General features: G+C 39.8%; 4 protein-coding genes across 5 annotated transcripts in view; all 4 read left to right on the top strand.

Moving 5' to 3' along the window:
• The window catches only part of LOC308385137 (uncharacterized protein), a 3,768-nt gene extending 3,640 nt beyond the window's left edge, over positions 1 to 128 (top strand). The window contains exon 2 of the mRNA XM_080863918.1: positions 1 to 128. This exon is cut by the window's left edge and continues 2,002 nt beyond it. The gene's annotated coding sequence lies outside the window, so the exon portion shown is untranslated.
• A 71,982-nt stretch (positions 129 to 72,110) lies between these two features.
• angpt1 (angiopoietin 1) lies at positions 72,111 to 131,837 on the top strand. Its single transcript, XM_080862671.1, has 9 exons — positions 72,111 to 72,933; positions 94,391 to 94,546; positions 95,208 to 95,329; positions 96,548 to 96,780; positions 103,666 to 103,793; positions 105,553 to 105,654; positions 110,006 to 110,172; positions 125,717 to 125,847; positions 130,087 to 131,837. Exons 1-9 carry the CDS (start codon positions 72,538 to 72,540, stop codon positions 130,248 to 130,250), a joined length of 1,599 nt encoding a protein of 532 aa, XP_080718797.1. The 5' UTR covers positions 72,111 to 72,537; the 3' UTR covers positions 130,251 to 131,837.
• A 13,342-nt stretch (positions 131,838 to 145,179) lies between these two features.
• Positions 145,180 to 148,143, top strand: abrab (actin binding Rho activating protein b). The gene is made up of 2 exons (XM_080863523.1): positions 145,180 to 146,027; positions 146,485 to 148,143. The coding sequence occupies exons 1-2, from the start codon at positions 145,273 to 145,275 to the stop codon at positions 146,966 to 146,968; spliced, it is 1,239 nt and encodes a 412-aa protein (XP_080719649.1). The 5' UTR covers positions 145,180 to 145,272; the 3' UTR covers positions 146,969 to 148,143.
• A 7,092-nt stretch (positions 148,144 to 155,235) lies between these two features.
• On the top strand, positions 155,236 to 283,103 carry samd12 (sterile alpha motif domain containing 12). 2 transcript variants are annotated; one of them, XM_080862253.1, is made up of 5 exons: positions 155,236 to 155,375; positions 181,863 to 182,071; positions 192,914 to 193,043; positions 209,537 to 209,677; positions 278,403 to 283,101. In XM_080862253.1, exons 1-5 carry the CDS (start codon positions 155,363 to 155,365, stop codon positions 278,432 to 278,434), a joined length of 525 nt encoding a protein of 174 aa, XP_080718379.1. In that variant the 5' UTR covers positions 155,236 to 155,362; the 3' UTR covers positions 278,435 to 283,101. The 2 variants fall into 2 exon arrangements, with proteins under 2 accessions (XP_080718379.1, XP_080718378.1); XM_080862252.1 differs by lacking the exon at positions 155,236 to 155,375 and adding an exon at positions 155,732 to 156,149 and having other exon boundaries at positions 278,403 to 283,103.
• The last annotated feature ends 5,255 nt before the right edge of the window (positions 283,104 to 288,358 follow it).

Raw genomic sequence — 288,358 nt, 5'->3', positions numbered from 1 at the left:
AGTGAATTCAAGTTTTTTTGTATTACATAATCACAGTATGTATCAACCTTTTAATCACAACTTAAAATATTAACACAACAACAAGGTCATATATTTCTTACAGCAACTAAACGATGTAAATAAAACCACTGTATTTATTGAAGATAACACTTTTGTCTCTTTTGCGTTTATACCTGCAACTTCACCTTCACACACATTAAAAAGGGTTTCTGCACAAATGTTCTTCAGAAATACACCACAATAATTTTAACAAGTTAGATATAATCTTTATAGTGAAGTTGCCAGGTTACCAGCAATTATTTTAACATCTTTTTTTTTCCAGTGGAATGAGCGTAGAAGTAATACGCTGTAGAGATGTTGGTAGTTATGTTTTCTTACTTTGAGGTTTCCACTCTTTGCCCTAAGCCAAGTGGCCGTTGGTCTTACATTTAATAGAGTGCTAAATTTGTGAGTTTAAAAGGTTTAGCACCTTAAACCGAACGTTATACAATGAAATAAAATTAAGTTTTGCATTGGTTTTTAAATTAAACGCATCATAAAATAAGCTCTGATGGATCTATGCAATGAGGCACTTACTGTTTCCTCACTCCATTACTCCCACACCCTACACGGGTCTTTACCTCATCTCTGTCACCACCTCCGCTGTCTTGTGCCAGCGGTTTTGCACCGGGGGGGCCTTGGGACTCCGAGGGCTGATCTGGGCCTTATAAACACTAGCATTATTAATCTTTATAGAAATGAGCCGGCTCGTCTCTAGAGGTGTCTCTGCTTCAGTGGCAGCAGATCTGAGGCAATGCTCTCCACTGGCACACTCAGTAATTCCACCGCTGCCTCTTCCTTGAACTTCATACATTTCTTCTTGCTGCCTGTTGTCTGTTCTTCACGGTGGATCTTGTAGGCTGTAATAATTAGAGAGACTGTTTATATCAGGTTACAGAAGAACAGGGCCGCATTCAAGATGTGTGCTGTTTATGCCAGATGGTGCGTTGGTTGGTTTTTAAAGTTGCCCTTTTAGTGATTTAGTCATTCAAGCTGAGTGCATGCAATTACTAATATGGTAATTTTTTTCTTTTTGGTCATGGTTTTATTTGTTACAGGCCAACATGATCAGTGGCTTTTTGTGTTGTCGGCTCACGAAGCGCTACTGTTACTTTCTAACTTTCTGCCTGGAGGTAAAATTCAAATATGACACATAATTCAAAACAGTAAAATGTTGTAACTCTGTACACAGAATATTGTTTTACTATAGTACTGTACAACAGACTTTAGCCATCCATAATTTCGTTAGATTTTCCAAGGAAAATAGATCAAGCTTTCTTGTAATTTAAAAAAAAAAAATTTTGAATTATTAAATTTTGTTCAGGAGTCATTCTCCAGGCATCTTGAAGGACATTCAAAGCTTTTCTTTAAATGTCTGCGTTTTGTTCTGTTCTCTGTCGAGATGATCCCACACTGCTTCAATACTGTTGAGGTCTGAGCTCTGAGGAGGCCCATGAATACCAAATACTGTTCTATTGTGTGTTTTTCTGTCCAGGTATGCTCTTAGTCCATTGGCACTGTATTTGGGATCATTGTCATACTAAAAAAAGAAGCTGTTCTCAATCAGATGATTTCCAGGTGAATCAAAATCTCACGCTGCTTTTCTGCGTTCATAATTCCATCAATTTTAACAAGCTCTCCAACACCACTGCCTAAAATTCAGCCACAAACCATGACAGAGCTTCCACTGTGTTTTACAGATGGCTGCAGACACACTGCTGGAGCTTTCCCCCTAATCTTGTCACTACACTGACAACAGTTTTGAACTGTTTGAAATCTGGATTGATAGCTTTATAAGGCCTGTTCTTCTTCTTCTTCTTCCACTTCTCCAGTTTCTCCAAATTATTTTAAAGACGTATAGCATGTCATAACAAGGAGTGTGTAAGGTTTTTGGCTAATGGCTTTTTGGGAATTACCTTGTTGGTATAAAAATTTTTATTTGGTGCCTTCAAACTGAGTTACCTTTGACATTTTTCATCTTTTAAATAAAGAAACTGGAACAAATTGTGTTTTTGACGCAGAGTCCAAGTTAAAAGGACGTAAACATCCGATTTTCACTCGTGTGAGCAAAAGGCAGCTAATGCCCAAGAATATCTAGCTCTTTGTAAGCAAAATATAAAGAAATAAGGGTTGGGCCTGACCCCTTGTTTCTTATTATATTTTGAAATGAAAAGAGAGATGATTAATCTGATGAAAGAAACATGAATAAAACGAATGTATAATGGGATCCAAATGCCCACTTAATTACCTTTAATAGCCACTTTAGGTCACCTCTTTCTCTCTAATATATAACCTATACACCTTTCATATATATCACTTTACCTGTTTTCAGCTTCGTGTGACATCTACAATGCCCTATAATTAAATGACTCCGTTGCTGCCTAGAAACATCATTTATCCCTCTTCAGTGTTTTTGGTGTGTAGCGCCATGAATCTGCCATCTGGCTAGATCATAACACAATAGTCCTGCGACAAGGCTTTAACCACTGTAGATAAACACGCGTTTAAACACACACTGATGTAGTTATATCACTATGCAAACAAGAGGAAATTGTTGAATTTCAGCTCAGCTTAACTGGCACGGTCCACTAGTGAAGAAACACAAGCTCTCAGCAGCAGTTGGAGAAGGTGGCCTGGAAACAACAAGGAAAAGCATTCTGCTTTTCTTGGGAATTTGTGATTGGGGAGGGGGCATACCGATTAAGCTGTCTGAATTCCCCCATTAAACCCTCCACAGTACATTAGCCACCAAATCTCTGGACAATATGACAACAGATTAACATGTCTCTCTTAATTTAACTGTGGACATGATGAACTGCACCGCGCAATTTGTTTGCAGTTCTGGGTTGTAAAGCACTGTGCGGGGAAACTTATGAAGTGTGGTCTGATAATTAAAGCCAGACGAGATTGTGTGTAATTTTGTAATCTAATCTGTTTGATAAAGTATGACTGCTTTAACAGCTGGTGCCAATCCAAGTATAACTCTCTCATCAAGGACTGATACTATTATCTTAGCCTGGAACAATGGCTGGCTTTAATAGGGACTGTGTGTGAGACAAAGAGAGCAAGCAAAGAACCAGTGGTGTGCTTACATTGCAAACAAAAGCAAGTTTGTCCAGAAGGAGAAGGTTATAGTTTTGTAGGAGTATCACTAGCTCAAGGAACCAAATTTAAAACCCTGAGGGGAAAGGTACAGTATGGGATTTCATCAAGGAGTCTTTCAGTTGTAACTCCCCGTCTCTGCTGCTGTAGCCTGTTCACTATCTTAGTATCTCTGTAGTCATACATAAAAAGTCAGTATCTCGAAATACAAAATGAAAAGGCACAATGAAAACTGCATGTGGAGTCCTCAGAGTAAAAGGCAGACCTTTTTCTGGAAAGAGATTGCCTATAAGATTTTAAAGTAAACACCGCACTGGAAGCAGGGAGAAACATGTGCCCAGGCTCAGTGTGTTTGTGTAAGTCCACTGCTTTCGGATGCCACATCCATGCATGCAGACAAAATAAGGTTTGCTGGTTTTCTTAACACAGACTCAAGATTATAGAGAAGATACCAGAAGATGGGTGATTACACAAGAAGAACTGGACAGGGATGTAGAAGGGCACTGACCAGGCAGCGGGATCTGTATCTGCTCCTTTGTGCAACGAGGAACACAATGTTACTGACCCACTGCAAAACCAGTTGTGCTAGTTGATGTTTCAGCCTCCATAATGTTTGCCCCACCCTGTTTAGTAGCCAGTAGTGGACTCTAGTGTACGCCAGTGGAGTTGCACAGTGCCTACCTGTGAGCACACGCCCCACTTAAGTAGATCCAGACAATTTATATATACAGACTTTTGAATTATGCACTAATATCAAGCATTTGTGGACACAGTGAAGAACGATGTTTGCTGAGATGGTTCTGAATCGAGGGTGGGTAATTAATTTCCCCAAGGAGCCCAAAGAAAACAGATGTTCAGTTTTGGTTTTCAGCCATGTACCTGTACCATGTACCAGCACATAGATACAGATTCTCTGCAATTTAATGCAGAGAAACATTATTCTTAAATCATTAAACTTTTTGAGATGCCTTCTCCACTTTTCTACCTAAAGACTCTCTAAGATGTTCTTTTTTATGTGCAATCATGTAACTAGAGTGCCTAATTGTTTCATTGGTACTGTGTTTTGAATAAATTTGTGTTTAACTGAATTGCAAGACATTGTGTTTATTGTGCATTTGCATTTCATACAACATCCCAAACTTTTTTGGACAGTTTCGACGTTTGTTTCGGTGGAAATCTTAAACACAGTCAGGCTACATTTCTTCCTCCCTTTTATCCTTGTCACTGAGTCTAAAGTGGCCGAGCAACTGCGTCAGAAGGCTAAACCTTTATTTAGAGATGACCATTGTGTCAGACTGTTAGGGTATGCAACCATTGCTAACGTCCAACCTACTGTAATAACAAGCCAGCAACAGTTTGCGGTTAGAGGCACCCATCATTTTCTCATTCCTCACCCTGGCCAACACCAACCCACTCATCAACCCACTCCCCTCTAACCTCTCCATCTGAAAAACAAAAACAACAGATGGGCTCTGCCAAGGAGACTCCTACCCATTACCACAGTAAGGAGCCAGAGGGGTGGTGGGAGTGCTAACCTGCTTGCTTTGCAGATATGTAAAGGAACCTGGTGGCACGGAGAGACTAGGCTGTTCTCCCTCGCATGCCTTGTTCTTGCTGCTCTCAGCACCTCATAATGCTTTTATAATTACATTTCAACACAGCTGAATTATGATTGGGTGATCCTAGCATTTTTTTTTTCCTGGCTATCACCCACTTCACTTGACGGTAGGTCATGCTGGTCTCTGAAATTAGAGGCCTGCATAAGCTGCAAATTACATATAGAAACACATTTTAAAAACCTAATGATAACCTGCACACTTGTGTAACATCTGAAGATGGAGCTACAAATAATTATCAGCTCAATCTCCAGCTCTAAGCTTTAAAAAGCTTCCTAATGGTTTATAGCTCATTGTTTACCTGCTGTTATGCAACTTTACCATTTAGCTTCACGCTGCATGCTGTTTTTGGTCACAGCAGAAAGCTTTTTTTCAGCAAAAAAGCCAAAGCACCCACAGTACACTACCTGCTCAGCAAAAGCTAGGTACAGCATAAACTACTATTCAAAATCCTTGTTATTGTGGCCATATTTGAAGTGTTTGTGGTAAAACCAGCAACCATCATGAAAATGTGTTACATAGTGACGGAGACAGGTCACTGAGGAAAACACTGGACTCCAGTGCAGCATCTCAGGCAGTTCAGGAAAAAGGTTTTTATTTGAGAGACTGACTGTGGGATGGATTTGGGCTTGAAATCTTTGCAGACCTTTTGAATACACCGTGGGATGGGCACTTTAGGTAAACGGATAAACTATATCACTGAATCAAAAGTGAAATTGTTAGTCTGCAGAAAATGATGCTTACATCTAAGTTCACTAAGGAAGATCTATAGTCTATTCTTTACAGCACTTCTGCTTCCTCATGCTGTCAAATTCAGCTCTGACATCATTACTGTAGTCCAATGATTTCCTTACATCATATCTGTGAGCCAATCAGCCTCTGTTCTGTGTGCTTTGAGTGCTCCTCTGCCATTCTGACTTTCAGATTGGCGTTCATGCCATCCACCTTCTTCCTATCACCGCCTCACCCTGGTCATATCCACCAACACCAGCTGATTGTTGATTTCCCAGAACAGATCTTGTGAAAACTGTATACTTTGCTTATTTTGGTATGAAATTGGGAGACCAGGACAAGCTATGGGCATGTCATTAAGTTATCCCAGTATGTTTTGAAAACCTCTCTGAGCAAAGACTAGAGGAAAGAGAAAGACCTTAGGTTTTGGTGATCCAGTGGTGTAGAGGGAACCACAGAATCACTTTGATGACAGATACTTCTGTTTAGTGAATATTTCTGGATACAGTTGTCAAACTAAATCAGTTAGCCAGTCAGTTAGTCTAACATTCGGATGAAAGACACACTACCCATTTTTACTGGCTTATTCGATAAGAGAGAAGAGTTGCACTACATTCTAGAGATGGGAACTGTGGAGAACCAGCTTCTATTAGCTTATCTGTCCCCCAGTTATTCACTCAGCCAGACTTAAATGACTTGGCACAAGATGTTGATTTGTCAAAGGAAGCAACTGAATTGATTGGGTCTAGGCTCAGTGGGAAAAACCTGCTGGCTCCAGGAACCATGTTTTCTTTTTACAGGCGTAATGTGAAGGACGTTATTCCTTTCTTTCAAACAGATGGTGACTTTGTCTATTGAGCTGATGCTGAAGGTCTTTTGGGTGCAGTGGGTTTTCAGTACGAGGCAGACGAGTGGAGTCTGTTCACTGACAGCTCAAAGCAAGCATATAATATGCCCTGTAATGGTAGTCACTTTGCATCTGTGCCAGTTCTGTCCAGCTAAAAGAAACCTAAGGTAATTGTGTTTGAGAATAATATACAATATAATATACTATAATATACAATGAACACACATCGATCATTTGTGAAAAAAAATGTACATTTCTACTGTAATCTAGAAAACAGTAGAAATGTTATTTTGTTCAATTCTTCCCAGTTCTTCTCTCCATATTAAAATGCTAACATATCATGTTGTAATTGGAAATTTAGTGTTGCAGTTCAGTTACAACCTTTATCTAAGTACCATATACAATTAAATTGTTACATCTTAATGTAGAATTAGAGGAAGATCACGAGCTTAAGCCTTGTAAAATGGCCACTAAAAATGGAAATACAGCACATCCTGGGCCTTCTGACCTCAGGAAATCACACGATAGGGTGGGGCTAGGTTTCACAGCCGACTCATCTGAAACCTTGGCTGATTGTGACTTAAAACCTGTTTTCACACCTTGGCTCATGTGATTAGGTAGAGGATCAATGGGGGTCCATGACCCTCTTGGGGACACTCCCATAGGGCATAAAATCTGGGACTCTTCACCATTTGACCTCAGAACTGAAGAAGCTTCTGGGATGAGAGGTGAAACATCTTCGAGCAACTTAAAGAAGTCCAGACGCTTTTCTTTCCAAACTCCTTAGACTACAGTACACGATTAAACTGTAACTTCCACCACAAGGGATAAGCTTATTATTAGGTAACCCAGAGCTATGAAGTGATCCCTGAATATTTATTTTTATTACACATGATAGTGATTAGGTCGGCTGTAGGTATATTATATATTGTTTTGATTCAAACACTTGAATCAAGCAACATCTGGATTCTTAAAAGTTCTTATTGTCTGTAATTGGTTTGTTGCTATGTACTGGTGTGTGATTTATGTTTACATGGTGTTGTGCCTCATGGCTGGCATTGCACACAGACTTGTTTTATTCCAGCAAACATTGGCTTTAGCTAAAAGCCAGGGGACTCATCTGCGATGAGAAATGGCACAAAATAACCCAAATAGTAATGACACTATTGGGGATGATGCCATTTGCACTGCGTACGAGGTCTATCTATTTCATCTTTGGAAAGGCATTTTGTTTGGATGCAATAGCTAACTGCTCTTATCAGACAAGGTTGTTAAAACTGGTGCAAGAAGAGCACAAACAAAGCCTGTTAAAGTCAGAGTCAGCTGCATATAGAAAAACACAGCCCCTTCCCACCATTAGGAGACATTGCCATTCCTTTTCTCGGAAGGAATATCAGGCACTCCAAGTGTAATGTCAAATTAAGTATTTCAGAGTTGAACAATACAATGTACAATGGAATTCTGATGTTAATATAGAAAATAACCCAGGTGTCATAAGGAGGAATGGTCCAATACTGACTGCAACTTGGACATTGTCACAAAGTCAAGTTCCAAACCCACAATGTTACCGATACTGCAGACCAATTTACTGAGTCTGTTGGTGTCCACTACTCTCAGGTTCCTTCCAAGCACACCACAGCATAGATAGCACTGATAGCACTGACCACAACTGACTGATATAACATCCTGAGCATCGTCCTGTAGATGTTAAAGGACCTCAGTCATCTCAGAAAATAGCAATGGTGATAGTAGAGATGACCCTTCTTGTAGAAGGCTTCTGTGATTTAAATGAAGTCCAGTTCATTGCCATTGTAAACACTGAGGTATTGTAATTGTCTACTGTCCCCACAAAGACACCCATAGATGGAAACAGAGGCTTCCAGTCTTCTATTCCTCCTCATGTCCACAACCAGTTCCTTAGTTTTTGCCACGTTAAGTTGAGGATGGTTTTGCTTGCACCATGTAACAAAGTTGTAGCCCTGTACTCTTCCCTGTCATCCTCTCTGATACATCCCATGACTGCAGACTCATCAGAAAACTTCTCAAGGCGTCAGCTCTCTGTCCAGTAGCTACACTCAGTGGTGTATAGGGTGAAGATGAATGGTGAAAAGATTTACCTCTGTGGGGTCCTCTGTTGTTGACTACGCTGTCCAATGCAGGTGAACATACTGTGGTCCACCACTGGGCACGTAGTCAAGTTGGGTGGGATCACCCAGAGAAGGCCTGACGGTGTTGAAGGCACTGAAAAAGTAAAAATAACATGATTCTCAACGTGCTGGATGGCTTGTCCAGGTGGGTGTAGATATGGTTGAGCAGGTAAAGGATGGTGTTCTCAACTCCAAGTTGGGACTAGTAGGCAAACTGGAGTGGGCAGCCTATTTGCCGGAGCTGGTGCAGGATGAGTGACGACTCCCCATGGTCTTCATGGTCTTCATAATGTGTCATGTAAGTTCCATGGGTTTGTTGTCCTTACGGCCAATGGGATGTCCCGTTTTTAACACAGGGATGAGGTTCTCAGTCATCCGGGTCATTGCAGTTTAAGGAGCTTGGAAGGAAAAGTATCTGGACTTCCTTTAGTTTCTTGAAGATATTTCACCTCTTATCCGAGACGCTTATTCAGTTCTAAGGTCAAATGGTGGGAAGCCCCAGAGTTTTTTTTTAGGTATGAGGCATGTCACTTGCCCCTCCCTTCCTCCCCTCCCCATCTCCAGCTGCCTCCCTCTTCCCGCTCCACCACAACCACCCACACATGCAGGGCCTTGGAGTAGGGGTGTGTCACCAGGGTGCAGAGGAGGCTACCCCCCCCCCCCCCCCCCCTCTGTCCCCTTCTGGCTGCCTCTGCCTCAATTTTATCCCACAACTTAGACATTCACATTACTCACACTCTCATTACACATACATATAGGATCTTGGGGGTGGGCACGATACACGGAATCCAAATTACCATCAGGGTGTACACCTCACCCCTGGCGTCGTTGCCCACCTCTCAAGGAGGAGGAGTTGGCCGACTGCGGTCTGGAGTGTGGGGCCTCCCTGCTGCTGCGGAGTCAGGGCGGTCTGCCTCTCCCCACCGCAGGGAAAAGGGTAACACCACCTGGGTCTGGGTGCAGTTCCCCCCTCCAGGGGCAAGGGTACCTAGACCCGGTTTGTAGAGTACGCTTGGGGAGTGTGATCGTGTGTACAGCGTCTCTTTATGTCTGTCTCCACGTTGGTTGAGTGTGGAGTAAGTGCATATGAGAGCATGAGGGTGGGAATGGATGTTTGTATCTGTGTGTGCCTGTATGTCTGTGTCTATATGTCAGGTTGGGTGTCAGGCGCCACCTCTCTGGGGACATCTTAGGCCCTCCAAGGTTTGGAGGCCTATCTCCCCCTACCACCACTTCCCCTGCCAGTGGCGGACTCCCTCAGACATCGGTGCATTGGTGGTTCTTTGTGTCCGGGGATGGGCGTCCAGGTACACACCGGCTCACTCCTTGGCGGCCGCTTATCGGGGCCTGAAGCCTGGGGCTCGCTCGGGCCACTTCGGAGGTGGGGTGCCCCCGGCCTCTCGGCCTGGGGCTCGGTCACTCAGGCACGGCTGGCTGCCGGCAGAGCTCACGGGCGCGTCACTGCAACCCCCCCTGGCTTCTGCTCCGCGGCTGCTGAGTGAGCCCTCATCTGGGACTCTCCTCAGCTCTTTCTGGGACAGTGGCGCGGCTGCCCCTCTGTTGGTCTTCCTTGGTCTCTTGTGTTCTGGGGGCCTCTGGATGTCTGGAGTTTTGATCTCCTCCATACCTGCTTCATGCCCTGGAGGACGGGGCTGTGGCCCCCCCACACCCTCTAGCAGATCATTACATGAAGGAACCTTTTAAAAAAACAAGCGCGTCCATGCTCACAGGTGTACACACGGGTGATCACACCCACAAACTACACCCTTTTTGGCTCCTACCTCAAAGCACACTGTGTTCTGTTGATCTTATGTGCTGCACAATAATGTTTAATATTTAGTATTTACTGTCATATTCCCATATATCATTGTGATGTTGTTTATTCTATTACTCTTGTTTTCTTCTGCTTGTTTTCTTTTTTCTTTCTCAGCAGGTGATCCAGGTGATCGATATATGCATTTTTTTTTCTCTGCCCGTTCTGTTGGTTTTTGTCTTTTGCCCTTCTCCCCCGTCCCTCTTCTCAACTGTTTCTCTTTCCCTCTTTCTTTCTCCCCTTCTTTCCCCAAGTCAAGTCTGTCCCGTATTCAGTAAGTGAAAATAAAATAAACAATAAAAGGTGAATCAAATGGACCATTACGGCAAGGCTGGGATGGTCAGTTTGGTAAAGTAAATCCGTTGGGCATCTTTCTTTGCCTTTAGACAACAATTCTGATGGCAAAAGAGCCAAACGGGACAGGCAAAGAAGTAAAAAAAAAAGAAAAAAGAAAAAAAAAAGGTATGAGGCATGACCTCTTCCACAGCATGGGCCAGGCCTTGAATATGCTTTTCTATTGCCATCATTTATCTCCACTGTTGTCTTCGTCCCTTGTCTTACTATCTCATGTTTACATTTGAACTTCCTGTTCTCAGTCTTTGTCCACTTTATCTCCATTTTTTATCCTGTGTGTTCACTCAGTATCACCTGAGGATTCACAAAAGAAATCAAAGATATGAAGGGAAGCTGATGACTTCTTTCTTCCACATTTCCCTCCCATGAACAGTCATTTGAATCAAACAGCTCTTTAGTTTCTATCCAGGACATGAAGTGAGAGAAAAGGGCTGGCCCAAGTTTCTCTTGGAATGCGTGCCGCTCTCCTAGAGCGACAGAAACCTCGGTGGTGCCAAGTACGCAGCTCTAACTGCTACCAGATGTACAATTATAACCACTTACAACCACCAGGGCCTGTTTGGTGGGCAAAAAAGGGAGATAAAGTACTTGGCAAAATAATGAACAATCTGCAGAAATATTTATCTGTTTCAGCTTTAAACTATTTCTTTATTATGGGCATTTTATTGCCTCTGAGATGCAGATTGTGTGTTCTGAACCACACAAAACCACTGCAGAAGTTACCATGTTTTATAAGCTAATTATAGACCAAACACACACACTGAACAAGTGAGGGTGTATTGATTTTCCTCCAGCTCATTATTGAGGGAAATGGAATGAGTCAGATTTTTTTACAAAAAGGGGGGGAAAAATCTAAATACATTACTAACTTGTTCTGTTTGTTGCCTTTTGAGGGTATAATGTTCATTCAAGTTGACATATGGTTTGCTGAGCATGACAGGGAGTATAAAACATCATCTTTCTTGATTTTGCCCTGCCTGAACTGTACTTCATGGGAACTGGAAGAGATATGGAAAAAAAAGCATTTGTTTGAGGAGCCTTTTTTTGGAAAGTCAATTTTATTTCTTAATTTGTGAATTTCTAAGCACTAATGTGATGTCCCAGGTATGATAAAATCAGAAAAGTCAGTCAAGATTAATTTTTATTTTTTCTTTGGACAAGTTTTGCAGCAACACACTTGAGCTAAAGGTGCTTGTTCTAGAAACAAAGCCAAGTTGTTGTATTGGCTGCATAAGGAAAACCAAATGTAGTATCACATACTGGCCATTTTATTAGGCACAGTTGTTCAAGTAGTCGTTAACACGAATATCTAATCACATGGCAGTAACTTAGTGCCTGTAAGGATGTAGACATGGTTAAGATGACCTGCTGAAGTTCAAAATGAAGAATGGTGCTTTCAGGTAATTTGAACTTGCAACGGCTGTTGGAGCCAGATGGGCTGGTCTGAGTATTTTAGAAACTTTTAATCTGCTTGGATTTTCCGACACAACCATATCATTATAGACAGTGGTCCAAAAAAGAGAAAACATTCAGTGAGTGTCGATTCTCTGGGTGTAAATGCACAACTGATAACAGAGGTCAGAGGAGAATGGTCATACTGCTTTGAGGTGCAAGATAATTTAAATTCTCACTTCTCACAACCAAGGTATGCAGAAGAGCATCTCAAATAGTATCCACAGTATACTAACACCCAATGGCTGCTTCCAGCAGGCTAGTGCATCATGTCACAAAACTCAGATTATCTCAGTCAATGAATTCACTGTACCCAAATGGCCTTCACTGTCACCAGATCTCAATCCAGTAAATCACCTTTGGGATGAGGTGGAATGGGAGATTTGCATCATATTTCAAGGACATATTGTAATAGAGTGCTACGCCATTACTATATGTCCTTGAGCAAGATCCTGAATCCTCATGCCGCATTGCTCATGATGCATCCATAGGTGTGTAAGTCTGCATTTGATGCGAGCACACCACAACAAGTCTGCATTAGATTAGATGTGCTTATATCTAATCATGCACCTATAGCATAAAGCATGTGTGAATGCATGAATGTGCCTTTTTCACATGTCTTTCCATTTACTACTTATGTTTTCTTCATTTTAATTGGTCTGTCAACTTTTTAGTGTCTCACAGTCTCTTTCCTGTCATCAATAACACACAAAGACACCACTAAGAGCTGTATGTATGCACCTCAGGCTTTTCATTTATTCTACACAGGATGAGTTATACCAGGTTAATAGAACTAAATTAACAAAAGGCTCTAATACACACAGTCAGCTTTGCTGTTTCCGGCTATTATTTTTCTGGCACCAAATATAACAGTGAGTGCCCTCCGTCCGTATACTCTTTCTGGAGGAAATGATGACACATCATTGGGCTAAATGGAGATGATGATGAGTAATATGACAAATAAACTATTTTGGTAGCTCATTTTATCATCACAACCAAATCCAAAATACTATAAGACCAGGTCAGATACATTTTCCTGTTTTACTAGACTTGCAACATTGTCTGAATTACTCACATTCATCTGCTTCACAACAACTGCCTGTTTCACCAACAGGCTTCCCGCTGGTGGTGCGTGCTGTGCAGTTTATAGCAACAAATCACTTCAATACAGCATCTCAGTATAAGTTTAAAATGGTAAATGAACTGATTCTCATATACCAGTTTTCTACTCTAGTCAAGCATTCAAAGTACTTTATACAGCATGTCTTATTCGCACATTCACACACATTCATATAAGCCCTTTTTTTCTATGCCTAAGTGCTTTCTGTCTAACATTCACACACATTCACACTCTGTCGAATGCATCGGAGAGCAACTTGTGGTTCAGTATCTTGCCCGAGGATTCTTTGGCACGCAGACTGGAGCAGTCGGGGGATTAGACAACCAACCTTCCCATTAGTAGCTGACCTCTCTACCTCCAGAGCTACAGTAACCTCAGAAAAAAGAATGAGGATAATGTACTTTTCATGGTATTTTGGTATAATGCCATACCGCCTGAGGTTAGCTTCTAAGGTTATCATTCAGAAATGGCAAAATAAACACCATGCCTGTATCTTTTTTCTTTTTTTTGCATAAATCATTACTGCATCCTCATGTGAACAGCTTCAGTATCTTCAGAAATCCATCACCTGAGAGGTTAGCCATAAGGATTGCTAAGCTGTGATTGGAAAATTGCTATTCAAGGGATGGCTTTAGCAAACTCTCAATTCACAATGATCATCAGACCATCCTGGCCACAATTTGATAACACAGTGTAATAGTATTAGTCTAAGATCTCCCATCTTCACACATGTAATTATACTCTGCCTGTGTGGTCCACTTGCTGATTTTCCTACCTGCAGAAACATTGGTTTGGGTGAGTCATTGTTACTAGTGAAAGGACATTAATCATGCATGTACACAGACTTATGTTTTTTGTAATAATAAAGAATCCCCCACAGCGCTCTATGCGGCAAGATATAATGTTCTTCTTCTCTGGGAGCACAGTCGATACGCTCATCTTGCCAGATCATTTTGAGCCCATTTAGAGTTTAGAAAATTGAGATCAGTATGCCTATATTTCTTATGTTAATTACAGTTTTCCACGATTTAGGCTTTTCCAAATTCTGCTTTAACCATGTAACAATACCCTGTCTGTAGAATGATGGAAAATTCTCCAAGCACCACTACATTCCCGTTCATTCAGTTCAGGGAGTTAGCCCTCAATCAAATACAGTTTTGACAGAATAAATGTGCTGTCTGTCGGCCACAGGGTAAAATACATACAGACGACTACCTCAGCTACAAAAAGCAGGGCTATGCAAGCAAATAAAAAGCTGACTGAGCCAGACTGTGGCTCACAGGTGTGCGACAGTGTATATAAAACGTGGACAGCGTGTTATTACAGGTGTGTAACCACATGTTGACATACCCTCCCTCCTCTGCTGACAGCTTGTTATATGGTTCAGTCTCCTCTGACCCTCAAGGCTTGGTGAACACTTTAACTAGTCACTGTAACCTCATCGTTGCAGAGCATGACACCGTGATATAGTCTCTGTTTTGTGGTTACGAGTGTAATGACTGAAAGAGGCTCACGGGACATGGCAGTTGATCCTAAATCACTAGAGTGAGAGGTGTGATAAATATGAATAAAGGCTCAGTTTTTTAAGGCCTCCACAGAAAAAGAAAAACATTCCATAACATACTGACTTTACAAATTCTTATTTTGTCTTAGAAGAAGCTATGCAAAATGCAACATTCTCTCTTTAAAAGTGGACCGCTTTTTTTGTCGTTGTTTCTTGATGCAGATTTAAAACAGTAATTGAGGTCAGAAACTCCAGCAGTCGGATGGAGTATAAACCTCCAGCAAGTGATGACAAAATTACTTTTTTCCAAATTGCTGACCATGGTTTGAAAGGGTATCAGTGATCCTCTCAGAAGCACAAGTGCTGCTACCTACACTTTATAGCTTATGTGAGCAAAATGAGTAATTATTTGATGCTAAACAGGAAACTGTGTAGAAAAAGATATGAGTGGGGAAACCCCCCTCCCCAGCCCTCAAACTGCAAAGAATAGCAGAAGCATCTTTTCTGGCCATACAACTTGCAGGCTGCCATAGTTTTGAGTTATCTTCTGGCTAATGGATAATGCATTGCTTTAGATGGAGAGGCTCTTGAGGGATGACTGTTATCAGGAAAGGCAGCCCAGAAACTTTACCAGCAGCACAAATCGTTGTGTGCCTCAACTTTCGGTCTTTTACCCAGGCTAATCTGTCATTTTTTGGTTAGGTTTAGGGATTAGAGATATACTAATACTTGTAATTACATGTTGTAACTGTATTTTTTACACTGTTGTCAGTTTTACTTCCTGTTTTTAGAAGTTTTCCCCCTCTTCTGGTTCTTTTTTGTTGTCTACCCTGTCCTTGTTAGTTTATGTTTAATCTGCAAGACTTGTTCCCCACTGTGTACAATATACAAGGTGTTATTTGTGGCAATCCCCCCCCCCCCCCCCCCCCCCCAAATAAATATATAATAAATAAAAAGAAATTCTCTTAAGGAACCAGACTGGCCCTTTATATTCTGAATCATATTAGAGTATTTATTTCTGATGTTCATGTGTGATAACTATGACCTTGAAGTAAACAAGTTTAGAACTTCAGCATAAAACTGCAGCATTTACAAGAATATTTTGACATAAAAACAATATTATGCACTATATTCTCAGTCTTTAATCCAGGCAAATGCAATAAAACAAACAGTCTAACGCTGCAGAATTAAATCTCCCTGCTCAACTTCCACTTCCACTTTGGATGACTATTTTGCCCAGCGGTAACACTGAACTTCAGCATTTACTGTAATATGAAATAACATCAGAATGTAAATGCACAAAATTAAACCAGTTTCAGTTCATAAAATAATAAATAAAAAGTCTGTTACAGTAAATTCAAAAGAAAACAGTTTTTGCTTAGATGCTTTTCCTGCTTTGCTGTGGAGCATCATCTCCAGCGTGTCACCCCTCTGTCAACCACATCTGAAAATCTCCAGACAGGGAATGAGGCACCCTGTTCATTTACTGACATCAACGGTGCCTTTGTGAGTTTGAGAATCCATAAATATGTGATTTGGCTTTTTTGTGCATTTTCAACCTTTCCACACGATGGTCAGATTGGGATTAATTTTTCACAGGAGTGTTCATCACAGAAGCTGCTCGATGCCCAGTGAACCTTTACAGCAAGCTATGTCTTTCCAACAGCTGGAAGTGAGACCTTGTGCATAAGTGACACTCAAAAGTGTTTATGGGGGCTTTCATTGGTCTCCTCGAAATGTGATGATTTGCATTTCTCTTTTATTTAATTAGTGGTAGTTTTCATTCTAAAATTGCACCATGATTACATTCATTCACGTTGTGTCTCTCACGTGACGTCTTTTCACCTGACGAGGTTGTGCTCCTGGTAGTCAAGTAGTGCAGTAATTTCCAGTGGTCCGTTTGATTTGATGTTTCAACTCCTTGTGTATTACTTTTTGACTGTTTTTAGATTTTTCCTGATTTTGTTGAATACCGATATCAGAGGTCCAGCCAGACTGTCTAATACTTTCTAAACCACTCAGGCCTGGCAGGTAAAGTTAACAAAACGCATTGTGTGGCCTAATGTCAGCATACCACAGTGGATGACTGGAAAAAAAAGTTTTATGTTCTGACATTTTTGTAACACAAGGAGTAAATGCAAGAAGGGAGAAACAGAAGAGAGCGATGTGAAATAATTCAAAACGAAACACTAAAAATACTGGTGGGAATATTAAAGCATAAAGGTGTTTTGACTGTTTTGGATTTTGACACCTGCCCTGACTCAATTCCACCCTGACCAATGAGGCCTAGCCCTCTGTTGATCTGAGACATCCAGCAGTGTGGAGACGGGTTAATTCTGCATATTGCTAGTACCACCGATATCCCAGCATCCATTCATCCATTTTCTTAAGCAGTAGTCTGTAAAGGCAGGGTTTACCCTGGACAGGCTGCCAGATATTACACAGAGTCAGCCAATAATTCACACTCACGTGCACATCTTTGGCCATATTAGAATTGACAGAAGACTGTGGGAGGAAACAATATAATAGCAGTGACAGGCAAATTATTTTACCAATTTGTTCAGTCTGTTCAGGCAAGAGTCTGTAATACCCATAGGAAAAAAATAATTTTTTTATCCTAATACTCATTTATGTTGGAAATATGAAATGAAAACCTGACATTAGATTAAAAAAAAGGTCCTTGGAATGAATAATTGAAGGGAAAAAGATAAACAGCTTTAAACAGAGAGAGAAATGCCACCATATTAGTAGATATTGTGTGTAAATTTTGGCATGATTAGGTCATATAAAACTAGCTCCAACTGTAGCTTCCAAAAAATTGTGGCACAGATTAAAAGTTTCTGTGACCCATTTGAAACTGTATTTGCACATTTTGAGTGGACTTCTTCACACAACAGTGTAATCCAGTACTTAAATCTGTTGTCAAATGCTGCATGAGCTGGTTGTACGAATGCTAACTCGAGAGGGCTACCATGAGAACCCAAGTCCATCTGTCTCTGAGTAAATTTGGCCTGTGAAGGTATTTGTGGCATTTGCTGCTATCTGCTTGAGTTGACGCTATCTAAATTTTCCTTTTCTGCTTCCAGCCTGGAGGGAAAATAATGCTACAAACTGACACTTCTGTCTCACCAGGGTGGTCTAAGAACAAGTATTTGACACCAAAAACTAAAAACCTTGAAATGCTGAGTGTTTTCTTCTACCATGCTTCAGTCACAGTGTGAATATGATCTACACTGTGTCAGTAGAAGTGACATTAAATATTGGTATTTTTGAAGCTTGATCCAAGCAGCACTAACATACTAAAATTAATTAATAAGTATTCATAATATAAAATGTCCCTTTGGGAATACCGTTGATGCTTGGTTATAATATCTACTAAAACTCATTAACTCACAAAACACCATCTTTGTGGTATTTGTAACACTTTCAGTGTCAATTAACTCTCCCTTGCAAAAATGTAAGAATAAATCATGGTGATTTTTATTATCATTAATTGCCCATATTTGTCTTGTAATTTATTTCATGACACATTTCCCTGAGACAGAAGATACAGCAGATTATTTTTACATTAGAAGAGAGCTGATTTAAAAGACTCTGCAGCTCTGGCCTGAAAAGTTAAGTCTTAAAAACACATATAAAGTCCTTTCAGAGGGTTCTCTTTAAAAAAAGAGAGAGAAAGAAAAGGAAAAGCATGAATGTTAGCTACTGGGAAAGAAACTTTTGCTTTTTTGTTTTTTGATTATTTTTGGTAATTAATGGCACTGAAGACCTCTGTCACACAGACCTTCAGACTGGTTGGGACCCCCTAGGAACCTCTGGTCATGTATTCAATGACCAGTTGATGAGTGGTTGATGGAGGCCGCTGCCAGGTGAAATTAGTCACGACCAAGGTGCTTTACCAATGACCTCTCTTCGATTGCTTTGGTTCCTAGCAGACTGCCTATAGTTTGCTTGCAAGTCATCGATTTGTCTGTGTTGTTAGTGAAACTTAAAAAAAATGAAACTGGAAATGGAAAAGATTTACTTTCAGACTAAAAGCATGCCTTACAGCAACAACCAACTAATTTCCAAGAGGCCCATTTTTTATCTTTGAAGTTGAACATTCTCCGCTTCTGGTTTGTGTCACAATTTTCACAGATACACAAATGTTAGGCAAGAGGTTTGCAAGCGTTTTCAAACACGTTGGTGTCTTCAATGCAAACTACTGAAAACCAAGGCAACCTACTGGTGACCAAAACAACTGCCATGAGTGCAGCACTGTACATCTCTTTGCAAACAGTTTCACTCTAACAACTGCCGGCAACCACTTGCTAGTCTTTTGAAGAATAAATACTTTTCCCTAGCAACTGGTGGTTGCCATTGTGGTCACTGTGAATGATACTTTCAGTTTCACAGTGACTGCCAGCAACCTCCACCAACCACTTCCCACCTGATTCAGCAACCTCGATGGTCGCTGGCTCGCCTCTATGACTGTGTGACTGGGATCTTAATTACCAAACTAGGGACAGGTGTAAAACTCCCATGGTTCAAAAATTCACAATTAATAGCCTAAAGCAAAAATCAAACTTGTTTGCAGGTGGCAGAGCCATGGTGGTCTGCAAGAAAAATGCTTTTTGGTTCACAGGGGATCTTTCCCTTGTGTTCACTGGAGAAACCAGTGAGAAGACCACACCATGTCAAACTGTATTTAATTTAGTGAGAAATCAAGGTCTCACTATGAAAAATGATGGTCAAGTGGGATATTTGATGCTGTTGACAGCATAGGACTAACATTCACATTTATGTACCTTATACAACATAAATCCTTCCATCAAACACTGCAGTCAGTTCTTACAGTATTGTATGTTTGTAACCTAAGATGATAAATGGAAACAAAAGCTCCTAAACTCCATCATATAATTTGTTACACCTAAATATTGATGTGTTATTTTGACACTCAGCAATATGCCATATGTTATGCTGAAAAGCATATGACAAAAAGGCAGCAACCTGTGAATTGAACTGTCAGCATTTTCATTCATTTGTAGTCGAGTATGAATAGAAAGCTTAGAGCTGAAAAACTGTTTCCACCTTCAGCTTTTTTAATAGAATATATTTACAGGTTACATACATATCTTCTGCCACAAAATCGAAAGAGTTTTGGATGCGGAGAAATGATGAGTAAAAATTTCAGGTTACAACGCTTTAATTCATGTTGTTTCCCCTCCTTCGAAAGAAAGCTCGTCTAGCAGTTTCTGGCAGGAATTGAATTTCCACTGATTGTGCACCTCCTGTGACATGCTGGTGGTAACTAGAATTTTAGGAAAAACCACAACGCAAGGTATGGGGTCAAGAATGATCATATAAGCAACTCCCTCTCGGTATAAATACTGGTGGTTATTTTTGGCAGATTGCTGCAGAAAACAACAGAATATTCAGCCATATTTAGAGATACTGACCAATAACCCACACAAAAATAAAACATATGACATGTAGAATTCATGTCTGCACAGAATGATTTCTACACATTTTACTTTACAAAGTCTATTCAGATGACTTGCATGTAGAATCGTCTGCTTTTCATGGAGGGAAGGATGTTATTTCAGTGAAAACGTTCTCAAAACCTGGGACCTGGCAGTTTGTTCTCCCATTTTAGCCTGCTTCAGCGTGTGTGGTTTTTCATGTTAAGAAAGACCACATTCACTGGTCTACAGGTGCACCATGAAGAGTTTAAACTTTGTCAGTTTATGAGAATGTGTTTTATAGAACTGGAAAGAGGACAATAAAAACCACTGCAGGGCTGGACTGGAAATAAACAGTGCCACATACCAGTGTGATCAACACACTTACTAGACCAAAATCATAGTCCGTTTAGCCTGATCTGCTCTTTCTCGCTGTCAGTTTTTCTCCCTTTTTCTTTCTCTCAGCAGTGTCGACAGTAAGTGGGATGTTTTCATTCCAGCCCTGGGGTTACCTTGGCAACTCAAAGAAAAGAAACGTGCTCAGAGGCTGTGCAAATTGAGGCGTAGGCCGAATTCTTTCCTTTACAAGTCGCAGGGTCCATGTCAAAGCCAGCAACCTAGCCAGCCACATGTCAAGAGACACCATCCAAGGCTTGTCTCCGGTGAGGGATCTCAAAAAGAAGAGCCGTGGCTGCTCAGATCCTCAGGCAGACTGTCAGTGGGTGCAGCTACAGGAAAAGTAAATGTGAAGTATCAAATCTCAGGCGGAACCAGCTGGCAAAACACCATGACAAATCTTTAAGCCTACATCACTCTCCTCTTTGACTTCCATTTACCAGACAGCAATATCAGTCATCACTTTTCCACCACAAACAGCTTTTAAAGAAACTTCTACTACAAAAACACGCAAGCACCCGTAGCAAGAGAGCTATTGTGTGATGACATGACTCCAGAAGTTTAGCTTTTATCACACTTTGCATTTAATACTTTTGAAATGGTCAAAGTGCAGAATGAATGACGAGACTAGATTTATTTTCTTTGGAGTCTCAAGTTTCCCTACCTTGCCTGGAACACACAGTCATAACCCGTTCATACACCCTGAAGACCAGAATCCTTTTTTTTTAGAGTTAGATTTTTAACCAAGAATGTGATCTTAACCAAATGTTTCTAAAACAGAAACTATTGTAAATAGCACATTTTATTGGGGAGTGTACTCAGCTGCAGATGAAAGTGTTTAGTGTTTAGCATAGAGTTTAGAAAAGTGACTCAGTGCAACAACTGCTTTTAGTAAAGCTGTATTAAAGCTGCTGTTAGCGTTTTTCAGAGTGACTGAGCTCTTGACCATGACACACAGGAACACTGGTAATTTTAGCCTGACTGACAATTACGTGATGGTTTGCCTGCAAAAATAAACTGGAACATTCAAATGTATGACAGCAAAAATACTTTACCCTGTCTCCAAGAAACCTTCTTTGCCTGGCCTTAATTGCATTTATCTATGCATTTAGCTGGTTAAATATAAAGACAGTGGGCAGCAACTTTAGGGGACAACATGGTGCATTTCCCATTAAAATAAGCTATTACAATCTGATAATGCTGCTTTTAACTTTTACTAACCACTTTTGCAGATATTTGGAGAGCTCTGTGATTTATAGCTGAGTAACACTGGAGTAAAAATAGAATGGCAACCCCCTTGCAACTTGGAAAAACTGGTAGTTGTTTGGTGATTTCGTTGAATCTTTTAGCATTCGGCAACCTAGTGGTTTAGCATGCAACACCCTCAACTTCTGGGTGACCACTTTTGATTGAAAGGTATTTAAACAGGTTGCTGGATGGGAGGCAATCTGTCTTCAAACAATTGCAGACTCTCTAATAACTGCTGTGCAATTTATAGACACAGACAGATTGCACGTTGCAAAGACTCTGAGTGAGTCTGGATCAACAAGTGCAGCTCATCTGGGAAGGGTCTCTTTGCAGCAAGCGACTCGACACGTCTGGTTGCCAACTGCTTGCTTTCTGTTTTCTATTGTAAGTGAGGTTGCCGAGTGCCTATTCAGTTTGCAGTCAAATTTGCATCATGTAGCAACCGCCTCACTGTTTGTGGAGGAACGTCTGAATTTATGTCTCAAATCTATAAGGTTCTGACTGGACTCTGAATGTAAGTAGTTAATGTAAAGTTGCGAACAACAGATTTGGAACTTTCCCCAATTTATCACTGTTAATCAGAATATTAACACAACTATTGGATCTAATTGGCAACTTGACCTCATTCAGTTGGAAGCAGATGGCAGACTGACTACATGTTATTGCTGTTTTATCACTGTGTCGATGGTGTAAAGACAGCAACCACTGCAAGTGGTCACAGACCTGATTCTTGTCTTTGAAGAATTCATTTCGATAGCAACGAAATTGCAACTTCATTGCACATAGTTGCAATAATTGCCATGGTTTCACAAACTCTGACCACTGCTTTCCCAGGTGTGACTATAGCATAAAACCTCTACATTGATACATACACTACACAACAGCTACTTTATTGAGAAATACATCTGGTTGGAATTGAATAGAACTAATTGAATAAAGATAAGCTTTTAGCTCATTGCTACAAGCATTTAGGGTTTTTTCACTGTTTTTGCTGCTGAAGAATATCTTCTTTGTTCAATATTTCATGCCACTAAGCATCATGTAGCATGACAAATATATAAATATACAAACATGCTGTGTAATAGTATTTAGTGCTTCTGAAATATTCAGCTGAGGTGTTTCACATACAGAATGTCACTTTTTGCCCCACAACATCTGAACTAACCAAAGGCCTGAAAAAGTGGGCAAAAATCTTAAATCATTGATAATCACTCAACATTAAACACAAATTGCCTTTCCGTTTCATAACAGCTCTCCGCCGGCTTTAATTTATAATTCCTTGATCGGTCTCTGTCCCAGAAATCAACTTCCCATCCTGATTGGCTGCCTCTCTTTAGCGCTCCCTAAACGCACATATTCACCGTGACGGAGGCTGATGAGGGTGTTCTCCACCTGTCGCACTATTTAACGATAATTGCCTCTATTTTTCTTTTCTCCTCTTTTAAATAAGCCACTAAGGTATTATTTTAGCCATCATCCTAATTTAATTTCATCCCCCTCAGTCATCTTTCTAAATTGCTCTGAGACTGACTTTTTTTTTTCTACAATTTCACTCACCCCTTTCCACTCTTCACTGCCTTGCCGTTCTATTTCCACTATCCAAATGGAATACCAGCGCCACATGCATTTTTAAAAAGAGCAGAGGGATGTTGGAAGCTCTGCTTTTGTGTGTACTGCATATGCATGTACTTGTGTAAGAGTGCTGCTCGTGGTTTTTGTCTGTAAAGGAAAAACACTGACAAAATAGGCCAAAGGACCGTATGATCTAGGCTTTTTATACTCAGTTTTTGTATATCAGTGTTACTTCTGTCAGTGCACGTGTCAGAATGAGTGTGTAATGTAAGCTGGCACAGAAATGTTGAGTGTGGAATGATGACATTCACACAACCCGACATCCTGTATGTCAGATCATCCTGACCTCACCACTGTGAATAAACATACGGGTTTATTGTGCGTTCTTGCAAAGTCATCTTGCCATATGTCATCATCTTTCAAATCATCATGGAATAAATTGCTTCATACTGAAAACAGGAAGAAAAGGACATGCTTTCAGTGCAAAAAACCTGCCACCGATATGCCTTAAAAAACATCTTTATTTTGCTTTCAGTGTCATCTTCCCCCACAAAAGGCTGTGGGGGGATGAGCTGGGAACAGACATTCAAAGCAGTTGTGGGAAATTTTAAGATGACTGTTGAATACAGGAAATTTAAAGTTTCAATAGCACTTTGTAATATTGCCCTTAAACTAAGGGTGAAATTCCCCCGCATTTAGAATGAAATGCCGATGTGATTTTTGTTAAATTAGGGTCTCATCAAATCCCTTGAAAATTCTTGCCATAGGTTTTTTTTTATTTACAGGAGAGAAAGATGTAAGCTAAATACTGATCAGTTAAATGAGTTAAATACTGATTACTGTATAGTTACAGTATAGTAAAGTATTACAGTAAAATACAGTATAGTTAATTCTGACTTACAGTAGAAGTTCTTTGTTTTTCCTGTAAAAGTGTGAATTGAAGTGTTCTTACATAAGTCACTTTAGAACCTTTAAATCACATCCAAGTTTTACAAAAATGTTACAGTACATCTGAAGAAATGACACACTTAGTCACTGGGTGTATGAAATTGTAAAGTGTTATTACACTTGGGGTGGGACTAAAGTCTAAAGATGAGTTACACTGAATAAAGTTTTTAAATGAATGATAAAGCTGTTTTGTGTTTTACTGTTTTGTCATAAACCCATCAGGTATACATTGTGAGTACTTAACACACACCTGAATGATCCAACCTGTCACAACTTCTGTTTGTTGAGTGGTCAGGGTAGTCACTCATGCTGATGATCAGTTAATCATGTCTATTTCATGAGCAGTCTCTGGCTCCTACTTACTTGTGGAAGCAGTAAGGATGTACTCATATTTTAACAGGAAGACACAACAGCCAGTGAAAATGTTCTTTTTCAAAGGACTTTATTTTGTCCTGTTTCATTTTCTCTGTCTCTCTTTATATGATGTGTACTTGGAATGTTTATATAAATTTGGCTTGACTGAAAGTTTCATAGAAATATTGCATTTATATAACTTCACATACATAGTGATAACAGTGTGTATTGTGTGTTACATTTACTTCCTGTTTTATTTTGTGAATAAATCATGTTTGCTGCTGCTCCTGCTGCTCTGAACTTTTCTCTGCCTTTGTGAGTGCCACTGCTATCTCAATAATTTTCCCCCTGCAACTTGTTTCAATAACAAGTTTGCTGCAGTTGTTAAAATTCTGGAACATTTTTTTCTTATTAAAAAAAAATATTCACAATCTCACAAAAATAACAACCACAAAAATTACTGTCCACTTAATCATTGCGCTTCATTGCTCAAAATGTCACTACTAGATGCAATAAATAAGACAGTTGGATCGAACGATTAGTGTTATATCTCTTCCTCTCTGTGCCCCACATGGTGTTGAGGATATGCATGGATTTGTTCCTGTTTTTCCACTTAATCATTTTAAAGTCCCTCATATTTAGATTTATTATTAGACACCACGCAGTGTAAGGTTTATGCCACAGTTGCCCTAAAGTAACAGCAAAGGTATTTACCAAAATTATGGCTTTTTGTTTCTATAATCAAATCCATCAAGAATGATATTTTAATACTGAAATGTACTATTTTACAAAAATTAAAAGAATAGCAAAGTACATCATTATTATCATTTTTATTAAAATGTTAAATTGCAGTTATTTACTTTGATTATTGGACATAAAAAACAGTTTAGCGGTTGAATTATATGCTTGATCAATTAAGTATTTGTGGTTTCTCTTTGATTCAGTTTTAATATTGTCACATATAATAATAATAACTAACTGAGAGGAGACAATCAAATAGTTTTAATTGTTTAATCACACGTGGCTGGCAACACTCGAATACTTTTACTTTAAGTAGGATTTTTCTGGCAGGACTTCTGCCAGAAATCAAACATAAGTGCTGCTAATTATCTACAAGTGATTTCTCTGTTAAATATCAATAAAAGAGATTTCTCTCGTGGAGGGAAGTAAACCTTAACTTTTATAGCTGGTGGTCAGCTGGGTTCATCGGGTCCCACGTCCATTAGATCGAAGCCATTTATCCTGGTAGACAATTTATTAAATACCAGAAAGCAATCAGAGTGTGTATCTGTAATTAACAGTCATCTCTCAGATTGCCTCTACACCATTAAATACCAGACCAATATCTGAGCCTTGTATCCCTATTATCCTCTTCTTGATTAAAAATGCAAATGAAGCTCCCTCTAATTACACATTAACTGACATGGAACTGGACAAAGCAGTGTGTGCCACGTGCATGTGTGTGCAGAGGCTGTATTATTGGAAGGTGGGTAATCAAACTAATGGTTTGAGTGGCGACTTGTGAGGTTTTATGATTAAATTTCAAGGAAGGACAATTAATGAAACTTTGTTAACGTCACTCAAACTTTAAAGGCTGAAATTAATCTCTGCATGTCTGCAGCTGGCATTCACGTGTCAGGTTCTTACAATTCTTTGAAAGCATTTCATCCACAGTAAGGTCTTGACAGAAATCGCCTTAACTGGATCTAATTAATCAGTCAACATATCCTTAAGAGCACCCTGCAGCTTCAGCTACATTTGATTTTTGCACATGCCATAACCCTTGTGTGATGTTAGTTTGGGTCAACTTATCAGATGCAGGTAGTGCAGTAGAACCTGTTTCTGTATAAAAGAGGCCTACTTTTACTTGTCATTTTAATTGTGTACTCCAAGAATTACCTTAATTAGAACTTTTTGCTTTCAGTAGTCAAGAAGTAAAAATTAAACAGTGTCTCGTAAGCTGTGAAACAGACAGCGTGGCATTTATTTTTTAATTGTGGAGATCATTTTGACAAAATCAAGATAAATATAGGGTAGTGTCAACAGCCGTGCTATGCTGTCAGCTAAATGAGCGGAAAGAACAGAAAGTTTTGCTGCCGCACATTCTCTGGAGACTTCGAAGGTTGCAGACATAGTCGGTTACTCCGCTGAGTGACAATCCGTAACATTTCCATTCTGCATCCTTGTGCTCCCTCTCTGATCACTTTATTCAGTAAAAACTGATTTACATATTCTACTTTTTTTTTTCTTATCTAAAAAAGTGAATTAAATGCATACTAGATGAAGCAGCAGTCATTAGCAGGCTGTTGTACTATACAGCATTGTCCTTTATTAAGATCCTTATTTTACAATTGTGACACCGTATGATAAAATCGACTTAAATGAAGGAAAAGGAAAACAGATCTGTTATATTTTGAGCTGTTTCGATGTTTAAAAGGTGAGATTTCAGGAGACAGTTTTGTCTTAACTGCAAGTCTCAAACGACATGTTACTAAACCCAGATAGATGTCTATATCAGATCAGGTGCAAACAAACGGGGTCCAGACAAGGTTGCCAGGTTAGCCACTGCAGGAAGCGCCAAGACAAAAGCTAAGTAAACTAGTCTTTACAAAAACAGATTTCAAACAAAGGCAGCTTAAATGTCACCAGGTAGATTGGGACGGTCTGGCGAGAAACCATGGCAACACCTACCTTTGATATACTCCCTGCCCGATGACTTCATTACAAACAGTTACAGGAAGTTTGAATCACACCAAGAAGCTCCGCCCCAGGGCGGAAACCACCAACAGAGCCAGCCTGGCATCTCCACCATAGAGGAGGAATGGAAGGAGGTGGAAATAAAAGAAAACTCAAACTAGTCCTGCTAAACTATAACAATATCTTTATGTTTAGTGCTGTGCAAAGGTCTGACTGCCTAGCAATTCTTTTGTTTTGCTAGAAAAATTAGAAGTATATCCAGTGATTGATTGACACATGCAAACATACATGGCAAGACAAAAATTCTAAAGTCAGTATTTGGGATGACCGCCTTTATTCTTCCACATAGCCTGAATGCTTTTAGGCAGGCTTTCTTGTAATTTCTTTAAGTTGTCCTCAAGACTAGCTCTCCAAGACACTTGAAAAAGACTCCACAGTGTTACATAGATGACTGTAGGCACTCACTACTGTATATCTCCTGACCTTCTTTTCTCCCTGTTGTCCTTCCTGGAGAATGGCTTCGGGACAGCCGTCCTTCCACTGAGATAATTCCAGATGAAGCATCAGTGAAAAGTGGACGAATCAACTGAAGTGGCTTAGAAAATGGTTGCATAGTATGACTAGACTGAAAATGAGTGAAAAAGCACCCAATGGCCAAATAAAAAAATCTGAAAGACTCTCATAAGGAATGGAGAACTATTGCTCAAGCTCAGTTTAAAAAAAAAAAAAAAAGACCAGAAAGTCTGGCTCCTTGGAAGCAAAATATGAAAAAACATAAGGAGCGGCTCAAGTCTGATGTCATCCATTGAACTTCCCAAATCAGATAATAAAGCTCTTTGAACATTTCTGGGCTGGGCTGTGTTTAGTGTAGTGGCCCAAACACTTCACCACACCTTTCACACTCATCATGCAGTGGACACTGAGAAGTTCTCCCACACAATCACTTGAGAAGAAGCAGCTGTAAATTTACGAACCACATGAAAAGACTGTTCCAATAGCATTTGGAAAGTGTGAGCCACATATTATATTATTTAAAGTCACTCATGTGTGTTGGGGGGAAGTTAACAAGTGCGCATTTTTTTTGCTTACTCTCTGCTGGCTTTGCTAAGAGGGAGGCAGTGCAGATGCAGGAATATGTGGCTCATCAAGGTACCTCACAGGAAAGCTGGAAAACATTTTTGCTACAGGAAGCTCAATTTTAACAGCAGGGGAAGACTAACAGTGGTTGGAACAAACTTCCTGTGGGCGACTCGCATTTCATCTCAGATACACAGAATGGTGGAACACGCTGTAACAGATTATCTGTAGTGTGGATGTCTCCTACTCAGTGTAATGCACTACAGTGATTTACAGCGATTTTCAAAAAGTGATTGAAATTTGAAAGTCAGCATTTCAGCACAACAATTAGTCCCAGAAATGCTGATTTTGTCCACATGGAGATGATCTATTTAGTGTTATACAGATGTTCAGATTAGATTTGTCTCTGAATCACCGGTGGGTCAGTTTGGTTCAGGGATATAGTTTAGGGAATCAGCAACAATGGCTAAAGATGCATTTATAGTGTTTTAATAATTGAAAATGATTATTATTCTGCTGCCATTACAGTTTATATGAATATTTTCCCCATTTTTGCTATTTCTGATTTAATCAGCTCTTGGTTATTTTGAACAAAGTTGCCTTGTTCGTAGAATTATTGTGCAAAGATCTCAAAGACAGGCCTAATGTCTTTTTTTGTCGAATAGCCATATAAGTGTTTTCCACTTCTAATGAATTTCATATGCACTTTCGATCTGAGTATGTACAAAGTATTTTGCTTGTTACCAATAACACATTAATGGTTGTCCAAAAAAAGCTGATCCCTAGTCTTCATGCGGACTCCAAAGCCAATCAAAGAGTGACATCATTGCCTGCTGCACCCACTCACCAGATATTTTATTAGGCACAACTGTTAATGCAAATGTCTAGCAGGCCAGTTGGATGGAAGTATATTAATCTATTTGCACATGCTCATGATAGCCTGCTGAGGTTCAAACTGAGCATCAACGAGGGAAAGAATGGTAATTTAAGTTGCTTTGAATATGGAATAGTTGTTGGTGCCAGATGGGATGGTTGATCCTACTGGTCCACTGAGATTTTCAAACACAATTATCTCTAGAGAACAGGAGAGCTGAAAACTGAGCAACAATCCACATCGGCTCACTAACACTGGACAGTATAAGATTGGAAAAACAGTGACTGGTCTAGTGAGTTTTGATTTCTGCTGCCATGTTCAGATGGTAGGGTCAGAATTTGTTGCAAATAATGGAAAAACATGAACCCACCTTATAGTACGCTTTGTTGCCGACCGTGTCTATCCATTTATGACAACAGTGTAACAGTCTTGTGATGACTGTTTACACCATGCCACAAAGCTCCGACCATCCTAAACTGGTTTCTTGAAGATTCCGATGAGTTCAGTCTGCTCAAAAACCTCCACAATCACCAGAATTATTCAAAATGCCTTTTGGGATGTAGTGGAACAGGAGATTAGTATCAGGAGCTGTCAAATCTGCAGCAACTTTGTGATGCTACCATGTGGATATAGACCGGAATACCTGAGGAATGTTTCCAGCCCCTTGTTGAAGCTATGCCACAAAGAATTAAGGCAGTTCTGACAGCATAAGAGGGTCCAAAGCCGTACCAGCAAGGTGTATCTAATAAAGTATGTTGAGTGTATATAAAGCAGAAGGTGTATCTGGGTCTGTAAAAGGAAAGAGAAATGTGACTCCCATTGAAATCAGTGGCTTTTAGTTTTTATAATCTTAGCTAGCTGTAATGCTAATGTTAGCCTAACATAGAGCTTTAAGTTTTGTCATAACTCCAAAATTGTATAAAACTGCATATAAAGGCTTAAAAAAATAGAAGATGTGATAGAATTTGACATGCAGCAAAGAAAAGATAAACAAGATGGTGATACACAGAGAGAAGGAAATTAAGGAAATGAAAGCATGCAATTTCTTTACCACTTATTTATCTTTAAATGAGTCAGGAGTAAATCAAGGTTTCTGAGCACTCGTCAGCCCGCTGTAGTAGCTGTAGTGACTCATAGAGCCAAATTGACTTCATTGTGTTCTTTCGCTAAATGTTATTAGATTAAAGGAGGAAACTGTTTGAGGAGATATGCATCAAATATTTATCTGAGAAGAGAAGATTAGAGCAGTGAAACTCTAGGGCAAAGGTTTCTGTAAAAAACATAAGAAAAGGAGCAAATATGGGTTCATATTGAGGTCACATGAACTCATATTGATTCAGAGATGGACAGGTGGGACCTTCATTTCTCTCTGCAGCCAGACTTCACTACCTTTCCCTTAAAATCGGACATGACACGTTAAACAGCCGTAACTGGAAAACTAAGTCACGCAAGAAAAGACAAATGGAGAATTTATCCAAGGTGCAGCTAGCCGTGTGTCTCTGCACTGGAAAGAAAAGAAATGAATAAGTGAGCGATAAAGACAGACACTTTGTTATCTGTCTTTATAATTGAAACAAAAAAAGAAAAAAGGCTTTTCTGTCACCACACATGGTTTGACACATATGTGCTGATCATCTGGCAGGACTCATCTGGATGAACTCCAGCTCGCTCACTGTGGGCTGCAGCGCTCTGCTGTATCTGCGTAGGCCTGGTTTCCTCTTTCTCGTGAAAACAACAGGATTGTAGTCTGCCGAGGGAATTTCCTCGGACTACAAACATCTTCTGTTTAACCTAGTCTGTGAGCAAGATGGATTTGGCTTTCTGAGAAAATCAAACCCTTTCATAGGTATTGAGGGCATTTCATTCTCTCAGCTATGTCTACTTAGCCTCTCCGTCTTATTGTTGTAGAGATTTTGCTGGTGGGAATACGAATCTATTATCATTCTATTCTTCTCTGCCTCCACGCAAGCTTTAAATTCCACTGTCACTCTGTCAAATATGTTTGACTGATTGTCACTTTTTCCCCACTGCTTTCTGGAAACCGGGTGGGAGAAAACATCATTGTATTTCAAATACTTAATCATTTAACTGTGATTTGTCTCTTCTCTTGATATTAAAATTGTTCATGAAAGTTTTAAAGCACAAAGGAGACCTGTCAATTCAGCACATAACACACCATAACATTAAATCTTAGACCGTACGGGAAGAAAAACAACAAGAGGATCCACTTTAGAGGTTTAACAAACTCAGAAATGTGCCTCAACAATTTTCTGACACGAAAATAATTACCACTGGGAGGTAGAATCTGCCTATCTGCCTGAGGCAAAGCTTTCATTGTGGCCTTACATATTGAATAAGTACTCCATATCCCCCCTTCAGGATGTCAAAGGAGTGTTTTTAGTCTGTGCAACTGATTTGAACTCATTGAGTAATTGCTGTTAAGGGAATCACACTGATGGATTTTTAAACTACTAGACGCTGAGCAGTATTGAGGGGAACTCAATTTGAGTCAGCTCAAATTTATGTCAGATGTCTTTCAGAATAACCTCGAAGTCTTCAAAATCCATTCAGCAAAAGGGAAGTGCACTGCAGTACTGCTATTTAGTTTATATCCTGCAAAAAATAAATGTAAAGAAACTGTTCAAAGGTGTCTTCGCGAAATGTGCGAATCTAAGCGATCATCAGAGCTGGTAATTGTAAAAAGGCTTGGAAAGGTCATTAGTTTGGAAAGTAGAATTACAGCCTTGTGGCTGAATACATCTGCCAACCAGCGATGTTGCAGTTTTAAGTTTCCATTTTGCCCAATAATTGCAGGGCTGCTGTGGACGGATGATGTCATTTTCTGTTCAGAATGCAACATTTCGGATTTGCAATGTAGGAATTGGTATAAAATAAACCTAGCTGTGAGAATAAAAACAGTAATGTTTCTTAGATGTGTTCTCATGCTTGGCAAAGAGAGAAAGAGAAAATCCTTATGCAAAGAAATGAAAAAAGGAAATTGTAATCATATATACAAACACCAGTATTTCATGTTGAGGTGAAGGGTGAAATATGATCTGGGGTTAATAAATCTGATTGGCAGGTTTATGCATATTACTTCTGAATTAGTTGATTTTTGATGTGCTGCAGCTTGGCATTACTTCCACTTGATACTTTCTCAATAATAACCAAATAATAACATGATCCACTTACAGCCTCAGCACCCTCTGATGTGTTCATGGTGCAGACATAAAGTTGCAGTCGCTGTACTTAAGCTAAGCTAGCAAGCTGCAGAAGATGAGTAAGCTTAGGCGAGTAATTGTAAGTCTTGGCAGGCTTTTTCTCTCTCTTCTTTTTGGCCACTCTCCCTCTTTCACTCTCTTGGGTGTAGAGTCAATCTTACCTGTGCCTTTTCATACTGCACTGATGCATTTGCAGTGCATTGCCATCTCAAGGCTGAGAATTTAAGGATGGGCTTTTATTCTCTACCAGATTGTTGCTTCCACCATTTCTGTTTTTTAGTTTCCTGCCTGGAGTTAAGTGTTGGTTCTCTGGAGAACTCACCTGTGTTCCTATGACGTATCGGAAGATCATGGCCAGCCATTTTTCTCTTTCGCTCGTCACTTACCTGCTACTCACCTGTCTGCCTGCTCTCCACTGAACTTCTGTCCTCTCTGGACCCCAACCTATGCACTGGTTACCCCTCCTGTGCATCAAGGAGTACTAACAAACCCTTCTTGAGTAATCCTAATGGAAATAGTTCCAGCCCAGTTGCTCACCTGCCGGTCATTAATTCCATTCATTCTGTAAATAAATCTTTAAAACCTTTATTTGGCTGTCTGAGTCTGCTCCTCGGGTCAGGAAATTGCAAAGTCATGACAGTAATATTGTTGAAGTTCCAGGTAATGAAACTTGTTAACAAAGCTTAACAAACTGTCTCTGGAGAGTTTGTCCCAATCGGTGTCTCTATATTAAATGTACAGTGGCTGCATTTCTGCTGGACTTCATAAAACAAATTATTACATGGTATATTTCAAACCAATTCTTTTCCCCATGCTACACAAGATCTCAAGATTTCCCCTTCTGTTAAATCCCACTTTAACCCCTGATCACAATCTCTCCAAGTGTTCCGGTATTATGGCGTTAAAGAACGGCCAGACGAATGCAGGATAAACACACAATATAAAAAAAATTTCCCCAGCCACGTGGAGGCTTAAGAACTAGACCGCTGTATTGGGATGTAATTTACCACATCAGTTCTTGAAAATAGAGACTTTGAAGCAACCTACCTTCTCTAACATCCTCTGAAAATGTGAACTCAAAACTTTGATCTTTACCAGCTAACAACACTGCATCTGAAGTCCTGTGTCTGCATCTGTGTCTGATGGTGGGGAAACCTCAGTCCTCTCTCATGTGGCTGTCTGCCCCTCAGCCCCAGCCTGTCTGTTTTGAAACCCACCAGACGCAAGGTAGAGTGAGGCAACTGAGGCGAGCAGTGCAGCCTGCCTAAAAGCCCATGCTCGGGACGAGGCGTCTCATCAAAGCTCTGGGAACGCCGAGCTCCAAGCTAAGTTTACTTGGCTGCATTTGAGCTCAAATATTTGAGCAGTGCTCTGTGGAACTGTGTGCCACTGGCAGAGCAACACAGGATCCCGTGTCCAAAACAACATTTTTGGGACAGTGTAGAAGGCTTGGAAGGTGGTTGTAGAAGTGCTCTGAATGTTCGGTATGTGCATCACGGATGTTTATGCACAGGCATCTTCAGTAGCCTTCCTTCCCTAATTCAAACTTGATAAAGTTTAATATTAAGGAAGATTTTGGACTGTATGCAGTCCACCAGAGTTACTGCACTTGAGTACATAATTGCAATTCTGTTGGGTTTTCATGTTTTTAAAACACTTCGTTTTACAAAAGCAAAATCTTGTAGCGATACCAGGAGTACATTTCTTGGAGGAGTTGTCCACCATATTCGAAATGATACAACAACCAGTCATGACGGTAAAAGTGTACCGTGGTGCCGAGAGGTTGCTTGGTGAAACTAGTCATAGAGAGGGTGTTAAACCAACAGCCTCATTGTAAGGTTGTTGCTTTGGTTGTTAGCAAATTGCCATTATCATCCATGGTTTGCAAGGCAGAAACAGACTTGTCCATCAAGTTGTAGTGAAACTGTGAAAACTGTAACATAAGCTGGAAATGGAGGTTATTTGGCTTCAAAATAAAAGTTGTGCCAGCTTGTTTCAAAAGGTGCAACTTTTACTTTGAAGCCAAATGGTCTGTGGAAAGCTGGCAAGCGTTTGACAGCTCAGCATGTTGCATTCAAACTACCGGCAACTGCAAGAATCTTTTCCCTGTTGCTGGTGATGGTCGAAGACTGGAGTTTTATCCACATGTCACCATGCTTGTCACGCATCCGAAATGATGAACGATGTCACATGATTAACAGGCATGTGACTGCAAAATAATAAGTAAAGGAAGTTTAGCAGAAAAGCAGAAACCAGTAGCTTCCATATCAGCTTTTAACTTGAAGTAAATGCATATGTCTTCATTTGGTTAAGTTTCCTTCTAATAATTTTTTTAATCTAATAAATGATTACAAGTATATTATCTACATATGCTCATTTTTAGCAACAATTACCTGCACTCCAGTGTTCTCTACTGCACGTTTATGTTATTAAAATAAAAAACAACAGCTACAGTTGTAATCAGATTGTTTTTTTCTGTAGATTTTTAGTAAACATCCTCTAATGTAGAAATAGATAGAGTCAATCAAGTTTAATGTAAATCATTGTTAGTGGAATGCCAGACAGTTGCAAAGACAAATGAGATACATATTATGCCATTCATTTCTTGACCTGAATCAAGGAATTTTCTCCAAAGCTAAGATTTTCAGAACTTTCCATACTAACAAATGCTTATATGATTAAAAAAAAAACATTAAGCAGGTTTAGAGGTAAAGCTTTTCAGTGTATCGGCTTGTGTAGTTTCTGTAACTAAAGGCAATTAAAACAACTTAAATGGTGCCCTGACTCAATAAGAATTCTTTTTTCATCTTTTTTTAATATATATAAAAAAGTAGATATACACACCAGTATATCTGTACAGATTAGGAACTTGTGCTTTTTAATAGTTGCTCTTTTATTTCTCAAAGCTCACACAATAATGCATAAAACATACATTCACCACGGTCACCTAACTGAACAGTCCGTGAGTGCTTTACATCCACTACCGAGCTAATAGGCCCTCAGGATGGTGTTTACGTTCACTTTCACTCAACTATTAAGATATCATGTTTCAGGATTGGCATTTATAACGCAGCAGGCCAGTGCCTCTGTACAGCAGACTTACAGGGACGAAACATTAGACTATTGTGTTCCTTCTCCTCCAAAACAGTAAAACAGCTCGTTTTATTCAGTCAAATTGCTGAAGGGTGGATTTACTCTCTCGCCTGTTGTACCATAGAAAGAGGTAAAAAAAAAAAAAAAAAAACTTCTCCAAGCATCGCAACAGCATTTTCACCCACTCACTTCCCACCCTTAACAACATCAAACACGCAAGAACGCTTTTATATGCAAATACTTTTGCTACGTTCTGCATTTTAATACCATGTATATTTGCTTCCCTAAAAACTGAATGTAAATTCCAATCCATCTGATCGACAGCATATTTTATGAAACAATATAAATAAGCAGCAGACTTTACATATGCCATAAGCATCTTGAGCTTACTGTGCTGTATGTATGTGTGACTATGTATGAGAGTACGTCTTGTTTTGCAACTCAGTGCTGTAGTGCCATCTAGTGGTTGTGAGCTGTAGCTGTTAAAATCGCTTCTGGAGACACAAACGAACACTGGCACACAAAAACCTTTCTGTCCTCTCCGGTTTTTACTAGTCACGCAGTCTGGTTTCTGTCCAGCAATCCACGAAGGGATACTTTGGGATCGTTTGGGCCCGAGCTGCCCTCTTATGGAAGGTTAGACAGGACACAGGCAAATTAAACACCACCACCTCTTGCTCCCTTGGGGTGAAATGAAAAACCGTTTCCTTCAATCCTACTGGGACATGAAATGAAATAGGTACGTGTGTGTGTGTATCTGAGTGTGTGCAAAAGTGGAAGGTTGCACTACTACTGCCCAGAAGATAACTCATTATTGTACTTAACAGTGACAATCTATTCCTCTGCCTCCACTGTGACCCTGACCCAGCAGAATCTCTTTAGATCCACAAACACTGCATTTAATAGTCTGTTAGCGTTGACCTTGGATCATGTGCTACACTTAAAAATGTGAAACCACGTGAGCCATAATGGAAGTGTAGCATTGCTGGGTCAGTTTAATCTCCAGAACGCTTCACTGGCGATGAAGCATTTTGCAGCTTAAAAGCCAAATATTTCATACTGTGGGTGGAAATATCTCACAGTTTATCATAATGCTTCCTCTCGTGATACAACTATTTATACAGTGGTGTCAGGTATCGGTGGTTTGATTAAAATACGCAGGCAAGTTTGCCTTGTGTGTTTGACTTACCAAAGCTGCTTTATGACTCTTTGTGCTGGTGTTCATCAAATAAAATGAGGGAAAAGTGAGCCAAAGTTAACCAGCTTCAGTAAAGAAGAAGAAACTCACAGGGGAAAGTAATGAACAATAAACGAGCAATGAATAATGGAAAAGCTAATCAGAAAACTTTAAACTGAACTGACATGTTAGAACTGATTACACACACACACACACACAAATCACAACAGTATCGATGTAGTAAATCTATATTTTCTGCTTTTACCCTTTTAAAAGATATCCCCGATCTCCTAGTTGAATTAAGAGAAAAAGTCAGACTTTAAATACTCAAAAAATAGTTCTCACTTTAAAACATGAAGCATTTTTTTCCCTTTTTTTTTTAGAGAAGACAGTCCATTTTGGACTGACATTCAAACCAGAAGCATATTTCCAGCTGGATGAGTAAATGTGCATATATATATATATATTTGTACCTGTTTGCAGTTGTTAATTCTATTTTTCTGTATCGTTTAAATTCCTACTGGGTGGACAATAATGAAATTTCCCTTAATGGATGTTTAAACATGACTGCAGTCAACACAGTTTACTGAGTGTGGATGTAATCACCCTGCGATGGAACCCGAGAGCAAGTACAAGTCATTTTGTTCATTTCCAATATAATATGCTGAGGTGCAGAGCCAGAACAAACTGTAGTAATACTTATGGGATACGAGAAAGTAAGTAAGGATGTTTGGGAAGTAGTGGTAAATCCCTCAGTAATGCAGCCACTTCCTCAAACAAATAACATAAGCAGAAATTTCCTGGCCTGCAGACATGCTGATTATTACCATACACACGCAAGAATAGATAGTATTTCATATATGCTATAAGCTTGTTTGTCATGCATTCGTTCACATGAATATAAAGAAATTTTTTTATTCGCCCCTAAGTCCCTGAACAATGCAGCAAAGTTCAAACAGCGGCTAACATATTAAGGCTGAGAATTTTTTATACATATATTCACATTAATTCTGCACACACACACACACACACACACACACACACACACACACACGGACAAAAGGTTAAAACCCCTAATAGCCCCGTATTTACAACACACGCCTAGCAGCAGAGCCCCCGAGGCTGCTGAGTGATGAGCCCTCTTCTAGACAGCATGTCTGGGACTTAACTCCCTAAGCAGTGACATAGTTCACAGCTGTGTGTGTGCGTGTGTGTGAAGTCGTCATGAACCCACTTCATCTCACAAGCATGCAGAGTCCACTTCAGCCATTATGCTGCCATTCAAAATATTTTGTATTTTTGTAATATTTTACTGAACTTGCCCAGATGAAACAATTATTATGTTTTCAGTTTACTTATGTCAGTTTGACAGGGTTTGTGGAGGAGAGTCGAGTGTGTTTACTGAGATAGCAAACGAAACTGCATCGCTGTGCATAGAAAAGTATTTTTAAAGCAACTTGAGCTTTGTTTGGCATTACCTTTTCTGGCCAGCAGGTGGTGGCAATGCTTCACTGTGCTTCTCTGTTTCTTTTCCTCCATGAAACACTTGACCCACATTTGAAGCTTTGTGAATAAACCAGTTAAAGGAAAACTCAAACTAGAGATTTTAATTCTTAATACTATTCAGCATTTCTCTTGGCATTTGACCACATGTTCTTCTATGCTTACAAACTCCCTTTAATGTCACGTAGAACCTAAGCGTATACTGTAAAACAACAACGTTTCAGATACATAAAGGATTCACAACAAATGACAGCTGCGGTGACTGATGCGAAATATTCCCCTGCGCTACTCCATATCCTATCTGTAATCTCTTCCACAGCTCAGATAAATCAATAAATCAGAACCTTGTCTCTGTTGTTGCCTTTTACTGACTCTATTCCCACAGCAAGGATTTACAATACAGCCCTTCAATCCCTTTTCTTTTGTTAGATACAGAATTTCCAAATAGAGATAGAGACAGATGGAGAATAGGAGGCGGGGGAAAGATATGTTCTGCAGATGATTTATTGGTTTAAGTTCTTTTACGGGCTCATGTAGTGTAGGTGGGCCAGCTGCAGAATGACCATCGTAACCCAGTTCAGTTTTCTCTCTCTTTTCTCCATCTCCTTGTTATTAGCGGTACTTTTTGTCTATCTGAGTAGATAACGCAGGCCTAATAAATACTTTCAACTCTCCTCTTTTTTCCCCCACTCCTGGACCAGTGGTTATCAGAGGTCTTTATGACCCATCTGCCCCAAGGACATGTCGGACCGAAGCTGCAAGACACACACTCCTTTGATCTCTGCTGCTGAGCACTCGGAGGCTGTTACCTCCAGATTAGATTCAGTCATTTACAGAACAGGCTGTGACTCAACGGGAAACCAGAAATGTGCCTGCAGAATAACTGCAGAAATCGAGGCATTGTTCAGAACCCTGGTTCCTATGTCTAATAGCTTTTTTGTTTGATAATTTGTTTTGTTTTTACTCTAACTTGGGAGAGTCATGGTAATTTCCCTGACTGATTTCTATTTCATTCCACGATACTTATGTACATAAATTCACATCGTGCTCAAAGCAAGGCCAGATAAGATTGTTAAAGAGACTAATCGCATTATCTTCATCCAAAACATGAAGCTAGGTTTTACGATAGACAAAAGTGAGCAAATTATGGATTTTGGTTTAAATGGCATCAAACAGAACTCCAGAAAGGGAAGATGCACGTTTCTGAAATGTCAGCTCATTTAACCCCATTAAAATCTAGCAAGAAAAAAAATCACTGAGGGAAAACAGGGAAAAGAGATTCTCACCAGCAAAGTAAAGTTAAACCTGGACAACAAGAGCACAGCAAAGTGTTCAAGCTAACGATCAAACATCCTCAATGGGTTTGACTCAAGGATGACAATTAGGCAGTTTATCTCAGGTGGCCCTGTGTCTCTCCAGTAAACCGTGGTTTGCTGCACAGCACTATCAGTTGTCTGGTCATCATCCCAGACAATCTCATCTGACACACACACACACACACACACACACACACACTTTTGAACCCTTAGACATCTTTCATGTTCAAACTTGTAGTTTCGGACTCGTGTTGCCTGACCACTCGAGGCTCCCAAGTCTCATTTAGTTTGGAAATGTTTCCCACTGAGGATGTTCAAAAGGAAATATGCAAACTAATGAAGAGATTTCTACTTAAGCAAGCCTGAGACTGGTTAAAAATTTGGGAAATACATTTTCTTACTTTGCTCTGAGTAAGATTTGAAAGCCAAAATATAAGAAGCTCATAAAATATGTTTGTGTTAAATATAAAATGTGATAAACGGAGAAATGAATTCAGGTAAGAACTGAGGTACATTCAAGGAGAAGACAGTAATCACATTATTAGGACCGTGGTGAACGACAAGTGTAAAATATGACTGTCCTTCTGTCTTTCTTACACAATATTTTAAACTTTATGTATTTATTATAGCTTTTTATTTATAGTGTATTATGGTTTTATTTAATTGACTGTTGCAAATTTTGTTTGTGCATTGTGAATGTAAAAGCCCGACAAAGGTTTTATTAGCAATAGCTACAGGATACACTCTCTGTGTGTAGCGCATTGTGCTCCATATTGGAATGATGTTAACCTGTACTGCTGCACTGTTACTACACCTGCACCTTGACACAAAATGAAAAATTGAAATTTTGTAAAATGAAAAAAAAGGGAAAAACATATGGTAAATTTACAGTAAATATACATTCACTGCACTGCAATGCATTTCTCCCAGTTATATTTAACATTTGCATTCGACCTCCCAAATTTAGGCGGTGGTGATGGTCTTTTTGAATGTTGTGTTTTATAGCTGCTATTTTTGTTTCAGTGATGACAGATGTGGAGTCAGTGATTAAACAAGCATGAAAACTCGGTTTCACCTCTCTCTCTCACTCGTGCACAAAAGCACAAATAAATTGTCAATGTTAATTCAACACAAGTGTTAAAACTCAGCAACGTGCCAGAGTTTCTTAGCTCAGAGCCTTTAGAGTTCATTTAGCATGGCTGCTAGTTCTGAACAGCTGCCTTAAATCCATCGTAGCTCTGCAATCAACAGCTGTTAGTGCAAAGAAGTCTGCTGTGTGCCGACCACCTCACACGTTACTGAAACTATCATTATCAGCTTGTTGCTGTTGAAATTATTCAGCCATATAAACCAAGGTATTTATCCGCAGCTTAACTTTGTCTCTGTGAAGTTTTCATGTTAACTACATTTAAAGTGTAGTAGGCAACATTGTGCTGCTGAGTAGAAGATTTTTGAGATTTGATCATGTAAAGTGGGTGCAGAACTCCTTTGAAGCCCATCATTCATCCCATTATCTGTATCAGCACTTTGGTAACTTTAAAGTGAAGTTTAGCGTTGTCAGTGGTGGGACTTCAATGCAGTGTGTGAGTTCTTCTATTTGTAACGATTTGTAAGTTATTTTATGAAACTCAAGATGTCCTAAAGGCAGATTTTAGTAATGACTGCCTGTATCGCCAGTGGAAAGACAGGAGTAGGTGAATGTGAAGGAAACTAAAACTGTGTGGATTTAAAAAAAAATCATTCTATTATTTCACACAACCGCACATCCAAAGGGTGCCCACGGCCAGGGGACTGATGCCTTAATGAAACTTTTTATAATAATTATAAAACCTTGATTATTAATTCATATGACTTTAAATTATCCAATTATGTATAATATATAAATTAAAAATGTTACAGGTCGACTGGTATAACACAAAAATGTAATTGTTTTAATTTTATTTAAATTCCCTGTGACATTTTCTCCCCTGATACAGCTTCTAGGGCACACTTTTGGCCTTCTGAGCTAACCGTGATAACTATCTTTCTTAGTCGCTTTTATTAATAATGACTACATTTACTCCCTACAAGGTCAAATGGCTCATGGTCATGAATGACAGTATAGGGTAACATATCAAGCAGAGTTTTTGCATTTCATATTTGTCTGGCTTTTTGATTTTGTGAAGCACAAATGAACCTGGAACATCTGATTCCAGTTGAACAGAGTGAAAATGCCATGTTAAAGCATTTGTTCCATTTGGGATCATTGTTACATAGAAGAGAGATTCTGCATTCATGAAGCAAATCATTTTTATACCTAAAATAACTATGGTTGGTTATTGCTAATAGAAAATGAAATTAACAGTAATATTATTAAATAAATAAAATGGACCACTGCAAGACAACAGTTGACACATAAATTTACTGGCCACTTTATTAGGTATGCCTGCTCAACTGTTTGTTAATGTAATTCAGCCTGTCACAAGTAAACAGTGTATTTAGCAAAGGTGACCTCCCCAAGTTCAAACTTTAAGTGACTTTGAATGTAGCATGGTAGCTAGTATTGGGCCAAAAAAAAGGAGAAAATATATCCAGTGAGCTCCAGTTGTCAGCAAAAAAGATGCCCTGTTGATACTAAAGATCAGAGGAGAATGGCCAGACTGCTTGGAGCTGCATGCAGCCATGGTATGCAGGAGAGCATCTCTGAATGTACAACACCTCAAGCCCTAAAGCAGACAGAGTATAGCAGACTGCACCTTGTGTTTTTACACCACTATACATTTAATCATTAGTTATTTTTAATCTCTGGTCTCCACATTCTGTCTTTTGTTCTGTCTCCTTCCCTCCATCCTCAACTGGTGGCGGCTGCCCCTCCCTGAGCCCGTCGGAGGTTTCTTCTTGTTAAAAGGGAGTGTTTCCTTCCCACTGTCACCAAGTGCTTGCTGATTATTGGGGTTTTCTCTATTACCGTAGGGCAGGAGTGTCCAACTCCAGACCTCGAGAGCCACTGTCCTGCAGCTTTTAGATGCATCCTTGTTCCGACACACCTGAATCAAATGAATGGCGCGTTATCAGGCCTTTCCAAACTTGATGGCATGCTGATGAGGTAATCCAACCATTTCATTCAGCTGTGATGGAGTAGGGATGCACCTTACAATCTAAAGTACCTTAATGCAACTGTTGTTTTGCTTTGGTGCTGTATAAATAAAATTCAACTGAACTGAAGAAGCGATTGAAGGAAAAGTAACTAATTAGGTAATAATTCCCATATATGGTTGACAATTTTCCTAGCGGATATGCAGCAACACTCAAGAGTTTTGTGTAAGCAACTCTGCAGATTGAAGCACTTTGAAGGTTTGATTTTATTTATCTTAAGTACCTTGCACTCTAACACTCTAAAATTAGTTCTTAAGCATTTTTCAGTACCAATATGTGCTCATTATTTAGGAGCTTTAATGAAAGTTCTGATGTGCAATTGGAGGTAAAACTGTTTCAAATTGGCTGCCAAAAGATAGGATTATAAAGGTTTATGCCTTGATGAAAGCGCAAATTCCAAATGCAAAATAACCTAAAGTTGAATGCTATGTGTACTCGAGAGGCCCTTAAAGTGACCCGCTCCACCAGCTTTGAATTACGGAAAAATTACTTTTGCCTCTATCATTGCAAGTCATCTGATTTCCAACAAATCCAACCCAAATGAAAATGTAATTTGCAACTCTCCTCAGCACTTACAGTGTGACTCACAATGACAATATTTTAAAACATGATGCCAGAATTTAAAAACAGCCTTCAAAGGGGGAATGACAAATCACCTAGAAGATCTAAGATAGCACGCTTTTTCCTCTTTTACCTCCAAATGTCCCGCAGAAGTCTGGAACTCATTTCTGTCAGTTTTCAGATAAGGTCGTGAGTCGAAGCTTTCATAACACTCTGCAGAGCGCAGGTCTGAGCTGGTCGCACAAAGAGCCCATTCAGCTGCCACGGCAGAAGTATCCTTTCAACGCAGATGCCACCCCTCCAAGTCACATACAGGACACGCGAAAGAGCCCGTGGCTGTAACAAGCGTGGAAACCTTTTGGCAGCTCGCAGACATACACAACTCAGGTATGTGTGGTCGAGAGAAAAAGGGAGCAAAACACAACACTGAGATGAAATGAAGCAACTCTCTGGACTAAACCGCTAAATTGAGATCAGATTTATTAAGGGCCACTCAAGGGAACGTGTCGGTTTGCAGATTAATCACATTTACTCATGGTTACATGTGCAGACACACACCACACATGCTGGCAGAGTCAAGGGACCGGTGTGCAGTTACAGGATAAATCTCCTGAACCTCTCTTCATCGATCGCGCCGACCCCGACGGAGCCCGTGGAGCACGTTCAGCGATTCTTGTCACATTAGAGATATCAAGCAGACAGTTGTGTGCATCCTAATGCCAAATGAAATACATCATTACGTAGGTGGAGTGTGCCACAGTGCAGCGGGCTCATATCAAGGTTTGCGCCGCAAATTGAGCATAATCTCGAGCAGCTGTGAAAGTGATTGCATAATTGCAGATAAACTAAGACATCTCACACTCTGGTTCTCCCAAAGCAGCGCGCTCTGAAGGGCAGTTTGCTAACACAGCACGACTTCCTAGATAGATTAGGACAAATTGGCCATTGAAGTGAATTGTTTGGGAAATAAAATGCAAGCCTCTATAATGAAACGTGATGGCCAGTGTTGTGTTATATATTTACTTTACTTTGACTGTAACCACTGAGAAATGAGTTCTTACATCCCAAAGGTGCAATTCAAACCGATGAGGATGTTGCAGAGGTGGTCCGCTGGTGTCGGTTTTGCACGAGGCATAAAACCAGGACTGCATCAATATTTGAGAATCATTTAATCTGCACCAGTGGGATCAGAGCGCACAGGCGTCAGGCATCCGGTTGGTCTCGAACTGTCGGAATGGATACCATGTGGTGCCTCTACCCAAATCAGCTGCGCGGTACGGCTGTCAGTGGTCGGTAAAAATAGAGGGTGTAAGAGAAGAAAAAGGTGTTTGCGCTGCTGATATCCTGAGACCTTTCAGCAGATATGAAACACAATTAATTGAGCACTTCGTCCCTACACTTAGAAGGAAGTCAAAGTGTGTGCACATTATCTCCAAACACGTCAACAACACCAGGCACTAGGGAGTGGAATAAACCAAAGCCCCTCCAGATACTTTGAATTATTTTATCATATCGAACACGCACACAAGCACCAGCGCCTGACATACATGCACACGACTGAGAACCTGCACATAAATGGCATCTGGTTGTCCAAGTGAAGAGTATCAAGTCATACTCTAAAATATACATGCCTCTAAAAAAGCTGAACTATGTTAAAAGATCTGAAGGGTACATTTTGATGTAAAGTTGATGCAATTCAAATCACAACTAAAGAGGAGAACTGTTTCTCTGAAGTTATCTGATTTACATGTTTCCCCTTTACTTCTGATGTTGCTTAGCGAGATGGCTGTATTCATTAAATAGCCCCCATAGCATATTGGCTAATGCTAAACTCCACCTGTGAGCTTATTAATGTCTTATTTTCTTTTTCTACCTGTGTTAAACAGGGAAGGTGTTGGTGTTAGGACTAAGAAGGCATCAGGACTGAGTGGTTGATGTAAAAGGAGCATTTTGAAAGTGTTATGTAAGATAATGGCTTTAACCTCCTAAGACCCGAACTCTTCCACAGCATGCATTTTTAATTTTTCTTTGATATTTGGGCTGATTGGGGCCCAGTGAATGTAAAAACAAAGAATTACCAGATTTTTTTTTTTTTACCCAATTTTTGTTTCTAAGAAAAATAAGAGCCACAAATGAGGATATTTGTTTAAAATTTCGATAGAGCAGTAGCAGTATAATGTCCTCGTAAGTGGATATCAGGCCCTTGTAGAGCAAAATTTAGTATTTGGGTCTAAATAACCAAAAATGCGATGTCCACATATGTGGACGTCAGGTCCTAGGAGGTTAAAATGGGTGTTCCATGAATACTCAAAGCATGTATTTACATACAAAGTGCACCGTGATATGTGACTATGAAATGCGACATTTTAATTCCACTTTGTAAAATGGTGATTTATATAGTTACAAGGAGCTTTGCTTTAGCTGGCAACACCATTAAAGTGCTGCATACATGTTTATGTGGGACATTTTCGAGTCATGGAATATTTTGTTTTTAACAGCTTAGTGTTGCTTTTGCCAGAGCAAAGGATATGAATCCTTGTAACTAGGATATATCAGAACACATCTGAAACTGTTAGTCACGCTGAAAGGTCCATATCTGAGACATTTATTATGTTTTTGAGATAGCTTTCTGTATAATCACAAAGTTCACCTACAGCGCCACTGAGACTGCCTATTATCAACAGACTAAAGACCAAATAGCTTGGCAGCGAGTGCTAGCATTGGCGTATGGTTCTTAGTTTCCAAGCAGAAGTTGGATTTTATTCATTAAACAGCTTTAAGGTGACAAAAAGGCGGCAGTGATGACACAAGAGGGTGCTAGTAAGCATACACAGCATCAAGGAGCAAGCAAAGGCAGAGAAACACACAGAAACCAATTTAAACCCACTTCTTTTAATAGCAGTCAAAAACTAGTTTCCATTTTTATTATTATTTTCTATGCATTAAAGAATTAGCATTCAGCTGTTTGAATATAAAAATGAAGGAAACACTTGAGCAATCTTAGCCTTACCCAGCTGTCAATGGGTTGTTGATTTTGTTGTTGATTTACAGCTGGTAAATCATTTTCTCCTCAACAAATGACATAATGTAGATCAGTAAAGACCGTGTGATGTGCTCCGTAGTGGTATAATCACACACAATGCTGCAGTCACAAATGCTGTGTCACAATCAACTTGCAATTATTTCACTTTCAAAACAGTTGCTTTGAAGACAGGGACGACGTCTGTGACAACTTGCAGTCAGTTGGTGTCTTCAAAGTGACTTTGGTGTGTCAATAAAATGGCAATAAGATAGAATCAGTCTGCAATCTGCACTCAGTTTGCAATTTAATTGTGTCAACTTGTAATGTATGTGCTACATGTAATCTGTTAGTAATAAACCAGCAACTAACTGTGATTAAAGTAATGAAAATTGCAAATCTGTCTATGTAAACACCGAAATTCAAAATAAACTATGTATTTTCAGACTCAAGCCGGAACCTCATAGATCTGAAACATGAATTCAGATGTCTGTTCAGAAATTGTGATGTAGCTGCTGCCGTATCATGATTTAACTGCTAAACATACAACCTTGCTTTTATATAGAAATATAAACAGAATACAACCAGTTGAGTTATCTCTGCTATTGCAAAGAGATTTGTTGCAGTCGAGTTGCACTCATTAGCATTAGACTGACTACGACTGATTGCAGCATGTTGACAATCTGCCTGAGAGTGGAATCTGAAATCACGTTACGCGCTTTGCTGTGATACTGGGTCAGAGAGTGATTGCAGTTAGTGGGCAGCAGTCGTTTGGAGACAGGTTGCCAGGAGGTTGAGAGCAATTAATAAATTAGAAAAATGGTGCATAGTGGAAGCTTCAAATAGTTATGTCATTCAGACTTAAAATGCCTGCAACTATGTGAAAAAGAACAAAGTTTACAAACAGGCTTTTGTACCTAAAAATAAATGATTTGCATTTTTATAATGACCAGCAGGGGCCAGCAAGTCTGGCTGTTAAAAATAAGTCAGTTTGTGTAGAAGTCTACAGGAAAACAGCCGTTGACACCCTTGATTTATTTCCTCTAAACACTTTCCTGGTTAGTTTATGGTCTCGGTGACTAGTTTTAAAGTCTTTAATGTAAAACAGCATGATGTTTATTTTGTCCTCATTATTATATGGAAGGACAATTAAGCAGAGTAGGGTTTAGGGCGAGCTGAACTCAGAATAAAAGCACTTGCTGTCAGCACTGTCTAGAGTAAAGCTGTAAATGGCTGCAACTCCTCATGCAGATTTTATTAATGTGAATGCTGTGGTTGTTAATGCTTAGTCTTAAAAGCATTATTGTTCTCTCATTGTAGAGCAGATTTCCCTGCACTTCCTACAGTGGGACTCAAATTAAAACCTTTTACAGAGCCCAACATACCAGCTGAATGGCTAGAATTGTCTGACTACCACGGATATTGAAGTAAAACAATATAATTCATACCAAAATAAAAACAAATAATGGAACCTTGCCCATTGTGTTCAGTAAACTATGTTTTATCACAATCTCATGCCATATTATTTTCTGGCCACAGTCAAATTATCTAATTTCCATACATTAATAACTTGCGGGCTACCAATTGCATTTTCCTCACCAATGTCAACAGGCTGCCTCTGTAATTTTCTTAAGCTTGTCTTAAACACAATCTCGGTTGACCACAGAGTTGGCTGCACGAGTCCATTTTTAAATACTAAAACCCAGTGGCCAATCTCTTTGTATATTCTTTAACCCCGTTACCCAGAAAACTTAGCTGTGAACTTAATTCCAATTAATTGCTTGTTGGAGCCAGATGTGCCAGTTTGTGGCTCATTCATCACAAAACAGAAAGTATAAAACTATCAAAACGGAAACTATTTAAGCTCCTTTCACTATCCAACTTTGTGAATGACTCCTTCGGTGAAGACCCAAGATTTAACTGTCCTCGACTTGATGAATAACTGTTACCTTGCAATTATTAATCAGCGGCTTTTAACTATTTTGTCCTGAAATCCAAACCATTGGGTTTAAGTGGAGCGAGGATAAAGATCTACTCCTACTTCTTAATGAGTCAGCATTAGACCTTGTCTTTGGCAGGAACCTTGTCAGTTTAACATCTGGAAGCAGCTTGATGCCAGCTTCTTCGGGGCCATTTGAGGTCTGTTTTAACTACATGCATTACTGAGAATTTGTTACACTTTCCTAGTAGAGGTGTTATTTGGGTTGAAATAATATTATTTGGCTGTTGCATTAGATTGGAATTTAAATTTGCATAGGAACTCTGCACTGGAGTGAACTGAACTTCCCATCTTCTTTTTAACACTTATTTCCTGTATTGAATGTTGTTACATTCGGAAATCTTGCATGATGCACCAGCACAATCTCTCTCTCTTTCTCTTGTCACCAGTTCCCTGCTGCAGTGCCATGTGTGCTTATTTATTTATGTTTGTGTGGTAAGTCGGAGATGGGTGGGTTGATATAAAAATGCAACCCGAACATTAATATAATCCCATTTTCTGCTCTGTCCTGCCAATGTCTTGCCCAGGGACAATTGGTGTCCAAGATTTTTCTCGTTTTAGTCTTTATGTCGCTGCCATTTTTGTGGGCTTAAAAAAGTTCATGGAAAGTCTTGTTTGCAAGGGTTGCTATAAGTGTAACAGATTCCTTGCTAGCGCTTTTTTAGGATGACGCTTGTCACCAGCAGTAGTTATAATAACAGGATGCCCCAAAATTAATCACATCCTCTCACATGTGAGATTCGCTTTCAATACACCTTTATCATAGCTGCAAAAGAAACAATGTTTTTACATGGAACAATTCAAGCACGGTATATGATTAATTAAGCATCAGTCGGAGGTCTAGGAGGAAAACATTGTGGGCTCTCATTCCTTTTTCATAGTGTGTATTCAAGGCACAATTAAAGAAGCCCATTTTGTAATCCCAAGGACTTGAACCGAATGAATAAAATGCTTTATTCAAACATAACAGGGAGTAATGACGATAGCCATGTAAATATAACCGTAAATTATTTTAGATACAAAGACTAAAGATTTTCAGTAGAATCAAATAGGGCTGAAAGTTGGACTCTATGAGAAGTCACAGGGAAAGGTGAGCAGTCAGTATTGGTTATGACTGCTGTTATAAAATATAACAACCTCAGAATAAAGATGAGGAACACTTCATTTGCACACAAACCCTCTGAGGAGAATTTCCTTGGAAGTCAAGTTTTACACAATGTCCTTAGCTTTTCACCCCTTTCTGTGAAATAAATGTTTAGCCTTTAGTCATTGTAGTCGGGGATTTTTTTTAAAGTTGCACAATAATAACTGAAGGAAGCCAATTTCCCACAAAATAACTTGACAGAAAAGCTGCATTCTGTGCTTGAGAAGCCAAAAATGGAGAGAACTAGGATTTGTTAGGATTTTGTCTTTTTGCTTTCCACCAATTTATGGTTTTGCTCCTTTTAAATCACACTGATGACCACATAATTTATCAGAGGTCAAGACCTCTATTGTAACCATATCTTCTCTCTTTTTCTTTGAGCTGTTCAACATCCATCAAAAGGGCACAGTGACAAGACAGTGATTCATTGTTTACAATCCTTTCTTAAAACTGTGTCATTTCATTTTGAAATCTCCAGATGTAAATTTTATTCCTGGAATCAAAAACATATTCCGTATCAAAGGTAGGAACCACGACAGATTTATGATCTTAAGATAAGTTCCTGTGACGCCTTTGCCAAGTGGCTGGTCATCACCTTCTCAAGTTGGCCAGCCCTGCTAAGGCATGCATAGACGACTGTAGTTACGTCACTAGTAACTCTGGGATTTATACCTATCTCCTTCCTCCTCTTCTGTTGGAGATCCAGCATGGAATGGTCTTTGTCGAACCTGAAAAATGGCACTGACAGGCCAAATCTGACTATTTAATAGCCCCTAAAGAGACCAATCTCCAAACATGAAGAGCTTTTTTGGCAAGCAGAACACAGCATATGAAGGTATTTAGTACAAAATGTCTTCCTCACCGTGGCAGGAGAATTAATAGGACTAGCATGTTATGTGTAGCAACCACTTGATGTAGTGTTGAAAGGCTGGCTCGTTTCCAGTGTCCCGTGTGGTGTTGTGTGATAGGCGAGATACGGATGACATAAAATGTTCCACCCCACACATTTGTAGTTGATTATCTGCTTGGTGGGTCCTGATTGATGCATATGTATTCTGTATTGTCAGATATAGAAATCATAAAATCTGGCATCATTAAGAAGACGTATGGCGAATGCTGTGTGCCCAAATGTGATTACAATTTAAGTGTGAAAGGTCAGGAATTGAAAATGCACTCTTGTGTTGAAAAAGTCCAACAATCCAAAAGCTTTTCACAAGCCTTTGTTAGCGGCAGGCAAACTAACTTTTACTTTTGCCTCAAATAAATACAACTCTGCTTCTAAATGTAGACTTCAAATGGGTTAAGACGAAAGCTGGCTAGAAAAGACCTTTAGAGATGTTTTATCTATTTGAGTTTTGGAGGGAAACACACAAAAAAGAAATAAATTACAATGATTGATTGGTGCTCACTTTTTCCAAAAAATGTTACTTTATACTAGACGACTCTTAGTACGTTAGTATGGCAGTGAAAGAAAACACTGTTCCCATCAACACCCAAGACCTGGGTGTGGTTCATTGGTTTTCAATAAAACATCATCAAAACAACATTTTGATGGTTACGTCTTCAATTCCTCGTGAGCTGAACTGTGATCTTTCTACAGACAACAATATGCTTCGCATCAATCTGTCATTGCCGAGCATATGCATTTCACAGAAATGATCAAAAGTAAGAGCTGGGACAGACCACGCCATCACAAATCCATCAAATAAAAATAAGCTAAAATAGCAGTTAAACATTTTTGGTAATACACTTTACCTGTTTACTTACCAAGAGTTTCTTGCACCCAGTCATGGAATAGCTCAACATATAAGCCTCCAAGTGAGGCCAGTCAAGATGTCTGATTGTTAAAGAAAGAATTTACCCCAAAATAACATTTCTGTACTTTGCCTTTGGGCTGTGGGGCTGTTTATCCACCCAGATTAATCTGGTTTGGTGATATCTGGTATTTCATGACTATAATGGAACTAAACGGTTCTTGACTAGTATTGCCCAGAGCACAAAAAACAAACAAACAAACACCTGAGCATTTTAAAGTAGGGAGCATTTTCTCTTTTGGTGAACTTCACCCACCAGCTGGATCACTCTACAGGACAAAGTGTTTGAGTCAAGAGGCTCACAGCAGTGTAACAGAATGTAAACATTTACAATATCTCCCCTCAAGTGAGCCGTAATGTTAGCTTTATTCTTGCTTTACATGATTGATGGATATAGTTAGTAGAAAAAAATGGACCACTCACACCAATTTTTGAACACTGGAACAAACCTAAACTGACTGTTTAACCATCTTCCTTGTGTATTTGTGCTAAGCTTACTGTCTAAGCCAGTGTTTCCCAACCACTGTGCCGTGGCCATAGGTGTGTCGTGAGAAATTATCAGGTGTGCTGTGGAAAATTATCTGGTTCCATCGTAACAGGCAGAACAATTACATTCTCTTCCACTAGAGGGCAGTACAACTACCTGCTCTAATTAAATGAGTTGCCAACTGCCAGTAAAACAGAAGAAGACAAAGAAGAAATTACATAATAGTCATGCTGTGAGATGACTCCAATTCTGCTATATCTAGTATGCTGGGACAAATTATTAATATGCTTTTTGTGATATATTTGTTTGGTGGTGTGCCGTGTGATTTTTCACATTTGAAAGATCAGCGAATACTAACAGCGATCTAAGCTAAGCTGTCTGGCCCCCACTACATTTGGTCAGTGTACATATGTGAGCATGGGGCCCAGTCACACAGGCAAGAGACCAGTTGCCAACTGCCTTGCAACCACCGACCACCAGGGAAATATGAGTAATTGCTGACCTTTGGGGAATGGTTGCTTTAGGCTGCTTGCTGTTGCTGTGAAATCAATTGCTAATCCCCTAGTGTTGCAAGCCTCGAGACTGCTTAGTAATAGTCTGCCAACCACTGGTCACTGCAACAGGTTGGCAAGTGGTTGCAGGAGTTTGGTGGCTGCTGCTACAAGAAATTAGGTGCATATACACAAACTGCAAGAATGTCTGCCTTGAGAGTAAAAGTTGGCCTTTTTAAAAGTGTTGATTTCAGTGGTAACGCAAAACTTTTACTTGAATGTGAATGTACTGAGTTTCAGTACAATTTTCACAGTTTTGCTACCACTTTGTGGTTAGTTAATGAGTGCTTGCAGGAGAGTTGGCGTCCTCCGTGCAAACTACAGCTGACCGCAGCAATCCCCTAGTGACCCAAAGAAATCACATGGAGTCTTTTGGCAAACTCTCTTTGCAGCAGATTTCACCCAGACACCCACCAACTTTCCTGCAGCAGAGGCTATGCACTATGGGATAACTGCATTTACACAGCATTCTGTGTAAACGTATCACTGAATTATACAGTCATAAAGCAGTAAAATAATTAAATCCAATCTTCTTTAAGAATATAAAAAATAGTTCAGTACTAGTGCTAAAATGCAGAGGATCTGGCTCAGTCAGCTGTCTGTACAACTGAACTTGTACTGCACGGCGGTGGGTGGCTCTCACTGGGACATGGTAGGCATGGCAGGCAATGTGCCGGAGCTGCCTAGCCATCTGTGAGAAGTGGAAAGTGCTGTGTACCTCCAAGCCCCAGCTCTGTCAACTGTTAAAACACTAGAAGCAACAAACAGAACCAGAAGGATCGGTAAGCTGGTCAAACCAGTGTGTCGCGGAGGTCAAGTACCATGTGGTAGAGCTTTTGCTTCCCATTTGCTAAATTAGTTTCCATTTATTTTCACTTGGTAATAGCGGCTTTAGTGCGTGACAAGTTCATAGACAAATACTCAAATAACCACTAAGGACCTCTGTCGTGTGTCCTGGAGGCGAGGCAGTCATTGATTGTGTTTAGTGCTGGCCCTTTGACCCATACAACAATGTGACATGATGTAAACCTTTGTTGCACTTCTGGCTTTATTTAATGTGACATATCTCTTGTAAACATATACACAGCAAGAGCAAGTTTATGCCACTCCCCACCTTCCAACTGACTTCGTGACATCAAACTGATAAAGTTAAGTTATCACTTACGTGAGCACGAATCATTCGGGTTTGAGGAAATCAATTCATCAATTCTGACAGTTTAATGAGACATTTGTTTCTGATCAGCAGCCATAAAAATCACCACTGAGAAGCACCTCAAGTGTTTCAGCACGTAAAGTGTGACGAGGGGCGTGAAGATCTGGCTTTTGTAGCACACTCAGTGTTTCTGACAGATCACCAGGTGAATGACTGCCCGTTCTCTGCCAGACATGTTAGACACGCTCTGCTGCTATTTGAGTTTTAATAGGCAACTAATAGGACTGCTTTCTGGGAGGTATTGAGAGTCCATGCTACGCCGTGTCACTCACTCCCCTGACCTCATTGTGTTTCTAGAGGTTGATGCAAGCGTCACCAGACACTGACGCCTCATAGGTTGTTTCCATATGCAGAAAAGCTGTTGAAAACCATATCTATGTCGCAAGGTGGAAATACTGATTTAACTTTGGCATTATATTGCATCTTTTCTTTTCAGTTTTCTCCCTGATTTTGTAGTAAAAAATGTGATGCTTCCACTTATGAGGGGCAAGAGATACTGTCAGCAATAGTTTAATGTGTTATTTGACTCTTTCTAAACTCATTCTAGTGCACATGATTGACTTTGGCAACAGGCATTTGAACTTTGGCTCAACAGCATTTGACTTTATGAGTGTGCATAGTGTTGTGGTCACACAATACTTTTTTTGTTTGTTTTGTTTTTGTTAAGCCCTTTAACACTTACTTGAATTATGAATCATTTAAGCATAAAAACGACGTCTAACTCAAGGAACCAGTGTCCTCACAACAGACAACTTCGGAAAAACTTTAAGAAGATGTATGAACTTTAAGCAAAGGGGGAAAAAATCCTCTGAAGACCCGATACAGAACCCCGAGAGATGAATCTGGCCCTTGATTTGAATGATTTTCTGGTCAAAGGTAAACAGGCTGAAGTGTGATAAATTGCACACAAACTGGATGGAAAATCAGTAGCGTGATTAATCCAAATTTGAAATTCCTGATTCAAATCATTGGCAATATGTTCTGAGAATGTCAGGAGAGAGATACAACAGTGAGAACGCGGCGGACGCTGGTTTGGGGCTGTAGAAAAAGTACCATCAGATTTTGATCCACTAAAGTGGGAGCTTAAGTTTTTTGAAAATGATCCCAAACACAGCATCTTTAGATAGAAGAAAAACACACAATGGAATATCATCAGTCATGGATTAGCCTCCACAGAGCTCGGACCTCAGCATTATTGAAGCAGTGTGGGATCATCCTGACAGCGAACAGAGTAAGTGGCAGCCAGCATCCAAAGATGAGCTTTAGGTAGCTTGAAGAACTACTTGAAAAAATTACAAGAAAGCTTGGTTAAAAAAGTTCAGGCTTTGTTGTGGAATGAAGGTATTTAGAATTTATTTGCTTTTGCCTTATAAACTATATTTACATATATATGTTGCACATCTTTCAATCAATGCCTTCACCTATTTACAATTTTCCTATCAAAACATAAAGATAAGACTTTTGCACAGTACAGGGAGTGCAGAATTATTAGGCAAATGAGTATTTTGTCCACATCATCCTCTTCATGCATGTTGTCTTTCTCCAAGCTGTATAGGCTTGAAAGCCTACTACCAATTAAGCATATTAGGTGATGTGCATCTCTGTAATGAGAAGGGGTGTGGTCTAATGACATCAACACCCTATATCAGGTGTGCATAATTATTAGGCAACGTCCTTTTCTTTGGCAAAATGGGTCAAAAGAAGGACTTGACAGGCTCAGAAAAGTCAAAAATAGTGAGATATCTTGCAGAGGGATGCAGCAGTCTCAAAATTGCAAAGCTTCTGAAGCGTCATCATCGAACAATCAAGTGTTTCATTCAAAATAGTCAACAGGGTCGCAAGAAGCGTGTGGAAAAACCAAGGCGCAAAATAACTGCCCATGAACTGAGAAAAGTCAAGCGTGCAGCTGCCAAGATGCCACTTGCCACCAGTTTGGCCATATTTCAGAGCTGCAACATCACTGGAGTGCCCAAAAGCACAAGGCGTGCAATACTCAGAGACATGGCCAAGGTAAGAAAGGCTGAAAGACGACCACCACTGAACAAGACACACAAGCTGAAACGTCAAGACTGGGCCAAGAAATATCTCAAGACTGGTTTTTCTAAGGTTTTATGGACTGATGAAATGAGAGTGAGTCTTGATGGGCCAGATGGATGGGCCCGTGGCTGGATTGGTAAAGGGCAGAGAGCTCCAGTCCGACTCAGACGCCAGCAAGGTGGAGGTGGAGTACTGGTTTGGGCTGGTATCATCAAAGATGAGCTTGTGGGGCCTTTTCGGGTTGAGGATGGAGTCAAGCTCAACTCCCAGTCCTACTGCCAGTTTCTGGAAGACACCTTCTTCAAGCAGTGGTACAGGAAGAAGTCTGCATCCTTCAAGAAAAACATGATTTTCATGCAGGACAATGCTCCATCACACGCGTCCAAGTACTCCACAGCGTGGCTGGCAAGAAAGGGTATAAAAGAAGAAAAACTAATGACATGGCCTCCTTGTTCACCTGATCTGAACCCCATTGAGAACCTGTGAGATTTACAAGGAGGGAAAACAGTACACCTCTCTGAACAGTGTCTGGGAGGCTGTGGTTGCTGCTGCACGCAATGTTGATGGTGAACAGATCAAAACACTGACAGAATCCATGGATGGCAGGCTTTTGAGTGTCCTTGCAAAGAAAGGTGGCTATATTGGTCGCTGATTTGTTTTTGTTTTGTTTTTGAATGTCAGAAATGTATATTTGTGAATGTGGAGATGTTATATTGGTTTCACTGGTAAAAATAAATAATTGAAATGGGTATATATTTGTTTTTTGTTGAGTTGCCTAATAATTATGCACAGTAATAGTCACCTGCACACACAGATATCCCCCTAAAATAGCTAAAACTAAAAACAAACTAAAAACTACTTCCAAAAACATTCAGCTTTGATATTAATGAGTTTTTTGGGTTCATTGAGAACATGATTGTTGTTCAATAATAAAATTATTCCTCAAAAATACAACTTGCCTAATAATTCTGCACTCCCTGTACTGTTGAGCCCTGTTTTCCAAATGGCTGTTATTAAAATATAATATTAAAAGCATATCCTTTACAAAACATATCCTTTCAGAGTGCTATAAATCAAATCTTGTCACAGTAGCGAGTTTGGCAGCACACAGCAGAAAATCAATGCTGTGTTATTGCCACTTATACTGTATGTGTGATTACCAAGTAATATCTCTGCAAAAATTACACAGTCACCCTACATAGTAAAAACAAATAATGTTCCAGTGTTTCTGCGCTCGTGTTTTGGTTGACTTTAATCAAGAGCTTGTAAAAGCATCATTTTACAGGCACATTAGCAAGTCATTGTGTGACTTGTGCTTTTCAAACTACATTGAATTTGACTGTAGACATAAAAATGTTGCCCTTTTTAATCCCAGTTGCTGTAATGACCTAAGATTTAGTTGAGATATGTCAAAAGATGTGAATCACATATTGGATTTTTTTGTTCAGTTTATCTGCAGTACGGTTGTGTCATCGTCACAACACAGACTGGAAAGAAAAAAGGAAAACTCTGGAAAACTTTATGTTATATGGAGCGGTTATCGATGTGGTGAAAGATAACGAGAAAACAAAAGCAGAACACCCTAATTCCTTTCGATTCCTGCGGGAGCACATGTGATGTGAAAATGAGGAAAAGGGCAAACCAGCTGACAACAGTGTTTTTTTAACCCAGTCCATGTTTGGTCCAGCCGCCTTATATGTGGTGACATTTCTTCATTATGTGAACCAGTGCAAACACAGAAACATGATGAGGCTGCCACATATGAAATATGGAAATGCACTTTTCATACAAAAATATTTTCATATTGCATTGCTGTCATCGAACATACTGGAACACAGGCTAAGCCAATGACTCTGAGGTGGCGACAGCACATTGTGCAGCAGTCACCTGGGCAGGTGATGACAAATATTCTTCATATTAACAAAAACAAACCCTTCATATTCTATATTCTATATATTGTTGGCAACAAAGCTCAAAATGAATTACTGGGTAGACACAAGACCAATAAAGTGACTATGTATTCAATCAAGTTAAATGATGAACCAGTTGGAAGATAAACTAAGCTTGCAACATGGAGCTATATCATCACCATCATAAAGGAGCAAGTGGCTGATTAATGTCAGAGTTACAAAGACAGAAAAATAAAGAGTCATCGTGTGCTGTCAACAGGTGATTAAAAACTGGAATAAGACCATACACGGAGCGAAAAAGAGTTTGGGAGAATCTGAGAAACACAGAAATTCATCAGTTTAAAGGAATGCGTTTTCATATTAAGTTCCATTATATCCAGACAATTCTTTAAACATTCAATCAAATCCTATTCATAATTCTAAACACATTTTTTGAGCATTTGTTGTGCATCTTTCTAACTCACGGTTGAAAAGTACTTTATTTCAAACAAATGAATGAAAAATGAATGAAAACATTTGCAAAAATGATGTCCAACAAGCAGCAGCACAACACAAGTATAAACCATAATGCAATATTACATATGAAAATGCAAAACAGAAAATAGAGCAAAATTAAGATACTGAGCACGCCTGGTCATTCCTTAGCAGTTCCCCTCTAATTGTAAACCTAGCAGTAGAAAAAGTGTAGCATGGACCTTCTGTACTAATAGAATAACCGCGTGTCGGGTCTTTCCCTTATTTAAATCTGACCATTAGCAGTTGTCTATAATCTTGGACTTTCATCGTGCTTGATGATCTGTAGGAGTTTAAATAATGATTTAATTTTTCTGTAAACCTGTTTCAATTGCATTAAAAAAATAAAGAATCAATGCATCATTTTGCAGCTTCCAGTTTGGATTAAGGAGACAGACACTATCTCTACTTTTAAGATTAGGCTTAAAACGTTCCTTTTTGCTAAAGCATATAGTTAGAGCTGGATCAGGTGACCCTGAATCCTCCCTTAGTTATGCTGTAAGAGGTGTATGTTGCTGGGCAATTCATTCCCATGATGCATGGAGTATTTCTTCTTCAGTCACCTTTCTCACTCACTGTGTATTAATAGAGCAGAAAGCTTTGAATCCATCCATTCGCTTCCACTTATCCTTTTTCAGGGTCACGGGGGGCGCTGGAGCCTATCCCAGCTGTCATAGGGCGGGAGGCGGGGTACACCCTGGACAGGTCGCCAGTCTGTCGCAGGGCCAACACATAGGGTCAGACAACCATTTACACTCACATTCACACCTAGTGGCAATTTGGATTATCCAATTAACCTATCCGCACAAACTGCATGTCTTTGGATGGTGGGGGGAAACCAGAGTACCCGGAGGGAACCCACGCAGACACAGGGAGAACATGCAAACTCCACACAGAAAGACCCCGGCCTGATGGTGGAATTGAACTCAGGACCTTCTCGCTGTGCGGCAACAGTGCTAACCACCGTGCTGCCCCCTTTGAATCATATTTGCTATTAATCTGTCTCTCTTCCACAGCATGTCTTTATCCTGCCTTCCTTCTCTCACCCCAACCGGTCACAGCAGATGGCCGCCCCTCCCTGAGCCTGGTTCTGCCAGAGCTTTCTTCCTGTTAAAAGTGCTTGCTCATAGGGGGTCATATGATGGGTTTTTCTCTGTATGTATTATTGTAGGGTCTACCTTACTATATAAAGCGCCTTGAGGTGTTGTGATTTGGCTTTGTATAAATAAAATTGAATTGAATTGAATTGAATTGAATAATAAGGCAGCACGGTGGCACGGTGGTTAGCACTGTTGCCGCACAGCAAGAAGGTCCTGAGTTCAATTCCAACATCAGGCCGCGGTCTTTCCGTGTGGAGTTTGCATGTTCTCCCCGTGTTTGCGTGGGTTCCCTCCGGGTACTCCGGCTTCCTCCCACCGTCCAAAGACATGCAGCTTGTGGGGATAGGTTAATTGGATAATCCAAATTGTCACTAGGTATGAATGTGAGTGTGAATGGTTGTCTGTCCCTGTGTGTTGGCCCTGCGACAGACTGGCGACCTGTCCAGGGTGTACCCCGCCTCTCACCCTATGACAGCTGGGATAGGCTCCAGCGCCCCCCGCGACCCTGAAAAGGATAAGCGGAAGCGAATGGATGGATGGATGAATTGAATAATAATAATCTATTACTAAAAGTGACTGAATGTTACAAATATGTGTTCAAAGCTCTCAGATAAACTCTTCAACTTATTGCTACTCTGTGCAATGTGACCAGGCCACTATCTTCTTTGTTAAGCTAACATGCCATGTCATTCCTCTAAAAATACTAAAGATGCATAAATGATGCTCTGATCTGATGATCTCTTTATAAACTATAAGAACTGTTCATAAAATTCACCTTTGTGTCACTATTCACAGGATTTTTTTTTAAACTTTGTGTTCTTTATCTTATCTTTTACATGTTTTTAAACAGTTGGTGACTGATTTAGCAGCCCACTAGTACCGTTTATTAACACATTTTAAAAGAGCCAGTATTCTCCTTTCCATTTTCACTGTTTCATCACTCGTAGATAACGCACGTTTTTAAAATAGATGTTCTCCCAAGAGTCTCTATAGTATACAGCACCTGACATGGTAAAGTCTTTGTGTACATTCTCGAGCTCTCGGGAGACTAACCTTCTGTCCATTAAAGGATTACCACTATGACAGAGCTGACAAAAACCTGCTCTGTCTCCTGTTAGCTATATCATACTTCATAATTTTCACAAACAGAGCTGTGAGAAGGTGTACGTAGGGTGGACAGAGGAACATAAACTCTTGTTCACAAGACTTATCAGATTCCTTCCTCGCCATTTTTTAAGGTATGCTAGGGGTAAATGTATGATGCTAAAGATTTAGGCTTATTCTCCACCTGTCCACCTGTTAGATTGTCCTACATCAGCCAAAAAATAAAGAGACACGAAGCAGCATGCAATCCAAGATGTGAATGTATGTCAGATTGTGTGTGACATTCAACTTTAAAAGTGCTTTGTTGCCAACCAGCATGCAGCTGAACAGACCCAAAGCATAGTATTAGCTGGACGTATTTATTGCTCTCTCACATATGATCTCATGTTGCACACACCTACACACTGACTCACTGTGTTTTTGATTACACCAGCAGGTTAAGTCCAGAAAATAACCATCTGCTGATGTCATGCTCTTTTCCAAAGTTAGGAGGACCAACTGGCCCCATTACTGAAGAAGAAAATACTACGAGACAAATGGCAGCGAGCTGGAATCACATTAAGATGGAGCGAGCAAACAGCACTTGCCAGCAGTGAAATTAACAACGTAAGTAAGAAGATAGAGCTCGGCTTACTTTGTCTTTTCTGATGTATGTCCGCTGAACAATGCACCCTATCTGAGGCCAACAATAAAAGAACTCTATAGTAATTGATGTCAAACGGTGGTCCAAGTAGTCAAGCTAAATTAGTTATTGCTAATTAAAGTTGCTTTGCTGTCTGATATCAGTTTCCAAAGCCTAATATCGTTATGGAGTGCTGACAAGCATGCTGCGCTTTAACCAGCCTGAGTGGTTTGCTCAGACTGACACAAAGGCATGTTTCTGTTTATGTCCAAAATCTGATTGTGTGAGTTAATGTGAAGAAAACATGGCGATATCAGCATTCATCGGCTTGTATCAGGTGTCAGCTTGCTGTTGCACAGGACTTAATTTTATCTGATATGGCAGGACAGAATGGGAAATGTACGTGAAGAATATTATCTAAAGACTAAGGAATGCGATGAGTGAAGGTCTTAAAGTTTGGAATAGATTTTGAATGCAAGCTGTCGAACCAGCCACTGGATTCAAAAAAATGTACTTGGACGGTGACTGTTTTTTCTTAGCCTTGACAATTAGAAGGCAACATACTGACAACTAGGCAACTGATCAGGACAACTCAAAAACTATGATGGCAGCTGTGTTGCAAGGCAGTGAAATTAGCAACAGCAATTTTTCCTTTCATTTTTTCTTTTTCATTATCATCTGTAAAGCTGTTTTATGGTAATAACGTTTAGCTTGCGTGTCACTACAGTACATTTCACTTTTACTCAAATGGAGTTTGTTTAGTCTTCATGGAGACAGCAGAGCTTTATGGAAAAAATAATGAGGCGCTTCTAAGAGATGCTAAAAGATTAAAATAAGCATTAAATTGTCACTGCATATAGCAATTAACAATTAAACAAGAGTGAATTATTCCATCTATGGCACACTGCCACATAACTATACAACAGCCTCAGTAGTTGTGGTGTGCCTGATGTACCAGACTTTGTTTTATATTTACATGGTGAATGACCAATGACTCTAATACACAGTCCCTATTTTATTTAAGTACACCTTGCTATTACCATAGATTCAACAAGGTGCTAGAAACATTCCTCAAAGATTTTGGTCCATGATTTCAGCTTCGTGACATCCCGTTATCATGTTGGAAGCAGTGATCAGACAATTAGTACATTGTGATAATAAAGGGTTGGAAATGTGATGTCAAGTGTGCCCCCAAACCATTACACTACCACTACTAACCTGTTTTACTGATACTGACCAGGATGGATCCATTCATGTTGTTTATATCAAATGTGACCCTTCCATCTGAATATTGCAGCAGAAATCAAGATTCATCAGATCAGGAAACCTTTTCCCAATTGTCCAATTTTGATCAGATATTTTGATGGAATTCGTAGTTACTTTTTCTTAGCTGACAGAAATGGTACCCAGCGTGATCTTCTGTTACCGCAGCCCATCTGTTCCAAGGTTTGATGTGTTGTTCAGCATAGTGTGGAGATACAGAAATTCTTTTATTGCTGCCATATAATCTGCATCATTATAATTGCATTAATAATATTCTTTACAGCATTATTTCATCTAATAATATTTCTCACAGTTTTGATACTGCATTACAGTTGTTTATTGAAGATGTCCATTTGAGGATCCTTCCATTATGTTAACTTTTATTACAAGTACAGTTAGAAGTATTTTATACACATTGCATATCTGTGCTTATTTTGAGTTGATGTTCGGTTCATTAAGGGTCTTAAGCTTCACTGGCGTGACTGTCCAGGTGATACATGCTGAGGGAAACTAGAACATAGAAGGATAACTGCAATGCATGCTTACAGTACATATAATACATATAATCTAGGAATAGGCCTGAGCAGAGGCCCAAATGTTTCCAGCTTCTTGTTGCAAACCTGTTGCATTTTATTCTACTTGGTAACAGATGAGCAGAGTCAATAATTAGCCTCAGAGACCCTGAGGGCTTGAAGTTTACTACCTTGTATGGAAGGTGTTATAGAAAACAGAAGTTCTATGTCTGCTTATAGCCATTAAAAATGTACGATTACCTGTGACTAATGTCTGGAACCTATTTTAATCTGTCATTGGGGGGGTGTGTACCCCACTGCTTTATAAGTGTCCACAACATGTATTTTGGTCAGAAGACATATGTTGATGTTTTCTCCGGGCTGTTAATAAACTCAACGTTTGATTGCACTTTTCTGGGGCCTCCGTGGTTTGTGACACTGCTCTACATTGATTGATTTCGCGACAATAGCATGCTTGTACAATAACAGAAATGGCACCCAATGTGGTTTTCTGCAGCTTTAGGACTTTGCTTATTACTGCCTCATTATTATTTTATTGATGTGTTGTGTGTTCAGATATGGTCTTCTTGGTTGTAACGTTTGGTCAACAAGTAGATATTTCATTTTTCTCTTACCATGATAGAGATGTTAAATTCTACCTTAAAATTTAAGGTATTTATTTTCCCTAGGTTGTGCTGGAAAACCTCCTCCCCTCATCTGGCTCCAGCAAATATTTAAAGTCACTTACAGTAAATCACCTGTCTTCCCTACTCTTACGCTGGGTTTGCACTTGAACATGCCGTCTTAATCATGTTGACATAATTCAATGTATTGAGTAGCTGCCACAGATATTTGGATTAATGAGCAGTCCAGCAGGTGTACCTGAAGTGGATGGTGAGTGTATATACTCAGTGCCCATCACTTTGGAGCTGACACTTTATATTGCATAATATATGTCAGCCACAAGTACTTGTCATTGCCATTAGTAGCCACTTGTGTCACTTTCCTTAAAGTTGAGAGTAGCTCAGCTCTGTAGCCAACCACGTCACAGGACTTATTTCATTTGAATTCCAATGACTCTACTCAGTAATTGTTGGTATGTTTCGATGTTTGCAGCTTTTTGTGGTTTACAATTGTCCACGACTAGTACAGGCATAGATAGTACAACAAAAGGACAAAGGGTTGTGCACAGTGGAAAAGTAAGAAAGAAAGAAAATAAGAAAAACTTTTGAATTATGAGATTTAGTAAACAATTCCTTTTTTTTAGGTTTTTTAAATATATTGTGTGTCAGTCTATAAATGTAACTTGTATGTTATTTTCAGTTGTGCTTTCTTTGTCTGTATCTGTGTTTGTGTGTTCCAGTCTTCTGCTTTGCAGAGTTACTGCTCTCTAAAATAGACAGAACAGAGGGTAACATATCTAGAGCCACATAGCACATTCCCGGGGTCTAGCCAAACACTCTTCTGACCTTTGCACCAACCAAATATTGCAGCAGCAAAGGTCATATTTTGTTTGTGCATTTGCTTCCATGTGGCGTTGGTTAACCTTATGATTGCAAATTGAACGCATAGTGATATCATGTAAACTTGACTGTGACAAATCTGATCTCTGTGATTTGATGAAAATTTTATAATACACGCGAGAGACACAAAGTAAACTAAAGCATGCAAATTTGTGGCAGTCTGTAGTGAGGCAGGAATGAGGGTGAGGAGTTGGAAAAGGAAACATCAGATGGGACTGGTGACATGAAGTACACAAAAATAAACAGAACGTCTTAAGGAATACACATATCAACTTGAATTTGAAATTGAAATTGACTTTGCTATAACGATAAATTGCTGAAGCATAGAGGAAAAACAAACACGAGGTCCGAACCACAAAAGCTTTTGCAAGTGGGCACAAAGCACCCATATTTCTTTTTCATTTATTTATGTTTTTTTGTCTGTTTCTATTGTTTACTGATGCTTTGTCATTCATTTTAGAGTTTTATCATGGTACCAGACCCAACTGCAGGACCACCAACAGTGCAGTTAACTTGACCGTGGGTGCCCCCTTTTTCCTAACTTTCCTATTTCTGTTTCTGTTGAGATAAGAAAAAAGAAAAAACGAGTTAAAGAAAACAGCTCTTCTTCTGAGGAGCAACATAAGATTTAATACCATACTGACAGACAGAAACCTTTTTACTTTTCCATTCACCTCGGCCTGAACTTTGTCTCATGTATCAAGGATGGGTGGAATTGAGGTTGGATAGGGATATGGCATGCTTTGACAGGAGATGGAGGCCATGCCTGTGGAGTACATATCGACCTGTGGATCCCAAGGGGAAAAGGAAGACTGACAGCCACCTTGTGCTAATGGCTTCCCACTGTCACTTTTCCAGTGGTCTCGCCCTGATGACATCATTGCTCCAGCAGGCACATGTCAGAACTGGTTGTTTACAAAATCCATCAAATCCAATGCTGGTTCAGCAAAAAGTAATACGCTTGGCTATTGTCGATCTTAATCAGGATCTTTCTGACAAAAGAGCAGATATCAAGACTGTTGTTATGTATAGTCACATACTGTTCTAGTCAACACAATGCTACAAACTGAACATTGTGCAAGTATGTTATCATAGCCACTGTCAAAATGCTCGAGTTTAGAACATTTAGAATTAAACTATATTACAAATAGCTCCAAATGCAAGTGCAGCTGAGGCTGACAGGAAATCTGCCAGTCAACCAACCACAATGACAGCACAAGTGACCCTAGGCGAGATTTATGCTAGCGTCCACTTCAGTCCAAGTGTCATTGGCTGTTAAATGTGTAGGTCCATGTGGATGTGCCTGCTCATTTTTGGTTTACTTGTGCACAAACTGTGCATGCGTACTAGGCGGTGAACTTCAAAGAAGTAACAGGAGTGACTCCTCAGCCATTGTTTCTTCACTTGTCTGTGTCCATGTCTGCAACCTAGCCTAGCATAATTACGGCTTGAGAGAGCAAACAATACATGCCCTAATAACACCGATAATAGGTGGACAGCAGGATTACAACAGCAGAGATGTTAACAGAAACTATTCTCCCATGTGAACCTGAAATCTCACATCACTCTTGTATTTTTGCAAGTAGCTCAATTTATTTATACAAATCACAACAGTCGCCTCAAGGTAGTAGTGTGATCTTTATGTATTTATCAAAGTCAGTATTGCATATTGCAAAATTCAAACTTTAAAACAGTAACACAGTCCCATTTATTTCTGCATTGTGACAGATATGTCAAGCCATGAACCACATGCAATTCTGGCAGCATCTCCTGCTCTCGTTTCAAATAAATGTTCTCTCCTAGCGGCTTTGATTACAGCCACATCAGACCCAGAAATTGGCAATAAATTTTTCACAATGTTGGGTAAAGTGCATGTCGCTCACCTAATAAATCGTGTTTGTCTAATTCATTTAAATATTCTCCTTTTGCACTCTGTAATAAGGCCAACAACTAAAATACCTGCGTCCATGCTTTCAGTTGTGAAATTAACATGCCAACTCTTTAGTAAATCCCAGCAGTAGCTTTTTTAGCATCAAAAGAGGAGTCTTGTGCTGGCACAGACCCATTAACGTGATTCCAAGTCAGCCTGAGGAAATACTGAAAGCAATGTTTTATGAATCTATCCAACATGATGGTGGACTAGTAAATGGTCAAAGAAAACAAGCAAAGGAAGAAAATAAAATAAAAAAAAATCACAGGATTTCAACCTTTGAGGATTTACTGTCTGACTGTCATACACATCTGTATCATATTTAATGGCAGTCAAGCTAGTGTGTTGAAAAAGCCGCATTTTATGGCATCTGCAAAGCAGATGTATATTTAACAGGAAAGTCAAAACTTTGAGCTCAACAGTGAGGTTCCTGAAGTAAAAGTATCATTCATATTCTCCGTAGGGATTTTGACTATGTGCCACAATGTTTTAACCATCCAAAGCCGATTCATTATGAGTGACATTGTGAAACAATGGCATGTGCTCCTGTGGAAACCACAAGTCTGTATGATATAAACCTTATTTTAGCAAAAATGTGTTTTATTGGTAATGTTGTGGAAAAGCACTACACTCACCACAATCCCAAATTGAAACAGCAATGTCTCTGATTGGTGGAGTTCACTGCTACCATGGAAAATTTTAAACCCACGAACCTTACGATTGTTTAGAGAGCATGAAATTTGAAAACTGTCAGAATGAACCTCTGTGCCACAACAATAACTAGGCTATACTTTGTTACACACACACACAAAACACAACACAAACTTTAGAATTATTATTAACTAAATAAACACTACAATAATAAATATAATTAAATTCAAGAAAATTGGACGTTTGCTGTGGAATCTGGGATTTGCAATGGATTATGGGACAAGTAGTTCCTGAGCCGTCACACGGTCTATGTTGGATTTTATTTAGTTTTCCTTCATTTTCCCTCTCAAATCATTTTATGGTCATTAGTCACCAAGAATTTGGTTGGTATGTTTCAAGGATTAAAACTCTGTATATGAGGATTTTCTGAAATTTCAATGGAGAAAATGAACGGAAAATTAAATTTTGGAATCAGAGCCCTTTAAGTGCGCAACCATTGTTGCACTCTGTTCTAGCATGCTGCTTGTTGAACCAAGGAATAGTGTTTCAGGTGGGTCTGCTACATTTGCATATGAGGTTGGTCTGCAAGGAATTTAAGAATTACGTTTTAATTCGACTCTCAACAGGAAATTGCAAAGCAAAATGCGTGTTCGTTTTAGGCCTCGATTTATTTCTACTCAGCTGAATGTCTGCTTTTTTTTCTTAATCCTTTATGTTTGTCTCTCTACGGGAAAAAAACCCCCACTGGACGTTAAGCCCCATTATTATTATCCCACAGGATTTAAGTAAGCAGACTTGAAAACACGAGCCTATTACTCTATAGACTTACTGCAAAGTAGATGAAGTGCCTGCAGAGCCACTGGTGTAACTCTTTACTCCCTGCACATGCACTTCAGTACATCCATTCAGTCTTTCACAAAAACCACAACCACTCAAAGCACCCACAAATGCATAACTCTTTAACTATCACCTCTCAGCCATCTAGCATGAAGTGATGTCATCAATGGTCAAATGCTAACGAGGCTATTGTGTGTGAGATTAACGCTCCTTTGAGGCCCCAGCAGACCAGACCGTGGATCTTTCAGAAAGGATCTCAGGATATCACACATCAGAACTGAACTCAGAACAGGAGAATAATATGAAAATGACCCACATTTGCACTTGCAAGCAGATCCTGCCACTGATATGTCAGTAGCATGGAGGCTGGCACTAGTTCACCACTGCCTTGACATTCGTGTTTAAGCGCGTATTTGTGTCCCCTTCAGTCACCGTCACCATGACAAACTGTTAAGCTCAGGACCAAAAGAAATGGTTCCATCAGTGTTAGGCTGGGTTATACAACCATTTCATCAAATTCAAATCGAGCTGAAGCTATTCAAGCATTTCTGAATGAGTTGCTTAGGTTTGTCACTGGAGTCAAACGGAACGCTTGTGCCTTTTATATCCAGTGACAACACCCTTTATGCCCCACATTGGGGGGGGGGGGGGGGGGGGGGGGGGTTCTAGCCAACCATAGAAGATCAAAGACCCTCACATCTTAATAGTGGACCAATATGCCACTGAGTAAAAATATTTTTTACCATGAATTTTGAGTTGATAATGAGTTTCCAATAAATAAACACAAACTTTATTGTTAGTTGTCATTGGTGATCGACTTGGATGCAGAATAACTTTATCTAACAGTTGTTATCTCAAGTGGTTAATATCAAATAAAAGTTAAATAAAAATAAACGTGTCACAAATTCTTTTTGGTATCATACCTCCATCCAATACAGAAAATATAGTTAATAGTTAACATGTTGCTTTTTCTGTTTACCTGGGATTTGTGTCTGTAAAAAGTGGCATTTTACAAGTCATGTGACCACAAAATGATCCCTATGAGTGACCTCGGCATCAATCACACATGATCATATGATGATCAAATGGGAATTAAAAATCTATAAATCCATATGTTGTTGTTTATTTCTAAAGTGGGGCTGCTGATTAGAGCTGTGATTTTTTTTTTCCTGTATGCATTTAAATATCAAAGATTTCTGTCCTGTTGCCTAATAAAGGAAAATTGCTTTAGTTTGTTGGCAGATCAAAGTGAAAATAATTCTTTTGACTGAAGAGGTATTTTTATTCTGTGTTCTAATAGTTACAGTTCCAGCAGTGTAAAAGAGACTTAGCATTAGGCATTAGCATTAGGTTAGAATCAAGTATAGAAACATGTATACATGTCCTGCAGCACTACATTTACAGGGTAACATATAGAGACAGATAACTATTCTGTCATGGTCCTGGGTCATTTGACCCAGCGTTTTGAATTTTCTGTGTTTTTGTCATTTTGTACTACGTTCACTTTAGAAGCACAAATTAATCTGTCCTGACTCAGACAACCCAGGAAGAGCATTCAACCTCCACAAAGAAAAGCCCCTTCCTGGATCTGTTGAACCTAGCTAACCGTCCTGCCAGCTAGCTAGCCTGAGCAAGCTATATGTTACCTTACTTCCATTTATTTATATATATATATATATATATATATATATATATATATATATATATATATATATATATATATATATATACATACACACACACACACACACACACATATACATATACATATATCTATGTATACATGTAGATTTTTGTATTTTACTAAACTGGGTATGTATTGGATGTACATGTGGAGCAGGCAGAATGGGATGCCAAGAGTTAGTGAATCATTTTTCTCTCGTTGCTCTGTAAACTGTTTGTTTTCTCAATAAGTTTACATTCCAGTAAGATTTCAGATCTGAGACTATAGCACTCAGTTACTAACTCATAAATATAAACAGCTTGTGTGTTTTCCTTTGCAAAACAAGCCACTGCTGGATGTGAGATGGCTGAAAATTAAGCGTTTTGTGTTCCAAAAATGTTTTATGGACTTTCTTCAACGAAAAGCACGTGGACACACGCATTAATCTCAATAAGATGCTTCCTCACAGGATAAAAGTGATTACTAAGAGCAACTTTGAACTGATTTGCAGTGACCATATAAGGCTACAGAAAGCTAAATGCCCTCTAACCGTAGCAGCTTCAAACAGAAAAAACACATTTATTTAATGTTCTATTTTAATACCTCTGGTTTTCTGTGTTTGTCTGTTTTATTAAAGGCTAAAAAATAAATAAAAAAATAAATAACATTGTTCTTCCTACATTATGCATGTGAAAATATCTATACTGTAGCTTTAAAGGAATACTAAGTCATAATTCCTAAATTTGTTTAGATATTTTCATGTATAGCTGTGCATCAAAGTCATGTGCTGTTTAGATTTACAAGCCCCAGTTCTTACAATTATCTCCTCCTTAGTTTCCTTTGGACACAGGAAAAGGCGCCTCACTTTTAGGACACCAGCAAAGTACGTCAACCTAAGAAAAGCATTCCAAGAGCAAACATGCTTTGTGTCTTGGCCAGTCTGGGTTATTCAGAGGGTTTGTTATCTTGGGTCTCCTTCATGCATTCATTCACACCACCCCTCTGCTCCCACACACAAGACCCAACTTTTCAGCCTTCTGATATCACTGGATACACAAGATGTCAAACCCACACAGGATTACGCAGAATTCTGTGACATGTACTGTGAGTATGCATAAGCAGAAGGATATACATAAACATACGCTGGATACAGTATTTGCACATACATCACACACACAAACAGAAAAACAGACACACTCAAGCATGTACACAAATTTGAATGTCTTGAACTGACGAGGAATGTTGAAATTCAGCCAGAAATCAGACAGCTGTGTCTCCCGGAATCAGAGATTTTAATAGGCTGGCCGTAACAAGGACTTGACCTTTAACCCAGGGTCTTTCAGCGCTGTATTTCCTCACTCTGCCCCTTGTTCTGGCTTAATGATAAAAAGGCATTCCATCTATCCCCTGCTCATTCTTGGATTTCACTTTTGTTTTCATGAAAACGTGACACTGGAAGGCATGTGATATACTTGTGATTATGTAAACTCTTGTAGTTAAGATACCAAGCAAAACGACACCTAAAAAGCGGTATGATTTTAAGTCTAAAACAAGCCATAATAGTTACAGTTTAATAATTTGTTACTCTACAAATTCAGTGGACAAGACCTTCCATAGATCAGGCTCCATACAACCATTTTTCAACCAGATGTGCCAGGTCTTCTACTGCATAAAGAAGTATTGGAGACAAATTGCGCTCACTGGCGCAGACTGACTCAGACTGCTTGCAGTGCGTTGGCAATCTGTCTGCATTTATAAACTAGACAGTGAGTATTTGCAAACTTTCTCTGAGTGATTGTAGTCTGTCTGAGTCAGACTGCAGTTGTTTGGAGACAGGTTACCCAGGAGGTGACCTGTGCAATCAAAAGTGGTCACCCAGAGGTTGAGGATGTTGCACAGCCAGTCTCTGATCAACCAGTTGGTCACAGCAACTGCTTGCAATTGGTTGTTAAATGCAATGCAATACAATGAAATCACTGGGAAAAACATGGCTTTTATTAGTCATAAGGAGGTTGCTGACTTAGGTTTGCCAATAGAAAACTTAGCCCATGACAGTAGGCTTTGGCCAACCGAGAACGTGTTGACCACAGATGCTTTGTGACTGTTTGCTGAATTTTTACTTTACTCTATAGTACATATTAAATATTTGCATGTACATATATGTATATACTACTTACAGTATATATAGTGTCAAACAGACTTAGCAAACATTACCAAATGATAGAATGGTGGGCATTTTTGGTGTTCGAGTGCTCTCTAATAGTATTTTAAATTTACTGCAACAAATTCTATGGAATGAAAGATACTTAATATCTTGTGGTAAATGTAGCTCAGGCGTATGGTTTGCTGTCCATTAGCCACTACATAGGTTTGCAGTTTGATCCTATGGCTACTTCCATGTAGGTGCTGCAGTTTATAAAACAATGCTTGTCCTGACTATGGATTTGTACTTTCAAGAGATAAGCAGAAGAACATATAAAGCTACCCCGAGCACAGGTGACAAGTTCGTAGCACCTGTTATTAGCTGAGCAGGGAGAAAAGAAGAGATAAATTAAATGCGTGCGTTCAAATTATTATTATTATTATTTTACACAGGCAAGGGAGCAGGTCAACCACATAAACCGGTCTGAAAGCTGATCCCCACAGTCTAAGCATGTCCTCTGTGCTGAGGTCTCTTTCTGCCAGGATCACTGGCGCACACACACACACACACACACACACACACACACACACACACACATACACAAATACGTCCATGCACAGAGTCACATTCCTCTGCAGGCTCTGCGAGGGGCAGGCGCAGAGTGTGCTGGAAGCTTGGAACTGCTCTTCAGAGTGCGCGTCTCCCTCCCTCCCTCTCCCTCTCTCACTCTCTACCCCCAGTCGTTAAGTTTGCGAGCAGAGGAGGAAAGAACGGCAGAGAGACCAGGGGAGGTCTGACGACACTATCCCAGCATACCCAGCACCTACTTTAAATGCACACTCTGATAAACGCAGGCAGGCTCTGATTTACTGGAGGAACACCAAGAAATATAGCCAAGCTGTCACACTCCAAGACATGTGTGCAACTTTCCCTGCCAGGACAAAAGCTTAAGAGGAGGTTTGGAAACATACATGTGTGTCCCGTCCATGGCAAAAAAGTCTGCATGAACTCTGACTGCTGGAGGTCCAACTTAAGGATGGAGGATACATGTTTCAGGCTAACGTTTTCTGATTCAGCACTTAAGAGAACATCTAGTAAAGCATAGAAGGAGAAACAAGAGACACAAGAAATTTAATCACCCTCAACAGCGCTTCCAGGCTGATATGATGCTGTGGTACCACTACAGTCGTCACCTGCTGTCGCTGGCGGCGCTTCTGGTGATTGTGAGCTGCGGAGGAGGTGAGCAGCGGAGAGGGACGGACGGCAGCAGCAGTAGCAGTAATGGAGGGAGTACTACTAGTAGTAGCAGCAGCAGCAGTAGTAATTCCAATAACAGACGTTTTCATAAGATCCAGCATGGCCAGTGCACCTACACCTTCATCCTACCTGAGGGAGAGGGAGCTGGAGGAGGCTCCTGCAAGGAAGCGAAGGCCAGTAGCTCGCAGTACAACGCCAACTCTCTCCAGAGGGACGCTCCACCACCTGAGCCAGACTTTCCCAGCCAGAAGATCCAGCAGCTGGAGAACGTTATGGAGAATTACACCCAGTGGCTACAGAAGGTAAGGAGGAACTTTATGTGGAGCATCAGGTGCTAGATCTCTCTTTTCATTTAAACATGATCTTGGCTTAATGATAAGCTGAAATAAGAACGCAGTGGAATTTTCCTGTTTTAATCAGAACCACGCTGAAAATCTTAGAATTGCATCTGCATGAGTTTTTTCTTTTGAAGTGGCTGCTGTGTGCTATTTGTTGAGATATTTGTGTCTGCTTGGGTGTGTGGTCTCCCCAGAGCGTCTGTTTGTAGCTTCACTAGATACCTTGTTTTGGTTTGTGGACGAGGCTGTCAGACTAAAACCATGCAGTGTTTGCTGTTTTCATGTAGTCGACACGTAGTTTGTCAAAGTGCTTGTCTGTAGGAGAGTTTATGTGCCTTGGAAAAGTGCAGCTTTCTTTTACCCATACCCCCCCCAAAGGGTGATGCTGTGTGGCCACTTTCAAAATAAAATTCCAGAGATTACCACACAAAACACTGACAACATCAAAAATGTTAAAATGCACGGCTGTCAACTGGTTGACTTACACCTCATAACTCCTTCAGTTGTTGAGAAAGCAGCCTGGTCTCATAGTGGCATTAATCTTCTTTGCTTCTGAGTTGACAAACAGACTTTTATTAGTTAACAAAATATGTGTTTTTGATAACACACAAAAGAGGACAGACTGGAGTATTTGGTTACGTAACTGTGTACTGCGTCTCTGTCTAACACATCTCTGTTTTCCTGACGTCTTCCTACTTTTCTCTGTGTTAACCGCAAAATTCCATAGATGCTCATACAGCAAAGGTAGCTATATGTCAGTCACCCTCTGCTCTCCAGTGGGCTGTCTCTTTAATGGCAGGAAGTCAGAGGGAGCCCCAAGAGACTCAAAGAGGAGGAAAAGACATGGAAGGAGAATGCTCTCTTTATTTTTGTTCAAGTGTGAGTTTAGCCTGAAAATCCAGATTCATATAAAAGAAGTTTTATGTGAATATTTTTATTGGAAGAATTTATTGGTTAAATAACTCCTAAATTAAATCCTTTTAATGGGAATTTGAAGATCTGTGAGGTGTTTTGTTCAAATATGTTAATAAGATGCGAATTCTGAAGCCATATCTGATACTGCTTGGCAGGCACTCTGCTTTTTCAGGCTTTGAGACTTTGTGTCTCCGAAAAGCCCAAGACCGTCTCTCTGAAATGAATACACGATTCAAACAAACAAACTTTCAGTTTTGGCATCACAGGATCTCGTGCTCCTGCTCTTTCTACAGTGTTGTTGCTCCCAAATAAGATTAGCATGTCCAGTCTGCCATCAACACCTAAAAGCTGATGGCTTATTTTATTTTCCGCAGTTTGTAAGTCAAACACGCGCACAGCTAACAACTGATGGATTTCATGGATCACAGTGTAACGGGGAATTTATCAAGCTGAATTTCACCGATTAATCTGTTTGTATGCAATGAACATGTCCTTCGAAAGCTCTCAGAGCTACGCTGCGTCTGCTTTTCGTTTTCTCCGAGAAAGTAATTTTCACTCCACGAGTTGGAGGAAATAGTCATTTCTCATCAATTAACCAGGTAGTGGAAGCGGTCTGCTAGAGCGAGATGTTGACTGAGTTCGGAATTAAGGGAGGTAGTGTTGGGGGCTACTCCACCCTCCAGCAAATTCAGAATATCTTACGAAACTACAGAACTTAGAAATGCGTCTCAAACCAACTTGGGTATAGCACAAGAGGATTTTGTCGCTACTACTGACTTTATCTACATTTAGCATTCTGTGTGTCACAGTTGTTTATGTAGAGTCACCATTAAAGGGAGGAAAAATGAGAAAAGACTTTTAGTAGTCAAACGTCTGAAAACTTGTGTATGTGTTTCTGTCTGTGTCTTAAGTGCAGAGAAAGGCCATGGTTTATAATAATACCAGCTCTATCTTTGCTCAGTGAACCTCATCCGTCTATGACAGTACAAGGGACCCTGTGAAAACACAACGGCAGCATTCGTGCACTGAAGGTTTGACTAATGGGACCTCTAGAATAACTTTCTCCTCAGATGTAAGGAAGAGAGCACCACTACTGCCATTGTGCTTCTCTCCTGACACCTAGGAGTTTATCGTGCAGGACCAAAGACAATCTTATCATGAATTTTCTGATGTATCTTCTAAATACTGTAAATTTAAATACAAAAGCAGAAAAAACAAGTATCAGAAATAAAGAGGAATTAGCTCTTGGTCATTTCATAAGGGAAGTTTAAACACACAGTGGTAATTCACGCTAATTGCACTACATGGGGGGGAGAACATCAGGATGCAGTTAACATTTTTCATTGGACAGAAGATTAAGCGTCTCAGTCGGTCTATCTATCTTAATCACGCCGGTCTTTTTACTGCTTGTCTAAAAGAAAGCTCGCCCTGATGTTGCTCCAACCAGCCCTGATGAAAGAGACGGACAGAGAAGATTATTATAGATAGCAACCCTGTGCCTGTGCTTTCAGTCCAGTGTGGGGGGTAGACAGTTAAGAGTGATGTAGCAAACAGCTGTTGGGGAAGTGTTTTAAGCCTGAGATCTTACCTTTGTCAACCCAGGGTAAAGTATATGGACCCGGATAACATTCCTAACCAGTCAAAGGTGGCTCGTGTTTGCTCAAGGATTACTTCTTTTTCCTGTCTGCAAGGTGAAGAGCCATGGATAAGCTTTCTTACCAGAATTTCACAGAATTATAAAAGGAACACACGGGCAGAAAACCCCCACAAAAAACAAGAAATGGAGAGAAAATAAAAGACAACAGGTAGGTGACTGTGTTTGGTATGCAAATGTGTTTTTATTTTTGACACTTATCTATAATACTTTTATTTTCTGTTCTTACCAAATATATTGTCCACAGTGATATTAATTATTCACTGATTTGTACTTTAATGGGGTTTATATTGGGCAATAGCTGAAAATGAAAAAAAAAAAATAGAGAAGAAACACCCTTCAGTGATGTTACAAGTGTTGATGTTGCATAGTCTGTCCACCTGAGGGCGCTCTGCAACTTGTTGGCAACAGGTGTTTGCCAACAAGGAAGAACCAAACAAGTATAGATCAAAATCCTTTATCAGACAGGCTGTAAAACTGGGACAGTACATCAGACATTTCACAGGATTCAATTCCCACAATGCACCTGCTGCAGCAACTCACCTATCTGTTACAAACCAGCCAATCTTAGTACAACACAGAGTGATACAGAATACTGAAGCTAACAAAATGCTAAAATACATACTCAATATGCAGCAGGAAGGTAAAGTACGAGTTTTTTTTCGAATTTTCTCCATATCTCATAAACAGGTGTTTTTGCTATTAGTTAGTTCCTTGCTAGAATGCAATACGGTTACAGCTTAGAAGAGATTTTGTTATCTTATGCTGGCAAGTCAGCTTTATTTATTATTATTTATTTATTTATTTATTTCAAACATATGTCACCATATGTCACGTCAAAGTGCATAAAAAAATCGTCCATTTTCAATCCAAATCCAGTGTATGCCTGTAAAATTCCACAATGAAACTTTGAATATATATAAATCTCAACCACAGTGTCTCACAAACATCAAACATAATCATTTAGCATCAAACAGCAGCAAGCTAACGTTTCCATTTCTGAAGCTTTTATAACATAAACTGTCTGGTCAATGCAGCAAACCTTATTTTTGAAATACCTAAGTATGAGTTGATCTTCTTGGGATTTAAAATATCTCGTGCTTATAACTTTGTGCAATTTAGGGCACAAAAAGGATTCCCAGTGTCATCTCGCCATAAGGTCTCCTACCGTTTATGTACATATACAGGCCATAATGTTCTAAAAACCTCCTATTAAAATGTTTTCTTCAAGCAGGCTGTCCCAAAATCTTAATGCTATCGGAACAACAGGACAATTTCACCTCGACTAAATGTTAGCAGCCGTCATGGAATAAAGAAGCCAGAAGATTGCAAATGTAACCAGGAGCCAGATTTAAATATGCACTCATTGCATAAAATGAGTTTTGTTGGTGGTGGAAACATTTTTAAAAGCTACATTTTATCAGCATCTACTTTTAAATTGTGTTTGGAGTCCCCCCCCCCTTTTTTTTTGGGTTGTTCGATAGAGTGTGGATACAGGCAAGTTTTCATAACTGATATACAAACTGAAATGACCAAAAATATTGACTGAGCTAATAAGATTTTGATGTTCGACAATTTCCAATATTTAGTGTTGCGACATACTTAGATCAATACCAAAACTCAGCTTTATTGACATGTTAAAAGATGAAACTGGTGTTTTTTAGTGCACTTTAACAACAGATGGTGTTCTTTGGTGCACTGAAGTGTAATAAGATCTTCTCATTTCCCCCTCTTGTGGAAACTGCAGAAAGTTTCTGGAGAAGCCTTTGCCAAACTAAGCTGTTGAACATGGAGGGGAAATGACCATCCTGGGTGTCTTATCCCTGTGAAATTCCCATCTTTCTGCCTCTTGACGAACTTGACTGCGTTGCATAAACAGTGCTTTAGAGGATATACCAACATGTGGGCAGCAGCTTGTTTCCCTTCCATATTGGGAGTTCATTTGAGAAAGAGTGAATATGTTTCTCTACTTAATGCTGTCAGAAGGCCACACAGTGTGCCTGGGGATCCAAGGGGAAACCTATCTATTTTAGTAGTGACTTCCTCTATAAGAGTTTATTTTTCACTCGTAATGTTGTCCAAAGCTAACAATCGGATGATACATAAAGACGGGCAAATGCTCCAAGGAATAAAAAGTCTTGTCCTTCTGGACCTCTAAACTTGCAAAAAGGAAACCATAGAAATTACAGAAGGGCGCTCCAATAACAGCTTCCAGAAGGGTTTTCTTGGTTGCACTTGTGCTTTGACTGTAAGTGAAAAGGAAAGAGAACTTTCTGCTTCTGCGTGTCGTGGGAGCAGGGAAAAACATTACAACAATGCCGCAGTATTTCCACACGGACATGAAAATGGGGTTCAACACTGTTAATGTTTCTGATTTTCAGGGAAAGGGGGCATTTAGCGGTTTTGTCATGCTCAATAAGCCGTACCGCTTTGTTTTCAGACTCACCCGTTTTTTCCAGAGGTCGTATTTCAATTAACCGGTGGCTGCGAACATGATGGCAGCTTTGATACTGGCCAGGCAGGTATTGTACACCTATGTCTCTTTAAAGTCACATGAATGAAGCAGTACATTTCTAGGTAATGTGACAGTCCATTTTGAATTTGTCTAGTTTCCTTTAGTGCAGCGATACAAAGTTACCATTTGGTTTCTTTTTCCATCATTCATTTTAGTGAATTACTCTCAGGTGGGTACTTTATTGAGGATTTATTTTGCTTTAATTACAAGGTTATACATTTGGCTAAATGCTTGCAGGATTTATGACATCCCCACTGAAAACACTGTAGCTATAGCTTGTAGCTTGGCACCCATTCGTGCATCTGTAAAATAAATTGAGAGTTTCCTCTTATAGGCTCATGTTTCCGTGCACTCTCACTCTTCTAATGGTGCTAATTTTTCTTCATTTGGTCGTTAGAGGTATTACGAATGTAGGTACTCTTGTGATTTGGCCACTTGGACACAGTGAAAAAAGTCACGCACATATGCTATACCGTATTATTACTTTTAATCATCATTAAAAAAAATTTGGAGGTAGTCTGAAGTCTAGCCCCAGGCCATCTGATTGATGAGAGGTTGTATTCAGATTCCTTTTAGCTCTAATCTGGTCACCACCAACTTCAGAGGGACATATCTGACTTTTCAGCTGCTAAACGCTCCATTATGTTCACCTTTGCTAACTTTGCAAGTCTGCTTTTTAGTTGACATTAAGAACAAAGCGGTTTAACTAGAGCTTTTTTTTTTTTTACTTAAACAGCAGTTTGCCAGGACCAGAAGAGTCATAAGAGAAACAAACCAAACAATGAAGTCAGAAGCAATTCCAGCACTGAGACTTTGAAATAGCCTCCAACTCCAACTTTGTTTAGCTGACTCTCTGGACGCCTTTTAGTCAAGGAGGCCTTTTGTTGAGATTCTTATGGATAGTACCTGTTTTTAGTTAGCTGTTTTCCTTAATTCCTATATTTTATTTTTTGGATTGCTTTGTGAAGATATATCTGTAAAAAGCACTTTAGAAATAAACTTTACTTCCTTACTTATTTATATCTCAATATTTGTAAAAGCTCTGGGAAATTATTTAGAGTTAATAACACCAAGTCATCCATTCATCCACCCGTTCAACTTAGGGTGAAAGGTGCTGGAGCCTATCCCAGCTGTCATGGGGCAAGATATGGGGTAGGTTGACAGACCATCACAGAGCCATTGTTTATACAGCAATACAGATTATATCAGCTTTAAGGTAAGTGTATGTGTATAGGTTTTATTCTAGTGTGGTATTTAAATATTTTCTTATAAAATTGTTGAAATAAGAGGTTTTTTGTTTTTTTGCCTCCCAACAGAACAACCATACATAATATTATTCTGGGCAGACAAGTGAAAGCCATTAGTACTAGAGTGGAAGTTGTTGTCAGAAGAGTTGCCAAAAGCAAAAAGGTTCTTGTCTGCATCTTTGCCACTGCTAAGGTTGAGTGATTATGAGCCAAATATGAGATAATAACAACTTAGATAGAGTGGAACATTAGACATTATGGTCGATGTAAGTGCACGGTTAGTAATGTAATGTGCTGTTATTTTAGCCTGCAGCAAATCACGAGTGTGTTTAAGCTTACTTCAGTCGCAGAGCTGCCTGTTATCTTTTTTTGTATTTTTGTTTTATAATGACTCTTGATAAACAGAGCAGATGATAGATAATATTACTCACCCATATCTGCTATTTGTTTTCCTCCAGACTTCGGTTCATGCAGGTCGTACGCTGTAAATCAAAGTTTGATTAAGGTCAAAGGAACTGATATGGCATTAAAAACAAAGCTCTGTTTGGATATTTGATATTTGAGCTGTTTGCAGAGAATACCCCAAGACGTCTAACTCGGTTTGAATTTGCAGTAATCTGTCAGATGTTCTCTTTTTTTTTCCCAACTGGTTTGTTTCCAGGAAAAGATAACTGATAAAATATCAATTTCTTGTATTGCTGATTCTGGCAATGTGCCGCAGAATGAAAAATAAGGATACGCTGTGAATTTGAATGCTCTCGCTACATGCTTCAGTTTGTGTTCATCCAATTTGGAAGTTCACTCTAAGTTGTGTTGTTTGATCTTCGTTTATGATAATTTTCAATCCCGTAGATATTTCTGTGAAGTGGAGGAAAAATTCCTGAAGCCGCCTTAGATGCTGCCTTTGAGGCCGGCTCTCCCTCCAGTGTCTCTTTGACTCTCCCTGACAGATGTTGCATTCTGAGTGGATGTCTTTGTTTGTCAACGCTGGGGAGCCTTCCAGAGGTTCCAGAGGGCAGCGCCGTTTCACCCTGCTTGGAGTTAGCCTTGCAGATTGTGTGTTTCTCGGATTCTAAAGCAAAGAAACACAAGAATCAAGGTCAGATGCTCCAAAATGAGGAGAAAAGGCCGTAGAGTGAGGCCAAGTTGTAGAAAACTGTTGACAGGAAGCGCATAACGGTGAAAAGAAGACAGAAGAAGATTGGGACAGACTCGGAATAGTAGGAAAGAAAACATAAACAGCTTCATTCCCTCGCACTGTGGCCTACATAGATCTTCAAATGAGTAATGGTTGTCTCCATTGTTTTTGTTGCGTTCTTATGGTGGTAGGATGTGAGCCACTTGTTCTTAAGCCCTTTGTGTCACATCTGAGCATTACTTCACGTATTTATTTAATCGTTTATTGTCTTGTGGTGCGAGTGAGGGAGGCGAGCTGCTCTGTGAGTATTGTGCAACGTATTGAATTACATCTTCAGACCCACACATCTTGATGGAATTCAGTCTGGAGCAATTCAGAAGGGCAGGCTGTTTATAACCTGCCTCTGTTTTCTTTGGGCGCTTTGGGCACATGAAGTGAGTCGGGTCTCGGTTTATCGCTTTAAGTGCTGTGATTGGTGTGACACTTCGTTCAGCCTGCTAGTGGCAATACGCACATGCACGAAAAGATATAGACGCACATGCAGACACATTTGCACCCACAAATCTTAATATTTGCTTTGAAAGCAAAGACACTCGTAACCCTGTACAGAGTTGTGTTTGCGTTAGCGGGGACCTGAGCCAGACTTCTCATATTTCACAGAATACCACAGCTGGAGCTGGCACACTCACTGCAGACATGTAGAGGAAAGTCAGTAAAGTGGGTTACCCTGTGACATTTCTTATGTTCCCTGCTGTTAAACAATAACACCCTCAAAACATCGTACAGTGCAACTCAAGAGTCCTCATAAAATCAATGACTCCGTCGACTGTTTCAGTATGTTTCTTTTCTTTGGTCGTTTTAGCTGTTTGTACTTTCGGTCACGCTGCTATCAGAGCTGTCGATTAGCTGATAAGGAACACCTGCTGCATGACAGAATTTGGTGATGAATTGCACCAAGTATGCAATTCACACGCCTAAAACGCATAATTCGTTTGTTTTTAAAACACAATCTAAGTATTCAATCAAGTACGGTAACAAGAGGCTCTAACGAATAATCTTTTAGGCAAGCAAGCTGTGTATTGGATTTTTTCTTTCTAGTAAAGGCTCTAAAAAGTTCAACATTACATATAAGCAGATACTGATTTAGATTTTCATTAGAACTTGCTTTGTTGCATTACACCAAACTATAGCTAATCACACTCCCACCAAAAAAACCCACCCAAATTGACATGGAAATAGCTCTTTTATATAATTCATAAATTCACTTTAAATGATAAATGTTGTAAAAATCAGTCTATACTTAATTTATCTAGTCCTACATATTTTTTTCTCTGTGCTCACAATGCAAAACCCATACAAGCATGTTGATACATATACTCACTGGCCACTTCTTCAGTTACACCTTTGCGAGTTGGACCCTTTTTTGTCTGCAGATTTGTGGGCTGCTGCTGCAAATCTCATTTTCCACAACAACCCAAAGATCTGGTTGCCGTGGAAGCTATTTGAGAGCTGTGAACTCATTGTTATGTTCCAGAAAGCAGTTTGAGATCATTTCAGCTTTTGTGACATGGAGATTTATACTGGTGGATGGAGCCATCAGAAGATGAGAACGCTGTGGTCATAAAGGGATGGACAAGGTCAGCGACAGTACTCAGATAGGCTGTGGCATTTAAAAGATGCTCAGCTGGTACTAAGAACCTCAAAGTGTATCCCCCACAACATTACACAACCAGCAGCACGCCTGTATCACTGATATAATACAGGATGAATCCATGCTTTCATGTTGTTTACACCAAATTCTGACCTTTATAGAAATCTGGACCTTCATTTAGGACTGTTTATTATTGCTACATTGTTATTCGAGTGCGTGTTACAGGGGAAAACCTTGTAAAAACACTGCTGTATTTGGTGTCAGCCTGAAGCATCAAGCTGTTTTTGGTTTAGGCAAACAGTTGGCTGTAATGATTAGTACAGGTGGATTTTAGCAGTCAGTGTTGTGATTACTGGTAGAGAAAGCACTTTGCACACATTTAGGGATGGAAAAAATGTAGCGTAACATTTTTCTTCATGTACTTCCCCTCTGCAGCAACGGTGCAGTGACAGACTACCTCTAAATTGCGCTGCTGCACGGTGACCTAACAGGAACTAACTTAGAAATCTGTTGTTGATTGAAAAGATGGATGTGCTTGTTGGTCTGAGTTTACAACGAAAATACAAATGGTTACAAATAGTTCCAGAAGTTTATTTAAGTTGACATGTTTGCTGTGATTCTGAGGTGGAAAGGTTAATCCTCCAGAGGCCTGGACATGGACGTTAGTAAATCTGCACGCGTGAGTGTGTCACGTTCGTGTCCGTTTCTGCATGCGGGTTTGTGCACGACACTGTTTTATCTGCACAAGCCTGTTTTTTCGCCTGTGTTTGGATGAGATGACCTTGAGCTTAGCCAATAGTCTGAGAAGGATCATATGAGATGTTACTTCTCTGGGCATGTGCAATCACAAGGTGCAGAAACTGGAACAGAAGCTGACACATGCTGTCAAACAGCACTCACATTATCCATGTAAATGTATACACGTCAGTGATACATGATGTCTATGATGTCTCGTCTAAGGGAAGGATGAAGATATAACTTTTAACAGTTACAGATTGCAAAAAAGAATGGGTGATGTCACTGTTTTCCTAAAATCTACCTTGTATGGAGTAATTATCATTGTTTGCCATGATACAACTAAGATTCGTGGCTTTCTCATGGTTTTCAGTCCTACAACAGCACCAGACGGAGTTCGGTTCCAAGATTAGATGTTCATATTTCAGTTTTTCTGAGCGTTGTGGTACTCATCATGTTGGCTTAACAGTTAAGGTTTAAAGTTCATTCACGTCCTCAGAGATGGCAGCTTTCAAAAAGAAAACAAAGCCTCTTCTCTTTTTTTTTTTCCACAGTGTTATTGCTTTACAGTCCATTTAGTACCTGGAACCTTTAAGCCCTCAAACTAATCACAAAAAATGGATAAGATGTTTTGTTGTTTGAGCATGACCATTTATGTTTGGTTGCACTGGTTGAAATCATTTGATCCATCCTTTGCTTTTGCTTTTGTTTATAGACATGTCTTGAGTGCCGCTGCCTATGAAATTCAAAAACAAACAGAAACTGAACACAGAAACCCAGGAATTAGACAGGTAATGCACACAGTGTGCACTTCTCTAAATGATCCTTTTCTCTACTTCTGTTTTCTTTAGCAACCTTGCACAACAGAAAAAGATGTGATGTAATTCCAATGACATGCTATGTCAAGAACCTTTCAATGTGTGTACAAATGTACTCGTACTGCAGTTTTTCTATGAAAAACATCAAACACGTGAGCAGCTAATGATCAAGATGCACAAACATGCAACATGTCAACCGAAGCCAAAGATCAAACTGCTCATTAGCTGCACATCGTCGATAAGAGCAGCGTCCACGTCCTTTTAAACATATGTGGTAAACTTCGGGTCAAAGCTGTTTCATGTGTGCATGTTAGCTGGTCTACTTCGGCCTCACTTACTTAGAAGTGCCTCGTGCAGCCACTGACAGTGCGTGTTAGCAACAGTGGAAGCGTGCAAAATGACTGAACAGTAACATAATCTGGACCTGGTGCGATAGTGTCTCTGTGTCTTCGGTATTAAAATCAAAGCGAAGCAAAGATTGTAAGAAAGACTCGGAAATGCAAGCACGTGTAGATGTGCAGATATGGGATGGAGGGAGGCAGAAAGAGAAAGTGAAGGAGGCCGTGCTCAGCTCACACTGTGGTGATTAACTATAGGAACAGTTTATAAACTCCGGAGTCTATGCTTAATGGGATGTTAGGATGAAAGATAAACACGAACGTGACATTGAAGGAAACAACCCTTGTCATTAAAGGCTCATTCGTTTTGATTTAAAAAGACGCCCAGCTTGGTAGGTAGTGGGGCTGGCACACAAACTACTGGAACCATTTTTCCCTGAGGTTTTGCCTGACTAGGAGGTTTAACATACAACGCTGTATGTAGTAAGGTTTCTGTCATGGCTGAAATTAAAACAAAACATGCCCCCTTTCATATATTTCTACAACTGTCTGGCAGAGGAATCTCCTGCTGGGATGTTTTGAGGGTATACTGGAATGCTATCTCAAATATTTGGACGTAATAGACTCCTCCATGGGATGGTGGGTTTGCGATCCCTGTGTGCTTAAGTAAAGGGGCAGACTGACATGGCCAGCAGCATAGACACACAAAAAAAGACTTTTAAAAAAGGGTGCATTCCTGTCCAGATGTGTCCCTGAGGAAAGCTTCTCATGTTGGATGACTAAGTGAGCCACAATATCTCAGGACTGTCCCTCTGCTGGTGCTCCCAGTTTAAGACATCTGGATGAATGGTAGCAGGTCCAGCTTTGTTTGCTTATTTGTTTTTCGTTATGCATTCCCATGTCTTGAATGACTGCAAGAACTTCCTCTCCCATAAGGCTAGATAAGCAAAATTAATTGGAGTAATTTTTGGACCATTTTGACATTAGATAGCACCAATGTAACTGGAGTATTTATGAAAATATACTTTCATATGCACACTTTCCTTCACTGTATTTGTTTACATTTGTCATTGAAAGAAACCATGCTTTGTCTCTAATAGCGACTGTTACATCTGCTTGACTTAGGAATCATACATTAAATGCTGTCTTGAACCACCCCTCATTTCTTTAGGTACAGTGATTTATTGAATCATGTCCATCATGCAGTAAATAAAGGCTCTTTGGCATAAAAGAATTCCCATGTTAGAACTGTCTCACGCATGTAATTTCTTTAAGTACTCTGCAGGAGTAGCTCCCCAGTTGTCTATCAAGGTGATCCCATACTGCTTCAATCATGGTGAGGTTTGGGCTCTGAGAAAGTCAGTACATGACTGATGGTGTTCTTTTGTCTTTCTTCTTGTCTTTTTTCTCTACTCTGGGATGCTTTTACTGAATTGGCATCAGATGCTTTCCAGATGGTATTGCATCATGAATCAAAATCTGCTGATACTTGTCTGTGTGCATAATTCCATTCTCTTTGACAATATCCTCACACCACTGGCTGAAATGCAGCTCTAAACCATTTCAGACCCATTCTACAGAAGGCTGTAGATACTCACTGTTGTACCTCTCTCCTGATCTTTGCAAGACTGCTTGCCATTGATTTTCAGTGGGGACTGGTTTTTGTGTAATTTCAGTTTTTACTTAATTTGGCATACCTCAGCATTTTCTTCCTTAAGAATGGCTTCTTGATTGCCACCCTTCCACTGATGCCATTTCTGATTAGGCTTCGAACAATAAATGGATCAACTGATCTGAACTTGTCAAGTGTCCTCAACTTTTTTAAGGACACACTACACACCATGCTCAGATACGCCAAGTTTTTGGCTAATAGCTTTTTGGGAATTGCCTTGTTGGTGCAAAAATACTATTATATTGCTGTCAAGCAGTGCTATCTTGGCATTGTTCATAGATTCAGCTAAAGAAATGAGAATAAAATGTGTTTTTGCGACAGACTGCCAGTAACCTAAAGTAAGGACCTAAAGATACAATTTTAAATTTATAATAATAACAATAATAAAAGCTTGTTCCTACCGTAGATTTTATGAGATGGGCTTGTTCTCTCGGTTTTATAGGAGTTGTAGCCTGTAGATATTATGATATTTTTATGTTTCTTGTCTAACACTTTGCAGTGATTTGAGTTATGTGTAGTTTCACTGGAATTTAGTCCTAAAGAAGCACCGAGCAGAGCAACTCTGAAAATTCATTTCCAGAATAAAATTTTCCTCATGAAAACAAGCAGTGTCTGTATAATCGTATCAAAATCAGTAAATGAAAACCAAACATTGCTCTTGGATGTTCTCACACAAGTGCTACAAAACTCAAGTTCAAGGCTTTAAAATGTCAGTCTCTCTATTTTATGTCAAAAGACCGTGTTTGTCCATCTGTGCTTTTCATAACACAATGCCAACATTGCAACTTTTATATCTCAATCTGTCATTCTGACAAATAAAAGACTTTCTTTGTCGTATATTCTAGTAGTTTATCACTGAATGTGTTATAGACACTGTCAGACTTTGATTTAAAAGGTCCTTCCAAGTTTGACCATTCACGTAAGAGAAAGCATAACATAGATTACACAAAATTTATGTCTCAAAGAAACTAACAAAAAAAAAACAAAACAGACTAAAAGCAACAAGAGCAACACAAGCAGGTTTTCATCTTTCTTGGGTTTTAATGTTTTTGCAAATTTAACATAATCAAAAGAAGTATTAAATCTAAATTTGTCATGAATCGCTGTGCGGCAGGCAGGAGTTGGACCCAAAATGCAGGACTCACAGGCTTGAGGGAATGAACTCAAAACTCAGCTTTATTTGCTGGCAGGGAAAAAAACATACAAACTAATCCAAACTGGGAACTTAGAAAACTCACAGAGAGACACACAGGGAGATCCACACAGCATGAGGGACGACGCGACACTGACTCAGAGAAACACAGGGTTTAAATACACTGGGAAGTAACGAGGGGAATGAGACACAGAAGGAGGGCACAGCTAGGAGAAATCAGGACTGACGAGACAAGCAAAGCAGGACGCATTCACATGAGACACGGACCATCAAAGTAAAACAGGAAGTATCACACAGAGACGCGAACTTGACACAGTGGAGACAGCAACTAAGAAATACAGAGACATAAACCATAAGGCAGAGGACTAAGAACCAAAATACACAGGGAAATACTCAGCTGGGAACACAAGAGACTAGACTAGAGAGAGTAACAAAAAACCAACCATGAGAACATAATGCACAATGCAGAGTGACAGAAAACAAGAAACTCAAACATGCAAAGACACACAATTACACAGAACAGAGGGGACACAGAGAGACATGAAGGGCAAGGGATCAAAACTAGAAGCCATAGAATAAATCACACACAAGTACAATAATACAAAAATCACAAAGAACTAAAAACGCTGGGTCAGGAGACCCAGGACCGTGACAAAATTTGACTCGGGTTTGTGTTTCGAAATCGTGATTAAGAGCATCAGAATTTTACCCAGACCTTGTTGAAAATCAAGCCTCATTTCAATTGAAGCATTTAAATTATCTACACAGAGATCTCATCAGTTGTTTGGGAAAAAAAATCCCCACATCAAAAGGTATTATGTATATTCCCCCTTCTGTGTTTGTGATTTATTTGAATGGTTAACACTGAGTAATGATATGCAAAGTCGTATAGTTTAAGAATATCTGACAAAATGTGGAAAATATGAACTTCAATTTGGCTTAAAACTTTTGCACTCTGGTTAGAAGTTCTGATTTGTTTTTCCTAAGAAATATCACCCAGCCTTGAATATACCAGCCAGAAAATCTCACTTTCTTTTATTGGCTGCCCTGTTGACAAACCATCATGACAGTAAACCTTTGAAGGTTGAAAAATGGTGTGCGTCTGAACCTGCCAAGCAATTTTGGGTACTTCAAACTACGCACTATAATTGACCTAATCATTTATAAAGAGCTTGGTTTACTTAAAGTTGTGTACACATGTTTCATTATGTCCTTGGAAATACAAAACCACAACAAGATTAGCATCAATACTGTCTTGACAGGTTGACAAACGGGAAGAAAACAAGCAAGAAAGATATAAAGGGGGAAGAAAAGGCAGTGTTGGATCAAGCAGGTGCTGGCAGGCACTTGGTTGTTTTTCAGATGGCCAAATTCACACAGATCAAGAGAGCTGAGAGAGGGTTTGGACAACCCAATTCATTGCGCACTCCTATTCCTATTCTAAATTATCCACCATCAGCATGTTTACTTGCTTTCTTGTATTGCTTACAGACCTTCTCCAATGTAGTGGCATGACTTTCACAAATAATACATTCTGTGGGAACTACCTCCTTGCAGGAAGTCTATACTGACCTATAAAATCCTTCTGCACCAAGGGCACTTCCACAGTTTTTGAAATGGGAAGTCCCCCTGCCTCTCTTTTTAAGCTTTCTACTTTATACTCTGTGGAGTAGAAAATATAATGCCTTGATTGATGCTCAATATTTCAGGTGAGGGAATTCCAGAAAGTTGATTCTGTAGTCTGGATGGAGCATTTTCAGTCGAAGAAGCATTTCATCCCTAATCCAAGTGATTTCTTCAGTCTCGACTCAATGCAAGTTTCCCCAGCCTTACTTGTGCTTCGTTTAGGTACTTGAGTGAATGCACTCAAGGTGCCAACCAATGCAGCAATCCTCTAGAGGTTCTGCTGTTAATATCAATGTTCTCAGTCTTCTGCTTTTTGTGTAAGACATATGCCTTGAAAGGTGCTTTATTCATCAACTATAGAGGTTCACACACAGTGCTCAAGAGCTGTCTACCATATTGAACATGATAGAATCACCAGTCTTGAAGGAAAAATGCATATTCCCAGATGGATTATCGAGAGGTTTCTGGTGGTTGCTGGCTGTCATTGAGCGAAATCAGTCACAAAGAGGATGTGGTGCAAAAAAATCTCCTTTTGGTTATTTTGGTTGTTAACAGATTGCTTAGTTGCCAGTAGTTTGCATGTAAGATGATACCTTGTCTGCAAACACTCTAACTGTGCTAACTAACGGTACACTGAGAAAAAGTGAAACATGAAAAATTGCAACACAAACCCGAAGTGGTGAATGCTTGCCTGTAAAGTGAAAGTTGTGCGTCAGCACTGCAATTTGCATGATTCAAATGACGCGGTGTTTACTTTCAAGGCAAATGGTCTCCATTTCTTGCACAGTTTCACAAATGTTCAACTAGTGGTCAGCAAGTATTCGTAGTCAGCATATTTAGTTTGAAATACCGGTGTCTGTAGCAACCTGCTAGTGACTATATCAAGGAGGTTTCATTGGGATATTAACGGGAAGTATTTTCTCTCAAGACCCAAAATTCCTACCGGGGTCACTGACCAATCTATAGGGCTGTGTGACTGTTGCTTCTGGAATGAATATCAGAATGACTGCAACAACCTCCAGCAATCACCAACTGGTCAGAATACCCATTGAATTGACTGGTTGCTGCAATATGATATTGGGCCGTTCTCTCATCCTGTCTGACTGAAGCCTTATTCACTTGATCCAATGTTGCAACACGTTCAAAATGGCAGACAAGTTGACATCACATAGTTAGCGGGTACGTGACTGCAAGACCTAAATAGTCTGTGTGAGCCAGAGCGGAGGGAGTGACACAGTTAACGACTCAGTTAGTGACTAGCTACACCAACGCAAGTACGAACCACACAAGCAACACGTAGAAACTTCCAGCTCTCTGCAAGCAAAAAACTTTGATTCAAAAAGTTAATAAGATTTACCATATACCCCAAGCATTTGTTCAGTAAACATGACAACTCATCTTATGCAATGGATGGGTTTGTGTGGTTGCAGCTAGCTGATATGTCTGTCAGGAAGTAGATGAGTGAGCACTCTGGAAGTTGTTAACTTTCATTATATTGTTAGAGCGCTTATCTACAAGGTGAACTAAATAGGATCAAACTACAGTGTTGTTGAGTTTCCAGTTGTAGTTTTTTGTTGTAGTTGTAGATTCTTCATGCAAGTTTACAGCAGTCCACGGAAAGGATAACTTTGTTAAAATAAAGTTTGCTGCAGCAGAAAATTATGTCACAGAACACTGCATATAAGCCTGGATATTATTAAGTAATTTACAGGTGTGGTGTAGCAAACAGCTCTTTTAAAACTGCCTGATGAAACTGTCTACTTTGACATGCCGGGCCTATGTTTGTTTCTTATTTATTTTATGTCAGTCTTTCTCACATGACATCCTGTTAGAGGACAAAAAATGTGGCAGCAATTGAGTAAATCTCTGGATGCTGGCCACTGGAGCAAAGGTCACAGAGATCTGCTACAAGTTCAGTCTGAGTTGTTACTCATCTAATCTTGACAGACTTTAAGACAGCGGTCCTAAAACCATTTAAAGGTGGCTTTTAAAACAAACAATCGAGTGACCGAGTTAGACAGTTTTTAAGATACGGCAGAAGTTTCTCCTATTTTATACAGCTGCAGAAAGTGGCCTGCAGTAAGTCAGGGTAGCACCTTCTAAAGCCCTACTAGAGTGAATTATAGACCCGGATTTTAAAGAGTGGTGTCAAATTCACCTTCCGCTGTCAGTGAACGATAAGAATGCATAAGTGGAGCCTATTTGCTGGCTTTGGGTCTAAGCCAGCAAATAGGCCTGTGATACATTGGGAAGGGCTGATACGGGGGGTAGATCATGGTAAGTAATAACTCCCATCCTCTCTGTTAAAGTGGCCTGCAATGCATCCAGGCATGAGTGAAAGGGATGTATCCCAGAAGCCAGGCTGCCCCAGTAACACCATTACCATCACCTCCCTGCATGCACAAAGAGCTGGAGATAAGTAGAGATGTGACAAAGCTCCACTGGAAAGTATTTTAAAAAGTCCAGGCCTGCAGTTTCTTACTTTCACAGTGTCTCTTTGCACTGCTACTGCAATTGTTTAGAAGAAGATCAGAAGTTATTTTAAATAGTAATCATAACAGAGAGTATCATTTAAAGGGATTATCCTGTGCCTGGCTCTCAAGCATTGGTATTTCAGTAGATCTGCCATAATTATTTGCAGGATCCGTATGTTGGATGTCTGACATGATGCCATTCCAACCTTTTTGCGTGTTATGCTTGGTATGAAAATGTGCTTGCTCAGAACGTTTCTATCAGCAACAGTTGCTTTTAAAGTCTCTATCCTGTCATTTACATTCTAAAGGGCTCAAAACAGCCTGTTTGGTGATTAACATCCAGTTGTGCCTCATAAACTGTTTACTCTGACCAGTCTGTGCATGCAAAGGGTACAGAGTGCACTTAAGGCACTGAAGGATGAATGTCATGGAGCGGAGCATAATTAGTAAAGTCACAGGCAGGCCACATGAAGTCAGCTTGTGCCAAACACACCACCATAAAACCTTAATACTTCTGTAAAGTAGCACTTAGGGAAACATAAACTTGTGTTTATGAGACTCTCACTTAGCAAACAATGATTATCTGAAAAGAGATGATAGATTTAGCCATTTCTAGAAGAAATTAAGAAGGCTCTAATAGTATTAAACTATTAGAAATTAGAAGTTACTTAAGGTCATAGTTATGAAAGTGGACTAATTAGTTTTGGTGAGAGACAAATATGTTCTACTAACCTTTTTGACCTGAGATGACCTGTACCTTAATGTGGCTAACAAGTTTGTCTATAGTCTGCCTATGTTACTGTTATAAGGGGTACATAGCTCTAAGTAATATTTTTCACTTGAAAGTATATAAAACTTTAAAAGCCCCTGCTAATATAATCACTTTAATGTTAATATGGTTTCTTTAGATCGCTCTGTATATCAGATCTTAGGCCCCACTCATAAAGGCACAGAGACCAGTTGATGACCATCTTGCAACCACTGGTTGTGAGGGTAAAATGAGTATCAGCTAAATGGTTGGTGGCAGTTCCTTTGAAACCAGTTGCTAAGCCTCATTCACACAGGCTGAGAGACCAATCAGTGACCCCTCTGCCAATCACCAGCTACTAGGTAGAAGTGCAGGAAGATGCTGAGTGGTTGATGGAGGAAGTTGATAAAAAGGTATAGGATGCTGCACCAAAAAAACGTCCTGGCTTGCTGGGTTGCTGGCTGGTTTCCATGTTCGCCAGTAGTTTGCTTGGAAGACGCCAACTTGTCTGCAAATACTCACAAAGTACTCGTCAAGCAGTAGTGAGAGAAGTGCAAACAAACTGAAAAAAGTGACCGTTACCTTCAAAGTAAAAGTTGGACCTTTTGGAATGTGTTGGTTACAGTGGTAAGGCACAGCTTTGACTTTGAAGGCAAACGGTCACCAGTTTTACTTACACTTTTTCAAATTTCACTGTCATTTGGAGAGTAAATGCTAAGCACCTTCTTCGTGATTGATTTCATCCAGTGAAGGCCAGCAACTTCGAGCAACTACTTACCAACTCATCAGGGAATACATATTTTTCCCTAGTAAACGGTAGTTGCATGGAATCACTTTCTAGGCCTCTGTGACTACTCATTACTACTGAATGAACATTTAAAACAGCAATAAGCACTGAGTGAAGGCTTAAACCAAATTATTTGTGCTGAATATTCATTTTTTTTAATTCCCTGTTTTTTTTCTATCTTAGCAGAATAAAACCTTTGCATTTTCGTTATACACCCATTTTTCACTATCCCAATCTTGCTGCTGAGTGACACAAATTCAGCTCGGCAGTGGAAAGAACTATTTGCTTTTACTGCCGACAATAGTTTCTGCTGGTAGTCAGTAAAAGAAAAAACACTGCATTTAACTGGAGTCGAGGTTAGAAACCATCTAAATAACCCAACACCCACATAGACCTACTTTACAGCTTCCAAAGTGCTGATTTTACATGAATGGGCGTGTTTGTATAATCTCTTTTCTCCTTGGTACTTTCCACTTATGACCCTCGCAAGGTCCAGCCATGATTCAGCCACACTGAGACAAACCGTGAAGTGATAGCTGTTCTTAGGTTTCTGTCATTTGTCTCTTCAATACCGTTTTGTTTTTCCGAGATGACTTAAGCTGTGCCAAACCTCTCACTGCCCTGAGACTCGGGGTCTATGATTGTATGAAATCATCACACGAACCATAGAGTTCCAGATTTACCGATCACCTTTTCTCAGTCATAGTCTGTGGTTCATTATCAGCCAGAATAATCCATCATTATTAGAACTTTGCAAATTCCAGACTCCTTGTTTTCTTTCTATGTCTTGACGCCAGACCATTGGAGGTTATATGAAAAGTGACACTTATATCAGTCTTGTGTAGTTCACAGCTAGATGAAGCCATATTATGTCTGAAATCCAGCCTGCAAAAATGTTTAATTTTACTTCTATATTGTCGCCAACAGAGGATATTGCATTGTACGCTTAATTCAACTTGGCAGAGCCACACCAATAGCTGAGAACTGGCAATGTCTGCTGAAGAGCAACAGGGATCCGCCTCGGTTCTCTTTTATTATCCATCAGTCTTGGATTGATTAAAATATTGCAGTTCATTTATTTGCTATGAAAGCAAAAAAGTCTATTTTTTTTATCTGCATACAAATCATTTACTGGAAATAGTTGCAGGATAAATGTTTTCTATTGAATTATACAAACAGATAAAAAAGATATTTCTGTCACTTCTGAAAATGTTATGCCCACCAATATAAACTGTATGTGAAGTATATGCATTGTAGCATGTAGCATAATTTCTCCTTGTTTGTATCTGACAGATTTTTAGCCAAGTGCGTAGATTTTAGCCAGTTGTGCGTGGCCGCAGTTGGACACAAGTTTCTTGGTGGATTTCTGGCTACCTGCTATTATTCCCATACCCTGTATCCATACCTTTATATTCTTCACTGTTTAAAAAACCAAAAGAAAAACATGAAATGTCCTAATTATAACAGAATTCAGAGTTTATTCTTAATCCAGGTGATCTATGTAATTAATCTATAGGAGAACCTAAACCTTTACCGCCGTATTGTCATTTGTTTGGCTATGGAGCACAGACTAGTTTGGAGATAAGGAGGAAAAACTTCTATCCAGACAAGCTTCGGCTAATATCTATTCATCTGTTCAGGCATCAGCTAACCACCAGCATGTTTGTGCACCTGTATGAACTAAGGTCATTCTTCAATCGAGTTCCTTTCAAGTAATATGAAATAAAAAGTATGTGTGTATTTTTCTAGATAAACTTAAGAAACCTGAATGGTGAAGATGTTGGGATTATTATTTTTTTTTTCATTTATATATTAATGGGCCAGTATCTTCACATACACAGTGGATGGTATATTCTGGATGTCCGTCAGTAATCACCAGTGTCAGTATGCCACTGTCTTCTTTTTTGGGTGTAAATCTGTTGCTTCTTCCTCCTTGTTTTTTTTCTGTAGATTGAGAACTACATCAAAGAGAGTATGAAAACAGAGATGGCTCAGCTGCAGCAGAGTGCTGTCCACAACCACACTGCAGCCATGTTGGAAATGGGAACCAACCTCCTCTCTCAGACTGCTGAACAAACACGCAAACTCACTGATGTTGAGACTCAGGTAACGCTTAAAAAATGCTTTCGAATGTTTTCAGATGCCTACATATTTGAGTGAATTGTTATAATAACACTGTGTAGGTATATCCTGTGCTTCACTAACTATTTTACACATTTTTTCTTAAAAAGAAAAAGCAAACTGGCCAAAGACAATAACGATGGTGTATGAATGCCTATCGATTACTTTCAGTACTTTGGGTACTGAAAATTGAGTAAAGTTGACCTTTGAGTAAAAGGTGATGAAAAGTAAGTGCACGGGTCATTTTTAGCTCATTTATTCAACGTACTGAATCACCTAATGGGTTTTCACCCAAGCTGTGCTCATTTTTATTGTTTTATGGGCAATAATCTGCAAATTGCAATAGATTGTGTACGTCATTGGTTACAAAAGCACTAAAACGATAACTGCTCACAATTTTTTTTTTAAGTATAAACATAGTAGAGATAAATATGTTCTACATATTCCCATGTTCTAGGTGTAGGCTTGACAAAATGAAAACAAAGCTGGGGATTTATGTGTGGCTTGAATGTACAGTGCTTTGTTTTTTTTCTCAAGTGCTTTTGGTTTATCTTACATTTTGTTACATTGTTGCTGATTTATGATTACTGGGACTAACAAAGTATAATATTGATTTTTTGTATTCCGTATTTTTTTGCCGTGGCAGGTTCTGAATCAAACATCAAGGCTTGAGATCCAGCTGCTGGAAAATTCTCTTTCAACCAACAAGTTGGAGAAGCAATTAATGGTCCAGACCAATGAGATCAGCAAGCTGCATGACAAGAACAGGTAAACACACAATACACAATACAGACTGGCAACCGAAGATAAACCGGAGGTAATAAAGATGATGTATCGATGGGCGAAAGGCCAGCAAATTTACTAAACATTTTTCACTCGCTGCTGCTGTTTGCTGCATGATTGCATAAACAAAATCAAAAGCTTACTACCAGCGCTCTCTGACATTGTTAGCAGATTTTCCAAAATAATATTTAGTTATGTAAACAGCAGCAATGATAAGAAGCTCATACTCTCTTCGTGCTCAGTAGATCCAACTAAACCCCACGAAGCCTCGCTTTCCGTTTTGGACCACTTTGTATTTGTTGCAAAATCAAGCAATTAAAATATTGCTGTGGGATATGTTTTCATAACTCTAAACCATGTTCTTTACAGTGATTAGTCCTGCGGGATTGTGTTACATGATGTAGTTTTTCAGTCCATAGGTCTCACTGCGATATCTGCAGAGACTGAGACAATCACTTAAAAAAAAAAAAAGATCGCCATTTGAAAGCATAGTTTCTGGTGAATCAGACTTCAGTTATGCTTGAAGCTTATGGACATAGATTTCCGAGAGCAATTTTCCTAAGCTTAAGCAATTATGACATTATTCAATCTCATATGTATTTCCTTTACCGATCTTATAACTGCAGGGAGGATATGATTATGAATTTGATGTCAACTTCTATCATCTTTGAGGTATTAGATTGTAAAGCTCAGATTCCGTAATAGCGTATTCACTTACCTCAAATGGGCCTGCAAAGTGAACAATGAAGCACATGTTTATACTGTGTGAGGAAAACATGGCAACTAACCCTTCAGACATCATTGTTTGTATTTTAGTCAGGGAAAGTTCCTGAATTGGAGTTCTCTAATCACCTCATGGGAGATAGTGAGGGGAGTATTGCCACATGTTGATTATAATTACTTTGGGTGTCTGTCATAGGCGGCGCAGTGGGAACCAAAAGTCAAATATGAAGAAATTTAAATAAATATGTTTTAATCACCTGATCCCTGCTCATAATTGCAAATAAATGAAACTGATATGTATTGCATAACTAGTAAATCAGAGGCAGGATTAAAGCATAAACTGCCAAACAACTGTGGATCAGTTTAAATCCTGTGAAAACAAATGCAATTCCAGAGACGTTGGATGACCTGGAAGGAAATAATAATTAACAACTTCACCATGTTCCATAATAAACTCTTTCGTTTTGCTTTTCCCCTCAGCTTCCTAGAGGAGAAGATGTTAGAGATGGAGATGAGACACCGTGAGGAGTTAGAGACACTGAAGCAGGAAAAGGGAAGTCTCCAAAACCTCGTGGGAAGGCAGAGCGGCGTTATCAGAGAGCTGGAAGCCCAGCTGAGCCGGACCACAGGAAACAGCACGGCACTGCAGAGACAGCAGCAGGAGATGATGGACACTGTCCACAACCTGCTCAACCTCTGCTCTAAAGATGGAGGTAAGCAAACTGGAGTCATAAATGTGTAAAAGTTTGGAATGTTTCAAAGCATAAATATTGTTTTACACTGTAGCCATCTTGGAAAAGCATATCCTTTGATGTCTAGTGAAGTCAAGCGGGTTTATTGTCATTTCAAGCATGTGCAATGGTACCGTACACAATGAAGCGAGACAGCGTTCCTCCATAACCATGGTGCTATATATATAAGATACAACAGACAACACAGGAGAGGTCTGTGGTGCCAAAGAAGTAGATGAAGACAAGTCAAGAATTCTGAGAGCAAAAACCTTTGAGAAATACTTTTTATTCATCCCTAAGCAAATTATGTGGTTACAGTTGCTCCAACTTCTTAAACCTAATAGCAATAAAACAGAATTCATTTTAACAGGCACCAAATCAAAACTGACTAAAGTCCCAACAAGAAGTGTTTCATTATCCATTGATAATTCTGTTGTCACACCCTCCCCTCAGGTCAAGAGTCTTGGTGTCATCCTCGATAGCACTTTTTCCTTCACAGCACATATAAATAATATCACTCGGTCTTCCTATTCTCCTTAATATTAACCGCCTTCGACTTCACTCACTCCAAACAGAACTACCATACTTGTCAATGCTGTTGTCACATCTCGTTTAGATTACTGTAATTCTCTTCTTTATGGTCTACCTCATAAATCTCTCCATAAATTGCAGTTAGTTCAAAGTACAGCTGCTCATATTGTATCCAGAATTAGATCCACTGAACATATAACGTTCTTAAACAGCTCCATTGGCTTCCAGTTCACCTCCATGTCAATTTCAAGATCCTGCTTCTTACTTTTAAAGCACTTCATAACCTCGCTCCTCCATATTCATCTGATCTTCTCCATACATACTCACTTCGCTCTTCTTCAGCTCTGACTACCATGACACTCAGAGCCTTTAGTAGTCTCACCACTTTTAAATCACATCTCAAAACCCATCTATTCAGAATTGCATACACCTGATCTGTCTTAGTCCATTTTTACAGTGCTCCGCTTTTATACTTGATTTTATATCTTCATGCTTGTTTTTTTTTTATTTACCTTATGTTTAAATTTTATTTTGCTTTGTTTTATTATATTTTATTGTTGCTTCTGTTCTGTGGTATTGTAAGGTGACCTTGAGGGTCTTAAAGGTGCCTATAAATAAAATGTATTATTATTATTATTATTATTATTATAAGACAATAAGGACAGTAACAAACTGAATTAAATCAAATAATACAATATATTATAAAGTTACAAAATGTAAGAAATAGCTCTAACATATATACAAACAGCTCAACTATAAATATGCAGAATATTACAGAGATTAAATATATATGATTGACATTTTACCCTAAACTGTAAACTTTGTTATTTGTTTTCACAGTAGAGAATGTGCAAAAGGGTGTAAGTATTGCACTGTGTACAGTGACTAGGATGGAGGAGTTGTACAGGGAGATCCTGTGACTGGCAACCCACTGCTGTGTGTAAATACAGCCTCAAATAGACACTTGCTTAACTTTAAATTCTTACTCTTGTTTCACCCTAAAGCAAAAATCAAGACTGTCCAGAATTCACCGGCTTGGACTATAATGGGGAAGAAAAGTTTATATTTATGTTTCTTTAAGACTTGTCAATCATCCATTGGTCGGACATGCACTGCTCTAAATGTTTTCTACCCCCATCACCGATGACCCCAACGCAAGAAGATGCTTACTGACCTTTGCCAAACCACAATGTGAAAAGCAAAGTTTGTGGATTGGCTATGTTAAGTTTGACCCGTGAGGCAGCAAGCTGTTTTGGATTACTTAGTTCCTCTGGTCAGATCTTTCTGTTACAATAGCTTTGATTTGACAATCCATGTGATATTATGATGAAACCAGTTCTACAAACCTTACCCCATGCAGAGTAACACAGGGATGCACTAGCTATAATGCCGAGCACCATTGAAAGCAGCATGAAGAAAGAAACATGCTTCTTATTGTAACCCGATGTGCTCCCATTAGAGCAATTTAGTGGCTCTCGTAAACCAGCGTGGTGCACTTTTCACAACAATCGCTTTTCACGCTTTAATTTTATAAAGTCCGTGTACACGGCTTCAGCGAGATGTTAGACACGACTCTGTCCATGAAGTAATTGGCTTATTTCATTCCTCTGGGTCCCTCACTGTTAATATGAGACTAGGGATTTCCCTTTTGGCCTAATGTTTGACCCGACAGCAATGCAACCTTTCTTGTTCGGTCAAACGCAGTGAACTCATTTACCCCCTTCTCAGGCATTTAAACATTAAAACCTACTTGATCCTAACATTTGCCCAAAATCCCTTTGGTCACAGGAGATTTGACATGCAAGTCCGTGTCAGGGGGGATGGTTGTAACCTCATTTCCATTTGTGGATTTCCTGCAGAGACGCCTCGAGACCCCACAGTGCTTCTCGACGTTTCCCATCAGACAGGAAACAACAAGGGCTTGAAAGGATGAAGGAGTCATGAGCGGATAGCTGCTGCACATGATTAACACATGCTTTGTATTTATCATGCTGCTGACTTTTGTAATTTTAATGTTCCATGCAGAAAAAGGTCACGGACTGCCTCTATGCTTAGTCTGGATTTGTATATATTACATTTAATTACCGGAGGTCTTTTGGGACCCTTTTGGGCTGCCTGGGCCATATGGATCATCTGCACATTCCTTATATTAAGATGCGTGTCTTGATGTGAGACTTGTAGATCTGTTTTGCTGTTGTTGTTGTAATTTAACAACATTGATTAAATTCTCTGGTAATCATTATTTTATAGCATATAACTCAGTGCCATGTGTGGCATTTTTAGAGTTGGTTAGGTGAGCAGGGTATCCCAGCCCATCCCCCAGCCCATGATTGGTGGCTACCCTAATAAGAGGGGATAGAAATGGAACATGGCCACTGCTGCTCTGTGGTTGGTCCTTTCCTCTTCCAAGGGGGTGTTGAAGGTTGGGGCGGGCATGCAGGTCAGAGGTCTGCCCTTTCCTCACCCCAGCCCAGATAAGTCAAACTGTAATAGCTCCTGGGGGAAGCCCTGTCTGAAGAAGGTGAAGGAGTTGGTAGAGCTCACTGGTCATCTGATGCACCGCGCCTGCTTTTCAGCAGCATTTAAAGCACAGAAGAAGCAGAGCTTGTTTTTCTATGTTCAGGGGGGGGCTTTAGTTTGTTTGAGAAACAAATGAGTGTTTTCATTCGAGGGAAGATTTAGCATTTTATGCCATCGGGGGGCGTCTGCTTGCGTTAATAACTTCTTGTTTGGAAATGGAGCCTGAGCACTTCCTTTAAAACGTGGCCTCAAATCATCTTTGAGTGCGGGGAAACTGACAGATGCTTACAAAAAGCCCTAAATTTAAAAAAAGACTCTTTCCCACCAGCTGTCCATCGCTTGCTTTTCCTAAAATTGAAGTTTCCAGTGTGTGTTTCAGCTGTTGCTATGCAAAGTGAGGCCAGGGAGATATTTTCAGAATGACCAGATGCTGCAGTGGATTTCTTATATAGGTTGCAATCATTACTCGAACCTCATTAGAGAGCACTGAGCCACACATTGTTATGAACAATACCTGACCTCAGCTTTGGAACACTGTGCTAAAAAAAAAATCTGGCTGCTAAATGTGATTTTGTTTTACAGTGTTCTATTATCCAACTAAATGAATGACATTCATCATTTTTACAGCTGCTTAGTCAGAATATAATTATTTTAAGGTTCCATGCAATGCCTAAAAAACATGGCCTTTTCTCTGTGTAATGTCCTAAAAAAAAGAGCATGGTAAACCACTTCGTTAGACGCTCCAGACCAAATTTGCTGCACGCGATTGTTTTCATGCTTCACTGGCTGGTTGTAAAGTGTGTGCAGTTATTTCCATCCACCTGAATAACCTATCCAAAAGTAGGGATAACTCTGCTGCATTTTCTAAGGGTGCAACCGAAATATTTAATTTCTTTGTAGCGATCAAACACGCTGTTGTTGTACGTATAAGGGTAAAACTGCATATTTTATTCTGATATTTATTAAGCTAAAGTTTGCAATTTTATACATTTAAGCTACAAATTACAATTAGCGAGCATTCTAAATTGTTCTACATAATAAAACTAAAAAGATTACATAGACGGCACATGTCCCCACTAGAGGCCTTGCATAAAGAATTGTGTCACGAAAAGAAAAGTATTTGGTACGGTAAATATTTCAAAACAAAGCCGCTTTCCAGTCCATGAACTTTGTTTGGCACCAGAGACTTGGGTTTGTGTCGTTTTCCTCCAATGATTTAGGTTGCGGTAACACTTGGTTCAGGTTAGAGAAGGGAGAATGGTTTTAGTTTAGAAGTCAGACTTTTTTTCTCTCGTTAACTAGAACACAATAACCTCTAACCCTTTTACAAGCATCAACCAAATGGCGTTTGAAGCCCAAACATAAAAAACATCAAAGTAAAAGAATGATTTAGCTATTGGTGGCGAAAATTTGGCAAATCATGTAAATGTTGATAGGAATGTTGAGTATAAAGAGTTGAGTATCGCTAAAACATGGTTTGCATGTAGTATACCTTCTATGGAAGGAATATCCAAAAGCAAATCACGTGTACGTGTTATGTGTACTTTTTCAAGAGATATAGTTGATATAAAAGTGAGAGAACCCAAAACATTTTCACGATACCAGTGACCCTCCTTATATATTACCCTCAATTCCCTGTTTGACATTCTGTAGACCGTTTTACCCCGTTACATTGTCAGTTCTTTTTTTTATATTTAATGATTTATTTTAAATGATTTTTCTACACTGTCCTGGGCACACATGCTCTAGTATTTTTATACAGTACCTTGCTTCCAATTTCTCTTTGAAGTCTGTTAAGATTTCTGTTACTTGCATTCGTTCATTAGAGACCCAGCTTGGGTCTAGTTGACCTTGAATATAAATAGCATCGTGTTCATCAACTTGACAAGTATCTGGCAAAGGGAAGGGATAGGATTTTAATACTTTGCTATGCGATTTCTGAGATCCAAAAATAGGACAAAAGTAAATCATGTTGTAATAAATCACAAGGGCAATTATTAATCATCACTGCATTACGGTAAATGCGTTGTGGGAAGGAATTGGCATCGTTTTTTGTGTGTTTCATGCTTGATCTGCAAGTACGCAAAATAAAGAAATTCGCTTGCAATCACTTTAACTCTCAATGGCACTGAGGACTGATTATAGTCGCATGGGAGCAGGGATTTCTGTGGTAGTCCATTTAGCTCCTTTATTCAACCTTCCTAGTTCAAGTATTTGGGCTCATTTGGCAAGGATCCTGATTTATGCAAACACCCAAGCCCTGCTGGTCTTTTCACATGAACCCCCTGGTGAATACGAGTCCCAGCTGAACCACAAAATATTTTTTGGTAAATAAATATTGGGACATAAAAAATATTTGTAAAGCTGGGCAGCAAGCTGTTCAAGGGAGCCGCTATGAAGCTGGAGGGTCCGGTCCCCTCAGCAGACAGTCTTCTTCCACCAGGGTAGATGTCAAAGGCAATTGTGAAATAATTGTCCACGCTGTTACAGATTGAATACCAGAAAGCTCCCCTCTGACAGTGATCTTTCAGGCCTCTAAAATGTGTCCCGCTGTCTGCCAGCTTGGGGTCAATTACCACCCGACAGGGCCGTTCTTTGTTGTATTAGAGTCTGCAGAGCAAGGGTCCACTCCGTCAACCTGTCACAGCGGGGGATTCTTGTTGCCGACACTCAATACCTTGTCAAAATGTTCCAATACTACGCCCAACTAAGCAGCCTGCTTCTGCTGAGAAGTTCTGCATCCAGGAGAGGGGGTGGGGCGGATCAAAGGATCACTGACACATTTCACTTTTGCCTGACATTTTCTTTGACTCAACCGTTTCAACAATAAAAAACAGTGGTGTGAAAACTGAGACCAACCCCCTTCTATGAGAGGCGAAAGGCAGGGACAGCGAGGCGAGAGAATCGGAAGGTATTTCCACCAATATAGTATGGCTTGGAAAGTAAATAAAAACCACTTGTTATAACAGGAACTTGAAATTTATAGCTTGTAGTATTTTGTCCTTACCCCCTTGCTTGGTTTCAAAATAACGCTGCCATAATTATCAGCAGATGGAAATGGATGCAGCTGGTCTGTCACAGTCTAAAGCCTTCTCTCAGAGTGTGAAAATATCCAGCAATGATCACCTCTGTGCTGCAAATGAATTGGTTGCTCTAAAAGTTGATCTGGTGGTTACGCTCGCAGTGAGAATTTTATTATCTTTTTTCTTCCCCCTGTGAAATATGTAGATCTGAAATATTGCAGATTGTATCAGCTATGGGTTTGGTGCCAATTTGTGATTCTTATTAAACTCTACTTTTAAGATACAAGAGGTTGCACATTTTGTGGCGTTCAAGTGATAAAAAAAATGTGCTTTAATTGTTTGAGACTTCAAGAAGGATTAGTTAATATTTTTTTACTGCATGGAGTGAGATTAGAAGATAAGTAAACTCACGTTTGTGCATTTTTATGGAGCTGGAGTGAGCTCAGTGTAAAAATGGGAAGCATGTGGAAACAACTGTCCAAGCTCACTCCACAGCTCATATAAGACTTCCTTAACCTGTCACACAACCAGGCAGGAAGTCGTTCATTTTTCACATCCAGCAGTCCTGTCATTTCCAAATTTCTTTGTTTTCCTCATTAAGCAAGTAAGAGAATTGTCGAGTTTTGGAGGTTTTGAGATTTTATTTTTCAACTTTTGAACACCACATATGTTAAACAAATGGCTTTAATTGTAAACTTCAGTCAAATATGACGTAACCTAGTGTTTTCCAGAGAATTTTCACTCATTGAGGTTATGCAGACAAAAACATGACGAATTTCTTGTGTATCTGCAGTTGTTCCTAACAGTACAAAGGTCATGGAAGAAGAGAAGAGGTTTCGGGACTGTGCCGACCTGTACCAGGCTGGTTTCCATAAGAATGGCGTCTACACCATCCACGTTAATGCACAGGAGACCAAAAAGGTGGGAAGCCGTGATATCATGCAGCCAGCATTTCTCTGTAATGTGAAAATATCTCAGCTTTCGTCACCTCTGAGGAGCATTTTTATAGTGAATTTACAGGGTTTGACTTGGTTTTTTAAAAATATTGGACTCCGCTTTCTCTGCATGAGCTAAAACCAACCCGTGGGATATTAGCCAATGATGAGTGTCAATGATGAGTGCTAGCTGCTGCGGAAATATTGAAAGCTAAAAATACATTTGGCAGCTCTGAGAGTTCAGGAGTTTGCTAGGGAGGTTAGGTGCGAAACAGGACACCACACTGCTGAGCATGGTGACAAAGGTATGTGTGTGTATGTATTTCACATCTACGCTATTGAATTTAACTGAAGTGTATTTATCTGTTATGGCACCAAATATAACTAATCTAAGAGAGAAACCCAGCTTTTCCCTTTGAGCGAGCCCTTGGCCAACTTGGCTACGTTCTCTGATTGATGAGAGCGATGATTTCATGACTTAGGGAGTTTGTGTGCGAATTTCTGTTCATAGCTGTTTGGCTAATCTCCTTTTGAAATTTAAATTCACACAGCATTTTAATGTATAATGTTACTTGAGCTGTTGTTTATTATTCCAGTCTCCACGAAAGATGAGGAAACTATGGAGGATATTTGTTAAACAGTAGGCTATCTAAGCTTCAAGCCTCTGGGTGGATAGCTCCCATAGAAGCGTCTGACGTCTTTTTGGCTGGAAGATGTCCTGTCGACTTCCATGGTGTATTACTGAGAGATCTGCTAATTTTGTTCAAACAAACCAAGTTTGAAAAGTCTGTTTTTTTACATCTATCAATCCATTTCCTTCCGCTTATCCAGTTCAGGGTCGCAGCGGGGCTGGATCTTATCCCAGCTGCCACAGGGCAAGACAGTTGTCTTTTTAGAATGAGCTATATAGGAAAACTAGCTGCTGAGGAAATATAGCTAGCCTACCTGTCTTTAGCCTGGGTTCTTCATGTCAGCACTGAAAATTATTTTGTGTGTGTTACTTGCTATGCATAAAAGATCGAAAAAATTTAAGTTAATTTAAAAAAAACATTATTTTATACTATTCTATACTTTTAGCGATGGTTGTAAAGTGGATGGTCATAGCATGTGTGTGTGTGTTTGGCATGCATGAAGAGCTAGTCTTAAAAAGAAGGGTTCTGTCTGGGCTACCGCTTTAATTATACCCAGGCTTTGTTCATGTGTGTTCAGCTGTGTGGTCTGGCTGAGGTGAGAGACCTTCTCCGCTAAACCCCGGGGTATCCGCCTCAAAACAAAGAGTAACACTGCAGATAGAGTGCCAGTACTGCATTATCAGCTTACACACACTGAGGTTAAGGGTTAAGGGCCACATTACACCCAGGTGTCTGCTGGTATGTGTCCATCCTGGACCTCCACTTTGATTTTGCAGAAACAAGGACCACTGATGAGGAACATCTCGAGGGAGCTGTTGAGGGATAAGGAGACGCTGATTGAGTTTGAAGAGGACCTAGATACATTGCATTCCCAAAGATGATTCATCGAGAAAGCAAGAGAAAGGAGTGTCTAGAACCAAATAATTGTCCAAGTGACCCTGCTCTGTTTGTAAATGCCGCTGAGAGTTGAAATGTTGAATGTTGAATTCATTAGTTTGGTAGTTACGTTACATCTTCAGGCTATGCAAAGACCTATGGGTGTTATCAGTGTTCTATCACCTTCATACACAGTACTTTCCAACCCTCCCTTTCTGTCCTTTTAACATTGCATAGGTCTACTGCAGAATGGAAACAGCCGGTGGCGGATGGACAGTCATCCAGCGCAGAGAAGATGGCAGCGTGGACTTCCAGAGAACATGGAAGGAGTACAAGATGGTGAGACAAGACAAATACGTGCACGCACTTCTCCATCCATGCACTCATTCATATCCATTAAAAACGAGAGGATAATGTTTGTTCTTTAAACACGAGACAGTAAGTGAATACACACCCAGAAACTGAGTGAGCGCGCTCATCTGTATCCATTAAGCATAAATTACGAAACCGTACGATGAGCGAGACCTCCTGTTTCAAAAAAATACGCTTCCACTGTGTGATGATGAAAAATATCGTGCACACTTTGGCCTTTACTGAACATGATGAAAACATGAGAGTCGGGATGCACTGATCCAAGACCATTTGGAACGCTTCGGCCAGATGTCATTCCTCTTCGGCAATATCTCCCCTGTCGTTTTTGTATTAGCAAAATTGTCTAGGGTGTCTGAGACTTGCACTGCTCCTTAGCCGAGGCTTCACTGCTGTTATTCTTCCTCTTCTCCAACAGGAAATTACTACCTAAATCTGAAAACAAAGCATTTGTTTAGTCTCAGTCGAGCTGGGCCAGGTGTTTGTCATCAAGGATAAAGCTGTGCATATTTGCATTGAGGGTGTTAACATTTCCTACCTAGGCTGTGTTTAGATGGTAACTTGGATTTATTTTTTCTGCCTGTTGAATTGCTAGTGTTTGCTATAGTAGCTGCCTGTGTATACCTTGCACTTGCTTTCAGTTAATGTTTCCTCTTTCCCCGTATAATCTGTTTCTACTTGAGTTTTTACCTCATCTCTCAGCTGCTCTTGTTGTACAATTTATCAGTAAGTGGGAAAAGATAAAGCCATTTGGGGAATTACAAAGCAGAGAATTTGCACACTGGACCAGATATAAACCCACAGCAGTTTTTCAATGAGAAATCTTCATGTTGGCGTTTTTATTGAAAGAGCCTGAACAAAAATCAACAAAAGCAATATTGGAATAAGGCAGAAATCTCTCATTCAAAGCGACCTCAATCTCACTCTTTTGAGGTAAAATAAAAAGGTGAAAGGTCAGCAGCGTAAACGGTAACAGAAAGATATAAAATGATAAAAAAGAAAATAAAAAAAACCCCAGTGGAAACCTGCCTGCCTTGAACAGGTGCACAGAGGGAGTGCACGGAGTGCATTCGCAGGACTTGGCTGACATTTACGCGGCTAATTAACAGCTTAGAGTCTCCTTGAAAAGTTTAGAAGTCATCAACAAGTGTTTTATTGTGTTATCAATTTTCACATTCTTGGTCTCCCAAGTCTTGTACTTACACATTTATTGTATTTAGAAGATCTGTTAATATTTCAGCAAAACCTCAGACTCAGTTTCTTTGTGAGACCACAGAGGAATGTGGCGTGTGCATTAAAATATGATCTGAAGATCATGCATGTAAGTGCATTATCAGGTAACACCTTTATTTACAGTAACTGCTCAGCTGCCCATCAGTCTGAGTCACTTCTAATGTATTAATATCATGCCATGTGTTTAAGGGGGATCAATGTCAGCAAGAAAGCAAGCATTTAAAATGTGTTTGTTGTAGTACTAGATAGTACTTGAAAACTGGCACCTTGGACCTTCAGCTAATGCAAAAACAGTTGAATTATTGAGCTTAAGTAGTTTAAAAAAAAAAATATATATATATATATATATATATATATATATATATATATATATATATATATATATATATATAGCTAAAGGCTGTAGATAAACATTTGAAACAAAAAAAACCTTTAAAAATACCCATCAATGTGCATACACTACATGACTTTAAAAAACCCTGGATTTAACTAAGCAAATAGTTAAGAGCCTTCCTATTGCACAATAACTTCAGATATTAATTGTTTTGGCTGGCAACAGATTATTTAATCCTAACTGATGCGAAAGGCCATTTCAGAAGGATCAAGTTATTGGCCTGCTTCAATCAACGAAAACAACTGAGGAGATTATTGAAGCGAATCGGGTTTGGAACTGCCCAACATGTTATTCAAATCTGGAATGAGAAAGAAATGTAGTTGGAAAAAAAGTCTTGTATGATTGGAGTGGTGAAATCAAATAGTAAAATAATCAACAGTATGTTTAGCAGTGAAACTGGGAGCATTTCCACACAGACGATGTGAAGAGAAGTCAAGGAATTGGAACAAAAAAACTATGTAACCTTAGGAATATCACTTATCTGTGAGGCTAATAAAAAAAGGCTTTAAGTTGCTACAAGGCATAAAGATTTGACTCTGGAGCAATGGAAAAAGATCATATGGTCTGAGTCTAGATTTACATCTTGATGCATGCTCAATCATCCAGGTAAGTTCTTCAGTCTTAGATGACTGCAGGTTTCCCCAAAGTTATAATCTTATAATCTTATACAAATGTACGGTTTATAAGATTAGGGAAACCTGCAGTCAGCTGAGACTGAAGAAGTCACTTGGAGGAGTGATGAAACGTGTCTTCCACAGAAAACGCTGAGTCCAGATGAATAGAATCAACTTTCGGAGAGTCTAGATTTACTCATTCCAAAGTGATGGCTGGAACATGTTAAGAAGAGCAGCAGATAAATGTTGGTGCCTACAAACGAGCCTGCAGAGGCAGTGTTGTGATCTGCGGTTTCTTTATTTGGCCGGGTCTAGGTTCATCAATGTTATGTTCCCAGATAATACAGTCAGCTGTCTACTTGAATATATTGAATGACCAGGTTTTCCCATCAGCTGATTTTTTTTTTCTTTCGTTGATGGCACCGGCTTATTCCGACATGACAACGCCACGCTTCATCAGGATCAAACGGTGAAAGTATGGCTCAAGGAGCATGAGACATCATTTTCACACATGGATTGGCCTCCACAGTCCAGATTTTAACCCCACTGAGAAGCTTTGGGATGTGCTGGAGAAGACTTCATTTGGATGTTCAACCCTCCCATCATCGGGACAAGATCTGGGCAAAAAAAAGAATTTGTATAAGTTTATTGAAGGATCGCCATGGTGCCGTCATCAAAGCTAAAGGCGGTCCAATAAAATATTAGTGTGTGATTTTTTTATTTTTTTATTTTTTTTTTGGCTGTATGGTGATAGGATGTAAGTGATAGGATGGGTGGTGCTAATAAATGACTAAAGCTCCCCTGACAACCAAAAAAAAAAACAAAGGTTGGGAACAAGTAAGTCAGTAAGAGATATGAGATCTACATATGAGATATGAGTGCTCAACATACACATTTCCTTTTTAACAGGACATTTTGAAAGTGTAACTGACATGCAAACCGAGCGCTCAGTCCAACAATATGACTAACCATCTCCTCATCTTTTTGTGGGCTGAGTGATGTAGATCAGGTTTGCGTGTGAAGAATCACAGAGCTTCAGAATTATATGAGGGAAAACTGTCAAAAGATCCCCACATGCAGCCTCTTCCAAGCAAGAATTTTTGAGATAAACTGTGGTCACAGTAGGAGGCATTGGATCAAACTTAAAGCCTTTTAGATGGGAACATCTCATCAGGAGCAAGATCAATTGTAGCGACAGAGAGAAAAAGAGAGAAAGTGGTAATGGGCCCCAGCCTTTTTCTCTTCCACCCACTCAGCAGGACATGGCTAAGGCCATAGGAATGCCCCGTATTTGTGTTCCCTCGTTGCTATTCTTTGTCACTACACACTCAGAGCACAAACACAACTTCTTTCTGACTTTACCGCTTTGACAATTTCAGCCCCTCTGTTTTACAATCTTTAACGGAGCAGCCTTGACTGTCCTGTCAGACCTGTAATGTCATCTTGCTTAGTGATATTCCCCCCTCTGTAATCCACTGCTCTCGCTGCTGTCAGAAGCACTTTGCCTGTGACCGGGAGCCACTGTGATCAAATACAAACTTTGGAGTTTGTTTGAAGGAGTGTCCATGCATGCGGTGTATGTTTTGGGAACGAATTCTTTAAGTAATAATGACTTAAACATGTGTGACTTTAGTGGAAGACAGAAATGGAAAAAAGGTGTGCTTCTAATTCAGCTGGTATCGATTTTTGTAATTTTATAGATAGGTAAGTCCATCCAAGTTAAAGACTGGGCCAAAAGCATGCTCAAGAAACATGTAAATATGTCTAATATGTAATGGAAGTCTTATCTATTTGAGGTAGGATGCTACAGCAGTACAAGAACATTTCTGCTGGTGGATAAACAACCACAGCATTTATTATCAGAGACGGTTTGTTCTGATCTAATTGCTGATTGATAAAAAGGAAAAAGTAAATTAGAAAATTCTTTCCCATTCATGCCATAATCCTCTAGTGTGAAGATGTTATCATCCAAGGGAAAAGTGATGAGATGAGCAATGAATAATCTCAAGTTTATGCTTTACAAAAAGTATTGTCAGTGGTATTTACATGCTGATTATTGAATTTTTCTTTTCCATTGCAGGGTTTTGGGACCCTGTCTGCAGAGCATTGGTTGGGAAATGAGTACGTTTACCAGCTGACAAACCAGAGGCAGTATGCCCTCCGTGTAGAGCTGACCGACTGGGACGGGCTCCAAGCCTTTTCACTGTACGATCGCTTCCAAATAGGCAGTGAGAAGCAAAACTACAGGTAATAGCAGACAAAGTGGGGGATTGTTGTGTTTTCAGGCCAGTATTTGCTTATTATTGCCATGTTACCAGTGTTGGATGTAGCCAGCTACAAAGTAACACATTATTGTAGTCATATTTTATTGCACAAAAGGACATAGCATGATGGTAAAGTGCAAATTGCATCCAAAACAGAAACAACTGTATTATACTGCAACACAACACTCAGTCTGTGCTAACATCTGCACCATAAGCTCTTTAAAAGATGGTCGAAGCTTCTGTGAGGTTACCTACTGGTTTCTGAAGTCCCATATTGAAGACTCAAGTGGAAAGTTTCTGCAATTGCCATCTTGGTTGCAAACAAACGCATGAGACAAGGAGGGTTGTTTGACTTTGAATCGCATGGTATGACTACAATTTGCAAAATAGACTTCATGTTTTACTGAATATGACACAAAACGAGTGATCGAAGGCATAAACTGATCACTAAAGTGTTTATAGACATCAAGACAAAAAGAAACATCTTGTCTTGATGTCTTGTTGCCTTGACATCAAATGTAGCTTATTTAAAGGGAGAATGCTAACACAAAGCTAATGAATGAAGCCCGAGTGATGTTAGAACTGCGCATGATTAGCGGCCCGGCCTTAAAAGCGTGACTGTCAGCTAAAAGGCAGTTTAACATTAAAATCTCTCTTCACACACACTTCACCTTCAGTGTGGCAACACTTTCAGGCCAACTCTTTAGCTTAGAACAAATACCACCAGAACCAATGCTATTCCAAACACTCGTACTTCGTGTTTAGTAGCAATTAGCAAATATTAGTATGCCAGCATGGTGAAGATTAGCCTGTTAGCTTTGTCACTGTTCACGTGTTAGCATGATGCCACTAGCGCTTTGCCCAATGCACTGCTGTGTCTCATTACAGCTTCAAAGCCTGCCATAGTTCTAGGCTTTTGCACAATGTTGACACAGTTCAGTCCAAACACAGCAGAGTGTCAGTCAAGTTTTGGCAGTGTTCAAAGCCCAACAAACAATCAAAATTATTCACGTAATATGGAAGCAAACAGTCTTAAAGCATAAAAATATGTTTTGAGTCACGGTTACATACACAGAGTGAGTCAAATGAAAGCTATTACACAGCCTGTGTGGACAGAATTGATTAAGAGCGAAGTATATTTGTTCCATCAGACAGCCGTGAAATGAATGATTGAAACGGCTGTTGTGTAAACAGTAAAGTGCTTTCATAACTCAACTATCACACAAGACAATGGGGTGTTTAATGTGCGTTCGGGATTTTGCCCAAGGGTACTAAGACTTGCAGGCTGAAGAAGTCTGGGATCAACCTGCCTCCTGAGCCACGGACTTCTCAGGGTGTGGACAAAGATTTGGTGTTCTCTTCACCTTTTCGTGCCTACATCATTGCACGTCTGGACATTCTAAGACTGTATCTATAGCATATATCTGAAATGAAGCAAGGAAAAAAAAATTACACCGGAAAATTATACTTTAGCGGTAAGAAAAAATGTTCAAAAGTGTTAAGATTATAACCATGAATTGTAACCGAGCTTTCCAGACACCTCAATCATGTCTTTCCTGTTATATAAGTCTGTGGTCAGGTTTGTCTCTTAGCAAATTCCTTCCAGCCCAAATGTATTGCTTGTCATCGTCTCTTCATTGCAAACTGTACTTTGATTTGATGGATGCTTTGTCCTTGCGTGTTGCAGGGCAAAGGTTTCTGTTTTCTTTTGAGGGGGTTAATGATAACAGGCCTCAAACTATGGCAGATGCTTGGCCCACTTAGATGTGGAAAACTGATGCAAATTCCAGAGCTCCAAGCAATTGCTGGCTTTATAGGCGAAGGTCTGACATCTCCAATTCACTGGATGGCTGGTTCTCTGTGATAAGAAGTCCTTTTAGTTTCAAAGTGACTTTTGTTCATCTTTGAATGATGAACTAAGGAACAAGATTCTGTGGTTGAAAGTAGAGATGGCACGATACCACTTTTTTATGTCCGATACCGATATCATAAATTTGGATATCTGCCGATACCGATATGAATCCGATATAGTGTTTTTTAATCAACAAAACTGTTTTTTAAAATATCTTGCTGCATTTTGCAAGTCTGCAAGTTCATACTCAAGTTTAAAACAACAACTACACTAAAGCTATTCTGTTATACCTGTATACAAAAAAAATATTTCATAGTTCAGCAATACTGATCAATCTAATAAACTTAAACCTACACCATCCTCCCTATTCTGGTATTTTAAAGAGTACTTAGCGTAAATATTAAGCAACCTAACTAATAGGGTTCCAACTCCCAGCAACAACAAAAATAAATAAATAAAAAATAGGGAACCACCCCTCACGCTCCACCTCATGATGCTTAATCGACGTAATCAACCTTAATTTGATGCAGTGTGAAAAAAAATGCACAGAAATCAATTATTTTTCAAGAAATATTAAATAGATTCAACATCTTTCTTCAACAAAATTGCAGACTGCACAGATGGTACCTTCCCAAAGGAAAAAGTACTATAGCTTACTAGGGTATATATATTAGACTTAATAGTCACTATATACAGTAATTGACTTCTATTCATTTTACATCAAATTAAAACTTTGGGTGTAAGATTCGGATAATTATTTATTAAAAGCTAGACATTTTAAATGAGAATAAGAAAGAAAAGTATGTCTTTGTGCCCCCTTTTCCCTGTTCATGCCCTATCGGCCCCCCTGGCTAAACTTTGCTAGATCCGCCCCTGCACAGTTACCAGCGTCAGCTACGTAGAAAAAGATCCTCGAGTAGAAAGTAATATTAAATAAATTCTAACAACAGCTTATCAAGCTTAAACGTGCTGCTGTTGTTCAGCCGCTGGTTTCCTCTTTCTGGTGCAAAGTGGGCCAAAAACAAAGACGGACTCGCGACAGAAAAGCCGATCAGCTGATCATTTAAGCAGTTTCACGATTGAAGTAGCAGCCGGAGAGCGAGAGGCAGTCGCTCGTTAAGCTTAACGCAGGAATGCTTTACAAACATTCAGAGATGGACTTACACACTTGCTTTACTTCTCTCGGGGATAACTTTGTCGGAGATGAAATGCCAGGTTGCTAGCGAAGCTCCAAATGCTATCCAGACCACCGACAGGTCCCGCATGCCACAGCCGCTCTATCACGTGATGCATACTGCTCCGACATGCTAATGTTCTGAGGTGAGTTACGGCGTGTTGCAAGTTTTGTGAGGTGCTTTCGTGATATTTAATGGATCGGATTACATTTTTTATTTTTCTCCGATATCCGATCCAGTAATTTAGGTCAGTATCGGACCGATACCGATACGTAATATCGGATAGGTCCATCTCTAGTTGAAAGCCTTTACCACAATCGGTCCAGAGCTCCATCAAAGAATACAAGCTTCAAGCGTTTCCCTGCAGCAGCAAGGCCGGTAGGCCTTTTGCCATATCTAATTTTCAGAATAGTCCTGCGACGACAGGGGTTTCACTTTACAAATTTTCTGTGTTGAGAAGCTTGTACCTGGAGTGGGCTGTGTGTTTTCTCTAAGGGTCTGGAGAATGGATTTCATTTAGGCGGAAGAGATCAAGTTGTCTTTTTTTTGTTATGAGTTGAAGTTTTGAGCACTCAAAATGTGAGGGCCGAATGAAACTCCATCCCTTGTTGCTTTCGGTCTTTATTTCTTGGCTGTGGTTCACAGATATGTGAAGTGCAGGCCAAACGTATTGATCAATATGTACTTTATTGTAAAAGTAAGAACTTTATGAAAGTGTTCAAAAGCTAAACACCATTCTACACATTTACATGCATTTCATTCACACTCATTTTTACAGAAACAAATGCATTTATTTTTTAACACCCTAATTCCGTTTGCTTTTTTTCACACATGATTTAACAGTGATTTCTTACATTTTTATGTAAAAACTGTTGTTTTTGTCACACAGCAGCAGGCAAAGGGCATCCCCAGCCAATCCAGGCTGTTTTCAACTCAGTTTCATACTGCTAAGGAGACATGCAGATCTCTATAAATAGATATGTTCTCGGAAAATAGTTGTGGTATGATAATCACTCATTGCTGCTCTGAAACATGGGCCAAAACAAACCAGATGGCCAGTCCCAAACAAACCGGTATTGCCACATTCTGTTTTGGGCTTTTTTTCTTCTGCTTTGGCACCTACTTCCTCTTAAATGTAAAAGAATCTGCAAGTTTGCCAGAAAGTTCGCCAGACTGCATTTATGTTGCTTTAAAACTTTAAAAGCGATAGCAAGTGATAGGGCCTGTGTTCTAGCTGGTTTTAAAATATTTTCTTTCATCTGAGGCAATTTACTGGAATACTGACTGCGCCAGCACTAGTCAGACAAACATTTATAAAGACCTTATACTGTACAGTCAGTCAGCGTGTTTCTTGCTTTCTTTCTTTCACGAGCATGCACTCTCTAAGCACTAAAGAAAGCAAGGCTGTGAACACAAGCACCACTTGGAAAGAAGGCAGAATTATAATCTAGGTCCACCATTGCGCACGACTCACCATTTATCATAAACAATACTGAGAATTGCTCGCCAGGAAATGCTTGTCCTGCTGCCAGCGTCTTGTTTCATCTACGTATACTGTGAAGCACAAACCACTCAACTTGTTGAGAGGGAGGGAGGTGTGCAATTATTTCTTTGTGAAATATTGGGTCCTAATCCTTTGCAGATGAAATCGTGTACACAGCATAAATGTCACATTTATTACAAGTGCTGTAAAAATTTGGACCTGCTATTTATCTTTCCTCGGTCATCGGATTCTTGTGGGGTTTGCCCACTACAATAAAACTGTTAAAACAGCGCATTAGTAATAGTCAGATGATTCAGATAATTTGGGTAATTGATTTGTCAAATGTCAAATGCTGGTACTGGACGTTAAAACACAGACTCAAAGTATTTACCTTTAAACTGACCTGATTTGTTTGGGGTTTTTTTTTTTCAAATCAGCCAATCACATGACAGCTGCTCAAAATATTTATGCATGCGGGCATAGTCAAGACAACCTACTGAAGTTCAAACAGAGTATCACAACAGAGAAGAAAGGTGATTAAAATGACTTTGAACGTGGTATGGTTATTGGTGCCAGACAGGCTGGTTTATTCACTCATCCTTACTCATCTACTGGAATTTTCCCACACAACCATCTCTAGGGTTTACAGAGAATGGTTTGAAAATGACAAAATATTCCATGTTGATGTCAGAGGTCAGAGGAGAATGGCCAGACTGCATCAAGCTGGTAGGAAGGCAGCAGAAACTCAACAAGCCATTTGTTACAGCCAAAGTATGCAAAAAGACATCCCTGGAACCACAACACATTGAGCCTTGAAGCAGATGGGCTACAGCAGCAGAACATCACACCGGATGCCAATTCTGTCTGCTAAGAACAGTAAACTGAGGCTACAGTTCACCTTAGACCAAAATTGGTCTAAGGTTTCAGATGTTCAGATTGACTGGTTAAACAACCTGAAAGCATCGATCCACTCTGCCTTGTACCAGCGGTTCAGGCTGATGGTGTACATTGTTTAAACACCATAGCCTATCTAAGTCTTGTTGCTGACCATGTTCATCCTTTTATGGCTACAGTGTACTGCTTCCAGAAGAATATCATCCCATGTCACAAAGTTGATTATCTCAAACTGGTTTCTTGAACTTGACAATAAATGTACTTAGTTCATTAGGTTTCAGTCCAGTAGTGCAAACTGGAATGTGTTGGAACAGACGATTCATATTATAGATGCTTAGCTGAGAAATCTGCAGCAACTGTGTGATGCTATCATGTGGAAATCACTGAGTGTTCCCAGCACCTTGTTGAAGCTACGCAATGAAGAATTGAAGCACTTCTGAGGAAGAAAGGAGGTCCAATCCAGTACTAGCAAGGTGTACCTAATAAGATTGTAGATGAGTGCACTGTTTGCATGTATTCTTGAGTGCACTGAAGGCCATATTAAGCAGTCATGCCCTCAAAACGTTGTTTCTCCCATAAATCACAAGCGATAATATGGCGAGAGCAGGAGAACTGCATCAATGCAGAAACAGCTCATGAAAAAAGACAGAAATCTACACAGTATCTGCAGGGAGAACGCCGACATCAGCAAGGTTGTCTTAATCATGAATGTGCACATCTTAACACTTTGACAGGTATTTCATTTCACTGGACCTATGGAGTTTGCTTCTGAACCACAAAGTTACATGATTGTAAAGTGAGCTCATTTCACAATCGTATAAGCTTGAATTGTGGTTCAGTGGAAAACTCTATAGGTCTATTTTGGTTTTTTGCTTCATTGTGACTCAAGCCACCATAATTGCAGAGGTTACTTTCCTTATAAACAGCTGAAAAAAGTTCCCTATCATCATATCTAATCTGCTTGGTGTGCCACAGCATGGGTTGCAGAAAAGAAAATGGTCAAATCATTTCATGACCTCCAAATATTGTTCTAACTATAGCCGTCAGATGAACACAATCAGTTAATTACTGTCATTTGTCAAAGTTTTGTTGTTTCATTGAATGGCTCTGCATTGTCAATATTAATAGAAGAGACCAGAAAACATGGTTGTTCAGTATGAAAATGAAAGTTAAATAGCAAAGTAATGCAAAAAAGAATTAAAAATGACTAACTGTGAAACGTAAATGGAATAAACAAAAACAACAAAGATTTAAAGGGGGAGGGGGGATCTACAGAATGACATTTGCTGTTGTTTTATGATGCTTTTATAAAAGGTTTTCTTTGTAAATTAATAAATCACCATTATTATCATGAATCCTAGCCAGCAAAAGAATAAATAAGAAGGTAGAAAAAGTTGCAGGAGAGCTGTGAACACAATTAGCAGGAACAAAGGAATAACACAGAAAACTGACAAATACAGGATATACACAGAAAGTAAACTGCACTGGACACTCACAAGAATAGCCCACAATCATATTTTCACAATGGGTATAAGTATATGTTTTTTTTTGTCAGTCTGATTCTTGGAGGATTATAGTTTCACTGAACTAAATAAAGATCATAGTTGTCCCAGGAGATTTCCTTAAATGAGAGCTTTTAAACAGCCATTCTTAAGGCAAGAGGAAATAAAGAGAAAAGCCTGATGTATGCCAAATAAAAAAAAAAAAACTACACTGAAAATCAGTGGCAACATTTCTTATGGAGTGATGATATTTTGAAACCTTTGGCTCAAATCATTGTCAGTAAGTACAGAGGAAGTCAGGAGAATACACCAGTGAGGTCTTCTGTAAAACATGGTGGCAGCTCTGTCATGGTTTGGGGTTGCATTTGCATCTGTGCTGTTGGGAATCTTGCCAAAACTGATGGAATTATGAATGCAAAGAAGTACCATCAGATTTTGATCCAGAATTCAATAATATCTGGGAAGCGTCTGATTGGCAACAGCTTTATTTTTACCCTGGTCCCAAAAACACTGCCAGTATAAAAGCATACCTTGATAGAAAAACATATGAAGGAACGCCATCATTCCTGCACTGGCCTCCCCAAAGCCTGGGCCTAACATTAATGTAGCAGTGTGGGATGTTGAAAGAGTGAAGGCAGCCAACATCCAAAAAAGAGCTTCAAATGTCCTTCCTGAGTGAGTCTCTGTAATCTTTAGTTTCATGTAATTATTTCATTAAGCACAGGGAAAGCAATGTGGGTCACTGAATTTAATGCATCCTAAAATAATAATGCACATCTGAAGATCCAGATATGTAAAGCAATCGTTTCCTTTTTCTTTTTTTTCTTTTTTTTTGATGGTCAAACCACGTCTTTATTATTATTTTTTTATTTTTTTATTTATTTTTTTTGCCTGTCCCATTTGGTTCTTTAGCCATCAGAATTGTTGTCTGAAGACCAACAAGGATACCCAATGGATTTACTTTGCCAAATGGATCATCGTGGCATTGCCGTATTGGTCCATTTGGTCGATCTTTGTTTTTATTATTTATTATATTTTATTTTCAGATGTTACAGACGGGACAGACATGAGTGAGGGATAGGAAAGGGAGAAAGAAAGAGGAAGGAAAGGAAAAACAGAAGGGGAGAGGGACAGTGAGAAAGGGGGGGAGAAAAAAAAAATCTCCTGGATCACCTGTTGAGAGAAGAATAGAAAACAAGCAAAAAAAACAAAGCAACATACTAAACACAACACCATCGCATTAATCTAGCTAAGTGTAAACAGCAGTAAATACTAAATATTCAATGTTGTTGTGCAGCACGCAGGACAGATGTGCTTCGAAGTAGCAGCCAAGAAAGGTGTAATTTGGGTCTACGAGCAGTGAACACCCGTGTGCATACCTGTGTGGATCAGCGCGCTTGTATTCCAAAGGTTTCTCCATGTAACGATCTGCTAGGGAGTGTGGGGGGGCCACAGCCCCGTCCTCCGGGGTGTGAAGCGGGTATGGAGGAGATCAAAACTCCAGACATCCAGAGGCCCCCAGAACACAAGAGACCATGGAAGACCAACAGAGGGGCAGCCGCGCCACTGTCCCAGAAAGAGCTGAGGAGAGTCCCAGATGAGGGCTCACTCAGCAGCCGCGGAGCAGAAGCCAGGGGGAGTTGCAGTGACGCGCCCATGAGCTCCGCCGGCCCCCAGCTGTGCCTGAGTGACCGAGCCCCAGGCCGAGAGGCCGGGGGCACCCCACCTCCGAAGGGGCCCAAGCGAGCCCCAGGCTCTAGGCCCCGATAAGCGGCCGCCAAGGAGTGAGCCGGTGTGTACCTGGACGCCCACCCCCAGACACAAAGAACCACCAACGCACCGACACCTCAATCGTTTCCAAAATTGTCTGAGATAGAAAGATTTACATCAGTTCAGTATATGCACATACACAAATTAAAGTTTACATGAAAAAATCTTTAGTATGCGTGTTCAAAATCTCCCAGCTAGAAGACTTATGCAGTATGTTTATTTTTTAACGAGCCATTACATCTTTATTCAGATTCCCCATTGAGAAAGCCAAGTTCCTAAAATTCAGTGATTTCTCCATATGGTAATGACTAAGGTCCCTGTAGAATCAGATCTCGTTTAGATGTTTTTCATTTGGAGATTTACAAAAGAAATTGGCAGAGATTTGAGTTGCAAAATATGATTACCTTCTTCTTTATCCAAGACTCACTCTGAGATTATCAGGGATACCTTAAATTGGAGCTAATTGAATCCCGTCCCTGCAAATTTCAAGTTAGATAGATTCTGATTCTCGAGGGTTCACAGCTTTCAGATATGCAACATAAAACTGATTGTACTTTCGTCCATCAATGCTAAGAATTTTCTGGGTCAGATGGAGAAAATCCAGGGTCAGTATGTGTGACAGTAAGCATAATAGGTCTGCATATTTTAACAGGCATGAATAAGATGGATATGGCAGTGGTCTTACTCAACGCAACAATGTAAATTATAAAGTGTATTGCCAGATTATAAGCACTATGACAAATGCCTGCCTGAATGATTTTCTCAGTGGAGCTATATGACACCCATTGGCAAGAGAGTAGCCAGCCAGATACCTCTGTGGCTCTGTAGTAGGAAGCTAGCCCTCAGTCAGAGTGATTAACCTCTGCAGTGGCTTAAGGCGCAGAGGCTAATGCAGGACTCTCAGCTGACAGGGTAGTCGCCTATAAGTAGATGGGAAAAAAACAAGCATGCTTAGCCACCATCCGTACTTTATCTCTGGCATTTTCTTCAAAGAGCACCCTGAACTTTAGTGTGCCATACATTCCATTAGAAGTATTGCTTCAGGACTTGACCCAAACCTTCCCAGAATAATTCTTCTATGAAGTTACAATATGACAGAAATGTTCTCCCAGTTCAGAGTAACACAGAGTGTTGAGAAATAGAACATGTCAGCTAAAAAAAAAAAGAGTTCAAAGAGGCAACGTGTTCGCAGATCTAGGACCCCACATGAATCCCACGTACTCAGCTGTAATCCGCTAAGTCTGGGAAAAAACAGCTTTAAGGGGTCATTCATGAACACTTTACTACTTTAAATGAAACAGATTTCTACACATATAAAGTTGAGTTTGTGTTAATTAATGCAGCCTTTGTGCTAAATTTTAGCCTAAACTTGAAAAAAAAAAAACTAAAACATGCACGGCCTTAATTGTTCTTCTTAATAATGTTAATGACTGTGTTTTAGGTTACAGTCTGATAAAATGTCAATCACTGTAACCTAGTTTCACTTGGAAGTAGTCTCAGATAAACATATTAGTGTCATCGGATAGCTCACCTTACAGCGCTACAAATGATTTCCCACGTACACAGTTTGCAGCTGTAATACTCTAGAGCGTCGACTCATTATGACTGAAACCGAATCTGTATCTAAGGGTTTAAGGGTTCAGCTCAGCCAAATAACACTTATAAAAACTCAGTTTACTTAAGTTGTGTTTCCATATTCAGGTTTATTTGCTCCTTGATGCGTCTTTCCTAATATAATACGACTTTCTTGTGACACCGAACTTGGATATTTCTGTCTTTTTCAGAAACTCTTATTACAGTTTCTGTTTTCACATCTCTTTCAGTTTTTCTTTGTTCTTTTTTAAGATTAAAAAAGTCGATTTGACCTGGAGTAATCACATTACGAGCATATTTATAGTAGGCCTAGCTTTTCCTCATTTTACAGCATCTCAAACTAAGCTTAGGCCTTAGCTTGGTTAATGTTATCGATGAGCAGTTATTTAGCAGAACTTCATGTTGGCACCTTCAGACTCAAGATATGAAAGTTCATTTATGATCTGAGAAGGGGTCTCCTTCACCAAAGGAGTGAGAGCACATAGGAAACATGACCAGTATTTGGAAAAAAATGTCATCCTCTTCCACTCTTTCAACTTCAGCCTCTTCTTCTAAAGTCAGGGCTCTAAAACATGAAAATATGCACAAAACATGTTTACTTATTCCTGATATTGTCAGGATGTTGAATTACTTATTGTCAGCAGATAACACAGGATTTTGTGTGCGACCCTCCCGTCTCCAACAACAGTTGGTTAAAAGCAAACATTATGCCAGCTAATATTACGCTTAAGTGTCCTAAAAGTCACATTTCCCCCCAGATAAACAGTTTGATTACATTCTCACATTATGTAAGGCTTTATTTGCCAAGTTACCAAGTCGAACTATGTTTGATACACTTCAAAGAAAGTTTTATTACGCTGGCTAACAGAGGCTAACAGAGGCTAACAGCAGCGCTTACTGACAGGATTCCTCAACAGCTCAGTATTCACCTCAGTGTTGCTGTCATTGGTTACAAGTGAGAAGATTTTACAGCCACACGCTGTAGAGTAAATAGACAGGACACACAACACATTGCTGAGGTAAGTAGTGAACTAACAGCCTACACTCACTACAGATGAATGGCAGCCAAAGTTGTTACCATAGCTACGATTATGCACTTCAATTAGGAGGAGTAATAAAGCAAAACTCAGTTGACTGCAATCTGCAATCTATTGACATCTAGCAGCATTTTACACACTGTAACTTTAGAGCATCAGAAGCACCCAGCATTTCCAGTGGATGTTAGAGACCTGAGATGACACGTAACTCCTTTCCTGTCACTAAGACAACCAAATAATTCCAAAATTATTTTTTCACTAATGTACCTTGACGAATTGCATTACTAAGTTTCTTTAACGCCAGATCAGATTAGCGTCTATTGCCTTTTTAGTTTCCAGTCTGACTGAGCAGATGTCTGTCCTTTGATACATTTCATTAACAGGAAGATGCCATATCTGCCAAGGTCTTTTTCTTTGTCTAATTCTAAACAGGCTTCGGGAAAGGCATCTGTTCCTCTTGTATTCATAACTTGGCCCCTCTTTGGATTATCCCACTTACCATTTACGTGCTTAATGGAATCTGACAGGAAAAACTGCAGATGTCAGTCTTATTAGGGGATTTTGGTCTTTTAAATGTGCAGCATAGCTGGTAAGCACAGCCACAGAATACTCCGAGCAGTTTGTCAAAGCATCATTTCGAAAAGACTTCTTGAAGATCTGCTTTGGCGATTCATCAGGCAAACGCAGATCGTAAAGAGCTAAAGAAAACAGAGAGAGTAAATGTGAAGCACAGTCTGTTCTTTATCAGAGCGTTAGCAGACCACATCCTCGACATTGAATGCTGTATTTGTCGGGATCAGGAATTAGCTGATGGAAGTCATTCTACATGTAAGTGAGGCAGCACTTTGGGATGAGTTTACTTTGACCTGGAAAATATCTCCAAAAACATCTGTTGCCTTTTAGACACCAGATAATACTCCAATGTGTCACTGATTAAGTTTTGGACACCCATACAGGAACTTGCACATTTAGACACTTTACCGCTTGCATAATTGTAACTGGTCCTTATTAAAACTTGCCATGTCCAGCGGTCATTGCTGCCACTGATTAGAAACATGACTCACCCTTATGTCGTAGGATTGTGCCTTCTGGTTTAGTGGCTTAGCGAATTCCCCTCTGTGACTAGCAGACATACTTTTTACCCTGGTGCACAAATCGGCCGTTTACACAGCTGTCCAAATACAGGAGTCTTTCACGTTGAGTGATTTTCTTTCCTGGGAAGCCTATCAGTCTGGTTCTTTGAGATGCACAACCTGATGCCTCAGAGCTACAAGCCTCAAAAAGGTTTTGGGTGAGTTTACTTAAAACATAAATTACCGCATTTTGCATTTATTACTTTCTCATCAGAAAACTCAAAGTGTGAACTCAAAGTTCACAACACGCCCAAGCTCCCCTGTTGTCGATAAAATAATCTCAAGCAATTACTTTGTTTGGGAGTGAACCGTACTTAATAACAACAATAATAATAATGGAGACCTCACTGGCTTGGTGATGCAATCCTGATCTTTGGATGTGCAATTCCTTCTGCTGGGAGAAAGTGAAACTGAGAGCGTGAGAAAAACAAAGGTATCCATGGAGAAAAAAGTAAATCTGCGATATGGCAGGATAAGAGAAGGCGTGTTCTGTCCAATGGGTGCAGGAATTGTCATATCCCCATGCAGCACATATCACTCACACCAGGATTGAATTCACAGTGGGCCACACCCAGGAGAAATCTGCTTCCAACCTTCATATTAGTTTTCAGCTTGTGCTCTGTGCATTGAGTGTGTGAAGGAATTCATCTTAGTGATGGCTCATCAGTCCCCTAAACATGCTGGATCCAACATGCTATTTCAATAGCATCTCTTAAATTAAAAGGATATTTACCAAGCTCTGCTCTAGAGGCCTCAAGAAAGTATCCCTAAAATACACTTAGATAAGTATAAATCAGAATCAGAATACTTTATTGATCCCTGGGAGAAATTATTTTTGTTACAGTGCTCCATTATAAACCAACATAAACCAACATTAAGACAAGACAGACAATACGCTAACTAAGAATAGTACAATATATACATATATATACATACATAAGTCACTCATAAATAAATAGCTGGAAAAGAAACATGTGTAGTTGTAGCAGTAACCAGTGTGTTAAGTGGATGCGTTGTACAGGGAGATGGCCACAGGCAGGAAAGATTTCCTGAGTCGTGCTCCTGTGACTGACCAGCATGTCATGGAGTGGGTGGGAGGTGTTATCCAACATTGTCTTTATCTTGGACAGCATCCGCCTCTCCGACACCACCTTGAGGGAGTCCAGCTCCATCCCACATTACTGGCCTTACGGATTCGTTTATTAAGTCTGTTGGCATCTGCGACCCTCAGCCTGCTCCCCCAGCATGCAACAGCATAGAGGATCGCACTGGCCACAACAGACTCATAGAAAATCCTCAGCATTTTCTGGCAGATGTTGAAGGACCTCAGTCGCCTCAAAAAATAGAGACGACTCTGGCCCTTCCTGTAAAGTGCTGTGGTGTTTTTAGCCCAGTCCAGTTTATTGTCAATGTGTACTCCAAGGTATTTATAGTCCTCCACAATGTCAACACTGACCCCCTGGATTGAAACAGGGGTCAAATGTTTCCTGGTCTTCCTGAAGTCCACGATCAGTTCCTTGGTCTTTGCCACGTTGAGCTGCAGAAGCTTTTAAGGTTAAGTAAGCTTATGATTGCAGACGCTTTAAACGCCAGTGAAAATAATGCACTTTGGATTTAATGCACTGCAAGGGAAGATGAAAGTTAGTGAAAAAGTAAATAGATGCACCTAAATGAACTCAGGCTGTTTTGAAAAAGCTCTGTTGATTTTTTTTCTCTTAACTAGAAGTTTAGTAAACTTGCACATCTATTACTTTGCTAAAATTAGACTTAATTAGGTAATTAAGAGAGAAAAAAGCTAATTAAGAAACATTTATGGCTGTGTTTACAGGGATAAAGCAAGAAAGGTAGAATCATACCTTCTTTATGTGCCATTTGCAGTTAATTCAGAATAAACTAGAAAAAGTAGTCATCATATGAGTAGATGGATGTTTACGAATCGTACTACTGAAAGTAAATCACTAAATTGGTTCAGAAGCACACTGATAATTATCAGTTACTAGTTTTATGTAGCTATTGTTAAAAATTCTGTGCAAGAATTCCACAACTAAAATGTTGTTTTCAGGTAAGTGTTATCTGCACATCCATTTATTTCTACTTATCCAAATCAGGATCATGTAGGGGTGCTACATGATCGCCATTCGATGTAACCCCATGCATATCTTTGGATTGTGGGAAGAAGCCAGAGTACTCAGATAGAACCCACACAGGCACAGAGAGAACATGCAAACTGCACACAGAAAGGCCTTATTGCTGTGGCAAAGAGGTGCTAACCACCACTCCACAATGCCACCCAATCTAGTGTACTTATAGGCGAAATACTTCGTTCTTATTTCATTCTGGTAGTACTGAACCATCTTCTCATTTTCAGTCTTGAAAAAATAAACTTTACCTGCAGAAAGAATATTACTAATAGTAGCATGTGCACAGTATCCAAACAATCCAAGAGAACTTACACGATAAATCACAGATAACATGAGAAAACTGCACTCCTGCTGCAAAATCTTCCTGGACTTGGTAGGAAAATTGACAGGCATGTTTGGTTTCATGACAAAAAAGTATCGTCCTACATCGTGAACAGAAGAAGTCCAAGGACTATGTACCTGACACAAGAAGCCAGGGAAGAAATATTGTATTGAGATTGTTCCCTGTGTGTCCAGCTATGGATAAATGATTTGTTAAGCAGGTTATTTATTCCTCTTTTACTGCAGGTAGCTGTTACAGGTCTGCATTTAATGATTTAGCCTGTTGTTGCGGTGTAAATCAGCGTTCACTGGCTCTGCAGGCTGACATGCGATTCCCAGACATTCTGTCTCACTCACACTTTCGTCTGTAATTCTTTCATACACTCCGTCTTTCATTCTTTATTTTAGATTCTCTCTACCCTGTTCTTAATGTTGTTCCAGGTGTTCCACATGTACTCTCTCACAACTGAAAAATAAATATCTCTCAGGAGATGTTTCCTGCACCACGTTATGTCTTCTCTGTGCTTTTATTGCCTTCAATGTTCGCCGTACTTCTCTCCCCCACTTCCTCCCACATACATGTTTTCGAGTCCTGACTCACTCCTTTTCCTCCTGATGTCTTTCAGGCTGTTCCTGAAAAGCCACAGTGGGACTGCAGGCAGACAGAGCAGTCTAGTAATCCACGGAGCAGACTTCAGTACCAAGGACATGGACAATGACAACTGCATGTGCAAATGCGCCCTCATGCTAACTGGTGGTAAGTGCATTCACGCAGTGGTTGTAACATTGTAGTTACACATGTAGTCAAGCGCAGGAAGAAGAGCGATCAGATAATCAAATCGCTAATGTCTCAAAAATGCTGCTAGTTTAAACATATTCATTTGAAGTCACCTGGAAAATATGAGTCCGGTCTTTGCTCCGCGTGTGTCTCTGCTCATTTTTGGGCCCTCCTGGGAGAAATGACTGACTCTTTAATTGCTGAATGGGTCTGCGATGTTTGTGTACAGCTCGGTCCTGGTCAGTTTGGGCACACACTATCAAAGCTGTTTGTTTTTTCATAACCAAAATTGTTTGGCTTCCCTAAGGGTTTGTTTAAAACTCTTGTGTTATCATTTTGGGTTTCTTGCTCCGTCGGACTTTGTTCTTCGTAATGTTGTCACATTCCCCATCTCACCAGATTGCTTTGTAAATGTCAACGTTACCACGACCGCAATTTCAACAATTACAAAAAGACCCCAAAGGATAACGTAGAAGAGGTAGAAGTATCGCTTTTCTTACGCAGTGCTCAGGACACAATGCACTTTTACGAGGGCGTGATGCAGAACTATAACTATTCCATAACCACAACCTTCACTGCACAGTCATAAGCTCGGGTCACTGTGATCACAAACCTCCTCGTTCTGCAAATGTGGCCAATTAAAGATCTATCTGTACCTATTAGTCTATATTCTGCATCCACTCCCACATGTGTAACACTGAGGTTGGAAACAAGCACAATATAAAAATCCCTGGGCGCGGCACCAAGTGTCAGAGAGATTTAAAACGTCTCTGCTTCTCATGCTGTGTAAGTGGAGCCCGCTGACCCTTGATGTCACCTCGTAGAAGCTCTGTTGCTGTGGATTCCTGACCTGGTACCAATCAAGGATTTTCTAAATGCAAATTTAAGATCAGAATTACCTCTTAGGTCATTCTAAATGCAGTGGATTACAGGGAACTTGGAATTGATCAATGATCAACACCCTACTCTGCTTGATTCATGGCCCGCCTGTGGCCAGCCGCAAATGAGAAGCATGACAACATGTAGCCTGATTCGAGGCTGAGCTGAACCCAGCGCTGAGTTAGTGGTACTGTATGCGGTATATCATTTGATTTACTCCCTGCATTTATAAGAACAAGTCTGACATTAAATGACGTCAGTACCTTGAATATACAAGGGGAAAATATGTCTCTGTTACCTTTATGAGGACAACCACAGCGTGCCGTGCTAAGAATACAGAGGAGGATACAGTACGGACACACATAATATATATATTTACCCAGCTCCAGAGCGTACAGTAGGGATGACGCTCAGACATCGGGAGTAAGGAGGACATCTTTCATCATGAGAACAAACTGCAGTGCTTGAGAGTTTTTCAAAGGAAAACATCCTCAAATATTTTACAAGTTCGTAAAAAGCTGTGGGCTGGAAACCGGGAGGCCACTAATCATTAATCCCAAAGGATCGAGATGTGCACACTAAATGTTTATGTGTATGGCAGCGGTTGTGTGGTCTGCAGCATATCAGCAAGTACTGTAAAAGATGGCAAGTGGTCCACATTTGCTTTATGGGAGGAAAGAATGCAATTTCAATAAAATAAAGCAGACTCAACAGAACGCGTTGCAAAAAAAACAGGTTTTTCAGTTTAAAGACTAATTTTGTCTCAGTTGTTATTTTTATAGTACGTTTAGTCCTGATATATTAGGTGTAAAAAAATTAAAAACACTGGCTTTTTCATTTCGATCTGTGTGTGTGTGTGTGTGTGTGTGTGTGTGTGTGTGTGTGTGTGTGTGTGTGTGTGTGTGTGTGTGTGTGTGTGTGTGTGTGTGTGTGTGGGAGGGGGTATGTTTAAGTCTTTCTTGGTCTTCACAGCTCTGTTTTGTTCTCCACCAAGTGCTGGGTTGAAAATATCTCTCTCCTACTTGCTAAATGCTCACATTCATTGCTGAAGGACAAGCTGTTTTCTAGCTCTTGTTTGGTGCAGTGCAGGTTCTCTACATGGGGATTTTGGACATGCATTGTTAGAATTACTGAGATGCTTGATGAGTTTCCTGCCACTTTAAGCAACCCCTTTCCTTAATTATACTTTTTATTCTCGAGCTCAGAAAATAGCCGGCTTTAACCTTCTCTTCACTGAATTTCTTGTGGGAAGTGAAATTGCACCACCACAAGTGCAATTTCACTTCCCCACTGGCACTTGCACCTGAAATGATACGCAGCAGTGGAAATATAAAGAGGCGTGCACTGGTTTCCATGCCAGGTTAGCCATTTGTCCTAGGATGAAGCAGCAATCAATGTGAAACTTATATCTGTGTGATGTGTGCCAGCAACAAGGGCAAAACTCTGCTCCTGATTACTGACAGGTCTCAGTGAAATGTCATGCTGTTGTGCGCTGTGGTATTCAGGACCGCCAGAAGGGAGAAGTGCCATTTGTCACCATGTGACTGACACATTCCGTTCCTCCATCTATATCTGACTGTGTTCCCGTGTGTGTTCAGTGATTCAGATATAAGAACTGATCAGTGGCAGATAGGATGACATAAACCAGAAATTCATGAATTCCTGTTTTTCAAAATCGCAAAATTAAATAGATGTGAAACACACAGAAACAAGCAAGAAGTGAATTATTAAGAGCGCAGACTCTGTGGATGAAAGTATAACATAAACAGCATTTTATATCATCATCAAATAAGATAGAAAGGTACAGCTTTTCCCTTAATTCACAAAGGATCACAGGGGCAGGTAGCTCCTGTAGCATGTTTGATTTGTGCCCTTCGTGACATAAGCCTGAAGGAATTTGTGTCTTCTCCCAGGATCAAACCAGGAGATATTATACTTGTGAAACAAATGTCTAAAAGTAAGAGCAGAAACTGTCTGAATAACAATATTGCAAGCTTCACTGATAGGCTTTAAATAAATAAAAAAGACCTCTTACCCAGATTTGTTTTAAAGATAAAGTTTTTAAGATGCTTTTAATGTTATTTCCAATTTGTTTTTGAAAAAGTAGAAGGAGTTTAAAGATGTGCTTGTAGTAACTCTCCGCCCACTGCACAGGTGACACGGAGAATTAATAATCAATTAATATTGAGTTCTGTATTCACTCCTTGGTGAAGAGAGGCCAGGGCTATAAGGGTCTAACTGTGTTATTCCTGCATAGAAAATAAGTTAGAGCCGTGGAAGTGAGAGGAAAGTAAAGCATGATTTGCAGTTTCCAAATCTTTAACAGGCAAAATTTGATTTTCATTTCCCACCAGCAGGATGCTCGTGCTAGTGCATTTTCACAAAACAGCTCACGTTCTGGCAGATTTGAGAACGTTACATATCATTAGTTTTGAAAGTGATTCCATTGTCATTTTTATTGGCAGAAAATCACGGGATTCAAAATCCGTGGGCTGTGTCAACAAATCATTGTTTTGTTTTTTATTTCTTTGTGTTTTTGCTGTAGCTGTCCCAGCAACCACTGACACCGGCTGTTCCAACATTAGGCACATCCATTTTGCAGTGTTCTGCTGGTACTAACTTCTTGGCACAGACACCAGTCTCTTTCGGGTGGAAATCACCAGCGCTGTCACAGTGGAAAATATCACGTATCATTCAAATAAATGAGTTAAAAGGTGGACATTAAATATATGATTAAAGATTAAAAGTACTTCTGAAAGATTACTAATAGGATTCAGGCTACCAAAGATGTAGAAGTTCCTCGGCAGACATTTGCCAGTTGGTCCACAGTTTTAGCCTTTAAGAAGAAATGGAAAGCTATTCACATGTACTTGAGAAACTGGATAAAACTATAAAAGAGGCCCTCTTAAAAACTCAACATGCCTGAGTTTGGTGCCTGAGTTTTGGCCCCTTCTTCATCTAACCGATATAGTTCAGAGAAATTATAAAATGTGTCACCTTGTGGGTGGAATAAAAGTTTCCCATGCCTCTCACTGCTCTGATGTCCCACTGAAGCACATACATGCACTGCTTTAAATAGAAGAAGGTCCCAAAAGTGTTCAGCAACAGGTACTGGCATGCTGATGAACCCACTGACAGCAACACATTCAGCAGATAGCAGGAAACGGTGTCTGAACTTATGCCAAGCCTTTGCGGGTGAGGCCATGGGAACCTTTCAACCTTCACAAAGCACAAAGCCTGCGGTTGAAGTAACTTTATAACTACAGCAACAATACAGGAATAATTCTCTGGTCTGTATTATATGTTAATAATACGTATATGTTTTTGTCTTTTTCCCAGGTTGGTGGTTTGATGCCTGTGGCCCTTCAAACCTTAATGGTATGTACTTTAACCAAGGACAACACATAGGGAAGCTGAACGGTATCAAGTGGCACTACTTTAAGGGCCCCAGTTACTCACTTCGAGCAACAACCATGATGATCCGCCCACTGGACTTCTCCTAGTCTTTTGAACTTGTGAACTCAACTTCCACACATTAGAGGGACATTTCCTATTTCCTACTCTCGTCTCACCTCATTTTCGCTGGACAGGGGAGTCACCCAGTGAATCTTTTCTTCAGCCTGCGCCGCTGTTGCTTCGTAACCTTTCCCGACACTGAGCTGAAAAAGCCGGCGCGAGGAGGAGGAGCGCAGATCAAGGCGCGACGCACCAGAACTGATTTTCTGTTCCCAAGCGATTTCACAAGTTTGATGTTACAAATGAGGAAGACGTTGTAAATGTGTGAGCTTGTAGGGAATATTCACACAAAATGTCGCACTTCAATTTATTTTCCTGGACCTGTGTTGCAATAATGTCAAGGACTTGAACGTTTTTTGTTTGTTTGAATAGAAAGCAGCTACCACAGAGCTGCACAGACTCTAAAACTGCAGGACAGCATTGTGACTTTTTTTGTAACTTGTAATTAAAATGTTGCTAACAGAACACAGGCCATCAGTATCACGGTTGTGTTACATATTGTGTTTTTAGTATTATTTTTTGTTATCCTAACTGTACTCATGAAACTATCTTTCGTACAGTGTATACTGAATTCCTGTCTGCATTATGGATACTGTAAGAACTTTTAAGATGACCTTGAAATTCCAGTGGTGATATACAGTTGGTAAGAATTAGGAAGGTCGCTTGCAGTTATTCGCTGGCAATTATGCACTTGTTTTTGACAGAGTGTGATTATTTTTAGAGTTCACCGTGTGAGGTTATTATTGGATTAGATTCTGGACTGAGATGTATTTGCCTTGTGTTTTTGGCCGAGAAGCAACTAACACATGCCAAAGTTCACGATATGAGTGATCACCTTACCTTTGCTGACTGTAAAAAAACAAGACAAATATCATTCAAGGACATTAATCCCAATGCATATGCGACTCTGAGGGAAAAACATTCACATTTGCACACTTGCTACAAGTTATTCTTACAGATTTACACTATATATACTGTACATAGCATTCAGTATATAATACCACAAAGCAATTCGTTCATATTCACAAAGGTGTAAATGCTTATATTAAGCTAGCGTCTCGAGCGAGTTGAGGTGAAAGGGGTTGTTTTTTTTTTTGTCCAATAGCTTTCATCGAATTCCGACCTCTAAACTTTCGACAAAGAGCAGATCATTAGGGCGAGTTACATCCAAAATATTTTCCACAGACATCAACATGACACAGCCACAGAATCCAGCCAGTTTCTGTTTCTCATCAATTCGGCTTAAGAGAAAAAGAAGGAGTCTGGGTTGGATATGAAGCATGAAATTAATGATTCCACCAACTGATCCGTGTGAACATGTATTTCATAACTTCCAGCTTATAAAAACAGAATCTACTGTGGTGTATTTACTAAAGGTACACACGGCGAGAAGATGAAGTGTATCTGGAACTTGTAAAATGACAATTGACATGTTTATTAGCATACTAAAATTGTAGAATTTAATGGGTGTGCATGTAAAGCAGCATTCCTGCTTTTTTCTTTTCTTTCTTTTTTTTGCAGTTTTCACTCTGCCAGAGGTACAGTGGTGTTTTTTTTTAAAGCTGAGCATAAAACATAGAAGTTAAAATAATAACCCTGGAAAAAATGTGCCTTTGATAACTTTGCTTTTACCTCGTTAACTTCTAGATTTGCTGATTTATTTAAACATCTTTTGTAACATGTGGTCAGTGTTGTGTTGCTAAGATTAAATAAAAGCGCATGTGATGCACTAATGTTTTCAATGTGCGTTTAGGCTGGACTTTGTCATCCAAAAATGATGTGATGATAGACAAAGGTTTAAACAAGGGGCTTCAGAATTTAGCCCTCATTACATCTCCCTTTTATTTCTCCTTTGCTTCAACAAGCCTCCTTTTACGATAAGATCTTTTACAGGAGTGTAAATCTTCATATACAAATGCTGTACTGTAAGCCGGGCAAAGTGAATGTGTTGGTGCAGAAAGACACGAGATAAATCACGTAGATAAACAGACGTGCTTTCATCTTCCTTTTTTTTTGAAGAACCCAACCAGATGCTGCAGAGATTAAAACTCTCTCCCTGTCCACACAGTGGAGTGGCATTGTGCTGAGTGGTGGCTCGCTTTGCTTGCTCACTAGTATTAATGACAGATTGCCAAAAGTGTCAAACGAAGCTGTCATGACTTGTAGTGTCTCTTCATAGTTGACATTCCTGGGCCTACTCAGAATAAACAAATTACTGCAGCCTGTGGACCACAGACTGTCCTTCAGCGCCTTCGCTGACCCAACACCCTCACTGGAATGTGTTCTTTAGAGGCAGTGGAGTGTGAAGAGGGTCCACAAAAACCTGGCAAACACCTTTGTGGTCCTAAGCGTTGTCCTTTGTTGGTGTGAAGACAGGAGGTACTAAAGACTGGGAAGTTTTGTCTCCAGTGATGGCTTAGGGATGTTGAGCAAAGTGGTGTTCCTCTTGTAATCTCCATATACGCACGTACACACACGCCACCAGCTTCTTACACTGACAGACAGATTACCGCGCTGAAAATGGATCCTTTCCTGTTAAGTCAGAAAAAGCTAAGGGTCAACGAGGACTCCCAGAAGGAGGTGAGGACAGACGGCACTGGAGCACAACCAAATCAGATATAACACAATACAGTGCCTGCAGTATGAACAGTCATACCGCAGGCCTTTGAAACCCCCTGAAGAGACCACCTGCTCAACTAAAACAAATACAAGTAATGAGGATTCAGAGAGAAGAAAAGTGAATCTGAAAACATAAGTGTAGCTGCCATCTGTTAATTCAATTATATCGGATTTCATTTTCATATTTCTTAAGAAAGATTATTGTAAGTGGATGGGCTGGAGCATATCTGAGCTAACATAGGGCGAAAGGCAGGGTCGACAGTCGATCAAAGGGCTAACACCGAGACACACACAACCGCTCACACTCACATTTACATCTGTGGCTAGAATATCACTACCAATTGCAGCAGCATGCCATCTTTCCAACATGACAGCCAACTGTTGCAGCATGGGTAGCAAAGCCAGCTCCAGAGGTGGCGGAAAACACTCAGGCCTGTCATGATGCACCTGGAACCACACAGTAAGGCTTTGAAATGGACACGATTTAAAAAGTACAAAATATTAGTATCATAATTCCTAAAGTGTTGACAAGCAGTAAAGTAAAGCATTTAATAGTGGCCCAGGCTAAAGAGGAAACAAAGGATGAATAGGCTGAATGCCAGGTATTAGCAAAAAAGTGTGACCTTTAACCTCCTAGGACCTGGCGTCCACATGTGTGGACATCACATTTTGAGTTGTTGTCACAGCCCTAGCGGGGCCACCTCCTGAGTTTGCCCTTGGGTGGGTGTGTCCTGCTGTCTCTCCTGTCTTACGTGTCACCTTTTTTCTGTACAGCTGACTCTCATCAGCAATTAGAAGTATTTAAGGCCAGAGAAAGGTGAGCTCTAGTGCCAGAGAGCCATGTTAGTGGTTGCAGCTAGTGAGCTGTGTTTTGTGACTGTTGGCTCCTACTCGGTGGAGAGGAGTGTGTTTGGTAACTAATCCTTTTTTACTTGCTTTTCAGTTCACTGACCAACGCTTGAGTTTTGTTTCTTTAAATGGTGATAGGGGCTTGTCTGTCTCTTTGAGTTTGGTTATTAATAGAAGCAGTAATAAAACTCTTTAATTTAACCATTTTGCCTCCCTGTCTCCTTTTTTCAACCTCATCCCTGGACCTTTTTAGGGGAACATAACAGTTGTCTAGACCAAAATACTAAATTTTGCTCTACAAGGGCCTGCTACCCTTCTATCGAAATTTAAAACAAACGTCCTGATATGTGGATCTCATTTTTCTCAGAAACAAAAATCAGGTAATTCTTTGTTTTATTATTATTATTATTGTTGTATTATTATTATTGAAGAATGTGCTGAAGAAGAAGCAGTTGTATTTTTGTAGCTATGTCCATTATTGCAACTGTAAACTAAATGAATGGTGTCAGCGAAATAAATTTGTTGTATCAAAAGCAGATGTTTATCACTGGAATTGTTTTTGTGCAAAATGTAGCTGTCTGTGGAACAAGCAACAAAACACACTCGTCTCCAGACTGAAGAGGCCGTAATGAGACTTGGTTGAATCCAAAATTTAACAAAGTTTGTCACATGAATGTATGTTGAGTCTGTCCTTGGACTAAGAGCAGAAAAAAGCATACGTCTTTGTAGATTTGCATTTAGTGGAGACCACAAATCAGCCTGCTATAAAGCATATAGAACTGTAAGTACTCAGTGGAGTCTTAACCCTAAATTGGTAACTACATCCTAAAGTTCTGCTAAAAAAAATCACTGCTCATGGCAGGACCTCCTGTCCACTGGAATCTCAGTTGCTCTTCTAAAAAGGCAGTGACTATAATAAAGCCATGACAGCTACCAGAAGTACATTCGTGACTCTTTGAGAATCTGTGTGTGCATGTGTAGTGTTGCAGCTCTAAAGCCATCTGTTTGTTCATCAGTGGCATTTGGTGTGTTGAATGTGTTTATCTTGGAACCAGTGGTCAGTGGGCCTTTGTGTTGCAGTTGCTGCCCCTGAAAAGGAAAAAATTCCTACATTTCCACAAACAAACGTCTGGTTCATTTGTGGGGAATCTGAAATACCTTGAAGTGATGTAGGAAAAAGCAACAACATCATTAGTGGGCATATCTTGTTTATATGTTGCACTGTTGCATGATCATTTTTAATTTTATATATATAGCATTGTATAATACATGTATTGTAATGACAATAAAAATACATTCTATTCAATGTCCTTTTGTTCTACATGTGAAAAAATAATACAAAAGGTCTCCAAACATCACTTATTTAGCATTTACTATTTATCTTGCTCATAGTGGTCATCTACGGTTGTAACCAGTGTTGGTCAAGTTACTTGAAATCAGCAATTACTAATTACTGATTACTTATCCATGAAAGTAATCCCGTTATTTTAGTGATTACTTATTTTCAAAAGTAATTAGTTGCTTTATTAGTTAGTTACTTTTTAAAAAGGTAAAACACAACCTGAATACGTATTAAAGCAATGGACCTTTCATCCCAGTTCTATTTTTTCTGCATAACCTATCATATAAAATTGGATCATATGAAATAGTCTCTTTTTAAAACTTGTTTTACTAATTTTAATCTTTTAACTTTATGCACATGGCATCAAGCAAAAATTTAATATGCTACAGTCTTTGGCTGGAAGAAATTGGTTTAACATTTAAACCTATTCTTTTGCATCCAGCATATAAAATAAAATCATTTTTTGTGTTTACACTCGCTCTTTCAGATAGATGCAAGTAAAACACAAAGACTCAGTGGCACAGAGTTGCTCTTACGCCTATTTTAAAATAACTTCCCATCGCTGGTTGTAACTCTGCAAAGTAAATATTTGCATCAAGATGCCAAAAACATGCAACTGGAGGTGTTGCATATACTAGTATTGTTACTATAACAACTGTAATACTTCACTATTGAAAAAATAATTGAAGATTATTTCTGCAAAGACGAGTGAGACAAAGTACTTTTAGTTATTGCAAACACTTGATTGCAGTTCTTGCCGTCGAATGTGGTGCAAAAAAAGAAAAAAATGGCCAGGTAGGTTTGGATAGCTTTTTTCCCTTAACTAATGAAATCATCATTTTTAAGATCTGCATTTAATATCAACTCGGGTTATCTTCGTCGAATATAAAAATGTGTTTGATCTGAAACATTTAAGTAAGACAAATATGCATTTGCAGGAAAACAGAATGCAAGCTATAAGCTGAGCAGCAGGTTAATACAGCAGCAGCGGCTACACTTCTTGGCTTGTGCCTACACATGACAGACGACGCTCTAAAAACAGATTGTTTATATACTGTCGATGATTCTCACACAGTCATATTTTAGAGTTTAGATTCAGTACATAACCAGCCTTGTTGCACATATTAGACCCGAGGCGTAAATATCCATTTAGGGTCTGGTTTGGAAGCTCGTGATGCAAGCAAAGCCACATCAGGTTGTTAAGCCACGTGTGTAGATTAAATTTGAGTACGTCTTCATCTGGCAGACAAAGCATTGTGAACTCAAAAACCTCGCTGAAAGGTTTAGAGAAAAACACCCACCTTTATCAAGCGCTTATCTCAGCAGGAATAATGCAGTGTTTGATTTACATTCCATAAAAAGTGTTGTGACAACCAAACTAAAGTTTCAAATTACAAACCCAGTATTTTTGGATGCAGGCTAAAACTAAAATCCATGTGTTAGATTTGCGACCAAGAAAAGGCTCCTTCCATCATTTTTAGGGTAGAAGTGTATTTAGTGTTTAGCCACATGTTATTTTATCTTTTTATTCCTATGACAACTTTTTTCTGAGGTTTAAATGGATCTCATACACCTTCAGTCATGAGGAGGAAGCTCCAAGACTAGCAACAATAGACAGAATCAACTGCCAGTAAAGCAAGCCATTTAAAAAGATGCAACAGCACAAAGCATGATATTGAAACAGCCTTGGTGTAGTCACCTCTCGAATTCATCAGATTGAATGAGGTCTGATATTCCTCATATTTGAGGTATGTAACTCAAATCATTCCCTTTCTCACTCTGGTACTCTGTAGCTTATCAAACGGAATGATACTTTATTCAGTTTTTTTTTCAGTTAAAATGTTACATGTCGGAGTTTGTCCAAATGTACATTAACAATTCTCTGATGTCTCAAGACCACAAAAGACCAATTTTTATCTGGTATCGTCATGATTTACTTTTTCAGATTGTCGATTATAAAGCAGTTTGAATTGTATATGCTGGTCTTGAGCGAAAAGTCCTGCAGTTTAACAAAATAAATGGAGACGAATAGAAAAGTAAACGTATGTTGAGGTGCGGGACTCTCTCATGCAGAAAAACTCAAAAAGAGCCTGACGTGATTGATGGTCTGTGGGAGTAAGAATGACAGTTATTGTACACAGAGGGTGTGAAGCAAAGAAAGGCTGCAGGCAACGGAAGGGACCATTCAAACTGATAATAACACCAAGGCTTTGTACTTGCGTGGTTACTGAAGGGCTTGAAAGCTTTCAGCTGTAAATGTTGATTTGTTCACCAATTTAAGCAAAGGACAAATTATCCAAATGGATTTAGATGATTGTTAAACATCCTGAAGTTATGGGAACATAGTATATACTTGTTGCTTAATTACGCTGGAAAATCTGCAAAAAAGCACGGGTAGTTGGTTTGCATGTCAGGAAGTAGTGGCTAAAGAATATGAGGGCCGTATTTTAGTCGTTTTAATTTGGAACTCACTTTCCATAAAAGATGATGTAACAAGTGAGAAGTGTGTGGTCAATTATTGCTCCAGAGGCTGCTGCGGTTAGAAGTAATGAAGTGTGAGAGCTGAGTGACGCTATGCCAGCCAAAAGCAACATGTTTTTGTAAGATATCTGGTAACGAGAGCATGACACAAAACAAACAGCATGTGTTTTACTAACATATTCAATGCGTCTAAAATGCAGAGGCGCAGGCGTGCAAATGATCAAGAATACTTTGAAAAGCAGCCTGATTTGTCCTAATCTTCAATAAACCTTTTATCACAATCTGCACTTGGCAAGTCTGCGTCTTTATGTCAGAACACTTTGATATGTTCCTTGTTTGCGAGCCACAAATTTAACACAGAATTGCTGTTAGCAGCTGTGACAAAAGCCAGCATGTGCATCAAAGTGGCGTACGTGCAAGAGACAAAACGGGAATGTAAAAGAATAAAATGCCAAAACAGATAGTTGAGAATAATACAAGTTACATTAATTAGTGTAAATACTTTAATAAAAAATTAGATTAAGATATTAAAAGGTGTCATTTTTAAAACACAGGGATATACTTTTCAGAAAACTACTTTCAATCTCAGTAGAGAAGGCCAGGGCACCCAGAGGGAAAAAAATAAACCACTGGTGGATTTGAACCCAGCTCCATCTTGCTGTGAAGCAATGACACAATGGTGCAGCAATGCCAATTACCACTAAAGTACCTGTCTTTTATCATTTTTCTTATTCATTATGATATTTAATGAGAGAAAGTTCTTTATCTGGGTAAAATAAATCTTTGTTTTTGTGAAGTGCATTATATAAAGTGGTCTGATTTTTTTATAGCAACGGAAAATCATCATTTTTCTGCAGGGAACATGTAGATTATGCATATAAATCTTTGCTGGTTTTATACTATAAATGCCCAACTCTGCAAACACAAGACAAAAGAGAAGCTGCACACTGTGGTCACCAAAATAACTGCGACTGTGTGTAATACACTTGTAACTTGGGTTCTTTGAAAATGGCAACAGCATCTGTGACTACTTGCAGTCAACTGCTGTCTTCAAAGCATCAACATGTCAATAAAATAGCTAAAACAAAGTTAATCTCCAAGAAATCTGCTATTAGTTTGTGACTGAGTAAGATCAATTTGGCAATTTCATGCAATCTGTTGATAACACAGCGATCAGCCATAAATCATTTTGCAAACCTTTGCCAATCTTTCTGAGAGTGACTGCAGTCAGAGGAAAATAGGTTGCCTTTCACTAGGCAACCTGTGTGATCGCCCAGAGGTTGAAGGTGTTGCACGCACAAACTGTGGGCAACCATTTGGTTGCAGCACCAACTGCTTGTGATTGTTCTCCAACAGCAAAGACATTCAGTGCAATCACTGGGCAGCCAGTGTTTTTCCTAGAGGTTCACTGTTGTGTAACTGAACTATAACTGAGAAATGCCACCCACAAGCATCTGAGAACTTCCAAAACACTGTGCAGACTTTGTTTTACGGCACAAAGTCGAAAATCTAAGCTCGATAACACATTATAAATATTCAAAGTTATAAATGTTATCATGTTAGCATTGTAACTGTGAGCGTTAGCGTCATTCGTCTAGATTTGTCAGAAGTCAGTGCTGTGTGTGCATAAGGAGAGCCTCAAAGCCCCTCAAGGAGACCATTTAATCCTTTATAAAGCCTTAGCAGTTATCAGTTACACATAAAAAAAATCTGTAACATTAAACAGCACTACTAATACATCATATAAATGTAAACACTGCCACTATGCTCCTGTTTTGTCTGTTATTTTTCTTCCTCGTCTTCTTCCAGGCTCTTCGCTGTGTAAACACTGTCATCAAACCCAGCGCATAAATCCAAACCAGGGACCTTTAAACTCTCCCTCGGCCTTCAGCTAATCAACTTGTCTGGTTCCAACAGTGCACTCTGTCATCCCGTCCATCCCTCCGCAGGGGACGAGGTCTCTTCTTTGCCTCACTGCTTTGAGCTAGCGCTAATTTACTGTCTTTCCCATCTTTATTTATAAAAGACAAATCACACAGTCAAACAATAACATCTATCCTCTTCGGAAGGAAGTATTAGTGGATTTTATAGTGGTTTACTTTTCCTGTGCCAAGACAGATTTGTACGGCTGACTTCTTTGTCAGGGTCAGCATTGCAGCATTTCAAGAGCTCAATACAGCTGCGTTAAAACTGCAGTTTTGTGTAGGTAATTCCAATTATTTGTCAAGAGCAGTTAGACAGTTATAGATATTGTTTATTGGCCTGAAAATGAAGAGGCAACAAATCAGTGAAGGTCTACAGACAGGAAAAAAGAAACATCCCAGTTACAGCTGTTCCATCTTGTCATTTCACACTGGCCCTGCAAACAAACCCTAACCAAAGTTACTTTTTCAATCACATCTGTTTCATCTGCATGTTGGGAAGTTGATTTGATCATTTTAGCAACACTCTAAGTATGATCAAAAGGATAACAGCGAGCACAACACAAATCTAGGAACACAGGCAAAGGTCAGAGTAACAGCTTGAGAGCCCCTAACAAATGCATTCCTGTACAACTGAGGCGCATTAATATCTGCAGCCAAATGAAACAAATTCAGTACAAGCAGTGCAGGGTAAACAAAACAGCAGTAACACTGCACATGTTCATAAGCACCAAGAAGCACAGGTGCAGTGTCTCTCCTTTCAGACTTCCTCTGCACTCATTGAGTCTAGAGGAACGTTCTTTCTCCTCACCTGAAGCATCTTTGTCACTTTTAGCTCCATGGATTCTGTGTCATTAATTTTTCATTATACAGTGAAAGATCAGGTTTAGTTGTGCAGCGTTGAGAAATAAGATACATAATAACTTCACTGCTCTTTGTGGATTTAGCTATCTGAATAATAACAGCAACATATAAGTAGATGTTTCATGAGCTGCATGGCTGATTTTCCAACCTCTGGACGTGATAAAGGGGTAGAATTCGATGAGTGAATCTAATCAGCATCATCATCAAACTGATATCTACCACTCTTGAGGTGTATGGTAAGCAGACTGGTCTTTATACAATGCCTTTCTACTCAAGCTCTTTCTACTACATGTTTTATTCACTCGAATCCACACATGCGACGCACACACACTCTTGTGGATACATTGGGGCAACTTGGGGTTGAGTATCTTGCCCAAAGAAATGTCAAAATGCATTAACCTGCCTATCAGATGTAATTGTTCATTTACAGAGGGTCCCAGAACACTGAGTCGTTCTGGATCATTCTACCCAGCTGTAACCTCTGATTACATCTGATGGGCAGGTTAATGGTTATTACTGTCAAATGAGTTCATTTTTGCTTGCTGCAGCCTGTTGCTTCCAGAGATAGCACAGAGATACTTGCTCAGTAATAGATGTGATGCTGTACATGCAGAAGACTGGGATGTCTTGCTCAGAATGCAGACTGGTCTGTGCTCTGTGCTCTGTCTGTGCTTGTCTTTATCCTCTTCATCAGACTTGAAGTGTTGCTGCAATGATCAAATCAACATCCCAACATATAAATGTTGGGATGTTGATCCAGAGCTACATCCAGCAATCTGGATGTAGCTCTGGAGAAACAGCAGATCATCTGCAAATCAAAGGTTTGGCGGTTTGAGCCCCTGCTGCTGCAGTCTGTATGCCAAAGTTTACTTGGGCAAGATCCTTGGACCTGAGTTGCTCTTTGGAGTGTGAATATTAAATAGAAAGCACTTAGGTAGAAAAAAAATAGAAAAAAGTGTGTGTGTGTTATATAAAGCACTTTGAGCCCACGAGTAGAAAAGTGCTATATAAGCATCATTCCATTTACAAAGTATGGTTATGACTGAAGTGTAACTTTGGTCAGGATTTGTTCACGGAGACATTTTCCCTTCATTTTTATTTATGGAGCACCAACACATGACAACGACATTCGGCTCAATGCAAAAAAAATGTATTATATGGTAAAGACCCTAAAATAATTACCCCCATGTATCCAGGATGTTTTTTGTTTTATTTAATTTCCTGTCTTAGCCCTTTTTTTTTTTTTCAACTCTGTGACGTGTTCATGGTGCACATGTAAAGTTGTAGTCGATCCAAGTGGTAAAAAAGTAAGTACAGTGAGAGGATAACACTCGGTTTCTTTGTTATCACTTTGATCTGCTCCATTTCTGGCTGACTGGCCAACAACATCACAGTCATGCGTATCCCACAGACTGGATGTACCATATATTTTGGCACTGCCCCCAACAGAGGCTGTCTGCGAACACGCCACCACAGGTCAAGGATAATTTCCCAATTAGTCCAGAGGATGTGATATCCATGTTTTCCAAAGAGAATTTTTTTTAATTAATTTGACCACAGAGCAATTTTCCACCTCACCTCAGTCCAGAGAAGATGGCAGCATTTCTGGAGCATTTGTCAATATTCTTGATATTTATAATCACCTCTGTAATATTTTTAATGTGTATAATTGAGCGATTTGTATATATTAGCGCTATTTCTTAAATCTGTAAACTCTGTAACATATTGTACTATTTAAATAGTTTAGTCTGTTACTGTTACTGTCTCGGAGCAACTGTAATTGCAAACTGCATTTGTGGATGACATAGCAAACTGCATTCACAGTGATTTCTAGACGTGGTCCTGAGCCCATGCAGGGATTTCTATGTTTTTAATGCAGGGCTACCTGAGGGCCCCCGAAGATCACACTGATTTTCCTTGGTTCTCTGAAACTTTTGACGATATTTCGAACTGCAGATAATGATATTCTCAGCGTCTTCACACATTTATGTCGAGGACCATTATTCTGAAATTGTTCCAGAATTTGCAAACAGTTTTCTGCAGATTGGTGAAGCTCTGCCCATGTTTACTCTGACTCTGCCTGTCTGTGATACCCTTTGATACCCAGTCATGTTGCTGAGTTGTTGCCAGTTAACCTAATTAATTTAAAAAAACAGTTACTTTTTTTTTGTCTTTTGTTGCCCAACTTTTCGAGAAGCGCTATTATCGTCAAATTCAAAATGAGCTAATATTTGTCATAGAAGTAAAATGTTTTATTGTGAATAAAATGTGGATTCAAGAGATTTACAAATCGTTTATTTGCGTTTTACAGAGCATCTCAACTTTTTTGGAATTGGAGTTTTATTTGGATATTTGGATATTTTATTTATAATGCAAATTATAGGGATTAAATTCAATATGCAGTGGAACTTCCTGTCTCCTTAATAGTAGAAAGGCCCTTTTGCTCTGTGTGAAAATACTAAACACATAGGTAAACTATTTGTAGCCTGATGCTTCGTGTACTGCTCCAACAATGAAGTCATAGTGACCTCCAGTGGTAGACAACCAAACTAAAAACTCCTTCTCCAAAATTAAACTTTAAACTCTTAAAAAACAAATTGAGCATTGCCTTGATTGTGACCAACTTTAATGTTTTAGCATATTGGACTCCCTACAAGAAAATACAATTAACACAAAATAGAATGCAGTTATATGTATAATAAAATAAAATAAAATAAAATAAAATAAAAGTATCAGTCAAAAAAGGCAAGACCATGTTGAATAGTACTGCAGTACTTTATATTTTGCAGAATGGCTATGTTCTGGGAACTGTTCACCTTTGTATGTAAATACATGAAGCCAAACAGAGGCAGGGAAAGCAGCACTGACACAATGCAGGGTACAGAACATGCAGACATCAGCTGATGCGTGCTGGCATGGAGAGCTTGAATTTCCTGTCTGCCTGCAAGACCAAACCACTTACTGAGTAAGCAGGGCATTCTCATCTTGTGCAAGTATCACATTCTTTACTGGGCAGAAGTGCCCTGTTTCTTATTTTCGCCTCATATTTCTCCTAAATTTAAACCCAAATTTAGTTTCAGCCAGACATTCATAGCTTTTATCTGAGGTCAGTTCTTTTTTAAATCTCGAGTTGTGGCTGTGTGTCATATAAAAACAAAGAAGCCCTGTGAGGTAAATTGTCTCAGGGTGATTTTTTGTACCTAAACACAACATTTATTGTTTGAAAACAAACTCTTTGGCAGTTTCTAGATAAGGAAGTGCTGCATGTTTTGTCAATGAAATACAGTCTGTTCATTAAAAGCATTAAAAATAATGCAGTTTTTTTGTTACTTTGGATTAAAATTAATATTTTGTTTGGATTTTCAAAGCATTTGCAAGCACAGATTTTATTTTATCCCCAGACTTGAAAGCATAGTGAGCCCGTTTGTCCTTGTGGAGGAGCACTAGCCTTCCTCTCTGCACAGTTTGAAACTGTATATATTAACATGCTGAGTTGGTTTGAGAACATGTCCTCTGCTGATGCTCTCTGAGTCACTTCCACCCTCCATGACAGACTGCCAACAGATGCAACTTAATGCCTGTGTGCGTGTGTATGTTCCAAGTCCTATTTATAAACAGGCCCCTTCCTCATCAGACATGCATATGTAAAATCAACACACATAAAACCATCTTCAAATAAAACAGCTCTTAAAACAGGACTAAACACCCCCTAAGGCTTGCAGTATGTTTTGATGATATTGCTAACGTCAGAATACATGCCACTCTCCACTGAGTGAGATGAGATTTCCTTACCTCTGCATTGGAAGACTAAACCACTGCATGCGTAAGCAAGACATCCCAGTCTTCTGTGGGTATCATATTCTTTCCTGGTTGAAACTCCCCAGAGTTTCCTTTTGTTATACTTGTTCTTTTTCTTTATAACCAGTTTCTTAACTAGCTACCGTTAAAAGCTAGTCGAGTACACAGTTAAGGTGCTGAATTTGTACTTTAAATTGAATATTTCTGTTTTCATGGTCATGTGAATTTGCATAATTATGACGAAGGAACTGACCTCCCAGCCCATTGTTCCTTCAGTGGTGCTAGTTTCAGTCATTATACTAATGTACTGTTGCATTTCTTTCCTTCTTACTTCATGCATCACTGTTGTCTTCAGAGAGTTAATCTGAAACGTTCCCTTAAAGCCCCACTATATGCAGTGAATACTGCAGCCCCTTGACCACAAAATATATTCAGACAGTTAAAGGGTAAAACGGAAAGCTTTATAGTAGCAAGGAAATCAGCAAATGGGCTCAGCAACTCTAAAGTTTCATAACACTGGCTAACATTAGCCACCATAACCTTGTGTTACACCAAAAATGTCAGCTTGTGGCAGTAAAGATGATACCATTAAAAGTGGGTTTAACTGCTTATGAGTTCAACGTATTCTTTGTAAGACTTTGTAAAACAGGTTTATACTTTTTATCAAGAGTCACAAGTACTTTAACCAAAAGGTTAGCAAAAGCTAGCAAAGCGAAGTAGAATATTGTGTAATTGTTGCAGATATCTCCCAGTATACATCATCATCATTAATATCTATGAAGCTGAACATGTTGAATGCATATAAAATGGTAAGTTTTTTGTCATTCTGTTTTGCACTTGTTTTACTGCCCTGTCCACCTCTAGTTACAAGCGCTTTAATCTGTGATGAAACATGAGTGCATGGGGGTGACCAGTGTCAGAGAAAGACGATCACGTTGGTAGCCTGGGATGACTCGAATACTTTCCACCATTAGGGTTTACGCTCCCCAGTTTGGAGCTGTGTGTGGGAGCAGGGAAACAGAGGCAACAAAGGTACAGCGAGTCAGGCAGAGGATATGAGTTCATTTTAGCAAATCTTACAGCTTACTTGTGAGGATTAATTGTGCCTGTATTTACAGACTAATAGAGACAATTATGTCAGACAAACACAATGGCCAAGTTTCCCAAAGGAAACCATTCAGCAACAAGAACATCAAGAAGCTCCGCACTATTAGCATGGTGTGCAACCTGGCAAGCAGCTGGCAGCAATGGGTGACAGAGAATGAGAACAAGCAGGCCAGCGAGCCAAGCGGCTGGGCTCCGTCTTCACTGGGTGGACCAGAGGAACCCAAAAAGAAGTGGGTTTCAAAGAAGCCTCCATCCATTCAAACGCAGCAAACAGAAGCTTCTAAAGGTCTCACAGCTACACAAACAACGACATCAAAGACTGGTGAGGTTAAGACATCGGATGAGCCACCAGCGGCGTCTTTTATCAAGACAAAGCAAGTGGTGAAGACAGTGACCAGCAGCGCTCAGGAGAAGAGTGCAGGTATTGGGCTCCTGACAGAAAAAATCAAGAGGGAGCATCTCCCATCAGATGAGGAGATTGACAGACTGCTAAAGAAGAAAAGCTCGCCCACCCGTCGGAGGAAGTGCTCCAACATGGTGTCATCGCTGACCAAAAGCTGGAAGCAGGTGGAGAATGAGCAGAAGCTTGTTAAAGAAGGAGGAGATCCAAGAGAGGGATTCACCTGTGGGCGTAAAGAGGACAGTGGGCCCCTCGAGGCAGATGTAGAGGGACTGGAAGTAGATAAAACACACAGAACAAGCTTTTCAGAAGAAGCAGAGGAAAACAACTGTGAAGAAGACTCTGAGACAGCAGTGGGAATAAAAAGATCCTCAGTTCCAATGTAAGTAGTGTCACTGGGCTTCATTTTGTATTCAGAATTAAGTTTTCAAAAAAGAAAATGTTAAGAGGGAGTATAAAATGTTCACCAAATCAACTTTCATCCAACAAATTCTAAAAACTCAAACACTCTTTACTTCTTTTCAATATTTAAGAAATAGAGAATTGAGCTGACAGACTGGATGTTTTCATTAGACCACACAAAAACTTGCACACATTTATCATTTTTGTCTCCAACAATTACATTTAAAAGCAAGTAAAACCACAAGTTCTTTCTGTTGATTACTGAAACCCTGTTTAGTTATACAGGTAACTTTCTCATTAAGATTACACCTTTCTTTTTCAAATCAGATCTGGCCAAGAGAGAAGCAGAAATGATAACCAATATAACAATAAAAACCAGTACTGAGTGTCTTGTTCATTTTGTATTGACTTGTTGTGTCACTTGACATGCTTCACAGCTACAAAAAAGAAGCTGAGGATGCCAACAAGATCAACACGTTGTCCAAGAAATACAGCAGCGTGGGAAATCTCAAGAGCCGCTGGCAGAATTGGGCCTCTGAGCACACAGTTAATCAGAAACTCAACCCCTTCAGTGAATACTTTGATTATGACTATTCCATGTCCCTCCGCCTCCAGAAAGGTCAAGAGGGTTACGGACGTCCAAAGGAGGGTAGTAAGACGGCAGAAAGGGCCAAACGTGCGGAGAAACATATCCACCGTGAAATAGACGACATGTGCTATGTGATCAGAACTATGGCTGATCCGGACCCAGATGGAAAGACCCGGGTCACATTTGGAGAACTGTTTGACAGATACGTTCGGATCTCTGACAAGGTGGTGGGGATTCTGATGAGAGCCAGGAAACATGGGAAAGTGGAGTTTGAGGGCGAGATGCTGTGGCAAGGCCAGGATGATGGAGTTATTATTACTCTTCTGGTGTGATATTAACACCTGGGTCAAAGTTGTTCTTGAAATCCTCTTACAGCTTCTTTGCTTGCACACTGGAATTTGAACCTGAAATAACCCCCGTCATTGTCAGACAGCACTAAGAGGAGGATTTAAGATGCAGTTTGACCCAGGACTACTCGGTGGACACTTGCAGAACAATATCAAAAGGATACAAGCTGAGCTCGGCGGATGTGTCTCTCTACGGATTATCCAAAGAATACTTTTGCTGCTATTTTGGTAGATACTTGACGACTCTTTCTGTCAGTGTTTGAGCTGTAGCTGTCTTGCTCAGTGTTTTGCGAAATCTGCAGAGACTTAAAAGCTTTAAATCACAAGCGCTGAAGAGATAAAGTGTTGGGGTTTTGGTTCCTTAAAATCCATTCAGAGTAGCTTGCAGATTATCACGAGTGTCTCTTTTTCACTTCATGGTTTATGTTAATGAGATACTTGAGCATGTGCTAACGTACCAAATAATCAGCAGCTTTGCAGTATTCTGTACACTAATTCAAACATGGGTTGGGTTTCGCTGCCTGAATACATGCAGCTCAGCTTTCATTGCGCTACACCAGACACAATGCAGTGGAACGCCACAGTACTTTAAAACACCGTGGCCTTTTAGACCACAGCTCTTTGAAATGGTATCGAAGGTTGACCAAGACTGCAAGGGAAAATGGGAAAACTCATTAAATTGGAGAAATCCACTTCATGAAAACCACCTGGCCAATACTGTGTAGGTCCTCAGTGACGGCTAATAGTCTTTAAGTCATTTCCACAAGACAGCTGTGGCTGCCCTGTGGGTTTTTTGCACTAAGACATGGCAGAAAACCTCCTGTGGGTTGCAGCAAAGGGTCTACTTTGATCAGGCTGTTGCTTGGGATCATTCTACAATCTGGGAAGTACTGAGGCCTGGTGAGCACTTTGTCCTCTTTTAGTGTGTTGCTCGAGGTGCTTTTGCTTACTATTAGAGGATGTGCTGGTACAAGATCACATTAGAACAGGATAATCAGTGTTAATCGCTTCAACTGTCAGTGGCTTTACAGGAGTGCACAGCAGTAAAGTGTGAATAAGTCAAAATTAAAGTGCTGAAATGAACGAAATTATAGTTATAAGCTGGATTCCTAATCATACAGTAGCCTATGATGACTTGCTGTATTCTGTGTTTTGTGATGCTTTTTGTCTTGGGATTAAAAATAAAAAAGAAATGATAAAAATAAATGCTTGGATATGTTTACCAGTTAATCACTTACTAAGCTGAGGGCTGGACTGGCCTCCGGGAGCACCTGGACATTGTCTGATTGCCTGAGGGTCGTTTTGGGCTGCAGTGAACATTCAGCTTCATCAGCAAGCAATTTACAGACTGAGCAGGGTCTGAGGATTACAAGCGACTCTCTCAGAGACAGACTGTGCACTTTCCTTTTGCAGTCTCCCTCCATCACACAGGTGATGCACACAAAAGACACACACATAAGAAGCCCCATCACCCTCCCTCTCGCTTAGGAAGGTAATGTTACCAGGTAAACCATCTCTTGTTGAGATGACATCATACAATCTAGTAAGAGTGGTTAGTTGCCTGGATCCAGCCACTCTTACTGGATTGTATCATGTCATCTCAACAAGAACAAATTAAGTTGCTGAATTTCATGTAGATGCTACATGATTTAATTACGTTCGCCATAGAAACATCAAATCAAATTAATTGAATGTTAATGTTAATATTATGTTAAACCTACACACATATATCGTGTTGACACAACACAACCAAGATGGATTAATATAACATGATTTGTTTAGATGGAATATAAGTGGCAAGATAAAATTACGTTCATCCAATTAATTTTTTTTTTTTTTTTTGAGTGTAGTAGCACCTCTTAGTTGCCTGCTATAAACGAGACTAATATCGTGGTGAGTGGTGAGTGGTGAGTGTGAAATGGGTTAAGCTGCATGTGGTTAAATAATGAACTGAAACATCAGCCAGGTCCAATTTTTTGTAGATCTTTTTGATCAGTTTTATCACAAAAGTGTCCAAACAAAGTATTTTTACTACACAGTTGCTTATTAGTGTTATGGTTGGTTCCGACTGTAACGCCGTAGTTACATTTTTTTAATGTCAACATTCTCTAATCTAGGTTTGAGAAGGCAGACATGCCCTTTTGCTACTCTCATCAGAAAAAGTCCATTACACCTTTCTATTCTGTTGTAAAAGTTGCATTTAAATATGTTCATAAATAGCAAATGAACCAAAAACCACAAGAAACAATGATGGAGGACAAAGTAGCAGAAAAAATGAACAAATAAAATGTGCAATAGTGATCGACGGCTGCTAAGGTGATATAGTCCTCTTTCAGGTTTTATTTTAGTCTTTGCTCGGGCTCCATGTCTTCCTCTTCCTTGTATGATTAAAAAAAAAATGTGCAGATTGGCTTTCCTTTCTATCAAATAGAACATTGTATTCTGACTGGAACTGATATGAACACCCTGACATGTCTGTCAAGAACACAGGATCACCATGAGACACCATGTAAGAGCTGATAACATAAACTCCCATTATGTAAAGCTCTTTAACTAAAATGATATTCTTTAAAATTCTAAATAGTAACTGTTTTCAAGGAAGCGTTCTTAACCAGATATCCATTAGTTCATTGCAGAGTGGCTGAACCCCAAGTGAACAGGAAAAGTCTGCACAAGGTTTTGGAGGTTTCAGACAATATCACTGCCAAACAAGGCCGAGTGGTGGTTAAGTAAAGTGGTGGTTAGTAAAATCAAGAACAACTAATAATCTGGTTCTGCAGGATTTTCAGTCATGTTCAGATTACTAACATGCTAACAATGAGAAACATGCCTAGCTGACATACTTTATAAATTTGAACGCCAGCTACTGCATATACTTGTGCAACAGACCAGTGAAAACTTTTATCTCCTAATTCAAATGTGAGGCACTATAAATGTACACATGGTAGCCAGTTTCTTACTGTAAACTGGATAGTGTACTCACACAGCCTTCTTGAAGCTCACATACAGACTTAAATCCCACTCAAGGACTGCTTTCAAGGACGTTTTCTTAAAAGATTTCATGTGATTTTGTAAAGTTTCAAACTTTGCTACGCAGCTATATAAGAATCAGTCCATTTAACTAATTAGGACAAATCTGCATATAATTTTGAATGTAGCATGCAATATCACTGCCGAGCAGCACCTAGGGATGGTTTGATAATGGGAGACTAAAATGTATCTGTTTCCTGCTTATATATCTGTACTTACGGTAATTTTAGTCAAAAAGTGAAATCAACTGTGAAGTCTGCAGGTGTTCAATGTGAACACATTATATGCATGCAAATATGCTTTAACAGAAAATACCGCCCATCATTTGTATGTTGAAGCACTAAAGGGAGTATAAATGAACCAGGCTGCGTCTTGCTGTAAACTGGAGAGTGTAGCTGCACAGTTTTGCCTAAACTTAGACGCACGTTTCAGTATTCGCGTCTTCATCTTTTTGACCTAAACAACCAAGCAGACAGGTGAGACCATTTTTACTATAATTACAATCAACACCAATTTTAAATAATTCTTAAATAATTAAATAGTTCTTTGTGTTCATGTTCACAGAATGCTTGTCGTTGTTGTCGTTGTTGTCGTTGTTATCGTTGCGCTTCTTGTGGCTTCTGCTTCAGCTTCCTGTAAGTGGCAATGAGGTGTATCTGATATTTCAGCATTCAATTATGTGTTTTTAAAGCATTTTAGGGATTTACAATTAAGTGACAAGCAATAATAGTAAACTGTGCACTGTGTTCACAAAGTATGATCTGCTTCATCGCTGTCAAACAAATTCAGCTGCCTCATGACGTCTGTTTTCTCCTCCTTGCAGTCCAGCCTCAGTACTCTTTCTCCCCTTCTGTCGGGTCAGGAAGTGGCACCTAATTTGCTATCACTGGAGAAGATAGGATCACAGCTGTAAGGGTCTGGGAAACCTACAGTGGCCACATCATAGGGTGAATATAAAAAAATAAAATTACACCTTGTGATATTAACACTGCTTTCATTCAAAATTAGCACAAAAGAGATAGGTCTATTGATCTATTGGTCATGAGAATGCAGCATATTAACCACCAGCAATTATCTTACATTGTCTTTGTCTGTGTCTCATTTATTTATCAGCATTCAGTTCCACTATGGCTGTTTTTGATCCAAACTACAACAACACTGCACACTGAGGACCGTAGCATCATCTGTTCAGTTTTTGGACAGGAATTGCACTTTGCACAAAATTCTTTAGGGGTATTTTCATTAGTATCTAAAATGATAAAGTATCTACATGAAAATAAGTTATAATTACTATTTTTTTCTTCTTATCCTTATAAAGTAGTTAACCTACTGCTTTTGCCCAATTGCACACATCAGTGATCGAGAAAACGGGTGTTGATAACTGTAATTGTTTTCTTTTGGCAATCTGTCATCTTTCTATTACTCACTGTATACTTTTAATGCCATTATTCACCGTCCTCCACACGATCCAACAAAAATACAACTATACGTGTAAACTGGAAATTAGTCGATTTAATTTGCTGGCTCGATGGAGTTTAATTCCTGTATCTTTAAATAAGAAAGCAATAAACATCTACTTAATGCATAGATCATAGATGCATAGATCTTCTTTGAACAAAACGTTCCACTTTAACTAGAGTAGAGCCGCGAGACACATTATGGGACACAGCCTGGCTGAAGACTAAGCGAACAGGAAAATATTCAGTTAAAATAGAAATCTGAATATACTGAATGAAACTTGAATATATTTGATGAAAGTCAGATTATATTGAATGAAAGTCTGGATTTATTGAATGAAAACTGACGTTGCAAAGGCTCTGGCGCCATCTTGTGTTTAAGACGTATAATATTGTGTCGCTACAAGAAGTAGCTCAACAGGGGAGCAGCATTCCTAAGTAATGAAGACATAATTCTCTGGAAAATGCTTGTACTGTCGTAATTAGTACTAGTAACAGTAACATATATATTAATTCCCCAATCTCCCACGGGGCTGTCTTTATCCTTCGAGCTTGGCTCCAGTTACCATGAGGACCACTGTTTCCTTCACCTCCACATCTTCTCCAGCTCCTTTCTCAGCCCTTGTTATTTCTCAAGTTTCTTATGTTCCTTCTTCTTAATATTGCGATCACTTGGTATAGCTACATCAATCACTACAGCCATCTTCCTCTGCTTGTTGCGTTCAGGTCTGGCAACAGGGATTACTACACCACAGCCCGATCCAACCTGAAGAGAGGCATCAGAGAGGCAAAGGGGGACTATAGGAGGAGGATCGAGGACCATTTGAAGAGTAATACCAGCCGGCAGGTGTGGCAAGGCATCCAGCACCTAACCAACTATAAGATCAATCTCGGAGCTGCGGACGGTGACCTGGAGCTGGCAGAGGAGCTGAATATCTTCTTTGCCCGCTTTGAGACCAGGGTACCGGAGGTATTGGAGCCACAGCAGCAACACGCCACCCATAGCAGCACCACCCTCACCCTGGAAGAGCACGAGGTGAGGCGCATGCTGCAGGCTGTTAACCCGAGGAAGGCAGCGGGTCCTGATGGTGTGCCAGGTCGAATATTGAGGGATTGTGCAGGACAGCTGGCTGGGATCTTCACCAGGATTTTCAACAAATCCCTCGCACAGGCGACTGTCCCACTCTGCCTGAAGTCCTCCACCATAGTCCCCTTGCCTAAGAAGCCCCACATCACCGGCCTGAATGACTACAGACCGGTGGCACTCACCCCAGTGGTAATGAAATGCTTTGAGAAGCTGGTCCGCAGACACATCACAGCAGCCCTGCCCCGCAGCCTGGATCCACACCAGTTTGCCTACAGAGCAAACAGGTCCACGGAAGACGCTGTAGCCACAGCACTCCATGCTGCATTAACTCACCTGGAAGAGCATGGTAGCTATGTGCGGATGCTCTTCGTGGATTACTGCTCAGCTTTTAACACCATCCTTCCACACAAACTGGTGGCCAAGCTACAAGACCTGGGGCTTCCATACAGCACCTGCATGTGGATCAATAGCTTCCTCTCGGGCCGTAGACAGAGAGTCAGAGTTGGCCATCACACATCCTCAGCCCTGAGTCTCAGCACTGGCTCACCCCAGGGCTGTGTGCTCAGTCCACTGCTCTACTCTCTCTACACACACGACTGCACTCCTCGCCACCACAGCAACATCTTTGTGAAATTTGCAGATGACACCACAGTGGTGGGGCTCATTTCCAAGGGAGACGAGTCTACGTACAGAGACGAGGTGGAGCAGCTGACGTCATGGTGTAAGGCCAATAACCTCCTCCTCAACACTTCAAAAACCAAAGAACTCATAATAGACTTCAGAAGGAAAAAGGCAGAGATCCAACCACTATTCATAAATGGGGACTGTGTAGAAAGGGTGGCAAGCTTCCGCTTCCTGGGAGTCAATATAGAGGAGAACCTTTCCTGGAGTGTGAACACCTCCGAGCTGCTGAAAAAGGCCCAACAGAGACTGTACTTCCTGAGAATTCTCAGGAGGAATAACATCACACAGAGACTGCTGGTGTCCTTCTACAGAGCCACCATGGAGAGTGTTCTAACTTACTGCATATGCATCTGGTACACTAGCTGCACAGGGGCTCAGAGGAAAGCACTCCAAGGGATCATTAACACCGCCCAAAAGATCACTGGCTGCCCTCTCCCCACACTGGAAGTTCTACACAACGCCCACTGTTTTAAAAAGGCCCAAAACATCATAAAAGACACCTCACATCCTGGCCACTCCCTGTTCGAACTGTTGCCCTCAGGCAGACGGTACAGGGCAATCAGAGCAAGGACTAATAGACTCAAACACAGCTGTTATCCAACTGCAATAACACATCTGAATACTACAAAAAAATGGCCATCACGCCACTCTTGTGTTAATCTATGCACGGTCTGAAGCATGTGTGTGGGAATGTATGTGAATGTTTTACTGTTATATCTTATTAGTATTTTAAGTATTCTATCTATTTTATTTATTGAATTTTATTGTTTTATTTATATTTTGATATTGCTAGGGATGATGCAATGATCGGGGACCATTCTTAATTTCGTTGTTCTCATGACAATGACAATAAAGTTTCTGATTCTGATTCTGATTCCACCACTACTATGTCTGGTGGCCTCTACCTGCATTGTTGCCTCAATAATCCACCTGTTAGTAGTAGCTGAACCTGATTAACAATCCCCTCTGCTACCTAACTGACTAGATCAATATCCCAGAAATTTGACTGACTTGATGCTATACTCTGATTAAAAAGGGTTTCTATAGTTTTGTGATGACTGTAGTGATCACTGGACTGTAGTCACTGTAGGCAGCGTAGGGTTTATATTAATTTTTAAGATCCCGAATTTGGTGCTTTGATGATGTTGGTCAAGCACTGTCTAGCATGTCAATCTAAAATCTGTCATAGATATATCATTCACTCAAGAGATATGGTGACAGCACAGACCACCTGGATAGTGACAGATTGAGCTTAGGCTATAATAGTAATACTAATACTACTACTACTACTACTACTACTACTAATAATAATAATAATAATAATAATAATAACAACAAAAGCATCTGATGTAACAATGGACTTGAAACAGATTTGGAAGGTGACAAAGGAGGTGCCACATCCAGTCATCAGGCCCCAGTGTGTGAAAGCTCCACTGTTCTATCAGGATCCAGTAAGACAGACAAAGAGCTACAATGTAATTATCAGTGAAATTAACTCTTGATTGTTCTCTAGCTGCTACAGTAACAAAGTGGTGGGATTGTGTTCAAACATTTGGCTCATGAACTACTGACCAAAGACCTAATTAGTTAAAAGGAGGAAGCAAATTATTTCTCCTGCGTACACAACAGGATTTATCTTATATGTCAGCTCCTGGCTTCCATTGTGTAATTGTACCAAGCTTAAAATCTAGATCCAGTGGGCGTGCTTTCTCTCACATAATATGCAAGCTAATTTTTTATTCTTTTTTTTAAACTTGTGTGTGTGTGTGTGTGTGTGTGTGTGTGTGTGTGTGTGTGTGTGTGTGTGTGTGTGTGTTCTGTCCTGCAGACTTTGATTTAATTGCGTTGAAATGTGCTGCGTACACAGACATTTGCCTCGCTGTTTCCAGCTACGGCTAAAACTGCTTTCTCTGCAAAACCCAGGAAACTTCCTCTTCCTTCCAGTAAGCGCTGAGCCTACACTTCCCAGAATCCTTTAAGGCGCGGCAGCAGCTGTGCGCTCCGGCTTGCCCGCAGCAAAGTGGTGATAACACACCAAACAAGGTACAATGAGCGAGCGTTGACTTTTACATTTCGTCTGCTCCCCTTTGCGAGTGATGCCCAAATCTGTGGAGTAGCACCATGGCCGTGGAAGGTAAGGCGCCTCACAATGCGCTGCCCACACCGGCGTGTCAGGTTTTTTGTGTCCTTTCTAATATTGCATACAATAGTATAGTTATCATATGAAAGGATTTACACGATTCAGCCAAGACACAGTCAGGTCAGCTGTGAAAGGCTGTGATTGGGTGATGTTGTAGCCTCTGCTCTGTCAGCGTTAGATGCGCCGTTTTGGTCATCTTCCCCGAGCCTATTATTACGCTGTACAATTGAATCAATGTACGGCTGGTATTCAGAGTGCTGATCCATGATCACACACCATAAAGCCTCGTGTTAACGCGCAGCCTCTTTCTGTATTTACATTGTGGCAGCCTGTGCGCCTCGACGTTGCTCTGCGATTGGAGCCCCGGTTAACAGGTCTGCGACCGAGGATCGCCGAAGTCCTTTGACACGGTCGCCTCGGCATTTTCTCTGGAGGATTCTGAATCACTTTTATGAGAGAACATTAAGATAAACCCATCTCTGCTAGGATTTATTCACGGGTCTTTTTCGTGATGCAACAGCGCGCCGTGTGAGCGCTCAACCTGTTCCACAAGAACAGTCTCTTAGAGGCTGCTCGCCTGTCAGCAGGTGGTGTGGCATGTGGACAGGGGTGGTCACCTGCCTCTCCCCGTGAGTGTCAATACACAGTTAGTTAAGGTGCTCGCTCCGGACGTTTGAGGTGAGGGAAGTGGCAGTCAGTGAGTCACAATGCTCGGCCAGTCTCCTCACCTTATCGGAGGCATCCTGTGGATCCAGAATCCAATGAGAGGTATGTCAGAGGCATGCTTTAAACGCATTGAGTGCAGCCAGCTCTCTCGCTTGAGAGGGCTTCTCCAGTCCTTTGTTTGTGTATTTCCCCACGCAGGTATGTTTGGTATGACATTTCGAAGCGCTTGCATAGCCAAGATCAGGTTTTTTATGTGGGACGTTTGTGTGCACAGCCATGTCTGTGTATTGTCTGACCTGAACCAGTCTCTCTTGTTTTCTTTGGTTTAAGTTATCTTAGTGAGGATACGGGTTTTTTTGTTTTGTCCAGGATGTATGTGTAGTGGCATTGATAGCACAGATTAAACAGCGAGATGAGATAAATGCTGTCTGACTGCTGTTCCCTTCATTTTCTCTAATGTTAAGGTCCTGTTTAAGATTTTAGTGAAGCATTTGTGCTTGCCCCTAGAGCCTTTGATCATACTTCTCCCCTCATTGGTTAAACCTATTGTAAGGTTCAAGGCCGCTTTAAACATTCTCAAGCTCTGTGTTTGGCCCCCAGTCGAGAAATGTTGCAGCCACGAAGTTGTGTCTTTACTGCTCCGATGATATTGCATCTTAATAGGGCAGATAGCTGAACAACAGGTATAGAGACGTCATCTGTTTCAAAGCATCTTAGATACAACCTTTCCAGAATATTCCCCTGTATAGTTTCATTCATGCACCTCTTGAGATTCATCATTCAAAGCTGTAAGAGCAAGGCTGTCTGCAGATGCACTCTTTGTTCCAAAGCTGCGTAGTTTGTCTGTTGTCCAGTTTCAACCATTTCTTCAAGGAGCAATAGCATCAGTCCTCAGCCACACCACAGCTAAAAGTCATGACATCACTTCATTTTTCCCATGAAATGATTTAATGCTCCCAAAATCATCTTACAGGATTGGCACCTCTATAGGAGATAGTCTAACAAAATGTCACCACTTAAGGCTTGAGCAGTTCATGCAGCTATGGAATAAATCTTTGCATTCGAACACGATTCATTTACTTGTGTCACTCACAGAGATGAATTATGAGTCACGTCCCTATTCACTGAAGCTGCAACAGCCACAATCTGAAAGAAAATCACACACACACAAACCAAGCTCGCACAAACTTTTCCAAAGCTGTCAGAAACATCCTGCGGAGCCTTATGCTGAAGGTAAAATGTACTGATGCTACAGAAATACTGTGACTCGGAGTAGAAGAAAGTAATATGGTATTCTCTTACTGATTCACTTTTTCCTTAAATTTAAGAGGGAAATGTTTACTTTCATCTGACAGCTGTATTTTTCACATTATAAAAGACATAGAAAAAGGATCTTACATTGAACTTAGGAGGCTTTGGGTGTGTGATACCTGAGTGGGCTACAGCTTCGGGGTTTGGTTAGAGTGTCTTGTAATGTTTCAGTTATCTAGAATTGCATGATCCTAAAATTAAATTCACACTTTATTTCAAGGCCCAAAGAAGTAAAATAGTTCAGCACCTGACAGTAAAGCAAAGATTCAGTCCAACATCAAAACATGAGTGCAGATTTGCTTAGATTACTTGATTAATCATCCCACATATTTATGTGAGTAACCACAGAGGCACACACTTCAACTCTATAATTATAATTGAATTCAGTTCAGTGTCATTTATATCGCACCAAATCACAACAATATTCACTTCTACATTAAGAGAGAGGCACACTCAACAATCACATGAGCAAGCTTTTGGCTTTTAACAGGAAGAAACCTCCAGAGAGGTGTGGCCGTGGAGTGAGGGGCAGGGAGACAGGACAAAAAACAGGCTGTGGAACAGAGCCAGGGATGAATAATAACTAACGATTAAATGTTTAATCTGTAAGGACACATAAACGAGCGCCACTTCCTGTTTTTAATAACACTCACAAGGATGTATTTTTGCAGTTGAGTAGTTTTAATTTTGATGCTTTTAGCTCAGTTTTCTCCTTGTGATTCTAAACTTTTAATTAAGTACCGGTAAGACTTTGTAGATGTTTTTATGACATAGTATGTTTTTATTTGCTGTTGTGTTATATTTGCTAAGCAAAGGGCACTAAACCTTTTTGAGTCCAAGCTCTCTATAGTCAAATCACCTGTCAAATGAAATAGTTTATTGTTGCAAAATTAATCAGTGACTATTTGTCTTTTTTTTTTTTTTTTGAATACAAGAGATTTTCCATGATTTTTTGTGTTTTGTTATTTTTAAAACAGAAAAGTTATATTGGTCAGGGTTCTATTTGAGCATTTTATAAATTAAACCAGCGATCCCCAACCTTTTTTGGCCATGGACCGGTTTATGTCTGACAATATTTTCACGGACCTGCTTTTAAGGTGTCGCGGATAAATGCAACAAAACAAAACCACTACCAAAAAAATAAATAAAATTGATTCATAACACACAGGAAAAGACCCAGGGAAACCGAATTAACGATAAAAACGCTTAAAAAAAATAACGATAAAAACCGATAAAACCCCTTGAAAACCATCAATTTGATACCCGAGCCTCAACTCTTGCAGCCCGGTACCAAACGACTCACGGACCGTGGGTTGGGGACCGCCGTATTAAACAATCAAACAGAAAATAAAAGTAAGGTTTGCATACAGTGCAGGTATATTAAATTATATGTCCTGCTTTTGTTATTTCTCCTTCCTGTTTTGGTTTCCTATGCTCACTGATCTCTACTTCTAAATTTGCCACAGTTGGCTAAAAATGCCTCTCTTTTTTTTATTTTTTATTTTAGATCAGATCTAATTAAAACCATTATTTTCTCTGCAGTTATTGCTAAACTGTCCCTGCGGGTGGGACAAAGCTTGCGGCAGCATCATCACTTTTAATTTGAGATGTGATGAAAAAACAAAAAAACATCACAACAACTCTGCTGTGTCACTGTGTTCTGTTCCAGTTCTCCACCAACCCTTCCAAGACAGAGAATATAGGTCAGATATTTAATAATTTATAAGCTATGAGAGGACAAAAAAGCTCTTTGGGAAATGAGGGCTTTCGAGACTGCCACCCCAGGACCCCACTGAGCTTTACTTTGAAAGGCACTTTTGATTAGCTGTGCTTAGCCGATTCAGTTTACACAAAATAACAAAGGAAGCACAAATGTTTGCAATGCTCTTTAATGATAAGCCGGCAAATAGTTTACTTTACACTCGAGAGGAAGGTTTAATTAGGGTCTTTTAAATGGTGTGAAATTTGATTATAGCTTCTTTTAAATGATCTGTTTAGGAGCCACTGTTTTCTTGTACAAGCACTGCTTTTTTTGTTAGCATAAAAAATTCTAGAAAAAAGTCTAGTCTAGATGAAAAAAGTGAAATCTGAGAAAGAAGATGGTCATGTTTCTGATACACTCTTTGACACATTAGATTCTGAGTAAGTGAGGGTGTGTTGATTGCTCAGAACAACTTAGAGATTGATGTACATGTGTATTGATTGCAATTTTCTTGTCCCATTCCAATTTCCAGTAATTTTTTTCTGAGTGATCTTCCGATGATGTTTTAACTTTTTAACAATTCATATTTTTCTTTCATAGATCTTTAACTGACATAACAGAATGCGAGCAAAAGTCAACATTTCCTCAATGCAAAATGTTGTTAGCAAAATTTTAGGATCTTCTCTCGGTGAAGCAACTAAATATAATGTGCTGTGCTACTGGAAAGAGCTACATATACTGTAATTAACTGAAGATGAACCTTTACCTGCTGATATATTTTACCTTAAGAAAATAAGCACATGCCGCAGTCATATAACAAAACTAATCACAGGTACTTACTCAATTTTGCAGAATAACTTAGGTAACAAAACATTCACCCGTTTCTCTTTTTCGCTTTGATCGTTCGCTCATATTGAGGCTGCTAGCTGGTGGCTAGCTTTGCGTCTGAATAGCTTTAGCTTTAGCCACTTTGGCTTTGTTAGCTTCTTCAAACTGGACATGTTCAGCTTAGGTTTGATTTTAGGAAGATTTTCATACTTAGGGTTCCCCCTTGGTTTACTTTGGCAAACTTTGTGTATTCTACACTCAGACTGAGTACTGGCCACAGCCGTCATGCATGCTGCTTATAGCATGGCAGTAAGTATGTGCATGACTATTTGCTTGCTATTGCATGAAAACAACCATCTCATCTGACATACATGAGGCTAACTGACCGGTCACTGGTCAAAGCCAAGACTGCTGGAAATTGTCAGATTCTGGTACCTGGCTGGTTGATCAGTGCATCTCTGGGATGTCTATTCTGACACATAGTTAATTTGATAGGCACTGAGGTTATACTCCAGAAACTTGACACAGGATCCTTAGTGACGTAGCTTAAGATAATTTCACCTGGGGCCCTTAGCACAGATGGAGACATCAAGTGATCTTGCTTCATAACAGCTTATGTAAACAAAGTCATGACTTAATGGGGGAAATTAATTTTAGCGTTCTGCTGACTAAAGGTTGTATCATAAATGTACTGGTACAATGACTGAGTGTGTGGCTAACCATCGTATGGAGGGAAGGGACGCAGTACTGTTAAAATATGAGTATAATAGTGTATTAGTGTCTGACTCATTTATTTATGTGACAGAAATTATGTTTCAAATGAAAGAAGAGACGCGAAGAGAGAAGTTTAAATGCTGGCTCACTTTGGGTATGAAGCACGAGGGAGTAGATGCGTGGGTGTTAATGTTGGACTGTTGGTTTGGGAACTTTACAGAAATGGTCACACGCACCCACATCAGAAAGGTGTGAGCACTTCTGAACAGCAGTTCTGATAGAAGACATTGGTGCCTTAAGGCCATGTTGGGACCAAAAATAGAATAGTGTCAAACTGAAAGTGTTGGTACCGGCGGTCGCCAATGCAGGAGGACTCTTGCAAACCAAAACAATAACAGGGTTATTAAGCAAATTAAATCTTGCTTAACATTTTCCACATACCCTAACACAACTAAATCGAATAAGCTCAAGTAGATTAGCTTGTTTTATTTATGTTACAGCATTTTTTAAAATCTGTTGTTTGCAAGCATCTGTTCAGAGCAGCAAGTCAGTGTAGCTGTGATAACATTCCAGTGTATCTGATTAACCCTTCAGACCTGCTAGGTGATGTTTTATTCCCTCACTTGCAACTTGCCCATGCTGAAACTGTTTTATAAGATAACTCAGTTTTAAGATAATCTTGGGTAGATTTTAATTTTTGTAGGACAGCATAGCAGCTGTGTCTCCTACAAAATTTGATTATATCTGGTAGCGATCCGGTAGCGCAATCAGGGTGAGAACACCACATAGTAAACGTCTTAATCATTCAGCCGCCAGCATTCATTGTTATTATCAGCATGACAGAGGCTCTACATTTTTCCAGTGCTAACGTCATTATAATTTAACCAGGCAAGCTACTAAAAGGCTAACATGTGTCAGGACCATGAATTATGTGGACGTGTGCATGTACACACATATAGAAAGCGGCAAGAGCTGGACCCCAAGTCTAGTCGCAGTAGTGTTTACCCCTGTGGCTGAGGTTGTTCATTTCCCTTCTTTCTATTTGCCTCTATACATCCAGCCTCCTTGATCTGCCCTGCCCTGCTCTGCCTGTCTGTGCACCCATTCAGAAAACTCATTTCAAATCCTTCCCCCGGATCTAGCCCAGGAATAGAATTAGGAGAATAAACATGTTTATTTGAGTCAGTGGAATGGGATTACATCTTAGTCAATTTAATAAGGAGCTACTACATCGGACGAGGATCTTTCAAACCTTACTCAGCAGGAATAGGATTAAGATGACAGAAGCGGATGCAGCAAATGTCGAGGGAGAGCAGTGTTGTGCAATCGTCCCCCTTTAGGTAGGCCTACAGCCATGTTTGATGTACCATACTAAAGTCCTGCTGCCTGGAGTTTAGCATAAGAGATAAGCAAAATTAAAAATAGAAAATTAAAGTATTGGTAGGCACAAACATGCCCTCAAGCAACGTGCACAAAGGAGACTTTCTCATTAACAGACTTGCAGAGATTTCCACTACTTCCATGGATTGATGTAAAGGGCAAGTACCTGAAAGAGTCTGTCTAACAAATGTCAATGGGTTATTCATTACAATTCTATTGGACCTGTCCCTGGTCTGAGTGCTTTAGCTGGCTCAGCTTGCATTGCTGTCTCTGACTGTCAGCTTGAGAGAAAGAAATCCAGGAGAAGGAAAGGCCAAGTGTGTCTGGTCTGGACACTTTCTTTTTCCGCAGCACTAGTTTATATTCCCTCAGTTTTACTAGAACGTGTTCTGTACAAGTAAAAGGACCAATTAAAAAACACAGAAAAAAAGGCAATGACTTTAATGTTAAACTAATAAAATATGGTATGTTTTCTTAATGCCTTTTCTTATTTTGATTTCTTGGTAGTACCTCAGCAGTGTAGTGGTTGATAAATTCAGCTAACATCTAAAAGCCACTTGTTTGAGACCAGGGGGAGACATAAATGCAGAGGGTTATGTCGGAAAGGTATCTGGTTTAAAAATGTGTGCCAAATCAAGATATGTAGACGTATTCAACCTAAAGAAAAAGACTGATTTAGTAGGGAAAGTGGGCTAAAGTTTGGCTTACTGTTGTTGCATGGGTGTGACTGGGTGTGCTTGTAGAGTTTTTTTCTCATGTTTAAAGACTATTGCAGCATCTTGCTCTCAGTCCTCTGGGAATCTTTGAGCTCCTGTACACACTCATGTCTTCCACCTGACCATGTTACAAAATCAAGAGGTGCACAACAAAACCAAAGTGACACTAACGTCTGACCTAGGGATGCTGTGATACCACGGAATGTAGTAGTTGGTACCAGTACCAGCAACTATTCCTACAAAGTGAATATTCCATGTACCCAAATGTTGGTGACAGACTGTTTATTTGAAATGTCAACATTATATTTTGCATATCCAATATTAATGCTAATTCATGTAAACCATTGCACACAATTTGGCCTACAGGGACTTAATGAAATTCACAATACAAGACCATCTGTCTAAAAAATGGTAACATAAGAAGGATAATACTTTGAATTGATGTTAAATTGAAATTCATTCACCTTGAATTCTTTATTAAGTTTTGTATGCTGATCTTTTAGGTGCTTTGCTAAATTGGAAGTATTCTTTCGCTTGGTCTGAAATAAGCCAGAGAGCATCACCCCTTGGCTATCCACCTGAAGCGCAAAGTACCATACCCAACTATGCTATTCTTATCATATAGTCAGAGCAGCTGTGCTAGCTGCTTCTGGGTGTCCTCTTTTTCCTCTTCTTTTCTTCAGCAGACTAAAACACTTGGAGGCATATGATGCCCCTGGTAGTTCTGGAAGAACTGCAGCATTTGTACATGAGCAGCATACTGTGCCTACAGTATATAAATTGAAAATATTGATTCTGGTGACTTCCATAGCATGGGTTTGACATTAACTAGGTACTGTTTGGCTCACTTTACATCAGAAGGTACAATTGGCATCTTTCATTTAAGTATATTAATAACAAATAAGCCTATTTTCACTTGGTAGAAATACTATATTAGTTAAGATATTAAGCCTGCATCTTATGAAGAAAATGTGGATGTGTGTTAATATTGTTTCTTGTTGCAGGAACAACTTGATTTGCTTTAGAAGTTTAAAGGGTACATCAGTACCATAGATCCAAAACAAATATCCTAATTGCACTTAATAAATACATAAAAAAAAATTTGCATGCCTAGTGTCACTTTTCAAACTACATTGTTTAACACAATGTATGTACAGATGATTGAAGAATAATAAAAGTCGTTCTACAAAACTACATCCTTATCATTTGAAAAAAATGATGTAAAATGATGTAACCATTAACCAGCTCTCTAATTTAAAAGCACCATTACAAATTGTAGTTTTTGTTCTATTCATCTATTCCTATCACACCTGCATTAATACTTCCCTCTCATTGTATTTAAAGTTTCATCTGTAGCCTCGGGATGCTTCATGGTACAGCTCAATCAACTTGAATCATGAGCCATATGCTAATTCTGTTCTCAGAATTATAGCGATGAAAGGGAGAAAAAGTGTAAATTTTCCACATTTAGAAGTGATGAATATGCAAATTAATGAAGACAATAATGTTGTTTTATGCAGATAGCTTCTGTCTAACCTCTGTGAAGGCATTCTTAAAAATGCATTGTAAAAATACCTGGCTGATTGCATGGGTTCTTGTCCGTACCGCAAAACAGGGCAGAACAAAATTTACTGTATACAGTAACTTTATCGACCTTTATGAAGTGTGACCATCAGGGAAATTAAGCCCAGGGGAGGAGACAAATTTTGCTGAATGTTCCAGTCATTCTTTGCTTATTTCATCCTTGCAAAGCGCTCCCGGCCCTTTGTGCACTTCTCGTCTCTTTCCAAAAGGATGCCCTTTCTGCTTTTTGTGAACATTTGGCACCCCGGTGTGTCAAGTGCAAAAACTTGGCTTTGTGTCAGCTTCAGTCCCTGGTGACCATGAAGTCATCTGCGCTCCATTCTGCTGACTGATTGAAGCTGCTGATCTGAGAGTTTGGGTGTCACTGATGATATAGTGGGCACAGATGGAGAGTCATTGTCAGGTGAAGAAAATCGTTATGTGGCGTTTTTAGTGCTGTGAAGCTGATTCTTTAAAGTTCTCTTAAGGTGGAATAAACAGGAGCTTTGGTTCAGTTAGGAAGTGTGTGTGAATATGGCCCATAACAATATGGATAACTGTAAAATTACATTTTTAAAATGCAACTTTTCTAGTAGTTGTACTTTCAGAAGTACTCTGTTAAACTATATGAGCAAAGGCAGATGGTAACAGAAACGCATCCTCCACTTACAGCAGTACTCCACAGTGAAGGCCAAAAATGGACAAAATGTTAATTGTAATTCAGTTGAAGTGTTTTTCAGGGGGGTGGCAACAGAGCTAATTAGATCACTACTAATTTAATCAGGCCGTTGAAGAACAGCAGTGTGCTGGGGTACAATGAGCTCATTGCTGAAAACATCAGGGGAGCACTTTTAGATGTGCCTTACAGTGGGAAATTCAAATAGTTTTTTTTAAAATAGGTTAGATATAATATCCTATAATTATCAATTAAAGGACTAAAATCCAGTGGTTAGCACTGTTGCCTCATAGCAAGAAAGTCGTGAGTTCAATTCCACCATCAGGCCGGGGTCTCTCTGTGTGGAGTTTGCATGTTCTCCCTGTGTTTGCGTGGGTTCTTCCCGGGTACTACGGCTTCCTCCCACAGTCCAAAGACATGCAGTTGGTGGGGTTAGTAGGTTAATTGGAAACTCTAAATTGCCCATAGATGTGAAAGCAGGAGTGAATGTGAGTGTGGCTGGTTGTCTCCTGTCTATGTGTTAGCCCTGCGACAGACTGGCGACCTGTCCAGGTTGTGCCCAGCTGGGATAGGCTCCAGGGAAGTGGATATGAACATCAGGCTGTCAAAGTGTTTGGCAAAGGTGGGTAGAGGTGGTGTTGTACCATAGAATCAGAAGGACAGACTTTTTCTCGTGCGCCTTTCCAGTATTTAAATCTTCTATCTAGTTTTGTTTCTTGGGTTGTCTTTAATATCTGCATAGTAAACTGTATGAGTGCCGCGCGGCGTGAGGCCTACATACAGTCATTCTGTCAAGTTAACATATGGCCACACAGAGCTGTAGTTTTGGGTTTCTTTCATTACCATGTTGGTTGACCAACCATGGCTTGATCGAATATGACTGGAACTAATGGAGAAATTGCATTGGTCACATCATGCCTGATGGCTGTTTAATCAGCCGGTCCCTCCTTAAAGCAGAAGAATGTAAACAGTTTGTGTCTCTATATGAATTCTGCTTTTTGAAGTGACACTGTGATACCGAATCATGACTCTGCATTGTAAGCATTACGTGTATCTTAAGGCAGTAAAAGCTAGTTGATATTGAAATATATTACACATATAAACATATACGATGTCTAGGATTGCTATATTGGTAAAGCAGCTTCAAACTTCTTCAAATAAAACAAGTGAAAGGTTCAAAGCATGTCTTGTATACCGTACCTGGTAACTGATGAGATTTGAGTCAAAAACTTTTGATATTAATATGTAATAGTTTCTGTTGTTTTGGGCAAATGGAGGAAGTTTGAGTTTCATTAAATATTAATAGTTGTTACTCAGTTCTAAATTAAGACACTCTATTTTTTCACCCTTTTACTGTCTGCCTTTGAAGCAGAGCATGCTAATAGCTTTATGCCTGGAATACAGGCATAAAGCAGCATCACAGCAAGCCAAAGTGAAAAGCAGTTATATTTAGCTCATATGTATTTGCAAAGTGGGTCAGTTCGGTCTGTCTTTTTCTTTCCAGCTCTGTCTCACTTGACTCATTGTGTCTGTCTTTCGGATTTTTACTTTAAGTCACCGTCCAACTTTTTTTTTTTTTCCACCGTCTCTCAATCCATCATTCTCTCTCTCTTTTTATCCTCCCTCATACTCTGCACCTAAGAAATATTCAAAGCTGAGCACATCTGCGCCTGCTTGACACAGTCCCAAGCAGCCATGGCTGATGGAGCCCTGGGGTTGTAGAGGGCAGTCTATGAAGTTTGAATGCAGTTAACTTTTGATGGGATGTCAGGGTGAATTAAGAGCCCGTAGAGTCTAGCTGGCTGGCTAACTCATTACATGGTTTCACTTTGATAGTTAGTCATGCAGTCAATCCTCATTGTCTCAGCAGCTGACATATGAACATAACCACAGCCTTATGAGTGTGCATGAGCAAAATTAATGGCAACGATTCCAAAAAGCTTCTTTTAAGGCTGACTTAGTCGTCTGAGTATCCTGTTTAAAATCCCATCTAATCATTTCAGAGTAGTGAGATTCTCTCTTTGCTTTCTACGTATTAAATGCACAGTTTATAAATTAAGCTGCATGGGGCTCTCTTGATCACAAAAATAACAAAAAGCATATTGAAATGAAATCACGAAGTAGCGTAGTTGTTGACCTCACCGCTGCTTATGGACATCTGTTAATTGATCTCTGGGCTCCCCCAGAAAATAAGACAATATTTTCGATATATTTGCATTAAAATGACTGATAAATTTAAGAAATAAGGAATAGATATGAGAAACACCCTTCAACCATGTTAGGAGTGTTGATATTACATAGTTTGTCCAACAGAGGGCACTCTGCAACTGTAATTAGTGTTAATGTTTAGAGCGTAAACAAGTAATTCAACTCCATTGTCATATTTTCCCCAGTAAGAACTCTTAAATAACTCCTTACTAACCAATGTTTCGTGTGTCTGAAAGGGAAAAAATAAAATCAGTACTGGAGCAGCACCGTGGAACAGTCGTTAGCACTGTTGCCTCACAGCAAGAAGAATTTGAATCCACCACCTGGCTGGTGCCTTTCTGTGTGGATTTTGTGTGTGTCTAAGTTAGCCTGCCGACAGAATGGCAACCTGTCCAGGGTCTACCACGCCTTTTACCCTGGGATAAGTTCCAGCGCCACCACAATCCTGAATTGGATATGTGGGAGAAAATGGATATACGGATGAAAATATCTGCATCAATCTTAAAAATCCTTAATTATTGTGCTCTAATTGTTTAAGATGTTTTCATATTGTGTCATTTCAGTCTAATTAAACAGCCACAGGTTACTAATGAAATGTTGATTGCTATTAGGGAAATCCCCAAATATTTTTTTTTGTTTTGTTTTTGTTGCATGGATGTTCAATTTTTCATTTCAGAATATTCTGATATTCTTTTATAAAATGTGGACATATGTAGCTACAATTTAAGCTTGGAAGCTCATTCTCCACTCTGGTTACTGTGTCCAATTTAATGACTTTATTGCAGGATTTACCAACTTTTTTCTGTAACCGGCCCTCCTCCTGAAACCCTCTCGAGTCATCTCCGGAAAAATGTATAAACAGTATTTTGTGATCAAAGGAGCCCAAAACCTGATAGCTTCTTGGGGACAGCACTGTTGCTAACTAAAAAAAAAATCACTGACATATAAATGTGGAAATCTTACATATTATAACTTTTTACTGCTTAACCGAATCACTGAAGCCACTGAACCTAAATGTAACATTTCGCGCTCGTGTTTCCATGCACAGTCAGCCTGATCTTAATCCTTGGCGCACCTACCTGCTCACAAACGGGAAAAACAAACATGTATGTATGTAAAATGTAAAATGCATTGCACCATGGGGCATATTACTTTTGCATTACTTTAGCAATACTCTGCTTCTGATGCACTGTTGCATATTTGAGATTTAACAATATGAGCCTTAGGCCACCTGTGTACACACTGGCACAAATCTCTGTTCTAATGAAGGCACAGGAGTATTAACAAACTGACAAAAAGTTGGCAAAAGCACATCGCAGCATTTTACAGAAAAATCTTGTGCGCACAGCGATCCTTTTGGATGCTGCAGGTCTAACTGCTGATCATTGATTTTGCTACCTGTTGAAGGTCAGGCTCTGGCGGCTTGTTGTTGGTCGGCATGCACTCGGCATTAACATCAACCGGGGTCCAGGGTTGTGCATTATTGTGTAACAGAGTTAAGCATATTGTCATGATGCTTGCAGAAAGAGCTGATCTTCCGATAGAGATAGTGGGTAGTTGTTTGTGGCATGGGCACAGTTTTGACTTTATCATCACATTTTTGTCTTTTCGTGAAATAAAAATTAAAGCGAGCATTTATATTTGGACTCCTCAAATATTGTAGACCACTCCACTAGTTTTTTTGTTTCTTCTGCCACAAAAACTTAAGTGAGCTGATTCAATTTCAAGTGTGCAGAAAAGGGGCATGTTTGACTTCAAATCTGGTGATGACAACAACAGAGCTGACCCACTGAACGTCATGTTCTGTGACTGTTACCTGAGCTCACCTGAGTCCCAGATTGCAGAGGCAGCTCATGAATGTTAATGTAGCCGGGGAAGGCTTTAACAGTAGGTGTATTAATAACTCATGGATCAGTTAGTGTAAAAGAAGGGTGCCCTACTTTTTCAGTGTTCAGAAGCATAAAAACCTAAACTATGCACAGCTTGAAGTCAAATACCACAGAGCAAATGGTTTACATAACCATGTGTTCTCCTTCTACTCAAAGCAGCAGCACCTCTTCTGTAAGGCACTTTAAATACTTTTAACAAACTTGCTGCAGTCTCTTATTAAACACTGCCAATTAAATTTTGTTACTGAGCAGAAAATGCTTAAATTGTACATATGGTTGTCAAACTCAAAGAATATCTTGATCTTGTTTAATTCTGATAGAAGAGCCTTTGAAATCCTTTTTAATCTTAAAGAGCTTTGCAAAAGAATAAGTAAAGCGATCACGTACATGTAACTTTCTTTTGTCTCTCTGGGCAGCGAGTTTATTCTACAGGCTCCTGTCCAGAACATCCGATACCGGAGGCCATGAGGTTCATTTCCTGTCGCCTTCTAGTTTTCAGATACATTCTAATTAGTACTTTAGTTAGCATGTAACAAGGATATAACTGTCTGCTGTCCCTGACTGATGGAGATGCTCTTTCCAAGGTCCTCGGGGGCAGACAACTGAGCAGACACACTCCTCTCACACGTTTACACACTCTTCTCACATTTTCTTTTCTAATTTGGAAAGCAGAGGATGGACACCACAAGTAGATTTGCTAGGTTTGCTCACTTTCTCCGAGCAGACTGGGCGAGAATTACAAACGCACACAGTGTTTGGAAGGTGTCTTCACAGCTTGTGCGTACGTCTTTGTCTGCATATATACATGCAGGGTTGTGTAACGTCTGCACATCACTCTGAATGCATGCAGTGTTCGCCTGGGCACACATGAACGTGTGGGAGCTAACAGGAGAGAGATAACAGATGGGGGCAACTGACGATGTGCCTGGAAAATATGTGCAAATCCGCACATTTACTCCCAAATGCCTTAGTTATTTTAGATGTAGAGTTTTGCATGTTTCCAGCCATGTGACAGAGACTGATTTCTGATTCAGCTCTAAGCTACCGTTAACATATAAAAAGAGTCACAGCTGCGCAGTTGACTGAAATGCCATGTTCTCTACATCCTGCTAGTTTGGGTGCCAGAAAACCTCTTCAAATTCCCCTAGAGTGTCTGCTGGCGCAATTGCTCTGGAATGAAGGCACCCACGTCCTTCCTGTCCTGTGTACATGACTGTTAGCTTATTACATATTAACTTGTTTCACTAAAAGTTCTGGAAGCAGGAAAAAAACAAACTCAAGGTCTCAAAGCAGCAGTTTGTACAGTCTCCAGTCATCTGGCTCGCCCTGGCCTCTTTCTCTAGGCTTTGTTTCTGGGTCATAACAGTTGATTCTATTCACAAACATTTCATTCTGCTACACCCTGGGAGTCAGCCAAAGAGAAAGAGATCACTATGAGCCTGAGCGCCCACACAGAGCAAACATCACTTTTGATTATGGACCCACTACTGGTTTCACTTTGAACCAGCTCGTGCTGTGAAACACTGGCTCTAAAGTTAGTGCAGAAATTTGCTGTCTGGCTTCTTCCATTTCCCCTCTTGGAAATGTGCTTTTTCTTTCCACTGGGTTTCTTGCATGGGTGTAGTTTTATGAGGAGATAGGGAAACACATCGGCCTCGGTACATATTTAAATCATCTCACCCTCTGTTAGCTCAGTTAAGTGTTCAATTATAGGAATTCACTTGGTCATTCAGTCATTAGATTTATTGAAAGCTTTTTTTGCATGAAGAAAAACCATAAATGTCAGGCTACAACCACGTTGTACAGCTGATGCAGTGGGCTGGGGGACTGCATTTATATTTAAATATCTCCAATTTAATTCTGAACATAAAATACCCAAACCCCTGGAAGAGTCTGAACGTTAAGTGCACAAGAATGCCATTTACACAGTTGTTTAAGTGGGTAAATATGCAACATACAGTCCTGTTCAAGTCTTAAGCTACCGCTCGTTTTTTTATAAATTGGTAGGACAATGGGAATACGGTGTTTTACTGAATGGTGCGAACATAAATGGAAATACAGCATAATGTTTCTAATGGAAGTCAGTATTTAGACATGTGTCTTTTTGTCTTTCTCTCCTCACTCCCAACCAGCTGCAGAAGATGACGGCCCCTTGTTAAAAAGGAGTTTTTCCCTTCCCACTGTCACCAAGTGACTGATTATAAGTGGTCGTCTGATTGTTGGGGTTTCTGTGTATTACTGGAATGTCTTTACCTTACAGTTTAAAGTGCCTTGAAGCGCCTGTTGCTGTGTTTTGGTGCTTTATACTGTAAGTAAGACTGAATTGAATAGTTTTCTGTGTTCATTATTCTATCAGTTTTGAAAAGATCCCCAACACCACAGGCTGGAATCCAGCCCCAAACCATAACAGCATGTTTTACAGATGGCTGTAGAGAGTCATTATTGTACATCTCTCCTGACCTCTGACGATGATGGTCGACTCTACACCACAAATTTCTAAGTTGGGTTAATGAGTCCATAAGATGTGTTGTCCCAGATTTTCAGTCCAGTTCTTGTGTAATTTGGCATATCTCGGTCTTTTCTCGCCATTTCCTTTCCCAACCTTCCACTTTTTTTGAGCTTCAGTGAATAGTATATGGATGAACTGATGATGCATCACATGTGTCTCTCAGGTTCTGTCTGGTCTTCGCTGTACCCTTTTACCCATTTGTTAAGGACATGACTTTGAGATACGGTTTATCTGCTGTAGATAGTTTTTAAGGTCTGCCACTTCTTATTTTTTCCTCCACTTGTCCATTTTCCTAAAATTTTTACAGCAGACTGTACAGCATGCCAGGATATGCCATGTTTTGGGCCAATAGCTTCCTGGGAATCACAGTTAAGTGCAAAAATAAGGTTATTTTTGCATTATTTTTGTTATATTTTGCCATCTTTGGAAGTTTTCATAGATTCGTCTAAAGAAATGGGAACAAATTGTGTTTTTGCGTTAGGCTTCTTGCAACAAAGTGTCTGATGATATAATTCAAAATGGGTTGTTTTCTAAATTGTCTGGTACGTCCCTTGAGTTCGGTGCCCTTTTTATATTTGAATGGTCAGAGTTAAGTGGCTTAAGAAACCAAAAATATATCTCTGAAAATGGATCAGTATAAGGATTTGACTAAAAATGAGTGAAAGGGGACAACATCCAAAGAAAAAATGTGAAAGATAAAAGCCTGAATAACTATTGCTCTTTTGCAAAGTACTGTATGTAATATTACACCATTTCAGATTGTATTACAGCTACAGACAATGTCCCTATCTATTAAGCATCACACTAATCAATTAAAATCTTACCCAATAACTGTCCAATGCAGTAAAATATTAAATATTCACTTAATAAATACATTCAGACTTACCCATTAGATATATCTAATTTTCCATGAGATCTCCAATGCTCTCTATTAAACTGCAGTTGGTGACATTTGCAACCATCAATAAATTTCTTGAGTGCTTTTTATTTAAACTGGTTTTCCACACTGTGCTTACTTTAACTGTTTTTATACACACAAAACATATTTTCAAGAAGTTAAAAAAATATTCTGATCTTTATCTTATTCATATTTGTAGGCTATTCAAACATTATTTGAGCTAACAAAACACTAACTTCAGTCATTTCCATCTTTATTGAATACACCTAGTAATAACTCACAATGCTGAAAAAGGAAAGTTAATATGTGAATCTAGTAACTCTTTGTACCAGCTCTAGCAGCAAAAACTTCTATTAGACATTTTATAGCAGCCTCAGGGACTTTACTCAAATAAGAAGCTATTTTTGGACCTGACATTACTGTTTCAGTTCGTTGATATTTGTAGGATGTCCTGATTTAGGTCATGCCATGGGATCTCAGTAATGTTAAGGAAAGCGCTGGGAATTCTGAATGACTTCTTGTTGATTTACTGGTGTGGTCTGGGTTACTGTCTTGTTACATCACCTAACTTTGAAGTCATGGACTGCAGCGCTGACGCTCTACTGTAGGATTTCAAGAGGTGTGTCAAATCTCAGTGTTCACTGGTACTCTGATGCAATATTGAGTAGTTCTAAATTCGGCTTGTTGCACCTTTAACACTATAGTGCTGCAGAGGAGCCAATTCATGGCCAATGTATCAGCAGTGTCACCAAGATGCTTTTTTTTTTTTTTTTAAGTATGAGGGGATGTGAACAGGACTCCACATTGATGTAAAACACTTATTAAACTTAAAAAGACTGTTTGACTTTCTTTTTTTTTTTTTTGCTATTACACTGAAAACAGTAGATCCAAATTTAAAATGGAACAAAAGCTGCAGCTGTTGCAGTTGTCGTTTCTTTCAATTATGAATCCCAGTTTTTCAACGTCTGTGAACTTCTGCCTGAGAGGGGTTACCCTGCGGTCACTGAAGTTGGACTTCAGTTTCTGGCAAAGATAAGACACAGCTGCCTGTCTCTTCAGGAGTGCACAGTCTGAGAATACAAAGATCCTGATTATTTCTGGTCAAATATGACATGACTGGGCTTCTCTGCAAACAGCCCCGAAAAGCCTTCTAGACTAAATAAATGTTAAGGAAAGAAAATGCATGCAAAACTCCATATGCATATGCTAGCCACGCCTTGGCCGGATTACTGGCAGACCTGATGAATCAAGAAATCACTTAAATAGAAGCTGTCTGACAAAGTGAAGCAGGGTAAACGATCTCAAAAGTGTGAAGTGACACAAAATCATTGACATACATCAGTGAGGAAGTGATTGCAAAGACATTTCTAAGCCATTTGTAAACCTTCTCAGGAATATAATGACTCCAAGACTGCACTGATGATTAATCCAGGAGGTCACAAAAGTCCCCAGAACAACATCTAAAGAACTGCAGGCCTCACAAAGTCAGTGTTCAGTATTCAACAAAAATAAAATGACTGGGCCCAAATGGGAGAGTTCCAATAAGAAAACCACTGGTGACCAAAAAGGATACTAAGTCCTGTGTCACAAAAACATCTTGAATATCCACAACATTTTGTGAAATGATGAGAAAAAGTTTAGCTTTTTGAAGGTTTTGAGTCCCATTAGATCTGTTGTAAAACCACAACAACATTTCATAAAGAGAACATCATATCAACAGTCAAACATGGTGGTGGTAGTGTGATACCTGGATGGCCTGGATGACTTGCCAAATTTAATGGAACCATGAATTTTGCTTTCACCAGAAAATCCTAAAGGAGACTGTTCAGCCATGAGTTTGTGCTCTGAAGCTCAAGTGCTTGGACAATGATCCAAAAACACACCAGCAAGTCCACTCGAATGGCTCAAAGCAGCCCAGTCAAAGTCAAGGACCTCTGATTGGGATGCTTTGGCATGACCTTAAATGGGCTGTTCATGCTCATAAACCCTCCAATGTGGCTAAATTAAAACAGTTCTGCAAGGAAGAGTGGGCCAAGGTTGCTCCACAGTGATGTGAAAGACTCATTGCCAGCGCTCGATTGCAGTTGCCAACTGTACACAAGCAGTTATTAGGTTTAGTGAGCAATTACTTTCTCACATAGGGCCAGAAGAGTTTGAATGTTCTTTCCCTTAAAATATGAAATCAGTGCATTTTGTGCTTATCAGGTTATCTCTATCTAATCTTTGTTTGATGATCTGAATCACTGTATATATTTTTTTGTTGGCATGAACTTGTCAAGTCCAAAACCCTTAAAATTTTTATTATAGCAGTCAGTTTATTCAGTGTGCCTACAATTTTTCATGGCAGGCATACAAACAGATTCCTGCTGGTTGGTCCTTTTCAGATTCAATTGATAATGGCTGCTCGTTTAAAAGTCATGTACAGTAATTAAGAGAACCAGAGTTACGTAAGACTAATCTAATTCTTACTTTATCCTCCTCTAATAGAAATGCATTTGGCTTTGAAGCGATGGCAGTTTTCGGTAACAATTCTACGTAAGTGTGCTCCATTCATTTTCTCTCCTCATTTCCCAACACCGAGTTCCATTGATAGAAAAAGAACGGAGTGGGAGAATGGAGGCGGATATCCTCCCTCATCTATCTCTCTTCCCTCGCAAAGCTTTCACGGCGCATGTCAGCGAGGAGAGAGGGAAGAATGTAATGGTGCTATTTATAGCAACTGTTGCTATTTTAAAAAAAAGAGAGAGAGAAAAGAAAATCTATCTTTTAGCCCTCTATCCACTCACCCTTCTTCCACAGAAACGATGACAGGCCAGTGCGGCTGTCCTTTCTGTTTGCTGTGGTCCTCCCCCTTTGCCTAACTCCTCTCACCATCTTCTCACCCGTCCATCCATTTAGTGTACTTGTACCATTGTTCAGATGCTCTTAGCAGAGGATGTATAATTCATTTCTCCTCCAGAGTGGTTGCACACCAGTCATGAATTTAGTCAGGGTGAGGAGGGGAAGGGGAAGGAGTGAGCTGGGAGGAGAGAATAAAGAAGCAGTGAGAGGGAGCAATGCATCGTGCCACGCATCTCAATTCGGCTTTGTTTAAAACATGGGCCGCTCATGTATGATCTTTGTATGGTTTAAATGGGGCTTCACGGGGCTCTGTTCTTTAATCAGGAATCAAACAGCAGGACTATAGCTGTGTCATGTTTGACATTTTTCTTTAAAGTAGTAATACACAACATAACATAATGACCGCTGACAGGTGAACAACACTGATTATCTCTTCATCATGGCACCTGTTAATGGGTGGGATATATTAGGGAGCAAGTGAACGTTTTGTCCTCAATATTGATGTGTTTAAAGTAAGAGAAATGGACAATTGTAAGGATTTGAGTGAGTTTAATAAGGACTAAACTGTGGTGCCTAGATGGCTGTTTCAGAGCATCTCCAACACTGCAGCTCTTGTAGGGTGTTCCCAGTCTGCAGTGGTTAGAATCTACCGAAGGTGGTCGAAGTCAGAAAGAGTGGCGAACCAGTGATAGTGTCACGGGTGGCCAAGGCTCACCGATGCACGTGGTTCATACGCTCAGCATCTGTGGGATGTGCTGGACAAACAAGTCTGATCCATGGAGGCCCCACCTCGGAACTCACAAGACTTAAAGGATCTGTTGGTGACAATTTGGTACCAGATTTCACAGCACAGCTTCAAGTGGTCAAGTGGAGTCCGTGCCTCAGTGGGTCCGGGCCGTTTTGGCACCGAAAAGGAGACCAACAGAATATTAGCCTCATAATATTACACCTGATCGGCGTTTGTAGTCCATCCATCTATAAGTAAGCCTTGTTAGTTAATGTGGCATATTTTAGAGCAACTTGCCTTTTGTCCTATTAGAAAACGAAGAAAGCTGGTTAAAGATGTCACACAAAGAGTCGGTCAGTGTGTTAACCAAGTGTAGAGTGATCCTTAAACAATCAGTAGACTGCCTCACACTTTGAGTACAGGTATCAAAAAACACAAGTAAGAAAAGAGGCATGTGGGAGAGGAATAGTTCATATATAGTTATATATTAAAAGCTTTGCTTAAACAAAATTTAAATCATAAAAGTAGCAGAGGTAGTTAACGGTGACGTATCACAGCACGCGTACTATTTTAAGGCTATTTAAGGCATGGTTCATCTTGCTTTAGAATAGGTAACTCACTCCAATGATTCCTAATGTAGGGATTAAATCACAAATTAAAGATTTTAATTATTTTAATTACAGGTGGTTGGTATAGCAAAATGATATCACAACATTTCAAGAAAATCTCCAATAATTATTTTTCGGTTGATATAAGGAAAAACAAATACTAAATAACATCCAGTCAGACATTGCAGCTTGCAGGCAGGAGCATTTACTTATTGGTGCAAACAACATGAGCGACCTTTTTCCTTTTCCTTCTTTTCCAATGAACTAGTGTCACTGATGACAGACTGCCTAATTCACAGTGTGAATCCATTACCACAAGGTGCAGCAGCATTATAGTGCAATACATCAAATGCAAACCCAAAAGCAGCTTAGTCAGTGTTTTCCAAATGTCAAACATTTAAGTAAGTAATAATAACAATAATATTAACAAGTAAAGTGATGTAACCTTGAAACTTTTATAGAGCCTGCACATTACTATCAAATAATAGAACTTGAATTGATTAATATCTTCCACCTGAGATGTTATATCTTGGCTCAGACCTTTTAAGCAGTTGATTAAAGCCATGTAACTGCATCACTAATTTCCATCCACCACTTGGTCCTCCTGTCATGTAGAGTCTAACTAGTGAGATGCTCGGTTGATTACTTTTTGGTTTCACTTCAGCCGCCATGTCTCCTCTTTGTACTGGTGGTTTTGCCTCAAGTTGGGGTTTTTTCCCACCTTTAGCTGTAACAACTTTCTAGCAGTCTGGATTTGTGCACTAGCAACATAAATGCAGATTATATATATCATCAGTATCATGATAGGACACTTTTATATTGCGTACAAATTCACTTTTTAGAAGTAACGCCTCCAGCATGGCACCCTTTATTTTAACATTACAACAAATTATCATCAGGCTCATCACAACAGCTATATAATGGATTCAATGTATTGAGCATAATCATCTGTAAGCTGCTTTGCAAACCACCCCTGCCCCAGTTTTTTCTTTCCATTCTGTGTACAGCTCAATAAATATTAGATCTGTTGTTAGCTGTGGTATCAGCTTTGTTCTTTGCATCTCTGGCTCTAGCTTTTCTTCTGTTGCACATAAAGAGAGCTATACTGCCAAATATAAGTTACTTAAATTATTAATAAGAATCTTATTGTGACTTCATAGGTCCTCAAAAAGATTGTAATATTTTAAAAGCAAGTAAAGCACTAAGTGGTCTTTGTATTCTGGCATTTGGACAGGGTAACAGTAATCTGAACAAAATCTGAGTCATTCAGGCAACTTTTGTATTAGCTCAAGTGCTCTGTGACTATATAGAATAGAATAGACTTTATTGTCATTGCACATGTCACAAGTACAAGGCAACGAAATGCAGTTTGCATCCACCCAGAAGTGCTTTAGCCATGAGATCTATCTATCTATGGTGTGATTCTAGGTCAGATATTTGAACAAATGTAGTGCACTCTCTCCCTTATTTTAAATGTGTTCACACTCTATTTCCCAGACGTATAGCATGTTGCAGTATGAGGAGGAACTATAGAAGTGAAATCTACTGTAGGTGGCCCCGCTGGTATGTTGAATGGCAGCACGGATATTGTTGCTGTTTTGTTTCAGTCCAGTCTGAACTGTGTCAGACTTGTAATTGCTCTCTGACAGTGGTCTCAAATAAGTCGCTAATTGGCAATTTTCCTGGCCGTGCTTGTCTGCCAACAAGCAGACTGGCATTTTTGTTTGGCCAGTAGAATAGAATAGAATAGAATAGAATAGAATTCAACTTTATTGTCATTGCACATGCACAGGTACAGGGCAACGAAATGCAGTTTGCATCCATCCAGAAGTGCTTTAGTGATATAGATATATTACAATATATATTAGCAATAATATAGATATGTAAGTATATTACAGAAATGGGTCTATTATGTTATAATGTACACGGTATGAAGTATGTTGTGAATATTCTATAACTATAAGTATGTACAGGCTGTAGTGAGTACAAGCTATGTACAGGATATGGACAGGATATAAATATGAAAAACTATACAGAATATGAAATAAATAACTTTACAGGAATCTGAGATATACAGCTATACAGAAATGGGAACTATGCAAGTTGTAAACAGTTGTAGGGTTAAAAATTATCGTATGTACAGAATGATTATTTACACAGAGCTATACAGTAGTGCAGTTAAGGTAAGTGAGGGTGTGGATAATTTCTACAGAGGCTATATAAAGTGCTAGTGGTTGTGAGTGGTGGTTCACTCCATGTTATTATTGTGTGTTTGAGGGTACAGTTGTCCATTGTGTGTGTGTGTGTGTATGTTCAGTCCATGAGTTAACGTGGGTCAGATGTCAGGAGGCAGAGTTCAGGAGTCTGACAGCTGTGGGGAAGAAGCTGTTCCGGTACCTGGTGGTCTTAGTCCGGAGGCTCCTGTAGCGCCTCCCAGAGGGCAGGAGGGTGAAGAGTCCATGTGATGGGTGACTGGGGTCTCTGATGATTTTCCCAGCCCTTTTCAGACACCGCTTCCTGTAGATGTCTTTTATGGCAGGAAGTGGTGCTCCGGCGATGCGCTGGGCAGTTTTCACGACCCTCTGCAACGCCTTCCGGTCCGAGGCAGAGCAGTTCCCGTACCAGACTGTTATACAGTTGGTCAGGATGCTCTCGATGGTGCAACGATAGAAGTTCACCAGGATGTCTGAGGACAGGTGGTTCTTCCTCAGAGTCCTCAAGAAGAAGAGGCGCTGGTGAGCCTTCTTGACCAGCTTGGAGCAGTTGGTCGTCCAGGTGAGATCCTCGGAGATGTGGACTCCCAGGAACTTGAAGCTGCTCACACGCTCCACAGCCGTCCCCTTAATGTGGATGGGTGGATGTGGGTCAGCATTCCTCCTGTAGTCTACGATGAGCTCCTTGGTCTTCTCGGTGTTAAGCAGCAGGTTGTTTGTGTCGCACCACTCAGCCAGACGATCCACCTCCTCCCTGTAGGCGGCCTCATCGTTGTCACTGATGAGGCCAATCACCGTGGTGTCATCTGCAAACTTAATGATGGTGTTGGAACCATCAGCAGGTCTGCAGTCGTGGGTAGTAGATAGCTGTCGTCCTTTTATACCCTCCCCAAAGCCTATGTGTCTATCCAAGATATCAAGGACATTCAAATATGTATTTATTGCAGGCAATTATATGAGACACATTGCACGGTTGTGCTTTTTTTTCCCCTCCTTTTTTCAAGTTCATTCGGTTACTCTTTTTAGACCTTTAAGTAAAGCCGAATGTGCGGCTTTCGAAAAACATGTTTTTTGACCTTTTATCCAAGCAGACTTCAGGTGTGATGAAAAGGGTTTTTGACTTCCATTCCACATGAATGAGACGCTGGTGTTTTTAGAACAAGTGCTCAGGTTTTATGATGACAAATGGCCTATTTTAGTGACACCTAACAAGTCACTGCTAGCTGTCACTTCTGCTCCTGCATCACTGCCTGATGAGACTAAAATAGTGTTCGAGTCTGACACCTCCTGAAAAACACAACTAAAAATAAGCCCTTCATGGAGGAAATGGTATGATACGGTTTTACACAGAGTAATACAAGCCTTCTGCCAATATGTGACTATTATCATTCATCTCTTACATGCATGCAAATTGATTCACAGGAATTGCTTTTGCTGTTTTCTTTTTTAAGTCATCTGCCTGAGACATGTCCTTGAATGCCAATTTGTGGCAGTCATAACACAAGTTTTTACACAGATTTCCAGTTGTTTTTTTATCAAGGCAATCAACTGTGCAGGATTTTTGAGGGGGAAAAAAACAGAAGAAAAAAGGCTTTTGTGGCTAAAGATAAACTCTCCTGCTGTAGTGCTCAGCCAGTCTTGGGTTATGCTGAGAATGTCGTCAATTTACAATGCAATATTTTTCCATAAAAACTGAAAGTCTTAGGCAAGTGTAACATGGAAAAAAATTTAGTGTGGTCCACTGAAGTCCAAAGAAAATGTTTCTTTCCGTCTGGAGTAATTTGTATTTCGTGGCATGGCAACAAAATGATCTAGCACAGCTGGCATCAGTGACAACAGAGTCGACATGAAGTCAGGTGGGTTGCTGAGCGGCTTGCAGTTGTTACAGAAACTGTTGGCAGGTTACAGAATATTCAATAGCACACACGTAATGAGATGTGCCAGTTTGCTGAGAGACTAGCTGATCTGTGCTGGCACTGATATCATCTGATCTGCCAGGCCGGCAGCTGAGCTCGACTTTGTAGCCTGCCTGAACTTGTTGGAATTTTCAACTTATGGATGCCTGAACGCTGGCTTTGCTGGTAGTTCCACACTAACAAAATTCTCTTTGTCTTCTTTACTTTTAAGAGCATGAGATTCATAGAAGGGTCATTACATTAAGGATAGAAAAACTAAATTTCTGATGTATGAGACAACTCCTTTGCTGTTGTGCTTTTTCACAGTTTTCAGTTAAGTTGTCTTTTTGGAGAACTTGTCATGGTTCTTCTGTGGATGTTTGCCTGTTTATGTAAATTCCAGATTATCTCCGTGGGGGCATATCATCTCCTGCATAACTTGCTCATCTTCTTGTTTGCAGAAGATATTTTTGTGCCTTACATTTGGGTTGTTCTCATCATGTAGAATCATTCTGGGACTTGTCTCTCTGATGTTAGTGAATAATAGATAACACTTAGCTTTTTCCTGAAACTTTGCTGTTATTATTTATGCTCTAATACAGATTTTGGATAACTGTCTGCAAACAGTCCACTGTATTAAGAACTGTCTGGTAGTAGGAGACAGGTTGCATTACAATGAACTACTGAGACTTTCACTGGCTTACTCACCATAAGTCACTCTCTGCTGCCATCTTGTGGAATTTCTGAAGTGTAGCGTTCAGTGTGTGAGGACTGGGTTATTCAACATGTGTTGCTCACAGTTTGGAATTTCACCAGGAAATTTAATAATCTAACATTTAAGAGAACTGTAAAAAGAGACCATTAAAAAAAGATGTTATACTATTACAGAAACGATGTAGTACTCTTGTGTACTACACAAGCATTGAAAGGCCCATTTATAGAAAACTGCAATCTTAATTTATTAGCTAGTAGCTAGTACATACCTTAGCTAGTACATACCTGAACCTAAGTGATTCAAATGTAATGCAAAGCACCTCCAGTTAAAATTGCAATACTACACTTTCGTCCTATTTATGGCAAATGTCTGCTGTTACCCTTTGCTAATCACTTGGAAATGTTTGCCTCTGACACACTCAGCTGTTCACTGCAACCTGAGCCAGAATGGCATCGAACACCAGATGTGCCAGGAGAATATGACGTCACAGCTGGAGGAGGAAGAAGAGTCTGTGGACGTGGGGTCTGTCCTGCTGGATGACGACAGCCCAAGCTATCAGGATGTCAGCCCTCCTAGGTACCAGCGGCGCTCCCCGCCACACCGATCTGTCTCAGAGTCTGAGCTGACCCGGGTAAGACTATCTATCATAGCATAGCATATATTGTTTTTGTTTTTCAATTTTTAATTTTTCAATTATTAATTATTTAATCTCCTGTTATTTCAAGCATATAACAACTCCAACTCCTCTTTTTCTTTGCAAATCTGTACTCTGTGTCTCCATAGTGCCATATGGCAGCGGTCCCCAACCTTTTTTGTGCCACCGACCGGTTTAATGTCAGACAATATTTTCACAGACCTGCCTTTAGGGTGGCGCAGATAAATACAACAAAATAAAATGATACGAGCAAGACACAAACTGGGGTATTTTTCAAATATAATAATAAATGCGAATTCACTGTGTAATTGCCTAACTTTATTGGCAGCATCCTCCTACAATGACCAACAAATTGAGTGTAACATCCTTCTCTCTGTCCCTTAATACTCTCTGGTCACTATGGTAACGTGTAAATATTTCTTTGAAAACACACAACTACAACACGGGAAAAGACCCAGGGAAACCGAGTTAACGATAAAAAAAAACCCTGGAAACCATAAATTTCACACCCGAGCCTCAACTGTCGCAGCCCGGAACCAAACGACTCACTGGTACCAGTCCGTGTCCCGGGGGTTGGGGACCGCTGCCATAGTGTCTTCATAGTGTTTTCTATCATACTGCAGCTAAGGGGCGCCAGAGTCAGCAGTTTTCAGACTCATGGTAACTGTAAGAGAAGCTTGGATTAATAAAAGAAAACAGGTGACTGATGGCTAATATTTATATTACATGTTTGTCCATTAAGTCTGTGAGTTAGACACGTGAGTTTAGAATTGAAATAGTCAGGGGGAGTGTGTTCTCACTACTGGGATGATTTGGGTGACGGTGCTGTGTGAGTATTGCAGGTGGCAGCATGCTGAATGACCAGTTGCTAGCAAATGCTAAATACACTGAACTGTTACATGTATTATCTTTTATATTATTTGGGGGGTACAGACTGTTTAATGTCTTTTGATGCGTAGTGTTTTGAAAAATTCAGGGCTGCTAGGTACATTTTAAAAAAGAATGTCTCTTTGCATTTGTTGAGGGAGTTGTAGTTTGATCTTTAACTGTGAAATTTTCAAAAGGTTTTTAATGCCTTTGAAAAATCCATCAAGTCCACAGACTGTGCGTAAAAGTTGGATATAAGCTCTCAGTGTGTCATAAATATATATTTATTTTAAAAGCCAGAATGGGCAGAATGAAAGTGTGGCTGTATAGAAGTCTATGAGAAAAAGGACCTTAATCCTCATTTGACTAAAACATTTTGCCCAGTTATGGTCTCAGCTGCTATTTTCTGATCTTTTTTCCTTTCAGCATAATGTTGTAAATCAATCAAATCTAGAGTAAAATAAACAATAAACCTGGAAATAAAACCTGCTTTGGGGGTGACTGTTATTTCAGTTTTTATTGCTTTATGGCTGATTAGCTGCAAACGTGTTTGCTCTACATTCTGGCTTGACAGCAAGCTTCAGGTTGTCCAATTTTTTGTGTGCAAATTCCCAAAATAAATATAGGCCACCTCGAGCGCACTAAAAACTGAAATGATGAAAGTCTTAGTATTAGATTTACACTTGTGACCCCTCAAATTAGCTGCTTTGTTTTGGATAAAAGTGTAATTACTGTGTTTTCTTAAGTGCTAATTAGCAAATGCTGGAATGCTAACAGGCTAAACCAAGTTAATGAAATGCTCCACTGTATCTAAACAAAAGTATAGCACTTGAAACACTGTAGCACAAGTTCTCAGATCTCACAAGGAATTCACATAGCATGCTTAACTGCACTGTGGTGATATAACTGCACTTATTACTCTTATTTGATGATACATTGATGGTATTTGTTGTCACATTATGTGGACGGCACACATCCTTTTGCTTTCCACGCACAAAATAGTATGCCAGTCATGTAGATAAAGTAACCCCTTATGTTTCTGTCCACCTTGTAAGCACCAACAATAACTTTAATGTGGAATAAGCAGTGACAGACAAGCTGTTGTTTTCCTTGGTGTCCCTGATAATAGATGAAAGGACCCATCAACAGCAGTGAAGACTCATAAGTTGTTTCCTCTCCAGAAATAGACGGATTGGGAGAGTAGTGTTTACTTCCAACGTATGCAAACTGCCATATGCTCTTTTTCTTTCCTGATCAACAGTTACGACAATGAAAGAAGATTAAAGTACTTTGAGTCAGACACCAGCTTCTGTGTAAACCTCTTTGAAATACCAGACCTGCAGCCTGGCCTGGTTGAATTAGTGCAAACAGAAAGTTGCAGAAATTATTTGACAACTTTCAGCCTCAATGTCACATGTCCCTGTGCGATAGATTTAATATCTCCTATCTTTGGAAAAATCTAAGTAGACTAGTCTAGAAAGAGTTTAATTATGTCTCATAGTAATCTGTACTATCAAGCTTTGGAGACACAGGACAGATAGTATTTATTAGTACTTACAGGATTTGAGGTTAATTAAATGGTGTTCAACTTCAATTAGTATTACATATGTGTGCTATTATATGACCACATTCTTTCACATTCTGTATGGCTCGGCATATTATTTTTGATTTCATAAATATGCATGCACTACCAAGTCTAAATCACGGTGATGCTTCAAAACCTCCCGTTCCCTCATATCAAAGTCCTCATAAGTGAAACTCTCACCACTCGGCTGTCATCTAGGGAATGCCTCCTGACAGTTATATGTGCAGTAGGTGATAATCTTAAAAAGCACAGAGCATAGAAACTGCAACCAAATCCTGTACTGTGATACTTAAAAAATTTGATGTTTATTTGCTGCAAAATAAGGTTTGAGCACCTTAGCGTCAATGTCTTTACCTGATCCTGCCAGAGTGTTTTACTAATGCTATAATTAATAATATTATGGGTGAAAAGCCAAGAAAAGTACACTTTCCTACATCTTTACAACAATCTTAACAACAACATTTGTGCTGCGAGCAGGCGTCAGTGGCTCATATGTTCCCAGGTTACACTGTTGTTTGGCTCCTTGCCTCCTCTGTTACAGTATTTTCCCCTTAGATTTCTCTTCAGCACTCCCTGATTGTCATGTCCCCTCATTACAATGTCTCAACTCATTTGCTTGTTGGTCTTTGTGTGGTGCCAAGTCAATGGACCCATCAAGGCAAGACCATTGAAGGTGCCGTGTGGAGTGTTGCACCATCAAATGTTGCTGCCCGGGGTGCATCAAGCCTCTCAAGTTTAACTGGGAACAGTTAAAACATCTTGCCATCAGTTCATGCCTTGTCTCTCCTCAGACCACTGCGGGTTTGTACTCAACAGTGCCAAACTGGGCCACTTGATAAGTGTTGCTCTTTCAGATATGTTCCCGTCCAGTCATCTGGCTGCAACTTCACCCTTGCCAGTCACTTAGTTCTTTACTGCTGCCCATTTGCGCAGCTTTAACAGCCAAATGTTCAGTTATAGTCTAATTAATCCCAGACCTTGAAATGCATCATTGTATAATCAATGTTATTCACTACATCTGTGAGCAGTCGTAATGTTTTGGCTTGTCCGTGTATATGCATATGAGTCCAGGGACTATATATCTTGCAAATAGAAATTCTAATCAAATGTTGTTGGCTGTTAAATAACAGCAGCCACGCAGATGAAACTGAGAGTCTGTATTAATTCTAGAGTCAACACAGCACTCGTGATTGATACCTCGCCCCGAGAAATCTAAATCCTGTTTAACTGAAACTTTCCGGTGCCACATTCGAGTGCTTTTTCAGCCCTACAAACACATTTCAGTTGATAGAAGAGAAACGTTACCAAGCTTCATCGGCTTTTCCGGTGAGAAACTCAACATTTTGTCAGGATTGCTGACTAAGAGGGAGAGTTTGATGCTAGGGCTCATTCATCTCATTTTTCATGTGGAGTGTAAGTACCTGTTTTAACGATCCATCAATTAGCACTGAATAAATGTGAAGACATAATAAATCCAGACCTTTGTGCCATTCTGTGGAACAGCATACAGCAGGTCATTTCAGTTCATCACATCAGCGGCGTTAATTTTTAAATATTGGATTAAAGTTGAATCATGCGCCTGCTCGGATTTATAATCGAGTCAAGGCTCAGCCATAGATTAAACATGAAGCATAAAACAGCCATTTAGACTCTGTGGATAGCTATAACATCCATAGCAAATAACCTCATCTCAGTCGTAATCAATATGAAGCCCAAGGTGAATATATCTTGTTTGGTGTTAACACGCCCTGCTATGCTTTATGGACCCCGCTGAATCCCAAGGTCAGGTGCTCTGAAGGGATCTGGTGTACTTTCTTTGATGTGCCTGAGTAAAGTTGGCATCGCCTGTAAATCCAATTTCAAACAGAGGCTCCTTATTAAGGCTTATTAATTTTTCCAGCACAGCGTGTTATTCTGTCAGCTATCCACAGCTCTCTGGACTCCTCTCTACCCTGTCCACTCACACATACACGCACCCGTATCACGGTTTCATCCCAATTCCTGTATGTAACAGATTAATTAATACAGGGAATTTTCATCTCCTGCCAGCTCTTGCCGAGAGAAATGGAGCGAGGCAGAAAGAAAAGAAAGCGAGAGAGAACATGCCAGAGCTGTTAATTAGCTGTGCAGTGGAGATAGGGCAGGCGACACAGGGCTCCGTGTCTCAGACACCCATTCACTCAGTCAACATGACATTAATGGCAGCTGCCTTGCTCTTCTTAGTGCTTCTCCGTCAGTCTGCAGTTAAACGTGGAGGCAGTGTTTAGTGGTGACACTAGAGGGTAGTATATAACAGGAAATGTGACTCGTGTAACATAAGGAAGTTCAGGGTGGAGGAAGAAGGAAGCGTCTAATACAACCTTTCAGTTTTCCCGCTGCTGTTGAGAACTGAGGGATGGAATTAAAAGGTAAAATCAAGATTAGATTTAGGGTCTAGAATTATAACTTATACAAAGAATGAGATATAATGTGGTAGCACTTTGTTTTAAGACCTTATGTAAATACAGGATTGCATTTTTGAGAAGCTGTGAGTATATTGGTATATTTAGCTATAACAGTGTTTCCAAATAAGCTGTAATGTTGTCTAGAATAAAAACCAAAATACAATTTTGCAAATTTGCAGTTGATTTAATCTCTAGATTTAATTGAAAGTAAAAATAAAAAAACAATCGAAATGTTGAAACTAATGAGTTTTTTTCTTTTAATATACACTGATTAGCCATGTGACTAACACCAATAATTTTATTACAATGCAATTTTCTGCTTGGGAAATTCAATTTCTGGCATTCATTTGGTTTTTACTCGGACCACTTGTTGTTGCTGAGATGCAAACTACCCCTGGCAGGGCCGTTTAAAAAAAAAAAAAAAAAAAAAAATACTGCACACAGTATTATAGACAGTGGTTTTAATGTTGACTTGTTTACACTCACATTGAAATTTATGTCAGCAGCACATTTAAGAGAACCACTGTCTTGCATCCTGATCCATTTTTAACACTTTAAGCATTTCAGTAGTTTTGATAATTATATTTTCAAATGATACATTTTCCCGTCCTTTACTGATGTACAATCAGCACTGTTTAACATTTTAGGACCTAGTTTATCATATATTTAGCTTAATTCATCCACCCATCTATTGTCCAGTTGGGGGTTATAGGGTATCCTATCCCAGTTGTCGTAGGTTTCCATCATCTTGCTAAAATAAGCAAAGCCTTTTCCTGAAAAAAAGATGTCTGGATAGCATTAATGGTGTTTTCACAGTAGTTCAAGGTTTCCGTGTGCACTCATGCACCACCATGAATGGTTCAGGAGTTAATCATCCACCAATTGAAAGATCACTCTCTGGCTCCTCCAGTCTGCATGTTGCATGTCCTTGGGCAAAATACTGAACACTAAATTCAGTATTTTGCTGATACTGTGCGATCAAACATCAAGAGTTTGTGAGTCTGGTATAATAGTTAGAAAGCTCTTAAAGGCATAGAATAAACCTCTGTTTGAATGAGTGTGTGAAGGTGTGACTGTGGCGTGTTGGTGACTTTTGAAATGAGCACTGATAATAGGCTCTCTTCTTTCTACTTGAGGCATCCATAATTTTATGAAAATAAGTTCAGATTGGCTGTCAGGACCTTGTATTGTCTATGAAAGTTTATGAGCCAGTGTGGGAATTGTTTTTCAATCTTCTAGTCTTCATAGTTATTTATTTGAAGTGAATTGCTAGCACATTAAATAAGCATTTATACAAAACAAAGCAACTGAAAAACTCTAAAATGACATGATTCTGTTTTTGCCGAGGCGAGCCGTGTGGAGTTGGAAAAAGGACCCAAGAGCAAGCAGTGTATGAAAAGATTAGTGGAGTTTATTTACAAGGTGTCAGTGGCAGGAACAGAAAACGAATAATGAGGCAAACTAACGGAAACCTAAACTGGGAAAACTAAAGAGCAACTGAATGAACAAAAGCATAAGGAAACACAAAACACTGAGTCCTCAGACTCAGGACCATGACAGTTTTTGCATCCTACATTTATAGTAATGTGCAAAAGGACACAACTTTCAGATACTGTTTACCTAGGCCAGTCACTTCACATACAAAAAAACCCAATAGCTCTTTGGGAATTGTTATCATGAATTCAATATGCCTGTCAGAAATTATGTTTTGGTTTTTTGTTTTTTGTCTGCTGTTACAATAGTTAAAATTGTGTTTTTGCTTAGTTGTCTTATCTGTTTTGTGTCAACACTGGTTCATCCCTTGAGTAAAGTGCCATTTTTATGCCTGAGTGATTCATAGGTCAGTGCTGTTAAGTGGCTTAGCAAAGAAAAGAGAAAACCATTCCTTTAAAAATGATCAAGTACAAAGGCTGGAAAATCGGTGCAAAAGCAATGTCCAAAAAAATACTTTGAAAGACCTTCAGAAAGCCTAAAGACAACAAAACAACAAAGTCTGGTTGTTTAGAAGCAAAATATTAAGAAACGCTGACTTTTACACGCAACTTTTGGTACTGTGTGAACATTACTTCCATTTTTTTTTTTCATACCTGTTTAGGACAAAAAGGGAATCAGCTACGATTTATTCAACAAACACCGCTGCGCCTAATGAAGGCTACTAGACAACGGTTTTAAATAAAAGGAACAGCACTTTGCTATCAAATAGCTATCGAGTATTTGTTCTGCCCTTGTGTGCATTTGCTCAATAAATGAACTCTGCCACTTTATATTGTCCAGGGAAATATCCAGAGCCGAGGTTGAATTTGAGTTATTTCTGGTAACTAAGCAAAACTCAGACGAACTAATAAATCTGTTTCACTTCATAAGCTCCTTGTGGTCAGTTTAGCACTAAATTCAAATTATTGACAAGACAATGTCCTTACATGAGCTAATTGCTGCTGTAGTTAACATTTTTAATTGAGTGAAAAGCCATTTGACCCTGCAATCAGCCCGACAATCTTGGAGGCAAAATGAAAACCGCGGCACGGGGATGAGGGGGGTTTGCAGTTCTCCTAAGAAACAATTATTGCCGTACAACACCACTGCCAAATTCACTCTCTCAGTCACATGGTGTTTGTCTCTGGAATGCTTTTCAGCGCTTTTTAATTCCCAGCTCTTTTTTGTATTCCAATACTGTCCTCACAAAGGGGCCATGTGATTGCCTCTTGATTAATTTAGCTGAGTGCATTCATATTGGATCTTTAAATGCTTATCAGCGTTAGTGGGATTACATGCTTCATTATGTATGTAATAGTTGTTTTTTTCCAGTGTGACTGGAAATGTATGTTTATCGCAGACTCTGGTTCATCTTAGGGTTGTGCGTTTTCCCCCCAAAAGGCTTTATTTCTCATCTTTTAATTTTTGAGGTTGTCCTTGCTCTGTTGCTAAGGTAACGTGAAGAATACTGGAAGCTCTACTGGGCTTTCAGATATCAATTAAATCCAAGGACATCACAACACTGTACGCATATCGGCACAGATAGCGGTCATATAAATGTGCCGCGTGCGCGCGTATGCATTGCATTTATGCGCATTCCTTCCAGTGTGAACGCATTTGTGCGAACGGGCTGCACATGTGGATAAATGCGTGCGTCTTTGTGTGCTCGTTCCCAGACGTATTCCACTTAGAAATAAAGCGGGCTTCCTCTCTCACCCCTGCGCTGTCACTCAAAACTCTAATTGGCCTGGAGTCTCTTGAACACGGCTCTTTGAGCATGATTGTACTCTTGTTTTCTTCTCTGTTCTGTTTTCTCTCCGCCCTTTGGCTCTGCAGGCTGGCTGGCAGGCAGAAAGGCACCGGCTCACCTATTGTACAGGCCCAGGGAACACAGCTATGGGCTAAATCAGTGCAGAATGTAAAACACAGATGGCCATTGACTCACAAATGGGTTCATGGAAAATGAGAGAGTCTCCTGTGTCAAACTCTGCTGAGTCTACCATGGAGCACCAGGCTTTTTGCTTTTCATTCCTCTGGATCATCTGTCAGTCCGGCCATCCTTCACACTCCCAGCCTCCTCTCTTTTTTCTTTTTCCTCCTTTTCTACACTCTACTTTCTCACATGCTTTCATAACACACACACACACACACACACACACACACACACACACACACACACACACACACACACACACACACACACACACACTCCTCTCTCTCTCTCTTCTTTTCTTCTCCATCCTTCACTCTTACGACATCCTGGCCTCCCTCTCTCTTTTGTCGCCTCAGGCTTATAGTCGGGGTTAATTAGCATTGAGTTGAGCTGTGTTTAATGGTTAATGTGGTTTCTTCCTGTAATACCACACCCTCCCCTCTCTGCAGTTTCTACACCTATCCTTTGCAGGCTGCCAAGCAATCGTATTAAGAGAGGCGGCCTCGCCTTTCTGCGTACATAGCTACCTGCTTTCTTTGGCTGTCTGTCACTTCGCCTACCTACACGGGATACAGACCATATGCCCAAATCAGCATGTACACATCCCTCAATTTCTCTTTCTCTCAGGGATGCCGCGTGATGAGTGGGAAGGAGCGGTGAAAAGACACCGAAAAGGCAAGAGTGAGGTAGCACCATATAATAAGAAACAGGTGAGAGAAGGGCGATGGGAGAGACGAGGGCTACAATATGCGGGGAGAAGAAGTGAGAAAGACAACGCGATAGATCTGACAGGGCCTGCGTGAGATTGAACGTTGGGGAGAGATGAGACGGGATAGAAAGGAGGAGCGAGAAGGCACAAGCCGGGAGAAATGCTGCCAGTACCTGCTGCTCTGCTTTCTTTGGGTGGAGGAAAGAGGGGGCTTCCATTGCTATGCCGCACCACACGGCAGCCAGAGAGCAGGCTGAAGTGGAGGGGAGTGGATGTGAAATTTTAATCACCTCTCTGTGTTTGTAATTTTAGTAGCCCCCTCAATCAAAATCAAATCCATTGCCAGCACTTTCAAGAGCAATCCGCTGGCAGTCTACTGCATAGCCTGCTGTTGAAGTAGTGCGTTTAAATAAGAAAGGTGTCTTGCAGCAAGACTGCAATGCAAAACAGAGAAGTGTATGCATGCACTCGTTCATAGTTCTCTGTCAAAACTGGCTACAGCTACAATGTTATAGGTTTTGGATACTATTGGCCCTGGATAGCAGTAAGTGTTGGTCCTCTTGTGCTTTTACAGTATGATATCTGTCTTTCTTATGGTCTAGTTTATTCTTTTTTTATTTCAGATGCCCATACAGAAAGAATAAAACACTGCAAGACTTCCCAGCATACAGCAAAAGTCAGTCAACAAGAAAACTAACAGGACACTTGAAGGGGCATACTTTTAATTTCCCTCAGAAGTGCACTAATAGTTTAACTCTTCATTGCCATTACACGTAGTACAATGAAAGTGTGGTACTGTCCCACATCGGCGCTTAAAGAAAGCCTAGCAAATCACAATAAATAATAAGATATACAGAGAATAACATATGTTCAATATGTGCAGAGACATTTGGTGGTGTTGATGTTGGCTGGTCTACTGCTTGTGTGGAAATATTCTTATACTGGTTTGGTGCATTTGCAGCGCTCAGAGCTTGCATGCATTCTTGACATCTGTAATTTTGATTAACGTGCTTATCAGGCGTTAAAGCAAATAATCAAAATAGAAAACTTAAAGTTATCCTCTAAGCTTCGTGTTATAATTCAGGGGCCAAATTTCCGCACATGTAAAGAGACGACAGCACAAGGTGTTCATCTTCTAGCTGCTTATTTCGAGTCCATGTTTTTGATCCCTTTGTGTTTCTCAGTTTTCTCCTCACAGAATTGATTTGCACAAATTAACACCACCTTTCTCTCAGTCATCATTTTTTTTGTGTGTGTTTAGATACAGATTTTTGTTGTTGTTGAGGGAAAATGAGCCATTTAGTGTTTAACTTTAACGCAAGCGATACGTTTCTCTGAGCTGTACAATGTGAACATATGTTGAGAACATATGTTTAATTCATACATAACAGTGTGTGTAATTCAAAATTTAATATTTTACTTTGTGCTGAGCTCCCAGCTGTAGATTTCATGACTGTCTTTTTAAACATTTTTCTGGAGTTATAGTGTAAAAAAATCACTTATTAGCCATTGATCACTGATGCAGAAGGGAAAATGTCACAAAGCAGCCTGTAAAAATTCAGATACACTAAAATACAGTTAAGAAGTGAAAGTGGCATGATCCCACCAGGTCAAAACGGAAAACACTGACACATAACAGTATTTTACCTGCATCTTCTAGATCAAACGATTTGACCAAAAAGAGGAAGCGGTAGTCCATAAACGTCATAATCAGGGTTTATTAATGGTTATAAATGGTGACTGTGTAAAAAGATTTTAAAATAAGGAGTTCTTATTTTTTTTATTATTATGTTTGTATCTTATACAGACAGGATATGTGAAGCTGTCCAAGCCAGTGGCCCTGTGGACCCAACAGGACGTGTGCAAATGGCTGAAGAAACACTGTCCCAATCAGCACCAGATCTACAGCGATTCGTTCAAACAGCACGACATCACAGGTAGTTTTTGGCACCTGTACAGTGGCTTCATTTGAGGAGGTTTATGGCTTATTATCCACGGGTTTCTAGTAGCTCGTTGCTCTTTTAAAACCTGGTTGATTTTTTTTTTTCCATTCACATTCATGATCAATAGGATAAGACGAAATGGATGTATAGATACTGAACTGCTATATCCGCTATATGGACAGTTTAGTAGAACTCATAGTGGCGGCTTTTAACGTAACGTAACATTACAAACATGTTTCCATTTGATATCAGTAATTAAATAAGTGCACTTCTGAGATACTCACTTCCTGAGAGCTCTGTGCAATCACAGAGGTTAAGCTAACTGTAGAATTTAAAGATTTAGCATTTCCTGCCTGGTAAACTCCAATTTTTTATTACCGGCTTATTTAGAAAAGGTGCAACATGCATGTGTGAAGAGTTTAAATATATTTGCAGCCACCTTTGTCAGACCTCTGCTAACTAATTAAAGAAAGTAAGAAAAAACAAAGCAAATCTGTTTTGCTCCTGAAAAAGTGCTAAAGTGCAAGTAACATGATATGCAGCAAATATCACAACGTTAAATCACTGAATATCTCTCTTTAAATGAGGTTTGGAGTCAAGTTCATGAAACTGGTACATTTATCACATCTGCTCTTGACAAAACCAGATCTCATTCATAACATCCCAGGTGCTCTCTGCACCCACTGTCTGCCACCTGCCACCCGGCCTACATCCCTCGCTTCCCACTTTCAGCGTTCCCGCCGAAAACAGCCGGCCATGTCAATCATCTTCCTAACGAGGCTACTCAAGGTCACTCTGACCTAACGACACTCCAGCCCGCGTGGCAACAGACGAGCGCTAATTGCCGCACTCTCTACCTCTCAGAGCACGAATGATCGCATTAATATGTTTATTTGTTGCTGTCGAGGACCTCCTCGACTCAGTGACTGGCTGGCAGGATAAATCACTTGGTGGTCATGATGAGTGGTGTAATGACCCACGCTCCCATTTCACCCGTTGATGCATTTGTTCTGTTATACGTCTGCATAGAGGATTTTGAGATTTAGCATCTCCTGTTTAATGGCCTGAAAATATGAATCTCGCCGCTTTGCAGCTCAAGTTGCAGATATATCTCATCACCAGCATAGAGGTCTGAGAGATCCACAGTTCATTGCACGCTTGCTGAACCACTGCTGCGTTTTTGTTTTTTGTTTTTAAATCCGTTTTCAAGCGAAGGCATTTCAGCAGATTTTATTTTGTTTTCTTTTCACTCAAGGTAAAAGCTAAAAGTGATGTATTGACGAGTCACTTGTGAAACATTAGCTTCTGGTTTCTGTGGACTGATTCGGAGCTCGTGTGCTAAATAAAATATTTGCCGATTCAGATGACTTACAAGGCAAATATAAAAGGATGATTTAAAGGGCCTGCCTCTGAAAACACTCTTAATCACGCAGTTAGAGCGCTTATCCATCCACTCATTTGAAATTTCTCATGAGGTCCATATCTGAATACGGAAAAATTAATCTAACTTTAAGATTAAACACCTCTGTGTGCCTAACAATTCTAGTGCATCCAGTTAGTCTGTAAATTAATTACACTTTTAGTCTCCCAGTTAATAAAACCCTGGAACCTAGCTTCCTAATAGTGTATTAACTTAATGACCTGTGATTGTTATTAAGGTGTAATAATGTTTGCGGGCTCTAACAGGTGTGGAAAGGGTTAACCAAATGAAAACTCATGCTCATATTGTACACACACACACGCACACACATATACATTCACGCTGGCACAATTAGGAGATAATGACATGCACAAAACCTGCAAGTAATTCAGTTTGTCTTCACATTGAGCATTAATTAACAGAGCCCAATTAAAACAGGCCAAGCCACACCAATTGGGCTCACGAGGCAATTTGCATCCCAATCAATCTTTGAAATATTATGCAGATATTTTTCTGTTCCTACACTCTATTAGAATAAACAAGGGGGAAACAAATGATGGAATATTGTTGTGGAAAACAATCATGCGTAGACAAACAAACAGTGAGTATGAATACATTTATAAGAGCATGCAGGCGTGCGTCTGAGAATATCTATTTGTTCAGTGTGCTTGTCAGCCATGAGCTGTGACCCTTGAAAATCAGAACCATGCGTGCATGTGTGTGTGCGTGTGCGTGCACATGTGTATGCATGAATAGATTTTTGGCTTTTTAGCATCGGAGTCTCCAGACCGTAGCAATTCTTGACTGTATTTTCTGACAGAAAAGTCAGCCCTCTTTTTGGCTGCCAGCGGTACTCAATCTCACTTGTCTTGGCAACGTAGTCGTCCCTTCATAAAGTAGCAAATCAATAAACGGTCTCTATTTCAGATCATAATTCAAACAGGCATTTGTGTCCTCCCGCTCCTGACATAAAACAGCGGCGAGGGAAATGCATTTTACTGCGGATCAGGACTGGTGCAACATTTTAACGTTGAGCGACTTCAGTATGCAGCAGCTGGCTTCCTTCTAGGCTCCTCTAACCTCTGCCAAAGAAATCAATGTTTCCTATCCTCCCTCCAGCCTCTGCTGCCAAGAAACCCTTTCCCTTCCTCAATCTTCACCTCCCACCCCCAACAGAGACGGCAGCGAATTTGACTTTAACACTCAGCTGCCATTAAAAATGCATTAAAGCATATTAAGGCATAATTAGATATTAGTCCCTAATCCGTTGTAATTACAAAGACAAAGCTCTTTTGGTTGAGAGAATAGCTTGGCATGGTAAATTAGTTAAACACACCGTTTCCGATACTTTAGATGTAATCAGCATAAAAGGTGCGATGACATAGGTAATCAGAAGCAAAGAGGATGAAGGAGGAAAAATGGGCGAGTCGCTATTAACTTATATTTTCTGTCAGAGGAGACCATTACATCACAGTGTGGAAATTCAGAGTGTCTCTAAGGGCGTACAGTGACTGAATTAGAAGCAGCTGTGGAGGCTGGCTGCAGGGGCTGGTTTTAGAAAACTGTCGAAGATGGGGGTCCAGATTTGAGTGCAGTGTTTTGTTTTGTTTTTAGGACGAACCACATTTATACAACAGTTTTCAAGTTGGGATTGGATGAGATGGTAAAAACTTCCAACCGGTTGCTGTCACACTAGCATATGCCAGGGTATTTGTGGTGGTGTTTGTGTGCCTCAGGGTTACTCGCAGGGTGCTTTTTTTTTTTTTAAAGTTACCATCTGTTTATATTTATAGTTTCATAGTTTTAAAAAAATGTGAATGTGTCTTGCAGTGAAAAGCACTTTGAATCGTCATCAGGACAAAAAAAAACTGTATAAATGTAACTCATAACCTAAAGAGCTTTTGTTTCATGAATGCAGTGATTTCTACAGACTGCTTCCAGGTAATAGATGAGAATGCAAACAGCAAATGAGTCAAAGGGACTAACGTGGCTCCAAATCAAGTGGCGAGCCACATAAAAGATCCATCGGTGGTTGTTGTTTGAGTGATGGAGTTGTGCAGTGAGCTGATAAGCTCTTAGGGGGACAATCTGATCCACAGGCAGAAGGAATCATGGTTAATGAAACCATTAGCAAGGCGATTACATGTCAGTGTGTTACATGTTATTAATTACTGTCCTGCCAATTGCATGTTTAGAAAATGGCGTTCTTAATTTTCTTCATATAGAGAATTAAAAATTAATCTGTAGAGACCGTGAATGACTTGTCGTTAAATAGTGATATAATAATAAACTGAAAAGAGATATCCGTTTATTGATGAAAAGAGGGAAAAAAATAATGTCTCGGCCCAAAAGAGAAGCGCAGATATCCAAGTGATTGCAGCTCGTGTACCAGTGAGGCTTTTGTAACGATTTTGAGAAAATAGGACATTTATTCAAAGGCAACTTATCTCATTGCCACTATGTGTTCATATGATTACAGTCTCAAGCACAGTAATCGTGTCACACTGTTCTGCTTATGTCTCCCAAGTATTTTACTAGTGTGATTCAGCAATGGAAGCAAAGCCTGAAAGCAGGCAGTGCCTTAGAGAAGCCTGAAGGCATGTGCATGGCTTTTTTTCATTTTTTTTAAATGTTCTTATTTTATTTTTATTTTTTCTTTAATTTTTGTCTTTTTTTAAAGGACATGCATTAATTATATACACGAATTAGGAACCCTGGTTCCAAATTGCTTCCACTGCTTTAGCCTCCCTGTGAGTTATGATGAGGAGTAGGCAACGTGATTGGAATTCATATCAATTTACTTCTCTTGAATAATGTTAACTTGGGTTTATAGGGGTGTATACTGAGCTCACTCCTGTCCTCACTCTACACCTACGCCTGCACGGCCACTAGCATCTACAATTTCATTGTGAAGTTTGCGGATGACACAACAATGGTGGGTGACAGTTTACAAGGAGGATGTCAGTGCCTTTAAACTCCAGTGCTAAGACTACCATCTCACCCTAAATGTTACAAAACCAGAAGAGATGATAGTGGACCTCTGGAGGTGTAGAAGAGCACATCACCATCACCATCAAGAGTGAACAGTGGAAAGAGTGAACAGCTTCCGTTTCCTAGCTGTACATCTGGCAGACCATCTGGTCAGTTCATACAAACAGCATACACCTTCATAGTCAGCACAGTGTTACATCACGCAGCGCAGCATGGTGGCTGCGGTGACACCGGTGTGACAGCAGCGCGGTGTGACCTGTGTGACGTCACGCAGCTTTCGCAGAGGTCAGCGCGTTGTTACGTCATACAGCCATCGCGGACAGCAGCTCGGTGTTACGTCAGGGGTGTATACTGAGTGTTAGAGTCAAATTGTTAAATGTTGTCATTGTGTTACTTAAATTTGCAAGTCTTGGTTCAAACTATATGGTCAAAGACATTCTCCTGTTTCTATTGCCCTCCCCAGGCTGTTGAATGGTGGAGGAGGCTATAGTGTTTTATTATAGGGACACATCCTATGTGAAGGTTCTGTTTTAAACTTCCTGCCTTTATGACCCTTTGGTGAGCAGGAGGTCAGACAAACGCACCCCCAAACACACACACACTCACATGCATACACATACACGCACATGCTCGCACATACATGCACGCACATGCACACACGCGCACGCACACACACACACACACACACACACACACACACACACACACACACACACACACACACACACACACACACAAAGACACAGTGTTTTAACCTTTTATAGCCATGGGGTTTTTTACAGTGGGTGTTTGTGTAAACTGTGTGTCACAGAAATAAAAGGCTGCAGGGGGAGATGGTTCTTCAAAGTGGTCTGACACCGAGGGCAGAAGGGCTGCTCTGAGATCCTTCCCTTGCTAGCATGTGAAAACCCGGTTGAGCTGTTCGTCTTGCTTCGTTAATGGGAATAAGTCTCTAAACCAGCGGGCCCTGTGGAAGCACAGACCCAACACTGAGCTCTCTCCTGTCCTCACTCTACACCTACGACTGCACAGCCACTAGCATCTCCAATTTCATTGTGAAGTTTGCCAACAATTCAACAGTGGTGGGTCTTATCACCGGTGTCGCGCGGTGTGACGTCATGCAGCCTTCATAGACGGCAGCGTGGTGTTACGTCAGGGGTGTATACTGAACTCTCATGTACTCACGCTACATCTACAACTGCACGGCCACTAGTATCTACAATTTCATTGTGAAGTTTGCTGATGACACAACAGTGGTGGGTGATGGTTACAAGGACGATCTCAGTGCCTTTAAACTTTATTGCTAAGAGAACCATCTTACCATCTTACCCTCAATGTCTTAAGAAATAGTCCTCCAGGCTATCTGAAGCCATTCAGGAAGAAGAGGCTGAGGTATGCCAGAGAAAAAGAACCGAACCCAAAATCTGTGGCAATGTGTCTGATGGTGTGATGAATCCAAAGATCTGGTTCAAGTTGTTATCAGTAAAGAAGAGGTCAGGAGCAAGGTACAACAGTGTTTACAGTTATCTGTTTAGGTTCTGTCTTGATTTGCGCTGTATTTCAGCCCCAATATATATATTTCATGCTTATTGTCTGTGTGTATATGTGAAGATGTTTGTCGCTTAGCTATGATTTCAAGGGGTTACCCTGAGGATGGGGTCTCTCATAGGTAGTTCAGCAGACCAACTAACCAATCACATCTTCCTACCATCCTCCATCTTTATGGCTTCACTAGAAAAACCTTGAATAGTTTACAAGTTTTCCCTTCCAAGTAACACCTGCCCCATATATAATATCTCATTCACAAAGTGGTGTATGGAGAGCAATGTGCAATACTTGTGAATGGCTTGTTTTTGTGTAGGGTAAAATATGGGCTGTTATCATAATGGCCACTTAAGTGGATGGTGGCTTTTTTACGTGTCAGCCTGAATTGCTGTGATCTATTCAGCAGGACCAAGCTCTCTGCAATAAATATTTTTGTGTAAGACATCTGATTCTCCTAAATGTTTCCTGCATCAGTAAAACTAGTCTCACAAGGTTTCCTTAACGCCATGCACATAGGACTGTATATGTGTTTACATATTTTGCTTGCCACATTTTTAATACCTACTATTTAGAAACTACGAATTCACAGTGCGTTTTAAGTGCAGCATGCCCATGCGCCACATAGAAATAAATGCAATATAGAAACATCAAAGGCCCAGAAAATCTACAGTATTCCACCAAAAAAGTAAATATTACCCAAATATAATTCTAGAATAATAACTTTCTTCTTCCTACTACAGCAATAGATAACTTGATAGTGTAGGTGAATTCAAGGTTGGTATGACAGATTCAAAGCAGGTTTCACCTGGGTCATCACAACCTCTCTGGCTCACAAGTGTATCCAGCAATCTACTTCATCTCGCAGAACGGTAGTTATCTAAAATGACAAGCGATTGTCCTTCCATAATAACCATCGAAAGATGGCTAGTTATTGCCACGGCAAACTTCAAGTCATCTCAGTAATTTAGATGGATTCCACAGTGTTAGAGTCCAAGTGAGCTGTCTGCATGTTGTTAGCTGTGGCTATCCAACAGAGTTGCAGTATAATGATCGGCAAACTTAGAATACATCAGTAATGGTGAAATCAGCATGAGGCTACTACTGATGTGACAAGTGGAGGATTGAGGCGGCTTATTATCTGTCTGGGTGCATGTAATTGTGTGTCTCTCCATCTCTGGTGGGACTGTCTTCATTACTTAGACTGAACCTTGTTCTCTCTAGGATTATAACTGGGCTTTTCTCCTACACTCTGCATTAGCATTAGCATTGGATCACAGGTGCTCAGTAGCTCTAGTAGCCTTTTAGCTCCAGGGCTACAGGCAGCTGCGTGACTGAGACAATCAGTTGCCATTGACTTTAAGGACTTCAAGCTGCGCCACATCACAGTGAATACTAGTGAAGGATATGCCCAGTGCTGCCACAGTTTTGTCACTGCACGCTAGTTGAATCCAATTCTGTTATCTTGGTTTTATTCTTGAGGGGGATCCTATCACATATGGCAGCAAGAAGTGTACTGGATATCCAGCGCTCAACACTTGCATGGCTTGTTATGCTGCGCTTGACAGATTGTCGTGCGGGTTTGGAGTGCAGTTTTCCAGATGCAGCTCGGTGACATTCATCCCCAGAGGACACCCATATGAGCACAGCTGAGAAGGAGATTTGAGATGAGTGACTGGTATGGAAGACTTACCTGAGGAAAAGTCTTAGAATACATTCCTGCTCCGTATCGAAAGCTTTGAGCACAGCTGCCAAAAATTGTCAGGGCTGAAAAGTGCCATTTTGGAAATTGGAGGCAGAGGACTGTTAATTTGCTGCCTTTGTACTCCTGTCCTTACACATGGCTGCCTCACACACAGCCATAATTAGTATGCCATTTTAGCTCCACCTGCAAAATGAAGTGGGCTACTGCAGGATCAGTGTCTGGGTGTGAGTGCGTTGTCTGTATATGTATTTGTGTTTTTGCGTGCGTGTGTGTGTACAGATGCACTTTAAGCTCCCATTCATCACTGACTATGGTCACGCTATAGCTGCAGATTAATCTGCAGCCCAACACTGCTGCTCACCCACCACTCATTAATCTAATTCCCAGGGACAATGTGTTTGTGTGTACGTCGGTGTGTTTTTAGGAAGTATGTGTGCACAACATGTGTACCCATATTTGGTTTGTGTGTTAAAATACACAGAGTATAATGAAAATAGAGCACCTCATCTCCCTGCTGTTCAACACTTGAAATTCAGACATTTGTGTTGCAGGTAGAACATGTGCAGCAACACATATACACCCTTTCCTTTTAACATCCTACAGACACAACTGATAGACACATTTTCAAATCGCGTGTAAAAACACTAGAGTAGAACAAACTCTGCCTCTGTTTCTGTGGAAAATAGTTCAGTGACAAGGGTATCATCTCAATCCTCTCAACATTCAATTCACTACATGGTTGACCTGAATGAGTTGGGTGGTTGTTTATATTTGTATTTATTTTTTTGGATGGTGGTGGGTTGGGTCTCTCCTTATAGGCCTCAGGCAACTAGTTTAATGGCTTAGTTACACCAAAGTAAAAATAAGATGGCAACCTCCAGTTGCCCGGTGATTTACAGCAACCAGCTCATTGCCCACAGGTTGCCTGATGGGAGACAGCCTGTCTCCGAATAAATGAGGTCTGTCTCACACTCACTGCATTCACTCCCAGACAGATGAGGCAAATTTCTAATTGCAGACAGCTGATTGCCAACAGTTTGCAATCGTTGCCGGTATCAATTGGTTGTTTTTTTGTTGTTGTTGTTATATTCCTATATAAAAGCAAAGTTGCCAAGGGCCTTTGTCCTTTTTCAGTTAAATCGCCCTCCTGCTGCGACTTAACTGCTATTTGTGGAGCAGCTTCTGAATTTCTGTTTCAGATCTATGACTTTCTTATTGGACACTTAAAGTAGATTACCATATTTTCCTCACTATAAGGCGCAATTAAAATCCTTTAATTTTCTCAAAAATGGACAGTGTGCCTTATAATCTGGTGCACCTTATGTATGAATTCTAGTTGTGATTATTGACCTCTAACTGATTTTATGTGGTACACGGTGCTGAAAAATCTGTCAAAAATGTTTTGGTATGACTTTGGTAAGCTACAAAGCCGCACTGCTTGATGGATTGTCGGAGCATTAGTCGGGAGCCTCGCTTACCCAAAGTCAGGTCCCAAAGTCAAACAAACACTGCAGCATCACTGAGATTTTAAAACTGTCTAAATTCTTTCATCTTTAATAAACTGATCAGCGTTGCTGCTTTACCAGGTGTAACAATTAATTTTAACATCCAGGCATCCATGAAAACAGAATTTATTAACTTTAATGGAGTTAGCAGGCGTTAGCTCGCTAGTTTCCACCTAAACATGATATAGCATGTTCTTACTGAGAGATTTCTGAAAAAATTAAAACATACAGCTCTGCTATCACTTCCAACATAAATGACAACAGAAAACTAAACAGCAGTGACTTTTGTAGGGTTACTGAAGTTGGACTAGCTGGTATATAATGATGTGCTACGTTACAGCGACACAGCTATGTTAGCATAACAAACAGTGAAGCTGGAGGATGAATGCTAACTTTTTTCCACTCAATAAAAGTTAACGTGAGGGTTCCCGATGGTTAGGGACCAGTGTTGCCAACTTAGCGACTTTGTCACTATATTTATCAAGTTTTCAGACCCCCTTAGCGACTTTCTTTCTAAAAAGCGACTAGCGACAAATCTGGTGACTTTTTCTGGTGTTATTGGAGACTTCGTCATAAATAAATCTCTTCTTTATGTCTCTTCCCCGATGTTATTTCTCTCTCGTAGGTTACAATTACATTAGCATGGCCAATTATGCAAATTAGGCAATGACGTCATTTAGCATTTTCCTTACTGAGGAGTTGGCAACACTGTTAGGGATAAATGCGATCGCATGGCAGGATGCTGTAAACGGACCAAATTTCAGTCAGGAGAACAACTTAGATAATCCATCAACAATACGAGGTTAGTCATTAATATACTGCAACAACACGGGAATAGAGCAGCTGTGATGGAATTCAACATAAATGAAGCAATGGTACGGAAGTGGAGGAAGCAAGAAGAATGAGTTGAGTAAAGTTTGACTTGATTTGTTTCACTTAATGCGCCTTATAACACGGTGCGCCTTATGGTCCGAAAAATACGGTAAATGTCCAACACTCATAGTTGAAACAGGGGTGTGTGTGATGTCCCCAGCTTTGTCCAGATCACCACAGCCTACAAATGAATTAACTGGATAAACACCAACGGCGCGTCTGCAACAATGACTTGCCACAATTCATCAGTTTTTGCTGCTTGATTAATGAGGACAGGAAAATACTAGAGCTTTAACACCTCAATGGCCAAAATTGGAAAGTCGAAGGGTTGTCATCTTTGCCTAAATTTCATAAATAAAAATTCTGAAGTAGCATTTAAATGGAATGAGCGAGAAAGGGGAATGAATGGAAAAGAATGATAGTGAAAAAAAGAAAGAGGGTAAACCCTTTCGGTTTTCAGAGATGGATGAAATTTCTTGTCTAATCAATATTCTGAAAGAGAACGAGCTGTGGTGACTGGATCATAGCCAGCATTTTTCTTTCTTGCCTACAGTAACAGGACAGTCATTATGCACATGTTGAGAACTAGATTCATGACCAAACGGTACGCTTTTAGGTCGGGAAAGGATGACAGTGTCACAGTGTGAGTGTGTAAACTATATGTTTTAAGTAAATGATAACTTAATGGTTTTCTGTCATGTTGTCTTTTTGCCATGATCTTTATGTGTTGGCATGTTAAATGAACTAAGGCCATGCTATATCATAGTGCTATAACTGTCTTGGCCAAGCAGCAGAACACCAGGCCGACATAATATTTCGTTCGCACCACTGTCCACACAGCCCAGGCCCTATCTCATTTTTCTTCTCACCTCTGCATTTCTGGGGCCTTTTACTGCTGATTCACTGTTTTTCTTTCGCTTCCTTACGTTCAGCCTTTCTTAAATCTTCTCCTCCCCTTACCTCATTTATTTCCTCTTGACCAATTTCCTCTGCTGTCCACCTCCTCCTTCTCCTCCTCTTCCTCTCCTCACAACCACGCTACAGTGCACAGTGTATTAATTGTGGTATGAAAAACTCCCAGCTGAGTCTTGGTGGGATTGTCAAAGCAAATGGCTCAGAACTGCGGGAAAGCAGAGTGAAAGCCTGGATGCCTTACAGAAGCTGTTCCACCCCGCTAATGCTGCCTCACTGACCGGAAGAAGCGGCGCGTTGGCATTCACCGCTGAGAACTGGCAGCTTGTTCATGATAATTGCAGAGCTTGTCATGTTGCAGGCATTCACAATATTCCACTAGACTTGTGAGATTAAAAAAGCTAGACTTTTACTCAAATTGCAACTGTGCAGCTTATGGTTGAATTTAAACTTTAAGTTTCTAGAAGGAGGGGAGCTCATATCCGCCGAAGGGATGTTCGACTAATGCCACTCTCCAGTGACATGCGGCGAGTGCTACGCTGTGGGCTCTTGCTGAATGAAGCTAGGACAGCCACTGATGTTTCTTCATTAGTGACAGTTTTCTTGCGTCCACATTTTGGCAAATCCAACACTGAACCAGTTTCACAAAACTTAGCAAGCAGTTTGCTAACTATAGCATGGGAGACGGGTGGTCTCGTAGGGTGTCTTGCATTGAAATCTACTGCAATGACCCGGTTATTGCGTTCACCAAATATCAACACAATTTCGATCCACTCACGTGTTAACCTCTTCGACATGTCAATGGCTGTGAACAAAGAGAAACTTGTAAATAACTCATGAAAGAATAAAGTTACGTTGAAACCAAGCACACCATTGTTTTTCTTGTGACATTAACAATAAGTTTGATGTGTCACATGGCCCTCTTCCTATTGAAAAAACAAAAGTTGTATCCAAGATGGCCGACTTCTAAATGGCCGCCATGGTCACCACCCATCTTGAGGAGTTTGCCCCCTCACATATACTAATGTGCCACAAACAGGACTTTAATATCACCAACCATTCCCACGTTATTACGGTGTATCAATTAGAGATGGACCGATCCGATATTACGTATCGGTATCGGTCCGATACTGACCTAAATTACTGGATCGGATATCGGAGAAAAATAAAAAATGTAATCCGATCCATTAAATATCACGAAAGCACCTCACAAAACTTGCAACACGCCGTAACTCACCTCAGAACGTTAGCACGTCGGAGCAGTATGCATCACGTGATAGAGCGGCTGTGGCATGCGGGACCTGTCGGTGGTCTGGATAGCATGTGGAGCTTCGCTAGCAACCCGGCATTTCATCTCCGACAAAGTTATCCCCGAGAGAAGTAAAGCAAGTGTGTAAGTCCATCTCTGAATGTTTGTAAAGCATTCCTGCGTTAAGCTTACCAAACGATATATGGAGCGACTGCCTCTCGCTCTCCAGCTGCTACTTCAATCATGAAACTGCTTAACGATCAGCTGATCGGCTTTTCTGTCGCGAGTCCGTCTCTCTGGTTTGTTTTTGGCCCACTTTGCACCAGAAAGAGGAAACCATCGGCTGAACAACAGCAGCACGTTTAAGCTTGATAAGCTGTTGTTAGAATTTATTTATTATTACTTTCTACTCGAGGATCTTTTTCTACGTAGCTGACGGCTGGTAACTGTGCAGGGGCGGATCTAGCAAAGTTTAGCCAGGGGGGCCGATAGGGCATGAACAGGGAAAAGGGGGCACAAAGACATACTTTTCTTTCTTATTCTCATTTAAAATGTCTAGCTTTTAATAAATAATTATCCGAATCTTACACCCAAAGTTTTAATTTGATGTAAAATGAATAGAAGTCCATTACTGTATATAGTGACTATTAAGTCTAATATATATACCCTAGTAAGCTATAGTACTTTTTCCTTTGGGAAGGTACCATCTGTGCAGTCTGCAATTTTGTTGAAGAAAGATGTTGAATCTATTTAATATTTCTTGAAAAATAATTGATTTCTGTGCATTTTTTTTCACACTGCATCAAATTAAGGTTGATTACGTTGATTAAGCATCATGAGGTGGAGTGTGAGGGGTGGTTCCCTATTTTTTATTTATTTATTTTTGTTGTTGCTGGGAGTTGGAACCCTATTAGTTAGGTTGCTTAATATTTACGCTAAGTACTCTTTAAAATACCAGAATAGGGAGGATGGTGTAGGTTTAAGTTTATTAGATTGATCAGTATTGCTGAACTATGAAATTTTTTTTTTTTTTGCATATAGGTATAACAGAATAGCTTTAGTGTAGTTGTTGTTTTAAACTTGAGTATGAACTTATACAAAATGCAGCAAGATATTTAAAAAAAAAAACAGTTTTGTTGATTAAAAAACATTATATCGGATTCATATCGGTATCGGCAGATATCCAAATTTATGATATCGGTATCGGTATCGGACATAAAAAAGTGGTATCGTGCCATCTCTAGTATCAATATAAATGGCCCACCCTGTACATTAGAGAGTTACCTAGGCAACCGAAGCAACAGGCATATGCAAGTGACAGGCTATCGGCTTCAAAGTGACACACTACAAATCGCTATATTCAAAAGTTTGAAAGTAGAATCAATTTAGGAGTTCTGAGTTCTACAAAGAACAATGGGGGAAATATCTGCATACAATACAGTGCATGTTGTTGTCATGCCTCATGATAAAAATCTGTTAAAATTACAATCACATAATAATTAAAAAAAAATCTGGGAGTAAAGATAAAAAAGGGTTGAAGCTGTCCTTAGGATAAGCAAACAGGGAAAGTCTGGGTGGAAGAGATCAAAACCAATTATCACGTAACTGTTCAGCTTATATGTTGGACTGGCTTCAGCGGGGGAATCATTCACCCGTGATGGTGACATTGTAGAGAAAGAAGAGGAAAAAGACATTTAAAAACATCATGCCAAGGTCCACTTACTACGCCATATGAGTCACAAGCCATCTACAAACAAAGTAATGTCAGGGTCCAATGAGAGCAGTTTCAGCACATAATAATGGCAACAGAGGAAAAGACTGTAAGCCTGCCCTTCAGATTGTACACCAAGAGCCTCAGCAGGCACACAAACAGGTGAAAGCAAGGGAATGTTACAAAGTAAGAACATATGGTTGAATGAAAGTTCTTCCTTAAACTTATTGACCTGAAATAAGATATATGAGGTTTAGCTTACCTTGATTCTTTTAAGTATCCCAATCTTCTGTCTGTGGTGATCACACAATGTGTGGGCAAATAAATAATGACGGGTGGGTATTAAAGTTGCGGAGAACGTAGTTATTATACTTCTATTTTTCTTTATTAGTTTTATTTTTGTTGTTTGTTTGTTTTGACTTTTTGTTCTTAATTAAAAAAAATTTCCAGAGTGTTTCCAGTTTTTATTGTTTGAAAAATGTTTCATTGTAGTTTAGTTTTTATTAGTTTCACTGCTAGTTTCAGTCTTTTTAAGTATTGCCAGTATTGCTTTAGGAAACATTAGTGTCGGTATTACAGTAAGTAACACAGTGTTTTTAAAGCAGTCTTGTAGATATCCTGAGTCTCAATAAAGATGCCCATTAAAGCTTCAATAGGCAAGTTGTGATAACAAATTTTAGTAAAGTAATAAATACTAAGGGGAGTTTCTCTAAAGCAGGGGTGTCAAACTCCAGTCCTCGAGAGCCGGTGTCCTGAAACTTTTAAGCTGAGGTGGCATTCAACAATTTGATTCATGTTGCAATGAAGCGAAGCGAATGAAGATGGTCCAATAAAAGTACATTTTTCCAAACACTTGCATTTACTTCCATTTATTTACATTTACTTCAGTAGGCTTAGGGGTTGCCACCTCAGCATGCAGTCTATAGAGTCTTGCTAATGGCCTACTAATCTTATTCATGTGTGTGTGTTGCAGCAGGGACACATTTAAAAGTTGACTGGAGTTTGACACAAGTGCTCTATAGTTTTATTTTAATTTTCCAAATTCATAATATCAAGATGATAATAATAACATATAAAGATTCTAAGCATGCATTATTATCCATTATGTAAAGTATGCCGTGTTTTCTTTGTTGTTTCTGCTGTTGTTTAAGGTAGACTTTACAGAAGCACAGAAAAAGCAAACCTCTGTTGCCATGCCAATCTATCTTGAGTTACAAGATCAGGTGCCAAGTGATGGCTGGTCAATATTTATAGACTCATAACAGCATGCTTTATGTGTGCATCCTTCTTTTTTTTTTTCATTCTGTCAGTTTGTACGTCTCACTCTTCTTTCCCGACTTTCCACTCTCAGCCTCCGATTCCACTCTCTTTTTTCACATCAGTAGTCTTCGTCTTTCCATCTTCCCATTTAATATGCTCCTCTTACTTCTGAGTCTTTATGACTCTACTTAGTTCCCCAGTGTTTTTGTAATGTCTACAGTCTTTCAGTGCGACTTCAAGTTGAGGCGTCTTAACTATATTAGGCATTTTACCCCCATCTGGCCGTAGGGCAGAGTCAAGAGCTTCTTTTGTTAGAAAGAAGAAAATTGGCCAAACACAGTCAACATTTTACCGATAACACTTAAGGGTACTTAGCTTTCCAAGCAAACTCCCTTTTGTGCTGTGGTAGCAAAGTGGTAGCATGGGGCTCAGCATGCCCAAACAATCTACAACAGATAGTCCAAGAAAGTCAAGAGACATGAAATTGTAAAGTCTGCCTTTTTTTTGCAGGCAGGCTGGATTTGAACAAAAGGAAACATTTTTATATTAAATCTTTATTATTGAGCCTTCGCATTTGATTGTTGTTGATCAAACCACAAATAGTCGTGGAACAGAGGAAACTAGAACAAAAAGAAGATGGGGACGAATATGAGAAACCAGCATCCATGAGGCTTTCAGGACCGAGCTACTCTCTTGGCAGTCAAACCAATCAGATTTTCTTGTCCAGACAGCCATCAGGGCGAAAGAGGAAAGGGAGCTGCTGGGGACGAACTTTAATGCCTAGTAATTGCTCTGCAGTATTATCCTATCTGCTTACCATCCCACATGTTACAAAGGCACTCATAAGAAGCGTTAATAATTACACCATATTCTGCATGGCTTTTTATCAGCAGCCTAAATCCCCTTCATACAAACTGATTGCATGATTAAATTATGAATTTTTATACAAGGATTTGCAATTAAGGAAAGAGCTGTGAGGGATCCTTGCTCAAGGGATACACAGTACTGATATTTATGCAGAGACGAAACTGCTTTGCAGTGAGTTGCACTGGGCTTAATTGGAAATTTCAGGCTAAGTGACGGTCACATAAAAAAGAAAGAGTCGTAAAACAGTTTCTCTTTATGCTTTTATAAAAGAAAATATTGCGTCCTTGAACAGCTTTAGGAATTTGCACTTGAATGCCGTTGACACTCTGCTCTTCCACAGGCACGAATACGTTATCGGTAGCCCTTTTTGGAGTGTCTCCAGCTGTGCATGTTAAATTTCACCCAGGCGTCTCACCTTTAACCTTCAGATTCATTTTGCGTGTTTTGTTCAGGGCGGGCTCTGATGAGATTGACGGACAGAAAGCTGGAAAGAATGGGCATCATGCAGGAAGCGCAGAGGCAGCACATCCTGCAGCAGGTCCTGCAGCTTCGTGTCCGGGAGGAAGTCCGGACTCTTCAACTTCTCACACAAGGTAACTTTTAGGCAGAACATGTTCTTCTTCATCTGCCTGTATTTTATTCCATCCCTAGCATCCTCTCGAACATCAACCCTCTGCATATCCTCCTTCACTACATCCATGAATCTTTCAACCCAAGCCGTCCCCTTTATCCAGGCTTGGTTCTGGCACTAGGATTTCACTGGCCTCCCTGTGGCTGGGTCTTCTAAGCAGAACCCTTTGCACACAGTATATACGCTGGACCATAATGCTGTCAATCTTCATCAGCATCTAGGTTTTAAGCGCACATATTTTATCTGCCTGTCAGCAATGTAAAATTCTTCTCAATAAACCCAGCATGTCACATTTTGATAAATATTCAAATCATTTAATGTGCAGCATTTATGCACATGCCATCTGTAGTCATGGCAATCACTGCATGTTTTAAAGCCTGCAGGAAGTGGTGAATCATAAATGATTATGCAACTGAGAGAGTCATGAACAAATTGTTTCTTTTGGTATCTTTTGGTGTACTGTGATCACAGACAGCTCAGAGTGGTAAACATGATAACTTGTTGATGTTAAAGGCGTAGTTTAGAGCTATCCTGCTCCACATTTACCTGGTGGAGCATGATAAGTGTATATATCTCTTTAAGGCCAGATGCAACATCAGCGTGTAAAACCCTTTAAGACGGTGCGCTTTTTGCAAGCTTCTCTGGAACGTTATATATGCTTTGCATTTTAAAAAATATATTAACTACGCTTACAGCATGTACGGCTCTAAAGAGAGATGCGCACAGAAGTCGCTGCCTTTTAAGATTTACGACTTTACCTGCCTACACAGGTCAGGCTGTGATAACTTATATGGTTACACTGTAAGGTTGTTTGACAAAACATTTCAGAATAGCTATAAAGAGTCTACCTGTATGCCAGACATTCATCTCAGCAATATGTGTGGGTGCTGCTACACTCCAACGCAAGCACAGGCATAGGATCAATGCTCGTGTGCTGACAGAAGAACAAAATACCTTCAGTTTTGCAAGCAATATGTTGAGTTTATTAACACTAAAGGAAAAGGAATGATTTTAATTGTAAGTGGACAGTTTATCTGCATACTGTAGAGCTGTCTGAATTCAGAATATGTTCTTAAGAAGTAACATTGCAGTATTAACTTAGACTGTTTTAACTACTAAACATATTGCTTTCTCTAATAATTTTGACAGCCAAGGTTTAACTGTTTTTGTCTTACTTTCCCTGCGTTAGCTTACTCTCAATGCATGTAGCAGTAAATGTACTGTTAACAAACACACTTTAGAAATATGCAGTATAGGAGCAATACAGCGGGTATAAAAATGACGACTCTGTATTTAGGTCATGCCAAAGCAGCTCAGAGGGATTTAAGTTTAGATTTTGTTTTGGCTACTCCAAAAGTTTCATTTTGTTTTTGTTTTTTGTTCTTTTTGGAGCCATTCAGAGGTGGACTTCCTGACCTGTTTCAGATCATTGTTCCGCTGCATAATCCGAGTGTGCTTGAGCTTTAGGGCACAAACTGATGGCTGGACATTCACCTTCAGGATTTTCTCGCAGAAAGCAGATTTCATGGTTTCATCAATTATAGCTAGTCATTCAGGTCGAGAAGCAGCAAAACAGTGTCAGACTATCACACTAGCACCACTATATTTGACGGTTGCTATAATGTTCATTATATGAACTGCTGTATTAGTTTTACACCAGATGCAACAGCACACAAAAAGTCCATCTTTTGTCCTGTCAGTCCACAGAATATTTTCCCAAAAGTCTTGGGAATCATCAGGATGCTTTTTTTGGCAAATGTGAGACAAGCTTATTGTTCTTATTAGTCAGTGTTTTCTCCTTGGATCTCTCATGTGGATGCCATTTTTGCCCATTGTCTATCTTATTCTTGAATCATGAACTCTGACTTTAATTGAGACAAGTGAGGCTCGCAGTCCTTTACATGTCGTTCTGGTTTAATCTGTGTCCTTGTTGATGCACTCTTGAAGTGGATAATGGTGCATGTCATCCACAAATGCATAATTTGAATGCAGTTATATGACAAATAATACAGCTCATTGTGCAGTTAATTGCTGATTACTTAGCACTCCATCTGGCTTCAAAAATGCTAATGTTGGCACATCAAAGCTCAGACCAGTGGCTCTTCATGGTGGTTATGGCTTTCTTTTATATACAGTCTCTGGGGATTACATGAAACAGACGGAAGAAACTGAGAAGTGTAAACAGCCTTACAAAAAGCTCACCATTTTCCTCCATTTATGTTCATGCACAAGGATACGTAAATGCAGTTTGTCCTTCAGTCTCATTTTTTGCTTTTGACAGACCATTCATCTGACTTTCCACAATACATTCTTCAATACATTCTAAAGTGATCCAAAATTAATGAGCTTGTCTGTTGCTCCAACCCCACCTTTTTAACAAGTTTCATCAAATTCGGCTCAGTAGTTTTTACTGAATCCTGCAGACAAACAAACATACAGAGAAACAAATAAACATCACTGGAAACATACATCCGCCTCCACTCTATCCTTGGCGAAGGCATAACAGCCAGCCAGGTGCTGTTGTTTTCCATCTTCTCCCCTCTCGCTCTCTCCTCCTCACCCTGTGAATTCTCAGCATCCCTCGTCTCTTTCTCAGCAATTCTAGCTTCCCTCCACCAGCTACCAGCAGCACTCCTCATCACCACTGTTTCCATCAGCACCCATCTGCACAGACTCTCAAGCAGAGCTTCGCCTCAGGGGCCAAGAAACAAATTCTAGGGATCTTTGTCACTTCGCAAAATTCTTGGAAAACATTTGGAATGTGATAAAGCTGGCACTGTCCCCCGCTTCTGTTTTGGTCCCTTAGCACATAGAAAACATAAAGACAGAGTGGAAAGGATGGAGATTGTCTGAGTGATGACACTTTGCTAAGGGCTACTCTTAGCTTCTTTGTCACAATTTGTGTCTCATCTTCCCCAGTCTTCTTCTTTTTTTCACTCTCTCATTCCTCTCTGTTTTGTATTGATGATATGGGGAATGACAGCCCACCAGCCTCAGCAGCATTAGGCCACTGGCCTCAGCAGGGAGCAGCCTGTTAGAGAAGCCTATCTGGGCCTCAGGGAGAAAAAACAGAACGACCAAAAATACTAATTTGATAACTGTAGGAAATCTGGAAACAGAAAGAAGAAGTAGAGGATGAAAGGGGATGTAGAAAATGTCTTTTTGTGTATGGCAGTGTGATAAGAAATTAATAAGAATAGGGTCTTTTAAGGTCTACTAAGCATAAATTAGCAATTTTCTAAAGTATGCATAAGCACTTTTTATTCACAGTAATATCAAGAACACCGGTCATGCTTCAACTTCTATTCAGCAGTCATAGGTGGTGCATCCAAGGCACTTTATATCACTGAACTTTGGTGGGAAGTGAGAGGTACTCTTAAGCTGTTGGTTCTGGACATACTTTTGGTAGTAAAAGGGAAAAAAGTGGAAGGAGAAGAGATGGTGCAGTATTTCTAGGCCCAGGGCGAAGTTCCTTCAGCTGTTGCTAAAGTGAGATACAGCTGTACACAGTTAGAAGCCGAGCCAGTGACAGAGAGAAATTAGGTGAGAAAGAGACGGTGGTTGAGTGCTGTTGAGATAATGAAGAGGAAGAAAGGAGGAGGAAGAGAAGCATTGAGAGTAGTGGGGAGAGAGTGAGACAGTAGGTGACGAGAAGGTAGGATGAGAGAGAAAAGGCGGTGAGAAGAAAGAATGAGTGAGGAATGTGAGAAAGAGAGGGGGTGAGAAAAGGAAACCCTCCTCACTTAGAGATGTGATGCAAGATATGAATACATCTCTCTTTCTGTACCTATATAAACACATCTCTCTATCCACGTCAGTTCAGTGTCACGGTTGGGCTGCAGCTTATCCTAGCTGTCATAGGATGCGAGGCGGAGTAAAGCCCCAACAGTTCGCCAGTCTGTCACAGGACTAACACATAGAGACAGGCAATTCATGCTCACATTCACACCTACGGTCAATTTAGACTCACCATTTAACCTAACCCCGTGTATATATTTGGACTGCAGGAGGAAGCCGGGAGTACCTGGAAAGAAACCAAGTGACAAAATGCAAAGAGAAAGGCCCCAGCTGGGGAGCGGTTTCAGACCCAGGATGTTCAGGAGGCGACTGTGTTAACCACCATGCCGCTTTCTATCGGTTTATGTCTGTCAAATATATACTTCATTCGACTGAGATATTAAGAGGTTGGAAGCCGGGTCACCACCTGAGGCTGTTTGTCCTGTTGCCTGAGCTTTTTTTGTTGTGCTGTAAGAAGTGTTGTCTTGAACTTGACACGTCTGTGGTTTAATCATATCTTAATTGCCTAATTTGAAGTCCACTGTAGTGGTGTACAGATGCCAAATTAGAACAGTTATGCCCTTGTCTAAATACTGACACAGACAGAGACACAGACAGACACACAGATAGACAAACAGACAGAATAAGGCATTAGAGGAAGCAGGAGAGGGAGAGCGAGAGACAGGTGTTGTAATTACTGCAGTGTACCCAGACAGAATTAGCTCAACGGACAGTGATTAACCTTTAAGGCTTGCTGGGCCATGGGAGAGAAATAATTAGATTTCTCCCCTCTCTTTGTCTCTCCCTTTCTCTCTTTGCCACGAGGACAGCGGAAGCTCACGACCACTTATTCCCTACAGTCATCAGAGATGGGCTGAAGTCCTCCAAATGGAAAGTGATATCCAGTGGTATATCCAGCCTTTTAATAGCAGCCTTAGAGATGCTTTGGAATAAGAGCAGGGTTCAGAATAACACTGATCTAAAGTGGTGTGGTGCACGATACCAGTGGTAGCATAAAAGCAAAGCAGGGGTGTGCACTGTAGGTTCAGACTGAGAAATGTGGAGCAGCACTGGAGCTGAAGGAATCTGATTAATGTTGTGCAACATCGTGTCTTTTACATTGGCAAGATTATTCCAGCACTTGTGTAGAGAGTAAACAAAAGAATAATTTGTGTTGCTGTTTCTGATGCTTGAAGGGTGAGCATGCTGAAAGAGGTGAGAAAAGAACTTTTCCTCCTTTAGCTGAAGTAAAACTACTACTAAACTAGTATAACAGTATGGAAGCCCTCAATATATCACCTCAAAAATGAATGAATGAATGAATAAATAAATAAATAAGGCTTTTTTTTTTTTGTCAGTTTGAGAACACCTGTCAAATACAGCTGTTAAATTTCCGCTTCAGCAGGGAGGAAATGAATAAAAGATAAAATCAACAAATGACAGCTTTTCTACAGTGTCTAAACATATGAAAGGGTCAGATATGGAATAGGAAGGACATTAAGGTGAATCCATGACCGAAAACCAATAAAACTGAATATCATAAGGTGATTCAGTACACCATATTGTCACAACTAGATGAAGCATCATTTCAGCATTACTTTTACCAGTCGCTTTTCTGTTTTCCAAGGATGTCCACACTTCTTGGTGCCAAGCTAGCATGAATTAGCATTTTGACCTGTCCTGTTTTTATGTGCATTTGTGCTGTGTCAGATTTAACATAAAACAAAAATAACCTGTAATGCAAGTTTTGTAAGAATTTTTATATAAATTGAACCAACTGTTTATCCAATGCATTGATGACAAAGGTCGGAGTTGTGCCACGCTTTAGCAGTAACCACTGTTACAAAGTGGCCTGATAACTTGAGGCGAGTCTCCAACATCTCTATGGTGGAATTTCCACCATGCCTTCTTTCCTGTTTTAATGTCCCAAGCCAATTTCAGTGCATTTCAGATGTGTTCGTTGACTTGGCCACTGCAAAGTCGTTTTTTTCTCCTTTCAAAGGTAGATTTAGTCTTATGCTAGGTTGCTGTCCTGCTGCATAACTTCATTTGAGTTTTCAACTTAAAGACTGATGTTCTTCCTCTGAATTTTCTAGCAGTGGGAATTCTAGTAATGATGTTGGCCAGGTTGTTGAGAGTGTCTCCTTCTTCAAGCACTTCCTAGGCACCACTATACACCAGTCTATCGTGGGAATTAAACACCAGTGAGTAAAGCCCACCAGAGAATTCTTCCAGTAGCTGAGAAAATACAGGGTCAGTCGGGAAGGTATGACCCAATTTTACACAGCTGTTACAGATAGTCCTTATTTTCTCCATCCTGACTAGAACAGCCAGTCACAACAAACAAAAGCTTGAACAAAGTAGTATATAGAGGCTCCAGGATCGTTGGTTGGGTTTTGCTTTCCATACCTTCATACTATGCCACCAGGAAAGCTAGTCACCTTCAGTCTTCTCCCATCAGGCAAAAGATACAAGAGTATTACTAACAGAACGTCATGATTGGGGTACCTACCTTCCAGATATTAAGCGCTTTTATACCCACTGAAACGCTTATAAATAACAGTTTAACCTACATCAGGTTGTGATCAGAGAATCCGAATATATTATGCACTGAAACGTATATGTTTGTATCATGCATTTGTAAAATTAACTGAACGTCTTGCAGTAAAAACTGGCCCAAGAACCATCTCACCTCTTTTTTGGTCACTGGGAAGCATGCAGGATGCAATGGCTGCCGTTTTCTCCATCTTTCATCACCACAAGAACTATGGGGCTACATCACACATTGTGTGACTTTTCTATTAGTGCCATTTGCGGGCAGGGATATTACTGTGGGCAGGGATAGCTCAGTAGGTAGAGTGGTGGTCCTATGATCGGAAGGTCGGGGTTTAAATCCACTGAAAGACTACCCTGAGGTACCCCTGAGCAAGGTACAATCCCTATCCACTGCTCACTGCTTTACTGACTGAATGAGTTAAATGCAGAGAGGAATTTCCCCTCGGGATCAATAAAGTATACATTATTTATTTATAATTATTATTATTAGCTTTTCATTCAGCCTAGAATTTCCGGGGATGTCTTGTAATCATTTGACAACAAGTGTTTCTGATTAAGTTTACAGCTGTCATCAGTGTCATGCTCTTTCTATCCACAGTAGTGACATCTGTAGTGACATCCACAGTGGTCATCTGTAGAAAAAACAAAAAAATACCACATACACAGCCAAAGATATATTTATTGCTATAGTTAATTTCAACAGTAGTTAAAAAGGAAATATTAGGATTGTATGAAAATCGAATGGTGATGTGTTACATATGTGTATTAAGAAGGAGAGCGGTGGCAGTTTGCAGCCTGTGTTTGTTTATGGCTTCTCTTGACAATAGGACAGATATTGTCCCTTTTAAAAAATATATATATTTTCTACCCAAAATGTAAATGGTATATTAATTGAAAAATAGCATTTTTCATACTCATATCTTTTCAGATGGATGGTTGGATAGATGGATATATGAAGGTTATGAGGATTAGGACACATACTTACAGCGAACTCTACACGATGTAGCATCCACTTATTTGGGATGTTTCACTGTATCGCAAGTCCACCTGGAGAGGTTGCAAGCCTTTCTTCACACAAATGCCCTGGAAACCAATTGTAATTGACCAAACATGTGGAACTAATAAAGGTTTATCTCTCTCTCTCTCTAATGAATAGATTAGGTAATTTAATCTTTGTCTGGTACCAGTGTCAACTCAGATGTATCAAAATCAATCCATTAAAATCTACAAAAGTTCTCCTCGATATCTGTGTGAATTATCAAATTTAGTTCCATTTTAAACATCTAAAGCACTGTTGTTGTTAGTAGTTTGTCACTGAGCAATTTTGTGGTTCTCACATCTAGCCCTCATCTGTGATGTAGACGAGCGGTCCCCAACCCCCGGGCCTCGGACCGGTACCGGTCCGTGAGTCGTTTGGTACCGGACCTTAACAACAGTGTAGATTCTGCCTGTGCCGCATTGTCTTTTGTGAAAGAACCATCAGACACAGACATGAGGGTAGAAATAAACACAAAGAAAAACAGGGACAGGTATTTTAAAAGCTATAAAGAATACCCATACCATTGTTGTTGTTTTTTTTTTAAACTATACAAAAATGAAACTTTTGTGGGTCCAGATTTTAGAATTATACACATTGTTTCATATTAACAAAATAATACAATTAATACCATAAATATATTTTTTAAATATTCGTATAAGAAGGGATAATGGAATAACATTTGGGCAGTTGTCCTTGCCTTGTTGTTTCTAGACATCTCTGAATGTCCTGTTTTGTCTCTTCTAATGGATCCAGTTACAGAGACTTGTTTTGTTGTGGCTGTATGACCTCAAAGTCTAGTGAAGAAGAACAAATGATAAAGAAATGTTTCCCTTAAAAATCCATGTATCCACAAGCATTTGTCTTGGTTAAATGATTTAAATGAATATTTAAAATGAATTTGTTATTTACCACTAAGGTCTAGTGATGATGTTCGTTCACTATTCCCACAATGACATCATACTCCATTGGCTTGATCTAATGTGGCATGTTAATAACTACCTTATAACCTGAACACAAAATAATTAGCCAATGGATTTTATATAAATTGGCAGACAGATAGTATTTCTATATAGTGATTATGATTAGGGGTGCAACGATACACAAAATTCACGGTTCGGTTCGGTTCGATACTTTGGTGTCACGGTTCGATATTTTTTCGATACAAAAAAAAATGTTCATGCCTTTTTAATTTGTCATTTATTAAAATTATAAATATATATTTTAACACAAAAGTACAGTTTTTAAATTTAACCCTAACCCTTGTGCGTGTTGTTTTTTAGCTCGTCATATTGCAGCCACAGAAATTCTTTTGTCCATGAAACCATAAAGCTGCACTTTTTTTTTTTTTGCCTTATAGTCTGATTTGTCATAACTTCTCCGTTTTGTGGTAAGCTTTTCTTTGGCTGTCACTTCTTCACCCTGACCTGTCTTATTTGGCTCAGCAGAACTAAAATATATATCTGTCTGTGAAGGTTCTCAATCATCCAGGTCATCGTAGTGAAATATATATCCTGCCGCACTCACATAAGCTCAGCGATTCTCTGCGCGATCAACCTCTCACATGTTTAAGCTGCGGGAGATTTCACTTGTCATGTTTGCATAGTAAGCTAACAATTAATAAGACGATGTCAGAGGAATTGGTGCACAAATTATCATCACTCACAGATCAGTGCTGTCGCTCTCTATACACAGTTCGCACGATTGCAAAGTGAAAGCAAAAAAACAAGCGCAAATTCAAACACGATTTCAATATGTCACATATTGACAGTGGCTCACCCAATGACATAATTACCCAGCTACATTTCTGAAAGAATGCAAAAGCATTGACATATATTTTTCCTTCCTACAATAGCCCGACAGGCAGGGGAGAGATAGCCCCGGGACGTCGGGCTAGCGATATTGCGAGCCCTGTATCTGATTGAGGAATCACTCATCTTTGGAAAAGAGAGTTTATTACAGAGAAATGTCTCTTTCCAAAATAAAAGCTATACTATCCGTTTCTTCTGGGCTATATTCTCAGCAGCATATTAAACATATCAGGTCTCCATAAGGAGAATCCTGTGCTAACAGCTGTCTAAATGACTCGGCTAAAGTTTGTAGCATGCATGCTTGTTTTTGTCTTTGCACTAGGATGATGTCGGTGTAAATGTGCAGTCATATTCGTTGTGTTCCCACTAGTGCTTTCAGGTTAATCTCGTTGAAATAACCTTAACGCCACAACACGGCAAATCTCCGTTAACGAGCTACCCTATACAGAGGGGCTAGACAGCCAACACGTTAACGAGCTAACTGCGCTAACACACTAGCTCCCACCCATGTAATTGAGCATTGCATGGCACATCCAACATACTGTTTTACTTTAGTCCATGACTCGCTTACCTTCAGGGTCATACGTCACATGAAAACCAAAATAATTCCAAACGCCAGATCTGAATGAGGGTGGGGAGGTCCACTTCTGTCTCGCTAGCTTGCCCTGCGCTCTTCCTTCTGACCATCCTGTCTGTGTTGAGTGCTCAGTGAATCTGCGTTCGACTACTCCGCCTAGGCTGCACTCTCGAGCCTAGGCGGAGTAGTCAAATGCAGATTCACTGAGCACTCAACACAGACAGCATCGTCAGAAGGAAAGTTGATAAAATAAATTACAAATTTTGTATTGTTCTTTTTTTTTTCTCCCCTTTGGTTTTCTTTCTTTCTCTCCCCCTCTTTCTTTCATTCTTTCCCCCTGTCCTATCCCACAGTCATGTCTGTCCCGTTTGCAACTGAAAATAAAATAAATTCATAATTATAATAAAGGTCAATCAAATGGACCAATATGATGATCCACTTAAAATAAATCCTCTTGGCATCTTTCTTGGCCTCAAGACAACAATTCTGATGGCTATAGATCCAAACGGGACACAAAAAAAAATTGAAAAAAATTGAAAAAAATTGTATTGTTCGATACATATGCGTACCGAACCGAAAGCACTGTATCGAACGGTTCAATATCGATACGAATATCGTTGCACCCCTAATTATGATTCATATGAAATTTTGCATTTCTCAGCATAGTGTACAGTGCGTCCTTCACATTAGATAAGCAATATATCCAGTAAATGAACAGTAAAAGATAATCATGTGTAATACTTAAAGTAATCACAAGAAAGCCTTTTTAAGAGGTCAGACTATGTCGAGTACTAAAAGTGGTCACACCAAAGGTTTACACTGTAGCTTAATTAATATTTATAGAGAGTTTGTATCTCAGAAAAGGTGCACAGCGCTAGTAAAATATGGATTATGAATTCTTATTGAGATGTATCGTGTTTGATTGTCGAGTAGTTTGTCACAGACAGAAAGATAAAAACAACAACCATATACTGTTTGGGAAATTTGGATGGTTAACAAGCCTCCCTGCCAAAGTGAGTGCTTGGTGGTCATCTGCTTCTTCTTCTTTCTTTCTTTTTTTTTTTTTGTTCGAACCCCAAATATCACGGCATCAATATAGTCAACCCATGTTCCTGGGTGGTCACCGACAATTTTAAAGAAGTCTCTGACAGTGTTTGTTTGCAGATGATGGGGCAAACACTGATATTTTTTTTTAATCTAATATATATTCAACATTTCACCGTTTTGCTGAGCTGCAATAATATATAAAATGCACTGGTTTTAGTCTCTTTACAAAAATAAAATTTCAAGCATAGTGCAAATAGAAATGCATTACAGTAAGAGTTAAAACATATACCAGTCATACAAATGTCACACACAGAGTTATCAATACCAGGATGATGGTTCTGTTTGAACTGTAACCTGAAAAACAATATACAGCTCTTTTCAAAAATTATAATCATTAAATCAAAAACTTTGTTTGGACAGGAGATGACATAGCCATCTTTGAAAATATAATAAAAATTATTTATGTCATCAATAATCAATAGAAAAAATGGCATTACAATGATTAAGCCCTTCCTATAACTACTGGTCACCTCCAGGATTCATGTTTTAGCTGAAATTAAGATACTTAAAATACTTTAACCCTTTCATGCATGAATTATGACAAAAAAAATCCTGATTAAGGTTTAATTGAAATGTAATCAGGCAGTTTGTCACTTCTATGGCTGATTTGGACTTCAGCAGATACACCTGTGGTCATTTTGTGATGTAGTCAATAAACATGCAAACATACTGATTTCCAGTTTTGGTTTTTGTTAGCTTTCCAGTAAGATCCATTCCAACCAGTTCAAATGACTGGAAAACCATAAATAGAAATGTCACAGCGAGTGAAGTGAGCCGTGTGGAGATAATGAAGTAGGATCCAAACGCAGGCACTTGTGAAGGTGGTTTATTGAAAGTAAAGTACAAAATAGAAAAACAGCAAACTGGACTGCAGACTATCTGTACTGGGAACAACTAAACTACAAAACACGAACCAGGACACGAACATGAAGAAGGATGGGCGGAGGTAAGTGATGACGGACAGCAGGGAGAACACACGGATGAAATCCGATGGATACACAGACGGACCAGCGACTACAACAACAGAAGACACGACTTAAATACACTCAGAGAAACACAGGGAGATTACACACAGGTGGGGGACACAGCTGGGAGTGATTAACGAGACAAGGGAGGTAAAACTGAACACACTCACATGAGACGCAGACCTACACAATAAAACAGGAAACAAGAAAACACTACACAAAGACGCAGACTTGACACTGAGAGACAGACAGAATATAACACATGGAACTTGAACTATACTGAACATGAGACACAACCGAAGAACAAATCCTTAAACATGAATAAACAGAAACATAGAATTCTAAATAATAATCAACGAGGCACAAAAGTAACAAAACGATCATTCAAAAACAAAACCTAAGAACTCAAAATGCTGTCGAACCGACCCAGAACCGTGACAAGAAAGACATATTAAGTAAATTCATCATATAAAAATTAAAGACAGTGCTCGAACATCCAGGTACGGCTGTCCCATACTGTTCATCTGCATATGGTTAGTAGAAAAATGTTTGGTCAACCATCCAAGTGACTTCTTATGATTTGCTGCCTGCAGGTTCTAACCTCTGACTAGCCTTTATTGGAGTGTACTCTACAGTTTGTTTGTTTTTTATTGTAGTAGCACTTGCCTGACAAACTGTGCACTGGGAAACCTGAGCAATTATTGTGGCAGGGGAATTTCAAATTATTAAATGAACACCTTTGTTAATTAGAAAGTTCTAACAAATGACTTTTAGCCTCGTTTAAAAAAAAAAACAGTTATAATATTTGGAGTACCCACCCAGTTATCGATGTCTACTGACATTCGTGGCCAGTACAAACATTTTGAAATGGCTTCACGTGTTTTTGTTTGCCCACAGTGAGCCTCAGTGGGGCTGGCATGAAAACCAGAGAAAGTAGTGTTGGCTTCATTGTTCCCACACACTATCTTTGTCATGATAGACCTGTCAGTGCTTTTGTGATGCTTGTGAAACAGCTGCTCTCCTAAACAGAAGGAAAAAAGTATATAGAACATTTTTATTGTAGGTTTACTAGGGGTGTGTATTGGCAAGAATCTGGCGATACAATATGTATCATAATACAGGGTAGACGATACGATATATTGCAATACTAAAAGCCAGACGATATTTGTGTTTAGTAGGACTAAATTTAATTAGGAAAACTCAAGTAAACAGTCCAAACTGTTTAATGCTTGACATGAAACATCTGAAACAAAAACACTCTAAGTTCAAAATGAATGGAGAAATTAACATCTGCCTTATTAGAAGTCATGTCAAATAAACAAACAAAGACTACTTTACTGAAATATCAAGTATTTTTTAACATGAAAAAAGTAAACATGTAACACTGAAGTCTTTCTAAGTACTATGATTGTAAAATACTTATCCAAAAACTGCTCTATGGAGCATCAAAACAAAGTACTTTTTATGTGACCTTAACATAAACAAATATAAATCAAAAATGAAATTGCTTGAAGAATCCATCCAAGTAAACATTAACAAAAAATGTAAAGTGCTATTACAATTAAGTGTTAATAAAATAAAGTACAGCTCTGCAGTGTCCATCAATGGAACACTTTTAGTACAACCTGAAAAAAGGAATTTACTCATCTAAATAAAAGTGCTTATGAGACTCAACCAAAATGTCAAACATTCTCATATCAGAGATTTTACATGTGTAGTGTTTTCTCAGTGTTTATTTTTCAATTTCCAGATTTTTGTGCAGGAATACAAGCTGATCGACATGGTCAGCTCTCAGGACACTTCTCTGTGCATTTACTATGTCTCCTGCAGAGGAGAAAACTCTCTCTGCAGAGACACTTGTTCCAGGAATGCATAGGAAACTCCTTGCTACTTTGGATAGCTGAGGCAAGTCTAGCCGCGAGAGCCATGTTTGGTGCATTATCGGTAACAACAACAACAAGGTCCTTTGCGTTCAATCCCCATTCAGCCACAGCGTCAGTTAGTAACACTGCAATGTGCTCACCTGTGTGACTGTCATGCATGGCTCGGGTTTGTAGTACATGAGACTGAAGGTTCCACTGGTCCGTTATGTGATGTGCTGTAACAGTTACGTACGATTCAGTGGCTCTCGAAGTCCAAGCGTCGCATGTCAGAGCAACTGTCTCAGCCGAGTTGAGAGAGTCCAGCACTGTCGCTTTGACTTCTTGGTACAACTTTGGCAGAGCGAAGTCCGTGATGTGTTGTCGAGACGGAACGGTGTAACGGGGCTCCAGCGTTTTAATCATATTACGAAATCCTTTATTCTCCACAACACTCAGAAGGCGCATGTCTTTGCAAATAAAAACAAGTACTGACTGCGTTTTTTTTGTTGCACGAGTTGAAGTTGCTGGTAGTTTCGAAAAGTTAACTTCTTCAATTGTCCGTTGAGAGGGATCACCTCGTTTCATTTTAAAATTAGCATTTGACGCTACGTCGCTATGGTGTCTAGACACGTGTGTTCGTAAATTTGTTGTGTTACCGGAATATTTGACTCTGGCGGTGCAGATTCTACAGACTGCATAGCTCTTGTCATAGTCTTTACTGCCTTCTTTTGTCCTAAATCCAAAATAAGTCCACACATCAGCTTTGAAAGCTGCGGGGGCCGGCTGTATCCTCTCCTCTTCAGTCATCAGTTAGCTAGTATCACACACGTCCACTGACTGTTCTACTTCGTTCTTTTGGCAAACTAGAGGCTTCTACAGTTATCGTGAGACCTCGTTTTTACGTCATAGTAAAGGTGGTAAACTGCAAACCAGTGGCCGGAGTTTGAATTCCAACATACAAAAGAAATAAACAGTAAATGCATGTCATTTTTCAATAAAAAAAAATCGATAACAGTGATTTTAAATATCGATTCAGTATCATTGCGCGAAATATCGCGATATTTCGTTGTATCGATATTTTCTTACATCCCTAAGGTTTACCCTGATAATGGTAATATGTGGTAATGAAATCTTTCCTTAGTATAAAATATGCACAAATTAGTAACTTGGGGAGAAATTTTCACTGATTGTCTCATATTTTTATGAGCTGCCCCCCTCAGAAGCCAAATAACTGATGCCAGATACACCAGAATAGTATGAACAAGACCTCCAGAAAAACTGTCATGCTGAATGCATTTAATAGTAATTCTGAAGTTTTATATTTATATTTCTGGTTATATTTTTCCTGCAAATATTCACTGAAATTAATTTCATGATATATTTAAGGCTGTCACTCTTGTCACACACATTTAATGTATAACTATGCTGTATAAATATGCTTCCACGACCAGATTTATAATTTCTGACAGTTAACAAAAGGTTATATAAACTGCAGATAAATACATAAAGGCCTTCATGTGGTTTTTGTCCCTTTTTGGTTATGTAATAACAATTTAATCTTAAATTAATCAAGGCATAAACTGTAAATAACAATTCACATTAAATTATAAATGAAGTAAATATGTGTTAATACTGCCACCTTTAAGAAAGTAATATTGCTTGCTTTGTCAGTGCTGTGTACTTAATAGCAAATTATGCTCAGAGCCTAAAAACATGTAGAGTAGAATAGAATAGAATAGAATAATCCTTTGTCCCACAAGGGGAAATTTGGTTGTAACAGCAGCAAGAAAAAAAACTATAGTAACTAAATCTAGATCTGCTTAAGTTAAAAATAATATGGTAACATTCATCTTTCACTGTTTCATAAAAGCAAAACATTACTACTTGAGAACTAGTGAGCATAAATGAATTTACTCTGAATTATAATTATAAATTGCTCGATTGTGTTCTTTCTGTTTAGTTGTCCCCAGTTTACACTATCTGACTAGCACAGAGTTCAATATTCAACGTATCAGTTTGTACACCATTTTGCCAAAAAGTTGTGATGACATGATGCCATTCATCTTCTTGTGGTTTACCAACTGTTTCCATGGATGCTTTTTTAAAAGGGATTTTTCAGATGTTGTAGTCATGAAAACTTTGAGGTGTAATTTCTTGGATGTTTTGCATAGAACTTATTGCAACATTGTTGGAGGATTTGTGGAATTCCAGCCACTTCTGAGAGATGAACTGTTGTTCCCCATTTTCAGCAGCTCAAAAGTAACTTTGCTCATGAAAGCAGTGGGATGAATTGTAGTCTCATCAATAAACACTAGCAGGGAAACAATCCCATTGCATAACATTGGCTCTACCATGTTTGATGCATTTCTGTTGCATTTCTTGCATTGTGTCATTCTGGTGAGACTTTGTAGCCAACTTTGTTCTTCTGAGAAAGATCTACTGAATAAATGATTTGACTTTGCAGGACTGTTTGCAATCAGAGTTGTTTCTAGTCCAGCTGCAAGCACTTATCAGTGCACCAGACTTACCAACCAAGAGGGCAGATATGTTTTTGTGTTAACAGAGGTTGCTTTTCCTTTTATGTGTCACATTTTATTTGAGGGTTTATTAAATGTTCGTGTTGGATCTACACAAAAACAACCGAACAACTCCCATCTATTCATGTTAACGTAAATGTCTTCATCTAAGGTATAAATCCTTGATATTTTCCCCTGACATACTTTGGGCATTAAGAGAGAATCAAAAGATCTGTCCATGTCTGAGGCAAAGTAAGGAGGACTGGATGAAAAACAAAAATATCTGCCCTTCTCTAGCAAATTAAAGTGAGTTATGGCTTCACATTAACTCTTCTGACACCTTAAAAAGTCAAACTCTGAGACAATGGAAGAGGGAATGAGATTGTTATGATTAATTAGGTTGTTTTCTTTATAATGCCATTTAGCCATTCAGATAGTTGTGTGTAAAACCCTCTAGTGAGTGCACTGAATCTCCACGAATTAACTCCAAATACAAAGATTGGAAGCTGTTAAGCCATCGTCTTTCTCCTCTTAAAAAAAATCTCATTTTACTCTTCTTCTGTATTCAATTTCATGCTTATAACCATTTCAGAGTTTTCAATAACAGCCCTATGCCAGTAAATATGCTATTACTGGCTTGTGAAATCATCGCTCTTAAAAGAAACTTGAATTACATAGCTGACAGAGCTCTATGAAAGTGGTTTTCTGAGTACATAGTGCTAATCTGTGAATGTAGACACAGGCTCACTGCTTATGCTTCATTTACTGTAACAGAGACTCGTTTAAAGGAGAAGATGAGGACACCTTTGAAGAAATTGGACATAGCTGCTTGACAGTTTCACTTTCTTTCACTTTGTGCACTTGTGCCTGTTATTGTCCACTGGATTCGTGGCATTTGTTCTTCGGTTGTTGACACGTTTGTTTGCTTGAATCAACAGTATAAAACACTTTTTAAAAAGATGTTAAATGTAGTTTCAGCTCCCATACTTTATCAGTGACATAATATATGCACGCGAACATTCAAAAGTAAGTAAACAAATAAATCTTAGACATCCCTTAATGTTAGTGCTGTTTTTGATTCCTTCCAGATAACAAGAGCTACTGTCTCTTTTCTTTGCTTAAATCTCTGAAACTATGGCCTGAATTTCTTATTCCTTTCCCAGTCTGACAGTTTATGTAAAGTACTATGGCCCGGGGGCAGTAAATGAAGAAAGTTTTTCTGTTGGGATTTAGTAGACCTATGTTTCCTTTGCTTCAGGCCCCTTAATGAATGATCTCCCCCTGCTTCATGGATTTATAGAGGAAATCTCTTCAGTAACAGGATACCCTCTCCAGCTTTTTTTCCATGTTTTTTTAACTTGTTCGACACACACACTGTGCCGAAATGAAGATTCCAAGTAACTAGAGACACTTTACTAACCATAAATAAAACAAATTTCACATATTCCCCCTCTAGTAAATTACTGCATCATTTTACAGTCCAGTGATTGTGGGATAACAAGCAGTCAAATCAATAACATTAATGCTTACAACCACAAAGTGGGAACACTGTGAGGTTGGCTCAGAAGTGGTAAGACACTGTGATCATGTACAAGATTAAGAGATCTTTTAGATTTTTTGCTTCCAAGCTGTACCCCTGGACCTGTGTGCTAATTTCCAGGTCCATTTGTTTTTCTTGACTCTCTATGTGAGTCACAGTTCAAAATAATCCTTCTTTACCTTATACTGTCCTTTATAGTTCCCTTTGTCCTATTGCCCTCCTTCACGATGATTTCAGCAGGTGGTTGTGGCTGCTGTGCTCAATACTAGTGCTGTGAGCCTAAGATCAGAGGTGGCAAAAAGTACAGACTTTCTTTACTAAAGTAGAAGTACAGATGCCTGAGTTAAAAAAAAAAAAAAAAAACCTAAAGTACTGAAGCAACTTTTTTACTCAAGTAAAAGTGAAAAAGTACAAACTCAGAAATGTACTCAAAGTAAAAAGGAATTCCTTGAGGGACAATTCTACTAACCGTTTTTGTACAAAGGTAGCTGAAGAGTTTGCTGTATTAATATAATAAAATGATATTAGTACACAAGAACACAAAAATTATGATTTATTCCCCCAACACTGACACTGCTTAACCGGACAGCTTAACCTTTAGCTGGCAACAGCACGTGTGTGCTTGCTGTTTGTTGAGCTGATAGAAACATTTCATTTTAAATACCAGTCACTCCCTTCACCCTTCCTCCTCTTGACCCGTTAAATGAACCAAAAGTAACGAGTCCGTTTTCAAAATGTAAGGAGTAGAAAGTACTTATATTTGTTTAAAAATGTAGGGAGTAAAAGTAAAAAGTTGTCCAAAAAACTCAAGAAAAGTACAAATATATATAAAATTTCGGCTTAAGTACAGAGGAAAGAACTCCACACACGCTTGCAAGACATCTGCCTAAGATGACCACATTAAACCAGCGGTCCCCAACCTTTTTTGCGCCACGGAGCGGTTTATGTCCAACACAGACCGGCCTTTAAGGTGTCGCGGATAAATACAACAAAATAAAACCCGTACCAATACCAAAAAGAAAAAGATTTATTCATAACACACGGGAAAAGACCCAGGGAAACTGAGTTAATGATGAAAAAATAAAGATATTAGAGCAGCAAAAACTGTCAATTAGAATGAAATCAGGAATTACTTGTACATGGGCTAACCTTAATATTTAATACATGAAGTCTAGGCTTTGTATCATCACCATGCGGTTACGAACAACTCTAAAAGTGCAGTTATAAACATTTGGACATATTTTTGTTGCCAGTTATGTTCAAATAGAACTAAATAAAAATAGCCTGAAAAGTTTTTAACTTTTCTTCCAAGTACATGGGCCAAAAACAAGATTCATCGAAAAACAATAACTGACATTTATGCTTTTAACTCTTAAAGTCACAGAGCAGTGTCCATCTTTTTATGATACTTGCATTTTTCAAAGTCTGCTGCATTTAACTCTGGATGTTTTGCACATTTTCATAGGTGAAACTGTGTACAAATGTAAACATTTTTAATTAAAAACTGAACAAAACGTCTTTATTCTGCGACCTTGATCTGCCAAATTCAGCACATCCAGGGCTTTTGGTGAAGGATGGCCAGCAGCGTAGGTTATCTGTGTGTCCCGTTGGCCATCATAAGTGAACAAAATATCCTTGCTCCAAAGACTTTATTGAAACCACTCACTCTGAAGAGTTAAGGAGCTCAGGGTGACTACTGTCCTTCCTTTGGGCTTTTTAGCAAATCAGATGTCTTGCAAGAGTGTGTGGAGAGCTGAGAGCTCTCATTATACAAGTTCTCTCCTCAGGCTTCTGCCCTCTGTGGAGGCGCTTCCTCCTTAAACCTCTCTTGATGCCATTTCTTTCTTTCTTCTTGCTTTCTATCTACGGTATCTATCTTGCTTTCTCACTTGCTTGCTTGCCTTTTCTCCCTTTCTTTTTCCTGCCACAAGCGAAGGTCAAATTAATTATTTTCCTTAATTTCCTGTCACCCAGATTCCTCCCTCAGAGACTCCATCTATGGTGCGGTGCCTGAAAGATGTGATTAAAGTGCAGACAAAGTGAATACCTATGTCTGACAAAGTGAGCCATGTTTTTTCCTTTTTCATATAGATATATGGAGCGTATGGCAATATCGCTCTTAATAAAGTCTCGCAGACTCATTTTTACTCTTCTCTGAATATTAATTCGATGCCTTGGGTGACTCCACATTAAAAGCCATTTTGAGCTCATACAAGGGAAATGTCAGTTAGGAGCAAATGGTTTCACCATTCAGACAGCAACCTAACCTTGGCCATTAATGGCAGTGGTCTCAGGGATACAAAGCCCAGCGGCAGACATCCACTGTATAGCAATACACCTCAGAGAGTAAATGCCTCCCCTGTTAGGAAAGCAACCGGGCTGTTGTGTAATCAAGGTATAGCAGAGATCTCACAGCAAGTAGTGCCCAGTTGTATTTTGATAGGAATAAGCAAAGAAGAAGAAAGAAAAAAATAAATAAAAAGAGAACCAGTGCAGCCTATTTTCCTCAGAGTATTTCTTATAACCTCAAGCTATAATTCTCTTTGGCATGCAGTGAAATCTTCCTTTTCAGGGCCCCAATTACATACTTTCCCTTTTCACCTCCCTCGAAGCGCTTCAAACTGGACTGCTAGTTGGCTATTTTCTTCTTTTTTTTTCTTCTTCTTTTTTTGGGGGGTGAGGAAAAAAGCACAGATAGCTGAGCAGAATCAAGGTTAGGCAAAACTCATTTCATCTAGTTTTACTCTCGGTGAAGCAAGAGATGCATAAATGCACCAAGCCCGCTCTTACCTCCAACTCCGGCTCACAAGGACACCAGAGCAGGATGCAGCCAAGTATGAACAACATGTGCAGATCTCTTAATGAAGCTAAAGGAAAGAGGGCACTGCTGGAATTCCAAATTATGTGAGGAAACGGATGAAACCAAGAGAAAATGAAAAGGAATAAAGAGAGATAATAAAGAAAGATGTACCCAGAACCAAAGGAAGACAGAGAATGGATGGAAAAGGTGGAATAGCCCGAGGAACAGCATCAGCAATTGTCAAATGTGGTGTGTGCACTTGTCTGTGTCTCAGTGTCCTGCCATCTGACCCATGGCAGAGGGAAACAGATTGCTTTGACAGGTCCACTGACATCATATGATATGATCTGCACTTTTGACAGAGTCTCCAGAGAGTCCTGGGCTGCCGAACGTCCAGTAAGGCTTGAAAGCATTATGGTAGTTTTTGCCCCGTAACGTGACTGCTGTAAGGGAAAATTTACAGAGTTAATCCATCATTATATCATTTGTATAGATGTGGCCTTGCACCACAAAGGCCAAATGTTGTCAGAGTCTGGATGCCAGCAGTTATGAAAACTTAATGAAGTTGGCGCATCATGCAGAAGTACTCTGTAAACTGTACGATGGTGGGAAATCACAACCTGAACTCTATATAAAATGACCTCCACAGATGACGAATCCCAAGCACTCAATAGTTTGCTTTTATATGCCTTTTTAAACCAGAAGTAGCGGGTAAGGTTTCACTGTGCACAGCCGCAGTCATTAGTTTAAAGCAAAATGAGAAGCCATTAGGAAGTCATCGTACTGGTCGCCTGGCAGCATTGGCTGGTTCCACTTAGTCTGCAGCTGCCTCCAGCCTCACTGACCACCTCCGGACATCCAGGAGCCCAGACAGCGTGGACAGACCAGACTCCTGAGCACACGCCTTCAGCTTCCCAGCATTTGCTCATGATCTTAGTAACCTGGATCAATAGCTATAGGACACGTACTTTACTCAGAGACTAGCCATTACCCATAAACATGCCCAAGTACTGGCTCCAGATTTACTGTGCAATGTGTAATGGAGAAGAGGAAAATGGCACTCAAGAAGCTGTTTTGCCCACTGTTTGTCAAGGCAACCATTATGCAGCTTTGAGGTAGTGTGGCGTTAAGCCCATTGGTTAATGCCTTATAAGAACAGACACCACAATGTGTTAATGTATTTCTGTTCCATGGTACTTTAATTGTGATAATTTATTAATAAGATGGATCTGCAGTGTTGAAAGTCTCCAGCCTACTTAGAGGATAGCGCATAATGCATTAGAACAATGCTTGAATTAAAATTATGTAGCATAAATGGCTGTTTGGGTTAATGGGTCCATTAGCAGCAGCTTGGTAGGAAAGGGCTATTTAGGTGTATTCCATTTACCTGTGCTCTGGTTTAAGCACTTTATACTGGTAGGAGAGTAACTTTTTCAAAGTACTGCTGAAATATTTGGAATACTGAAAATGTTTCTAATATGGAGATTTGTATGAACATATGAACTTTATTTGCATAGCACTTTTCAAAACACAGAGACTTGCAAAATGCTTCACAGTTTGAAAATAAAAGCCAAGATGAGTGAACACGTTCTAGCACACAGACTCACAATCATACAATAATAATATAGTCAGACATTCATAACAACATACAACACTTCAATTCATGCAAACTGAAGCAAACAACAGCCCAACTAATGAAGGAAAAATTATGGGTAAAGCTAAAAAGTCAGTTGCAATGATAAGGTCTCAGTTGCTCTATAAGCAGGGGTCTGACCATCTAGAGCTTTATATGTTCATTTAAAATATTTTAAAGTTGGAGGTTCTCATGTTGTATTTGCTGGAATCATTGGAAAGCTTGCTACCTTGCATCTCATTGCTTTCCATGTGTTTGAGCACACATGACACCCCCTCTTCTGCTGTAAATTCAATGCACTATTACCTGTGATATTCTCATTAGGGCACAGCTACTGTAAACAGCCCACAGTGTTTGTACTGGGAAACTGGCAGGTTAGACCTCGATCATGCAAGCTAAGAGAACTGTCAGCATCCAGCTGGTCACTATGGAAAAAAATCAGTATTCGCCATCAATCAAGGAGTATGTTGGTGCAGTAACTTCCAGAAACTGCTCGCCAACAGGTCATGGAATGAACATTTTTCCCTCAGAAACTGTGGTTGCCAGATGGTTGCTGTCTGGTCTCTAGTGTGTCACTGTGTGACTGGGACCTTAAAGAGTTTTTAATGTCTGCTCCAGCTATGTTTGACGTTTGCATTCCCACATACATCTTCGTCAGGTTTTGTCTAGAACAGTTCAGAGCTGAGGTGCATTTATGAAAACGTCTATAGACAGCAAAGCCGGGGCTGAGACTGAAAGACATGCAAAGAAAAATCATCAGGCATAAAGGAGATCGAGAGAATGGTGTCAAGTGAAAAGGAAGCGAGATACCAAGGACATTTGGAGGGAAATGGGGTGCAACGAGCAGGTACATAAAAGGAAATGATGTATATTACGCCAGTACAGCATCGTGGTTAGTGTATCAAGGATTTATGACGGCGTACTTAGCAAGAGTACAGCATCACAACTGATCATCCATTATTATTGTAACATCTCTCACTCTGGGGGCAGATATGATTGATGGCAAGCTGTTAATGACTTTGTTGTAATAACAATTTCAACCCAAAAGTGACAAAAAGTATTTTAAAAAGGTCTTGTTTGCAATTGGACATTATCTGAAAAGAAGACAGTCATTTATCAAACTATTACTACTAAAATGGGAGGAGGACACGTGGAAGAATAAGCAAACTTTTATAATATGCCCGACTTGACTTTGGTCTCTTTTTTTTTTTTTTTTTTTTGCATTCTTTGAAATATAAATGCAATCAGAAAATGTGCATTGTGTTGTACCAATTTCTTTAAAAGTATGCATAATGTACAGTACAAATGCCTCGTAGCATGCATGCATGTGATCTGATATGTTTCTGTAGGAACAGATTTTATGCATACTGCTGTTGCACCCATGCTTCACTTGATCTTCTTCTTTTTCCCCACAAAAGTGACAGTAATCCACTTTAAAACGCAGAGTAAAAAAAGTTTAAATCAAACCCTTTAGTAAGAAACAGTGATCAGCCCACCCTACATCACTTTTAATTGGTGCCATTAGTCTTTTCATGCTTGATTGCGTGCCAAAATGTCAGCCTATCTATTTCCCTCTTGTCATTTTTTTTGTTCTGAGCAGAGTAATTAAAAGTAATTGTGTACTCGTTTCAGTGGAAACTTTAAAACTTAAAAATATATAGTTTTCATTTTACCTGTTGATGGAAGGTCTAGAAAGCTGTACTTCCAAATGCGGAGCACATCATCACATGCACCATCCTGTGCACTGCACATTTTCTGCACTTTGGGTCATGATGAAAGCAATTGCCACAGGCAACAATCAGCAGCATCCCAACAGAATGCAGGAATTGGAACTATTAGCATTTGATGATCTTAGTGCACGCTTGAAAGTAAACCACATGCATAAACTGCTGTATTATTAGTGAGAAGGTTTAAACCCTGGGTCTTTGCATCATTTATATCGCCAGAGAAGGTGGTTTACTAACCACGCTATCAGGGAGGCTTGGCTGTCTGCACACCTTTTGATAAACTGAGGCGATGATGTCATATGTTCATTTTTGGGGGTGTCTTTCACAGTTTGATTTTAAACTTTAAAACAGCCTAAGTGTTTCTATTCTAACCAAAGATAAGTTTGGGTGTTAGATATCACACATTCCAATTTGGGACGATGTGATTAAGTTTCATGCTCACAAACACAATGCAAGGACATAAAAGAGAACATAAGGGAGGAGAAGAAGAGAAAGAAAATAAAAAATTACAATAGCTTTGCTGCTTGGACCCTTAAAGACCCATAAGGTCTGCAGCAAATGGTACAGACGAGCAACACTAAGTACAAAACAACTAAAAGGGATATCATCTGATTTTATTCATACAGTGAGTGTGTCACTGTATAAAATATAAACTTTATTTCATCACAGAGTTGCTAATGTTAGTTTGTGCATGTATTTTTTTAAGTGGCATGATTTGCATGAAAGTTGCCTGCAGGGTCCTTTAGCATTTCATCATTTAAACATCTTAATTTGTCCATTATTAAGGTTTATAACAGAAAAGAAACTCCTAAACTATTGATGACTTTATTTATGTACAGTGGAGATGATAATTATTTCACTCGCTGAATTTAGAAGTTTGCTTACTTATAAAGGAACATGTCTGTGAAGGTTCTCAGTTATCCAGGTCATTGTAGTCTAAGGAGCTTGGAGAGAAAAGCATCTGGACTTCTTTAAGTTGCTTGAATCCTTTCACCTTTTATCTGAGAAGCTTCTTCAGTTCTAAGCTCAAATGGTGGACAGTCCCAGATTCAAGCCCTATAAGAGTGTCTCCCAAGAGGGACATGGACCCCTATTAATCCTCTACTTAATCACATAAGCCAATGTGTGAAAACGGATGTAGCAATTGTTTCAGGTGAACTCATTGTGAAACCTAGCCCCACCCTATCATGTGATTTCCTGAGGTCAAAAGGTCCAGGATATGAGTGGGCATTAAGGTGTCTGGGAAGGGATCTAAAAACTGGATTGTAGATGGCAGTCTCAATTTTTATCGTAATTTCTCGTTGAATAATGAAAGACAGAATATCACCAAAAAACCCCAAAAACACATTATAGAAAAGTTATAAATTGATTTTGAGTCATTGAGTGTAATAAGTAATTGTCCCCCTACAACCCAGCCACAATTCTGGGTATATATGTATATATTATATTGGTAGAAGGTGGCCACTGGCACCATTAGCGTTAAAGCAAAGCATTAATTGATCCCATGATAGCTGGCTCCCTTTTTCAGAGTACTTTACTCCTCAGATATGTTTTAGATGGCATTGGTTTAAGCTTAGAATTTTCAAAAGAACTAACTGTAAGTGAGCTTTTTATCCACAACACCACCAGAGGACTTAAAAGTTAAAAGCATCTGAAGCTTTATTTTAATTACTTAATAAATATTTAGAGGAAAGGGATGAAATATAAATGAGGCTTTTTTAGAACTCTCTCATTATGTAATCTTTTTTTCTCTGTTGATTTCACTTTGGTGTTTTAGGTGCTACATGAGTAATATGAGCCATAAGTGCCCTGCTTATAAATGGTCATGTTCCCACTAAGCTCTCTTTGGAACAGGTAGGGTTTTCTTCTTGCTTTCCCATGCCTCTGCTGTGTTATGTACGTGCAGCGAGAGACGAGTTCTGGGCTGAACTTGCCCTCCGCTGAAGATTTAGCTTGTTCACAGAGGGGAGCTATTAGAAGCGGGGGCCCTCGCGCCCCAGGAAGACGTTTCAAATCAAGACCAGTTTGTTTCATTGTCAGAAGATTAAAGCCAGTTTGTTGAAAGGTCTTTTTGCTATTCCACATGATTGATCTTCCTCCACCCCCCCAACCTTTCACCCCCATTGCTCTTTCATACACCAGCTATGAATCCCAAACTCCTTGTCGCTCACTCTTTTCTCTTCACACTTTCTGTGTACACATCAGCGTTTCACATCTTTTATCATCTGCCCCACTGGAGGTCTGTGATTTCTTAAAGCTGTTTTCTCTTTACTTTATTCCCTTTTTTCTCTCTATTTATGTATTTTTTGTCTTTCTCAGTGTTTCTGTCAGTGAATCTTCTGCATTTTGTGCCTGATACTGTTCGGTGTTCCTTTGCCTCCTGCCAGTCACCGTGCTTCAGGGGCATTGCTGATACAATCATAGTTTTTGATTATCGTCCAGACTGACCCGAGGATGGCCTGGCCCCAGTGCAGCCAGTCTGCCAGCCGCTGCTACTGCTTCAATTAATGAGGGACACCTAGTATTTCCCACTGCTGGCTGGCACCTTGATTTATTGTTTCAGTCATCTCATACCTGCGGCTGCATTCCTGTGCATTAGGAAACTGTAAATAATAAGTTTACTCTGCGAGTGCTGTACCTTTTTTTTTCTTACTGACAAGCACAATGATGCTAAGCAGCAGCACAACTCGAGCTGTGACGCCGTGCTAGGTGTATACCGTAAACTCTGTCTGCATTAAAACACATAGATCTTTGGAGATCTGTGTCACTCTCCGAAGATGAAAATACATGGCTAAAGTTTGTCAGAGTTAAGCTAAATAATCAGATGACAAATGGTAGCTTCACTGCAGAACTGTGATACATTTACAGGTTCAAACGTTTATATTCAGTTTTTCATATACCATGAAATGGCAATGATAATCATCTCAAGGCAAGTATTATAAGGTAAAGCATAAAACATAAATAGACGACTTGGAGATGAGATGATCCCCTAGGTAACTCGAAGAGGAAAAACTCCCTTTTTAACTGGATGAGACCTCTGGCTGAACCAGACTCATGGAGGGGCCAGCCATCAGCCCCACGTATTTGAGGTGAAAGAGAAGCGAGGGAGAAGAGAACATTGCATCTTTTATACAATAGAAAATTGATCCTGTACAAAAAGTATCGCATCACTGGTTTAAGAATTATACCCATTACTATTCATAATCCTGCATTCAAAGTTAACTGGACAAACTAACGTCATTTTAAAAATAAGTATTGGCCATAATACTTGGATGAAGATTCTTCATAGTCTGTGACTGCCAGACTTTTGTTGCAGCAGCTTCTCTCAGCCTTCAGTTCTATCTTCAGTAACTGAAAAGCATGCTTTGTTGGGTTGATATCAGGTGACTATCTTGGCTATGTATCCTATGTCTTTACCTTGAGAAACTGTTGGGTTACTTTTGCAGTTTGCTTCGGGTCATTATCCATTTGCACTAGGAAGCTCAGTTAAACCCGTTTTGCAACATTTGGCTGAATCTGAGCGTTTTAACTGTGTAGACTTAATAACTGCTCCTTCTATCAGCAGTCATGTCGTCAACAAACGCTAGACCCTGGAAGCCATACATGCCCATGTCATAACATTGCCTCTTCCATGTTTGACCGATGATGCGGTATGCTTTTCTCCTCCCATCAGTCGAGTTAACTTTGGTTTCATCTGTCCAAAGAATTTTATTCCAGAGCTGTGCAGCCTCTTTTAGAGGCTAAATCTAATCTGGCCTCTGTCTTCTTGAGTGGTTTGCACCTTGTTGTAAATTGTATTTACACATCTGCTGATTTTAGACCATGATAATAATACACCTGCCTGTTTTGGAGGTTTTTTTACTTCTTCGTTAGATGTTGTGAAGTTTTTTTTTCTTAACCATGTTAATGATTATGTCATTGTTCACTTTAGGTGTCATCCGTGAACTTTCAGCTTTGATGAGTTGGTCAGTGCGTTCCTTCTTTTTTAGAATGTTAAATTTTTTTGTTGTTTCTCTGATAAGTTTATTTAGTTTTTCACTCTAATGATGGCCTCATCTCTTTGGACCTCATTAAGAGTTCCAGTGAACAGCTACCCAATGCAAGTTCTACACTTAGGATCAATATGGATGACAGTTTTATAACACCAGCTTGTCATGAAAGAACAAGGAAACGGGCCTCAACTAGCCATGAAACTGCTTGTCAGTCAACCATCCAATTAGTTTTAAAACTTTAAAAATAGGGGAGTGTGTACAATAATGGCTGTAATTTCTAAACAGTTTCAATATTTTTGTCAAACCCTTGGAATTAAAGCTGAAAGTCAACATTTAAATCAGATAGAAAAAAATGTGTCTGTTTTCCTGTTTTACCACCTACCTCAAGTTTCTTCCATTACTCTGACACATTGTGACATAGTGGTGAGACATCGTAGTTCAGACGCAGTTCCTGAAACAAGAAACAGCATCATTTTAACTTTAATTCCAATAATTTATTTAAAATGACCTCACCACATTTCTGCGGCATTCAGGGATGAACTAACTAAACTCAGCTTTCCAAAACTTTTGATTAATGACAGTTAATTTGTGGTTTTTCACATCAGGCTTGGTTTGGACAGCTTTTTCTCCCTTAATAAAGGAAATCCAACAAAAAACAGAATAATAACTTTAAAAAGAGAAATCAGGAAGGGGGCAAATACTTTTTCACAGCACTCTGAATCCACATTCATGCATTTATGTAATGATTTTTTTTTTTATTGAGCTGATACAAACCTCTAATTTTAGCACAGGTGTCATTTCTAACTTAAATATCATCATTGTTTTATATTGATTGTGAATCTGTGCGCAGCTGGACGATGAAGGCACTAAACATGAAAGAATGGCTTCCACATCAACTTTCCCTCCTTTGTAATTAAAACAGCTCCTGTGGTGATAATGAAAGGAAACATGCTTGGTGTTCATAACCTTGGCAAATCAAAGGAAACCTCTGTGACCCCTAATGCCTGGTTGAATGTACAAATGTACACACACATGCATACACAAGTGCTTGGTGTCCTAACCGTAATTATGCAGATTGAAGGAAAGCAAGTGGCTAGCGAAAACACTTTAATTTGAATTCCTCCTTTCACCCTCCGTGTTTCACTAATAGTTCCATTTACAGTCATTTGTTCCGCCTCGGGCAGTGAGCTTATAACAAAGGCGTTTGGATGTAAAACAAATGTACAGCACACGTGTATGCATGCATACACATACACACCCTTTGCGCCCGTTCCCTCATTCTTTATACAGTTTTCCTCCCCTCTGTGCTTTGCTCAACCCCATCTCCACCTCCACCTTTTCTACACAGTGTTATAGCGTTTGGCTGCAGAAAGTGCAGAATTATAGCACGTCACGGTTTTAAGTGCTGCCACTATAAAATGGGCGCGGAGAAACCATAAGACGCAGAATGAGGCAGGCCATGCTCTGCTATGCCAGCCATTTACTGCCCTGGCACGGCAATATCATGATACACTGCACACTTGGGGCGCATGACACCAAATCTACCCAGCAGATATTTATGGGGGATATATTATTTTTCATTATGCACACATTAAATCATCAGTTGAAATATTAGGCCGAATACACATTTTTTCCTTTTTTCCCCATCAGTCTGATTTGACCCTGGAGGCTGAAAACATTCATAATAACTCTTGGTTTTGCTTTTTCTTTGCCTATTATTAACTATTATAACTTGAAAGTAGTTCTCATCTAAGTTCCTTTAATTTCAGCACTGTCTATTTAACTCTAACAAACACTTTGCAGTAGAAAATATGCAGCTTTTCTCAGGCCATAACTGCTATGTGATCTTTCGGGGGCATTCTGGTTTTTTGTGTTGACTACATCAATAATATGTGAGTTGCACTGACCGCACAAAGAGAGGACATCATCATTATTAAATAGACTACTGTGGAAACCAGAACAGGCTTAGCATTAGCAGTGTGACAGAAGTTACAGGGCATTGCAACTTTGAATTTTTTGCATGGGGGGGGAAACACAAAGAAAGGGCATGGTGACTTTCATCCATCTGTTAGACATCACACATTGCTTCCTGGTACCCTGAAGAGATGCTCTATCCAGCTTTTATGGGAATTAGCAGCACAGGCTGAGATTGCATAAACCCGACATCGGTTTGACCTGTGCAAGTTTCATATCGACTGGCACACAAGATGCTCTGTTTGCTAAGTGTTTGACACAAACTTCACTGGTGCAGCATCATCTGTTTTTACACCTACATCACACTCGCTAACCCTTGCAGAGTAAAAGGTTCCTCTGAAGCAACGATGCCGCCCCGTCACATGAACTGCGCGAAGGTAACTGACATGTGGGTGTGAGTGAGTCACCGTTTGCTTTGTTGACTGCATTGTTTATCTGTGCATCGGTTTTTTTTGTGGGAGGGGTAGGCTTTCAGTTTTTCTGAATAAGAATGTTAATCTTAGATTGCTGACCTGGTTTCCTCTCCGTAGGGATGTAACAATTTCACATTTTGTCTAAGTTTATATTTAGTTTTGTATTTTCTGAATAAATAAAAACTGGCTACATTTCATAGCTAATCCTCGTTTTATGTACCCCTCAGCCATAATGATGCATATTGCATGTTATTTCCAAAATTCTTTTGCAAACCATGTATTTACAACAACAATAATGACAATGAATCTATCATTTGATAGCGGCTCTTAAAGATTGTCAGTGTGGGAGTGGTGCCTGGCTCTAATCCTGTTTTCTCTCAAATTAATGCAAGAACCTGCACATTTGCACAAAGGGTATTTATCTGTAAAAGAAGTAAGTGACACCCATATGCTTCCTCCTGTGAGCTTTAAAAATGGCTTTGAACAGTTCCTGCTGCAGTGCACTTAATATCGTTACCAAGTGGAAACTTCTTAAACAACTGCTACAGAATAACACTGTCATTTTATTTTTGTTCAGATTTTCACAAAAACTATTTTGGTCATATTTTGGTGAAAAACATGAACAAAATACACGTTTTCTTTCCCAGGCTTGGAAACACATTATCTGTGCTCCGTGCTGATCTTGGGTTTCATGCATTTCTAAATGTAACGTGCTTCAAGATTTGTTGCCACAGTGCTGGTTTGAGGCTGTAGTGGTGATGCTCATGAAATTCATACTTATAAATGTCCTGTTCCTAACAGTTGGCTGTAAATTAAATGATATTTACATCAGATAAACAGAGACCCTGCATTCAACCACACGATACTATTCTTACACATTTTAAACACGTCTGCTGAGTCCAATCTAGTGCCTCACAATTACATTTTACATCGTCTGTGAGTGTGTGTGTGTGTGTGTGCGCGTGCGTGTGTGTGTGCCCTCTGGTAGTGTCTCTGACAGATGATGGAAAAGCAAGGCTGGTGTAATTAAGGTGTTGGACTGAAAAGCTGGTTATGATTCTCTCACTCATAATTTCCCAGGTTATTAAAAGGTGAGACTTACAGGCGGGTTTATTGTAATTCAAAATTAAAATGTGCTGTGTAAGTGCAATTGCTTATCTAATGATTGTGGCTACATGGGATATTATCATTGCCCAGCTGCACCCACATTTGCTGGTCCACTGGAATATGAGCGGTGATGAAGGTCTTGCCCACCCGCCTCACGGATCCTGTAAGCATCGCTAATTCTATACGGATTTATTGTCACAGAATAATTAAACATAAAATAAGTTTTCATATCAACATTGTTAGATTTTCTTTATTCTGAAATATTAATCTGGTTATTTGTCTCAAAAGGAAGGAAAGTAATGTAGGAGAAGAGAGTGGGAGGTGGAGGAAAGCGGTTTGCTTTACTCCCACCTTGTTAAAAGCTCTGGAGAAGAGCAGAAAAAAGAAAAACATAATCCTCTGTAATATCAGACTGAATTTCAAACACTGAAACAATAACTGACGGATGATGTTGTTTCTAATAGCTACATTTCAAACGTTTACATATTAAACAACACAGATGCTCCTCTGTACATTCATCTGCACCACTGGATGGATGTAGACTTGAATGATTGTTTTTAATGAAGCTGTCGGGCTTTAATCATATTTCCTCATTTTCACTTTTTGTCACTGAGTTTTTAATGTTATTGATGACTTGAACTGAACTATTTTTAGTCATTTTTACCAGAATGGGAATGCGATCGTTTGACAAATTGAGCAACGGAAATGCACATCTCTCACACGCCACCGAGAAAGATGGCAGTCATCTGCTGTTATTATGTTCAGCCCTGGATGCTATCCATTCTTGTTTACCATCACATGGGAACGCTGGGAAAATGTCAGACAGATGCTTCAAAGTTCATCGCAGTGAACCATTTTACGACAAGAGGTCATCATTTATACACACACACACACACACATATATACATTGTCTTTCTCAAACTACAAACATCACCCAACCTTTTATACCTCTAAAGCTATTAAGATGCATTAGCCAATCAAAAGTTGGGCTTACCAAATATGTGGCCTGTGTCAAAATTAAAGTTTCCAACTGCATAGTTTAATTCTGACTAGCAGCCAACAACGCTGCCTTATTCATCACCTCCATATTTGCAGCACAGGCAGTGCAGCGCAGGGACTTAAAGCCAGTCTGTCACACTCTCCCATCTTTACACAACATTTTTCACCTTCTGCGAGAGAACACGAGATGACGTGTCAGACTTCCCACGCATTCCATCTCTTTTTCATAATCCCCTTCCTCGGCTTTCTCCCTCTCGCTGTCACTCGCTGTCCTATTCCCCTCTTGTACTTTTGAACTTTTTCCCCCTTAATCCTATTTCTCAAAATGGCCCTGTGTCTCCAGCCAGCTCGTCCAGGCTGCAGCAGAAGAATTAAGGGCCATCCGTTCGCTCTCCTGCCAAGTGTAAATGAACAGAGTCAGAGAGGGAGAAAAGTAAAGAGGCCAAGACAAGAAGAGAAACCCAGTGGCAAAAAGGCAAAAAGAGGGGAGATATCAAGGTGTGGGAAGTGAGTGATTAAACCGGTTACAGAGCTGTCCATGAACCAGATTACTAAAGTCAAATCAGTACCTTCACATGGTTTCACACTTTTTTTGTTTTGTGCTACTGTCTCTGTTCCTTTTGCTTTGTGACAGAGAGGTGGGACATGCTTTTTTCTCTCCCATGGCGCAGTGGGTGCGACAGCCAGACGGAGGCAGAGAGACAGTTAAATAGAGAGGAGGGGACAGACACATGTGAGCAAGAGAGACCTTGAGAGACTACTTACACTGCATCAGGCTCAAGGGAAATCTAACCAGGCAATATCCAAACCAAGGCGCTGTGCTCCCGCCACCTTAGCCCCACACAATTACAATACTATTGGACAAAGATATTGAGCGCAGGTCCCCTGCTATTTTTCAGGCTGCATGCTAGAGACCGATTTTTTATATATATATTTAAGTAGCAAAAAATGGGATTAACAGTGATTCATTGGAAAGCAAGGCCATGCAACTAGGCAGAGCGGGCTAACATAATTAGAATATGCTGACGTTCCCAAGTGAAGAAGGTGGCCGAAGTACGTACACTTTGCAGAACTTCTGCAGAGCTTGCAGCTGACCTACAGGCACAAACTTATAGAATAAAGAATTACCTGTATGTTTGAAGATTGGATGAGGAATAAAAGAAACAATGCAAGCAAATTATTCCTTGTTATGAGAACAGAAAAGTTCAGTTTTCAGTTTAACCTCAGTTTAAATGTTGTTCCAGAAGATGTTGTTCATTTCTACCTGGTAGTTTCACAAAGTCTGTCGGAAAATTGCCTGACATACAACTACTTTTGCGCACCTTAGGGGTTCACCAGACCACAGAGAGTGAAGAAGATGAAGCATTGAGGAAAATACCTGCAGATACTTTCCCCAGTGGCATCCTGAGTTGCAGAAAGTAGGAATAAAAGGCTCCATGTGGATGTTCGGTATTTTTAAACTATGGTGCCATTTATCTGAGAAGTTGGTTCATAGTTCTAAGTGGAATACTTTCTGTATTCTTCATTTTTGGGAAGGAGAATATTTTTTCTTCTCATTTAAACCTTCTCACTAACCGTTTTTAAATGTATGTCTCTTTGAAGCCAACCTGACACTCTGAAAACAACCTTTTCAGTCTTTGAGTCACATCAGTTGCCTTGTTCTTTTGACATTGCTCTCATTTTAATGAATGTCTGCAGACAATGTTTAATTTTAAAAGTTTCTTAAACCCTCCTGAGGGCTCTTTGAGGCCGCGTAGTCCACTATGGTCCTTATTTTATTTTTCTATGGTCTAAGCAATCAAGTGGAGCAAGGTTAAAGAAAGTTCAGCCTTTGCTTGTGTAACTGCTTTACTGTTCTTTTCCCAATAAGAACTGCTCAAATGATGAAGTAAAGTCAGTGTGCAAAACTGGCACACTAAGCATACAGTATATGTGCATGAAATCACAGATTATATTCATCTTTCTGTCATATACTCAGCAACTCTACTGTCCCTCCTTATTGTTGGAACACATTTCTAACACAGCACATCTTACATTACAACAGACTACAGATGGTCTGAGGGGATAACAGATGCGATTTATCACCAAAAACGTTTTCTTTTTTGGTAAATTTCCATTAACATTAATTAACAAAATTAATTTTCCTTGTCCAAAGACTGCGATTTTATCAGAAGTGCTAACTTACAGCATAGCTACCTAATTAGAATATAAAAGGTTTAGTAAAAAGTGCAGGCGCTTACAGCTCAGTTGTATAAAACTGTGACTTTTGTAAATGAGGTCTTGTCAAAAAGTCTGCTCCAGTTAATGATCAGTGTAGCAGACATGTAATTTAATAATATAAAGAAATTGTTCCTGGTTTTTTTTCCCCATTAAGGAAACTTGTTTCATCTTCCATAAGCCCCAGCTGTTTGAACCTTTAGCTAAAACACGTATTATATGTTCAAAGAGTATGTTTTCACTTCTAACCAAATAACCAGCATCTAGGATGAGGATGACGTCCCAGCTCCTATGGGGCGAGAGGTAGGGTACACCATGGGCTAACAGAGAGAGAAACACCTACCTATAGCCAAACCAGAATCACCAGTTAATCTAACGTTAAGGCTCTTTGTTCGGCAAATGAAACACTCTCAGCTAATGCTGACTGGGGTGATGTGCAACTTTATCAAAAGGCCAAGTCAGAGCTGCTAATTTTGTTCTTATTAGGTTTTCCTAATATAATGTCAGTCACCCAGCTTTGACTGTGAGCAGAGAAACCCCACACACATGTGGTTCGGAGTAGAGATGGCACGATACCACTTTTTTATGTCCGATACCGATATCATAAATTTGGATATCTGCCGATACCGATATGAATCCGATATAGTGTTTTTTAATCAACAAAACTGTTTTTTAAATATCTTGCTGCATTTTGTATAAGTTCATACTCAAGTTTAAAACAACAACTACACTAAAGCTATTCTGTTATACCTGTATGCAAAAAAAAATATTTCATAGTTCAGCAATACTGATCAATCTAATAAACTTAAACCTACACCATCCTCCCTATTCTGGTATTTTAAAGAGTACTTAGCATAAATATTAAGCAACCTAACTAATAGGGTTCCAACTCCCAGCAACAACAAAAATAAATAAATAAAAAATAGGGAACCACCCCTCACACTCCACCTCATGATGCTTAATCGACGTAATCAACCTTAATTTGATGCAGTGTGGAAAAAAAATGCACAGAAATCAATTATTTTTCAAGAAATATTAAATAGATTCAACATCTTTCTTCAACAAAATTGCAGACTGCACAGATGGTACCTTCCCAAAGGAAAAAGTACTATAGCTTACTAGGGTATATATATATTAGACTTAATAGTCACTATATACAGTAATGGACTTCTATTCATTTTACATCAAATTAAAACTTTGGGTGTAAGATTCGGATAATTATTTATTAAAAGCTAGACATTTTAAATGAGAATAAGAAAGAAAAGTATGTCTTTGTGCCCCCTTTTCCCTGTTCATGCCCTATCGGCCCCCCTGGCTAAACTTTGCTAGATCCGCCCCTGCACAGTTACCAGCGTCAGCTACGTAGAAAAAGATCCTCGAGTAGAAAGTAATATTAAATAAATTCTAACAACAGCTGATCAAGCTTAAACGTGCTGCTGTTGTTCAGCCGCTGGTTTCCTCTTTCTGGTGCAAAGTGGGCCAAAAGCAAACTAGAGACACGGACTCGCGACAGAAAAGCCGATCAGCTGATCGTTAAGCAGTTTCATGATTGAAGTAGCAGCAGGAGAGGCAGTCGCTCCATATATCGCTTGTTAAGCTTAACGCAGGAATGCTTTACAAACATTCAGAGATGGACTTACACACTTGCTTTACTTCTCTCGGGATAACTTTGTCGGAGATGAAATGCCAGGTTGCTAGCGAAGCTCCAAATGCTATCCAGACCACCGACTGGTCCCGCATGCCACAGCCGCTCTATCACGTGATGCATACTGCTCCGACGTGCTAACGTTCTGAGGTGAGTTACGGCGTGTTGCAAGTTTTGTGAGGTGCTTTCGTGATATTTAATGGATCGGATTACATTTTTTATTTTTCTCCGATATCCGATCCAGAAATATAGGTCAGTATCGGATCGATACCGATACGTAATATCGGATTGGTCCATCTCTAGTTCGGAGAGGCAGGCAATCAGATAAAAAGTTGACTTAAAGGACATAAACCCCAGGGTGGCTGTGGCTACAATGTAGCTTGCCATCACCAGTGTGTGAATGTGTGCGTGAATGGGTGGATGACTGGATGTGTAAAGCGCTTTGGAGTCCTTAGGGACTAGTAAAAGCTCTGTATAAATACAGGCCATTTACCATAAATAAAAATTGTTTGAACTTTATAGATCACAAAAAGCAAGATTCCGGAATAAAAATATGGAGTTGGAAATTATCTTTAAAAGTTGTCTGTGGTGATTAGTGACCTATTCTAAATATATTGATCTTGCAAAGCAGATAACATTAGTTGATTTGTTAGAAATATCTTGTGCCAGATGTCCAGTCGCCTTAAATAGAAGTCAGTGAATAAAAGTGCTTAGTAGTGGTGCAACGGATCACGGTTGATCCGTAATCCGAACCGATCCCACTCCACGGTTCAGTACGCACGTGATTGGAAGATTCGAAAAAGAAGAAAAAAAGTATGTGTATGGTGCGCGTGGTGGGTCTGTCAAGCGATAGTTATGGCCAGCGCTAGCGGTCCAAGTGGAGGAGCAGAGGAGTTTGCGGTATTTAAGCAGCCCTTTGCTGCCCAGTCCGACCGGGCTAAAGCTATTACAAAAGCTACTGGGGTGTTTAGCTGCAGACGGGAGACGGATATTCCGTTGTGCAAAACAAGGAGTTTAAACTATGATGAACGTGCTTGAGCCACACTATGATATCCCGTTGCGCGTCCACTTTAGTGGCAAGATCGTTCCAAGCATGTATGAGCAGGAAAAGATTTAAGTTATGGCTGAACTGTACCAGGCATCTTCTGTTGCTCTAACTTCTACAAATGGGTGGACCTCCAGGTCAACGGAAAACTAACTGACCGTGACAGTACATTGTATCACAGCGGAGTGCAATATAATGAGCGGTATGTATTACTGTAGGCTCTACCTTACAATATAAAGCGCCTTGAGGCGACTGTTGTTGTGATTTGGCGCTTTATAAATAAAATTGAATTGAGTGGTAGATACAAAGCCCTACACTGCCCTATATTGTATCATCAATTATTTTTAATAATTGCGTGGAATGAGTCTTGAGTTGATTGTTTTTAACAGGCAAAAAATACCTTAACAAGTGAATAAGTAAATGTTACATTTTTGTCTTTTTCTTTTTTTGCTGATCCGAAAATTGATCCAATCCATGACTTAAAACCGTGATCCGATAGTATATTACATCTCAGGAGTGAGAACAGTCTGCTCAGAGTGTAGTGGTTAACGTTTACCTAACATGCAAAAGATTCTCAATTTGAGGCTGGGAAGAGACACAAATCCCACGAAGAAATCTCAACCAAATCCAATTTGCACCTCCTTCTACTACGGTGACCCCTTGTGACTGAGGGAGCAGTTTATACCGAGTCATTAGTAGTAAATTGTAGTAGCCAACATATTATATAGCTGTGAAATGCATTTAGAAAGACTTAAACACAAACTTTTGAAATGTAGTTAAAATGTGTGCTTAAATCAATAAAAAACACAAGAAACCTCACTGTTGGTAGTTACTCCCATTACACAAATACTGAACTACAGCAAAGTTAGATTTGTGTGTATTGCTGGAAACATTTGCATACGTGTGTGCTTATGCTCTAGTGCCTTCACGAAAGCATCATTAACAGACCAATGACACAATTATGGTTTACCACGACCACATGTGCCCTTCCCCTTCCACTGTAATTTTCCCTTGTCTTGACTTTTGCCATCCACTGTCTCCGATGGGCGAATTCACCTAGTTTCACGACCCCATCAAAGAGTTTCGGCAGTCCTCAGGTGAGCATGTTACTGGAAGGGTTTGTATCTGGAGGTGCACCTTCCTCTCACCCCTAAGAATCTCCCTGAGAGCAGGGAGTTTTTAAGTGAAAGTCATGTTAACCCCCATTACCCTCTGCAGCACTGTACTGGAGGATTAGTAGAATACAAATAGCCCCTCTTGCTCCTCCTGTCCTTTACAGCTCAGCTTCTACACTATCTCTGTAAGAGCTGCTGACGATGAAAGAGTGAAATATGATTTGGGGCCAAGCAGGTGTTTACCGCATGCTAAACAGTGTCCTGCTGCTCATTATGCGGTCCTTAATGGTGGGGATGCATTAGCAAACGGTGTGAAATTTTAAATTGGGGAAGGGTGATGAAGTACCCTCTCAAAATGTTGTTGCTGCTTGGTACCATGTGACCCTGCCTTGCAGAAGCTCAGATCATGGTGTGGATCAAGACAACTGGCAAAGGGTTTAGAGGCGAATTAATATTTGATACTTCACTTCTTCTTTTTCTTGTTTGTATTGTTCTTTTTTTTTAGAGAGAGAGAGAGGAATCAAAAAGCATAACAAATCAATGAAAGCTGATCTACGATGAGCAAAACATGCCCACAAATCTGTAACATTCCTACATGTTGTTTAGAAAAGTGGATAACAATGTAGTGAACTCTGCTTTCCTTTTTAACAAAGGAAACATTTACCAAAAGCCATCGTTTATCCACATATTCATCATGATATAAGTCAGCCCACATATTCTAATAGGATTATATTCATGCGCATTTAGCCTTTGCTTCATGACCAATTTTTCAGTCTAAATATAATAAAATTATGGAAAATTTTCATTCAGTTTTTAGCTATGGTGATATGCCGGCTAAGAAACGCACCTTTTTCTTCTCACAAGATCATTGCTACATTACCAGTAGTACAGTACTTGTGATTTCTGCACATTCAAGCCAAACTACACACATCTGTGTTTCGAGATTACAAAGAAACCCCCGTGATGATGAGTGTTCAAGCTAATAGGCAGGGATGAAGGTAGATAGATAGGTAGCCATCCATACACTTCAACTGATGCAGTTGATGTTCATATTCATATCATGATATTCATCATGATATAAGTCAGCCCACATATTCTAATAGGATTATATTCATACGCATTTAGCCTTTGTTTTATGACCAAAAAAAATCTATTATGTGGGGCAGATGACCAATTATTAGGACAAACAAAAGTTTTTCAACTTTTGTTTGTTTGTTATTGAGGTTATCCTCAATAACCGTGACAATTATTTGCAAACACAACAAATAGCCACAGTGTTATCAAAGGTTTCTATTAACAGAGTAGATCTGCAAAGCATGAGTTGTGGCTACATATATGGTAAACGGCCTGTGTTTGTATAGCGCTTTACTTAGTCCCTAAGGACCCCAAAGTGCTTTACACTACATTCAGTCACCCGTTCACACACACTGGTGATGGCAAGCTACAGTTGTAGCCACAGCTGCACTGGGGCGCACTGACAGAGGCGAGGCTGCCGGACACTGGCACCACCGGGCCCTCTGACCACCACCAGTAGGCAGCGGGTGAAGTGTCTTGCTCAAGGACACAACGACCGAGACTGTCGGAGCTGGGGCTCGAACTGGCAACCTTCCAATTACAAGACGAACTGCCAACTCTTGAGACACGATCATCCCTATCTGCATATCTGTATATATAATATACATATTCCTGCTACGAGACAGTTAACAACACAGCAAAAATATTTCCTATACACATAATTATCTATATTTCCTGGGCAGCTATGGTAGTTAAAGGTTCTTCTGACATTATTCATTTATTTATTCAGTTACTTATATTGTGTGAGAAATCTGCATCCCATGGTTTCATTAACAGGCTTAAACAGTCATTAGCTCTTAAACTTTAGCCTGAACCCAATTCAAACAAGGAGGCATAGCGAAGCCCAGAAAGAAGGTAACTATTCATTTTCTCTCCACACACCCGCCATCTGTGTACTCGTTTCCCATCTCTGGTCTCCTTTAATGTCGCCTTCTTTCTCTCCTCTGTTTCTGCTCTCTTGTCTCATTCCCATTGCTCACTCTGCTTCAATTCATCCTTCTATTTTCCATCATCTCCTCCTCCGTGTTCTCTTTTGTCCTCCGTGGCAGCTCAGACCAATATAGTGCAGACCAATATGAGATTTCTTGGTTGATAGAGAGCCACAGCCACTCCAGCACACTGTATTTGTGAGTGTGTTTATATGATGGTGTGTGCGCATGTGTGTGTGTATGCGCTTTCACCTTTGTCTTTGTTACTGTGTTACTGTGTTTTGTATGTGAATTTATTTTGGTGCAAGACAGAGTGGTTTTTGTCAGTGTGTGTGTGTGTTTGCCTGTGTGTGTGTGTGTTGGTCACAAAGCAGGTCTCCAGGCCAGGGGCTGTCAGCCTAATTCTATTTCTATGGGGAGACAGAGATGCTGCAGATAACAGTGTTGTGTGAGCTACTGTAGTGCCCGGGCTTGTGTTTCAGTGGAGTTTCAATTAAAGTGAACTGACTCCTGGGAGAAGAGTGGTGGCCATAGCCGCGCTGCAGACACACACTCTATTCCCTGAGACTGATCGAATGGTTCCACGCTATACAACACAGCTTGACAGCACACAGCCTGATGGAGAATAGTGAAGGAGGCAGGCAGGTACCGCACACACAAAAATACACACAGTCATCACTCTGCAAGTAAACACACACACACAAATGATGACTGTCTTGCACACACTTATGAATCCTCTTTGATTGCAGTTTTGTTTTGAAGGAAGCTCTACATGATTACTGGGAGTCGAATGCCTATACATGCATTTGCTGCAAATTGGCTACCTGACGTTGTGCATGACTGCACCCTTGGAGCCAAAATTGCTAAACTTTGTCATTGTTCGCTTGATAGAATCCATATTGTTGCCACCTGAAGTCTACTGTGTGCATAAATTTTTAGGGTTATTAATCATAGTGGCATCTCATTTTTGCCCGCTTATTCCTCAGAGAGTGTACAAAATGTCACTGTCGTGCGACGTCGGCTCACCATCTCCCGGGGAACAAATGTTCTTAGGCTGAGAGTTTGCATGATTCTTGCATGGCATCAGCACTGACGCGATTTCTCTCTTGAGGTCATGAACTAAGTCTAATGTTTAGCACACAAAAGTAAGTGTAATAATTCTCGCGGTGCTATATTTTGGCACAAGTTTCTTTAAAGGGGAAGGATTTGGGATTTACTGAAGTAATGAGGTGATTTACATAGAAATTTACTGACTAGCTGTGGAGGAGAGACGTGCTAACTTTTATTCCGTTATAATGAACAGCAAAGTGAGCAGGGACTCTTCCTCACACACATAACAAAGCATTTTTCAGCAGATAGTCCAAAAGGCTGTAAGTGGAAAGCGGTCACTTGTGATGATGATCTCACTTGTTTCAATTGTATTGAGACTTAAAGTTATATTTGACAAAAGATGTGGCCTCTTCAACCACCACATGGCTATACAATACTGTGGAAAGGTCTTGAGCCATCCTTAATTTCTTTATATCTTGTGTCCAAGGAACCTGAAAGTGGTCTTGAGCAATAGTTCTCCAGGGTTTCTGAAGGCCTTTCAAGGGTTTTCTTTAGACATTAAATGCCGTTTTACTCATTTCCCTTTCAGTCCTTGTACCTGACCATTTTACAAGAATGCTTTTTTTTTTTCCTTTTTGCTATTTGCTTGTCAAGCCACTTGGCATTCACCCATGAATCATTCAAGCAGAAAAAAAGCACCTTAACGTCTACGCGTAAGAGACGAGCAAAACGGTATCTTTAGGCACTTTGTAACTCTCAGCCTGTCACAGAAACTCGTAATTTGTTCCCACCTCTTTAGGTGAATATACAAAAATGCCAAAGCTAAAACGGTTATACGGTTGTATTTTTGCACCAAGGTGATTCCTGAAGAGATTTTAGTCAGAAATTTGGCATGGTATTTCATGGCATGGTGTGTAGTGCATTCTTAAAATTTTGAGGAATCTGTGCAAGTGGAGGACAAAAGAAGAGGTGAAGGAAAATAGTATATAAACAGCAGATGAATGGTATCTGAAATACTGCTAGTATTGTCATGTCCTTAAGAAATAGGAAGAAAAAAAACGAGCAAACTGCTGACACAGGACCTGAAAGATGCATGTGACCCTTCAGTTGGACCATGTAGTGTAGATCTCAGTGGAAGAATGGCTGTCAAGAAGCTGATCTTACAGGATAAAAGACAAGGATGAAGTCAAAAAAGGCTGAGGTATGTCAAATCATTCAATGCATAAAGGTGATAAAGGTTTATATAAGAAAGTTCAGGCCGTGTCGAAGAGTTAAACATTCTCAAACGTGTTTGTGGTATGCACTCTGGAACGTATTTAATGCAGTTAATACACAATAAGATGTTTTTTACTGCAAATAAGCCCTATTTTGCAGTGTGTGCACCCTTTCAGTCGGTAGATGGGCAGAGGTTTCTATAGATGATGGCTGAGTAATCCACCTCGACAGCCAAATTTGGTCAGTGGATGGCAAATATTCCAAAAGCTTCAGAAATGGGTGATTTAAGCAGCAAGATTATAGTGAACAAGTAGCAGCTAAAAAGGCAGATATCTCCCTAAGCTGTTGGTGGAGACTCATCTTAAATATCATCTTAAATAGAAATGTGATAACGTGTCAGCGTTCAGTTTGTGTGAAATGTTGAGGAGAAAACAATCGCACCTGAATATTCATTTCATTCTTGTCAACATTGTCAGATCTCTTTTCTATCACTTTGCATCGATGTTCACATCCATTTTTTCCAAGCATATTTTACTCACATTCGTATAAAAGTATGTGAGAGCCAGTGTTGGTTAAGTTACTTGAAAAAAGCAATCAGTAACTAATTACTGATTACTTCCCCAAAAAAGTAATCCTGTTACTTTACTGATTACTTATTTTCAAAAGTAATTAATTACTTAGTTACTCAGTTACTTTTTAAAAACACGATTTACAACCTGAATAGGTGATAAAGAAATAGATCTTTTAGCCCAATTCTACTTTTTCTGCATAATCCATCATACAAAATGTAATCAAATGGAAAAGTCTCTTTTTAAAACTTGTTTTATTAGTTTTAATCTTTTAACTTTATGCATCAAGCAAAAATTTAATTATATGCAACATTCTCTGACTGGAAGAAATTAGTTCAATATTTAAACCTATTTTCTGCACATTCCAGCACATAAAATAAAATATTTTTTGTGTTTTCACTCACTCTTTCAAATAGATGCAAGTGAAACACAGCAGAAAATAAATAAAATCAAAGACTCAGCGGTCCTTTTGCTCTATTTTCACCTGTAAAGCAGGAGTGGGGTAGGTGGAGGTTTGCCCTGGTGCAGGTGTGCCGCAGCGGTCAGTTGAAGAATCCACGAGTTTCTCTCTGAGTTTCCCATTACATCGTTGCGCACTTGGTGCTTGCTTGGAAGTTTAGGGGTTTTTTTCACTGTAAAAAGAAGTTTTCTTCTCACGCACAACAGACACTAATGTTTTTGTCACTTTTTATGGAATCAAACTCAAAGTAAGGTCAGTGCTTCCACACTTTAAACGCTGCACGCTCATACTCTCTCCCCACTCGATATATGATCCATTGTTGATCTGCACACAGCTGTTGTCACTAACGTCGCACTCGCTTACGTCACTGTCATGAGACATTCTCGCAAAAAAAATCACGGTCTTAGTAACGCAGTAACGCAGCGTTCCTACGGGAAAGTAACGGTAATCTAATTACCGTTTTTGCAATAGTAATCCCTTTCTTTACTCGTTACTTGAAAAAGTAATCGGATTACAGTTACTGCCCATCTCTGGTGAGAGCCAAACGTCCACAAATTTATGCCAACTAGTCCATTTGGGTATATGATATGAGTGGAAGCTTCTAGACAGCCAGGTATATGAGCTGCTCTTTAGAAGATTAAGAATGTACACTGATGACTAACGAAGGTAGTTTGCACTAATATCTTCTAATGTAAGTAAACAAGTCCCAGTTGCTATCGGTTTCTGGAAAACATATGGGGGTTTTTTATAGCTGTAAATAAAACAGGGGTGCTGGCAGCCCAGTGTTACACAGGAACAATGCAGCATACAGTGTTTGTTTTTCAGAGCTGGGAGAAATGAAAAGCAAGCCAAAAATTCAAAGCTTTGTTGAATCAAATTCAGTTTAAAGCTTTGCAACTAAGCAGAAGCCAGTTAACAGCACACCCTTGCTGCAGCAGTGTTTGTCTGTACTGCGTTTCAGGTGATATAAAGCCGAACATGCAGTAATTTGCCATTTGTCTGGTCTGCTTTACCACACTGTTGCACAGAGTTTTCCCACTATTCTCCCTATGCAGGCCTGTCATGTCAAACAAGCCAAAACCCACTGTTTGTTTCTTAACGCACACTTACTGAGTATCCACTGACTTAACTTGTTTACGTGTAATAACATGCCTTTAGTAAGCCCAAAGAGGGTCTCCATCAGTATACATGAGAAGGCAGTGTTTACTCAAGTCAGCGCTCTTTAATCTTGACATGTGAAGAACGACACTAATTTCCTCTCTTCTTTTCTCCTGAAGGGGAAAAGTGTTCTGATGATGTAAACACCTTCGTTTATTGTGGCTGCTTTCAAATTGCCTGAAGTGGCTGTTTCTGTAATTGTGGGGTGAAGCAAAGTGCAAGTGATTATGCACGTGTTGAAGACTGAGCTTGTCTGTGCAAAAAAAAAAAAAAAAAAAATTGAAAAAAATTACACATTTGTGTAACAAATCATATTCACGGTTTCTGCGGTGGTGACATGACAAGTGTGTCGTAAATGATCTTTAAACAGCCACCTTAACTTGAGACTCTATCACACTTACACCAGGATAAAGATCTTTAGGCGAATGTAATTACCTGCCAGCTACTCCTCTTAAATGTACAGCAAAGAAGGGACGAGGGAAGCTTGAGGAGAATGTTTAATAGTGTTTGGAACAGCAGGGATCAAAAAATTGCCCTTCTATCAATCAGAATCCGAAGGGATTGCCATCATAGAAAAGAGCAGTTTCCTTTGATGAATCAGCAGGGAAAATATTTAACCAAGACAAAAGTACTACAAACTACTTGGTTAGGTTCAGAGTATGGCACTTCAAATCAGTAATCCGTCGCGTTGAGGAATTACACTCGCCCAGTGTGTTTAACTTCATTGCAACGATCACAGCCGTACAGCCAAACGCCAAAGAACACCTTCTACGTATCTGTGAGATGCCAGCGGCTTTCACAAAACAGCTGTTATTGACATTCTGGTGAAATGTGGGCTAAAACAAGGCCAACAATTAAGTCTCTAATGAAGGGGAAAGAGGGAGATGCAAACAGAAACTGAAGGTTGTTTAGAGTGAATGGAGGATGGAGGAATCACAATGGAAGGTAGGAAGTGATGATAATGAGTCTCCTCTCACGAGTCCATTTCTCTATTTTCCAAGTTATGACACTTATCTCTTTGAGGTATGCTTCGTATGTGACAGAAAAAAGGCTGTGAAATGTCTCAAAAGAAAGTATGATGTATATAGAACTTAACTGGAGAAATCCTTTTCTTTTCTGCACTTTTCTCCTGTAAATATATAATATACATGCACCCAGGATGATGACCATAAACAGTACTGTTTATGGTCATCATCCTGGGTGCATGAATGCAAGGGTCTTAAATCAAAGGGTAAAACGTCAAACAACTCAGGCGTAATCTTGAACAATAAAAGGAAGCATTTGAATGCAGATTTTTGGCATTGATTACCATGGCAACTAGCATTTGCATCAACCCTAATATAAGCCTTGCTATCTCAAATATTAGCCGATCGTGACAGGCTGAAAATTTTTTTTTTAAAGCAGTTTTGCATTCAAAGAGTGCTACTGGGTATATATATGCGTTGCAGTATTTAACCAGGCGTCGTCTTCTGCGCGAGCAAATGTCACTCTGTCTGTGCTGAAGATTAACAATGGATCTTCACATCTCCATTTTCCTCCTGCCTTCAATCTATATCTCCACTTCCTTTGTTCCTGTTTTGTCAGGCATTGTAATCCCCATCTTTTCACCTCCTACAAATTAAGGCTTGCATTCAGCCATCAATCACACAACTGCAGCCTTAAACAGAACGAGGAGATAAAGAGACGAGGGCGGCAATGCTTATTTGTCTATCAACTCCCTCCAACTGACTAACTGTCTGAATCACAGTTAGCTTGCCAGTGATGGCCTTTTGTTGTGTACGATCTGTGTTATTTGGTTCAGTCTCTGAAGCCGTTCTGGTTATTTGGTTGTCAAACTGAGGTGCAAGGTGGTTTGTACTCTACCTGCTTGCTTCGCCACCACTGGTGCATGAAGACAAACTAATTTTCTCCTCCACCGGTAATGAAGAATGAAATCCTTTTGTTCAGCAGCAGTGGGGTTTAGCGCAATTGTCTTTACTCCTGCGTGCTCTTATAGAGCAGGTCAAGTAGATTTTTCTGAAGTGCCTTGTGCTCTCTCAGTGAGACATATGATTCATTTAAAGAGGCACTGAAGCATACGTTGTTAGCTTGCTGCCTTTGATACACTACCCCATGGCTGCTAGTCTGAAGCACGTGCACATTGATGTGGTTATTTACAAAAACATGCAAATTTTGATACCACAAACCACATGGATAGCTACATGAATGTTGGACACTTTCCAGAAGTCTTGGGCACTTCATGTTATTTGCTATTTGAATTATGACCCATTACGCAGGAGGGTGTTACTGGTTCCCAGCTCATGAAAAACTACATATACCTAGGGATGGGTATCGTTTAGGTTTTATCCGATACCAGTACCAAACCGGTACTTTTGAAACGGTGCCGGTGCTTAAACAGTGCTCAAACCGATGCTTAAAGAATGGAGAACACAAAATTGGTCCAAAAACCTCTCATGTTCAGCTGTTTGTTTTTTTTTGTAAAAAGATAACAATGTTAGCCTTTTCTGCAGCTATAGGGGATTTATGGCATCACTCTTGGCTGGAGGCAGTGCTTAATCAATGGAAAAAACACAAACTTTGTCCAAAAACCTCTCATGTTTAGCTGTTTTCCACTTTTTCTTTGGTCATTTTAGTCTTTTTGGCCAGGGTGAAGGGAGTATCTGCCATCAAAGAAGAAGACAGCCGCATGTAACTACGATGATGTTTGCTAATTCACCTTACGTGCATTAATGTAATAACGTGGTTAGCCTACTCAACCTAAATTACACACGGACAACATTAAGCTACTCACGCAGAGAAGAACGGCTGCTGCTGCATCATCATCCGTCATCATTTCTGCTACATTGGCAGGGCTAGGGGCCAGGACTCTCCTCTTCGGGTTTTTGGGGGATGTTGCTAACACCGGGTCCAATAACAGGCAACCCACCCGCAATAGATGTGCCCGGTGTGAGGTCTCGCAGCAAGCTATCAAATATGGTGCATTTCTCGGCTTTTAACAAAATGCTATACGTCGCCAGGTGTTTTATCAGAGTCGAGGACTTACCTCCTTTGCACAGTATCAGCTTAAAGCACTTGTTGCAGGCTGCTGAGTTTGCATATTTTGCTGTGAAGTACAGCCAGACTTTGACCACTTTGCCTTGGGCATTTTTAATCTGTAGCTCTGCTCTAAAAGAACGTATGTACCTGAGCCCGCCTACTACGCTCGCAAAGGTAAAATGATTGGCTAGAATCCAAAGTGTATGACATTTCAGGGGGAAAAAAAGCACCAAAATGTGCGCTGCTTTTCAGTCTGGTTACTACCGTTTATGTCAGAACAGATACCGGTACCCATCCCTACATATACCACATAAGAGGCAAAAGCAACTAAAACAGCCTAACTGCACAAAAACAGAATAGAATAATCTTTATTGTCATTATTCAAGTACAACAAAATTTTATATCTGCAAATATTACAAAAAGCAATAAATAGACTATAATAACAATATTTAGGCAGATAAAATTTGTATTAATCCAATAATTACATAGGATGGAATGAGATCAGTGCAAGTTATTGTAGTGTATGTGTGTTGAGTGAGAGGTGATGGAGGCTACAGCGCTGGGAAAAAAGCTGTTCCTCAGTCTGTTTGTGTGTGATTGTGTAAGTCTGTATCATTTGTCTGATGGCAAAAGTTCAAATAGAGGGTGACCGGGGTGTGACATGTCTGAAATGAAGCTGTCTTCTCCCTCAGACGGGTGTTGTAGACATCCTCTAGGTGTGGGAGCTGCAGCCCTACTACACACTGTGAAGTCTTCACCATTCGGTGTTGATCCTTCAGCTCAGCAGGTGTGCAGCTTCTGTGCCACACCATTATACCATTTGTGAGGATGCTGTCGATGGTGGGCTCAGGATGTTGAATAAGGTGTGTCCAAGAAACTTTTAGTTTCTCTACTCTCAACTGCTTGTCCATGCATGTGAAGGTACTTCCACTTCTCCTGAAGCCTTTGATTAACTCTTCGGGCTTGTTGGTTTTAAGGACCAGGCTGCTCTTCTCAAATCAGTCAACAGAGTGTGCCTCCTCAAACCTGTAAGCTGTTTCATTTTTGTTGAGAACTTTAAAATTGTAAAAGTTGGTACAGCACCTGCGCAATGTTCCCAGACAATAAAATTATCATAAAGAGGGAGCTACACCAAAAACCTTCTTGTGATTGCTTTGGTCACTTGCAGATTGCTGCAGTTCCTCATAGTTTGCACAAAAGATGCCCACTTGTCTTCGCTTGTCCCCAAACTGTAGTGAAACTTGGGACACAAATGGGAAATAGCCAAACATTTGCCTGTAAAGTAAATGTTGTGTAGAACAAAACACATTTTAAAAGGGTCGGCTTTTACTTTGATGACGAACATTCTGTTTTTTTCACACTTTCATGACATCTTGGAGAAGGGATTGCTAGATAAGTCATTATATATAGTGCACTACTAGCAGCTGCTAGCAACCAAACACTTGCAAGGAGGTTTTCGGTGCAACACTGTGTTTGCAGTCATTTTCAAGACTGCTAGCAACCTCCAATGACCACTTGTCAATTGGTTGCAAAAACATCTTTTTTTCTCCAGTTCAGGTTAGTTACCAGGGGATTACTGATCTGTCTAAAGGTGTGTGTGAATTGGGCTGCTTCAGCAATCAGTTTCAGGGCAACTGACAGTAATTACTAACAACCAGTCAGAGAATACAGTACACATTTTCCCCTTGTGACCTGTGGTTGCCAGTTTATCACCAACCTGTCTCTAGGGCCGTGTGAGTGGGGCCTAACTGATGTGATGGTGTTCTTTCTGAAAACAGATTATACTTTTATTGCAGTATTTACATTGTATCTCTATTTATATGCAAAGTGCTTTAACTTTTATACTCTCAGTAATTACCAGTATAAATTTCTAGCTGTTAATATACTGCACTATTTACGCATCTTGTATTACATGAATGTGATTTCCTGTTGTTTTTTAATTAAGATTTAGCAACTTAACATACAGTAAATTTTGAGGGGCTAATTCAGTGTCTACCCATGTTTTTCATCCTAAAAATTTTTTAGAAGCAGAAAAATACAACTTACTTTTGTATTTTAGATATGTTTCTTAGAATATTTCAAAATAGCATTGCAGCAGAGTTTTGGATTAGTCTCACCTCAGCACAGTTTTCAGCATAGTAGACAAGCTTAGCAACTAGTCTGTGAATTGCAGCATTTAGAATCTGATATTTCCCTCTGGAATTGCTGGAAACCAAAAGAAAAAAACAGCTAAAAGCGAGGTGAATATTTGAATTACGTTTTTCTTACAAGCACAGCCTCAAATAAATGCAAATGTGTCTGCGTGCCTGCTGAATGTATAAACAGGCGACACATTCATCGCATCAAATTCTCAAGATAATTGTGTCAGTGTTGTGTTAACTGCTCAACCCCAAATGGCAAAAGACGCGAGTAAGTGTGTCGAGATGTATTTCAATGAAAGAAAATAGCACGTCTCCAGTAACCTGTGTCACAGACACACACACTCATGGCCTCTGAAATAAATTAATCTTTCTTCTCGGGTTGGTAATTAGGCATCCCCAAGTTTTCTCAAATCATCTCATTTCTTGTAGAGATGTGATTATCATAAAGTGGATGCTTGAGGGGAAAAAAAAACCAATTTGCATTTCTTTCTGTACTTCAGTCATTTCTCCCCAGTCTTAGCCTTACACTTGAAGAAGCAGAAAAGCCAGGCTTGTTATCAGAAGGATATGTAATAGCCCTTCATTAGAGTACTGGCTCATATCCAGCGTACCTGAATTTCATCTGATCCTATTGATATAGCCTACGTCGCTGCAAACCAGGGTCAAATAGCATTTCTAAATTATTCAGTGTTTATTTGAACCTACATAGTGTGGTTAGGTAGAGGTATTGTAGAAGAAGACGCAGGGACATGCAGTAACTAGACTATGAAACGCTTTTCTTTGATTCTCTTTACTGTTTGGTGTTTTGCTTGTGTTTTAATTCTACCCTAACCATCTGCCACACATATTAGCCAAAGACATTTTCAAAAGCTATACCGACTCTTCTCTCTTGTTCAAGCGCTTTGTATACCTCCCACTTTGCCACATTCATTTAGTACTTTGTTCCAGCCATAGTTTCCATGTTTTTAGGTTGTTCCTTTCTCCTTTGCTTCCATCTGCAACACCGTTTTTGTGCTGTTACTTTTTCCCATTTAGTATAAGCACTTAGTATAGTATTTCTGGTCATAGCAGGTATTCTTCTGTATAAGTTCACACCTAATATGTGGAATACTTTCTAAGAAAACCCTTTATAGCTTGCCTATTAATACACTGCTAAGAAAAGCCTTGATAATAGGCCCTTGGTGTTAAGGGGTCAGTCCCAAGCCCACAGTGCTTCCTGTGGCACTTATTTTCTCTCTTCAAACTGGCTAGGAGTGATGTGGGATGAAACGCTGCCATCCAGTAACATGGCAGATGTCTCTCACTGTGTGATTACTCAGTGTCAAGTAGGCGGTGAAAACAGGTGACACGTTTATTTGTGGGGGGCGCGTGCAAACAAGGCTTTGGCGATTAGTCATCATTTGTGCAAATGTTCCCTCTCTTCACTTTCACTTCCCAAAGAGACCAGTTTCAGTTTCAAAAAATAAATAAAATAAAAAACAGTGGACACCTTTTGCACTCAAGTTCTTCAACATAAGCAGTCGATTTCGCTTGTACAATAGCAGACTCCATCATACCCTGCAGTAATCCTCTGCCTACTTCCGTCTTGCTTTTATCTTTGAAGGACAACTTGTACAGTCTTCTAATGAGCCTGTTTAAAACTGAATTTGATGGGTCAAATGTATTTTTTATGATTCATTAGCTCTCCTAATTTTGCAATACAGTATCTGCCTTCAAATATGCTTAACGTGTGCAAACCAAATCCTTTTCTGAAGCCACAGAGGGCTCTGAGATAATGCAGTGGGCCCTTTGGCACAATCTTCTGATATTTTACATTCTAAGCCATCAGCAGTCAAACAATGCAAAAGAAAACGGGGGGTTGGGGGGGTGAAATCAATGTTTCACACATAATAAAACATGAAATCAGACTCTGTTGTTTCACTTTACTGAGCCTAGTTCTGCTGGAGGTTTCTTCCTGTTAAAAGGGAGTTTTTCCTTTCCACTGTCACCAAGGCATTTCTTTTTAATATTGTGAGGTCTTTACCTTACATTGCAAAGTGCATGCATAATGCCAATGCATAATATTTCTCATGCAAAAGCCTTGTTTGACACCCTGAAAAATAACAAATTAGACTTAATAATAATTTAATATTCACGTTTTTCTGCCTGTCCATTTGAAAAAAATAAACAAAAATTCAAAGTTCAGGAGGTTGTTGTAATGCAAGGTCTTTCTATGTTGGAGATCAAATCTCAAGTTTGTCAGATGCCTCAACTGTATCCAAATGGGTGCAGCTCTGCTAGCACTGTTCACCAACTGTGTCTAATACATCTAGCAAACAATGCTGATGGTTGCCAGCAGTGAAGCAGATACACTGTCTGCTTCACATTAACCTCCCTCTGCGTTACCAATGTCTGTTGACCCAGACATATTATGAAGCTACAGGTAGACACTGGAGAGTGTGTTATCAGGAGATGTGTGTGCCTCAAAAAAGACACACACCAGAGAGCAGCGGCTAGCCCCTTGCACAGTATGACCACCATTGTCGCAGGCGGTGTAATGTGCGTGTAATTTGAACACACTTGGGCGCGCACAAACACATAAAGCTCTAACTACAGTTCTCTGACTGGAGGCCATGCTAGAGCACACTGCCTCGTTGCAACAGCAGGTATGGCACTATTGATTGGGAATGAATGTATATGTTCAATTCCCACCTTGATGTATTTCTTTACAACAGCCTCCCCGGATATGCTGCACATTTGATGATTAATATTCATCATATGGTTCCTTCATTGCCTGCAGATGGCCCCCTCTGTATCCGCAGGGACCCGCACACCCTGACGCGAAAATTATATCCATTTATACATAGTCTACTCGACATGATGTGCCTGTGTGCTCTGCTAAGGTTAAAAGTGTCTAGCTCAAGGGCGATGCGGTATAGTCGTGGCAGGTATGGCCCCGCTGGGAAACCAGGAGCTTCGTCACGTATTCAGACCCCTAGTTGGTAAATACACGTTTAATGCTACAGAGTCAGGCGGGGCAGGCGGCGTACCCAGAATACACAATTACTTCAGGTGATTTATTTTTAAAGCAGGGAGGGTGTGAGGGACTGGTGGGAAGATTTCGGTGTCAGCACATGAAGACTGAGCACTGCCTTACAATATAGGAAAATCCACAGTGACCTGTTAAGAGTTTGGTGGAAGCAGTTTTTGCATTATTTTGATATCAGTTATTACAAGAGTGAAAAATGGGTTTGAGCTGTCTTCTGCTGTAATTAGTTGCATCAATCAAAAGTATAACAAGAACAAAATTAACTCGTTTGCTTGCATTGCAGTTATGGCTTGTGTTGAATTACTAATTTGGATATCAGAAATTTGTAAAACAAAGACCGAATGTGGCAGAAACACAACATTAGAACGACAACAAACAGCCCTAAGGTGCTACATTTGCATGTATTTTGAGTTGTTTGCGTTTCCATGCTTGTACAAGAACTCTTATACAAATCTCTCCAGATATCTGCAAAAATTATGTGTCTGCCATTAGCTTTTCAGCAGGCATTGTAAAGAGTACATTGCGCGTGAAGATTTTGTTTGTTTAAAATATTAATTAGTGCAGCTTTAAGGCAAAAGAACGCTCAGCATTATGTGCTGACGTGCAACAATTGTGCAGGGATAACCCTGCAAGAGAGTGCAGATGCTAATTTGCCACTCACAGTAAACATGTCTCATGGAAATGCAGCCAAAAATTAGTAGGGGAAGTAGCGCTCCCTCTTTTTGCCTGAAGATACTTGTTTTATTGCAGTTGCTATAATGTTCCTATCATTATCTGTATTGCTCTCTCCTCCCACTCGAACTGAATGCATACCTGTTGTCTGCAGGTTGTTCAAATACATTGTGGGAGATTTATGAAAAAAGCAAAGCAGCCTATGCAAAACTTTATTTTGTATAAAATACCTCACAATTGTGTGCCTGATGACACTCGAGTCAGGTCCTCAGCGTTATTGCTAGAATATTGCGAGAGCAGCGGTAAAGTCTAAACCGGGCAGTTCGTTTAGGTAGTCAACAACACCGATAGCAGTCTGCAGGATTCATGTTTGTTACAGATGTCTCGTACTGATGAATTACAGAGTTCTTAACGTGACGACGTGTTAAGGTATGCCTGCATTTCTCAGATTCACAAAGCACAGAAAGCAATCACTCTCACAGAAAAAGATTTTCTTCCACCCACACAGCAAACACCCCGAGAAATGTGCATGAACACTACTGTATGCACACACACATGAGCATTTGCACACTCAACTGGCTTGGATGTGCCAGCGGAACTAATTGTTTGTAGAATTGATTTCTTATTTAATTACAAGACAGGCAAATTAGTTTAAACTTGAAATCCCAGAGCCACTCAAGAGGAATTAAAGTGCTTCCAAAAGTTTTCAGCAGAGAGGAAAATGAAATTTTCTTTCATGGTGATTGGTTATGTCGCTGAGAGGAAGGCGCTATATTGCGCTACCACACAGATTTATTTACCGAGTATACACAGTGTCCCCTCCAAAGAGAATAGCGAGAGCTTCCTCACTTCCTTATTGTATCTCTTCCACTGGCTAAATTGACAAGAGAATGTATATTTTCAATAGTGCACCTTTGGTAACTGCAACCAAATGCTGAAAACTGTTTCTTTACGTTGTCACTGCGTGAAAGAGGGTAATGATTCCATCAGTGGAAATGGTGCCTTCGGGGACAAAACAGATGCATGAGTCAGATTAAATGGAAATTGAGGAAAACACAAAGAAAATGTCTTTAGTTGTGGTTTTCAGCAGTTTGCTTATGATAATTTCATGCAAGTCATTTTGTTGTTATATGAAACTGACAGAATGCTTGCAACAATAAAAAATGCGCAATTACATTAGATAAACATTATTACACCGCAAAATACACTTCATATTATATTAAGTCATTTTCTTAGGCATTTTTTAGCCTTGCATGAAAATAACATCTTTTAGCATAATGTAGCCATTTCAAGATATAGGCTTCATTCATTTAGTTCATACACATAGAGCCTGACAAGGCCACTCTAACTGTTCTCATTGTACTCTTGTTCTTAAGATATTTTTTACCCTTCTTGGGTAAAGGTAAAAAATGAATTGTTGTTTAAAAAACAATAATTTAAATTTTAAAAAAAGACAAAGGCTCTATTTATTAGCGTCTACACCAATCAAAACAGAGGTGGCTAAAGTACAAATGTTCTTCACTTAAAAAAATACTTTGGTAGAAGCTGAAGTACATTAATGTCTTATGTAAAAGTGAAAGATACAGACTTTGAAATGTATATTTGAAATAAAAGTATTAAACAGAAAAAGTAATTTGTTGGAGGATGTTTGTAACAGGCATTTTGGTCCACAGGAAACTGAAACATGTGCCAAATTAACATAGAAAAACCACATACAGTACAACAACATACAATACAAGGAAATAAAAATGTTATTTCAACTTAAATTATAACTGTAATTAGGGAGTCAGCCTGACCATCTGTTATGTAGAACACAAACAGAGAAAAACAGAAAAACAAACAGAAATAAAAAGAAAAAAAGCTGTATTTGCTGTTGCCTAAATTGTAGATTATTCACTTCACTGTTATGAACTGCCTCAAAGTAGGATGTATGGAGTTCACACTAGAGGTTTACTTAAGGTAAGCATGCTTTTGTTGTGTTATTCTTCCCTCCTCCTTACGTCTGTTGAGTAGAAAGTAGAGATAAAAATACTCAAGAAAAGTAAAGAACATTTTTAAAATCCACTTGAGTACAGTTGTACTTGGTTACATCCCACCTCTACTATCTACTCACTGAATTAGTCCTTTCAAATACCATTATCTTGTTGCAGTAGTCTTCCAACCCTAAAAGCTTTTCCATTACCATAAACTCTAATGATTGGAATTCTCTCCTATTTAGTATGCTAACAAGCTAAACTAGTTCATCACAGCAGTACAAGAACAATGTTGTGTTTCTATTAGGTCTCTTCTTTGTCATCATCTTGTTCCAGTTTTGTTCAGTGTAGCATTTTAAAGCAGGTCAATAACTTTAAAAGTCAATCACAGGAAAATGCTTGGACCAAGCTAGCATAGCACAGCTAGCATAACTCAAACACAAGCAGTAGCCATTATTCTAGTTTACAGATTGACAAATTGGGTTATGTACCGTGCAATAATGGGAACATTGTCAGCATAACAGTAACTAGCAATGGTCAAACCTCTCAAGTCTGTTTTACATTGTTTTGTTTTGTTTTTTCATGTTTGGGCCACAAGGTGATGTAGCTAGCTAAAGCATTTTGAATGCCTCTTTGTTTTCCTTTGCCTAATTTGTTTTCAATCATTGGCGGTCACTTTGAACAGAAGGCAACAAGCGGTGCCATCTTCAACACAACTGTTCACAGTTAGTAGAAGAGCAGAGACCTGATAGTGAGAAATAAGATCCCATTACTCCAGTGACAAAGAGAAACAAGAGTTGCCAGTGTTTCAGAGCCATGGTGATGTGAGGTCATCATTATTCACCAACAGCTCTTAGGGTTTCTGTAGTAAGAGACAGAAGGTGAGAGAGAGAGACAAGAGAAAATGCTGAGTGAAACGCATTGCAGTTTTTTCCTTATTTTGAGCACCACTTCCGTGCTCCCTCTGTCTACATCATGGCCGTCCTCCCTGTTGTCGAGTCATCAAATTTCTGTGGAAAATGAGATTCGCTGTGCCACGAAGACTGATGATCCCCTTTAACCTCGGCTACTGAAGCACTTTCCCCATTCGAAAATAGCAACCAAGCCTTTTTGTCTGTGCTATTTGAAGCCCCCCTCCCATATCTTATATTTAAGTGCTGTTGACTTTGAACATGCCCTGTTTGAGTCTAGATAGGCGCCGCATCAACTGAGAAGCTTGAGTGGGATCATTTCCTTCAAGTATTCTCAAAGTACATTTTAAGGCATACCCCAAGGGCAAATTGGATAGCACTGTGGTAATAGTATTGCTTTCTTCACTTGAGCAGTATATCATTGGCTTAGAGGCTTGTCCTAGAATCAGAATTGTTGTGGTAACGCTAATTTCTCTCATGTCCATTGGCTTTGGTTACACTCCATGGAGAATTTTCACATAGCTACACATCGAGCTGTGATCGCATGGTGGGACTGGGAGAGTTAAGCATGGGATACACCGCTATATTGGGAAACCACACATATAACAGCTGAATTTCAGTAAAAAATACTGATGCAGTCCAACTTTATTTATAAAGCACATTTAAAATGGCAGAGCTGACCAAAATGACATTCATAAAATAAAAGGGTCAGACAATAAGAACAGAATGACAGCGGTAACTGGTCTATAGACCTCTGTGACCTTGACGGGACATAAAGTGTTAATATCCCATTAAGAAGTTTTAAAACATACAATAAAATGTTAAAATCAATCTTGAAGTGCGCAAAGAGCCAGTGAAGGGAGGTCAGAACAGGGGAGATGTGATCTTGCTTTTACTGGTTACAGTAAGGAGACATGCAGCAGCATTTTCTGGACCAGTTGCACCAATAAAAAGTCCATTACAATAGCTGAGATAAAGTCATGTATAACCCTCTCAGAACCTGACCTTAGAAAGATGCCGTAACCAGATATTTATTAATGAAGAACGTGGACACCTCAGAAGTAGAGTTTTAAAAGATTCAGTGATATTAGAGGTTATTGTATTACATTAGATTATTAAACTGAATTTATCTCAAAAGAAATCTTTAATCTGCCAGGCAAAGGCCCATTTATGAATAAAATGTACAGTTTTACATTATATTACACTTTTTAGCCTCTTTGTTTGCTTTTGTAAGCACACAGAGGTTACTCTTTGTGTTACAAACTATTTATGCCGCTTTCATTTCTTATACTTTGGGTTGAAGAGCTAAAGTAGCCAAATCTATTTTGAAATTGCTAGAAATTATTGTGTAATAAAGGTTATGTATCGCTTTGTCAACCAAAGCTCTAGTGTTACATTGGGACCTTGCGTAATTTGTATTACTAGTATCTTAATCCTTTGCAGCTCTGTCATGTCTTTAATTTTGAAAATAAACGCAGGCAAACACAATGGGTAATAATAGTGATTATACTGTATTGTGTCCAAATTGGCATCTTGGGCTCGGTCTATTTTCTTGTTTGTTTCTATTGTTTCACTTACTTCTGTCTTTCCCCCCTTCTTAAAGTATATAATAAAGTGCAAAAAACAAAGTTAGGTGCATGTTGGGTGCAAAGTCTGGAGTCTCGTGTCACTGCACAACATGTATATCCAGTAACACCAAGATCAAATGCATGAAGACTCAAAGGATGATGATATGAGTGGCATCTGCTATTATAGGACATTTTCTTGTCAACAGCAATGTAGGCTCTGTGGCTCATGATGAGACTCTTGTAATCAATCAGTTGTCATGTTATGCAGGGATAATATTTAAAAAATGTGTCCTCAAACACAGAGGTGAGTGGTACCTGCTAAGGTGTAGCTGAGAGGTATTTCATCCACTGCACTGAGTAAGGATACCTAAGGTTTATGTAAAAGTATTGTATAGCTAGTTTAAAGTTTTGTGCGGGCAAACATGGCCAGTGTGTTTATTTGTGATTTTTTTATATATATATATATATTTTTAGAGAGACATACTTTCTTAGGGAATTGGAGATAAAAAGAATATTATCGCTATACTGAAGGGGGGGGAAAAAGTGAGGAAGAATCTCATAGAGACTCAGATAGGGAAAAGTCTATTCTCAGGAAACACAATGCTGGATGGCGTGCTCAAGCTAAATAAATTATCACGGGGGCTATTTTTAAGTTGGAGTGTAAATGCAGTAATCCTTGGAGCAGGAGCTGCGAAGAGCAACGCACAGAAACCACATCGGGGAATACAGCTCAGCCTTTATCTTCCCCATCCCGCCCGCCACACACTCTCTTCCCTCTTTCTTTTACTCTCTCACCCACATGCATCCTTCACTCCGCACATTTTCGCCCCATCCCAGCACCTCTATCTGTTCTCACTTTATCTGTTTCCCGTTTCTCTCTCTCCTTTTTCTTCTCCCTGCCTTTCATATGGTAAAAGCCTCTTTTCTGTGTCAGAGTATTTTGCTTATCACTGAGTTTTCTATGGGGACTCCACTGAGGTCTATTGTAATAAACAATAACAGAGCTTTGAACAAGACTGGGAGGGGAAACAAGTAAGTGGCATGTAAAGAAGAAGCAGTCAGAGGATATTAGGATACAGTGGGTCATTCTGTAACTTGCCAACTAATCTTTTTAGCTGATGCTAAAATGCTAGGCCTGTTTTTTTAAACCCTCAGCTCCCTGCAGGACAACGTTGTCAAGCCCAGAAAGACTTTCCCTGAAAAGCAGTATTGTGGTGTTTTGGTATGGGGGAAGAAAACCTCCTCTGCTGCTGTTTAGCAGCATATAATGGGGCATCGTTAATCATGAGCACAAGCTGAGGTTTTACAAGGTTAATGACGGCATAGCCAACCTCTCGACTGTGTCCCATTCCTCAGGTATTTATCAGTGTCAGCAGAAACCTGTGAGCTGAGGGTACTTCATATAGTTCTCTCATTGACTCTACCCACATGTCTTAAGCTTTTCTTTTTGAGTCCACAGTGCTAGAGCCTTGCTTTTTTCCTTTACATTTCTCCTCAGGGGTCGGCTTTTGAGTAAATCACTTAAGAAAAACAGAAATATACCAAACTGTGTAAATAGAGCGCAGAATGGGTAAAATTATTTGTCACCATATACTTTATCTGTCATTTTGTATTTCATTTTATCTTGTACTTAAGAAAAACAGATAATAAATCATCACAAAATTAGATTCGCCCAGCTCAGGCATTAAAGCCATACTTTGCTTTGCTTGGCACAACTCTGTTTATATATTGTTTCATTGACATTTAAGTTAAAGATAATCAGCATCATACTGAATACTAATTCAATTTCAGAATTTTCAAAATCTACCTTGCCCAACTTTTCAATAGACACAAATATAAATTTTTAGTAATTTTATATATTTATTTTAAAATCTTACTATTCATATAATTGCAAGGGCAACAGATGTAACCCTTGTGACCTAACAAAAACAGAAAAGATTTAAAAAAAAAAAATACAAAGAGGACTGATCTTTAGTCTACCTGTGGTGTTAGCATATCGCTCGGTTATGTCCCTTCCTCTTTGTTCGTGTGATCTCATGGATTTGTCCCTTCCTTTTCCAAGTTAAGTATGTTTATTGGCAGCATGGTACATATGTTGTGGGACACAACTTTCAGTGCATAGTTACTGTTCTTTGAAATATGTTAATTTAAAAAAAACAAACAATCAAGTTACATGTATCAACGAAAGCACGTCTTCAGCAACTAGGTTTGCACTTTTTCTCAGAACGAGTGTAATTTACAATGATACATACGTACAAATTTAAATGTATGTTTTATGTTGTTTGGGATGATTTTCAAATTCATGGATAGGATGGAAAATGTCTTGCAAACAAATACATTAAGTGCTATATGAAACCGTTCATCACATTCCTCATTAATAAAATCCCGCTTTAAATGTTGCAGCAGTTTGTGCTGTACACGATGTTCCAAACACAGTGTTGGGAGTTTCCAGGGTTTGGCTAACCTTAGCAATGCTAGCACCAGTAGCCTTGGTTTCTTCCATGCTAGCATGAACATCTTGATGTAGTATATTGTTACTTTTTGCTTCATCTGACTTGTTATGTTCCAGTTTATTCTGACAAACTTGACTTTTTTTTAACATTACATGACAGAATTACAGAACAACACTAGTTAGCACAGTTGTTTACTTTCCAAATCTACTCATTTACAACGTCTGTTCACAGGGAGAGCAAGCTCACTGTGCAATAATGAAAAAAGAAAAATCAACTAGTACCTTCTATCTGGGGCTGACTAGAGAAAGCAGCAACATATAACCACATTTGACCAGACTGGCAGACTAAGAGACTTAAGCTGTTCAGCTTTCAACCAAAATGTGTAGGTTTTAAAGGCAAACTTCCTTGGTATGTATGACACTTGTTCAGTTGTTATCTAAGCCTCAAGTATGGAACTGCAAAACTCTGATGAAGATGTGAATGAAATCCCCTGAAAAGTTACTTGAGATTTTCTGTTACAGTTACAGTCAAACTGTAGTTTGAATATTTCTTGTGTATAAAATAAGTACCAACATCTTCAATCTTCTGAATCCAATTTAACAGATAATGAAGATCTGCTCACTAATTTGCAGCACAGCCTGCAATGCTCAAAAAAATAACTTTAGAAAAGTAAGGGATCCGTGTCAGCATCCACTAATTGAGACAAATTTGAATTTTGCAAATGTTTTTATTCGCAAAATTGAAGATAAGTAATGTTACTTACCATTTGCAGTAAGCATCCTGAATTGGTATTAATCATAACAACCAAATGTTGACCCAGTTGTTTAATCTCATTGTTGTTTTAGCTCTAGAAGTAACAAATTGTCCAGTGTCTGTTGTGTTTCCGCCTTGATTCAGTCGATCGAAACCATTTCAAGAACTGGAATATAACATTCAGAGTTATATGTCATTTTTCTTTTATCATAGTGATCTACTCTTACTTGAGTCTCATTTTAGCAAGTAAACGGGTAAATTTTAGATGTAGCCCTGCCTGAAGAGGTTGCAAAAACTACACAAAACCAAACATTAGGACCTTTGCACTGGGGTCCATGTGGATGATGTGCTGTAGAGATCCCCAAACCTACTTTCTTTTATATCAGAAAATCCAGAATAATGTTTAACATTTGAATTCCATTGCTTTGTTTCATTGGTTCTGTTTATTTATTTATTGTAAAAGGCATCTCGTGACCCACCTGCTGTGCCTTAATGATTCACTAGGGGGCTGTGGACCACACTTTGGGGAGTCAATGATCTAAAAGCATATCTACGCAGACTTCCCCACATAGACATGCTTAAAAATATAGATACAAACAAATGACAGCATAGATGTTCTGAAATAAATAAAAAGCTTGTTTTTACTGTTTCGCTTTTTGCTTCTTTGTATCACTGTTTTTTTTAAAGCCCTGACGATGTGACAGCTTCGTTTCGGTAGAGATATCCTGCATGATAGAGCAGCACAGTGCTGAGCTCAGTTTGACAGTGCCCTGCTGAGCAACTAAAGGAAGCCGAACCATGGAGGCAAGGTCTGTGCATGTGCAAAGTGCGAGTATGTGTCACTGTATGTGTTGGCAGGTGGCACTGGAAAAGGCACAGTAGCAAACAAATTCAACTTGACACGAGTTCGAAAACCAAAATACAAGCACTTTGAGGACTTCCGTTCCCCTCTCGCTCGCTCTGCATAAAATAAACGTATTTATTTAACCTCTCTGGGTTACGCTGATGAGGAGCTCTGCTTTATAGAGATAGATGGAGAGACGGAGAAAGGGAAACATCCCGTCAGTTGTTTATGTTGTTGAAATCAGGGCAGGAAGAGAAGCAGGCATGCTTGCTCTGACTCGCAGAATAAGATGACCTATTTTAAACAGACGCTGGAAGACGAGGCTCCATAAAGCTTATCTGAGCACGACGGAGGCTCGAGTATCTACATATCTTAAATAAGAAAATCATCGATTGGTACATTTAACGGGTCACAATTAATTTATGGATTATAGATTCAAGCAAAAAACACTATCAACTCTCTTAGTAAGATGCCACCAAACTCCTTATATATCCCCAGCATTGATCTAAAAGTGTCTCGGATTCTGCTGGAGGGACTGAACACCGTTCTTCCACATGATTTTCCCTGACTCGCTGCTTTGCTTGCGGTGGACATCTAAAACATCTGATTCCCAAAGGTGTTCAGTTGAAGGCCACAGAAGACAGATGTTCAGCTAAATGTGGTTAACCATGATTGTGTGTTTGGTATAGAGTGCATGACACTAATTGTATTGTAGCAAAAATAACTCCAACAAGAGTAAACTGAGTTAAATTTGTTGGCGTATTTGTGTATTCATTGGACTACATTCAGCCACACATTTATGCACATTTGTTGCAATAATAATCTGTGTGTGGGACTGGCTCAAAATAAACTACAGTGCCCACATTCATTGTAATGAAGGAACCTGTTAGTCAGTGCAACGCCGTGGCTCAGTTGTATTTTTTATTTTTTTTATTTTTTGTGGACATAAATGGAGCTCCTGTCTCGGCAGACTTTTACTGCATAGATGACACTTGACGCTGTGGATTCGTCTTTCCGTGGGATTTGTCGATAATGAAGAGCAATCCTTTGAAAACTCATCTTAATGTGACCCAGCAGCAGGACACCACCACCAGGTGCAGGATCCAGCCCGTATGGAGCAGATAGTTCAAAGCAGGGCGGACAGAATCGGCGCAACCGCGTCCTCGTTTACATTTTTACATCGAGACGCAGCACGCAGCAGAGAGGCGGCAGATGAAGCCGCACGCTGAGGTGTGCTTTGATTGAACAAGCAGGACAGCTCTGATTACAAATGCATGGGTGCAAGCTGTAGAGGAGACGAAGGAAGGGGGGGGGAGAAAAAGACGGCAATGACAGCGTGAGTGAAGTATGGCAGGAAGACAGACGGGGGAAATTTGATGATCTGGACATTTAACTCCTTGTTTCTATAAAGCTGCTCATGTGTTAATAGAGGCAAATCACGTTGATCAGTCATACCGGTGGCACAGAAGAGCGAGCCGCTGTCAATACAAGAGAGTTTGTGTGCACGTGTTGTAGGCCTGCAAGCATTTATGTTTGAACATACGAACATATGGGCATGAGATGGAATCCGTGTGTATTACACTGTGAAACAGAACATTAGTAATATATCAGTTTTCCCTACGTATGGGCCGTAAACATGAAAAGTGGGTTTTGTAATTGGTGAGTTTAACTGGAGACAAACCAACTGTTCTCTGCCTCTCATTCACTCACACTCGCACACACACTTGCGATTACACACCACAGACGCATGCCGAAATCATAATTTTCTGTCAGATGCTGGTGCGCGCACACACACACACACGCTCCACACTTATGTCAGGGAGGCATTCACACGCTGCTCAGTTTAATTTCGGTTTGGCAGATTATAGTAATTATGTTAAAGAAAAGATTTTTCAAAGTACTTTGCCCTTTTCTGTCCTTGAAGACTGAAACAGTGCTAGCTAAAGGAGCCTCATACTCCATTTTTTTTTTTTTTGAAACTCTGCTTTTTACTGGGTCAAGTAGATTGGAAAATATATTAAAATAAAGGATCTACGAGGAGCTATGGTTTTATTGTTTTGCGTGGTTTTATGGCAACAGTAATCTCTGTGGCATTCAGGGAAATGTTTTTCTAGTCATAACAGAAAACTATCCTTTATATTAAGATGCTGTGTGTGCGCGTGTGTGTGTGTGTGTGTGTGTGTGTGTGTGTGTGTGTGTGTGTGTGTGTGTGTGTGTGTGTGTGTGTGTGTGTGTGTGTGTGTGTGGTAGCAGCCAATAGAGACGCAGTGACACCAACATAAATTGGAAATACAGAGTATGTCATTGAACTGCACCTCTGGGCCTGCTCTCCATTTAGCACTATGTCAGAGTAATGTGTTTGCATACGCCGTGTGCTCTATTTGTGTGTGTGTGTGTGTGTGTGTGTGATAGTCAATGTAAACTACCCATGAAATTAAGAGGGTTTTTTTCATTTTGCTTTGTAAATGTAGACGTTTGCTTCTGCGTGTGACAATGCAAACTATCCTTGAAATTAAGATGTAGACCAGGAGGCGTGTACGTGTGTGTGCGCGCCTGTGCATGCGTGAGTGTGTGTGGGTAAACAGATAGCTCTCAGTACTCTCCCGATCCTCAAAAGACATAGCGAACCTCTAAAGGGAGGGTGGGATTTGAAGAACATTTTGAGCATGCTGACAGCTTGTCAGGGCCCTCCTACGACTGTAATGAATTTCAGCCTTTTGTGGTGTGTGGTCCTGCTGCACCGATAAGCCCTGGCACTAATGCAGTTAACAAGGAGTAAGAGTGTGCGCCCAGTTGTGTGCGCACCGCCTGACGTGATGTATACATGCTTCTGAGCATGCATCACTCAACTCCTACACTCCTTAAACAAGCTAATCATTGCCGGACAGTCTCAAGTGTGTTTCTAACAGTATTTAACGCTGCAGTGTTTTTATTTATATGGCTGAGGGTTAGATTAGTAGCATGTTAAAACTCAGTATGTGGGAGAAGAAAAAAACACTTTGAACCTAAGACTTTAAGTAACCAGGTATTGGAAGCCAAAGCCTTCAACTTCCACAGCTGCATGATCCTTTGGGTGGTGGGTCTGCAGTAGGGCCGGCACATGCGGCTCACTGGAGTTGAGCCAAGCCTGACTTCATGAACTAATGCCCGACCAGTAGCAGTTCACCCCTCCCCCAGGTCTGGATCTTGGGTGGGGTCTCTGGAACCCAGATACAGGTAGCAAGGGTGTTGTTGTTGTTTCCATAGAGGCCTTATGAAATATACTTAGTTTAGCTTGTCACCCAGCCAGTAGAGCCAATACCAGCAGCCATGTTGCCCCTGACAACATAGCTCCAGAGTTCACTTGGGAAGTCTACCCCCTCCATCGTGATAAGGATAACAATCTCATCTCTGCTTTTTTTGCACTGGCAGAGACGCATCTTAAAAAAAGTTAAGACAGGGCCATGTTTCCCCACTTTGTATCATCCCGTCTTCTTTTAAATACAGCCCGTAAACATCTGGGAACTTAAGGGAACCAGTTGCTGGAGAGGAATTTTGTCCCATTCTCGCCTAATTCGAGCTGCTCAACAGTTCTGATCTTCTTTGTTGTAGTTTTCATTTCATAACCAGACAAATGTTTTCAGATGGTAAAAGATGTGGACTCCAGGCAGACCAGTTAACCAACTGAACTCTTCTACTCTGAAGCCATGTTGTTGTAATAGCAGTAGTATGAGGTTTAACATTGTCTTGCTGAAATATGCAAGGCTTTCCCTAAAAGAAGATGCCGTCTCGATAGGAGCTTATGCCGCTTTAAAACCTGGATATGCCTTTCAGCACTGATGGCGCCTTTGCAGATGTGCAAGCTGACAGTTCTTTAGGCACTGATGCATCCAGTCCAGTTCTGCCTTAGGTCCCAACGATTGTGGGCGTCCACTGATTTTTGATCTCGTCCCCTGCACACAGAGATTGCTCAGATTTTCATCATCTTTGACTGATATTATGTGCTATAGATAATGAGATATTCAGAGTCTTTACAATTTCACACCAAATTTTTCCTCAATTTGTCACAGACATAGTTATTTGCAGATTGGTGAACCTTTGCCCATCTTTACTTCTGGTAACGCTGCCTCTCTCAGATGCTCTTTTTATACCCAATCCTGTTTCTGACCCGCTGCCAATTAACCTGATTAGTTTCAAAATGTTTTTCCAGCCGTTTCCTTTTAGTACCACTTACTTCTCCAGCCTGTTGTTGCTCACTTCCCAGCTTTTTTGAGATGTGCTGCTGCTATTAAATGTCAAATATTATATGAACTAATAATTTTTCATGAAATGGTACAATTGTAACCACTTTTAACATCTGTTCTATTGTAAGTAACATATTTGTGAATAACACATGTTTTTACTTACATTCTACATAGTTACACAACATTTTGGTGGGAATTGGAGTTACGCAAAATAATTTATTTTAATGTGACAAGAACTTATAGCTGCAGCTTTGTACCAGAGAAAGACAATATATGAGACTGCATCCAGTAACAGTTACAGATCAAGTACAAACCATCATCATAAATACTATTGTTTAGATTATTTTGAAAAGAAACAGCCATAATTCATGAACAGATGCACAGCATGTTCCTATCATATCTGCAGGGTGGGGGAGGGGGGGGTGGATTATACAATGAAAAGAAGACTCTCATGAGAGATTCAAATGTCAAACAGTGCGCACTGGGAAGTCTGCTGATGTGTTAATCTTGTTTCTTTAAAGCAGATCTATGATACTTTTCCATTTTTTTAAACCTGCCATATGCATACTGTTACAGTGATGGATGCTCATATTACACATTGCCAGATTTTCACATTTTTGGTGTCAGCATGTGGACGAGTATTCCTTATGAGCCAAACGCTCAGGCTTTAGACTGCTCTGTTTAAGGCCGTTTTTTTTTATTCTTGGATGTTTATGATGTCAAAGACAGAGGCTATTCCTTTATATGGTTATCTGAGGTAAACGGCTCCGGCCGTCTGTGCGTGAGGAACAGCCAATCAGAACAAAGTGGAGAAACTCTGCCTTGTTTCTCAGTGATGAACTTAGTGGATGTACAAAGAGCCAGTATCAGATCATTCAATTCATTTTAACCTGTGAATCATGCATAGCATCTAAAAAAAAAAAATATTGAGCTAGAAATATAAGTAATAGATGACCTTTGAAAAGAGTCTGACCCGAGCATTTATTCAACTTTTTTTCTTTTGAGCCAAAAACACTCAAATCAGAAGATCTTTAGTTTTTAAATGATCACAAAAGACTTCTTATATTTTATTAAAGGATTAGTCACATATAATCGACTGTCTAATTATATTTTATAGTTTGAAGTGAAAGGTTGAGTACTTTTGGTTACATTTTGCTTTTTTCATTTGTTTTAAGTGGATTGTAATACACGCGTTCTAATTGTAATGGAGTACTGTCAAGGTACATCAAAGTACTGGCTTTTGTACTTTAAAGATCTGAACTGTACTTTTAAAAGTTTTAAAAATACATCTCAGCTTTGTGTTAGCTATTTGCCCTGAGCTTCAGCTGTCACTGTTGAAAAGAGTAACGTATAAAGTCACAAATCTGTTGCACCAAGGTCTGCATTCACACTCTCTCTCACACACACACTCACACACACACACACACGTACAAAAGCTGTTGTCAGAGGCAGGGTTGGCATGTATCTTTATGCCTTGTCTTTACATGCTCCGAGTGAGCTCTAAATGTCACTTGTCTCTCTCCACTTCATCTGCCTGACTCATCCTCCTTGTCTTCACTCTGCATTTGAAGTCCGTGTGTGTGTGTGTGTGTGTGTGTGTGTGTGTGTGTGTGTGTGTGTGTGTGTGTGTGTGAGAGAGACAGAGACACCATGTGCTGGTGTGTACTTGTTTGATGGACACACTGCTGCTCTCCACCTCCCTTTGTACGGCTCCTGCAAGCACAATGATGCCCACTGCATTGATTTTCTCGTGCCATTTTATAATTATGTCTCCTCTTTTCATTCGTCCTCCCCCTCGCTCGCTCGCCCGCTTTCTCTCTTTTATCCTGTCTCTCTTATCTCGCGCCTCTCTCTTCTATTTTTCTAATTCCACCAATCCCACCACCACCACCCCACTAGATCCATTTTTATGCCTTACTGTGCCCATGCTTGTTATCTCAGCCCTTTCTGTTTTTTTTCCTCTCTGTTTGATCTCAACTTCTTAATTTCCTCTCTCATCTACGTCACTTTGCTTGGTTTCGTTTTGAACCCTTCTCCCGGCTCCTCCAGAGATGTTCCTCATCGTTTCTGTTTTTGCTCTTCTGTTTTTATCTTATTTTTCTCCTTCTTGCCATTTCTGATTTTTCTCAACCTCATCTCAGCGGGGACTGTGTTTTCTGAAGATTTTTTTTCTCATAAACTTTTTCCAATGTTCTTTTTTTTCTCATTTTCTGCAGCCTCTCTGGAGTGCACTCCGTCTTCACCATAGATTGATGGAGAAGGGCTTCCCAGCCGCAAAAGGACGCTGATACGCATCGCCTTGTCGACACCCACCTACACTTCTTCCTGGACCTATCACAGCTCTCCATCTCTTCAGTGTCCGACCTCTATTTCTCCAAAGACCGATCTGGATGGAAACCATGCCTTCGTCCCAGCCACTCCTGTGAACTCTCACAAGTTCTGACTCGCTGTTTCCTCGCAGTTCAAACAATTGCTCGCAGCTTCTCGGAGCCTGACCGATATTTTCCATTGCAGACGCCCCATCCCCAGTCATTCCTGACCTTTGCAGCCAAACCTTCTCACGCATTGACTTCTCTCATAGCTCTCTTCACTCCTTCTCCCAAAACTCTAGCCTAACAAGGTTTCCAAAAGGTATTTGAGCAAAGAGATAATTTATGCTTTGTCTGTGCTTTTAAGGCTCTTTAAGGACCCCACCGCCGCCTATCTATCCCTACAGTAAAAAAGTGACATCTACAGTATAACCCACTTTCCAATCACTCAAACACAAGTCCTGAACTGTTTGTGGCATGTTAGCTCCTTCATCGTAGCACTTTAATGTGTGTTTTCTCCCGTGCGTACTCTTGTGCTGTATTACCGATCCCGGTTCTACCCCGCTGAGGACTCTCAGAAAAGCAGCAAAAAAGACTGTCCATAGGACTGCTATTATACTACTCTATACTTCCCTTTCTACCTTTTTTCCTCCATATATCCAGATTGTACTTCCTCAAACATGAGAGGGGAACACCAAAACACACACAACCATGTATGTGCTTTAGTGTCCTTCCTCTTTCTCATTCTATGCATAGATCCTGTGAACAGTGTTTGACAACACCCGGTGAAGTGTCCATTGTGTCTCCCTCTGCCCACTATATTGTATATATCTACGGGTAGACAGTAAGCCTGAAAGAACTTCACTGTGAAAACAAACAACATTTAGTAGGAGAATAAAGACTGAACCTGGCATCACATTAGGTACGCTTAAGTTGGCTCCCTGAAACAAGTCACACTGTTGCGAAAAGCAATCCAGTGGAGATGAAGCGGAGCCTGAAACGGAGATGAACTGCAAGGAGGAAAGTCCCTCGGTGTCACTGAAAGCCTGGTGCTAGTAGGTAAACTAATTTGGCAACCCAAAGGGGGGTTGGCTGAAAGAAAAAAAGAAGAAGAAGGCAAAGCAAAAGGGCTCCTTGAACAAAGAGGGGCTTTGACTTGAAATTCTTTACTCTAATGAGGAGAGAGAGAAAAAAAGAAGAAAAGACATCAGAGATAACAAAAGAGGAGCCTTTTTCATTTCCTCCCCTCTGTTTCACCAACTCTTTATTGCTTTGTCTGCTTTCCATCTCACTGCTTGAAACTATTTTTAGATGAGATATATTGAAAATAGTGTAGTAAGAAGACGTGCTGTGTGCAAAAGCTCAACATGGAAATGTTTTCTCTCAGTCATATTGGGAACATACACCGCATCCTATTTATGTCAGATGGGAAACTCAAATCTCTACTGTCAATGTGAATAATGGCCACTCACTGTTGATATTATAGACGTTTTAACAGCACTTAAAAGCACATTTGTCTGTAATGAAACAAAACAGCTGTAACTTGGAGCACTTCATGATGTCTGTGAGTGTAAAGACATTATAAAAATCTGTAGCCAATATAATGACCTCTCAGTGTTAGCTGCTGATTTCAGTGTATCAGAGTGATATTTATCAGAAGCTCGTATCCACGCTGGTGTAGCAGGAGCTGTTGTCACGGCAACATCTTTTTCTTTCCTGGATGGGATCTGTCAATCAAAGGCACATTAAAAAAAATAGCAGCTGCAGTTGGAGGAGAATAGGGGGTGGGAAAAAAACAAAAATGGGGTCGACCCCTGAGAGCCATCACATTTTAGTGGAATTCCATTTGCACACCGGTCCTTCTGTGTCCACCCATGCATGGTTTGTATAGCAGCCGCGGCCTAATGCAGCAAAGACTTGCAAGCAGATTGAATAGTATTGATCACCTCTTCGGGACATACACTTGGTCCTCCAGGATTACAAAAACTGCGGGGGTGGGGGGTGTATTCTGACAGTCAAGAGGAATGGAGTTGTTCGGGCTAAAACACAAGTGGTTATTTCACGGTTGGGTGGTGGTGCTGTGTCCATGGCTGTCAAGGCTACAGCAGGGAAGAGGAGGGCTGAAGCTTCCTTTAAGTTTGATTTCTTTACTACTTGATTTCCTTTTCTTTGGAAAATGTCCATAAACAAACTTGAAGGAATGGTTTGAATTGGTAAAGAGTTGCTGAATAGAGGTGTGCGTTAAAAAATTCAGATCTGCCACCATGTGTCAAAGAATCAGTGGAGGGTGATATATTCGTGGAGGTGTTATTCATTGAAACAAATCACCAATTTTGGGATTAGAAGACCTAAAGAAAACAAGCTGTACAACATGTAAGGTCTTGTTGTGTCAGTGGAAAGCTAGAAACATGTGGCTAATTTGTAGCAGTGGCTCTGGGCTAGCATGTTAGCTTAGAGAAGTATTGGGTGTTCATGATACTATAATCATTAGTCATTTGTGAGCAGCATCAAACGGGCATCACCAAACCTGTTACTAGGTATCTCTGATATCTTTGTCATAGCACATATTGATGTACAAATCTAGCTCTAGCTCAGCATAGCAAAAAAACTAAAAAAGCGATACCAGTCAATTAAACATCTAGCTCTAAGAGGTTACATTTTAAGTTAAGGAGTTTTCTTGTAATAAGAATAAGACTAGATGACAGAATAAGATCAGAATAAAGTCTTGAAATTGTAAAAAAAAAAAAAAAACATCTTACTGTGTTTAAAAAGTTAAACTATTGTATCAGTTTAACTCTCATGTCTACCTGTAGAAGGTTTCATGCAGCAACCTGTTAGCTTAGCTTAGCATACAACAGAATCTATATACCAGCACTTCAAAAACTTAGAAATCTGTAGAAAAGAGAAAGAAGGTGGGTCTTGTTATGTTCACACAGACCAAAGCTAGCTGTACCAGTTTCCAACCAGTTTGCTAATCTTTATTGGACATAGGAGTCATACTGGGAGAAGCATGGTGGTGTGGTGGTTAGCACTATCACGTCACAGCAAGAGGGTCCTGGGTTTGAATCCGCTGGGTGGGGTTGTTCATGGGGAGCACTCATGTCCTAGTACTCCAGCTTCCTCCCACAGTCCAAAGACGTGCACATTTGGGTAATTCCAAACTGGTTGTAGGTGGGAATGTGAATAATTAGCTGTCTCTCTGTGTTATCCCTGCGATAGACTGGTGACCCATCCAGGGTTTACCCTGCTTATTGCGCTACGACAGCTGGGATAGGCTCCAGCTCCCCCCGCAGCCCTGAATTGAAAAAGGAGAAGGAAAGGAAAAGCATGTTTGGATATGGTCAAAAGCACACAAGAACCTGACAAGGCAAATGTCCAGGCATTCTTAAAATTTAGTAGGAAACGAAATCAACCCTGACTTCTCTGATCTTCCAGTACATGAAACAGTTGCATAGAACTTCATCATTTTCGATGGTAGTCCAGTAAAGAAAGCACTCTGCTTTCTAACTCGCTTTCAGCTCAGCACTTCAGTGTGGTTGTAAAGGATTATTCAGAGCATTCATATCAAAATGTGTTTCCTTCCAAAGTGTCTTTGAAATGAATTTTCCCAAATTAAAAAAAAAAATGGGGTCAATTTGCTTGCAGGCATTCCACTGCATAACAAATGTAGCACTGTGTCTTAGTGATCCATATGCCAGACTGCAGCACTATGGTAACCCAGGGTGTAGGGAGTAAAATATTGATTTTGTATTGATATTCTCTAGAGGGTGTGTTCCCTACTTGCAGGGAGGGAAGCAACGGAATAGATTCAACTCCAGTGGCATAAGGGGAAAGTTTCCACAGTTTTTGCTGGCTCTAATATTCCAGGTATAACCAGCTTGAGTTGTGGCACCTGTACCAAGGTGTCTAGGAACTTGCCTGAACTGGCCTTACAGACTTCTAGTGCCCCTAAGAGTTTTGGCACACACTCACAGACACTGATACACAGTGCACTGTTACACAAGAGATCCCCAAACCTCACACAAACAGTTATTGCACAAGCACTTTCACACATGCTGACACACGTGTAAAATCCATTCAAGGACACAGACTTTGCGTGTAAACAAATGCACAAGCACATACACAGAGTGACAATGCAAGCAGCGCACACATCAGTTAACAGGAAGCGTAGTCACAGCCGCTGACATCTTTCACATTAGTTATGCGTAAATACATGTAAACAAATGACACCTCAAACAGAATTTAAATAGAGGACAAATCTCAGATTTGTTTTCTGCCCAGCTGATAGCATGTTTCAATTCTGCTCAGAGTGCTTTTGTAACAGGTATATGAGCGAAGTCTCTTCCCCCAATCTATCTGCATATAAGGTGCCTAATAACGGATGATAATGGAATTGATATCGTAATAAGTGTACATAATAAAGAGATTAATCTTCATGTATATGTGTTCTCTGTTTATTCCGCCTACTGTATTACACATCCTCTAAAAAACTGATTTACACTGTGCAAGGTTGGCTGTTTTTGTGAGTGTGTACAGCTCATGCACTTTAGGTTTAGTGATGCTTTTGTTACTGTTGTGGGCTGACTGATGGGACGTTGCTACATATTGGCTATAAAAGAAAAGCACTGCCTCCAAGTCTGAAAAATGAAACCAATGTAGTTTCTTAAACCTGCATTCTTCGTGATGGCCACTAGGAGGCGACTCCTCTGGTCAAACTGTACAGAGGTTTATGAGAAAATTGCCCCACTGCTCACTTGATTTATGCCCTCGCTAAACACTTTCTTGATGATTCCACGTGTCAGTCAGTAGATTTAACTTTTATTTGATACATTGTGGCGCTCAATTACTAAATCGTGATCATATTTAGAGTAAAATAATGACGCCATGTTTCATGGATGCGATACGGTGTTTGTATTTTAAGAAACTGCGAATGAGTGGATGCTGAATTTTGATTATTACTAAAAAAGATTATTCTGTATTCTGAAGTTAAAATAACCCCTAAAATTAAATTAATTTATTAATGTTGCAAGATATACTAACTTAGACTTTGTGTTTGTGTCTAGGTGTTTGATTCACTTGGTTACTTTGCAAGCATGTTTTTAGGACTTTGTTTAGCGTGTATATCAGTATTCACCATCATTTTTTGTATAGAGTTGTAAAGCATTGTTTTCTTCAATTCTGTACTAAGAGAATACTACAATACCCATGAGCCTCTGCCACCAATATAATATAATATCAAATCTAAATTGAAACCAATTAAAGTGTCTGAAGCTTAGTAAACATACTAAACAACCTTTTACTGGATATTTCTTGCAAAAATGAGAGCTTTAGTCAGTGTCTGCATTTTAATTTTATACAGGCTTAGACTTTTTTTTCCTAAAGGCCAAGATTCAATTGAATTTGCATCTTAATCTGATATGTTTTCTATGTGGAAAATTAGTATGCCTGATGATCAAGGTATTAATTAATAATGAATGAAATTACCTCTTTAAGCATGGCTTCTGAGGAAATAGCTAATGAGCTTGTTAGCTGTAGGGTATGAACTGTATTGTAGTACCAGGGGTTTGGACATATACCTGCATTAGAAGGAGACAGTATTGTGCAGGTTTCATAGGAAAAGTTTTGAAAAACTAAAGAATACCAGTGTATTACAAACCATGTGATCTGCAAATAAAACTGATGTCCTAGAACTGCTACACATGCTGAAATGCTTGTGAAAAGAGCTGAAAAGAGCCATGCTGCATTGTGGAGGCGGGCTAAGGAAGAAGAGGTGCACAGCAGGCGTGAGGGATGAAGAGACCGAGAGAGGGGACAGAAAATCGCTAACACTCAATCCCTGCCTTCCTCTCCCGAGACCCGCATCACACCCTCAGCACTCTGGGCTCTCGCCACCTGCCTGGGTGACATCCCCAATTTTTTTGTATCTGGAAATTTCCCTCCTTTGGTTTCTCACTTTGCCCTGTCCCTCTTTTCGCTCTTTGAGTTTTGCTGCTCTAATTCTATCAGTCACTCATTCTCTGTATGCCAGCGACTGAGAATCTATCCCAAACATGTGCCCTCTCATCTCTTCGTTCCCCTCTCTTCTCTCCCTCCCTGCTATCGTTTTATTGCTTCACAGCTTTCAGTCGTGTCTATTTCTATATCCTTGTGTTCTTTGTCGCCACACTCCTACATGACTTTCTTTCACTTCTGTCTTCTTCAAAGATTCCCTCTCTCTTCCTCTCTGTTTGTGTAGCCTCCCCGCTTTGTGTCTCTGCGTCATCTCCAGCCTGGCTGTCGTGCATAATGCTCCGCGTTCCCATCTTCCGCCACACGTTCGTGTCGAGCACAAGCAGGCAGCTGTATGAATTAAACATCTTAGACAGTGCACACACTGAGCCCCTTTGGAGTGTCGGGATGAGCACTGGTTCTGAGATAAGGGGCTCTGACCACACACCGTGAGTGTTTGCCAGTGTGCGTTACTTAGTGCTTGACACTGCATCCCACTGAGCAGTGAGGGTTATCGCATGTTTGGTTTTTTCATGATTTATGGTCAAAGGAAAGAAGGAACAAGAACCTTTCGACCCCCCCGCAGTCTTTTTCTTGCATTCCCCGGCTCTCGGCACATCTTATATTTCTGCACTTGTTTGATTTTCTGCCTGTTTTGTTTCAAACTCTTTATTTCACTATTTTTTATTTTCTCACTTTCATTGTTGAAATTATATTCACCTTTTTTCCTGTGTTTTTGATCTTTGCATTTTATCCTTTTGTTGTCTTTGATCCACACCTCACCCTCTCTTCCCCTAAACCCCTCCACAACAACCACCACCACCCCCTCTTTATCCTGTTCTCACTGATCCTGTCAATATGACGGATATAAAAACTTCCAAAGCGACTGATGGTTGTTCATTGCGGCAAGGATCAGCCTTGGATGTCAGCGGGACACGTGTACGGTGTCTCTGTGTGTATCATTATCTCTGCACATGTCAGTGTCTGCAAGGAAAGACTTCAGAGTGTTCTTCATGAGCATGTCATATCTTCAGAAAGCTGTGCATTCAGGTAAGTGGGCATCAGGAGAGTCTCTCCCTTCCCCACCTAAGTTAGCTAAGCCTTCTTATCATCCTGTGCTGTGTGTTGATTCGGTAGAGATCAAGCTGACATTTGGTCGACTCCCTTTTCAACAGTCTCATTTCATTGGAGTTTATCTTGCAAGGTTTGCTACAGCCACACTGCAAAGGCAAGATTCCCATTGGTTGCACTAATTGATTGTGGCAACATTTGATGGGTCCACATTAAAACTTTATTTTAAAAAGTGTTTTTCTAGTAAGGACGTGTGAATGATCCGTCCATTTCCTTCCTAGCAGGCTAAGCAGGGTATTCAAGACTTCCTTCTCCCCACCAATATTTTCCAGCCACTCCTGTGGGATCCCAAGATAACATACTAGGCCAGATGGGATGTATAACCCCTCCAGAAAGTTTAACTTGGGGTCCAGCTGGGCATGCCTGGAAAACCTCTGAAAGAAGACACCCAGGAGGCAACCTGACAGACCCCTGTACCACCTGAATTAGCAGATGCTGTGTCCAAAGTTCCCTCCGGATATCAGTCACGCTGCAGAAGGAACTCGTATCGATTGTCTCAGTCATTCGGTTACCATCCGTAGCTGGTTTTTCGGGAGGGTTTGTATGGGTGGTTTGCTTCCTGGCTGAGCTGCCATCACTCTTAAACAAGATCCCAAGATACTTAAACTTTGTTGCATGGGGCAGGAAGTGTATCAGTGATAACAATATTAGCATAAAATGACACTTCTGTGCACCACCTGTCTCTTCAGACATATGTATATACAGATGGTATTTGCAACTTCTTGCATATTTGACCCAAATTCCATTCTAAATTTAGCTGTATCCGGTGTACATTTTACTATGTATACAAGTGTAACTGAATCAGTGATTTAGACACAATCAGGTTTGGAGTATTAATGTGTTAAGATCCTGTAGTTGGAAGGAATGTTTTAGATTAACTGTACCTAAAGCAAATAAAAAGGTGTTACGTTTTTGTATATTGTCCATCTATGATGCAGAGTCAAGAGAGGCCTATTTATTCATCTTCCTAGCTATTGTACCGTCTTGTACAGCATCTCAGCCTCATGATTCATGTCTTTCTTCCTTCCCTGAATCGATGTGTTCAAACAAGAAATGGCTCCTAATAGAGGTCTACAGGGAAGTGTTTTCTGGTCAGTCTCCATGGTGGCACCACGGTGAAACAGTTGAAAAGGCAACAGCTAATACCTGCTGCCTGATGGCTTTTCCCAGCACCTCGCACAGCTGTGCGCACCCGCCGCTCAACATCAAGGAGAATCCAGGATTATTACCACTGTGTTTATGTCTCAGGTGGTGTCAGTTATACCTCCGACGTGAATGGGGGGGAGACAGAATGCACATGTGGGGAATCTCTCCTCCCTGAGGATGTGTGTGTGAACCTCAGTGAATGTTTCTTGTCTTCTTCTTTTTTTTTAAGTCTGTGAAAACATGTGTCAATGTGCTCCACAGGTTGTGAGAGAAAATAAATCCTCAACCTGAGCTCCCCACCAAACTCCCCTTCAGCCGAGATGGAACATGCCAGAGCCCCTACTGGGTAGCCAGAACCTGGGGGCCTCCAGCCAGCAGGCGCCACAGAGGATGGAGGGGTGCTGTGAGCTTGCTCGTTAAACAGCCCTGCGCCCGACCCTAATGATATCCGCCGGCACGTTTCCTGTTCCCAGCTTGCCCTCTCTCTCCCATCTATCCCCCTCTTTTTCGCTTTCGCTTTCCCTCCAGCCCTCCTCCCGCTCCAGCTCCTCTTTCTATTTCTGCGCCATCTGCCTCTCTCCTCCTCTCCCTCTGCTCTCCCCCTCTGTTTGGGTGAGAAAGTTGAACCCAGTGGGGAGAGAGGCTCTGTCACACTTGCCTTCTAATGAGCTGTTGCTCTCTGTGCCACCAGTTCTGACGGAGCCAAAATGGCCGACACATTTCACACTGCTGGGCCTTGATCTGTCGGGTTTCTGAGTGACTGGCTTGACAACTTCGCTGTGAAATGATACCATGTAGAGGGGGAAAGAAAAACAAAAAAGAACAAAAACACAGAACAGAAGAAATGATGTAACGTGGTGCCTTTGGTGAGAAATCGTCTATTCCTGTTTTCACTGTGCAACAGAACTGGGACAGTAAAATGGGTGGTGGTGTGGGTATCCTAAGGGGTTTAAAGTGTAGGCTTGCTTGATGGCCTCATTGCTTTCATCCACTGTCTGTATGAGTCAATATTAATTTAAAGGCTTACTGTTCCACATTTTCCCCACCTTGGCAAGAAATATTTGATGTCAGGGTATTTCCAGTGTCCTGGTAAATGATTAACATCAGTGTCCTAAATTGCTCTCTTACCAGAATTGTTACTAAGAAAGAAGCAATTAAACATAACAAATATGACGGGGCATATTTGTATTCAGGCTGATGATTAGTAGAAATTGAAACACATATGGCCAGCTTTCTAAATCCAAGTAAAGCCACCACATGAGGAAACGTTTTATCCAGTTATTTATTTATTCGTGGTGTTTTCATGTTTTCCATTTTCTCTTGTACAATCGCATTTTATTTTCAGAGAAAATTGGACCCTTTTGCATATTTCTATACTAATATCATGACAGCTGCAGGTAATAGATAGATGTTTGGAACAAAACAAATTCTCCTCCTACCTTGTTGTGCAACCTTGGACGTGGGTTCTGGTCAACTGTGGATCCGATTAAAATAAAATCTCTAAATTCTCAGGCAGGTATATTCACAGTATTATTCTCATAAACGTTTTTATCTTGTTTTGGCACTCACCGATCCTAAACGGCACTAAATTTATGATT

Source organism: Rhamphochromis sp. 'chilingali' (genome assembly GCF_963969265.1).
Source record: "Rhamphochromis sp. 'chilingali' genome assembly, chromosome: 17".
Lineage (NCBI taxonomy): Eukaryota > Metazoa > Chordata > Actinopteri > Cichliformes > Cichlidae > Rhamphochromis > Rhamphochromis sp. 'chilingali'.
This window is presented reverse-complemented; position numbering and strand designations above follow the sequence as displayed.

Bases quoted from the DNA above. Each gene is read 5' to 3' on its own strand.
- samd12 (XM_080862252.1), top strand. From the start codon at position 156,089: ATGCTCGGCCAGTCTCCTCACCTTATCGGAGGCATCCTGTGGATCCAG. The intron at 182,072-192,913 runs GTAAGACTATCT...TATCTTATACAG, and splicing joins CAGAGTCTGAGCTGACCCGG to ACAGGATATGTGAAGCTGTC. The intron at 193,044-209,536 runs GTAGTTTTTGGC...TGTTTTGTTCAG, and splicing joins CAAACAGCACGACATCACAG to GGCGGGCTCTGATGAGATTG.
- angpt1 (XM_080862671.1), top strand. From the start codon at position 72,538: ATGATGCTGTGGTACCACTACAGTCGTCACCTGCTGTCGCTGGCGGCG. The intron at 94,547-95,207 runs GTAACGCTTAAA...TTGCCGTGGCAG, and splicing joins TCACTGATGTTGAGACTCAG to GTTCTGAATCAAACATCAAG. The intron at 110,173-125,716 runs GTAATAGCAGAC...GATGTCTTTCAG, and splicing joins AGTGAGAAGCAAAACTACAG to GCTGTTCCTGAAAAGCCACA.
- abrab (XM_080863523.1), top strand. From the start codon at position 145,273: ATGTCAGACAAACACAATGGCCAAGTTTCCCAAAGGAAACCATTCAGC. The intron at 146,028-146,484 runs GTAAGTAGTGTC...CATGCTTCACAG, and splicing joins AAAAGATCCTCAGTTCCAAT to CTACAAAAAAGAAGCTGAGG.